Here is a 235000-nt window from a genome sequence, read left to right as displayed (position 1 = left end):
TTTTCCAGTGTACAGAAAGTCATAAAATACTTGAAAGATTTTTATGCGACAAAAAACTATCTTGAATGTATTGTATTATTAAAAAGGTACACATGTGATGGAGGGTTCTGGAAAAATGTTAGTTACTGCAGTAGGTGTTAATTCCCAGGCGGGTATTATCTTTACCTTATTGGGTGCTGCTGTTGATCAACAGGAGCAAGAAATCAAGAAAATGAAGAAAGGTACGTATAATCGTTATTGCCGATCGATTGATCCATCATTTTGAATGACTGCACATTTATGCAGAGGTTACTAAATTCTTAGAGTAATGTGTAATTTATATATATGTATATATATATATATATATACAGTAAATGTTTCTCTAAAAGTTCCATTAGGTTTTATCAGATTACTTTAGAGATTGATCCCACATATTCTCTCTCTTTTCTCACTCTGATGATTTAGTATACCTATCTCTACTAGCAACTTCTGAATCATTTAATAAACTCTATTTTGAAACTTTATTGAAGATCCGGTTTATGAATGCGTTACGATATGTTTAATAGCAAATTTAGATTTTATAGCAATTTGTGTCTCGTAATAGAAGTTGTTGGTATACTCTACCATATTCCCGCATGGACATTTACAAAATGTTTCAAAATGAGTGTAGACGAATCGCAGTGGACGCATGATTTTGACGTGAATTGGTGTGATCATTTTTTTTATTATGAATTTTACAACAGTCGTTTTTTTTCGTTCCCTGTACTTTGTACTCTCAACATTGCATTTGCAAACAGTGGATTTTAAACTTTTATTAACTCATTAACTATAATTAATTGTAGAAGATTTGCGTTTCAATTGTCAATGTTTCCAGACACTTTTCATGTGTACATTTTAAAAAAATATTCTACATAAAACTGCCATAATACAGCAGTATGTATTATTTTATAGTAATTCCTCTCCATTAATAAAGAATTTTTTCCCGCTCACTTGTTTACACTATGAATATATTATATACATTGTACCAAATATAAAAGTAATATTTACAAGTTTTATAGTATGATATTACATATTCGCAAATTATCTTTATTAAAAATCCATTTACATAGTTTATCAAGGATAATGCCTTTATCGGTAATTTTTTCAGTGTTATTATTTTTGTATTTCTTGCGTTTGTAAGTCATTTGTGTTTTTGTCCCCCTCTAGCTATAAATGTTTTTGCTATATAATGTTTTTTTTATCTTTGTCTGATATGTGTATATGAAATCTTATACTTGAAAATTTCAAGTTTGATGAAATTATTATTGTGAGATATAATATCTTTCAAAATAATTTTTATGGAAAATGTCTTAAATGGTATGTACTTCTGGAAAAAACCAAAAAGAAGTTTTTGCGAATATTAAGTATATTTTAATAATATTAAACTATTTAAAATTTTGTTTACGCGATTAAATTTCTATAAAGAAGGAAAAAATAATTGTTATTTATATTTGTATTTCAAATTATGTACATCATCAGAAACTTTGAACTCTTTTGCTCTCTTTTTGACTTATTCAATATTAAGTACGTATTCAATATTAAATAACGTTTCTTAATTTAATCTTAATTTAAATATATTTTTTTTTAATAATTCAGAAAAAGTACGTCATTTTTGGGACATTTAATATATTTTATGGAAAATTAAATATCAAAATTTCACAATTCCTCTCTTTGATTCATATCCTTCTATAAATCTTTCGTTATTGCACAACCTAGAAGGTAAACTCGTATTTTATTGGCAAGTTATTCACAGGAATGCACTTTCATGCACTCTTATAGTTACATTAGTGAAATTTTGTTCGTATATTATAGAAGCAATAGTTGCTTCTTTATGTTTGACCTTCTGGGCTGTATCCACCTGTCTACCTATTTCATTTGTTAGTGTTAAGTATCCTCTTGCGAAAATTAATGAAAAAATAGAAAAAAAAAATGATAATCACAAATGTAAATTCTTTTATTGGCGCAACTATTATACCATTGGCATATATATTTTTCAAATAGATTGCTAATCAATTTCATTTTGCATGTATTTTTTTATCTAGAGGCTAAAAAGCAGCGGAAGAAGAAGTCATTACCAGGTGAATAATTCTAAATAATATATATATTTATATATATATTTTTTCTTATTATTTTTATTATCTCGATATACATATATGTATATATTATACGTATATAATACACACATAGATTTGTGGCCATTGAGGCCAAGAAATTAATTGATTATTTTGAGTCCTCAAGACAGCATTCAGTTTTTTATACAATCTTTATCTCTCACTTCACCTCACTTTTTCATTTCTTTTGCATTTTGTTCGGGAATTTTCTTTTTCCTATATTATTACTTTAATTAATTATATCTCAACTTTACATTAATGTTGCGTATTTTTAAAGGAATATTTACTTTTATCGCACTCTTTCTCTCTCTCTCTCTCTCTCTCTCTCTCTCTCTCTCTCTCTCTCTCTCTCTCTCTCTCTTTCTCTCTAATGACATTTGATTATAAAGTTTGATTTCTCTTTTTTTTTGTCGAATATGGTTTAAGGGTATACTCTCGGACCTCGATGTAGCGAGAAGAAATGACATTAACTTAAAATCGAAACGTGACGTATGAGATTGGGCGTTAAATTTGTTTAAAGATTGCATTCTCTCGATACAGCAAAACGCTACATCTTAGGCCGAGAGCATAAGAGAAAAAAACAAAACTACATTGTCCACGCTTTTGTGTTCCCTATTGATCTTTGCGTGTTCTATTAGCAGTGGTTTATATATGCATTTGACACGCATCAACGGCTACCTCGTTCTTGCATATAGCTTCTTGTTTTCTGCATTCTAGTAATGATATAAACATCCATGGTTTTAATCTGTGTTTCTCTAACATGTAACTGTTGTGTCTTCCACATTAATCTAAAATCATCTCTCATCATGAAAACTTTTGGCTATCCATCGACTCGAGTAGCATCCAGTATTTTATTAGAATGCTTTTGAGATAATATATATATATATATATACTCGTTCTAAGTGTAACGATCGAGATTCAGTCGGCGTTGCGATCGATCAGCAACCCCTTGATGATGATCAAGATCTTGGTTGAGATGCGAGTCAAGATGCGATCGCTCAGGCCGATTGAGCCTCGATTGATGTATATAACGACCAGGGATGCAGTCTAATCTTGACGTGGTAAATCAAGGAGAGGAAGCGGTAGAGATTACCGGGAACAGTCACGTGACCGCAGCCGGTAAGCACGAGGGTGGCGAGAATCATCACGCGCCCGCGCCCGCAAGCACCGGGGAGCCCAGCGGGAAGAAGGAGAAGAGTGTTCTGCAAGCCAAGCTAACTAAACTCGCCATACAGATCGGTTACGCCGGCTCGACCATCGCAGTGCTCACCGTCGTCATTTTAATCATACAATTCTGCGTGACGACCTTTGTCATCGAGGGCAAGCCGTGGCGAAATACGTACGCCAACGATCTGGTGCGGCATTTGATCATCGGTGTCACGGTGCTCGTAGTCGCCGTACCCGAGGGTCTTCCTCTAGCCGTCACTTTGTCACTCGCTTATTCCGTCAAGGTAAGATTCTACAGAGATTTTGTAATTTTTTTTTTAAATAGATTTATTTAATTCTTTTTTTTCCTTTCCATTTTCTTCTCAAATCGCCCCTCGTTCTTCTCTCTGTACAGAAAATGATGAAGGACAACAATCTGGTACGTCACTTGGACGCCTGCGAGACTATGGGTAATGCCACCGCCATTTGTTCGGACAAGACCGGCACCTTGACTACGAACCGCATGACCGTGGTACAGTCGTACATATGCGAGAAGATGTGCAAGACGACGCCGAATTTCTCGGATATACCGAGTCACGTCGGTGAACTGATCGTACAGGCCATCTCCATCAATTCGGCGTACACGTCGCGAATAATGGAGTCGCAAGACCCTAGCGAATTGTCGCTGCAGGTCGGCAACAAAACCGAATGTGCCTTACTTGGATTTGTATTAGCCCTGGGCAAGAAATATCAAACCGTGCGGGACGATTATCCTGAGGAAACTTTTACGCGGGTGTATACGTTTAATAGCGTAAGAAAGAGCATGTCTACCGTTATTCCCAGGAAAGGCGGTGGATATAGGCTCTTCACCAAGGGCGCTTCCGAGATCATCATGAAGAAGTACGTACAGTTTTCTCATTCTTTTTTCAAATATGATACTAAAGTTTAGTGAATCTTGCAATTTCACTCATTTCATTCACTTTTTTTCTTTTTGAGACTTTTATGACGGAATTTTTTTAAATCTCTGAAAGATTTTAAGAGCAAAACATCGTTCAACAATCTTAGCTATGTGAAAATTTTTTAAAAATGTTTTAGATAATGGGAAGTTATTAGAATGTAGTGTAATATTATTTAAAAATAATGTCAATTTCTTTTTCAAGCTCAATTTCATTGATTGAAAAAGAATTTTGATCGATTGTATTGCAGATGTGCCTTTATATATGGTCGCGAAGGTCATCTGGAGACGTTTACCAGAGAGATGCAAGATCGTCTGGTAAAGAACGTGATCGAACCTATGGCATGCAACGGACTGCGCACCATCTCCATCGCTTATCGCGACTTTGTTCCTGGCAAGGCGGAGATCAATCAAGTTCACATCGACAACGAGCCCAATTGGGACGACGAAGATAATCTAGTGAACAATCTCACCTGCTTGTGCATTGTCGGTATCGAAGATCCGGTGCGTCCTGAAGTACCGGACGCAATTAGGAAATGCCAAAAGGCTGGCATTACCGTGCGCATGGTGACAGGTGACAATATAAACACCGCGCGATCCATCGCGCTTAAGTGTGGTATTTTCAAGCCGAACGAAGACTTCCTCATTCTCGAGGGTAAGGAATTTAATCGCAGGATTAGAGACAGCCATGGCGAGGTGCAACAGCATCTGCTGGATAAGGTGTGGCCAAAATTGCGAGTACTAGCTAGGTCGTCGCCCACCGATAAGTATACCCTGGTAAAAGGCATCATCGACAGTAAAGCGAGTGAGAGTCGCGAGGTCGTGGCTGTTACCGGTGACGGCACGAACGACGGTCCAGCCTTGAAGAAGGCCGACGTCGGCTTCGCCATGGGCATCGCCGGCACGGACGTCGCCAAAGAGGCGTCCGACATTATACTGACGGACGATAACTTCTCGTCGATCGTGAAGGCGGTCATGTGGGGGAGAAATGTCTACGATAGCATCGCCAAATTTCTGCAGTTTCAACTAACCGTCAACGTAGTTGCTGTGATCGTCGCTTTCATCGGTGCTTGTGCCGTGCAGGACTCGCCGCTCAAGGCAGTACAGATGTTGTGGGTAAACCTAATCATGGACACATTAGCGTCCCTCGCCTTGGCTACCGAAATGCCTACGCCCGATCTACTCCTCCGTAGACCATACGGTCGCACAAAACCACTCATTTCCAGGACAATGATGAAAAATATTCTCGGTCAGGCCTTGTATCAGTTGAGCGTAATTTTCACGCTTCTTTTCGCTGGTGAGTATTGCCTCTCTTGGCCCTCCCTTCCTTAGGATTTCTCGATTCTTCATTCTGCCTCGTCGATCAAATAGAACATTTTAAAAATATCCGCAATTGACTGCCGCAGGTGACCTGATGCTCGATATCGACACGGGCCGCGGAGTGGCAGCGGCAGGCGGCGGACCCACGCAACACTTCACCGTCATCTTTAACACGTTCGTCATGATGACTCTTTTCAACGAATTCAACGCCAGGAAAATTCACGGTCAGCGCAATGTCTTCCAGGGAATCTTCACCAACCCCATCTTCTATTCGATTTGGATCGGCACGTGTTTGTCGCAAGTAAGTCGCGCAAGGCTATATCTACTCAACCTATATGCGACATGAGATGTTGTTGGATATTAAACTTCCATCTACGATCAAACATCCGGAATTTGCAGTGAGCTTAAACAAGAATACAATGAATCTATAACTAATCTTTCATTAACAAAATGCAAAATAACGGTTAGTAGCTTTTATGACATAAACGATGTTACTTTATCTATCTTTTTTCTAAAATAGAGCCGTTTAATTTTTTTTTAAGGTGGTCATCATACAATATGGTAAAATGGCATTCAGCACCAAAGCGCTCACGTTAGACCAGTGGTTGTGGTGCCTGTTCTTCGGAATCGGTACGCTAATATGGGGCCAAATAGTTACGACTATTCCTACACGCCGAATTCCCAAAATTCTTTCGTAAGTTAAAATTATGTACTCTTATACACATAAACACGTTTTTTTGTTTGTTCTTTGAGCACAGAACTGAGTTTTGTTGCAATAGAAAGAACACGAATGAAAAGATAATTGCTCACAATATAATTTTTTTTTTTAGAGGAAAACGATTTTTTTTTAAAACAGATGAGATTATTTTTATCGTTATTTATTTGTATAATTTATCAGTTTTTTTTCTTTAATAAGAGAATCTTTAATTTATTAATTAAGCATATGCATATAATTGTTTCGAAAGTAAACTGATGGAAATTCTTGTTTCTTGCATTATGGATGTTTCTTGATATGTAAAGATTACTGTGTAAAGGTATAAAAGATGAAAGGCTTTTTAATAAGTAAACTGTCTTGCGATCACTTGATGATTGTGAATAATACCATCAATATATCGACATTGCTGAAATCATAACGCTTAGAGTAACCGATTTTATATATAATGATCTATTATCACATATGAATTGGCATCTTAAGTTTTCGTCTCATTAGTGGTAGATGCCTTTGCATGGCGAATCTTGAGCTCACTCGTGCTAATCTGTATATATACATACATATAATACACTACACGACTAGTAAAAGTTTTATGTCGAATTCCCGAAGAATGTTGTCTCCTAATAAAAGCACGCATGATTATTTTACTTTGATCTATGATTGATATCTTTGATATAAATCCGTAGAATAACTGCAATGTTATACAAAATATGATTTGATGTTTTTGCATCAAACTATAATTAATTGAATCAAATCTTTAATAATGTAAAAAAAATTATATGTATATTATGTACATAATTAGAATACTTTTGTACTTAACAAAATTATGTATACATATTTACTTCTGTAATTCAGAAAAAAATTATTGTGAAGAATCGTATGTGAAATCGATCCTGATCAAATAAAAATAATCACGCGCGCCTTAGGCAAATCCCATTCCGGGGATTCTATCCCTCGCTCCTCCAACCTTGGGAGTAGTTTACGTAACTTGGCCTTAAACGTTGCATGATTACAACCGTACATTCGGAATCTACGTACTTGTTTGTATTGAGTGACCGATGACGTGCGCTGTTGCACTAATCAAAATCTCTAATTCAACGAGGTGCATTAGAAAACGAAAAGGCAAAGGCGGAAGCTTAATTCAATTTAATATAACGTCGTTGATTATATAATTAATAAATTGCGCGCGATTTTTTGTGCGTGAGAAATATTTTGAGATGCCATTAATTAATGCTTATTAACACACACATATAAACACACACACACACACACACACACACTTTTACTCGATTCGTTGAACTTATGTGGTCTCTATTTTTTTCTCTTTCTCTTTTTTTTTTTTTTTTGCCCAACCTTTTCTATCTTTGCCTCTCTCTATTTTTGTCTCTTTTCTTACTGTTCTTGATCGCTGTCTGTACTTTCTCGTCCATCGTACATGACACGTACACGATCCGAGGACACGCTCTCATCCATAATCTCATCATAATCCTTTTCTTTCTACTCGCCTGATCATACACCTGTCCGATCCAATTGTAACCGGTGCAAGATGTGTTTCCAATACTGTAAAAAGTATAAAAGATGGAAAAGATATTTTTATTATTGAGAGAGAAAATATATAAGGATGCCTCGCGTGTTTTACAGCATCGAAATTCGAACTCGCTGATTTTACAATCTCGATCATCGAGCTTGTACCACTTTTTTGCACATCACCATCTCTTCTCTTCTATCTCTTTTTCTCCCTTCAAAGCTAATTCAGCTCCTAATTCTCAAAAGAATCACGGCTCGATGCGTAGCCGCATACGAGAATCTCCCTACTCGAGGGAGGGAAGATATATAATCTCGAGTTGAGAATATACACGCTTTTTTGCCACTATAATCTCTCGGTAGATACGCGAGTCGAGTGTGCCACGATAAAATGTTACACGAGCAGAAGGGTCAGCCAACCAAAGGTTACAGGGAGTGCTCTCGCGCGAAGCTTTTACCGCCGAGTGTGGTACGTGCATCGCTTGATAACACAACGGGACTGCCCCGGCTATTCACTTTGTATTATGTGCGTGTGTGTGTGTACGTGTGTGTATATATATATATGTATGTATGTGTGTATACCGTTTCGTAGGTGAATATAATCCTTCCCTCGTATACGTGTACATATATATATATATATATATATATATATATATATATATATATATATATATATATATATATACGTCCTGTAATGCGCCAGGACAACGACAATGACGAACATCGTTAGTTAACTAAGCAGAGTATTGTCGGATTGGTCCCCGATTACGCGTGTTTTGGCACAATATTAAGCATGATCTTTTTTTTTTTTAAACGGTATTTGAATCCGATGAAATCTCTCGCATTTTCGATAATTTCTTGCTGGCATTTCTTTCTTTTTTTTTTTATTTTTTGACATTTGGAGAACAGATCGCTTGACGAAATAAAGGATTCCGCGAAAGACTCCTTATGGAAAATTGTCCCCCGATGGATCTCGTTAAAACTTTAGAATTTTGTAGTTTACGAACTCCACCGGGAAATAATTTCCATAAGCAGTGTGCGGGGTTCTTCACGGACCGACCCTCGACATACTATCATTATCTCGTCCGAGTATATTATTCTACACGAGAGCTACGAGCTTGCGTGCGAGCCTATAAATAGCGACGATGGGCGACGCGTAGTCGCGACTGGTATTATATGATTTTCGCGCTTGTATCGTTCAACAGGTAAGGATACAACTCGCGTTGTTTTACAACGTCAAGATGATCGACGATCTGACGCAAAATTGACGATATACCCCGAAAAAAGAGAGATGAATCGATGAGGTATTTGCAGTAAAAAAAAAAACCAACGAAACGGAAACACAACATTCCACAGGCCTGATATTCTAAGCAAAGATGGTCGCTTTATCAGAGTGAACCGTACTTTCGCGATAATTGCAAACCTAATCGCGGACTACGCTGAAGGGAAGTGTGCAAAAATCGACGCGTCTAATGCAAAAATGCTGCATTTTGATGCACTTGCAACGATTCTCTTGCGCGCATATATAATCTTGGATATATTTTCTTCTCTCTCATTTTCTTCTTTCCACTTACTTCTCGCATTCTTTCGCTGCACTCATTATCCGTTGTAATATAGAACTGGAAGAAGCAGCAAAACTGGAAAGAAGTTTCGCACATTTAATCTAGCTTTACACTAACATTCATTTATAATAATCTATATCATGCAGAATACATTTTCTTACTCACGATATATCCACATTATATCACATCTACATCCATCCCCTCGTTTATTAGTTCATATATACAGATTATTAATTAATCAAATTGTTTGAAATAATTTTTGAAAACTGAAATAATTTTTCCTTTATCGGATATCTAATCTTTTGTATATTAAAAAAAAAAAAAAAAAATTCTTGAAATCCCTATTAAGGAAAAATTATTTCAGTTTATTTCGAATCCTATCACGTTCACCCAACACTCCCCCCCACTCTTTTTATATTTTTCTATAATACCGTCAATCTTTGTCGCATATTTTCTCATCGCACATTCACACACATCGCACATTATCTTGCCACTGCCATTAGCTTTGTCACCATTACCGCTATTATTTTCTCAAATCATCACGCGTAGCGTTAGCTTATCGTAGTAGATTAGGGATTCTGCTAAAAGGAGCGAGGGGAAAACGGTGTTGGGTGGTGTGCAGTGCGCCGAGGAGAGGAAGCCGGCCGCAAAGAAACAATAAAAAAAAAATAGAGAAAAATTAACAAACAGTATAGGCACACCATTCTTTTCCATTCAGTTTTTTTAACAGGAAGAAATCCGAGTGATGAAGAAATGGTTTCATGTTTTTTTCAAAAACAGATGGGGCCGCGGCCAGCCGGATGATATCGGCGCGATCAATCTAGGAGACGAGAAATACGACCCAGACTCGGATAAAAAGCCGCGCGCAGGACAAATTCTATGGATCCGTGGTCTAACACGGCTACAGACACAGGTAACTATCCCTAACTTTCTCTCTCTCTCTCTCTTTCTCTCTCTCTCTTTCTCTCTGTCTTTCTTTCTCTATCTATCTCTCTCATTTTCTCATTATCTCATCACTCAACAAAAATCAATATTCTCTCGATTCCTCTATCACGAATACAGAAATGAAACCCAACAAACCGCCTCCGGATCCAATTTCCGGTTCAGGTGGCAAAATCACACACGGTTCTCTTTAACATTAAGACTTTCATAGGACTCTTTCTTCTTTTTCTTTCTTTTTTTTTTCTTTTTTTTTTTTTTCAACAGGATGTGCGTTACTTCAACGTTTATTCCACGTTGAACGTATACGCGCGTCCAATCATTATTATCACTATTGTTATTATATTATTACGTACTCATATATTATTACGTTACAGAATTGAATCCGAAACTACTCTTATTACTGCCATTACCATTGTTATTACAACGACGACATAACACAACGAGACGAGCCCGTTTCAGTTTTGATGTTATCTTGGTTTGCATTTTCATTTGAGTTCCACCGCGTAAAGAGAGCCGCGCGCGTTTTTCCACCGCAACGATCAAAACCAATAAAACCGTGCGATAAAAGTGTCTCAACAGACGACTAAAGTCGATAGACCCGATTGTTAACCGAAAAGCTCTCGAATGAGAGCACGCGGGAAACGATCGCTGAAGGAAGAGCAAAGAGCCACCGCGAATTTTCACACGACAACGAGACACTCGGTGCTCTCTCACCCTCTCTCTCTCTCTCTCTCTCTCTCTCTTTCTCTCTCTCTTTCAGAGACTCCAAGACACCTCTGTGTCTTTACTTTAATTAGGTATCACATTCATGTACATATACATATGTATGTAATATATAGACAGGCAAACTCAATCTCCACATATAAGTCTTCGCCGATAAGACTATTAGGTCTAATCTCTCGACGAGGTCATTACCTCGGGTAGGGGAGATCGATCCGCGGGCATCGATCGATCGATCGGTCGATTAGGGTGATAGGACCGAACGGAGAGAAACGACAAACAGAGACGAGATAATGCGATTAACGTAAAAACCAGAATAACCCGTATATGACTCGACCAGTGTCACTGATCGCGCATGCACGACTCTTCGACGAGAACGACGCACTAATAGGATTGACGCACATATATACACATACACACCAACACACACACATAGAAATTTGCCACAGTAGACGCACAGCTTGCTCTTCGCTCGTATCCCCCTTTACGCGAGTACCGCAGATGTGGGAGAGACAAGGGACAGTTGGGATCGGATGTAAAATTTTTTTATCATGTAGATAGCACAAAGGATCAGCTGTGATTGAATAAATACAATGATCCAGTTATGAAATAAAAATTTCTCTTAAACTTAAAGATACGAAAAAGATTTTTCTCGCATTTAAAATATTATAAAATTTTATTCTAGATATTTCTTCTCTCTCTCTCTCTCTCTTGTGTTTTTTCTAATCTAAGAGACGTATTCCCCTGTATTCTTAATTTGTACTATTTTATATAAGTGTACAGAGAGATAAAAAAAAAAGATGTAAAAAATTACAAGCAGATAGCAGATTCCAGAATCAATTATTCATTTCGTCGATTAATCTTTTTCAAATTTTTGTCCCAACTTTCTCAAGTGTCTTATCGTCTCTCCCTCGTCCTCCCTTTTTAAAGAAGATCGCGAGTGTCGTGACCAATATGTAGGAAGTACCATCAGCATCACCGGTTCGAGTCTCCTGATATTATGGATACTTTCGAGAGCTGAGCACATATATTACATTGCGTACATACTATATTATATATATATATATATATATATATATATATATATATTTATACATTCATCTCTTTCCCGTACAGCTTGCATCCACAGTAGATCTCCACAGACAGCCAGAACCAACTTAGCAATGGTCCACGCAGTCCTCAGCCCCAATATATCTTTCTTTCTCTCTCTCTCTCACTTTCTTTCTCTCTGTTTATGTTTCTCCTTCCATCTCCCTCTCCTCCACCTCCCCCGAACCACCACCCCACCCTATCTCTCATACTCAATTTTTGTTCCCTCAACTCCATCGTGTCTCACCCTCTCTTTACGCTGTCTATACATCTCTAGTCCTCGTGAAATACATGTCAGACGCTTTCATCCACCTACTCCAAAATTTTTCGGAATCCCAAAGTGTGCACACATCACTCTTGTCTCCGAGTCCAGTGATCGATGTCACGTCTCGCCGATCGACAAACTCGAAATATTCTCTCCCGCAGGGATTTAAACCTTTTCAAACTGTTGTCGTGCGAGGTACACCCTGTACCCCCGTTTCTGGATATCCGCAAGTGACGTGAAAAGCAGGATGTTAAATCGATCTACGTGAGCAATGAAGCTACGCTTCGTAATAACTTTCTTCGCCAAACTTTCTGCCTTTCGCAGAGACATGTCTTTATACCGCTCTATGTAACTTCCCTCACTCCCGCTGTTAAACGAGTCCCCCGATCCCTTGCGTAATGCATAACGCCGCGCGGAGACTCGCGACTAAAGTAGGCAATCTTACCTTATGCATATAGCGTTTATACATTATCTAAATCCGCCTCTTACACGGGACACGTAATTAGCCGGTAAAACGAACTTTGATTGTTACGCGTTTCAAGACCGAATAAAAGATTCATCTGCTCCGCTATTGTCCTTAGCGGCTTTAGTTGCTGTCGTCCCTATCGATTTTACGTTGAAGCGGAAGACTCTACTGTGTAAGTTAAAGTAGACGTTGCCGAGAGAATGACGTTTATACATGTGGATTATATATGGATCATACATTATATATCTGTTGATAATATCAGGTTATATAAATATTTATAATATAGGTGTTATATAAATTATGTGCAGCTATTTTTTTGCGCAATTAAAAAAATATATCAATTGCGACGATAAAATCACGAAACGACGATTGGCGATCAGTCTCATCTATACGATGATTAGTATATTTCAGGATTAATGATTGTGGTCCGTTTCTCGTCGAAGAATCTTTAAAATATTTGATATTACTCTGTACGATGATTGCGCAGTGAAGTAGTAATTTTAAAGTAGTAATGTTAAATATTTATTTATTTATTTGTCTGTCTATCTATTTGTCTATCTATTTATCTATCTATTTATCTATCTGTCTGTCTATCACTTTGGCGGCTCGGGCTGTAACGCGACAAAGATAACGACATTGCTGGTCCGTTGCAGCTATTACAGCCGACGTGATGAAAAAAAAAACGGATGCACGATTTGCACACAACGTTGAGTAAAAACCAAAAATTTTTAGTCCAGCTAGAGAGAACTCGCGACGACACGTATTATTTCCTTTCTCTCTCTCTCTCTTTCTCTTTGTCTGTCTCTCTACCAATTTTTCTATTATATATATATATTATATATAGCTACACTTCATACTCTTTATTGTTGTCTTTATATATATATATATATTCTCTTTCTCTTATTTTCTCTGTAACTTCGTCTGTTTCGCACAGTCAACGGTCGATAAGTATTCAATATCACGAGAAGCACACGTTAATGGCTTAAGCAAAATAAAACAATGAAAATAAAAAAAATAAAAAAAAAAAAAAACAGAAAATCGAACAGACAATTAAGAAAAAAAGACAGAAAAAAAGTGATAAGACGACAAAAAGAAAATACAATACCAATGGAATGTCACGTGAAGCTAATGATGTAAAACTGGATGTGTCACCTACTTTCAGACGAGCAATAGAACTCTGGTGCAGAATGTATCTGTGACAGGCAGATCCCCTTCTCAGGATTACTACATGGTTAGTCCGCAAGTCCACTATCATCCGCAAGTTTGATCATTGTTTGACCGTGTTATAAATAATAATCTGATTAACCGTTTCTCTCTATATTTATCTATACGTATATATTTTTATCAATTTTTTTTTTTTCTTCCTCTGATATATATTCTGATTTTCTTTTGCGACACTTCGCACTTTGATCAATATGTATACTATGTATTATGATTTCCTACAAGCAGACCTTTTCAGTTTTGCCTTTTGTGTTTTCTATCTTTCTGTCTCTGTCTCTCTCTCTCTCTCTCTCTCTCTCTCTCTCTCTTTCTCTATCTATCTATCTCTCTCTTCTAATACTCCACTACTACTTACTGCTACTATTACTTATCTGTCTTTCTACACACGTCTCACAATGTCTGCATTTTGTTTAACAAGTAAGTGCTTGCGGACTGCGAGTCTCGATTAATATTTTTCGCCCGTGTGCTTATTATATATATATATATTTATATATTATTATTATATATATATGCGACACACCCATCTTTGTGGTTGATTTTAAATTTATCTCCACAAATTAAAAAAAAAATGGAAATCAGCAGCCAGTATATACATATATATATTATTAATCTGTATATATATATATATATATTGTGGCGTCGAGCAATTTGCATTGCCATTGCGGCAGCTAACGATAACGCTCCTGTTGTTTTTCTTTTCCCCCTTTTTTCTTGTATCACTATTACACCTGTCTTTCTGTGTCGCGGGATACGATCGCGCGTATCCGATCGTGTATATCTTGCTTCTTCCGGTGTTACAATTCGTCCTCTGTGTCTCTGTCAAAACGAGAAACGCTTACATATAATGGGGCGCATGTTCGGTAAATACTACACGCTCCCGTTCACGCGTGACAACGAAACAACCAATCACGCCACACACGCGGTGGATTGGATCACACGCTATCGTTGTTGTTGTCGCAGCCCGCGAGAGACATATGGCTTTGATGGCGTTCGATGGACGTTATTACGATTACGACCGTTTTGGCTGCCGTCATACGCTTTTCTCTCGACTCTCTCTCTATCTCTCTCTTTCTCTTTCTCTTTCTCGTGCCACTTTTTATTTTTGCGTGTCTTTTTTATTTTATTTTTTTTTCTTTTCTCTGTTTCTTTTCTTCTTTTTTTTTCCTTTTTTTTTATTTATTCTACACACTTTCCTCTCTAAAGTGTTGCATGTACGTGTATGTGTGCGTTTCTCGAAGACGCTCGTCAATTGACCGAATAGAGAGGTCGAGGACGAGCCGCGCAGCTTTTTCGGAGTGACGTGATCAGAGATGTGCTACGGCGCTAACTGCGGTGTGTGCTATCCGTTTCTCGACGCAGCGCTGTTCCCGGAAATGTTAGTTAAAATTGACTGAGGTGTCTCGGTGATTCCTTAGTCGAGTCCAATCCCATAGTTGTAGGTATCTCGCTGATTCTTATTTCTGCTTCTCTCCGATTCTGTGCGTCTTCGGAAGGAGACCTTCGGAGGATCAGTTGAACCCCAGTTAACGTTAATTAACGTTCCAAGGAACGGCTTATTAAACACATTAGCCTCTTTTAAACATTCGGCAAGTCTTTATTTTTTTTTTCTGGATCTATGTTTCGCTTTCTTGTGCGTGCGTGTGTGTGTGTGAGCATCTTTTTTCACTTCCGGCGTACGACTCGCCCGGTCGGCCGGTTTCTTTCTCCAGCTAACTATACATGCGACGGATATATTCGCTTTTCCTGTCTCACATTTTCTTTCCGTTTTTAATTATTGCAGTGTGAGCATTTCTGTGATGATTAACACGTGATGTACGATGTTATTACCGTACGTTGTATATCGATGTGTGCGCGCGTGTGCCATGTTTATTATTGTGCGTTTCAACGTACAACGATGTGTATGCATACCTTATATGTATATTCATATATATTGCATTGTGCGTTCTATATTGATGCGAGCGATAAACGCTCGGAAAACACCGAAGAACGCGAAATTTTTTTTTCTTTTTTTTTTTTTTTCCGTTTACGCGTCTGACCCGCGTTTATGTGTTTAGAATTTTCGATCGTCGAGTCTCACATAGTTTTCTCCCGTACATCCTTTTCTAGACTTGTATGTCGAACTTTTTTTTTTTCTATTATTCGAATTGCGATCATACGTGTCAATCAATTTTATCGACGACACCCATTATTTGTTCCTCAAAATTTAAAGCGGCACTTGATTTCGATTGATTATTTCTTTCTCTCTCTTTTTCTCTCTCTTTTTTCGATTATTTAGACGACTGGAGTCGATGGCCAACACGGATCTTGGTGTCTGTCATCGATTAGAGTATCGCTTGACAGCTGTCAAAATAAGTCTGATGAATTTAACATAACTTTTGTTTAATCAGCAGTCAATTTTGCCTTAACATCTAATATTAGACTATTTAAAGAAGAATAAAGGGGAGAGATACTTTTATTTATATAGATTTTATACTTTTGCCAATTCATTGGAAATAGTGTCTGGCCAATGACAGCTTCTTTCGCTCGGCGATCTAAAACACTCCGTAAATTAATTCCGTAAAGTTTAATTTGCTTGTATGCGACACTCGAATCGTGATAACGACGTGCGCCTCTTCGTGTTCCACGACTTCAGTCGTGCTTCTCTTTCGATCTCTCGTAAAAAGAATTTGCTCTCTCTTTCTCTTTTTTTCTTGTTCGAGAGAGAAATCGCCTCTGCTCTTTGCACGAGGAGGTCTGCGCCGTGAAGAAAAAAAGAAACGTGAAAAAACGAGAGAGATTTACGCGCCACGTGTCAATTCATCCGTCGACACGCGGGGATGGGGGGAGGGGGGATGGAAGGGGGGGGGAATAAAAGATAATACCTAGACACACACGCTAGAGACGAAAATGAAGAAAACGCGCGGAGGGGAATGATTAGCGAACGCCTGATGCAATCTCCGCGGCGGATAAGAGCCCGCGCGTGCTAAATGAAACGTAGTAGTATGATTTAGCGAAGGTGAGAAAAGCGAGAAACGAGACTGATGGTTATAATTTGTGGTTTGTTAGCCAGCGGAACCCATTCGAGAGACTGAGGTATAAGGGGGGCGGCAGATTCTTTTGCCCGCCGCCGCACTTATCCTGTCGGAGTACAAACAAGTACGTAGCTCATGTAGATGATCGCCTGCCGTACATATATAATACGTTGTTTACAAACATCAGAACCCGCCAGTACGCGTGTTGTATCGCATATATTATATATATTGTACCTTCGATATATCGTCATACACGACGGATCGTCGACGTGCGTAACACGTGCGCGTGCACGATGGAATGTCTCTTGGTCTCTCCATCTCTCTGTCTCTCTGTCTCTCTCTCTCTCTCTCTTTTTCTCTGTCTCTTATCTATTTCTCCTTCTATCTGAATTTTGCTATGATTTCGTCGAAAGTTTAGATTCTTGTGCCATAAACGCGCAGAAATATGATCTCTACGTCGATCACACATTTACACACACACACACACACACACACACACACACACATATATATATATACAATGAAAAATATTTTAATATTATATATATTTATAATATAAAATATTTTAATTTTTTTTTTTTACTGACGACGTAAAGAGGTATTTTCTCTGCACGTTTGTGACATCGAATCTTTGTAACTCTTTTACGATCTCTAGCTTAGATTGCTCTTGAGTCGATCCTTAAAATGGAGACTCTCTTACTTAATGGAGGATTTTGATAATGATTACAATGACGACGACGACGACGAGTATCGTCGTGACGACGATATGTTTGGACGCTCTCTCGTCTTCCCGAGGAGTGTCCTCGGTGCGATGTCACGGCGGCGACGATTCGAGATGCACGGATATGATTACGTTGAACGAAGTGTCACACTAATGTGTTTTCTTTGTGTAGCGGGGGGAAGTGTGGGTTGCGGGCTGGTGGACCCTCCCCCCTTTATCGGGGATCGCGGCAGATCCACCGGCCCACCCGCGCTTTCTGTTTCTCAGTAGTATAGTCTGGGTGTGCTGTGTGTGTTTCCGTATCCATCGTCGTTGCCTCCCTCCCCCCCCTCCCCTCCCCACCCACTCCCTTCCTTCATGTGTCTAAATCTCGACGCAATTTGTTTGTGTCGATTTTGTGCGGAACTTCTTTGAAGGGTCGCTCGCGTACATTCTTTCCTTCTAACCGACGTACCTTCTTTTCTTTTTAATCATACCGTCAGTTTTTTTTTGTTTGTTTGTTCGTTAGATATGATTGATTGTGGATAACGATAGAGACCGCTGACCTTCATCAGCGCGAGTGTACGACACTAAAAAAAAATTTGGTTTTTCATTCCCCGATAAAAATTCTCCGAAAAAACGCGTTCTCCATCATTATCAGCATCGATCAAACTTTTATCCTTTTCCTTCGAGCTAGGGATGACTTGCGCGTCGATTTTAACTTTCTTTTAGGTCAGAGATCGAGGTTGTAGGAACCCTCGAGGATTGAGGTAACGTGTCAATCGTAGATCTCGAGCTATTGCTTTATTATGATGATGTAGGAGGAAGGGTTGTGAACTTGAATGAAGTAGCATTGCTGCATCGTGCGCACTTCCTTCTTTCTCTTACATATTGGCGATATCCTTAATCCTAAATCCGTTGCTGCAGATCCGAGAGTAGACGGATTTAAGAGCGAATAGTGCGAACGGATCTCTTTGAGAAAAAAAAGATTTTGTCTCGTGGAAACTTCAATTGAATTCGCATCTATTGATGAGATCGGCTATAGCCCACATTTTGTGCGCGTTTATTTATTTATTTATTATTCGATGTTTACTCGGAATTTTTATTTATTGCGCGCAAGACTTTTTTTTAAATAACTAGTTTACAAGCTTTTATAAATGAGCGTAATCGACGAATTAATTCAAGAATCTTACCGCGATTGTATTTAACTCCTCCGAGTCTTCTAAGGATATCTGCTTAATTCTCACTCGGTCGCTCTCGATTCAATAATACACAACATCTCGTAGTCGGTCGTCCGGAGCCTCTCGCGAACGACGGAGTCGGCGAGGACACCGATAGATAGGGGACGATCCTTTCGAGGCTATGGCTTAAACAATGTTTTATGGTAACTATTTATATTGAAGTAAATAAATAATATTTTGGAAAAATATAAGAGAATGTTTAGCATGAATGTTTAATTAGAATTATTCCTGTTTAGCCACGAAAGGAAACAACTATCGTCGTACTCGATTTGAGCCCCTCTATTCCCATCTCTGTTAATGGGTGTGTGTGCGTGCGTGTGTGTGTGTGTGTGCACGATTGGCCAATTTATGCATCGTCCTTATTTTCTGTTTGCCCGAGGTCTAACACCGCCGTTGTTTCGTACCGAGTGCTAATTAGAAGATCTAACACGTTATACCATGTGATTTGTGTTGTTGTGAAAAGAAAAAAAAAAAAAATAAATAAACGTATCTCGTCGATCGAGCAAACGTCACGCGATTGCCGGCATGCATTTTTTGTTATTACTATTGGTAAGAGAAAACATTTACGCATTTTTCCGATATCGGAGAAGTCAGAGCCAGATCGAAACCTCCGATTCGATTCAAAATTTATTTTACTTCTTATCTCGATTTTTTTATCTCCAATGGAATCTCGAGTGGAATCTTCGGTTTCTCAAGTCTTTCCGATCTGGCCTTGACTGTAATTTCTCTTTGCGAGCATTCGAGAATATTATATTAAACGCAAAAACGACGAGAGACTGTTTTAAAATCTATTCTGAATCGTCTCCACATATATCTAGCAACAGAACATGTCTGATCACAGCGTATGAGACTTGTTATGTAGTTAAAGTAGAGGAACGTTAAGTGTTGAAGAAACCAAAACACGTTGTGTGTCAAAACTAACTATACATGCGTGAAACTATCATTATAGGAGGATTATATTGTACTTAGGAGAAGCAACTGTGATCCACCCTGTCTCTCTGTGTCACGAACGTGTATCGTACCGTATTTCCGTTTTAGTGCTCCTTCGCTTTACTTACTTATTACTTGTACTACACCAACATTACCAATCACACTATATCTGTCTCTGTCTCTCTGAACTTCTGTCTCACTCCTTATTATACTCTCCAAGCCGTAGAGGAGCGGTTACATGCGTGCGAATGCTTCGGCAGACTCGCTCGCGAACGGTTCAGGACTGTTGCGGACCATTTCTAATTGGGTAACTATTGAGATTCCGTTTGAACCTCCGCGATTAGCATCCCCGCAGTCGCGAATCCCTGCTCGTTTTTCTTTGGCGTTGAAAATAGATCGCAGGGAAATCACTAATGAAGAGTAGTCGATTCAGCACATTCTATAAAAAAATTTTTTTTTAATCGCGTTTATTAATTATTTCGAGAAATTATTAATATTACGAGAATTATGTTATTAAAAGACTATTAGCATTTTTTGGTCTCCTCAAAGGAGTGACATAAATTGACATGAGTTGACATTAAATCTGGTTAAAGTAAGTTATTAAAAATTTGACCGATATATTGTTAAAATCGAATATCGGATTAATAAATCCCATTCGTCATTACTATATATCTAGATAGTTGCAATGATCTACTCCTCGTTTGCGATTTCCTTCTCAACAAGCCAAATCTTAGATCCTTAACACCTTCATCCGAGAATGAACAAAGGGAGGCTGTTTTGTCTGCGGACGTCCGCGCGTCGTCCACATTCGGTCACGTCGGTCCCCGATCCGATGATCACTCCATCACGAACCCCAAACGAAGCCGTGTAGGTAGGTACGCATAAAAGTAAAGTAGAGATTGTGCGCATGCGATGCCGGTGATCGAGTTCGTATTTTTTAGCTTGCATTACACGATAGCCGGTGATAACAGCGAAATCGTTGGAGGAAATCGAAAGAAATCACAAAGTGTCTTATTATGTATCCCCCCCGTACATTAAATCGATTCGGTTCTATTTAGCTCACGAATTCGGGTGAAATGCAACCAAGTCGACAAGTGAAGATACTCACGTCACAGACGTACAAAAAGAAAAGAAATATTTGCGATTAAAAAAATTTTTTTTATTTATAAATTAAGCCAAAAAACGCATCTATATATCCATAAAAACACAACAGCTACAAGAACAACGACAAGACCAGAACGTCGACACTCGGGGGACACTGAATAAAGAAAAAGGGGAACACACCATATTATAACACACCTCTGCGCGAAAAAGAAAAAAAAAACGAATACACGGCGTGCTTGTATGTTGCTGGCTTGCCTCCTCGCTTCCTGATAGAACGTCCTTCCCTGTTTTTGCAGCTTCGAGTAATCAGAGCGTTCAAGTCGACTCTGGAAGATCTGGAGGAGCGTCGCTCTGTCCATAGTTTACACAGCTTACACAGTATGCGCAGTTCACGCAGCCACACCGGGCCCCGACCACTCTCTGACTTCACATACATTGACGAAGACCCGACAAACACCACCGCGCAGAACGCCGCCTACAAGTCCTCTAATAGAAGTGCCGAGCCGATGATGAATCAGGATTACGAGACAAACTACAGAGGATCCTCCAGGATGCAACAGTCCCTCAACAGCCCCGCCTCGCCGTTGTTGCTGAGCGTGACCGGGCCGGCCAACGCGTACAATCATCATTACACCACTACCAATACCATCACCGATAACAAATTCCCCACTAGTAACGCCCTCAATCAAGCCCTGAGCCCCAATCATATGGTGCAGACGAGCAGTAATAGAGACAACACCGGAAATTCCCTGCTTCTGAGCTCCAACAATTTGGTTCTACCAGAGTTGACCAAACTCGTGCACGAGACCAGCATTTAAAGAATCTTTTCTCTGTTTTCTACATATCATTCCATCCTCCTCCATCCCTCTTTATCTTTTCTTTTTTTTTTTACTATCGATTTTATCATGTTTGATTTATCCAAAGTTTTATTATTCAACTTTCCTTTTCCTCATTTTGTATCTGTCTGTCTGTCCTTTGATTCGATGTCTCTTTCCCTTTGGCACTTTTTTCCTCTACTATGTAGAGGGACTTGTATATATATTCCTCCTGCGGTCTCATATGCATCGCGGGATCTCACTCGAGATCCTGCAATCTCGTCTCGCTCGATCCGTGAGGCGAGGGAGAGTATCATGCGTTTTAACTTTGCTCCTTTTCTTCTTTTGGAGTCAATTATCATCCGCCTCTATTTTCGTCACTTTTTCCCAAGAATGTACTTACCGCGTATTTTGCTCGTATCGGTCATACCCTCAACTACCTTTTTTTCTCTTTTTCGACTCCTCTCTCTCTTTTTCTCCGCCCCTCTGCCGGAAACTTCTTACCACTCGCTCAACGGGGACGGCGGATCTGATCTGATCTCAAAGAAATTGCAGCGCGCCGATTTAAGATACGCCCGCATATACACGAATAAAGGCGCAACATTGCGGCCTGCTTCTTATATAAATAAAACCGAAGGCTACCGTGTACTTAACACGCGCGTCGTATCGTTGGGGTGGGATGGAAGGCGAGGAAGAGGAGGGACGGTTGCGAAGAGACGGGGAGATTCTCCGCGAAATATCGCGAATGGTTTGCGAATGGCACGTTCTTCGTGCATGGGCTATACACTGTTGAGTATGATATATATAGGGATCCCGCTTTTTCCTATCGCTTTTTTCCCGTATTCGACTAGTGTACCGGATGAAAGTACTATTTTCCCCCTTTAGGGTAACATTCTGGAGTTTGTTGAACGATGGTGATATGGGCTGCGACGCAATCTCATAGTATTAAAAAAAAAAAATGAATATCTAACGAGAGGTCATTGCACTGCACAGTCATGCGAAACGATGTTTTAGAATATTTCTTAAAATAATTAACGTTATTCAATTAATACGTAAACGAGATTGATATTTGATGTCAGTGACGTCGCAAACATTTTTATTAATCTTAAGTAGTGCATTAATTTTCAAGAGAGTATTATCACGGTTTTATCGAGAGTTTTTTGACATTAAGATTTTTTACGTTTCGTTGAAGGGTAAGCCGTTGCAGCCCGCGTAAATATATATGCGTAATCTGATAATAATTATTAAATGATTAAATTTATTATTTCTGAAGAATGACGTTGTATGCCAATTCGTACATGAAAATAGTATTTTACCGTATACTTGACAAATGTAGACAACGCTTAAGTGCTTGTCCGCTTATGAATTAACCTCTCATACAATTGTTTACTTTATATATTTATCTATTTACTTATATATCTACCTATTTATTTATTTATCTACTGACCAATAATTAGTGATAAAGAATAATTAAAAATTAAAGCTAATTAACTCTTCATGTGCACTTTGACAAAATTCTGGAAAATGAGAGAAATAAGTTACAAATGAAAATAAGCTATACTTGTTTTTTTTTCTTTTTTTTTTAGAAAAATAAGTAAGTTATAATAATTTTAATAGTAGTATTCAAAATTATTATTTCACGTAAAATTATTAAGAATAAAATATTTTTTTATAAATTAAAATTTTTTTTCTCTGTCTCTCATTGTCATTGTTGCAATTTTAAAAAAAGTATCCGAGAAATTAGTTTGTATAAAGGATTTATTTTTTTTCCGGATTATATATAGCATCACTTTTGCTTCAGTGTTCACCAATTTGATAGTCAGTTTAATAATCACGTGTCACTCGTTTGCTTGCCTGTTTGGGATTGGATGTGAGTGTGTCTGTTCGCGCGATATAACTAACGACGACTCGACCCAGGTCGTCGAGGATGATGATGATGTCAGGGACAATCTACCTCTATTGAGATAAATCCTCGCGAATTAACACTTGTAACTGCTTTTCGCGAATGCGACTAACAAAAGACCTTCCATCCCTGTTCGGATAAAGAAGACGCGCGTTTCGGCGCCACTCGAGCGAGGGTACGGCTCGATCGCGATCGACAATCGAAAAGGATATCGGAGAGATCTATTTATTACAAATCTTCCCACATATATATATATATATATCACGACGAGAAACGACGTCTTTCCCGTCTTGGGGCTTAATGTACTTACATATGTACTCCACCATTATTCCTCAGTCTCTTCTATACTCACGATTTTCGTCGTTTTTGTGAGCGGGCTCAGTTCTATGGTATCTGAAATACTAAAAAGTATTACAAAATATTGTATTTTAAGACTTGAAACTGAATAGAAAACGCGCGAAAAACTCTTTCGTAATTTTCGATTCAGTACGTTATTTAATTATCAATCATAAACTATTTTTTGCCATATTTCTTTCCCTTTTAAATATATAAATTTTAAAAATTAATATCAAAATTTATAATACGTTGATTGTATTGAGAAAAGAATTATTGTAAAAATATGATGTCATCAAGAATATTTTGAAAGACATGTTCTTGTTATTTTAATATTTTTTTATTTATGTTATTGCATTAAACAAATCTATTTACACGTGGGACCAAAGGAGATCACTCCATGATAGTTCTGACCCCGGTCACGAGTCCTCCGGCTCGACTTCCCTCTTCTCGATATATCTTTCTTAATTTTGTGACCATCCTCAAGTATCATTCATCCCCCTATCTCTTTCTTTATCTCTATCATCTCCCTATCTATTCTTGCCTGTTTTCGAGCAAACCGAATTCTGCCAGCGATCCTGACAGATAGGATCCGATCTCCATCTCCCTCTCTCTTTACCTCTCTTTTTCTCTTTACATCTCTCGACTGCTCGAGACGAATCGCGGGGGCTCAGAGTGTTTTGGAAAAGCGTCGTCCGATAGAGAAACCCGTCCCCACTTTTTTTCGTTCGAGTGAAAAAGAAAAGAAGAAATAAGACAAAAAGAGAGAAAACGTCTGACGGAATATTCTACGGACGGAAGGAAGGAAATTAATAATTGTGACCGCGAATTATATATAGGACGGTTCGTTACCGATATTCTCCTTTGCCGAGCGACAGCGTCGAGTGTGTGATCGAAGCGGCGAATATATAAGTACGCAGCGACGATGTCGTTACGGACGGAGAGACGGAGGAGCGCTCTCGCTCTCGATATTGTATAATGTAAGTTTTATTCAATTTTTACGTACACTCTCTATTTCTCTCTCTCTCTCTCTCTCTTTCTTGTTCGCTTTTCTCATTTATTTATGAATCTTGTAAAAGTAAAAATTTAGGACCCGCGACTGTACGAATTTTTCTCTAACGAACGCGTCGACCGTACAATCGTCGTCGACCGGCATTCCAGGGAATCGTCAACGCGATTTAAATTCATACCCGTGGAATTGAAAGCGATGTGTAATTCCGATATATATATATATATATATATATATATATATATATATATATATATACGTAACTTATAAAATCCCGACTTGGTGCTTTATATCTTTTTTCTCATATCTATTCGACGATATTCGACGATGTATTTCTCCGCGTCGAGAAAAATGTCGACGTCTTCGTCGAAATTATGTCGATTTCAATTCCCGCTGGTACCTTTTTCCCCCACGCTCCATGTTGCGTAGAGGAAAATGTCGCCTATGGATGAAGAAATGTACTTAATCATCGGATCTCGTTATCTCTTCTTGGTCTATTTATCCTTTCGTTGTTCTTTCTCGCTGATTCAAAGTGACTGTAGAAATGGAAAAACTTATACAGGGATAATCCGGGTAAAAGAATTATATCGACATCTGAATAATTGTAACAATGCAAGAGACTTTGAATCGTTACAATTAACGAAATTGTTGAAAGTAATGATAGTGTATCAAAAATTTTTTATTTAATATTCATTATACTAAGTTGTTGAGAAAATATGATTTTTTATTATTATAAATTAATGCGATTAGCATAGTAGTTACTTCGATCATCCCTCCCTCTCACTTTGTTCCGCTTTTCCAAGATCGACGAGATACGCGAAGTTCGATCACCGAAAGATGGAACGTGGTAGCCAAGAATTTTTCTTCTTTTTCTTTTCTCTTGTTTTTTTTTTTTCTTTTAATCAGTCACTTAATTTCGTATATCGAGATAATTTTTGCGACTAATTGTCGTTGATTTTTAAATGTGTCTGCTACTGCCAGCGCGTTGAACACACGTCGAGAAAAATTTAAATAAAGATACAAAAGATAAACACAGTACAGAACTAGAAAGAGCTGTGAAAACTTAGTCGTTAGGTCTTCTCCTGGTTGCGACGTTTCAGCTGCCATCTTAAAATAAAATAACGCGACGTAAGGGCCCCCGCTGAACGGACGAGTTTCTTTCGTTCGACCGATAATTATTCATGCGAAATTGAAGATTTGATAGCTACGCACCGTATAGTACAAGTAATATAGTAATTGTACTCAATTTTGGAATAAAAAAAAAAAAATAAATCGCGACAGTTGAAAGTCGAACAAGAATTAAAAATCATTAAGCTACTAATATATTTTTGAATTTTAAATATAATGATAAATAATTCGTGGCTACGGAAATTTTTAATTATTAGATTATAAATTGTCAATTCCTACAACTTGAGACCATTTGTCATTTAAATTAGACTTTGTATGGATCCTCCATTTTCACGAAGCAAAATCTATTCTATGTAGAATACGTGACTTCATATTTACAGAAGGAGATTCCATTTAAGTTGTCGAAACTCGTGGGATTGTAAAGGAAATGAAGATGAGGCGATCTTTCTAAACTCACTCGCAAATGCTTTCAAACTTGAGAACAGTTTTCTCGGCGGACGGTCCTTACGACGTGGATGATAAATCGAATCTTGACACTCCCCAATTACTTCAGTAGCATCGAAAATAGAATTCTGTTCGCTCTTGCAGCCACGTAAGGTCCGTATTACATGTCACAATGTTTTAATTAGTCATGGTGATCTCAAAAATTTTATATCCAGCGCCTCAATATAAATTCATTGTTAATCCATTATTGATCCAACAGGTTTTATATAATTGAAGATATACTTGAAGATTTTTCGTGATTTCAATTTTCATTTCAATCAGATTTTTTCTTTCACGCAATTTTCTTCTGCTTAAATATAATTTGTAATATTATTTAATTGATATATATGCGATCAAACGAAAATAAGGAAGCTGAAAGAATTGAGAATTTATAAGCCCCAATTAAGTTAACATATCCGTGCAAATTCACGACAAGCGTAATACGGGCCTCACGTGACTTACACGTGCCCGCAAAGCGACGCGAATCCGCGTATGTTCGGTTCACTATTTCCGGCGAGCTCTTTTGCGGATCCCGATATGGATGGTAATCGGTGATTCCCCCTCGGCCGATGCGATAACGAAGAATCTCATTTACGAACGGCGTCGCTTGTGCGCGAGTGCGTAATCACGACTCGCGGTGATAAAGGTACGCGCGTGTCGTGAAAAACTTAGGTGTGTACACAGGCCCGTAAATCGAATCGCGATTTGTAGCAAACGAGAGAAGACATCCTGGTTTTTAATATCGTATAATATTAGTCTGTTACTGTGAGAAAAAAAAGAAACTCTAAGAGCATATATATATATATATATATATATATATATATATATATATATACAATTATAATATATTATAAATATGTATAGTTGACTATATCGATTTAATGATATGTGAATAGGGAATATATTATTATTATTATTATTAATATTATTAATTATTATTATTGTTATTATATAAAATAAAGTTTAAGAGACGTTAATCAAATAACAAGTCCGATAGAAGGAGATCAGCGGAGAGGGTGGTATCTTCAGATTTTTCTTGTATGCTCGTTCGCTCTCTCATCCTCCCTTTCCTTTTTCCCTTCTCTCCTCCCTTCGTTTTTCTACCTTTTCTCGTGTATCATTGTTTTGCCACCCCCTCCGCTCCTAAAAGCAAACGAGGTACATCGAATCGTCGATGAATCGCTTTTAGCCTCTCCTGCGCGACGCTGATTGAAGGGAAGTAGAAAGGAAGAAAAAAAAAAAAGGAAAGAGCCGGAATTTGAAGTGCGAAAATGGTAGAAGATATGGAAGAGAAGGGAAAGAGAAAATAAAACGTGCATGTGCGAGACGGGGGACCGTGGAGGCCGTCGATCCCGCCAAAGAAGACTTCTTTTTTCTCTCTCGACTCGTAATTACGTAATCACGAAAAAAGAAACGAAACGAAACGAAAGCTGCACAATGATCGACTTGGTCAATAAAGCGATACAAAATCTTTTCCACGCTTGGCTTGTTGCTGAATCAATCTTTCTTTCTGTGTTTCTCTATATATATATATCTTTTTCTTTGTCTCTCTCTCTTTCTCACGATCCGGGTGGACTATCGAATCACGATTATCCTCTCTCCTATTTTCCCGCATCACGCTATTGCTCTCTCGATCTTCCTATTCGATCGTTCGGACAGGTTTGAAAACGTTCTCGAACGACGCATGCTCCTTTTTTCGACTTGACCGCTTTCAGGCCAGGTAGAAGATACGCTAATCGCGAGAAAGTATATATATATTGCGATCGATTTATACATAGATCGCGAGAGAAGAATCTCGTCCGATGATTAGTTTCGTATCATTAGTTTGGAAAATAGGACACCGTTCGATACAGACTCTCGAAGAGAATCTCTTGCGACGATTGTTTGCGAAGGCGATATCGATATCACCTTCCAATCAGATTTCTATTCGCGACCTGTATGTTATTGATCCGCATTAGTGAGACAAATACAACAGGACGTCGATTCTTCGATTGACCGACAGCGATCTCTATTTATTCTTTAAATCCAACAATGTGTCTCTACTAACTCTCTCCATACTATGACTACTAATACACACATGATCTTCTCGATGATGCCTCTCATTGACGTCTAATGCACAATGACGGGTAGCGACAGAGATAGTATCATCATCATTATGTAACTTCCTATATATCTTCGTTGCTTTCTACTATAAACTTAAAATACCCGTCGAAATATAATGCCTGCAAATCGAAATCTATTTATACTGAATTCCTAATTAATCTCTTTTCTATCTCATTAAGCTTAATAAAATAAATTAGTATAAAATAAAATTAGTAATAAAATAAAATTAATTAGTTCAAAGATATTGATTGGAAATATAATAAATATAATATATAAATATAATGCATAAATACAACATAAATATAATTAATCTGCGATGATTACAATAATTATAGTTTTGATAATTCTCAAGTGCGATATAATTCCGATCATTTGAATTAAAATAAATTAAATATATTAATATAATATTGAAACAAATTGTTTGTGGAAATCTTGAATTAAAATGATTTTTTTTGCGCATTTTATTTCGACAGGATGTCGATTGTTGCGATTTCTGTCAGTCGACGGATCGCGATGGAATATTCGACGAATAAACTATCGATCTCATCTTCTTCACTTTGAACGACCACGCAACAACTAACTTTGTGCACATCTTTTCTCGTAATTCCATCTATTCGCTGACTTATATATATATATATATATATATATATATATATATATATATATATATATATACCGATTCTCTGTATATCTTTCTACGTCTTTGCGCTTGTCTGTCTGTATATTGATTCACTTTGGCACGGCACTCTCGCTCATACTTTGTCCCTTATCAGCGAGGCCGAATTGCACCGACAGTCTTAAAAACTAATCCCGAGTTGATATCGACAATTTTCTATTCTTTTTTTTTTTTTCAAATTACAATTTCATTCGTGATATTATCAAGGGAAAAAAGATGCAAAATCGATGTAATGTAATATTCATTGGAATTTGACATTTTAATTATTTAAGAAAATAATTGTTATGTGTTAAACAATTTGCAGTGAAATTTAAATATATAAAATGCGATCATCTTAATTAAATTTTATAGTGAAAAAATTTATCGAGAAAAATTGAGTTAAAGGGACTCGGGACATTTTCAAATTTATTTTTGTAATTACAATTTTTTTTTATTTTTAGGCTTATTTTGTAAAGAATTTAATTAAAAACATAGAAAAGCAGTTCTCTTTTTTGATACTTGTATTCGTTTTTGAGAAATTAAAATGCAAAAATCATTTATAAAAGCCCCGAATCCCTTTAATAGTTAATAATTTCTTTAATCAGGTCAATTAATAATTATTGAGCAAAGTGCTAATGTTACGAATATTGCAATGGGATTTTTGAACGATATTGGTGCAATTGGCTCCAAATCAGCTTCCGGTCACATGTACTCGAGCCCAGCTCGGTTTACAGAAAGAAGAATTAAATGCCACACACACACACACACCCTCAACATAATCTATAATACTCAGCAATCTAATTTAAATTTACGTAAATTCCAATTTCGCGATTCGCGAATGAACTTTAGAAATAGCGAAGATATTAAAACGAGAGACGTGTTCCCGAGCGGGAAGAGTCCTGAAACCGGCAAGAAGAGACGCGACCATCACCATCAGATCCGATCTCACAGTCACACTGATTACTTACGCAAACATCAGCATTTCAATGATACAAACCACAATGAGAATGTGTCACCCTTAACCCTCAAGCTCGCGTTTCGCGCGGAAGATAATTTGATCCTTAACTGGTACATGTAGAGGAAATTGTATCAAGAAATAAGAGATGGTGAAAAAAATAAAGAATATATATAAGATCATTGATAATTTTTGAATGAAAAAGAAGAGAAGAATCCTAGAAATGTATCTTGAAACTTGTATCTTCCTTTTTAACGAGAGAAATAAAAGAATATTATTATTTCTAAATTAATTTGAAAATAAATAGTACCTCGTACATCATATATTTATTATTTTTTTTTTTCATTTTTTATATTGTGACAAACTGTATATAGATACATAATACAGTATAATAAATGCGATTCAATATTATATTTAATTCTGAAGAAATTTTATTTTAAAGCACTCACATCTGACATAAAGTCTCATTGTACCAGTTAAGTATTAACATAAATAACATGCATTCTTCAGATATGTTTATTGGATAAGAAAATAAACAGAAAAACATTCAAAGTTTCTCTAGAGATTCTCTATTCGATAACAAACATTCATATAGTCTGCAAAAAATTATCGACCCGAAATTATTATGTCGACGTAAGGATTAATTGTTTATACAAGGCCAAAGTGTCTCATTATTAACATATCTCGCTACATCCACGATAGAGTAAAGAATTAATTCTTACGCCAATATTATGGTCGATAATTAATTGCTTTATTTATTAAATTTCAAAGAATCGCGCGTTTAAATCTTAAAAAATAATTGATAAGTGCATCGCTTGAGGGTTGAAGAAGTGGTTACGCGCCGATCCGATCGTTCCACTCTGTTGTAACCATTATGTTATCCTTTACTCTTGAAGGTGATAGGTGGCGAGTTGCAGGAACGTTTGATACCGGTACCCTACAGCAAGAGTTCGACAGACCAAGCTGTAAGCGCTCCTCTCTTGCTCTATCTCTCTCTCTCTCTTTCTATCTCTCTCTCTCTCTCTCTCTGTCTCTATCTATCTATCTATCTATCTCTTTCTTTTTCTCTGTTACTCTCTCTCGATCTCTTCCTTTTCGCTCTCTGTGTCACTCGCTTATTTGCTAGCCCGCAGCTGCCTTTTAACTTTCTCGCTTTTACACGCTTCTTATTCTAATGATCTCTCTCCTCCCACCAAGATCTTTCCTCTTCCCTTCTCCTCTCTCTTCCCTCTCCGTTTTCTTTTCTTTCCCGCCTTTTACATGAAATACTTTAGAAGTTAGAGTTATTCCAATAATTTGTAAGTCACTCTTTGTACTTATAGCGAGTCTTACAAGTTATAAGGATTTATCCCATGCTCTCTTCTTCTTCTTCTTCTTTTATCTTCTACTTTCCCTCTGATCTTGCTGTTTTATCTATCTACGTATACTTCCCGCTTTCTACTTTATACTGTTCTACAATAGGATAATATTACGGCTTGTACTACTGGACCGGGCAGCCTTTCCTGCCCTCGACGTCAATACGAAGGAAAGGTACATGTCTGTGTTAATCCTCGATATCCCAAGCTTGAAGCGCGGCAAGGATTAGCGATACCCGAGTCTATATGCTGCGTCGTTGTTGCTTATAGGGGCTTTCGTTGGTACAAATTTTCTTTATTTATTTGACATAGAGAGAGCTACTTTCTCGCTGAAAACAGACGCCGCTCTAATCGCAAGAGATTCCTCATACAGGAATCGCTTCAAGAATATTCTTGGTAGAGAGCCGAATTAAATAAGGAGACATTTTGAAAAAAATACGATTTTTTCATTAAATAGAACTTTTTCCTTTTTTTTTCTTTTGTTTGTTTTTTTTTTGGACAAATTACATCAGCCCTCTGGTGGTACAAGTCCGTCTCTTTACGTTTTATTCTAACTCTTTTCCCATCTTTCATCTCCGCAGCTCTTATCTGTGTTATCGTGACTTAACATCAAACATCGTGTATTCGTCGTGTGTCTGTATCTCATATATCCCACATATATTCCGCTCCTCGATCTCGGTAAGGGATCGAAGTTTGTTATTATTATTTCGACGAAATTTTTTCATTCGAAAATTGAGCTTATCGATTTCGATTCCTGTCGCGAGATTGTTTATCCCGCTTTTTTACCTTTCGATACACGTGTTTCCATCTCGCCGCATCTCGCGAGTCTAAAAGTCCTTCTCGTTCCTTCCGCTCATATCGATTCAAAGAATAAATCGCCAATGTCGAGCGAAAGTCGACAGGACATGGATCTATTAAAAAAAAAAAAAAATCGAATTAATTTTACATCAGGCTAATTCTCTCTCCTCTCTCTCTCTCTCTCGTTAGGTCTCTTTGCGATCATGCCAAGTAACGAATCACATCGAGATACGATCACATGTTGCATGACAGAGACGCGATGCACCCTTTAAACGTGAATTAATAATTAATTTAATAAATAATAAATACATTAAAAATTAATAATTAAACGTGAAGATCGTGTTGTAAAAAAAAAAAAGAAAACAACGTGCGAAAATTTGCCTCCACACCTTGATTGATTGCCGCTTATTTTTGTCAATTAAATGTACAGCTGTGTATATGTATATAGATATGCGATCGTGTGTGTGTCGTGTTGCATTGTAACTGCAATTTTCGATGACCGCGATGCGTCTTTTCCTTTTGACATCGCTTGAGATTGCGAGCCTTGCACGTTGCTTTTATTGTGCATCTTGCGGGCGACAAATTAAACGTCACGTGAAACAAAACGTTTCGTTTCCCGATTCGATATTTAACTCCACGCGATTAATTTCTCGTCTGCGCGAAACGCATTGAATGCAGCTATCTTGCACGAAGGATATTTATGCATTGCAGCACGTGTTATTTTTCACAGCGTATATATTAATGGAAAATTTGTACTTTATACAATCAAAAGTGACGTTATTTCGACGAGTTTGTGCGTCGATGCTACAGACATCCAAGGGAGATCTCTACGATTTTATTACGATCGTGACGCGAAAATAAGAGAATGAGATAATTTTTTTTTTTCCCGATGTGTCGAGAGATAAACTCGCCGAGAACCAGACAGCACAACATTTATGATAAATATTTATAAATATTTTTTATTTTTTATTATTCTTTGAAATATATAAATATTTTGTATATATTTTATATTAAGAAAAGAAATCATAAAAACTTTATTCAATATATTATTAAAATATAGACTACATAGAAAATATATTCTATGTATATGGTAAGTAAAAAATAAATATTTATAGTAATATTTTGTAAATATTTTTCAATATTTTTATAAATATTTTTATGTTATTTATGATAATCTGTTAAATCAAAAATCATAAAAATGTTTATAAAATATTTTAATAAATATTTATAAAATATTCAAATTATTATAAATACTTTGTACATATTTTATAAATATTGTGTGCTGTCTGGATATGTCAGTCTCAATTAAATCTTTGATTTAATCTGTAAGAACTTATTTTTGAATTAAATTCTATATCATGTAATCTGATAGATCGTGACGCGATCTGAGCCGAATCAACGAAATCCAAATTTTAACAAATTGTGACAAATCGTGACGAATATAAATAATATATATTTTACAAATTCAGGCGAGTGGATCTCAATTATGGTGTGTGGTTCTCCACTGAAGGAGAGACCGATATTCTCTGTATATATATATATTTTTTTTTCTCTATCGAAGCGTCTTCTTTTCATATACATGCTTATCACATTTTGCCCCTACAGTATTATTATCATCTTTATTCCAAAAAGAAACCTTTCAGACACTCGACGAAGATCGATGGAACGTAGTACACATTTGCCATTACGCTGCCGATCAATCAATCGATTTTCTGGTAACGCCACAATCGCTAAATAAAATAAACTAAAGTATCTCGTGATAGGAGAGATACGAGGAAAAAAGTTCGAGGCGAAAGTTTTCTCGATAAAAGTGAGAAAATTTCATATTTTTACAACAAATATAATTTATTTCAAATTTGTAGAATAAGCGAAATTGTAATTTTTCTATAAATTACAGTCAATTGATATTTCGCTAAATCGATAACGCGATATATATATATATATATATATATATATATATATATATATATATATATATATATATATATAGTTATCGGATATACAAAAGTTCAATTTCAAGAGAGTTTCATTTTTTTCTTGACTTAAAAAAAAATTCTACTAGATGGAAGATATATTGACTAAATTTTCTTCCGAATATTGTTTAGGAAGACACCGCTTTTTATTTTTCTGTCGTCTCTTCTTTCTCCATCTCCTTTTTCTTTTCCTTTTTTCTTCTTAGCTCCTACGTTTCTCTCTCTCTCTCTGTCTCTATCTCTTTCTTTCTTTCTCTTTTTCTATTCATCCTTTTAATTGTCATCCTTGTCCCTGACATCCTTCCACGTGAAACTCGATACGACATACCGTCTTTTTCTGTTGAGAGAGTCGTCGTCCGTATATTGCGATACGTATTATCGGCAGTGCGCATTACTTGGCGTAGCGTGCATGTTGTTTCGTATCAGACGCAAACGCAAAGAGAAAAAAAAAGACTGAAAAAAAGAATGCAGACACATATATAAGCGCGTGAGAAGAAGCGCGCGCAAAGCTCCGAGAACCCGAGGTGCATTCTTCGGGGTCTGTAGCTGTATGTAACAGGTGGCGTCGAAATACGAAGGCGTCCCTCGCGTAAGTATTCTCTTTTGACTGTTGTGTGTGTGTGTGTGTGTGTGTGTGTGTGTGTGTGTATCGGCGATAATTAATACCACGCCCGTTAATCTCGGGCGGGAGAAGACTTTTTTGCGAACGCAAGAAAGAAAGGAAGGAAGAAAGCCGAAGATCGTGGACTGATGGAGAGATTTTCTCTCTCATCCCCCCATCTGTCCCCTGCTGTCAACTGTAAAAAGCTGACTTTTTTCGGGGAAATTTCTGAGATGACAGCCGAGTCACACACACTGACATACGTTTGCTGGGCATGCGATCTTGCCGAATGCATGCAGCTGATCACAGCCTATAGATCTTCTTTTCCACTTTTTTTTAAATCTTTTTGTATTATGTACGAACTGTGTGTAGTTTTAACCGTTGCATGTGATGCACGATATTTTTCTCGTGTATTGCTCGCCGTATTTAACCGTTTTTTCTTGTCGATGATTCCCTGATGTGGTCTGCTATATATATAATACACACTTTCACGTTCACACGAAACGTCGACGACAAAATCCGTATAGAGTGCGGATTTTGTTTCTTTCTGGCGTCATGTTGCCAGATTTTCCATCGGAGACTAATGTCTTACGTTCCGTTTCGCTATTCGGAACAATCACGATAAAAAATAGCCACCGCCAAAGGACGTGGATCATCGAACGGTGAGTCGAACGTCATCGGGTTTCTCGATGCGTTTGCCAGTAAGGATTCGAAAGAATGCGGAGATTTGTTCAGATAACGGATACGAAACGAGAAACATCTACCAGAGCACGTCTGGCAGCACTTTATTGCATCGCTTAGGATGCACATCAGTCGGTTTCTTAATCGAGGAACCGCTGCTTCTAAGATCGCGAATTATCGAATTAATTTGCGAAAATAAATGTATACAGGGTGCAGCTAAAAGGTAAGATTGGAACTTTTTCTCGCAGTCGATACTCTTTGGCCTTTTCGCATTTTCATGTGCTCGTCGATATTTGTATCATCGCTGAATGGCGTTTTAATCATTGATACTTTTTCATGAAATTATTTGTCTGATCAGTTACGGGCGGTCTCCACTCAAAAATTACTATGTCAATCATCCACGTGTTGCGCGTCTTACGTAATCACAATCGCAGTGAAAAATTTTTGCGATTGCGGTAGCTGTAAGTAGAAAATCCCAATCGATGATCGGCCACGTTGAGTAGAGAAACTAAGCGATAAGGCTGACGTTGACCGCAGTGGAGGAAGCGCGTGACTGATCAGCCATCGAGCGCAAAACTAGCGAGATAATCGATTTGAAATCGAGAGTTATCTAATCTCGCGGAGCAAAAAAATCTCGATGTTTGCATAATTACGATATCGAAGATTCAGCTCGTCGAGATTATTATTATAACCTTCCGTTATGAATGAATTGATATGCTAGTAGGTTACGATTATATCTCAGATTCGAGGACTCTCAAGGCTTATCTCTGAACGCGAATCGCAGCTTTTTCTATTGCTTCTTTCTGAAAGAAGTTGATACGAGCTTTCCCAAATCATGTATCATGTTGCTTGATTAAGTGGCAATCCAGACTCTTGTCTATCGATATCGCTCTCCTCTCCTTTTTTAAATCGCGTCTGTCTGTTTATTTATCTGTTTTATGCTTTTCTCTTTTTCACTTTTTTTCCTATTTTTTTCTCGATCGATTAAGGCTTCTCCGACGCTACGAGAGAAACACACTGTGTATAACCGCATAAATGTCACGTGTCGATTCGTTCCGCGTTGTTCGGCGATCAGCGATCAGCCAAGACTTCCTCCAAGTAATAATCAGCTGTTATATTTTGACAGTTCTATAAAAAAATTTATTTTTTGAAAATTTCTAACTTTCGAAAATAACTCGAAATTTGATATTTCAAGATTGAAAAAAAAATTCGGTTTTGATTTAATTCAATTTTTTTAGTTATAATTTTTCGCGAGAATATGCGAAATACATTTTTTTTTTCATCGCATAATCAGATAATTTTGAAGGAAGTCACGTCGGATGCTGGAAATTCGTCGCCGGATACGTGGATTGAATTCATGATGCTTCTCGATCATCAATTGATCAATTGTAAATCATTGGTCGCGCATGTATATACCAGCCATGTGACTCAGCTTGGCGATGTGACGCGTTCACAATAGCAGAAGAAGAACAAGGACGCGATGTTTTTCTTCTTTTTCTGTTTTTCTGTCTATTTTTATTCGTTTCGAAATTTCGTTTCGACTAGCCAGCAGCTTCATTCTTCAAGCCGTCGACAACACGCAGAGATAGAAGAATCGATTGTGGATACCTTTTTCTTTCGATAATTTTTTTTTCCCTCTCTCCAATGACTATAATGTTGATGGGTGCATGCGGTGTTTCGCGGCAAGTTGCAAGCATAGTTGCAGAGCGGCGACGTCGGTACCATCTTCTTTTGCAGGCCGCGTAATTGCAAGGTACTCGATTAGAAGCGATCGACGAACATCGGGACGAGTTTGCAAAAGTGGTAATCGGCAGCAAAAATGTATCTTTCAATCAATTGAAAGTCGATATTTTCTTCGCGAAAACTGTGCCGCAAATAATCAAAAAATTATAAGTGTCATTTTTTAAAATATCTCATTTTTTATCAAGTGAAATATTAGATATTATATGAAACTTAGCTTAGTTTCTTGATTGTCGAATAATTGAATACAAGATATTGTGTGATTAGATATCAATTATAATAACATGTATTAATTATAGATTCATGATGAGAACAGTTCCTAAATTTAATTATTAAACGTGTGCGCCAAATTCTCGCTAAGAAGAAGTCGACTTTTATTGATTCCCACGTTTGCTAAGCTCACCCCTCTTCTCCCTTCTGTACAGGATGAACCTCGAATTGTCAAAGTTGATGTTAGGAGAGTGATAAACAGCATTTTGCAGGCTTAACACTTTGCGGACTGGGCACAAATTTATATATATATATATATATATATATATATATATATATATATATATATATTCTTCCGATGATTTAAGACGAGATGACGATTTACAATCGTACACATTATGAATTAGAACGAAGTAATATGTACTTGCACGCAGATCGCGCATAAAGATGATATTTGTGCAAAATTTAATAATAGATATTTCAAACAAATTTTATTTTGCATTCAACATAGGAGTCTTATTAAAGTCACCCATCCTCAATGTGTTAAGCGTCTCTAATAAGTTTAGCGTCTTCAACACATGATTCTGGAGAATCGCAAAGATCGTTCTCTCACTGTCTCTCTTTCTATCTCTCTCTCTCTCTCTCTCTCTCTCTCTCTTTCTTTCTCTCTTAAAGTAAGTATGCCGAAGTATCGCAAAGATTCTCACATGCAACTCTCACAAACCACTCTCTCCTATCCTCATACCGACGCAGCTGCTCCGAACTCTGTGTTCTAATAATGCCTTGTTCCGCAGGGCGAGCCAAGCCCCGCTAGTTCTGTAACATCTTATGGCATCGCTGCTTACTGTCTTGTTTACGTATCTCAAATGGCGGGAATGCAAAGCGAATTGGGGTCTTAAGGATGAATCGGATAAAAGACAATTGCCGATACGATCTGATTGAGTCAAATATTTAATTTAAATAAGCTCTCGACAAATTGGAAAAATTAGAATGGAGGGGAAAGAGAAATTTTTTTTTTTTCTTCACATGCGATTCATCCTTCGATTCCGTTCTCCCGCCATTGCTATACATATTAATATCTGTATAGGGTGTCCCACAAGACTGGCGCGTTATCCTTTAACGAAAGCTTCCTTCACTGATTGGCAGCTGGTCTTTCCGATTCTGTCTGAAGGAATTTTAGTTAATCTTTAAAATATTGCAATAGCTTTCATTTTAATTAACACGAGGAGATTGAATTTCTTGGGAAAGATCGACTCCAAAAATGACGGAGAAAAGGAACGAGCTGGTAAAGCATAAGGGCGATCAGTTTTGCGGACAATTTTCCGCATTTGGAATCTCTATTGTGCGTATATATGTAGGTATACATACAGAGATGTTTCTAAAGTGATCATCTATAATATTTTGCAAAATAATAAGAAATATAAAAAACATTGTCAAGACATAATAGAAGATATTTTATATATTTTATGGACTTTAATTTTATTATCCTTGCATTCATCATCAATGATATGGGATTGAAAGGGAAATTTAAAAAATTAACAGAGATCGTGTAAAGCAATTGAACTTCTCAAATACACGAATTTGTATAATAATGGACATGCCACATTATGCCAATGTGTGTGTAACAATTAAAAAAAAAAAAATTTCTAACTTCAAAATAGATAGTCACTTTAGGAACACCCTATATACATATGTCTATACGCAATCTTCGCGGCCTCTTCATTCTCTGAGCCTGAACATCTTTCCTATCTATATTTCGAGTGCGTGTGCCGGCAACCTGCAACTTTGCTGTTGCGTGTGCCTGTCATTTACCCCGCTCGCACATCGGCGACGACGCCGCCGCTGACGGGGGGCGCGCCGTCGTCGCCGATCGGCCCCCCATTTAGACCAGACTGATCTGACCGTCACCGGCTTTCCAATTTGCAGATCCGCGTAGTGAACGCATTTCGGCAGGGCCTAGACACGCGCTACGGCGAGCACAGCAGCACCACCCTGGCGGAGGTACTGAGGAAGCAGTCGTCCTTGAGCAAGCGACTCTCGCAGACGAGCAGCATCGAGTACGCCGACAACATACCGGACGAGCTCACCATACCGGAAATTGACGTCGAGAGGCTCTCGAGTCACAGTCACACCGAGACTGCCGTTTAGAGACGACGCCGCCGCGTCGTCAGTAGCGACGCCTACTACTACTACTACTACTACTATTACTACTACTACTACTACTACTACTACTACTACTACTATTACTACTATTGCCACTACGAGCAGGCCGACGATAACGACGACAGCGTCTTCGACATCTTCGTCGTCTTCCTGTGGCCGTCGGTCGCTCCTAACGGAAGAGCAGGGGGTTTACAGGAAGCGAATTGGAGAGAAAAACTGTACGAGAGAAAGGGGGTACGGGAAGAGGGAAGGAGCGGAGTGGAGGATCCGTTGTTAGTTGCTTCGACGAATACGCGCGTGCGCGCGTCCGCAACAAAGGGGGGGGGGGTGTCCTTTGACTCTCCGTTGGGCCCCCTTTTTTATTCTCGCGACGAGAACGACGCGATGAAACCGCTGCAGCGTGTGCGAGAAAGACATCAATTATAAAATATTACCCCAAAGTAACGCACCACTGCCTCCTATACGTAGTTGAGTTATGTTACGTACGCCTCCTTTACGTTCCCTCACCGTACCACCTTAAGTCTCTCTTGTGTTTCTCTCTTTTATCGTGTGCGCGTGTGCGTGTTTGTTGAGAATTCTTTCGTTCCTTGGCGCATCGCTGTACGGAAGAAGCGCGATGACGGCTGCATGAGCTGGGGACGCGAAAGGGAAAGCAAAGGGAGGAGGAAAGAGAAAGGAATTGAAGAAGTTGAAAGGGAGAGAGAGAGGGAGAGAGAAAGAGAGGAAAAAGGGAAAGATCTTAAAGCGTATATACAGCTTATATCTTGAATTGTAGTATCATCGATGATTTCCCGTCTTCTTTCTTCTTTTACCTTCATCCCTTCGCCGTTTCTTCCTCGGGCTCGCTCTCTTTCTCTCTCTCTCTCTCTCTCTGGTTATCTTCTTTCTTCTTCGCCGCGTGACATTCTCTTTCCCTCGTTCTCTTTCTCTCACTCCGTGCTCTCTTCATCTATATATATATATATATATATATATATATATATCTGCCTTTCTTGCTCTCTTTCTCTATTCTTTCTATATATATATATATATATATATATATATATATATATATATATATATATATTGTCATTCCTTCAATGATCATTCTTTCTTTTTTCTCTTTGAGAAATTATTTTTTCTCTCCTTTTGCAACTCTTTCTCTTTTCCTTTATTGCTCTCTCCCAATCTCTCTCTCGTGCTCTTGACTTAAGGATGATCTAGTCACTAGTTTGTATTACTCTAATACTTCCGTGAATATACTCTGCACTGGGGGTGCCTTAATGAGAGAAGAGAATTTGTGAGGAAGAAGAACAAAAGCGAAAAAAGCAGCAATGTCTCTGTAAATGTAAATTGTTTTGTAGCGTGTTATATCGTGTAATATATATCGAGAAGAAGCGAAAGATATAAAATCGGAGAACATGGAAATGGGCGAAAAGAGCGAGGGGAGGAAGTTAGAGAAATATTAAATACATAAAGTATAAAGTCGCATCGATTCTTCTTCTTTGCCGAAAAAAATGCCAGATTACGGAATCGATCGCCACGACATTGCCATTTTATTACGCTTAAATCGATACGGAAATTCTGACAGTAAAGGCGTAATCACACGCGTTGCCGCACCTGCTTCAGCAATATATATGTATATATATGTTTCAGCAATTATTGCTGAATATATATATATATATATATTGCTGCGAGTTGAAAGAAAAGAAAAGTAGAAGGTGGAGACGGGATGACGGTCAAATCGCGTTTGCACACGCAGAGAAAAAAAAATGAGACGGACACACGCGAGCAGGCGATAATACTTACAATCGAGGAGAAGATCACATTTAACCGACGACTCGATTTAAAAACAATCGCTTCATCGCCGAGGGACCTAATGCGACCTAAACGGGGGTAGTCTTACCCTCCCCTGGGTACGCCGGAAAAAAAAAGAAATAAAAAAAAACGAAATAAGATTTTTCGTTCATCCTGTGACCACGATGTTATTCTCAGGATCTGTCGATTTCACGCAACGTTACGAAGCGCGAATATATATATATATATATATATATATATATATATATATATATATATTAATAAATAAATATAATTATAAATATCACACTACACACACAGTAGAGAGATATCCGTATCTCTCGCGTATTGCGACGAAATGTGTTTCTTCTCACGGCTGTTCAAGAGCAAGAGAACAAAAAGAAAGGAAAGGGGTAAGAAAAGAAAAGGCAAAGAGAGGGGGAAATATATAGGAAGATATTCGCGAATGCTCGATTACGCGATTATAATCGAGAAACATGCCATCGCCCATCGGATCCCGACGTAATAAAAACGTTGGCAATATAGGTTTATTATACTTCGTCGTATAAGTTTTACGTTCTTAAGTGCAAGACCGCTGCCAAATAATAGAGAATAGCGTAATGTATGTACGAAGTCACATCTCCATGAAGTCAGTAGCTCGTATTTTGTAGTTTTAGTTTATGTTTTTTTCTCAACCGCCCTTTTGCAAAGAAGAGAGAGAGAGAGAGAGTGTGTGTGTAAAAGAAGTGAGAGACAGAGAGTGAGAGGGGAGAGAGAGAGAGAGAGAGAGAGAGAGGAAAGAAAAACACATCGAGTGTAAAAAGGAGAGAAAAATAATAAGAAGAAAGAATACATGCAGAGAGAAGTGTGTTAAGTAAAAAAAAAGAGGAAAAACATTGTCGAGTCTTCGAAGTACCTAAGTCAAGTTATTACATCCCGTCATCGTTTACATTACGAGAATTAACGCTGGAAAAGAAAAAAAAAAAGAATATAAGTAAAAGCAAAGAGAGTTTCTTTCTCTTTTAGGTCCGTATAATATACATATATACATACATGATAGGACTTCGTTTGAAAAAGGCTTTAAGAGGCCTATTTACTGCACCTTATTCTAGTCTTAAGCACTCTATATGCCTTACACTGCCAAATAATAAAGACGCGCTGTTGTTATGTATACCTTTGTGTTACACGCACGCACACGAACACACATTCACACTCACAACAAGCACGTATAAACACACGCAATCACAGGCGTAACATACGAACATACATTATCATCCTTCCATTATTGTTATCATTGTTCCTTTCGCCGTCGTAGCATTACGATGTCATTTTGTCCTAATTTAATTCATTCATCAACATTATTTTCCAATTTTTGTGATTTTCGTAGAATCGCAAATAATTATTCTCTCTCTTATTACACGCTTGAATATGCACAAGATAGGGACAAGAAAGCGAATTCTTGAAGATAAACGTAAAGCTAATTTATGCAAATTCGAGAATTTCTATTACGATACCTGATTTTTTTTTTTTTTTAATTTTTTGTTAAAAAACCTAATCCAAATCCAATGCAAATGTCTAGAGATAAAGTTTTTCGCATATTCAATATGAACACAATTGATCTGTCGCTTTTTACTCAATTTTTTTTTTCATTGGAAATTTACTCAATTTTTTTGTAGTTCGAAATTAGATACAACTTTGTGTTTTCGAAAAGAGAAAGACAGACGATGACTGATTGTGACTCTAGAGCAAATTCTCACACACTCAAAGGATAAATTCACACATCAATATACACATATACACATATATATATAAATAACATATATATATATATATAAATACACACACATATAAATATTTCTGTTATTGTTATCATCTCATTATTTTCGACTTTGTTTTTGTTCCCTTCTTCGCTCATCATTGGCAAAATATTCGCGCGAGTCATCCCGTCCCTTATTAACTGAGAGGAGCATCGAGAATACTTTTATGCGCCATTAATGCGATTCTTATATTGTATCTATGTACTTGAAAACGCATTTCTCTCGCGCAGTGTATTAAAAAAAACAAAAAAAAAAAAAAACAAAAAAAAGTATCGCGTGGCTGTACCTCCGACAATTATGTCTTAACGCGATTCAACTAACGAAAATGAACGACTTATAGCTCGAGGGTCGTTTCACGGGACGATCCTGGTTGAGATGAAATGTATAGGATGTTTCCTTGAAATCTTCGACTTTAACCAACGATCTCTTCGAAATATATGGAGTCGATTTTTCTCTCATGACTCTAAAAACATATTCTATACTTCAATAGATTATTAAATCTATGATGGAAATTTTGATAAAAGATCAGGTTTTTATTTCTTAAATCTCTCGCACAATTAACTTTATAAGAAATAAGATTATGTATTTTGCAAATTATTAATTTGTGAAAATTTGTGTTCGTAATTAATCGCTTTTTGACATCATTATAAAATCATAGATAAAGTAATTTTTTATGAATTAAAAAAAAGAGAAAAGGAAAGGAAATTATCAAACCTTTTCATAGTTGAGAAAAAAATATACTCCAGATCGATCGAAAGAGGAGTCCGTTGTTAAAATTAAGATCAAGGCTTTCCCGCATCGAGTCGCACAGCTGACACGGTGTCGACCAGATTGTTTCGCGCCGACGCAGAGTTTATATTCTTGTCCGTGTGTGTCGATATACATATATATACATATATATATATATATATATATATATATATATATATATATATATACATAGATACATATTAAGGATTTATTTGTAAGCGAATAATTGTCACCGTTTTTCGAGCCTTGTAAATCCGCCAGAGCTGCTGGAAAGTTCTAAGATCAGCGTGCTTTCACTTCTTCATCTTCTTCTCACTTTGATAAGCTTTGATAGGCAAAAGAAAAAAGAAGCGAAGAAACCGTCGACGTTATATCGATACATGTAATCGTCGTTCGCACGCGCGTCCTCCGGATATTACAGGCGAACATTGTTGAGATTATATGAAGACGCAAGTGCGGACGAGTCCTGGTTTGCTTCGAATCTTCGAGCCCGGCTGCATCTCGAATCGATCGAGAACGTGTCCTCGCGCGTGCGATCGGCACGGTCTCTCCAATTGTGTTCTAGAAAGACGAAAAGGAAGAGAAGTTGTTACATAATTAATACAGAAGAAATCAATCGCGAGGAAATTACGCGATTGATCCGTTGACTTCTTCCGGATCGTGAACGCGTCAGCTCTCTATTTCCATCCCGTCACTTGTATCTTGTAGTTAATTCGCGAATTCGTGGACAGCTCGATTCGATCGGGATGCAACTGGACGGTATCAACTGGTGCGATAATGCGCCTTCGATCGTTCGTATCGTGGATTCGAATCCGCGACTCGAATCCGCGAAATCGAGGGAGTGGAGGGATCGGACTCGACGTCGCGTTAAACACGATGGTATTAACCCGATTTGGCGGTTGTTCGCATATATTACGGGTGTTCCTCATAATTCCACACACTTCCGACGCAGCGAGATTGTTGCGAGTCACCGGCTGGCGCCGGTGCATTGTATGCTGCGATTGTTACATAATAATAATATAATAATAATAATAATAATAATAATAATAATATTAATATTAATAATAATACTAATAATAATGATGATAATGGTCCTGTGTATCTCTTCCGAGCTGCGTTTCTTGAGCAATTGTTCGTTAAAATGTTCCTTTTCTCGTTTGCTCGAACCAAACTCTGACGAGGTCTTTGTAAATATCGTTAAGTATATTAAACAAATATAGTACGCTTCTCCCCCGTTCCTCTCCTCGCCACCCCTCCTCCTTTTCTTCCTCTTCCACCCCTCTTCCTAGAAAGTATAGTCATTTCGAGAGCACGCGTTGGAGGAGCCAACGGATTAATACCATATTGTGTCGCGCATAACTCACAGTTATAATTCTCTCAGGATCTCGTTAACACACGCGCTTCGCGAATAAATGTTGTTTCTTTTTTTTTTTTACAATATAATTGACGCGACACTCGTATCTCAAGCGATTAGCGTATCTCTAGATGATCCGCAGAACTCGATTTCGCTAAGTGTGAGAGGAGACAGGTCGCGTAGATGCCTTTGCGATTCGAAATATCTCTCTTTCTCGCTCTAAAATTTTGTCCTATGTGTAAAAAGAAAGTATGGGGATTGATACTCGATCGAACGTTGCAATCGGTAATCGCACGATTATATATATAATATCATTGTAAATCGTTATTAACTTATCGCGTTGGGGATTCAACCGACCGTCTTATAATCGGTTACTCGGCGGGCCGGGTATCTTTTTGTTCGTGTAATGACATCGATCAGTATACGCTCGTTAATCATGTAACGGAGGAAAACCGTATGTACTTACGTATACCTCGTTTCCGCATTTCGATTCGCGTGGAAAAAGAGAAATTGAAGAAATGAAGACGAAGAGAACACTCGACGACGACAGTCATCCTCAAATTTCTTCTTTTTTCTTTTTCCAGACATATTCGAGCGAATAATAGCGAAAACTATAACATACACGTACATATATATAAAGCATTGTTCTATATACGTACATGTATAGATATACACACAGAGCGTACATCTATAGAATTATTTATAGCGGCTTCGATCGAGATTATTATTCCAGTTTCGAGCTCGTTAGCGAGAGGGTAAAAGCTGTATGTGTGAGAGAAAGAGTTCGCTTTTTTTTTGAAAAAAAAAAAAAAAAAAGAAGAAAGCGAACGACGGCGAATTATTTATGTGCCGAACACGTAGAGATGCGACATATATACATCCGCTGTGCGATTACTGAGAATTTGTTTGTAGCTCCTCTCCGGAGTCTTTTGTGTATTTGAAAGAGGAGGAGGGCAGGTACGGCGAGGGATCGTCTTGTGTGCGACGCGCGAGAAAGGTCCGCCGGTTGTAAAAGTACTTATTATTAAGTATATAAGCGAGTAATACATTATTTATTGCGGTTAAAGTGTGGTGAATTCTAGGGAAGTTATGCAATTACGTTTCGCCGAGTGCAAGACAAGAGTTAATAATAAAGAGAAAAAAAAGAAAGAAAAAAAGGAATTTTTGTTTCTCACGATTTGTGTCAATCGATTATTAACCGAATGTGAAGAGAGAGAGAGAGAGAGAGAGAGGCACTCTTAATGATAATATTAATAATAATATTGAATATATGAAAAGTGAAATATAGAAACATGGAAGAATTATGCTGATTTATTATAAGGATTCTCTTTGAACCTGCGAAAGTTTAATCGAGCGTTTTAAGATAAATAAAGTGCACGATTATTCGCAAGAGTGTGAATCGATTCTTTCTCTTTTTTTTTTCTTTTCTTTTTTTTAATTTTTCTCATTCATTTTACTCACTTTCGACTTTTCAATTAATCGCTTATTCATCGTCATTCATTTTTTGATTACACTTTATATCATTTTCACGATAAAGGCATAAAAAATTGATTTTTTTTTTTTTTTTGAACGATTCAGTTTTCACGATCCACGAAAGAGATATATACAAGAAATGTCTCTCCATCCCGAACGACGATTATCCAGACACATTGTTGTACACAATATAGTAAATTACATATACATAGTGAAATTATAAATATGGATATAAATGCAAATATAAATATGAACATAAATATAACTATGAAAAAAATGAACATATATATAAATATGCAAATATAAATATATAAATACAAACACAAATTGCAAATATAAATACGATTATAAATATAAATATAAATACGATTATATATAAATATGATTATAAATATATATAGACACATACACACAAACAATTACGTCTATATACATACATATATTATATCCCGTTATAATTAATGCAGTGAAATATTTCTTATAATAATCAACCCTTTTTTCGTATAATACTCTTGTCAAAGTAAACAAAGTATATAAAGTATGCTGTACTTCGCTTAATTTAAGAGATATTTTGCAGCATTCATTAAAATGGGTTACTCTGTGTAGGATACCTTGAAAATTGTGTATCTCTTGTATTTGAACAACGATCGGTTGTTTCATTAATTACGCGGTTGAATTTGTCGTCGAAGTTTAAAGGATTTTGATGAATTAGAGGCTTCGGAGAGAAATGTATATACCTTAATAGTATACACAAATCTTATTGATTAATCAACGTCCGATGAATTTTAACAGATATTTATTTATAGAAGTCTCGTAATCGCATCAAAATTATTTAACATTGCAAATCAAAAAGAGAGATCAAGGTTCCAGCGAACTTTTGGAAAGATTTCACTGCATCGAAGAATCCGCAATTTTCAAGACACCCTATATGTATATGCTTGTGTACATGCACGCGACGTTATATATATTAAATAACGTAGCTTTAACGTATTTAAGGAATCAATAGTCCGATGGTCGAGAAATGCTTAAATTTTTCCTCCTCTCGAAAGGATTATATAATTATGTTGATAATTTTATGATAATCGTTGATTTAGGATAGCGATTGATAAAGTGACCGATGCGAGCAGTCGCTCTATATATAACTCGAGATTCAGGTTCGTGTAGCTTCAATTTATATAGCGATAGTTATTTATATAGCTATTGTTAACACGTTGATTACCAATATCACGTTATCGCGATCTCCGTGAGCGAAAGATCACCTGTGTTTTTTTTACTCAGGGAAAACGACGCGTTCCTTGGATCGCGAATCTCATCGATTGTCCCAAGCCCGAAAACATCCTTGTCCCACTTGGAATCAACGTGTTAATGACACGACGTGTGTTGACGATTCGATGATAGTCATCTGCGAGTTCACTTAGCGCGTAGCTTAAGATTTAGTTTGTAATTACTAAAAAGAAAAGGAGGATGAGATAGTGTTCCAAGTTAGCGTTTCCTTATTTGTTATTTATCAAGCAGGCTTAGACAATGTAAAAATATAACAAAGACGACGAGAGAATGTCGTGAGCGAAACTTTTGCCGATATATATACATGCATACAAGCGCTCCTCCGTCGTAGATCTTTGACAAGATTTAGCGATCTAATGCATAAATTGTGCTTGCAAGCCGCGAGTTCGAATGCATTCGTAAACGACACAATTGAATCATTTATATCTTCAAATTATGCAAACAATTACTTTTGCAGAAAAATAAATTTTTTTAAAAATAATATATATTTCTCATCTTTATAAAAAAAATTTATTTTATTAATTTATTAATATTGTATACTTAATATAATATAATTTATTATATACTTAATCGTAGTATTTGTGGATGTCCATTTTAATTCTTACAAGAGAAATAAATGTTTTTATATTGGAGTTATATATATATTTATTTATGCACTGTATAAATTTATCTTGTAATTGTGTAATTGTAATTTGAGAAGTATTAAAAAATTGATTATTAGTTTCATTTATTTATATGAATCAATTTCCACGATTTCAATGCGTCGTGTAATGCATACTGCAATTGACGAATGCAATCATTTCCAATGCTGTTTTATACGCGAGAATGATTTCGCATTGGCGGCCACGCGAAGATGCGATTTGTCAATCCTCGCCACGTTGAATTGTTTTTAAGCTGAGATAAAGAGAAAATGTGTGTATGTGTGTGCGCGCGCGCGCGTGTGTGTGTGATGATGTGAGAGAGAGAGAGAAACTCCTATGCGCTCCACGATGTCACCGCTGACAAAACCGATTTTATTTCGGAGAATTATGATATTATATATATATATATACATTGACGAACTCTTGTAATTACACACACGATATAGAGAACGATTCTAACTATTACCTTGTAAGAATTATACTTATTTAGGACCTCTGTACAAACTATAACAGGTCCGCGTTAAAGGAAAAGAAATACTACTGTGTATAAGAGAACAGAATATTTATAAGAAACTAAAAAAAAAAAAGATATCTTTCACTACTTTCAGCACTACTTTCAACATAATCATTGTAATAGCCACTCTCTTTAAAGATCGTAAAAAAAAAAAAAAGAAAGAAAGAAAAAACCAAAGGTTTCGTTATCACAGCTCGAGCTTCGTGCGAATTTTTCCGTCTCCTTCCTCCCCCTCAAACCTCCCCCGCCTATTATATAAATAAACAAACTGACTTCATGGAGGATATTTATGTAAGGATATCCTAATACAGTAATGCAGAAAAAAAAAGGAAATGCTATTGAAATAATCGCGTAGAAAGAAGTTATTTTTCTCAATGTTAACTCTTGTGAAAGACAGTGTTAATTTCTGTATATTTTGTCGAGCAAAGGCCATTTCCATCGCACGCGCGTCATGTATCGACTTTGATAATCGCGCATTCAGAATTATCTGTCTGTCGGGTAATTTACAAGTGGAGCGAACGACGGATAATGACCGATCGATGATGATTCGCTCGCGACGCATTAATAAATTACCGATGCGTCGTTGGTGCGCGTCAGCATGCGTGACGTTTTCTTATATAAGAGAAAATAATTTAAAAAAAAAAAAAAAAAGAAAAGACAAAGAAGGATGCCATACAAAGTCGACAAATGAGCGCTGCTATATAAAACTTCGGAGCCCAAAGTTCTCGAGGTTTTAAGGGATTTTTATGTACTTACCCCGAATTAGACGACGGGACAAATGATTGAATTAAAAATAATAGTACATAGTTGAAACCTATATATACATGACTCTTTGGCGTTATTTCATTCATTCATTGCTCTATCATTGCATATGCACACGTGTTCATTCAAGGATTGTAGCCATTCCTAGATTGAGATTTTGCGATAAAAAACAAGAGAAAATATTATAATTTGATAAAAAACACACACACGTACAAAAGTGTATTGCTGTTTCATCAAATTTTATATGGGGGGAAGAATTGCCAGAAGGACTCTACGAAAGAGTTTGAGAAACGTTGCGCACGCAACGTTTGTCCTAAATAGTAAAAAATATATTGCATAACGTAACGAATTTAATTCGAAATTAAAAAAAAAAATATAATTTATACCTTTTTTAAGATTTACGATAAACATATTGCACGCAAATATTATCTTAAAAAAAGCCACATAGAGATTTTGTTCGGCCGATCTTATTTTTTTCCTATTTCCTTTCTTAAAAAATTTATTTAACTTCAAATTAACTTATCTTATCTGTGAAATCGAAAATTTGGATTGAACAACGAATTTCACATTGCAATCGAATCCTTATATCATTTTTTTTATCTGCATATCATAATCACGCAAATCTGAAAAGTCAATGCAAGAAAAGTGATATAGAATATCTACTTAAATCAAAAAATTGGATCAAAACCTAAGCGCGATTTCTCTCGCGTAAGAAGACGTAACATAAATATATATAATAAACATTTGGACATTAATATAAACATGGACAATGCATAGATGTCAAACATTTTTATATTGTTTACTAAGAGAATAATTCTAACAAATCAGAATATAATTATTTCAAAAATAATAAAATAAAAATGTCATTCTATAAAAAAAAAACATCTATAAAATACTATGTTACAATAATTTATATAATGTTGGATATATATAAAAAGGTAAGGATTTTTTTTCTTTCGACGAACTTGTTGATTGGAAGTTAATTCTTAAAAACTTTCTTCTTATTTAAAATTCTCCTAACTTTCCAGCTGCAACGCAGGTTGATAGGTGTGAGTTTCTCCGGTGTCGGCGGCATCGATCACAAATTTTTGTAATACTGCGTAAAGTCCACCGCCGAGCAGTAACATACTAAAACCTGTTAAAACAACAATGGCCCAAGCAGGTATAGCCGTACCTCCTAAAAAAAAAATAATTTAACAAATGCTTAGATCTTGGTTCTCGTATCACTTCATACACTTTGCATCATTACTATTATCGACTTACTGTAATAACGTCTGGTTATTGTCTTTCGTCCTCTCAGAATTTTGCGCCTCGCTTCTACCTCTTCCAAGAATATGCCCATGAGAACTGTTTGATGATATTCAGGGAGCAAAAGAAAGATTTGCAATTTTCATTTTTTTTTTTTTTTTTCTTATGGGATCTATTGTAACTTACATGCTATGTCACACCCGTGCAATATAAAATTTATTAATAAACATATGTGAAAATAAAAATTAAATAATCGCATTTAAAATGATTATTGTTTGACTATATAATTATTATTATCTTTTAATATAATTATTATTATCTTTTAATGAAACGTCAGCGATTATTTTTCATCGATCAATGACAATTTCCGATAAATGCAATAAATGAGACGTAAAAAGCGAAGCATCTTTTATTACTGATTAGAAATAATTTATCCCTGCGTTTCTTTTGTATTAAAATTAAGATTGTTTCTTTTTTTTACTTACGTAAACCGATAGCTAGGTAGCACAAAAACTTTTTTGAATACATTTCTCTATGAAAATATCGATACAGTCAAAAAAGAAAGATGGAACAGCAAGAGTCGATTCACAATTAACTATACTGTAGTCTACTGTAACGCGTACTGAATCACACCTTCGATAAGAGATACGGATAACTGAGCTTATCTATTTTGAGATAGTGAGACACATTTTTGTTACACACATATCACGATTTCTACGCTCAACGTTGCATGAATGTAGAATGTAGAATTCAATTAAAGATTACGAATCTTCAATTGTCAGTGCAGCCTCGTTAATACATTCAAATAAGACTTGCAAATATTTTTTTTGTTTATGATGCTTATGCATTGCATAATTTTTATGCAAGTAGCAGGGTTAAGGATATTCATAAAGGTATAACGTTGATAAAAAATACGGGACATTTTCCATGTCCGTTGATCCTATAATGACTTTTTATTGATCCGAATTAAGAAAACTGAATTACATGTGTAGCAAACTAGTATGAAACTGCAATTTCGATTTGGTCGATGCCAACGTAGTACAATGGATAGAATAAACAAATGAATGATCTCAACGAATGTCTCCAAAGATATAGAACTTTATAGATGTAAAACGATGATTTGTGACACTGAGAGAATAAATCTTAAATAATAAAATATAACAATCTTAAATATATAATTTCTTATACAAAGAAGCTTAAGAGATAATGAATGAGAAAACGAAGACAGGAAAAACAATCTCGAACAAAATAAAATAAAAATTATAAATAAAAAGTTAAATATAAAATTAATTTGCCGTACATAACTTGATGTTAGACTAGAACATGTGCTTTTTTTCTTTTCTTTTTTTTTACGCTCATAATTGTTTGCGAGTCGCACATTCAGCAGCGGCTTCTTTACGCTTGTTGCTTTTCTCTATTTTTCTTTCCTTCTTTGTCCTGCCGAACAAATGCCATAAATTATGAAATAAATTTTCAAATACACGAATCACGAATACAATTGTTGTAATCAATGTAAATACAGCTGGCACGTATACAAGGCATCCCAAACATTTTGGCGGCTTTACAGTGCGCCTTTTTTCTCCGCCTCTATTAGCATGTCCATTTACACTTTCTAATAAGGATCGTATACTCTTCTCAAAAACACCTTCATCTCTTTTCTCGCAACTTTCTTTCATTAGCACCGTAAATCTCTTTAAGAGTCTCCTTATCCTTCACTAAACGACAGAAAGAAATCAATTGATGTACAGAAAATACGGGCGCTAGTCGATTAAATGATGATGATTTCGATATACATATTTTTTTTCACGTTTAAAGGATGATGAAAGAAAGGTAACAAAGAGGAAAACAACTATCGATAAATATTTAAATATCATTCCATAACTTTTAATTATTAAATTGATCTGAAAACCTTTTTTTGTGTCATTCTACTTTTTATCCCGTTATCACCTTATATGTGCATCGGTAGTTTTACACAAAAAAACAACTCCCTGATCCTAGAAAGATACGTTACGCGAAAATCATTAAACAAAATAAATGAATAATACTGTATACACATACTGTGTTTATCTCGTCCATTTTAATCATTAATCAACTTAATGATAACGATAGTAATAATCATTAGAACAGTACTCGAGTAAATAATTCAAATCAGTCCTCTTTCGCAAATATATGTCTCGAAAAATTATAGGAATGAAAAAGGAAGATCTACCTTCGACGAAGATCTCGACAAAACATTGACCGTAAGGATAACGCATTTCTTTCTAAATTTCTACGCTTTACAAGCTATGTGCTAAGAAAATCCATATACATTGGACATAGTCATCGTAAAGATTTCATCTAGATATGGATCTAGTTTTTTTCCCTAAGCTATTTTCCTCTACGTCTGCGATTAAAGTCACTCTTTATAGTTTCGCTTGAGAATATTCGCAGTACAATGTTGAGCGTTTATAAGAAAGATCTTTTGAATAACTTGATGCAGAGAGCAATCCCCATTATATTTTTGAAGCAAACAAATCTCGAGCCTCAATCTGATCGTCTGGCAGCGCTTAAGTTTTATTTTCGACCAGCTGTTGGGATAAAATTTCTGAAAGAAGTGGAAGTTCGTGTGGAAGTCCACTGAGATTCTTCATAAGAGCAAGCGATTCATTGCAAGTACCTTTCTTATAAAGGTCCAACATTCTACTTGGATGGCATAGTAATTCCAAGATATATATATTTCGACGGGAATAATCGATTTATGATTTCGACAATAATCACACATTACTGAAAGTGCAGTCATGAAAATGTGCTACGCAGAATTAATATGCTATTATTATCCTTTTAAAATCCTATTGCAACGTGTTTCCTCCTTAGTTCGGCGTATTGCTACTGGTCTTTATTTCTCGCCATATTTTGTTCTCCATATTTGTTTTACATGGCAAATTCTGATCTTTCCTTCTGTACTATATATATATATATATATATATATATATATATATATATATATATATATATATATATATTCCCTTAGCAGAGATTTCAGCTAATTTTTTATACTTGTTACAGTAAATTTGCAACGTAATATCTTATATTTAAAAGTATATGGAACTAAATGCAAAAGGAGCTTTATATAGATCTTGTTTTTCTTCTTTTTACTTCGATGTCGAATTAACGCGATAATTTTATAATTCGTCTTGATAATATATGAAGTTTTTGTGTATGTGTATCTTTGTGTTGTGTGTAAGTTGCAAAATTGCCTTTTTTGTTCCTGCATGCTATTATTATCGCGCTTTTACGTTCTTTCTCTTTTTTTTCTTTTTCTATTGGTTACTCTTAGAACAAATATCTTTAGCAATAACTGCCACAGTATTTCTATTAAAAATTATCGTGTCGTTATTAAATATTATCGATAGGTATATCGCACGTATATGTTGCGTGTCAGCGTACGTTTGTGATTTGAAATTCCGCATATACGATAAATTTTTTTACTGAAATATATATATATATATATATATATTAAAATATATATATATTACCGAACAGTCGTATAATAATTTAAACGGGCTAAGCGTTTCGATTTATGCTTACTTTTACCTTGTGGCTAGCTGGTGTTTTGGCTCAAAAGATTCTTTTTCGTTTCGCTCGGCGCTGCTGCAAAGATATTCGTTGCGGAAGATGACGTCACTTCCTTAATGGATTGATTGCCATTTGATGTTAAAATTTTATTATTTTCCTGCGTATTGCTCATGCCGCTACTGCTCTTACATTCTGCTACTTTACTGTTAATCGATGTGGACATTTCTTGGCACTGATTTGCAGTATTGTTCCTTAACTCCACAATGTTTTCATTGTTCTGACATTCTTTCGGCTTTTGTATTATATTCTCTTTAATGAGCACCTCTTTAAACGTTGCTAAAGTCTTGCAGAGGGTTATGCAGAAACCGCGCGATGCTGGAATGAGCGGGAATTCGGGCAATACCTTCTCGTCTGTAACAGGAGAGAGCAAGAATTTAACTAGTACAAAATTATTAGAAAGAATTATTAGAAAAGTATTATTAGAAAGATATTGATTATATACCAATATTGGCGATTTCTTTAAACGTAGTGGGAGTGACAGGAGATAACGGATGCTGATTGTTATGCTGCTCGGATATCTCCATCCACAGTTCCAGCCTTTGCAGCAGTTTCTCGGCATGTTTCTTGAAATGTGCGATGATAATGTCCTTGAATACAGGTGGTGGATGCAGCAGCAACTTGGTTTGCGCCTGCACCAGTTTTAGCACCACCATTTCGTTATACATTCTCGAGTTTTCGCGTCCCTGCTGCGAGCCCTTCTGTTTCTCGAAGCCGGCCTCGTTAAAGTATGGCTCACTCACGAGGATTAGACCTTGTATCGAGACGATGACTTGCAACAGGGTCGACGAGCTCGTCCATACCTCCGTACCGCGACCGGACCAAGTTCCCAGCAAGCTTACGCACACTTTCCCATCTTCATAGAGATTGGGATTCAACCGATCACTACAGTAGGAAATATAATGACAGAGCGGCGGCGCAGCTGGATAATCAGCCGATAATTGGAAGTCAAAGAGGAAGAGACCATCCTCGTAGGGCGTTTTCTCGGGACCACGGAACATTACGGAATACAGATCTATACGATCCTCGAATCCCTTTACCCACACACCTGGCGGAAGTGAGCTCTTTAGCAACTTCAATTCTTTGGAGACAGTTCTGAAGAAATTGCTCGGATCGGTGGGTTGAAACATGGTCAGCTTAAATTTATGACTATCGGGCGCGGTTTCTTCTATAGAAAAACCTTCACCCTCGGTATAAATAGGCGGTGGAATTTCGACGGAGCACTCGGATGGATCTGTCATCACCTCCACGCGTTCCTCCTCTTCTTCGCCTTTCTGTTTCTTCCGCGGGGAAGTTTTGTCTGCGTCCGATAATGACATTCTGCCCAAACCAAACCTCCTAGACACTTCGGCGTGCGCCAACACGAGCTGAGCTTTTATCAGATTACATAGCTTGACACACACATGCGACGTTCCGATGTTCTGAGAAGTCACAAGACTCGTCGGCACTTTTTTCACCTTGTTCGGTTCTGTCTTGTCGGACAAATTTGCGCTGCTCAACATGGACGAGCATTCTGGCGCATTGTTAACGTCTTCATTCATGAGGAATTCTCCACTGGACTCACTCGAATCCGACTCCTTTTTCGAGTTCTCTGCCGAGTACAATCCAGAATCTTCGGGATTTGGATTGGGACGTATGAACAATTGATTAACTGGCTTCTCATCATCCTGCTTTTTGGTATTGTTTTCGGTACTAATAGTACTGTCAATATCCGATCTATTAATGATTGCAATGACCTGTTCCTCAGGTACACTAATTGCACATTGATCATCGCTGTTTCTCGAATTCTTTAAATTATCTTTATCCAGAGATTCTTCTGGACATTCGGATTTGGGTGTGAAGAGTCTCGTCACTTGATCTGCCATACGTTGCGCGACATTCGCTCTACCGCGTTCTCTCACCCGTTCGAGAAGCCCTTGGAAGTGGCATTCGTGAAAAAACGAGGTGCCCATCAATTTGTCCATATAACGACAATCTTTGTAGACCTCTAAAAGTTTTCTCATTACTTCTGTTGTCTGCAACGATGGATTCTGTGTAAAGATTTCTTCCAATCTCGACATAGCAATCCTGGCCTTCTCAATGTGCGCGGCTAACTTCGGTTTTATGTTCTCCAATTCTGTCTGTTCGGTGCCATCATTGTCGGCGATAAAGCAATCCTCTAATTCTGTTTCCCATGACGAATCAGATGAAACATCATCCCACAATTCCCCTTCGTCACTATCGTATTCCCCGACCTTGTACAAATCTTGTGGCCAGCACATACTAATATGACCATCAACCCACCATACTTTCACTCGTCCTTCTGGATAATTGTCCAATACTTGACCGGCGGTGCATCCAGCATCCTCACCTTCGAAATTCGCTATTCGAATTACCAAAGTTCCCGGTCTGTATTGAAAATCTGGATGATCCTTCAAATCGTAAACGCTCACTTCGCGTTCCTCCAAGAAGATCGGCCTGGATAAGAAAATAATCAAACAAAAAGCTTTATCATTCCCTTTGATTTATTTATAAGTAATTTAAATTAAATAGCACACAAAATCCTCTAGAAACTCAAAGAAAATGGAAAGTTTTGAGATAACTTATGAGAAAAGATGTTGGGGAAAAAATTTTTTTTTTTTATGCAACACTTACTCTGGACTTTGACTAGAAGTGTATGTTCGGAACCACTTTATCTTGGCAGTACGACCTTGATGATCGACACTTTGTACAACACCATACATTCTAGATTCCTCCTTTTGATCTACAACAAAGTCACCTGGGAAAAATTCCTTATCATCCAAGTGATGAATTGGATATAATTGTGTTGATGGTATGCCTAAAAAAGAGTATGTGGTGTATTAATCATATACACCTGCTACAAAACTTTATGTATATATGTAAATAATTAAAACTATTTATTTTCTTTAGTAATATATCTATCGATAATATAAGCAAATTATATTAATTATGAGATAATTAATTATTACATATTTCGAATATATATAAATATAGCTTATGATCCAATTAATATATAAACCAATCATAATATTCAATATTTAATACCAAATTCTACTGAACCATCTTGCCACACCACATTAGCTTTTGTATTAGTGGACAACGTTTCTACAACTATCTTTGTTCCGGGAATTAATGGAACAGGTGGTACTTTCTTTTTCGCTTTTCGCAACTTCTTTTTCTTCAGCACTTTCGTCATCAATGCAGGACCTTTTTTTTTCTTCCCCATTGATGACATGCTAGAACAGCCACTAGAGACCTACGGGGCGCATCAATCATTTCTGTCTTAGATCTCTTATTCTTAGAGCTGAAGAAAAATAAAAAGAAAAAAACAAATAATTACCGAAGCGGTGTCACTTTGCGAACCAGTAGTATCTTCAGTATCCCACTCGTCTGAACTTTCAGCGTGCGAATTTTGAGGGGGTGGCATCAAAGTATTATTACTCGTGACATCCTGTGAATTAACACCATTACTTTGACTGCTCTCCTCTGTCGATCGTTGATTGAATATTTTATCCTTTTTCTGCTCTTTCTTCTTATCTTCCGGCTGCTTCGTCACCGTAATATTCGGACGCGTCTTCTTTGGACTCTGCTTAGGAACTTGGTAAATATCCCTCTGCTGTTTTCGCCACTGTTCACGGGTAATAACATTTTCGTTCCCCTTAATGATGTAAAAATTCCGATCGCCGACTTGTACCGTCGAAGGCTCGAATACATTTAGCAATTTCAGTTTTTTCAGATCTTCACCCTCGACTACAAATTTTGGTTGTGCTTGATCGGACCAAGCACCGTCTTTTGAATACGCTCGACACTGCCAATGCACACCGACCCAATCGGTTTCTACTTTCTCCACAATCACTTTTGTTATTTTTTGCGGTTTCAATTTTCTCTTTGCTTTCATCTCTTTTGTGCACTGAATCCACTGCGCATCTTCCAAACAGTGAACAGGACCCCATAAGCTTTGACCAGGGTAGAATTCAGTAGAGTGTGGAAAATCATTGTCCTGAAAGATATTTACTATTTATATCTGTAGAACATATATAAATGATAAGTCATATTAATCTTACGTTATCTCGCGTCTCTTCCAATTGTCCCAACACACAAGAATCCATCTCATTTATGACACAGTGCGATCCATCTGGTGTTACCAACCATAATTTAAAGTGTGTCATTCTAATGCCACCGACCCAAGAGTCCATGCAGACTGCCATATCTGTTGCAAATTCCTACAAATGACAACTATTTGTTTCAGTATTCAACTAATATGCTAGTTATATCTCCACTACAGAGAACCTATATCTGTATACCTGTAATGGAATTAGATCTTCACTCTTGATGTCTGTGAGTACTTGCTTGGTGCCAATGACCTGAACACACGCAGTCAATTCAATGTCTCTACAGTAGCCTCTCTGCGTATCCTTTCCCTTGATCATCCTGCGTACTACATCTCCAGGCATGAGAGTCCTATCGGCCAGATGAACCTGGAAATGAAGCATCATAAGAATCTGGACGCACAATGCCGTACAAAACATCGTTGATCTGAGATTTTAACGCAATCTGGTGCCGTTATCGCAGCAAAAGATATCGCCTTTCATGCTGATAAGTCAAATAGTACGAAAGATGCGAGACGCGGGAATCGATCGGTCCTTTCACGAGGAATCGTCAAGCAGGTAATTGATCGCGGTACCTTCTTACAGTTGACCAATTCCTCGACGCCGGACGGATGCCAGATCATGCGTATCTCGCCCTTCTTGCGCTTCGGCAGACTCTCTTCGCTATCGGAGCTCTCCTCGGACATATCCTGATCGTCATTCTCCATGACAATGCCGAAGACGACGTTGCCCCGTTTGTCCACGCGATAGACGACATCCTCATAAAAGTACTGATTCTCCGGCGCAACGTTCGCCGCAGCAGCCATCTTTCCTGCCCCTGCCTGTACAACCTCACTGCCCCCAGCTCTCAATCGGTGACTGGACCACGGTGGACGAGTCCGCCCGCTCTGCTGCTGTTGCTACTGCCCGAGGTGATCGAGCATATCCGACAGACAGAATGACAGAGTCGAACGATGCCGAGCACCGCCGGGCCGAGCCGACGACGTTGACAGTAGACTGGATGGAGTTTCAAATACATCAAAACTGCTTCTGCGCGTCAAAGTTCTTAGGCGACATTTTCGTTTGTCCTGCAAGTTCTATTGGACGCGGCGATTGGTTACTGAATAAAAAATTTCCAAGCTTTCCAACAGTTTTTCGCGATAAGAAAATGAACCAATCAATTTTCTTACGCATATGTTTATCCGTTTGAATAAGCCTTTAGGGCTCCTGCACACAGGACGCGTCAACGCGTTACGCGTGGCAAGAGGCAACGCGTCAGCCAATCAACTTACAACTTTTCCATTAGAGCAAAAAATTGATTGGCTACGCGTCGCCTTTTGTCACGCGTTGACGCATCCTGTGTGTGAGAGCCCTTAGTTTAAAAACACAATACATCAAACTGCAAACCATTTAAAAATAAAGTTGTTAAATCAATGACTTTGTCAAAAAAATATTGATTAAATGAGATATTTTTTTTTGCTATAAAAATTGTTGGCCTTTGAGGGTCTCTAGATAAGATGATAGATAAAAAAAACTTACATAATGTTAGTACACGCAATTGATTGTGATTTAAATATTCTCGGTCACGACATGTATGAATCTACTTGGATATCATTTTATACTTTATACACGCGAACCTTATACATGGTAATGTAATGTTACCCCTTTTCAAAGTTTTTCACTCCATTAAGTTTTCTCATCTTTTATTAATGAATACTTTTTGTCGTACGATAATTGAGGTTATGGCTGGTCTTATCAAAAAAACGTGAAATATTGGATTGACATGTATTTTTCAGGTATATATCCAGATATAAAAGCCTTTGTAATTACTCGTCGATCCGGATAATATTTTGGTGAGACAGATTCGAGAAGTGAGTGACGCATTAAAGCATATGATTATGGCATCGGCGATCGAGGTTTTGGCGAAGCAGGCGATGAAAACGTTCAGTGATCGGTTCTGTCAGAAAAGCTTTGATAAATTATGGAGTCTGATGAATAAAATAACCACCGAGGATGTGAAACTCGACAAAAATATTCTCGATTATGTCAGCCGACAGCCGGCGCCTATGTGTGTAATGGACATATTCGAAAATAAGGACATAACAATCGCGATTTTCGTATTGAAACACGGAGTCACGATGCCTATGCACGATCATCCCGGAATGTATGGTTTGTTGAAGGTAAAATATATCTCAAGTGTTATAAGACACTTTATCACTTGCTGTACGCAAATATTGTTATATACTAATACTTAACATATATATATAAATTATAATATATGTATCAATTTTGTAATAGGTGATCAGTGGTGCAGTAGAATTAAACAGCTATAGTTTGAAGACCAAAAGTGATCATGTAATTAAATCGAATGAGGAGATTGCAGCAGTCAGGCATCGACCAATTTCCCTTCAAAGTGATTCATCTGCTTGTATTCTTACACCATCGGAAAAGAATTTGCATGAAATCACATGTGTGGAAGGTCCTGCGGCTTTCTTGGATATACTCAGTCCGCCGTACGATGTCGACGAGTTTGGCAAAGGACCAAGACCTTGTACATTTTTTAAAGTTGTTAAATCTAAGTTATGTACAGAATCGGCAGACATAGTTGCAGAGATACAGTTGTCAGTCATAGAAAGTCCACCAGACTTTTATTCCTCGACTCTCAAATACATTGGACCTCCATTGAAAGATTACTGTAACAAATAATCTTTTTCATTTTTTAATTTATAAATTTTGCATTTGACAATGCTTTACAGTGTGTAGGACGTACATTTATGTGTTAGTTCGCATATAAATGCCCTTAAATTTGAACTTAAGTTTTGTTGATGTAGATCATACAAGATTTAGCATTGGTATCGTGAGATTATCGGGACCAAATAATATCTTTATTGTATACTTTTTCTGTAATCCTGACTTTTAATCTGATATTACGTGCTCAGATTAAAAATATCATTGTGTATTCTTGTGCAACTATGTGCTTTTTTGCTCTAATATATTTTCTGATCAATATGAATGTATATATAGTGACAACAATGCAAGTGAAGAAGTTTATTTCAAGCATTCAACTCTAAGAACTAGTAATTGTTTCTATTGAGGTCGTGGCAAAAATTCTAAAAATAGGAAAATTATTACAATTTAAGTTGTTAGTTTAGTTTAGAGACTATACATTTCATTACATGTACATATATGTATATCGATCTAGCTGTTATTTATTGTTCATTAATATACAACATTATACATAGAAATTTCATATACTTTGACACACAAAAAGTACTTTTTAAATATTTTAATCTTTTTGTGTCTTGAATTGTCAAAAATATTGATTATTAATTGAATAAAAAGTAGATTGTAAATTAAATCTCTATTAATAAATTAAAAAAAGATAATATCTTTTTGATATATAGTACAAAGAAAAGTTACGAAAAAAACGGGTAAATTAAGTAGTTTAAATTATATAATATAAAAGATATAAAGTAATTACAATTTAAATGTTAATAAATTATTTGTATATTAGAAACATTATGAATAATTATTAATTATAACAAGAATGTGTACATGTTACCTTTCATACAATGTTGTTTTTAAGATTTGAAGGTAGTTTTAGAACTGGAAAAAATACTTACATTACATCTTTCCAGATTTTTCTTTATTTTGAAAAACTGAAGTACTTAAAATATATTTAGTATTATTGCGAATTTTAATATTTGCTAAAAAAATATTGTACTTAATTAATTCATCACCTTTATATACTACAGAAAAATCTATTCAATAAATGTATTTATAAAAGATGTAAGAAAATTGCTGTATTAAGAATTTATTTTCCTAGAAATTCTACAATTAGTTTGTATTTAATATTCTTTCTCTCTCTCAATATTATTGTTCTAAACCTATTGATTTATAGTATATCTTATATTTGGAAAGAGTTGTATCCTATTTATTCAGAATATTTTTAATTAAACTAAACAGTTGAAATTAATTGACATTATTTAAATCTGACTCCACAGAGTAAAAATAATTTGAGATAATTGAAATGTAATACTTAATTGAATTGTCAATACTACTCGATTTTTCTTTGTTATTTCACATATACAGTTTATATTGACATAACTAAGAAACCACAGATACTTGGATAAGAGAAATTTTTATCTAGAAAATAATGTAATATATTATTTCACACAGAAGTATTATAAAAAGCTATGCTTATCGTTTATCGAAATATTTTTTCTATTCACATCAAGGAGTTAATTAAGCATTTAATAGCGGGATTCTCTAGATTTTAACGATGATTATCGTTGTCGTTAGTGAGCGATAGTCTATGAGAGTTGCACTTTTCACCAGGATTGTCCTTGGCTATCGATAAGTTAACGAAACTAAAAACTGTCGCAAGTTACTGAATCCCCATAGACTATTTTTATGCGATTATTGAGATTAATTGAACGTTAGATAATGGATATGTTTGAATATATATACATATATTCAAATATTATTTTAACTTTAAATATCCTGATCTATACTGATAGCACCATTACAAAATAAAATGTATATTACAAGTTTTATTAAAATGTAACACTGCAAACATTGTGCGCTGTAAGTAGATATTTATAATCATTTTATATTTGCTACAAGTTATTTCATAATACCATTTACATGTGAGAAATTAGTTTACAAAATATAGCCTATAAATCTTACTTCTAATAATATAGACTTACATATAGATATATATATATATATATGTGTGTGTGTACATGTATCTGTATATATGTATATATATGTATGTATAGATATATAATATAAATAATATATATTTATGTCTAAATATACATATATTATTTATATGTGTGTTGTGTATATGTATGAATAGGAGTGTGTGCGTGTGTTGCAACATATACATATATATACACAAGTTTAAGAGTTATATAAATAACAAATATTTGTCATAGTAATTTGTCACATTAATTCTTTTCTTGATAATACTTGCATCTTCTATTGTATGATAATATGAAAAATCCAATAATAATCTTTCTAAAAGATTAATTAAAGATAGATGATTCTCTAGTACACGGGTAAGGAAAAATAATCATATAATTATTTCAATTTTCATATATCATATAAGGAAGATTACAGAGAAAGTATTATCGTTTTAATAATTATTAAAAAGTATTTCCCTTTAAATGTTAATTTAAAGGAGAAGTCATTTGTTCAACATCCTTCACAATTTTTCCAAAAAAAAATATATATATATAAATTAACCACTATGTGAGATAATGCTCATATACAATACTTATTTTCATATGCTCATATATATACAACTCTATCTCCATTATTCCATACTTGTATTATGATCACCACATATATATATATATATATATATATATATATATATATATATATATATATATATATATATATATATATGATACTGAAGAGAGTTGCCAGATTTTTTTATATACTCACACGCTGATAAAAAATTAAGCTGCTTTACATTTGAAAAATTATATGCATATTAATTAATTGGCATTTGAATATTCGTTGAGATTTTACTTAACTTCGATCACTTTCGGGGTCTTGTTGCCTTCTGTACAATGCTACATTGCTCTCTGTATAATCCATTACACGACGCTGACATTGTCTCTTGTATTGTTGTTGTTTGTGGTAAATCTTGAATGCACCTTTTATTGTTATAAAGGCTACACCACCCTGTAAATATTAATAGCAGATGAATAAAAAATATTTATATTATTATATTATTATTATTATTATTATATTATTATATCATATATTTTATATATATATATATATATATATATATATATATATATATATATATATATATATTATTATATTATTGCATAATATATTATTATATTATACCGACATAACACAACTATTTATATAACTCAATTAATTATGATTAATAACAATTTAAAAGGATATTATAAGAATTATTACTAAATTTTAATGATATTATTGTGTATATCCAAAAATATTTTATTCTATAAATTTATTATTCTATTATTTTTGCAATATTGTAATTAAGGCGACACATACCAACAATGTTCTTTGAAAGTTGGAGTTTATACTTTCAAAAAATAATCTTCCACATAAGCTGGCGATAGTTGGTAATAAAAGCGCACCACAAAGAACACGCGTTGCGGATACTGGATCGTTCATTGGTGGTATATCTTCAGATTGCATACTTGTATCTTCATCAGAATAACTGCAACAGTCATCAATAAACTTGGTAATTTGAAATCACTCTTTCATAATTTTTATTTTATAATTATTAATTTCTATATACTTAATTATAACTTTTACATATATAATTTTTATTTATTCTTGATTGTCTCCTTTTTTTGGAGACAATAACTGTTTTATATCCTTTACATATATTCATATATTATATAATTTATATATATATATATATATATATATATATATATATATATATATGTAATATTATTAATGTGATATATACCATTTGAAAAATGCAACAAATATTAATTTACAGAAATAAAAATTAAAAAAGTTATTCTAAAACATAAATTTTAGACTTTTTTTTTTAACATCGATTGTATTGAGAATAATGTTGATACAAACCTACTCGGTAGAAAATGCCTTAAAATAGGAACTTTGGACGCGTGACGTCTTAAAAAACTGAGAGCTTGATCTTCCCATCGAAGCATTTTTCCCAGAACTAACATAATAGGGATAGTTGGTAAACCAACTAGTAGGACTAAAGGATCGGCCTGTTCCATCATAGTAAGGCCGTCCTTGTGACCCACGACTTGCATAACAGTAACTGCACCATAAGTCACAGCCGTCCAATATATGGATCCGACTACTATACCAGCAGCAATGAAAGGACATACTCGGAAGATAACTGCATCGATCGTATCAAGTACTACCACTAATGGACCTGCAATTGATTTGCACGTACGATACACTACATGCACAAAGGATATAAATGAGATCCTAATATTTCTAAATTATATAATTGTTATTGACTAGTACGTACTCACCCATGTTTGGATAAACTATAATATATTCTGTGTTGCATTGTGGACAGGCCACAGCATGCCCTGCATGACCCTTTTGCTTTTCATCAACCCATCTCTGTATGCAACCCTGATGAACCCACTTTGTAGTGCCTCTACAATGACATGGTTTAACCCATGCTGCAGTTGCATCATCTTCATCAGTTGCAAAGCATACCCAACAATATCGCTTACTAAATAAAGAGGTTAATGTTATAAATCAGAATAAAACAATTATACAATAATCAAACATTCAATTTGCTATATAAATTTGAAGAATAAAAAGATTGGGAGATACATGATAAAAATATATTAGTACATGAAAATATCAAATCAGAATCATTAATCAAATATAGACTTAGTGCTATACTCTTGAATAATGTTTCAGATAATATAAACACAAACTTACTCTTCTTCTGGGGTCAATGATGGCACACTAGATGTAATCTGATTTGGAGAGGATGCTCCATCAGTGATATCAGCAGATAATTCCTGATCTGTTAAATCATCCCATACATTCTGAGAACTTTCATCCTCCAATGATGCCATACGTGCTACTTGAGGATCAGATACTTCTGCTATAAAAAAAAAAGAGCAATAAATATAGTGATAGCTACTTTAACCAAACTCTAGTTAACTTTTTTAATAATTGACTGCTCAAATATCTGCATTTTGGATAGAATTAATAATTTTTTGCTGTTTGACACGCGGAAAGAAAAATTATATGAAAAACAAATTGTATAATTGAAAATTTTGTTATATAAAAAAATTCTATCTTAGTTGAATTAATTACCAATCAAATTAATCAACAAGTTTGATTAAAGTCTCTAAGTATATTTAAATTACACATCTTCCTTATATGTACAATTTGTACTTTCTAGCTATACATTACCATTACTGGAATCACTTGGTTGTCTATCGGATCTTAAATTTGTACTAAGTCTCCTTAAAGCTTCCTCTATACTTGGAAGACGTCTGATGTTTGCTCTGGTTATACCAGACTCTATACGCACTATTCTTCCACGACTGTCAAGTCCATATGAGATATGCGGCATATTATCGTCTGACATTGTGTTTCAACGAAGCAAATCATTCACAAGCTCATCACCATCTTGAGAAACATCATTAAAAAGTATTGAATTATTAGTACACATTATTACATCTCTATAAGCATAATTTTTATATAGACTACTTAAAAGAAAAAAATGATACAGCAATTTCACGAATAAACTTTTATTTTCAATATTATTTTTCTTAATGAGACAAACAGTTATTCAGCATATATATATATATATATATATATATATATATATAATATATATATATATATATATTTTACACTTTCAATATTTGTTCATATTTTTCCCATCTCTTTACACACTAAAGTTATACATGAATTCATTATAAACGGTTTTACCCAGCGGGTTTTAACCAGCAAAAATTTCTATATTTCGACACACTTCATCATGCAAAAGTCATTAATATGCAAATCTCTGGACATCAATACAAATGTCATTATGCAACGTAATTTTAAACACTTCGATTTCTTCATCAAAATGTTATTTACCGCTACAAATACTTCTAGCAACTATTATCTCGATACTTTACGCAATGTCGACAGAAATCTAATCGAGCAAAATATATACAATTAATATATGTATGTGACGGGAAACATCGAACTTTTCACCTTGATAACAATTAGTAGTATCATTACAATTCATTCAGCAATACGATGCGATATATACGTAAGACGAGCGCGAGCGATGGTTTCTCGTTGGACGACCGAGAGATTAGTGCACAAAACGTGCGTGTAAAATTGTCAGACTTACAACCGGTAAAATTTTGTAACTAGTTTTGCAATTTATAGTATTTTTCAAATCTCTCCGGATTCAATCGATCATTTGCGCGACGATTAATGCTATATCGATCAAGGTATGACGTTGCAAGAAACCGACGCTTTAAAGAGAGTGCGAAAAAAAGGAAAAGAAAAACAGCGACTCTCACGACGTTTGTATACATTTCGCCGAATGTGACCGGAATACGAAGAATTTTGTCAATGAAATCTACGGATATTGCACACGTTTTACTCAAATATTAGGCCGACTCCGAAATATTATTTGTAAAACGATTTTTCTTATTTATCCTATCCCTTAGCGCTCTATTTATATGTTATAAGAAGGAAGAAAATTTCGGAGAGATTTCCCGAGAGAAAGAGAGAGAAAGAAAGAAAGAGAAATTAATTTCCTTAAAAGGAGTGTCCGATCACGTTATCGAGTTACGTACCCGGAAGGAGAATAAAGAACTCTAGAGAAAGGCACATTGAAAATACGTTGACTCCAATCACTCATTTAGGACAAACGTCATCGTTGTCCTTTCGCAGAATCAGCAGAATACAGACGAGTTTATTTCGTTTATTTTCAATCAACTTTTCTTTGCAATTGTGTGTTCGTTAAATATTTTTCACGTGTTCGATCTAATGGAGAATTTACATCGCATTCGATCTATAAAAGTTTGAAATCCAATAAAAAATATGGATTCCAAAAACCCTATAATAAATTGGGCTTTAGAACTCAATGAATGTAACTAGACTAGATATAGAGTGAAATTAGCTGCGATCGGTCTCTGTTAAGTTGGCAGTAGGCATGCAGCGACATGAAGTTGTTATTTTTCACTCGAACCTCGAACGATGCCCGTTGCCATGTGTTTTCGTTATCGTTAATCATTGGAGGTTATATCGCTATAATTAATATACATGTGCTGTGCCACAAAGATAAAAAATAAATAATATCCAAGATTAAATTGATCTACGCAGATCTACTGATAAAAATTAGTATAATTTATTATTGTTGTTTGCGCAAAGCGTTTGTTATATAAAATGGTTAAAATTAAGAAAAAGAACTTATCCGAGTTCGCGCAACAAAAACGAGCTCAGAAGAGCAAAAAACAATTAAATCCGTTCGAAGTGCGTATTAATCGAGACAAACAGAATGTTTTGGGTTGTAGGAATAAGAATGATCGTGGACTTCCAGGAGTATCGAGATCAAAAGCTATTAACAAGCGTAAACGGAGTTTACTTCAAGAGTATAACTTGAAAAATAAGGACAATGTTTTTCTGGATAAACGTATTGGTGAGAAAAGTTCCACCATGAGTATGGAAGATAAAGCGATGGCAAGATTTGCCATGGAACGCATGAAAATGCATAAGAAGAAGAATATCTTCAATTTAAATGACGATGAAGTATTGACACACAGAGGTCAGACTCTTGAAGAGATTGAGAAATTTGATGATCCCAAAAGCGACGACGAATATAGCGATAATGAAAATAGTGGCAAATTAGATAGAAATTTTGTAGAGGAAGCCCATTTTGGTGGTGGAGTTCTATCGAAACCAAACTCGGCATTATCCAGAAAAGATCTAATTGATCAGCTCATTGCGGAATCAAAGAAACGTAAGGCGGAGAAACAGAAGATACGTGAGCAAACATTAGATCTGACAGAAAAACTTGATTCTGAATGGAGAGATCTATTGCCTATTATCTCTGCTTCTAAGAAATCCGGGAAAGATGATAGTGAGACAGTAAAAGCTGATGCTTATGATACTGCTGTACGACAATTAATATTTGAAGCAAGAGGTAATCCATCTGATAAATTGAAATTAGAAGAAGAAATTATTCAAGAAGAGAAGAAAAGATTAGAAGAGCTTGAAGCTGACAGATTGGCGAGAATGAAAGGATTTGTATCTGATACTAGTAATAAGTATAAACATAAATCTGCCGATGATCTTGATGATGGTTTCATGATGGAAGCTGTTGTTGATGATACTGATGATAATGACATTAATTCAGTTGCCAATAATGCGAATTGTATCAACAATGAAGATAGTAGTGTTGATAACACTGAAATTAATGACAATGATATTAATGATGAACAAAAGAGAAATAAACCAAAGAACATTGCTGAAAAAAATAAAATAAAGACAAAAGAGGATGATAGTAAAAATCGGGAAAGAACATGTTCAGAATCATCTAATGATAAAAATGAAGCTGAAATAGATCTGAATAACAAAGAAATTGAAGAATCAGATATTGAAGAGTCTGAAGATAGTTTGTTAGATTTAAAAGTATCTGACACATCTAGTGAAGATGAAGAAGATAAAACCATTGAAAAACATGTTAAATTTGCTAATAACTTGATCAAAGGTCAGATTACACAGACAAATCAATTGAATCAAAACTGCCCCAAATCAATATTGAAACAGAACAATAATAGTACATCTATACCGAATTTATCTGATAAAGATAAAAAACAGGAAATAAGAAATGATCTTTTAAGACGAAAAGAAATTATGGAGAAGGCACGAGAAGAGTTGCCTTACACATATAATGCACCAGAGAATTTTGAGGAATTACAAAAATTGTTAGAAAATCATAACGCAGATTATCAATCAGTCATCATAGATCGTATTGTAAAATGTAATCATTGGACATTAAACGGCAAAAACAAAGAAAAAATGTTCGATCTATTTGTATATTTGCTACAACATATAAATAATTGCGCTTCCACAGAAAATGCTGATGATCTAGTTAAATGCTTTCAAATCTTTGACAGGTAAACAAATAATTTATTCTCTTACTAATTTCAAGTACATTACATATATATATTATATATTTTATATATATATATATATATATAATATAACTTATTATTTATATATAATTTTTATTCTAGGTTGTGTCCTTATCTTTATGATCTAGCACATTTAAATCCAACAAATACCAAAAATTGTGTAGAAGAAATACTAAAAGAGAAATATGATAAATTTGCAAAAAATAAAAAGAGATATCCTGGCATGGATACGGTAAGAATTTATATATAAAATATCTTTAATTCTCCCTTATTTTTTCTTTTTTTTTCTATATATTATATATTGAACAAATTTTTAAAAAATTAACATATCTATGATATACTACTATATATTTGTATAATATTTATGGCTAAAAAATTGTGTATTACAAAAAATATTTACATTATATATTATATCTTTTTATATGAGCTATCCACACCACTCCTACATACACACACACACACATATATATATGTGTGTTTTTATTGGTTTCAGCTTATATTATTTAAAATAGTATCTTTACTATTTCCAACGTCGGACTTCAGACATCCTATTGTCACTCCTTGCTTAGTATTTATGTCAGAAATATTACTAAGAGCCCATATCAAGAAATATCGAAGTGATATTTCAAAAGGTCTTTTTATATGTACGCTTATTTTAGAGGTAATTATAGCTAATTTTTTACAATCGTTATTATAACATAAAATTGAAGAGTTGTATGTTATTTTAAACGTTTTTGAAATTTACAGTATACAGTATTAAGCAAACGATTCGCACCTTCAGTAATAAATTTTTTACGAGGAATTATATACACAGCGACAGAGTTGACACAAAAAGTGAAAATTATACCACCATTCAAAACAACATGTAAAATTCTAGTGATCGATAAAACTGAAATTACAATTGATCCAAATGGAGCAAATATGTTTGCAAGTGATTTAGTCTATGAAGAATTAGATGATGAATTCAGAATAAAAGCTTTATTGACTGCAATAAATCTGGTTATAGAATTCAAAAATCAGCTTCAAGAACTAGAAGCGGTATATTCAATATTTGAGCCTATCCATAAATTGTTAAAGATAAATAAATTCAAAAACTATCCACAAAACATAAGAAGTCACATAAAACAATTAAGGAAGGACCTCAAACTTTTACAAAGCAAGAAATTGGAGTATATGGTACTCGAGAAGAAAAGGCCGAAACCTCTAAGGACATACGAGCCTAAAATAATGACAGTGTAATTATTTTATACATTTTTATTTAATTTATTAATTTTAAACTCTAAATTTATTTAAAAAATTTAGTTTTTTTATAATGTATACTTTCTAGAATAATGTATATTAAAGATTTGTTATCAAGATGTTATTTAGTGTATATTATATATGATATTATTTTAATATTTTATTGCAGATATGACGGAAAGCACCATAGACCGATGTCGAAAGAAAAAGCGGAAAGAGAGAAACTGCTGCACAAGTGCAAAAGAGAGTTCAAGGGCGCTATTCGCGAGATAAGAAGGGATCGAGACTTTTTAACTAAAGTACAGATCGCGCAACAGATTAAGAGCGATGCTGAACGCAAACGCAAAGTAAAGGAAATTTTCGGCGATGCTGCGGTACAGCAGAATGAAATAAAAAAGATGAGAAAGAAAAAATAGGAAATATGAAAATATGATGAAATATTTTATATGCACATTTTTTAACGTGTATATACAGGAAAAAAGAAAAGAATGTATTGCTGTACTGGGAGATATAATGCAATAAATGTTATGTACATAAACAATGTAATATGAATATATAATATGAAAAAATTTAAGAATGATGTGTCATATATCAAAACATTGACAAAAACATGAAAATTTCGTACACTTTACTATGTCTTTTTCTAATCTGAATTTATTTATTTGATTTTTCCAACATTATAAACGTAAGAAATGTTTTTTTAAAATTTAGACAGTTTTTTTGCTACTATTATATACAACCAAAACATCCTTAAATATGCTATTCATTTCGAATTTATATTTACATATTTGTGTCTTTAATCTCTTTTCCAAAATCGCGATTTTCGCAGAACATAACATTCCGTAATAGGTAGAATTTTTAATGTAAAAACGAAAAGATTTTAGTAATAAGATCTTACGAAAGGGTACAAATGTGCAAACTACAGCACTGTTTTCGTCTTCGCGCTTATTCGTCTGTCTTTTGGTTGAGACGTCGGGACTGGAGACTGGAAGAGGAAGAGGAAGAGATTGACGGCAGTTGGCAGTTGGCAGTTGACAGATCGTGCCAGATCGTGTTTCCTGTGATGGGTGTTACCTAATTATTCATCCTGAAGTCTTTAGTTGTTACTTGAGTTATTTTTCGCGATTTGGTGCAACGACACTCTTTCTTTTCCCTTGTTGTTTTACATTGTAATAAGAAGAGATTAAAATGCCTGTCTTCCATACCAAAACTATCGAGAGTATTCTCGAACCAGTAGCTCAGCAGGTAATTAAAATGTCAAAAATACGCGTTATTTTTCATCTGTTTTCGTCTTCAAACTGTTTCGATCGGAAAATTCATCTTTGAATTTTCAATCAGCCGGATCTTTCTTTGGAAAATTTGGAAAACTCCAATTCAAAAAATATAGATACACATTGAGATATATTCGAAATATATATATATTTGTCTTGTTAAATAAACAAATAATACCTGTCAATTATAAAATAAACTATCGTTTTATATTTGTATGACAAATGTATTACGGCTCGTATTTTTTTATTTATTTAACGCTTGATCGTTTTAACGTTCTCCCTATTTGTTTCTTATAAAAATTATCATCTTTAATTGTCATCTTGCGATAAAAATTCATGTAGCCACAGAGTGGATACATATTTATCATGGAAGTCAAAGTTACAAAGTAACCCTCTCATTTCATCTCTAGAATGCTTTATATAGAACCATGACATCATACTCTGCATATAGGACAGGGCTACTAAATCCATCTTTCAGGCAGTATTATAATTTCTGAAATGAAACTCAATCTCTTTAGCTGTGATGCATACGTATACAGAAAGATGTTCCCCGCATTATTAGTCCAACATCTCCAAAAAAGGACATGTTGGTGTGAACATCCCACACATTCACGCATACTATGATATTAATGAACCAGCTGTCATTTCATATTTCGATACGCTTAATTTAAATACATATATATTTTTGTCATTTATTTCAGAGAAATATATATTAAATATATATATTACTATAAATATCTAATTATATATATAACTCAGTACAGGATACATATATAAATTTAAAAATATTGTCATTTTTTCTGTATCTGAGTAATTCTCTCTTAATCTGAGTAAACATTATTATTGCAATGACTAAATTAACGAAATAAAAATAATAAAAATTTTATTTTCATTACATATTAATTGAAAATTGGAAAAATTAAAAAAATAATTTAAAAGATTTGAGTTGTGGAAATTAAACTGTCAAAATGGTATACATGATATAACTCCAAAAAATATTATAAACTTGAGATATTATTTAACAAATATTGTATTAGAAGTTACAAATTATTTTTGGCTGCATAAGTTATAGAACTTTTACTTATAGAAATTTATACATATATAATTTAAGATTAGAGAAATATCCTGTATACTCCTTTAAATTACTTGGATCAAAATACTTATCAAATATTTTATTAATAATTCTTGTATCTTCTACAGGTTTCAAGACTTGTTATTTTACATGAAGAAGCTGAAGATGGAAATGCAATGCCAGATTTGGAACGGCCTGTGCAGGCCGTTAGTATGGCTGTGACCAATCTTGTGAAAGTGAGTTTTTATATAAAATAAAAACATGGATTAAAAATATTATTTAACTTTTTATTTTTTTTAATAAAAATTATTTTATATTTAATTTTGCATTTTATTATACTATATGTCTCTATTTTAATTTACAGGTCGGAAAGGAAACAATAAACTCATCTGATGATGCATTGCTTAAACAAGACATGCCTGCGGCACTACAACGTGTTGAAGGTGCTTCTCGTCTTTTGGAGGAAGCGTCGGCGATGCTGAAACAGGATCCATATTCTGGACCTGCTAGGTGCGATTTATGAAACTTTTACATGAAATTACTTGTATAAATTTGATATTTGTAACAAACTTATGGCGTATTTTTCATTTAAGGAAAAAACTTATAGAGGGATCACGTGGTATTTTGCAAGGCACTAGTTCCTTGCTTCTCTGTTTTGATGAGAGTGAAGTGCGAAAGATTATACGAGAATGCAAACGTGTATTAGATTATCTTGCTGTTACTGAAGTTATTGAAACAATGGAGGATCTAGTACATTTTCTTAAGAATTTAAGTCCATGTCTCAGCAAGGTTTCAAGAGAAGTGAGCGCTCGCGAGAAGGAGCTAACGCATCAGGTTCACAGAGAGATATTAGTGCGCTGCTTAGACCAAGTAAATATAACATAATGTGATAAATACTAAAATACCACATGTTTAACAATGTTTGACTTAACATGTCATATAAAACTGTTTAATATTGTTGATTTATAGGTCAAAACACTTGCTCCTATTCTGATCTGTTCCATGAAAATTTTCATCCATATTATTTCACAAGGTGGAAAAGGTGCGGATGAGGCAGCAGAAAATCGCAACTACTTGTCTGGCAGAATGTCTGATGAATTGAATGAAATTATTCGAGTGTTGCAATTGACTACATATGATGAAGAGGAGTGGGATGCAGATCAATTGACTGTTAGTTGTTCTGTCTTTTTGATTGATTGCAGTTTATTGAAACAGTAAAGTATGACATAATATATAATAATTTTATTGTTATTAGGTGCTGAAGAAGGCTCAGAGTGCTATAGAATCCAGGATACGAGCAGCTTATGATTGGTTAGACGATGGACAGGCTCTAAGAGGTGGCGTAGGAGAAAAGAGCCTTCGTCAAATAATAGAACAAGCGTCGCGTTTAGCAGAACGTTATCTATCTCCATCGCAAGCGGAACCTATTTCTAAACTGGCTTCCCAGATTGTCACTATGACCGATGCCCTTTGCGAATTGCGTCAAAACGAAAAAGGTAATTATTATAGCTAAATAAATGTTATGTCACATCAATTGTGTTTTATAAAAATGTTATATATATATATCGGTACCCGCATAAAAAATATAAATCATATCTATGTATAAAGGCACTACACCTCAAGCGGAAGCCTTAGCCCGCGGTATTAAAGAGAAATTGAACGAACTTCGCGGCTCGGTAGCATCCGCTTTAGTGGCAGCAGATAAATCGGGAACCGCACAGACGGCACACACAGTAGCGGGTCGATTAGAACAAGCGAATAAGTGGCTTCTGAATCCACATCACGATGATAAGGGACTTGGTAAAAGGGCTATAGCTTTAATAATACACGAAGGAAAGAAGGTATGATATAATCAACTCTTATAATTTTCTTTTAGTCATTAAACATTTATCATATATATGGTTCAATAATATATATATCATAGCGCGTTATTATCATCGATTTCTTTTGTATGATATTTCAAAAATCAGTCACATCTTCACTCTATAATGCTTAATATCTTCAATGCTGCGCATAGAAAGAATGAGCAACCTATAGCAAATGTGAGTGCGTAAATATACTTTTCGTTATGTTCTCACAATATGTATAATGTCTATTATCAATATTATAGACAAATAAGCTACGTGAAGCGTTTTAAGCACCGCGCATTTTGTCCAATGGCTTGGATTAACAGTGTCTTTAATTCTCTCTTATTCATTATTTAACAATTCAAATGGTATTTATTTAGCAGAATTTTAATTTGAGCTTAGCGAATGTTTAAAGTTCCTGCTAAAATTAATTCTATTTACATAATGTCGAGTCTAGATTATCAAAGATTCTTTTTATCGAGAAAAAATTCGCGATGCCTGTGGCGCTCTGTTGTATATCAATTATTTTCCTTAAAGGCTTCGCAATTTTTGCTACCATCGATAATTTTGTGTTTGAAAAAATAGGTGGCCGAGGGTTTGCCAGGTATACATAAGGCGGAGATTTTGCAATTGTGCGACGAGGTGGACAACTTATCGCATCAGCTTGCCGATCTTTGCGCCCATGGTCAGGGCAATACTCCACTTGCTCTGGAAATCGCCCGCCAGCTGTCTCATAAACTCTATGAATTGAAAAACAGGATACAACAGGCCGTCGTGTCTCGCGTCGTCGAGGATTTCATCGATATTACAACACCTCTGAAACAATTCACAGACGCCGTTTTAGCACCTACGGGCACACCTGGACGGGATCAAAACTTCAACGATAAGACACGCACGCTGCAGACATTCTCGAATAGAGCGGCAAAGACGGCAAGAATGGTCGCGGCTGGCGGTATGTATTTTTTTTGTCGCATAAAAAAAAAGATACACATCTCATTTTGATTCTTTAAAAGATAAAAAATTCAAAATAGTTGTTAAAGACACTTTCTTTTAAAGAAATATTTGTTGTCTCTTTTCTTTCATTTTTCTTTTTTTTGAAGAGAATTTTTTTTAAAGAGAATTATTACAGGAAGCGGAGGGAATAAGAAACTGGCCGAAGCTTTAGCTGCCAGTGCCTCGCAAGTGGAATCTCTGACACCGCAATTGATCAACGCCGGACGAATTCGCATGACTTATCCAGACAGCAAAGCCGCGGATGAGCACTTTGAAAATTTACGACAGCAATATGCAGAGACGATGCAGAGAGCGCGAGCATTGTGCGACGAGGCGACCGATAGCGGCGATTTTATCAGAACATCCGAGGAACAGATGCAGAAACATTTGTTTCTTTGCGATGAGGCTATTGCCAAAGCGCTCCCGCAAAAGATGGTCGACAACACGGCGTCTATCGCACGTCTCGCGAATCGAGTTATACTTGTAGCGAAACAAGAAAGCGACAATAGCGAAGACCCTGCCTTCATACAAAGAGTAAATCATGCTACCGATGTTCTTCAAAACAGTGAGTGCATAATTTAAATATATTAGTATATTTAAAAATTTTTTTTGTTATCTTAATGTAATTATTTATATATATATATATATATATATATATATATATATATATATATATATATATACATATATATTACATGTATGAAAATAAGAACTATATTTCTTGTAAATTAATTAACGAATTACAATGAATAATATATAGATAAAAAATATTTTATCATACATGCATCTGATTTCAATTTATTGCAAATTAAAACTAAAATTTAAAACTAATAAAAAGTAAAATTTACAATTAGATATTCAATTCTAAGAAAATAATATTTTTCTCGAGATATTTCATTAATCAATTGTGTTATATTTAATTAAAGGTGTTGCTCCAATGGTTCAGGATGCTAAATTAGTGGCGATGAACATCAATGACAGCTCTGCAGTATCACGCTGGAGAGAAAGTAATTGCGCAGTATGTATATTAATTTAATAGCATATCTTGTAGAAGTTATTATAACATATAATATAATATGCATTTTTATTAATACTATGTTTTCTTAGCTATTAGCCAACGTCGGGCAAGTTCGTAAAGCCATTATAATTCGACCGGATTTGGTGCCACCATTGGAAATGTCACAGTTACATATTAATGATGGTGAGTCTTTAATATAGAATATTTCTAAAAATAAGAAATAATCTTTAAAGATATGGAAACATTAGGAATTATATTATATTCTTCAGATTCTTTTTTATAATTAACCAATGCAATTAAAACATGATGGTTAATTTATGATGTTAATACTTCTTTATTACTTGTTTTTATTTTGTTACATAATTCTCTAATTTCTACATTTGTTATAAGACGAAAGATAGATTAGGATATATATTATCATTATCATAATTTATCACTAATAAAAACTTTGTGTTTTTGCATATGCTATTTATAAAATACATAGATGTGTAAATGAAATAGAATGCTTGCATTATAAAATATTTATTTTATATTAACTATCAAATTTTTATTTGCTAAATTATGCATCATTATATTAAATTAGATCATTGTTAAGCAATAATTATTATTTAGATATAAGTTTTCAAAACATTTTCATAGTTATAGATAAGACTTGATTATATAAAATATTACATTTTGGAAAATATGATGTAATATCAATCTATATAGTATATTAACGAAAGTATATCTAATGTATCTTTTACAGATGAACAAATTCCAATCAAATATAATTACTCCAAAACTAAAGGTATCTTTTACAGCATGAAATAATAAATGCATGATGATTTGTCATATTATTTTACAGAGATACATTTTAAAATTATATAAAAAAATTTGATGAAGACTCTGAATATATATTAATATAATTTAACAAGTCTATAGTATTATAGAAACAAATATGTAATATAATAAGTATTATATAATCTTGCTATCTTTTTCTGATTTATGACATTTTTTTAAATTAGAAAATTTATTTATGAAGAAAAGCTATACATAACAGGCTATATTACAATTCATAAAATCCATTGCATTAATATTCTCTCGCGTTCATTTTTATCATATGTAAAATGCAGATCAGAATAATGATGATAAAAAAAACTTCGGTTTATTGAAATGTCAGATTGTAAAATAAATTATATTTTAATTAGTAGAGAATCCCGATCTTTTATATCAAGAACTGGCCTCTGACAACGAGTTAGAAAAATCAATTCACGACGGAGGTAATCTATAAAATTCTCTTGGGTCATAAATGATAATATATATATATATATATATATATATATATTTTATTTTTTTTTTTTTTTTCATTTTTCTTAATGTTTATTTATTCCTGTTATAAAGCATGCAGTGGTTGAAGATAAAGCTCGCACTGTACTCAAAAAAATATTACAAATATGATTATAATGTTATATATAACATGGCCAAGTGTAGAAAAAGGATATAGCATTATTTGTAATATAAAAATATAATATGATACAAGTTTTATTATATTTATATAAAAATCTGTGATATATTTTTAATATAAATTTCTATCTTTTATTTAATAAATCAAGCTGCATTTTGCTCAATCATTCATACATTCATACATGCTACTTTTTATAATAATATCTCAATAATATCAGTGATTCATAGTTATTATATCATGTTACAAATAACATTAATAGCATTAAAACAAATTTAATCATTAAGTACATTAATTTTTAAGTTATTCTACCTTCGTATAGTTGATATTTATTATAATGATGATATAAAAAAAAAACGATTAATAATAGCTTATTGACATAAAGTATCAATTATTGATAGGTATATTGATTTTTATATCCAAGAAATATGATACTCTAACTTCTAACTCAATATTTAATTACATGCATGTAGAAGCATGTCCTATAATATGTCCAATTTGTCTCATATTTTAATGTGATGCATTTCTGTTTTTAATGCTGCATGGATTGCCAGATTATAATATTAATGATGGTAATTATCTAAACATGTTTATATATTTTTATACCAACTTATACTCTACATTTTTTTTCTTCAATAATATTCATCAGACTGAACATGTGTACAAAATAACCGTTTTATCATCCTTAATAAATAATATCATTATTATTGTAAAGATTGTAAAGTACATTTACAACAATTTGCTTATATTCATCTTATACATTAATTGCGATTGTTTACAAGAAGATTTATTGCATATATCGAAATAATGCACATACAGTGTAATCAATTTTTTTTTAACAAAGTTTTTTGGTTGTGATTGTTTATAACAGGTTGTTCTAGATTTTCTGCATTCAATGGAAAAAAGGGAATATTGTATTATTAAATTTTATTGAGATATATTTTTTTGTGTATACAGAAGTGGCACCTCCTCGCCCGCCTTTACCAGGAGGCGATATTCCTCCTCCAAGGCCTCCTCCTCCCGAGACAGACGACGAGGAAGAAATGTTTATGCACGCTCCTCAACCTAATCAACCGATAATGGTAAGAAAAAAATGTTGTGCACTTGATTTGTATCTATTATATACCAAGTCTACTACCTTGAAAAAAAAACATAGAAAACCTGGAATCCTCAGGATTTCTTTTGAATTTGAAAAAATCAGAGGAATTCTCATGGAATTTTTTTTACAAGATTTGAGTAAACACCCTGATATATATGTATACAAATCGCAAAAAAATTAAACACAAATTTGTTGTATAGATGGCTGCCCATGGTTTACATCAAGAAGTACGACAATGGTCGAGCAAGGATAATGAGATTATTGCTGCGGCGAAGAAGATGGCTATATTAATGGGAAGATTGTCGGGACTGGTCAGAGGTGAAGGTGGTAATAAACGAGATCTCATTGCGTGCGCCAAAGCAATTGCGGAAGCTTCTCAAGAAGTGACTCGTCTCGCGAAAGAACTCGCCAGAGAGTGCACTGACAAACGTATTCGTACGGTATGTGCAAATATTATTGTATCTACAAATATTTAAAATAATTTTTGTTTGTTATAGAGTTGTATGTAAAGAATCTAATCTTATATTTACTCAATGGTTTCTTCAGAATCTTCTTCAAGTTTGCGAGCGTATACCCACTATCGGAACACAATTGAAGATACTGTCTACAGTAAAAGCCACTATGCTCGGAGCACAAGGTACTGTTTATATATCCTTTACCTCCATATATATTCATATATCGGTTATCCGAAAGAAAAGATCGTGACTCTGCCAAGCTAGTTAATTATTAAGAAATATCTATAAATCTTAATAATCTATAACTTTCTCTTTCTTTGGGATGATATAATCTTCCAACAAAACATTGCTTAACAGAAACGTGTGTGAGAACTACTGTATTAATGAAAAAAATTAAATCCTTTACATATAGAGACACTCCCGACCTGGGAAGAGCTGATGCTTTATGGTAAAGAAGTTGCAACTTGTACTTAATGTTATTGTCTCTTTAGCTCTCTTTCTCTTTTGATAATATTTATTTCGTTTTTTTAAAGATTTGTAATTGATTGATTTTTACACAGCGCGATATACACTGCATAAAAATGCATGTGATTCCTATTTTTTCCTTAAAGAGGAATGCAAGAAAGTAAAATACTGTTATCCAATGTTGAAATACTAGAAAATGTTATATACATAGTTTATATTTATATATGTCAAAATACAATTCATTAATTTAGCAATCTTTATGAACAATAGGCTAATGATTTTGATATTTTATTTGAACTTTGAATGGTATGTGCCGCGTTGGTATACGTCTGCTCATCGTGGTGTAGATGAATTGATTGGCTGCAGTAAGTGGATTATAAAATTTATAGCCAATTTTTAGATAGCAAATTATTCAATATAGTAGTACTGTCCATATTTTCTATATGCTAAATATCAGTATATCGTGTATTTCAATCTAATACATATTTCATTATTATTGATTGCCACATTTGTGCAATTTATGATTTATCATTTGTATATATTATGGTAAGCAGACATTTGAATTTTTTCAAATGATTCATAAAAATTTCCTTCAAGCAATCATCAGTCTCTGCTCCGAAATGTGTTTTCATTTTCATCCATGCATGTACTTTTTATATAATTACTAGCATTTGCATATATTCACTATACCTACACATGATTTTTACAAAGCATTCCATTTATTTAACTTGTCTACAAAAGTTTTGAGCCATAGTCATTATGAAGAACTTTCTTTTAATGTAATTGCTAGATGCACAGTAAACATGCACATTCTAGATATTTATATTATATGCATCTAGTTTCCTGATTTGAGCAGTAATTAATTGTACATTGCATGTAGATTACACAAATCACACATTTTATAATAAATGAGAAGCTTTTTTCATTCTTCAACACTTAATAAAGTATTCATTAGAAGGAATTATGATACAACAGATTCTAACATAACTATCAAGTAGTTTAGAATAAAATTACATTTGCACAATTATCTATTATTCATCTATTATATTTGACAGGATTGCTTTTTAGTACATATTTACAAGTCATATTAGAAATATAATTCTACAAATCTATTAACAATTAGTTTTAGAAAAATTTTAAGAAAAATATATATGTATTAACAAGTATATTGATGTATCAAAGAATTATTTTTCTTTTATCTAAATCTGATAGTTGCTTTTGTAATATGTACACACAGGTACGGAAGAAGACCAAGAAGCAACGGACATGCTTGTCGGAAACGCTCAAAATCTCATGCAAAGTGTGAAAGAAACCGTGCGTGCAGCAGAATGTGCTAGCATAAAGATTCGCACTGCTTCTGGTATGAAACTGCGCTGGGTGCGTCGTCAGGCATGGTATCAATATTAAACGATAATAGATGAAAGTATGAGGAGCAGGTGCAAGATTTTGCTTCGTGTTCATATATATATATATATATATATATATATATATATATATATATATATATATATATATATATTAGTTGAAATTTTTCTATAATTTTAACATATTAAGAATACATTAACAATATATATAAATTTCGCAAGGAAGTACTAATTATTCGTGTTGCATATTGTTGCTTCATATATTTTAAAGTTGATTTATTGATTTATTTTTTGTTTGTTTTATATAATCTATTTTTTGCTTATTTAATAAAGATTTTTTTATGAAGATGTTTTCATAGAAGGAAGCAATATGAGTGATCACGTATTATAAAACGCACACGTCTTTTCAAGTAGATAAGCAGCAATAATAAATATTTATGTCATCATTGTTTATGATTTTTATAGCATTCAATTAACTTACTTTCTATAATGTTTAATGCAATAATCCAGCATAATAAAATTTTTAATTTTATAATTATAAGTATACAGTATAGAGTGAAAACTAATCTTTGATCTCGTAGTTTATTATTTCAGATGGAAAACATTATTTATGCTACATATACATTAAGAATGATATGAGGATCGGATGAAAAATTTGAGGCATCACACAAAGATGGAGAAATTTCGAATTTCGATTTTTAAAAATAATTTTGAACCAGTGTTTTTTTTAATTTTTTATTTTTATTATGTCAAAAACTTTTCATTCGATTATATTATTATAATAACAATAATTTTATATATATATATATATATATATATATATATATATATATATATATATATATATGACTATAATAACATATAATCATAGTAGAGTGCAATTATATATATATATATAAAATTATATATATAAAATTTATATTAATCTCTTTCCTTATCCGAATTAAAATACTGTCCAATAAATCTTCAAATATATATATACGGAATTAAAATATTATATTTTTACAAAATAAATATGAATGTAATCATACTTAAAATTGCTATACATATTAAACGGCTCTATGCATACAGTGGAGTTATCTAAGTTTATATAATCTGAATTATCTTTAATATTAGTATAAATATGTTCAAAAAATTATAAATTTATAAATAAATTTGGATTTATAAAATTCAATCTCTTAAACACTTTTTAAGAAATATAAAGTTTTGATAGCATTAATTATATGTAGATGCATTTTTCTGTGAATGTATTATCATTCATCACAATACTGTATGTTTTTCTTCTAAAAAAAGCAGTTTTATCCATCAGATATTTATATATCCTTTCAAAATTATAAATTATTTCAGACAAAGTAAACTTAGACGCTTGCTGCTGTAAACTGCAATAATACAATGGAAAATCTATTTTTATATATATAAATTGTATGCACTGATTATAATACCAATTTTAATATACCTTTGGTTTTACATTCTCATATTTTTTATAAGGTGCTAATCTGTGCAATATTGACCTAAGCAATATTGCTATGTAACAGAAAATAAATCTAATTATATATTTCAATAGTGATTTTCTAATATACATATATAACATAGTGTGGACAAATTTTGAAAATTGTCGATATGGAATGTTACATATTAATTTTCAGATAATAATGTATCTCAAAATACTTTTGTGTAACCCCATATTTATAATAAAAATAACTTTTACTATGTATATATACACAATTTGTACTCTTACTTTTTGTTCCATATGCTTTATGTAATATACAGATTAAATATAAAAAAATATACATACATATATATACATCATATTATATACTAGACGTCTATATTATTATGTATTACATTATATAATACAATACTCAAGATTCGATTGGTTCTCTTTTAACAGATTGTTGCCCAGGTGTTGTTGTACCTGGGATTTTATTTTTAGGAATCTTTCCTGGTCTTAAATATGGATTATCTATAACATCTTGCTGAGTAGTAGTTTCACCATTTTGTTCTACATTTTCATTTTGTGTTTGATTCCCTAGAAACACAAGTTCATATCATATTACATTAGTTTTGACGTGTATATTTATTTTCAATATCTTTCACTATGTATATTACAAATGACGTATATTACAAAAGATTCTTATACCTTCCTCTGTCTCTTTGCCTTCTTGCTCTTTTTTCTTTTTCACTGGATTTGGTTCAAATTGAAAATCTGTATCTGGTTCAAATATTTGATCTTGAGGTAGAAGAGCAGAGATATAACTCGGAAATTGCGGTTTACAAGATATTACTAAAAGTAACATACATGTAAGATACATGTAAAATACTCTTGTACATATATATTAATTCATAATAAAATAAACTTCTATTAATTTCATATAAGGGAGAAGTAGCTTACAAGGAAACATGCTGTTATCCTCTGTGAGAAATAAACTATGTGTTTCTCCAGTTTTAGCAATGAATCTTGTTAAAGCTCTTTCAATATCCCGTTTCTGTGTTGCCACTTTTTCTCTTATCGCTTCATATTCTGTTACTGGTTGCTTATGCGTCTGTAATATTTCCATTATTAAATGAAATCTGTATGTATTATATGCAATATTTGTTTCAATTATTAATTATATTATTTTGCAATGAAATAAAAAGTATGTATGATAAGTATAATAATTATAATTAATAAATACTCACTAGAGTTCTGATATACGCATGTAGATCAGGAAAATGTGATAAATAATTTGGTATATGCAATTTTGCAACGAAATAAGATGTATGATAAATATAATAATTATAATTAATAAATACTCACTGGAGTTCTGATATATGCATGTGGATCAGGAAAAGATGGTAAATAATTTGGTATATGTGATGGATGGCTTTGCTTAACACCAGCTTGCAAGATATTCAAATGTTTGGCTTGTGTTTGTTGTTGAAGTGATGGTAAAATTGTCCTGTTTTGTCTCTTTGCATAAGTCTCTATGTTATCTATTTTTATGCCCATATTGATCAATGCCAATATCACATCTGCTATGAGAGGTTCTGTTCTCCCAGACAGTTCACAATAATTTCTTGCTGAAGCTCCAGTTTCCACAATAACTGTAATTAGTGAGAAAAGTATAATAAATATTTTGTGTACATATAAAACAAAATAAATTTACAAAAATCTCTAAAAAATTCAAGTTAAGAAAAAGTATGGAAAGTTGCGAAAGAAATGTAGATATTTTAGATTTTTATTTAAAATTTAACTCAATGGACTAATCTATCATATTTATTAATCTATAATGTTTAATATTTTTACAGTGTATACAATTAGGGATATGCACACAGTTTTTTAAAATGCTATTTGTTTTCTAATAATTTTAATTATTTGACACATTTAATCATACATTGCTTGAGATAGAATATCAAATATAAGTTAAAATGTTTATGTAATTGTCAGAATATTTGCGGACAAGTTTTGAACATCAATAGGAATCCAATAATATATATTTCAATTACAAATTATCTTAATGTTTAAAAGCTCATTTGCCGTTGTTAAACTAAATATGATATAATTATTGGATATAATTAATAAATATATTATAAAATATATTATATTAAAAAATATAAAAAGTGGAGTTTGTACATTGTTTTATTTATTTTTTTCTTCAAAGAGAATCAACTTCCTCTTTTCTTGTGCCATTATTCTTGGGAGCAAAGGATATATGATAGGTTAGTTAGAAATTAAATTTTTTTTTAAATCTCTCACATGACTGTAACATTTCGGTGAGAGTTTCCACTGTTTGTTTCTCACACGTGTCGTAGCCGCATTCCACTAAAATGCTGCAAACCACTTGATTCAAGATTTTTCTTCGAGTGTTGATACTTTGTGTATCCATTTTGATATTGAATGAATCATGTAAATTATTATAGATATTATAGATATTACATCATGACTGAATTTCAAATTCTTATCGAAGCCTCATTGGATTGCATTCGAAAATCTATTCGAAGTGAAATAATACGTTCGATTGTCAAAAGGCGCAGAGATTTATTTATTTCGATTAGAGATCTTCTAATGGCTGCGTTCGGAAATCACTTGCATATATACGAGCGATATTTTATCTTTGTTCAACTTCGAGTAAACAAAGATAGATGCTCGTATGTACATGGGTGACGTTTCTAAACGTAGCTTAATAAGAGACTGGACATATCAGACTACGTACTACATATTAAAAATTAAAAGTTGAAGATTAAACATAAATACTGGAATTTGACTAATCAAAACAAAAGGAATTAAAATTCATTGTTCTGATTGGTCAAATTTCAATCTTAAATTTTCAATCTCATCTTTAATATAGTATGATACCGTGTGATACGGGCTTTAAGATCGTAAGCAAGTGAAAAAGTAAAAAAACAAGCACCATGGACTTTAATACTACAAGATTTTTGAAAATAAACACACGATAATAAATACGCTTCTCTTAAAGCTTTTTTTCGAAGAACAAGCTTCTTCGCCTTTTTTTTTTTCAGTAAGCACGATCATTCATTATTGCAAGATCGAAGCGATTGAGATAAAAATTAAAATATCATTTGGTTACAATGGTTTTTCGATTATTAATTTTTATAGACAATATAATTCCCCTAACAATTTTAGAAAGTTAAATATATTTTGTGCGTTGTATTAAATTTTCCTAAAATGCGAGAATTAATTATTAATTAAACTATTGCTAAATAACAACTTTTGATTATTTTAATCTCTCGATCTTACGATTTATGTTATAATAATATATGAGGATTAATGTACTTTATAAAACTTGATCTGCTTTCGACAAATTTGGCTATCTGGGTATGTATATGCATATTGCCAGTCCATATCTATAGTCTATCCTTATGCACTTCTATATAGAAATCAGTGTAGTCAAAATAGAGTAACATCTGACAGGGGGAAAAAAAAGAACAAATATCTTATATAAATACAAGAGTATATGTAAATTGCATTTTAAGAACTAATAATGTGCTTTCTGTTTTTATTTTTAATTTTTTTAAAAATCCAGGAATGGAGCAAATACAAAAATATATATTATTTATACAGATATATAAAATTTTATATGATATATTTAGTCAGCACTGTCATTTTCACATTCTACCACCATCTCCATTGTTTCAGAATTTTCTAATTTTTGTTTGAATTGCTGAATATATTTTAGCAATCGTTTATCAGAATCCTTCACCTATATCATAAAATATATCAAATTACAATTAATATATCATATTAATTTATCAATTACATTAAAAATTTAAAATAAAAATATAAAGAGTTTATATACCATTTTTGTAACATTCTCAATGGCTTCTTGCAAATTTTGTTTCGACGGAGCATCCTCTTGAAGATATAAATTCGTTAAAGATTTAATAAGAGTCTCCTTATCTATGTTGCTTTCCGGATTTAGAATGTCGGCTAACATAGCAAATGCAAGATTGTTGTGCGTGTAAAACGTTTGATTGCCAGTTTTTTGATGTCCTCGCCTTGTTAAATTCAGTATAAATTTTGAAACGTGATACGTATCGATCTCTCGTAGTGGACTAACATCCGGTGCATCGCAAAGAGCTCGCAGTGTTGGAAAATAGGCGTTTTCGAGTATTTCTTGTGCTTCGGGTACACGTACGATAAAATGCTCGAAAAAAACACTCAAGCATTGTCGAAGATAAATATCATCAACATTGGCTTTATTATAGCCTAGAATTATCAAGCGCGATATGAGACTACTGCTACTAATTCGTTGATTTAACAGCAGTTTACAGAATCCTTCTGTAGCAATTGTGCGCATATCTTGATTCTGTAAATTTTTAAAAATAATTATGTTACAGTAAATCTTACTTGATTATTGCAGAATTCAAAAAGATATTAGCCAGATTTACCGCATTGTTCAGCAATCCCATTAAGATTTTGATGAAATTGCAAGGGCCCTTTTCTATTTCAATCCGTTTATTTATAGAAATGATGCTATCTTCGTGTGTGTAAAGCAAACGACTCTTTTCAGATCTATTCTGCAAAGAACTCTCTTCTTGGACTTGCAAATTTTCAAAATATTCCAATCCATATATAAGCAAGAGATCGAATATTGCCTTCAAAGCAACTATCCAAATTTCTTGATTCTCGTGTTCGAAAGAAAATTGGTAGAAAAATACCATTATATGTTTTTTAGCTAACTTTATGTCCAAAACACAATAAATACTTAATACTTTTAACGCTAATACATGCACATTATCATCGGGATGCTAAAACAAAGTAAAATTAAAATGTGATAAATAGTAGTAAGTAATTGCATAAAAAACTTAAAATATTATAATTATATACACACATAGTATATATAACTTAATATATGCTTACGTCGAGACTACTTAAAACAAGAGACATCAAACTCTTGAGTGTGGGTGTTAATTCACGAATGGATTGCATTGCAATGTACAAGATGTTGAGGCATTTCACCATAGTGATGGAATCATTTTTTTCCTCGCGCATATCGTCGATTATTACAGCTTCTTGGATCTTAGATAATTGGTTTATTTCTTCTTTTAAGACCTTAATCTTGTCTTTTAGACTATCAGCTTGTAAAAAATTCTCTTCCTTGATTGCTTGATATAATTCCTCTTCGAGCTCTAATATATCAACCTTTAATCTTGCTTTCTAGAATCAAATTAAAAAAAGTAAAAGGGTCTAGATAGTAATTAAATTAATAATTAAATTCTAGAATGCAGAACTGTATGCCTAATATTTTTCTCATCTACATTATATGATTAACAATTAGATTAACAACTAGATTCTAATACTCACTTGCATGTCTTTTTCTTGTTGCTGCTCTATAGTAATTTGTTGAGTATCTAAATTTTCGTTTGAAGGTAGTCTGGTTTCGCTAATAACGTTGGCAACAACATTCAACATGTTGTTTGCATCTGGCATCACTTTTATCAAATGGTTTACTATACATTCAATTATTTTATTACAACAATGATCGCTCATTAGAGTTTCTACTATTAATTCGTTCAGATTCTTCCTGCCTACTTCGTCAGCGAGATCATAAGTTGTGGATATCTCAAAGAGTTGCAATAGAATAAATTTATGGCACTCTTTTTCCCATACTTCATATGACTTGGAAGATATGAGAGTCATATAATCACGTATATATGTACAAAATCCCGATAATTCCGGAATAATTAATTCTAATTCTTCCATACATGAAAGACTCTGAAGATGTTTTATTACACATTTCCAATACAAAACATTTTCGTTCGATATATTTGTCAGTGGAATTAGTCTTGTGTCTTTATCTATTGGCAGTTGCTCCAATAAATTTTTTGGATTAGCATCTCTGCAAAAATATTTAATATAAAATTTTGTTTCAATCATTGATATTTTTACAATTTACTTCTTTATATACTCACTTAAATAGAACCTGTAAAGCTAAGGTGGCAGTTTCTGTTCCTATACCAGCATCGAGAGCGAGTACAAGATTTAAATACTCTCCCTTGTAGCATCGTAGCCATGTTGGTAACAAAACATTGCTTACACATTTTCTGACATTCTCAGATCTGTCTTTGAGACCATTCTTTAACAAGCGTTCTCTTTGTTCAATAGTCAAAGAACGCACTGTGATTTTACTGATAAATTCAAATGCCATCTTACGCACAGTATCATCGATATCTCGTGTTCTTGTCAATACAGCTTGTAAGGTCTTTTGGTTTTTACCCATGCAAGAAAGGACTGCCTTGCGAACTTCAGCACTTGGATCTTTAGATAGATGAAATATATACATTTTTATTACAGGACATTGGTCATCTGCTGGATCTTGCAATCTGTGCAGAGCAAAAACAGCCTGCGCTCTGACTTTAAACGACTTATCCAACAATCGATCCATCATACTGATTGTAATTTGATCACATAGATTATCATCGATGAAAGCATCATCGCTCATGGAATTGAAAAGTATGTTTAGGAAGTAACATATGCGAAATCTCACTGCTTTATCTTTAGCACTGTGATGCGATAAAAGAAATTTGAATAAATTGTTGACAAATGGAGACATTGTGGTTTCGTTCTCTGCAGTAGAATAGAAGCTTACTATAAATTTGGCACAAAACTCTAACGTATTTATAACACGCAGATGTTGTTGTGCCATTGTGAGAGGCACTTTTAAAAATGAGATAAAATATTTCCAGAATGTATCTAAATCGGTCTGAAAATAAAAGAGTCATAAAACATTGACACAAGACTTAAGTTATAATAAGATAAATACACAAATAAAAAAATTATTTCAAATTATTGTACAGATAATTAGTTGATTTAATCTTGAAATGTTATAAATTACTAGAAAATACTATAAAGCTATTTAAAAAAGAGAACAAAATCAAAATATTCGAAAAAGAACACGATGTTATTCGAACTTACTCTCTCATATAATTTTTTCAATTTCTTCATATACTGTGGATGATCAATCTTATTGTATTGCGCTTTGCAAAATATATTTTTCATTTCCTTCTTGATCGCTGAAACCATATTTGTTCTTTTAATATTAAAAATTGCGATCACTAAATATTCTATGAAAGCCTGAACTGGCCTGACTGAACAGCCGTAACAAAATTTTTCACGCGTGCGTAGTAGCGTAAAATTCAGATGACTCAGTAATGTATATATGTTATCAAAATGTATGGTATTGTTAACTCCCATCATGGAGAAAAAAATGAGATGTTTTTGGAAAAGTCAATATATTTACTATATACAAATTAATAATATGTGTGCTCGATGTAGCGCTCAAAATAAATATTTTCAAGTCATTAATATAGTAATACGAAGAAACACATTAGAAACATATATCGAACCCAAAAGCGTCCCATTTATACGTGTCTGTCAAGCGCGTGTCACGTGATCCGCTACAAGTGTCATCAGTGGTGGGCAAAATATTCCCATTGGACATCACTGACCGTTAAATTTTCAAACAAATGTCAAGATGATAGCGCTCCATGATGTTGAAGTTATAATCGATTAGCGAATACCGCGCGAATTATATCCGCCATCTAAAAAAATTCATTCAAATGTGTACTTTTTTAAAATTCTATTCAGTCTGTAAAATGAGGACTGTTTATACCAATATTATTTCATTGTAAATGACAAGTAAAATTGGTATAAGAATTATGTCGAATGTATGATGTAAGTAAATAAGAATCTATTATAAGATTTATAAATTTTCATATTTCGAACTCAATGAGATTTGTTAATCTCAAATATAATATTTTTTCAGATATTTTAGAATATTAAAATTTTTGTTTTGTTTTTGTATAATAACTAAAAATATATAATTAAAGAAAATAAATTTATATATATATATATATATATATATATATATATATATATATATATATAAACCGCAAATAAAAACGCGCTGTTTGCATTCTGTTATTGGAATGTGTCACATTCACTATTGTTTTTAAATTATTTGAGCATACATCGAAGCACTGACAACAATCCTTGACTGAATCCTGAATCGCCATTTTGCCTGATTTATTCAGGTGCGTTAGTGCGCTCCACTTGGCGCTATTTTCGCATCGAAACGAAATGGATCATTCTGCGAAGAATTTTGCACTTCGCAGCGAAAATAGTGTCAAACGGAGTGCACCCCACGTTTACCAACATTTACGATCAGCAAATCAGAGAAGCCTGAGAGAGACCATTCCGCCGTTTTTCGAAAGACGCTTTTTTCAGCTCGTACAGTAGCGTCAACTAGATCCATTTTCGAGCCAGCCGAATTATATGGTCAGATTCATTTTTCAATGTCACGATAAAACAGGCTGATTGATGCATGTCCGTGCTAAATACATAATTATGAATAAAAAATGGAGAGAAATATTATGGATTTATTAATGTTTTATTAGCTGCGCGTGATGTCTTATCATTTTAGTATATTTACATCTAATATTGGATACTTTCAAATTTCTAAACAATTTATGCGAGATACAGGGCGATATAAATAAATATTTCATACAACAATAAATTAAGAACCAAGATTTAAATACATCGTATAATATCTTTATCCATATATTATATTTTTTATACATTTATAAGTCGCAGATATTTCCTCGAAAAACGTATAGTTTTATTTGCAAAATATTTGAACAGTTTATTGATTACTCTCTAGTTATCATAAAATTTCTAATTATTCTTGGATATATCTTTATCTCAGCAACGATAATAATAATTACAAAAATACAACAAAAAAAGTAACGATTAATAATAATATATGAGCTCGTCACGCGTTTGTTCTTATTACAGTTGCAAGAATGACGCACAATTTTTTTTTTTAATCTATTCAATAGGAAAGTTAAAGTGGAAAGATAAGGTAAATGGGACGCCGCTCTATATATTAATTATGTATTTTTTATTTAACATCAAAAGTAATGACACTTGGGTTGTATTCGTATCTCAGAGATTGCGATGTATTTTCACATGTGTGTCGCGTGTGTAAAAACAGAACTTATCGAATAATAATTAATTAATTAATTGCGAAAGGGAATCGTCAATCGTCAATCGGAATATAGATATAGCTGGTGGAGCGGTGTACGTGTCATTTCCGAGCGTGTAACCCGTATCTCTCTCTCTCTCTCTCTCTCTCTTTCTTTCTCTTCTTCCTCTTCCTTTCTTTCTCTATACGAGGTGTACAAAGTGTAAATGTGTGGTATACGCGGCGTTTATAACGCAAGAAAAAAAATAAGAAACAGAAAAAAAGGAGTGTATATACGGATAAGACCCGTGAGGCGAAGAAACGGCCTCCTCTCTTCGGGAGAAGAACGCTTCTCGGTCGAGGTCGCCGTCGTTCGCACGTGCGATCTGTTTGTCCGTCATTCACAATTATTTAAAATATATATACAATATTAATAAAACATCGTTCGTTACTTTTTCTCTCTTCCTCTCTCTCTCTCTTTTAAACATTTTTTTAATCGTACAATGATTCCGACACGGTATGCGGTGGGCTGTGCAGGCGTGCGGCGTCATTTTTTCCCCGCGAGGATACTCCTAATGAAAGCGTTCCGATAAGCGGGGAGAAAAGAAAAACTTAATTTTTTATTGGAATACATGTATGTATGAATTTATATCTTTTTGAAGAGAGAATCAACGACTCTCATTCTTTCGTCCTCGGGATGAAACAGAAAGAAGAGAGCCGCTTGTTTTTCTCTTCAGAAAGGCGCAAAAAAGGAGAGAAATGAAATGGTAACCGCATGTGTATACAGAGACTCCAGGGGAATCCTCCTCTTATGTTCAAAATCACGCGAAAGCGTAACATTGTCCTCTACTCCATGGATAAAATAAGTGTGTAGAACGCGATGAGTAAGCGTGCATAAGCGCGGCACCGTCCCGCTCAGTCCACCGCAAAAGAATTGTGTGTGGTCTTAGACCGAAACTTCCTCCCCGCCTGGCATGTCTTCCTTAAACCCTTGTTTTCTTCCCTTTTCCTTCTTCTCCTCTCCATCGTCTCTTTCTCCTCCATCTCTTCTCCACTCTGTCTTCCATCTTTTTTTTTTGTTCGCTTATACGTACTTTGTTTTTTTTCTTCAACAACACGATCTAGACTAAACCATATATAATAATTACATCTAATAATATCTTATTGTAACATGTATTATTATTAATATTATTATTATTTATCATTATATTATTTATTTATATCATTATACTATTATATTTTATTAATAATATTTAAATTATTAGCCTAAAGTAAAGAGGCGGCGCACGACGGCAAAGCATTTTTTTTTTTGGGCTCCTACGGCCCCCCTACAGGCACGGAACACCCTGTCGACAACGCCGCGGATCTTCTCCGTAGCTTCAAAGATATCCACCGCATACATACACGCAGTGTTCCTCTCTTTCGTTCTCTCATTTTCTCTCTTTCTCTCTCTCTCTCTTTCTTCCATTCTTTCTCTCTTTATCCTGCATTTTTCCTTTCGCATCCGATCCGAAAAAAAACGGACGTTCCATTGAGAGTAACAATCGCGCGTGAAACGTTTTAAATCACCGCATATTCGTTGTGACAGAAGCGATCGATCTTTCACGGCGAGAGAGCCGTGTCGCAACATTAAAATCGAGCCCTAATCATCCCGGCTCAGCTAATCGCTGTCTCTTTCTAAAAATTACAATTTTTCGCCTATATAACGCAGACAGAGGAGGAGAATGTCAGTTGATCGGCGTCGATCGAATTTGGAAACGCCGTGATGATTGGATAGCGTCCGAATAGGATAGATTGATTTCGCGTGATGCATCGATCGGCCGATGGATACTTTTGAAACGTCTCGAATTCCAGTTCCCGATGTACGAGCTCGCGCGCGAGTCGTGATCTCGTCTCTATCCGATGCCTTTTTCTTCCCGCATCCGTGAGCAAAGCCTCTGCTTCGTCATTCTCTTCCGCGTGGGACCGTGCAAGTACAGCCTAAAACGACATTGAGAACGTTTGATTTTTCTTCCTCAGACCTTTCCATTCATTCGAGTTGATCGGTCGCGTATCCGGAAATGCAATTCGCGCAATCTCTCGCGCGTTTTCAACAGAGAAAATCAATCGCGCGAGAAGTCGAGGAACTGCGAGCCTTATTTTCGAGTCCACTCGAGGCGGCGGCACCGGACGGAAGAAACCGGCGAAGGAAGAAACATTTCGCGTTGTACGGGGCACCTCGAGAACACGTCGATTATTGAACACTTAGGGTAGTTTTGGGGCCTGGGCCGCCGAGCGAGCGTCGCATGTTCACTCATCGAGTCCCCGCGTTCGCCACAATCGATCGACGAGAACGCGATCATCTCGCGGGTTATTATATAACATGATATAATTGTAACAATATAGCCACGCAATTGCTCCATTCTCCCTTCGTAATGCAATGATGAGTTGGATACTGGACTTTGGATTGCTTATACGCGATACGAAAAAATGAAAGAAGCATTATTATTTGCAAAGATAATGGAATGATCATCGTCCGAGAGTCGCCACACGAGTGTGTCTTAAATTAATCGCGTTTCACAATATTTTTAACAATAACAGCGAGAACGGTGTTTTAAAATTTTATCGATTGTAATTTCTGAAAATCAGAGAAAAATCTCTTATTCGTTCTTTCATCAAAAATGATATAGCTATCGCGTTTCTTTTTAAGTGCGATTTCGCATAATTATTCAGATATCGTTGAACAAAAATTGTTCGCGCGGGTAATATTCATTTCTCGTCTTGCCGACTTTCTCACGCATCAACAGCGCGTCCGAAACAAACGCGGGCAACGATTGAGAGAGACCCATCCCGGGAGAGACGAGAGGAGGAGAGGGGGATATAATATATTCGTGTATACAGTTGCGAGATCGCGTCGATGAGAAAAAAGTCTCGTATCGTCCCGGCCCGAAAAAAAAAAGAATAAAAGTCGCGTGGCAGGCATTTTAAGTCACCGTTGTGTGTTGTTTCGATTACTACATGCACAACGCACATACACGCGCACGCATACACACACATACGTAACACGGACAGCGCGCTCGCCGGCTGGCTAACAAGAGATCCTATACGTTTCGCTGCTATACAGGGAGTTCCGCGTTGCGGGGGGGTCAATGATTTATAGCGAGCTGTCCCGCTGGCGTTTTAAATCTATGAAAAACTAAGAGAAGGAATTTTTATATTCTTCATTTAGCTTTTACCTAAGTAAGAACATTTTTTTTTACTCGCTTTCTCTGCTCCGATCTGTCCCCTTTTTCTTTCCCTGTCTATATTCTGCGTACATATATACCGCACCTCTTCTCTAATACAAAGTATCGAGTGTATTATATCGCACATTCGCTATCCCATTATCCTGCCTCGTTAAACTTTTATTATCTCTCTTTCTCTCTTTCTCTTTCGTCGTTAATCAATAACGTTTTATAATAATTCACTTATCTTCTCAAATGGCATGCGGCAGGATTTATTTTTCTTTTTTCCTCCGGTTCGCCGGCAACCAGGCCGCGACCACCTACCGCTTTACTATCTGCCCACGCAATCACATAACATACCGTTTATCAGTTCATTATATTCTCAATTGGTAGTGATTCAGTTGATAATTATTTTACATTTACTATCCACATACGTATCTTCGCCTCCTAATTATACCTCTTTCCCCCACCCTCCTACTGCTGGATTACGATGGGATGAACCACCCCGCTCTCCGCTGGAACCCATCCCGATCAACGCGCACTTTTCTTTCATTCCCAGTCCAGTTTCCTCGTATGTTTTCACGTGTGTTAGTGTGATATTATTTTTCGAGCTAAGAGTCATAACTATACTGAAACTACGCGATACGTTTTTGCCGCTTTCCTCCTGACAGCTACACGGATTAAGACTCAAAACCGAATGTGTATGTCGTTTATTTAATAATAATAAATACTGCGAATGCGGTTTTATTTAATTATATTTTATTATTTTTTTTATTTAGTTATTTATATAACTTTCTCTCTTCCCTTTATTTTAATTATTTTTATCATGACGTATAACTATAGACCGTGCCGATATATCTGTCATATCAGGTCCTTCGTTACAATTAACAAGTAATTAGATTTTCGTACGAAGTATATATTTCGGTGTCACGCGAGATGCCTAAGAATTTGCTTTAATCATTCTCCTGTTATATTGAGCACTTTTTTTTTCGATTTGCTCTGTCACGTCGATCTCTCTGTTCCCCTTTCTTTTTCCCCGAGTCTCTATCTTCTTGTCTTCGATCTAAAATTCTTCTCAATGGAGGGCGTGTTGTGTGTATGTGCCGATCTTTGGCGTACCGTTATTTTGCGCGCATTGATCGACGATCAACGAAAGCCTATTATTATAAAGTTTCTTGGTAACGCAAAGATGTCTACGATAATACGCCACTAATAGTATAAGAAGTCGCGTGAATGTAATAATTTGCATCCGGCATGCACGTGATTCCATGATTCTCCGTCGCGTATTAGCATCCCAGTCTTCGGACTTTCATTCTCACTGTCGTCTCGATTTCCTTTCATCTACGTTCCATCACGTTACGACGTTTTTTCTTTAGGCCTGACACTCTTGCATCAGTTGCATTGCAGCGTCATTAACTCAGCGACTCTTCTCGATCATTTCTTTCTCTCTTTCCTTCGTTCCATCTTCGAACAACGCTTGTAGAATATATCATCCATAATCTGACAGTAGCAGTAGCAGCAATAGCACCAATCATCACCGGAAAGCTTCGTAGTTGTACAGATGGATGCAGAGCAGAAGGCGCAACTTCCCAATTGGCTTCCCAATCCGTATTATGATGACTGGTGAAATTTCCCCTCGATGAATCCTTCTTTCCTCTCTCGAACACCGGATCAATTTTTTGAGACTATGAAACTTGACACGCAAGCGTGCAAGCGATTGTTGGCGGCAAGCCAGAACGACGAGCGTGCTCTTTGTATCTCGCGCTGTATCTATAGCGCTAAAGGGTCTTCTCCATGTCGCGGAGAAATAGCATCTTCTTTTTCGTCGTGAGAGCAAGTGCGAATCTTTGCGCATCATCCTTCGTTGTCCATCCGTTGCTCTCTCGACACGTGACTCGGACAGACCCAGTAGCACGTTCCGTGTGAAAAGTGTTATATATTTGTTCAACATGAGTGATTTACTTATTTTTCTTTTTTTTTCAAGTGTATATTTTTCAGGTGTGAGTATGCGTCTCATTCTCTCGCATCATCATTCTCTCTCTCTCTCTCTCTCTCGCTCTCTTTCTCTCGCTCTCTCGTCCGTTCACTCGTCCTCTTGCGCGCGCGCTCTGCATGCGTGTGATTTAATTCTCCTTGCGTCTAATAGTAAGTTTCTTGCTCGAGCCAGCCGCCTGGATTCCGGCGGAGATAGAATCGTCTCGTCTCGTCATAAATGAAGATGGCGAACATGAACGGCAGAGCTGGCAACCACCATACGAATCTGCAACGTTACATATATGGGTTTAATATGGGGTTAAACATAATTTTCGTGTTGCATCATATTATAAGTACAATTCAACGATGACGACGCTTTAACTGCAATCTTTGTGTATTAAATAAAAGTCAAGTTTAGATTAGATTTGTTTAACGTTAAATATGTAAAAGATTTGAATGAATATATCATAATCAATGTCTGAATGTAAATTTGATTCTAGGTACAAATTTTAGAGAATCAGAGGTACAAAGATGGATAATACATACTTGAGTGGGAACATACGAAGACCCTTGTCCATTCCGGGCGTATAACTTAGGAACGCAGCGAGGGCAGTCTCAAACACGAGACCAAAGTTCAAAGCCCAATTTCTCATTCCCTGGTGAATAATTGAATTGCGGCGCGTTTTGCAGACAATCAGATCAGCCCATTGCACAATTACAATCGATACGAAGAAAGCTGTATGGCAGGTGAACTCCAGCGTTTTGCGATCCCTGTAGGTCTATTTTTTTGCAAAAATAAATTTGCACGATCAACTGTAGATTCTTTTAATATATGACTATGTCAAGAAATTTAGAATATAATTCAATTAAAAATTGAATTAAATTTTTATTAGTAATATTAATCTTCTTTTTTCAGTTATTGACAAAAAAGAGTTTGCTGAAAATTAAATATCAGAATATTTTCATAGAAGAGAACATCCAATTACTTACCCATTCCTGACCGTAGCTGTCGGTTAAATCGTTGATAGCCTTAGAATCCCACTGCTTTCGGATACCAAACAGATATAGGGGTAGAAATCCGTTTTCAGCCATAATGACAAAGTAGACGAAGAAACCGGCCGCGGCTTGGATCATACCGATTTGACCATATGCCATCGAAATAAGCCTAAATAAGATAAACTCGTTGAAGAACATTCTCGGGAGACCAATGACGCTACTTGCTGTTAGATTTCGAGAAATCTTTACTTTTCGCTGTGTAGTAACTTTATTTCGTTTTATTCTCCGAGAGTGATTCTCAATAATAAAATTTTTACATCAATATAGAATTAAAAAATTTAATGACTTAAAAAAAAAAAAATCAAATTTAAATTTTTGAAGATTTCATCAAACTTTTGATAAAGCGTGTATTAAATGCAGTCCTTTGATTAAAAATGCATAAAAGTGCTTTTGCACTGCATTCATTCGAGAAGTTTTTTCTTCCCGAATCTAGTGAAACCTTTTCAGGTCGACAGCGCATTTCAAAATTCCTCGATATCCCAAGAAGCGTTTGCCATCGATCATCCGACTTTGGCGTTACTTCTAATAGTCAAAGTTTATGTTAAAGTTAACGGAAGCCATAGTCACCGGTTAGGAGCAAAATGCAAATTACTTACCGACGCAATAGGCGGACGGTTAAGGATCGGTTCTCGACAGTGAGATGCATGCCACATAGAGCGAATACGGACAGAGACAGATAAATCAGATAGACAGATAGACAGACATAGTTGTCGCTTGCCAGTTCTCACGGTAACAAGCTGCACGTGAGTCTTTGCACCTTTGTTAACATCGAAGCTGCCCATTTCCCAAAGCTTACCCCGCGCACCAGCTTTCCAGCCCGTTGAGAGTTAGCATTAATATCAAAGCGATTTACTGGCATATAAGTATTTTATATCATAATCGAAGAGTTCAAAACAAAAAGATGAACCAAGTTCGTAATAATATGTAAAGGTTTATAAATGTGACTTTGTATTTAAAGTGAAGCTTATAAGATTTAATCTGCTCTTGCTCCAAATGTTTTGATTCATTATGATAATCTGGCTGCAGAGAATCTTTTTATGCAATATTATCGATTGTCATTAATAATCTAATCGCAGGATTGCACAAAGTATTACAAGTATAAAATTAAAAGGTACAAAAAGATACAAATAACAATTTTTCTCATTTTTTAAATAGATTTACGATTTATAAGAAAAATCGATTGTTAAACCAGATTATCAATACGTATCAAAGCGTAATATAATTTTGTGTCTTTGTTTGCTCCTCCCATTACATTTTCAATTCAATTTGTACTAAAACTTAAACTCTCTACAAAAAATTACTACGAATAATCAATCAATGTGTATGTCATCAAAGCAATTGTCAGATGCATGCAATGAGAAAATATCTGTGCGCAGGGTTGAATTTGGAAGCCAGTCGCATGCGACAGTTTGGCAGTCATAGTTAGTTGAACTGGACGGTTTAATCATCAGCCGACTCATCAGGGAAGCGCAATCGGACGGAGAAGAGCCTGCAGTTAATGAGTTAGCGTTCGCGCAAGCGTGCTCAGCGGATTTAAAGTGTCAAATGTGGAGAGAAGAGCTGCAGAGCGGCATTAAAATTTCCTGACGTAGAGGTCAGGTGTATAATAAAGCGGCAGTGCAACGGAGATCGATATCGCGATTGCGATCCTGATCGAAGATCATAAAATACGTTGTTGATACGCCGCTGAGAAAGAGGTTGCGCTCAAGCTGTGCATGTCGTTTTCAAAAGCTCTCGGTGATCGACACTGGAGTTGTGCTCTTCTCGAAAATTAAAAAAAAAAGTCGAAGATAGCAAAGATGACAGTTGAGATAAAACGTGCATTTTGCGAAATAATTGTCGATAGATAATCGTGAATTCGCTGTTTTTTCGATGAATGTTTCCGATGATGTTAATCCTCGGTTAGTACAAGTCTAACTCGTATCTCTGTCCCTGGAAATGTCATGTTTTTACAAAAAAATGTATGCAAGATGAATATATATATACACCTAGGATTTGTAATACTTATAAAATTAGAAAATTTCTTATTCCTAGTTTTAAACATTTAAAAAAATATATATATATATATATATATATATATATATATATAAAATATGAAAAAAAAAATTTTTATATTAAAAAAAATTATTATATTAAGTAAAAGTATTTATTATATTATAAAAAAAAATTTCCAGAAACAGATGTGCTTGTGTATCCATCAGATGAAATAACCGGGGAAATAAAAGAATTAAAATTAGATGCTGTCAATATTGATAAAATTCTCCCCAAAAATTACTTATCTCAACAATTATGGACATTCAGTTATCCTAGATTTTCGAATATTATCTCTTTGTAATAACTGATTATATATCATCAATTATTGACAGCACAGTATTGATAAAGTTTTCGTGTTCTGAATGAAATTTGCTCGCGATTCGCGCGCATACACCTAGTGCAATGACAAAGTAACACGTAAATAGTTAAAAGCTAAACGATTAAATCGCAGCGTGTTAATTTATTGACCGGGTGAGAGATTCTAAGTGTGAGATTCTAAGAAAAAGCATTCGACATTCTCAACATCTTATAATTTTTCTCTATATATCAAAAACTTGCTTTGTGCTCTATGCTAGTCAACTAGATTTCTAGAGTCAGATGTCGTTTGTAGAGTGTCTACCAAGATTTATTGTAGGGCCAGGATCCTTGGAAAGGGAAAAATTAAGATTTCCATAATTTTAATAATAAACGTTTCGAAAAACTTCATCAATCTTAAAGAATATAGTATATAATTTTGTCGTTTGATTGCTTTTTTTCTCTCAAGATGCATACGATAAAAAATATAAAAAAAAAATAACTTTTACGAGAAAAAATGAAAAAGATATACCGGATTTATTATCGAAGTTAGTAGACACTCTGTTATTACGTGTATTGTCGCGTATAAACATCATGGTCCAAGTTGAAATCGCACAATAGACGGACCAGATATGTGTATTAGTGCATTAGGCGAATAGAATACCTATACACGTATACACAATCCTGGGACGATTGAGATTACTTCCAACTTGGTTCGCAAGATATATTTTCTGTATGTGTGTATATTACATGTAAGATTAGCCTCGTCGAAACAGTCAATCGCTATTGTAAATATAACGTTACATATGCTATTAATTTCAAAATTAATTTTTATCACCGCTACAACTATAACAAATTATTATTCCACTATGCTATGCAAATATGTGACTTATTAATCCTTTGCTTAGCACTAATCTAATCAGTCGGTTAGTCAATTTCTAATCTATCCTCGTTTGACAAGTGTCAGGCAACATTAACGTTCGCGCATGCACTGGCAGTCGAATTTGTGTTCTCGGTTGAGTTATTTCGAGTCTATCTACTTACCAGGCAAAGGATTAATCAGATTAGACTATTCCGACGAATGTATCTGTCTGTGCGTTATGATAGTGAATGTATGTGTGTGTATATGTATATATATATATATATATATATATATATATATATATATATATATATGTAAAACAGATGGATGCGATAAAAACGTGAATAAAAACGTGTGTGTTTAAATTAGTCTTGATACAGTACGAATGTGAGTGCAATAGGTTTTGCAATAGGTTTCTGTTGGTTTTTTTTTTCGTTAGGTGGGTAGTTGGGAGACCCACCTTCGGTTGACAAGATTGTCTCTGTAAGGATCGCGTGGCTGCCGTTTCATAATGTCCGACTCCGGTGCCTCGTAGGCTAGCGAGATGGCCGGCACCTGCCATCCACCATTGATTAGAAAGTGTACTAATTACCCCCTCCCCCACCCGCATTACAAAGTTATATGCGAGAGATACATGTAACCGCATTATTGATACTATTATATTTTATGAACACATACACTCCCTCTTAGTAAATGTGTATGTGCGTGTGAGCGAAAGAGAGAGATTTGGAGATTGCACAAGTCAATCACATATATGTATATGTGTGTAAACGTCGGCTTTCCCATTCTTTTGAAATCCTGTCAGGGGTTGATGTTTCAATAAAAAAAAACTGGAGAAAACTGTAATCGCGACCCGTTTTTGTACAACTAAACACAGCCTATCCTCTTGTTAAAAAATTGCGTTGGAAAATTGTGCCGTTAAAAATTGCGTTAAACTGTATAGCAAAAAGAGAGAAAACCTGTGGACGGTAGCGAGTGTATCTGTGCATCGGATTAGCGCTGCGTTTAGACCGACTGTCCGGAACAGTCGGCAGAAGAAAAAAAGTGAAATCGTTGGTGCCATATCTGATGCAAGTGAAAAAAGAGAAGTCACAAGAAATTACGCGTGAACCTCCCCGTGCTCGTGCTGCGAATCTCCAATCGTTATCACCTGATTCTTTTGAATCATCGTCTTCAGCGGTGCTCGATGTTCCACGATGTGAAAGATAAAGAATAAAATTGCCTTGCAACGAGTCCAACATTGTAGCAACTTAAATTGTTTTGCAATAACTTTATTATACTAAAAAATTCGCTAAAGTTGCACACTAATTAATTAAAAGAAAAAAGAAGTCGACATTTTATCTGTCATCAAAAAACCTAAAAATCTAAAGGGTAAATTAAACGACGAGATAAATACGCGAGTCATCGAGCACTTTTGAGACTCGGATGAGAAAATCTCTTCTCTTTCGTGCACTTCGAGTACAATCTCGAGCATCGTTTCCGTTAATATCGTGGCGGCGAAACCCCCTGATGCATTCTCGCCTTTGTAAAAGACTTGTTTAAAATCTTCTAACCATTTCCAAACGAAAGAATCGTGACTATGATACTGCATACAGGGGGCTGCTACCACCGCAGAAATTTTCCCACGTTTCTCCAATTAATATATGCATATAAATCCCCCGATTTCCTCCCGTTTAGCAATTGTCGTTTTTGCACATGTATATGGTCGTTTCAGCACCCATTAGAAAGTTGCCAGTCGCAGAGTGGGTAGAGTAGGCAGCGGCAGTAGGCAGCGCATTACAGAATAAAACGTGAGAGGACTGTAAAGAATAAAAAACTGCAAGAAAAAGTTCATGACGCTCAAAATGTACAAAAGTGTCTTTCTCTTTTTGGCGGTGATATATGGCAAGTAGAACAAACGGTATAGTAAATAGTAGTAAGTATAGTAATAGTAGTAATATAGAATAGTAGTAATAGTAGCAGCGGCAGCTGTGATATATATATATATATATATATATATATATATATATATATATAGTAGATAAAACAGTAATGGCAGTACAAATTCAGTAAAATTCTATGAATAACGATGCTGGCTTGTGATTGTAATAATAATGATAATAATAAGACTAGTATATAGATCAGGACAAGAATAATAATGATAATAATTACTGAGCATCAAAGATTAATGTAAATATATATATAAATGTATATATATATATATATACATATATTTATATATACACTTGTCTATATATAGGTAATATAGACTCCCGCAAGAAGATTGCTACAACTCGAAGATAGTATAATTTTGTGTTTTCACCTTTGTAACTATTATGTTAAAATCTCAAAATTTCTCTAAGCACATAAAATACGTTAACTTAAGCAAAAATATAACATGCTAGATAGAGATATGCGCTTTCATGAGATTTCACTTTTTGATTTGTAGTAATGTTCTTCCAGGAGTGCGATATAATGTATGTGTTAGATCGATTAGAATTCAACTAGTTGATTAAGATTTAAGTTTCGTCGACTCTAATGCGAAACATTGGTTTGTTTCCATCACCGAAGCGCGTTCCGCTCAGAACAGATCCTCCTCGCTCCGTACCGTCTTTCCCTCAAGCGATTTCGTCGACGAAACTTGCTTTTCGCTGAATTACTAAGGAAATGACTAAGGAACGATCGTTGCTTAATTGCGAGATTGATGAGAAAGGAAGAAAGTGAATCGCTTGATGCAGAATCTGATGCATAGCTTTTCTTCTCTCTAAGAAAAATCTCTCTAAGAAAAATTCTAGAAAAAAAAGAGAAAAAAAGTTACGAAAAAGAGAGAAAAATGCGAGAAAAAGATATGAAATGCGTGCGTCACGCAGGTATAATCGCGCGACAAATCTTACCGTTCTGCATCCATCGATTCAATCGATTTAGCTGACAATATGATTTTTTTCGCTGCGTAAGAGTTTCATCAAAATCTTGGATAAAAAACAAACAAATAAAAATGTCTAAATAAAATATCCTGTAATAATTTCAAGCTCGTGATTTGCGATTCCGCCAATTTTTCCGAAACAATCGCAACAATCTCGTCCTTATTCATTTACATGTATACTCCATAATGTTAAATCACATGAGATAGATTTTTTTCGCCAAGCGAATGTGAACCGATTCCAAGTTGAAAAAAATTTCATTTTCCCGAGCGAGGCGCAGCAACGATAAAACCTGGCCCGAGGCAATAGAAGCAGCCAGGAACAATGGAGGCAGATAGATAGATAGACAAGATAGAGAAGAAAAACAAGGGAAAGAGAAAGATAGAAAAAAAAGGGAAAGATATATCCCGTTTTAATGCACAAACCGACGTACGAATAATAATTCTGTTCTAACATATAATGCTATTCTACTCAAATATTTACGAAGAAAAAAAAGGGAGAGATAGAATACCGTTTAATCTACGAGAGAACATCTTCGAGCTTCCGGAATACAATATATAAAACTCTTCAGTCTCTATATCGTTCAGTTTCTATGTCGTTTGAGTTTTCCTCGTATGGTATCGACGACGACGCAAAGCAGGTTCACAAACGATCAAATATTAACAAGTTGTGAGTTGCACATTTACGATATAAACATCATACAATATTCACAACACAATATACAAGTGGCCCTTGCATTTATGATGCCTCTGTCACGATTTAAAGAGGAAGGCTAAAAAACTGATAGCGATGGAGCGCAAAGGAAGGTGGGGAAAAAAAAAGGATATAGAGAATGGATAAAAAAAATGGTTATACTGGTATTCATGTATAAGAGAAAGAAAGACAGAGAAAGAGCGTGCATACACGCGAGAGAAAAGATGAAGAAAGATAGGAAATAGGGATATGGCAATAAAAAGATAAAAATGCTGTTTTGAATAAAAAAAAAGAGGCGATAAGTAAAATACCAAAAGAAACGATCACGCATGCGAGTCTTCACAACGATTTATATCTTGTGGATGTCTCAGCAACCCATATACACTTCAAGCCAGTGGCAGACCACGACAGGATGACGACTGCAGCGAGGAATTATAGAACAACGACGAGGAGCTCACGAGAAGCTCTCGAGAAGAATAAAACTAGAGATAGTAAGTAATAGAGACTTATATATAAAAAGAAAGAAAAAGATATATATATATATATATATATATATATATATATACATATAAAGAGAGAGAGAGAGAGAGAGAAAGAAAGGCTTTACAATAAAAGATTGGCTTACCTTCGGCGTAACGAAATAACACTAATACGATCAAGGATCATCGTGATGGAAGCGTTTGTGACTGTCGATGTAAAAGGAAGAGAAAATTCCTCGACAAGGAAAAATTTGCGATTGCTCGTCACGCGACAAAATATATATATATATTGAAAAGTACATTACAAGTCCATCTTTTTCTCATTAAAATAATAGAATGATATTCGATAGCTATTTGATCGAATTACATCTTTTCTGTAGAGATACAAGCTATTTGGACAAATGGGTAACAACGACAAATCGCGGACGAGCAAGCGCGTCTGACGCGTATAACGAGATTCAATCCAGCTTATTGTTAGAGCGAGTATAGAATATACGAATAGAGAGGAGAGAATCGAACTGAAAATAAAGCTCGCGTGTCCCAGCAACCAAACACCCGTTCAAGTGTTGCATCTGCGTGCACCATATCCCATCACTGTTACCTTATCCGCATTTTGTCCTAGCGTGTCCGACTCGACAACTCAATAGCGATAAGCTTGACAAATTAATCCCTACATCGCGTGAATGTTATCGAGTGTCCTTGATCAAGGTACAATTTGTAATTTAAAGGAGAAGAAAAAAAATGAAAGAATAATCTAACTTCTTTATATGTGAAGAGAGAATATTTAAAAGAGATGACGAGTGTATTACTCAATGAATGTTCAGTATAAAGATAATTATTATCAAACAGATAATCAGAAAAAACACGAGGGATCAATTTGTTCGCGAATCGTTACCACAGTTCCTGTCGTACGTAGGTATCAAACAACGAGCGAGACCCGAGAAAGAGACGTGAACCGAAATGTTCGCGTCGTATTTTATGTATAATAGAAGATTGAATCAACTAACTACTAAAATCGCCAAAAGAAAAATAAAAAAGAAGTATTTAGCCAATAGAATGAGAGAGAGCGATCGCCGTGTAATTGAATTCTCGAAGCTCTATTCTGTTAAAATACTTAAACAAATAGTTTTTTGCGAAAGTTTCATCGATATTTTAATCAATCCGAGAAGAGACTTCGAAAATACAGCGTATCATCACCGATGACTCTTTCTATAGAAAATTTGTATGTAGCTTGTCAATATTTCGTTGTATGTTGTAGATGTGTTACCTTTCGTTAACTAGCTTGTCAGTGAAGGGGTTTCGTGGTTGTCGCTTCATAATATCGCTCTCTGCCTCCTCGTAGGCTAGCGAAATGGCGGGTACCTGATGTCACATTATCAAAGAGCTCAGTAATAACGCCAACAATTAGATAACGAATATGTCTTCCAATGATGTTCAAGTAAGAATATTGACATATCTCGATTATATCTTGGTGAAATAAAATTATTAATTTAATGTGATCATATATACAAATAATTTTAACATAAAATTAATCCTAATAAATTAATAATGATCAGCTTGATATCGTCAGCATTCTTACTTTTACGATGAAGCATAGAGAATAAACAAAAGATAATTAACTGAAAAATAAAGAAACTAAAATCGATTAAAAGGAACTGATTTTTGGGAGATATAAAAGGGGGCTCAGAGGAAATTCGAGGTAAATAGCTTTTTGCAGAGATAATAATTCCTGAAAAGGAATATATTTTAACCACGAAAGTATCTCTCATTACGATAAATTTCTAGTCCCTAAATTCAGTAAAAAAATGTATTCCTCAAATTGCAATGCATTTTATCCATTTTTTTAAAAATTCCTGTAAGATAACTTGTCCATAATACTCGATTTAGTTCCACCAGCACAATTGATCTAAGGGAAATAAAAGTTTAAAGACAAAGATTATTAAAGACATTTAATCGATTGTCAAGGTTGTCCACTAATGAGCTGCACTGCCTTGATTGATTGGTTCTTTGCCTTGAAAAAACAGCTATCTATAAAGAAAAATAATATTGATGCATTTTAGAGAAACTGTAGATTTGTGTCACACAATTTTCGCATCGGGTTGAATATTCCAGATATCACGCTGGTACCTATCAATCATTATAAATGTCAAAGATCATTGGTATCTTTAAGAAACAGCCTTCGTGACTATAAGCTATTACATCATGATGGACGGCGCAAATGCTGAAATAATTTGATTAACCGATAAAAAGAAGGTCGAATAGCGACTTTGGAAGAGCTTTCCGTAAACAAGAGCATCTCGTCGAAATGTTGTTACTCGATTCCAATTCATCGTTCCCGTACAGCATTTTGTGACTTACCATGTCAGTGCCCAGATCGATGCAGAGAATGGTGACGGTACCCAGTGGCAGAGGGATATCGCAGAGGATAAACGCCAAGAAAGGCGAGATTTCGGGTATGTTCGAAGTCAGAGTGTAGGCGATAGATTTTTTTAGGTTGTCGAAGATCAAGCGACCCTCTTCCACACCTGTCACAATCGAGGCAAAGTTGTCATCGAGAAGGATCATGTCGGCCGCTTGTTTGGAGACGTCCGAACCGGCGATGCCCATAGCGACACCAATGTCGGCTTTCTTCAGAGCGGGCGAATCATTCACACCGTCGCCTGTGAATAAATTAAACGTTTAAAGATAAAGATTTCTGCACTGTCAATTGCAAATAATCACACGATACTGCACTATGAATTGCACACAGATATAATTATTATATTACATCTATATAATTCTCATGTCATGAATCAATTAATTTAATTAAAAAAGATTTTGAATATATTAATCGTTTCTTTATAATGCAATGCAAAGTAAAACATTTTTTGTCTGCAAGTATAACTTACCAGTTACAGCAACAATCGCGCCCATCCGCTGGCAGCCTTCGACAATGATGAGCTTTTGCTGAGGCGAGGTACGGGCGAACACAATTTCGGTGTGATACCTGAGAATCTCGTCCAATTGGTCGGAGTTGAGTTCCCTGAGTTCGGTTCCGTGGATGACTGCGGCTTTAGCCTCGCGAGGATTTACTTCGGATACAGGGATATTTAACCGTTGCGCAATATCCTCAACGGTTTCATTACCTGATATAAATGAAAATAATAATGTTAATGCAATTATAAAAATAACAAAATCTGAACAAAAAATTAATCGGCTGTCCGAAATTGAATGTAGCAACTTTAATTAACTCGTCGATTTTTTATCATTTTTGTGTAATAATATTGGAGAAACATATCATCAAATTTGATTTATATGTAGCTCTCCTTTTGTAGGGAATATAGTTGTAAAATATATATTGTCAGCGATTAAATAGCTGGACACTGGGGTTATTGCGTCGCTTCCTTTTTACAACGCGAACTTTGCATATCTTCCAATAAAATCGCCCCAAGTTGCATGTGTAAATAGGATCGTCGTAAATCTTAAGCGCGGCCTATTATCTGAAATTACGTCTCATTAAGAGATTAAACTCATAAAAGCATCATAATCGAGAGCGACGAACGAGGTCTCGGAGATACTACAGCTGATATCTAATCTCAAACGTCATCTGACAACTGTTATCGCTGTTAAGCGTATCAATTCGATGGCGTGCAAAATGTATGTACCTTCAGAGATGATGCCGACAGATTTGGCAATGGCTTTGGCAGTGATCGGATGGTCACCGGTAACCATGATGACCTTAATGCCGGCGGAACGGCACTTGGCGACCGCATCGGGCACTGCTGCCCGCGGCGGATCGATCATAGACATCAGGCCCACGAAGCGGAGCCCTTCGACCGGGAAGTTGGGATCGTCGGCGTTGAACTTGAAGCCAGGCGGGAACTTGTCGGACGGCAGTATGTAGTCACAAAAGCCGAGTACTCGTTCGCCGAGTCCGCCCAATTCCAAATACGCGTTATTGAATGCCTCTTTCATCTCCTCGTCAAGAACCTACAAAAATATCAGGGTATTAAATACGGAAAATAGATAAATAATCTACTGAAATAAATTACCTTCTCTTTGCCACCGATAAATATGGTCGAGCACCTATCCAGAATTCTTTCGGGAGCACCCTTCATTACCAAGAGATATCTGGTATCGTTAGGATCGTCCGATTCGTGTATGGACACCTGATATTTGTTAGTGGAATTGAAGGGAATCTCGCAGACTTTCTTGTTACGTTTCCTAATGCCCATGACATCACCCAACGCAAGTTCCATGCACTTAAGCAGCGCGGCCTCAGAGGCGTCACCGTTTACTTCTCGCTTCAAAATCGGTTCACCCTCCTGACCTGGCTTAAACTCGGCGCGATTACACAAAGTTGCTATTTTGGCTAATGCCTTGAATCCTGGACTAGTACGGTCGTATTGCAAACCGGATTGATCTTCCGTGGTATCAGCATCAATGATCTGATTGTCGAACCACATGTGCGCCACTGTCATACGATTCTGCGTAAGAGTACCTGTCTTATCTGAGCAGATAGTCGAGGTTGAGCCCAGGGTCTCCACGGCCTCGAGATTCTTCACCAGGCAGTTCTTCGAAGCCATTCGTTTGGCGGTCAGAGTGAGGCACACGGTCACGGTAGCGAGGAGGCCCTCCGGTACATTCGCGACAATAATACCAATTAGGAAGATGACGGCGTCAAGCCAATGATAACCCAGAATAAAAGCTATGATAAAGAATGTGACGCCGAGGAAGACAGCGACACCGGTAATAAGATGTATAAAATGATGTATCTCCTTGGCAATCGGCGTTTCACCGGTATCAAGGCCGGATGCTAAACCAGCAATCCTTCCCATTACCGTCTGATCGCCACAGCAGATCACCACTCCCTTGGCCGTGCCTTCCACCGCGTTTGTCGAGAAGAACGCGAGGTTCTTCGTTTCAAGCGGATTTTCATGTGTAAATTCGGGCGACCTCGATTGCGGTTCGGACTCGCCCGTCAGCGAACTGTTGTCTACCTTAAATCCTCGAGACTCGATAATCCTGATGTCGGCCGGTATCCGATCGCCGAACTTGACATCGACGACGTCACCGAGCACGAGATCTTCTGCCCGCAAGGTGAGCTTTTCACCCTCCCGGATCACGGTGGCGAATTGCGGCACCATGTTCTTGAACGACTCCATAATCTTGCTCGACTTGCTCTCCTGATAGTACGAGAATATACCCGTGACTATGACGACCGCCGCGAGGACGATGCCCAGGTAGAGATTGTCGTCGTTCGGGTCCTCGCTGGTCGAGGCCTGAATTGAGTACGCGATGAAACACAGAATCGCGCCGATCCACAATAGAAGGGCGAAACCGCCGAACAGATTTTTGCAGAACTTGACCCATTCCGGAGTCTGCTTCGGCGGCGTCAAGGCGTTCGGTCCATCCCTCTCCAAGTTCTCCTTTGCTTTCGCGTGGCTGAGGCCCTATTTTATATTAAATTTTAAATGTAGACTTTATATTTTTTCATTATTTTTTATTTTATTGTTAATCTATCTTTTTTATACTAATATACAGGGTGGGCCTAACATCCCGGCCAACCTTTGAAATTTTATAGGAAATTTAATTCTGAATAAAAAGTTTACGATAAAAATATGGGTCAAAAAATGCTTCCTTAAAAAGTTAATGTGAAAACCAAAAATCTATTAAATGAAATTACGATTATTTTATTCATTTTTACAAATATCAGAAATAGTATGTGTTGAAATAAAAGTTGTAGAGAATTAAATTATCTTTTAAATGAGATCAAAATAATTGTAGTACATTAAGTTTTAAAATAATCAATTTCAAATGTACAAAAAAGTGTTTTTTTTTTATTATCGACGATAGAGCTTTTTAAAAATAAATAACTGTAAAATAACTGTGAAAAGTTTTTGAGCGCTTTTTAAGGATGCATTTTTCGATCCACGTTTATAGGAAATTTTTTGTTGAGAATTAAATTTCCTATAAAATCACAAATCTTCATGTGCTGTTCTCCCAGCATTCGAACAGATTATTTCAATCGCTTATTCAACACGTTTTATCGCCGCAAAGTAAATCCATTTGTAATGTTCGTAATTTATTTATTAAAAAAAAAAAAAAATTAACATTTTATCTTGGCTCTAAACGTATTAAAACATCGATCGATGCCTTATAATTTCGATTTATATCGAGTCTACTTTTTCGAAAGATGATCTCTCGATCATCTTAAATCTTGATGTTACTTACGTTTTCGGGGTGCGTCTGAAATCTTTGATACAGTTCCTCGGGTGAGATTTTGTGGAAGTCAATATCCAACTCCTGCTTCAAGTCATCTAGATTGTCCCCCCTCCGCTTTGGGTTCTTCCGCCGCGACTGTTAACGGGAACAGACAGAAAGAGAGATGCGTTATCGAAAGATGTACTTTCGCGATAATGGATTCGCCATAACGACGCTGCGCGTGTGTATACACGCACAATCTTAATACAGCTGTAATTACAAAAGCCCCAAAGCGATTACAAACCGGCGCGATGATCGGAAGGTACCCTGATAAAACTGACCAAGTAGAAGAAGATTATCAAAGCGCGTTGAATTACAAGACTGAAACCCACCGACGAATGAAGACAGGCTTTTGTAGACGAAGAGATCGATTGCAACGATATCGCCAAGAAAATGAGGTGTACCGAGTTGTAATGATATCTTTCTTGTATATGTATACCGTAAGATGAGATAGGATTGCACTAGAATGAGAGGAATGTCAAGCGCGAACGTCATGCGAGACATCAGCGAAAATAATTGATGATTAACGAAAGTACAGTGGACGACCAAACTATGATAAAACATGTAGATTATTCGCAAAAAATTGAGCAATTTATTTATTTATTCATTAATTTTTTTTTTATGTAAAGTACGATAGATTTAGTGCAATCTTATTTCATTTCATCGAATTATTTTTTTAAAAGAATGCAACGTTTTTATTCTCGTCGTATAATTAAACCGCGATTAAAACGTTGTCGCAATCGAAGCCTAAACAAATAGAATTCTTTTGACATGCGTTAATGTGATTACGATAACTGATATCGAAACGAGAACGCGATGCCATAAACGAGAAGGATCCGGAAATGACGAAGTGAAGATAATCTCCTTCGAAGAGATTTATCATCAAAGCATGGTTAATGAAGAGAAGCGTTACGAGTAGAGAAGTGTTGCCCCATGGAAGAAACGATAGAGATTTACAAAAGATCAGCATAAAGGAAGCGACAAGAAATAGAGAAAGAGACAAAGAGAAAGAAGACAGAGAAAAGAGATGAAAAGAAAGAATGACAGAACGAGAGGAAGAAAAACGTTTTTCCCTTTATCCCGCCCGCTAGTCGAGAGAAAAAGAGTTCAATTCCAGATCCGGAAATACGTGTATAAATTATGTAGAAATGGAGCGCGGACGTAGAGTCTGCACCTCTGAATATACCTTATACATCCCATCTGCGGTTTTGTTGTCGTCGCGAATGTTGGGTAACGTGGCGACCCTGTATGAGTCTGTGCGGCCATGCTGTAAAAAAATGGGCGATAAAAAAATCATAAATACATATCATGCGGATGACATAACAAAATACAAACGTCAAAATAAATAAATAAATAAATATATATATATATATATATATATATAATATGATAAAATTGTGATTCAAAAATAATAATAATAATACATGTATTGAGTTTCTCGCGTGTGTAGGTGTCTCTCGCGAATGAGATGCTGGCCCCTCTTGAACATCGGTGAGTGAATTATTTATGCCCAAAATTTTCCACTCAAAATTTTAGACACGTTACTTTAAAAAAACTAGACGATTGCTCGATATCGCCGATCCGATTGGACCAGTTTTCCCACAGATCTCACGGTCGTATCGGAGCAATTGCGAATCCTTCTCATGAAAGAGAGAGAGAGAGAGAGAGAGAGAGAGAGAGAGACACGTGGCCGGTGCGCATTTGACACGTGACATCGCGTTGAGAGAGATGTGCAGAGGCGGAACAGAGGCCCGATTTTCAAGAGCGACCTCGGCGCGACCGCGTTCGAATAACGACCGCTTCCGGTAGTATGTGCCGGTTCAATGGAGACACGCTCGCCAAGTGTCCACTATGCTCAATGCTCAATGGTAATCGGGTCCCGTAATCGCGATTACGAGAACCCACGCGACGGTACAGTCGCGATCAACGGCGAAATCTTCATCTCCGCGGAAATAAAATTCTTTACACATTTTCAAATAAAAAAAAATATTTCGAGATAAAGTATAGTTTATTTCATGCATTCCATACATTTTTTTTAATATATTATTACGAGGTTGTTGTGTGTGTGTGAATCCTTATAATTTTATCAAAAAAATATTTTTTTTTTAAGTTCCCCGAGTCTCAATAAAATTCCACGAAAATTCCCTGATTTTTTCAGATATAAAAGAAATCCCTGAGAATTCCAGGTGTCCCATATTTTTCTAGGGAGTAGACACCCTGTATATATAATTAGAGACAAATATTTTGAGAAAAATCAAATTAAATAAATAAACATGTAATAATAATATAAATATTTTGAGATTATAAAGCTATTAGTGCTCTATCTATATAAAGGAAACATTAGTTCAGAATTGAATTAAAACAAGATAATTCATCTATTTTTTCCTAAATATAAAAAAAAATGTATAAAGACAAATGTAGATATTAAACGATTAAGTTAGTTACACATTAGCAGTTCTCGCATACATTACTTTTTACGGCTATTTCTAACCATTCGCCATAAAAATGTTAAGTAACGAATAATAATTAAAGTAGTCTAAATTATTAAAGATATTCTTCGATACCATCGTTGGCCATGAAAACCGACAATATTCTCACGTATATACCGGATGGACTAACTGACGAAAGGCGAGACTCGTGACGCGCTTTACACGCGTGCAATTGCTGCACGCGGTCGTTAATTCTGTCACGACGGCTCGTTATAGCCAGCGATTAGATAAAAGACCAACGAGTCGACAAATCGGCGGTTACGATTGTATAAACAAAAAAAAAACTCCGACTTCGTGTCCGGTTTACCGGTATCGCGACCACGTATATGTAAACGATCAATTTTACGGGTATCATTATCTCTGGTCCATTCGCTCACCTCGTCGTTGAGGAAGTCACGATTATGTAATTTGGTCATACATACGCATCTCGCTGATTGTCCATACGATTACACGTACAATTCGCGCAAAGTTCGTCGATGAAATCCGGGATAGATGGAGGAAATTTTCTCCACTTGATCTCGAAAAATTAATGATCAGAATAAAAACTCCCATCCGGACTTTAAAATTATAATACGAGGGATGTCTCTGATCTTGTAAAAAAAAATTCCTTCAAAAATCCCGGATCCTCCGGATATTTTTGTTCAAAATTCTGTAGAATTTTTTTAAAGATTTTTTTTTTTTTTAGTGTAATTTTGTAAAATTAGTTTTTTTTTATTGTATATATATTTGCGTAGAGATTAAAAAAGAATATATTTATTTATGAATTAATTTTCTCAAGTCTTTTAGGAGATTATATAGAGAGAAATATATTTTCTCTCACAGTTAATGTTGCGTTTATGCAACGTGTAATGTAAACGTAATACGCCTCCGCAGGATGAACGCGATTCCGACCTTATGCAAATTTGCACGGGTCCCTATCATTCGCGACGGATCGAGTTAACAGAGTCGGCGGCCCGCTAAAAGCGGAAGTGGTCGAGCTTTGGCGGCGGAAAGCACGTCGGGTCTCTGATTAGATCGCTTTCTGGGATCGCGCTTGTTACGCAGCTCTTGTGATACGCCTTCGCACTGCACGTGTTTTGATACCTAAAAGGTATTAAACAAGGTAGTTTAAAACAACTTGGCGATTTTACAACAAATATATTTTGCTTCCTAAATTCCTTTTAGTATGAAAACATCCATCTGTATTTCTCCTAAAAAGTTATAGTTTGTTCACATATCTGGTAAATTATGTTAAAATATTTTATATACAAAAAATTTCTTCATCATCTTTTAAAAAAGAACGATCAATCTTATTGTGTGAAAAAATTTTTTAAATGTTTTACGTTCAAATATCCATTTTTTTTTTATTTTCAAGTCAGATATACATGTTTCTAAATAAGTGCGAAAAATTGTAGGAGATGATTCCTTCTCAAAAATTAAAGATCTTTTATATAAACATATACTCCTATATCCTTTCTTAAGGAGTTATACTCCTTCGATTTTAAATACTCCATTTTCGACAAAGAATCACCTAAAATTTTTCGCACTTATTTAAAAACATTATAAAATGGACTTTTTTATTTTAAGAAAATATCTAATTAATTAAATGGAAAAAAAAATTATTTATCTTGCCCATCCTTCATTTTTTTCTAGCTCGACACAATGGAATAAATTGCTAAAATTGATTGGGAAGAAACGAGAATACATATTTCTTTTAAAGCTACATGAGAAAGGCATTGACTCTCGTGTCATTAAGGATTAACTTTCAACGATCGCGTCGCGGCGCCGGCGGCGACGTCGGCGTCGACGGCAAACGCGACGATGCGGCGATAGCGACGCCGCATGCGGGTCGACGTCGCGTGTCGTCGCCAGGATCGGCTTGCAACACATTGGAGCCCGCCTCTTCGGATTCCCTCAATGAATTCGATAAAAAAATAAAAATTCTATTATCCTCGAATACCCAATAATGTAATCGAACAAGTGCACATATTGAGTCTACGTAATCGATTATTTGATTACAAAAATAGCGAGTAAAATTAAGCTTCCTCTTCCTCGATTTCAATCCGTTTCAATGACAGCTCGCCCTACACCCTCTCTATTGCGATGAGTGTTTAAATCTCCTCTACCACCTGCTACCGCCGAAACTTTCCGAGAGTCTCGGAGCGCGATTTAAAGGGTGATCTATTATATTACATTTGCCAACTGAGCCGATGGTACCGTACCATTCCGGACATAGCCGGATGATAACTTCCATGGCTATCTATCCCTCTCTTTCGTTCTCACGTTTCGTTCCATTTTCCCCGTTTCTCCCTCCTCCTTCCCTCTCACCCTCTCTCTCTCTCTCTCTCTCTCTGGCGTTTCTCACCGATTCGGCTCTATTTCTCTCGGGCCGCGGGTCGATGATGGCGACACGGAATCATCGGTGGAAACGCGCATGCGACCTACGACCTAGCTACCTCTAACGAGCACCTCCCACTGTCACGGATCAATACCCAACTGGGGCACTACCGCGACTACTGTCCTCTCTTTCCCCTCTCCTCTCGTCAGCGCATGGAGAATCTAATAACGTGCATATGCACACCGCGTTGTCCTCGCACGCGGGAGACGCAACATCTCTTCGACACTTGAATGAAATATGCATATGTGTAGTTTGAATCAATTACCGATACTCATTGCCAGTATCGAGATGTAAAAGTACACCGATGCTCGATACCGGGCGAATTTATATAATTTATGGATGCGATGAAAATTTGGAAAACGTAAATTTTTTTTTTTTTCGTACATATCAAGGGTGAGAGATAAATGATGGGTAATGTTTGCTGTGCGTTGCGTAATCGTGCATCAGCAAACAAACTTTATTGCGCTGAGTGTTGTCTCGGATTCTTATTTATGATCTGAATCAGCAGCTAATCTTTTCTCAAAACCTAGAGACAATTATCGAGGCTTAGCTATTTGTTATTTAATATATCTCTGTTACGTATCGATAGATAACGAGGAGATATTAATTCGCTCTCGATAATAACGGGTGAAAAATTGATCGATACTGATTATTTTAAAATGCGCCTCGCAATTTTGTCGCTTTATAATTTAATACAAAACAAAATAGATATTGTAAATTTTATGAAACTTTGTAAGCATTCAAACTACGATGTCGTTGCAATATCCAATACTTCACTTACAAAAATTTCCTATTCATGTCTTTGGCAGGAAGATTGTAAATGTAACATGTGCGTGAAAAAATATAAATTATTAAAGATAAATTAAATATATAAAATAAATATGTAAAGATATATTTATAATAAATTATTATTATTAATTATATCTTATTATATTTAATAAGAATATTATTATTAATTATATTTAATTTATAAATATATTTATAAATTAATTATTAAATATAATAATATATTTATAAATGTATATAAATATAGAATTTTATATATAAATATATAAATTATATATTTATTAAATATATAAAATATATCAATATATAAAATATATAAAATATATAAAGCATTTAAAATATATATAAAGCGTAAATTAAATATATAAAACAATTTAATCTCTTTTAATTATTAAAAAAGAGACTAACGAAAAATGAGATACAAGAGTACAAAGAGATACAAAGAAAGAGAGAGAAACCTAAGCTTTTACTTTATATCGGTATATATATATATATATATACGCGCTTAGGCTATCAAGAGGCTCCTCCGGTTATAATGCGAAATGCACTTTTAAAAATAGCCACGACGTTTGGCAAATACTTTGCACCTCGTGTTGTTGGATCTCATCGCCGACGGTGCGGGATCGAACACGCTAATTCTCCTGGCCAAAAGTGAAAATGCCGTTGTAAAGAAATACACAATGGCCAATTGCGCGCGCGCGCGCGCGCGACATTGAACAGTATTTCGCGACGAAACGCGAAAGGCAATTTCGTAAACGGGGCAGAAATAAATTATTTATGAAGAAGACACACGCGCGGGCGGCTTTATTGCCGATCGATATTATTCGGCTACCATATATCGGTGATATGTATCGTGAATAATTTAAGGGTCATCGAAAATATCGTCGCCCAAAAATATATATATATATATATAAAAAAAAAATTTATATGAATGAGAAAAATGTTCGTTGATAATATTTTCATACACACACGCTTTAATGGACATTGCCAGAGATATTCATGCATGATTGCCCTGCCAGGAGAGCCACGATATCGAGACATCAAAATTCTTAGTCCACTAGACTAGATAGTCCCTTTGAGACCAAATTAATACGATCAAGTCCGCAGTTGACCTAATAAAGTGCGCGTCTCGTCTAATATAACGCGTGTTTTGAGTTACCGGATAAAAGTCTCGAGGGACCCGTCGACGTTCATCTTAAGGAGATCTTTAAAAATTGATTAGAAGCGATATTCGATTCTCGAGAGAATTTTTATACGCCGACGTGGAAAGGCGGACGTTACGTTCGCGTACCCTCGGTTAGACGAGCAATTCCCATTGTCTCCCATAGACATGAAGATATGGATAGGCCATTTGTCAGACGGTCGATATTCGGCCGTTGTCGTTCAGAACGCGAATACCACACGTTGCCGTGCAACTGGCTTGGCTGGCTGACTGGCCTTGCACGCACCCTCACGCACATTACTCACTGTCGCAACCGCCACGAGAGGAGAGATCTGCGCGCGTGACGTCACGCGGAGTGCGTGGCACAGGACGTTTTACGAATTGGGTCAAGAGGGAGAGATTGGTCATTTAACTCGAGCATGCTACGTGCCCTCCTCCCTCCTCCCCCACTTGCCCCTTCCTCCTTACTTGTTTTGTGTGCCTTGTGTGACAGATTGATTTTTCTCGGACGTATCACGAATCTATATTCCGCGAAAAATATAAGAGTCAATATTTTTTTATAACATTTTTTTTACAAAAATGTCCAGTTTTATCTTATCAAATACAATTTTAATTTATTAATCAGAAATTAGGAAAAGTGTTTGAATTCTAAATCTGCCAAGAGTTTTCTGTCTCAATCATTTTGTACGTTTATTATATTTCACTGTAAGTGTGTGTTTCTATATGTCGAGGAATTATGAAAGGTATAAATTCATACATCTGTCGAGTTTATCTAATCCATCTGTTTACCCGTTTTTCTCGCCATCCCTATATGTCTTATGAGATTTATCGTTTCCGTTGGATTACAATCCGCGGCGTATTTAAAAGTGAAGCGAGAGCGATTTGAAGTGAATATACTTGGCAATCAAAAGCATGCGATTGATGTTACGCGAAAATAACTCTCCGAACAGCAGCGTCGAGTAAATTGAGTATAAAATGCAAAGTTTTTGCTTTCCTCGCCTCAACGCGTGTCAGCCTTTATTTCTGTCACTTCATCTCCATTTTATGTAACGTTATTCAATTAGATACACCTGAGAAACATAAATTACTCCAATAATCTTTCGATTGCTACTTGCAAAAAATTCTAGCATCGTTTACCTTGAAGAAATTGAATCGCGTGACTCGCTGGTGTGCATTTTATCGACCAAATGCCTCTGCAATTCACGTGTGGATCGAGCACTCGGTACGAGTGTAATTAGAATTTCTATTTTTCTTTTATTTACCACAAAGAAAGATTGGAAATTAAATGATTGCGGAAGAAACTTGAATCATTAAACAAATTGGAATCTAAAGTAAAGAGAGGGACAAAGTTCAGGGAAATGCACGAAACATACTCGGTCTAATAATAACAGATGAAATGTTTTGAAAAAAGTATTGAAAAAACTTCCTCCGTTCCGCTTAATGTACATAACGCTCCCAAGTAAAGAATGAACCATTTACGTAATTCATGATATTTTTACAGAAAAAAGTATTCATCTTTTTTTCTAAAACCACGTTTAATTTCTAAAAGACGTGAGTAATAATTAATAGTTATGTGCATGTTTCGAGAAGCATAAATAATATTTTAAATCATCTCGCTGTGAAAAAAAAATTTTGATTATCATAATATTAATAATTGATAATATGTTGCATGGTTATCAATTTTATATATAATAATTTAGAAAAAAATTCTCGTCTAAAAGATAATTGATGATGATTTTCACGAACAATGATTATAACAAATGAATGATTAAAGAACATCACCTGCAGACGCATATTAATTCATATTATAAGGGAATTTATATTCTCGATATTTTGTAAATTCAGATCTTTTCTGTTTCAATTACCTCATTCCTATTTAAAGGTGATATCTTATTTACGCGAAGATTTCTGTTATCGCAAACTACTATTTTATCGAGATTCAATCTCATCCAAGATTAAACTTTGCGAGTTCATTTTTTCGATTATCGCGATTCTATTATTCTACCAGCTGGCGAGTTGCACAAACGACTAATGGATTGTTCAATACAAACTGTGCGAAGAGGATATTTTCAAGAATCCCACGAATTAAAAGATGTCAAACATTAAAATCCGTTCAGATCTCGAGATTACAGATTACATGCGAAAATACTCGTTCGCAACGATGATGAAAGTGCGACAACTAAGGCATATTTTTTTTTTTTATTATTATTACTACGTCCGTAATATTTACAAATCACGTTTATTTTTTATTCGAAAAAATTAAAAGTACAAATAAACTTTATATCGCGACTATCGATATACTCGTCTTCGTGAGCGGCGTAGAAAGCGCGCGCGGGTCGGGATTCTTGTGATTAAAATTGGATTTTCGTCTATTCTCGTCCGGCCGTCCCTGAAAGTCTTTGAGACATTGAACGTATTTATGTCATAGCCGTTAAAGTCTTCCCTCTCCCCCGTCCTTTTTCTCGCGCGCGTGCATCGTCATCCGGCGCTATTTCGCTGGCGGAACGAGCGAGCGAATACACGCGGCGCTCGATTCATCAATAAATATTACGTGCCAAACAAAGGGAAGACTAATTTCCGTACACATAACGTCGTCGTCGTTGTGTTATTGGAGCGATGTGTCACAACGTTTTTGTTATGCATTCGACGAAACGCAATTTTACGCAATTTTCTTTAATATATTTTAGCCAAATAAAAAGATACTTTACACTTCGTGAAAAAAGAAAGGAAAATATCGCTTACATAAATTTATTAGTAATATATGTCAGAGAATGATTTTTTTTTTTTTTTTTATAAGACGCATTATTTCCAAAAATGATAACGATACTCAATTACGTCTGTCTTAAAATCATGGCGCATAGATTCGCAGAGAAGAGCATTAGTATAACACGCGAGCATAATTAATAAGACATATAAAGTTATTAAAACAACAATAGAGAAATGTGCATTTTCTCTAATGCATTTATGTGGATGTAATGGTAGGTTTTACGCGATTACATAATTGCAAACAGCGCAATCTCGCAAATAGCGTTTTGGAATGTCTCCTTCCATAAAGGAAATTTTGCAATATAGATCACGTGTAGTATCGGCGTGTCATGGAAGTTTTCACAATACAATTTTCTCATAATGACCGGCACGCGATCGAGTTAGCGCGCTTATTGACACAGTGGCATTCAACGAGGGATCAGCAGCATGCGAATCGCTTTTTTCTTCTTCGCCTTGACACTCTTAGCTTCAATATGTCCGCGTAGAAAGATCATAATCCGCACAATCGGAGATTAAGGGAAAAAAAAAAAGCCACACCTTTATTTTTTTTTTCATGAAATGGGACAAAAAAAACGATTTACATAAATTGTTACCGTTATAAGTGTCCTTCCCGCGGTTTCTTCTAGTTAATTACTTGTTTTTCTTATCCTCAGTTTTAAAGAATAATATGCACAGATTTTTCCTCGCGAGGAAAAGAACGATCACAATGGAATAACATAAATCTTCCGCGCTTACCTATTCAATTTACGACCTAAATTCTAAATGTGGAAGATAGAACGTGCGCGAAAAAAAATGCAATGCATGCGCAATACTTTCAGTTAGTTTACTTAACTATTCACTCCTCGCTCGCGAGAATTTCAATCAATGATGCAAGCAATGATGCAAATTCGGATAAAGCTACACAAAATTAAATTTACTTCGAAAATAAATATATTTAAAATGTATAATGAAATTAAAATCAACAATTTTTTATTTTGGCTCAATTCTTTTCCAACTTTTCATAAAAACGTTTTATTTCTAAAAAATATATTTTTTTTTAATATTATTATTTTTATATAAATATATTATATGAATCATAGTCGTAGCACAGAACTTTTGTTATTAAAAAAATTTTAGATAATGCAAAATAAAATGTAAATAAAATTTTGTACAATCTGTCAAAAAATATATACTCGCATCTCTGATGAAAAGTCGCTTATTTATTCATTCATTTGTTGGATAGAGGAAAAAAGGTCGACATACGGCAGAGAAGGCGTGCTGATGTGTGCGTACATATGCGCGCAATCGCTATTTTTCTTTTTCCATACGACACCGGTACGCGACCGGTTCGTGCCAGTTCATTTTGGTTTCGAGATCGAGACGGGTTCGTGGGTAAAATAGAGGGGGAGAGAGAATCCGCGCATAATTCCGCGGACGCGACGAGCATCGGGAAAGAGAACGTGAGAAAGATGCTGGACATCTCGTGCATCCAGGGTTAAAGCTGTATCTCATCGTCACTTGCGATAGAAAAGCGACATTCCGTCTACCACAATGCTTAATAAAACACTATATCAACTATCCTCTTCGAAAATATCATATCTTTGTGAAGAAAATTAAAAACCATTTAGTTTTATGTATCGATGACAAGAAAAATAATTTCAAAAAAAGACACTTCCAAATATTTGATTAAAATGTTCCCTCCCAAATGTAGAGGGAAAAATTTGTTTAGATATACAAAGAGAGAGAGAGAGAGAGAGAGAGAGAGAGAGAGAGAGAGAAGAAAGAGGGGGAGGAGATAAAAAATACAAACGATCTTTAAAAAAATGTAAATTTACATTTTCTTTAACAGAATTTATTAGCACAGGAATTTCTCGGAAAAATAGGAACATCAACCCAATTTTTCATTCTTTGAACAATCTTTCAAATTGAAAATAGGTCCTAGTAATCGCATAAATTCACAGATATCCCCCATAAAACTTTCGAAGCTATGAAAATTTGAGAAACCGATCTTTTAACTCCTTTGAATAGTATTATACTTTCATACTTATGAGAGATCGATATATTCAATTGCATATAAACGCGTGTCCCACATTCTGATTCTTGCGAAAGTTCTTAGTTCGATACGAGCCTGACAAGCTCTACTTTTAGTCTCCGAGCATCAAAAGCACATAATATACATATAAATAAATAAATCTTTTGTTACAATCGCGAAGAGCTCTGTTGACTTAATATCGATATTGTTATTCGCAAATCATATCAAATATCATCCGATGAAATTTCGCACCTCGCATAAAAGAATAAATTTTTCATTTTCAACTTCGACTGTCTCTAGATGTCTCTACACATTTTCCTGATTACTTTTCTGACCCAATAAAGGTTACGGTCACTTCAAAAGAATTACAAAGATTTTAAAGGAAACTCCTCGAGAAAGCAATTAAATCCGATGGATCACAATCGGATTTACAGCGAGATTTGAAGAATAAAGTAGTAAGCTTAATCTATCTTCAATTTGAATTTTATCCTCATTCTCGATATTTTAAAATAAAAATTAAGATAATTAATATTAATTAATATTAACACGATTTTACTTTGAGAAAAATATAGATAATTCTTTCCATATTTTTTTTTGTTAAAAAATTTTATTTCCAGAAACTTTAATGATCATCAGTATAATCAATAAATCAACTCGTCATTAGCAGAAATCAACCGTCATCGATAATTTTTATTTGAGAATAAAAATTATTGAATTTATAAACAAAACTATGTAATTTTAATTTTGACTTGTATGACAAATCGCAAATAAATAGTTGTGATCCATCACATAAAACGTTTTATAACAATTATAGTGATTATGATAAACAATAAAATCTTTGACGAAAGATCATTTCATTACACGATCAAGCGCAAAATATTATTAGTCGAAAAATAATTAAAATTATAATATAACATGCTAATGTGACATGCATGACATTCAAAAAGATAAGGCGGATGGACAAAAATGGAAGCTGAATCGAATAAAAGTAACAAACTTGCCTGTCAAGGACAGTATGTATTGATTAGATAAAAATATCTTCTTACTAACGATCAGAATTAGTAGAGTAAACTGGAAAAGAGGTAACGTTCGCTCCCAAGAGACCTAAAGTATTCAACTTCCGACTCAATTCCATTCCTTTCAACTTATTTCCATTGAAACAAGATTGTTCTCTAAATTACATTTGTGTAAGACTTGCTGTTTTCCTTAAAAGAACGATTCAATCAGACACATGTGGGATCTTTTGCATCAAAATAAAATTGTATTAATCTGGAAATAAATGTAATGAGATAGAAAGGCAAACATGAGCGCGAGGAAAAATACAAGGGACCGTCCAATTTAGTATCGAACGTTTTATTTAGAGATGGACTTGCGCTCTGAACTGACAGCCCTTAAATATACCATGGATATCGATCCAGCTGACGGACGAGTTTCGTTCCAGCTGAAAGCTGGTGTGCTATTCCGAGGATTTTACTCGGAAATAGCGACGACTCGTCGCCGATATTATTGAATTGAGGCAAATTGAGGCAAATTATAAAATGAGTGGGGAGTGAAAGTTAAATACCGTTGATTCGAGAACAAACATCTCCACGTGTCACGAGAGTGTATCATAGATAAAATCAGCTGATGTCGATGATTCACATTTCGACGGCGAAACGTGAAGGCTGAAAGATTGAACGGCGATTTTACGATTCGCGATTGGCGATGAGGCGAACGATACGAAAAGCCTCGAAAAAGAACTCCTCACATTTGCTTCGTCGCGATCGATTCTCTCTTCGACGATGGGTGGACACCGGTAAATTGGGCGGCGCGTCGAGTACAGAGGAAAGGTTCGGCTGGCACGTGATCGCACCGGTGGAAATGTCAAATGAACTGGTGGCAGGTGAATTGAGAGGAGGGATAGTTTTTTTTTTTTGCATTAATGCAGTCGTGCTTTAATTTTGACTTTACTCTACATTCGCGCGCATGCAAAGATTAATCATTGTTGGTTAAAAAAAAATAACTACGAAATAAAAAGGAAACTTTAACTGTCATTAAAATCATCAACGAAAGTTTGCAAAAATTCAAACTTTAAAGCTCGATCATTCTCGAAAAATTGCAAGATTTTTCATTATTTAATTAAAATATTAATTTATATCTTTATCAAATTGTTAAATCAAATTATAAGCTATATCTATCTCTTTTTTTATATCTTTCGGAGAATTAATTATGACCGAGACATCATTTTGTATGACATTAATGCTATTCAAACGCACGCATCGTGTAGATTCATATCGCTTAATTAGTAACAATAGACCGAACAATAAACTTGGAAAAGTATCATTTAACGAGAGCTGGAATGCGCCGACGTTTATTGTACCGCGGTTGTTACCGTAACGCACGCGTAATAGATAACATTGAGTAAAAAAAAGTAGATGATTAAGACATTGCGGAAGAGCGATAAGAAATGCTCTCATTACGACAAGGCTAAGATACGGAATCATACAAATCAAACATGAGCGATGCAGCAGCTTTAATTCAGGTTAACGTGTGATTATGTCAATAAGGATAACTAATACGTGCGTCAAATTACTACGATATTTGGCATAGATTCATCATAATGAGCTGTTAGAATTTGTAAAATTCACAATGTAAAAAAAAATATGCCGAGCAAGACTATAAGAGAAAAATAATTAATTTATTGATAATTAATTCATGGAATAAAATCTCTATCGATCTTTCTGTCATAAGACAAGCATAAATTTTAAGAATTTATACATGTAAAATAAATTTTAAATTATTGCATGAAATATAAATTCAGGTTCTCGTGTAAGGTCTGAAAAATGTGTAAAGAGTCAAAGATTAATAAAAATTTAATAAAGTAAATTTAACGAAATGTGGATAATCCCAGTTGACCGACTCGAGTACGCTAATTTAAAGTACGATCGATGCCGATCGAATGTTTGACATAAGCGATTTAATGTCGGACAATGCTGTGAGATACATGACTTGCATTAACAATACGATAGCGACGACGACGAAGACGATGGTGAATAATCGAGTGGCGGAAGTTGGTGGAAGAATTTTCAATGAATGGAAAACGTTGACAAAGAGTCTCTTAAAAAAATCGAGCTTTTCAATTGAGCGCGAGTAGTCTCTTCGCTATATCTCGAAGACTTTTAAAAAGAGAAGAAGAAGAATAACGTTCATTTGACACTATGACATTCATATCCTCTTGAGAGAGTACTGAGATTATCACGTGAGATTAAGCAAAGTTATTAGGAGCACTCAACAGCAGTTCTTTCGATACCATCAACACGCAAATATTTCTTAAAGAATTTGAAAAATTTAAATGAGATTAATAAAATGTTTCTCGTTTTTGTATCGTATCAAATGTTCAGAATAATTAAAAGCATTTAAGTAAGCAAGTAAAAAAAAATATAATTAAATAAATAATTTAATAAATATTTTATTAATATATGAGCAAGTAACAATTGTTAGCAGACGAGACAGCAAAAATATGAATTGAATATTTTACAAATTTCATGTCAGCTGAAGAAAAAAGATATAGTGACTATAGTGACCCATTTTTGATGATAATAACTTTTTAGCGACTTGTCAAAAAAAAAAAAAAAAATGGCAAAAAGTGACTTAAATGACTGGATGACAGCGCTGCGTTTCCCATTCATCTCATTATCAATCCGGATATAAAAATACACTAAAAAAATATAACAAGATAATAAATAAAAAATCGGCAGAAAAAAATATTATTAACGAAGGGCAATACGAAAAAAATTTGATGAAATTGATATGGTGAAGTTTCTGATTGAGGGCGTGTCACTTGTTGTGACCCTTAAGGTTAGGTACTCGTTTCGACCATTCGCCAAATTCAAGATAACGAGGAGTATCCAGAACTCGGAAGCAATCTAATTAAAGCTGATTCGAGCGTGGTTCATATATCGAGATCTAATTTCTCGAAAGACTATTATTAGCCAACGAGCTAAAAAAGATCAAACGCTCGTGAAATTTTATGAATTATTTACGATACACGAAAACCGATCACAAGTTCGTTAAGGACGATAACGTTGTTACATGATAACGATGTATCGCTAAAATACTTATACATCGTTACATACATGCATATTCCTACACGCATGCATCGTTTTAGTAATGTCAAAAAATTGAATTGTATTAATAAAATTAAATTTGATAAATCGACAACAAATACATCTTGTAATTATTATAAAATATCTACCAAATGAGACACAAGCCTGTAAAACATTGACGAGATGAAAACCTGCTAAACCGTTTAATTTTCATCTAATGAAAATCTAATGAAAATTTTCATCTACCTTTTCCGAGGAGCTTACGCACGATATACGGGTTCGCAACGATTGAACTTTAACGCGGCTCTAAAAATAACGGTCGTCGTCGATCCATCCTTTCGCTACTTCCACGACGACGACGACGACGACGATAGCAATAACGTATATAATTGATCGATTCGAAAAGCCGATCGAGAATAAGCGAGCGATACGATCTCCTTTTGACATCGCTACCGATTATCACCAGGACCAACCGAATATATGGGACTCATCGTTGATAAGACACGAAAATCGGGACTTTCCACAAAGAGAGAGAGAGAGAGAGAGAGAGAGAGAGAGAGAGAGAACCTTGCGACCGAGCTTGCGTGACCACAAAGCAATCTGCGCAGAAGCGCGCCGAGAAAATCACTAAGCGCTACATTTGCATCGGATGGAATGGATCGGAGCAAAATTTTCTTCGACCTCACGGATCGCGGACGATTCTATCCTGCTAATGGCCGACAGGACTTTCGCGATCGATCTCTAATTAATATGCACCGAGAAGCTGACGGAGGACACGTTCTCCATAACGGAGCCGAGAAACCGTCCGAAAAATTTTCCACATCGAAGAATGGACACTTCCGGAGAACGTTCATTTGACAATGTCTCCCTGAAATTAATCATATTTTTTTTCTAATTTCTTAACAAAATCACACATGTCATTCGCTTAGATGGAGGAGCACGAGAGCGGCGTTGACATTTAGATCCCAAGGGGCCAAGTGTCGCGGCATTCTGTCAAGAAAAGCGACGCGTGACGGAAGGCTACTAAGTTCTAAAAATGGAACAGGGAGAAAAGCCTGCATGATACAAGCATAGAGTACAGTTTGAAAAACTTTACCATGTTCCACGGTGTCGCACGAGTCAACGAACGGAAGGGAGGAGAGACACGGAGGGAGGAGTCGCGCGCGAGACAGAAGATGAAGCGAAAAGAGAGAGATCGAGGAAGTTTTCGAGCCGAACGAGGAAGTTTCTCGCTTTCCTGATAACGGCACTGACAGAACTGATCACCGGGAAGTGCGACGGAAATCTGAGGGGGAGAGAGGGGGAAGAAAGAGGGCGACACGAGCGAGGAGAAGAGAACGAGAGAGTGAGAGGAGAGAGAAAGATGGAGACAGCAGAGCTTTCGAAAGCACCCTTCCTTATCTTCTCCTTCTCTCTCTCTCTCTCTCTCTTTCTCTCCCACCCTTATCCTTCCCTGGATCGAAGCGCCTGTTCGACAGCCCTCTAGTCTCTTTTTCGATTCTTTCTCTCTCGCTCTACACAGTCGCTATCTCGTCCATCCATTTGTTCGATTTTCTGTTCCTAACTCTGACACAGATACGGCTACGAAACAGAAGCTTCGAGAGAGACAAGCGCGTTATCGAAGTATCATTATCCGCGAATCTATTCCAACCTGATCTGTCATTCGAATCAGCTGCCGCCTAGCTGTCAGAGACACCCTCAAAATTCCGTTCGCCTAATGCGAGCTTTCCGCGCCGTCTCGAAAGACCGCGCGAGCTTACACCTTTCATAACGCTCGTATAATCGCGATGACATATCCTTTTCTTTCTCTCTCATTCACTCTCTCGCTCTCTTTCTCTCTCTCGCGCGCGCACACAACACACACACACATACACACACATGAACGCACATTCTCTCTCTTTTTCTTGACAGAGCTTTCTAAGCACAAACCTTGTCACCCATGGCTGCGGCGAGCGATGTTCGGTGAAAGATAGAGGATTAGCGGCGCGGCTTCGGGTGGACCAGAGACTGACTGGCGTTTCGTGTCGTCGAGGACCGCCGGCATCATCGACCCGTATTCCCCACCGTCGCGATACCTACCCCCGCCGAGCGATCATCCCCCCCACTCTTTATGCTCCTGCGCACCTCCACCTCTCCGTTACTAACAGTTGTTCATCCCGCGCGTCATGACCCATCTTATTTCTCTTTCTCTCTCTCTCCCTCTTTGTCTCCCGTTCCGCAAGAATCTATGCGCGCGTCTAGGGAAAATTCCCCCTTTTCCTCCTTATATCCCGTGCATAAAATTAAGCCACATTTGAGAAACCATACTGAAAGAATCTGATGAAAACTCGTTTGCTTTATATCTTCTTTATGTATATTAAACAGTGGCTCTATGCCAACCGTCAAGTGTCAACACACATCATCATAAACAAATACATACAAATCATTTTATCGAGTACTTACATCGTTGAAAAATACAGATCAATAAAATTACAATAGTTCTATACTAAATCTAAAGGAAAATATGTATCTTCCCTCATTTAACCGCATGGGACGAGCGCGGGGAGAAAGAAAAAAAAAAAAGGGAAAAGATCCGATTTACAATTTTGATCGGAAAAAAGTTCGACGATCAGCTGTTAGCTTACTAGGAAGTTACTGATATCCATTCCAATTAACAAGTTACCTAGGACCTAGAGAGCGCCGCCACCCAACGAGGGCTTGCCAGCCGCCCCGCGGCTCGCTGGCGGGCACCCCCTCGATCCCCCTTCTTGTCTCGCCCCCCCTCGTGCCCCTCTATGCGGTCGTAACAACACCCGTTTGCCGGCGAACACGGTTGCGCGCGCAATCGTCGTTCGTTCGCCAGCAGCAAGCAGCAGCCTCTCCTCCGTCGCGACACAACGTCGGTCCGCGCCCCCAAAACAGCAAAGCGCAAGCTCTTCGCGACCAGCGATTCTCATTCGGGTCGTCGCGCAACGACGCGCTTGGGGGGGGGGAAGGGGGGAGTTCCCAACGACCGATAAAATTTAGGCCAAAAATCATCCGATCGAAATTACGATCGTGGATTGCGGAAGAAAGCTGATTGCGTTTATAATGATATAAAGGGGGTGAGGAAGGAGGGGGGGGGGAGATAATTTTGCGCTTTCAAGCAAAAGATTTATTTGACGGTTTATCGTAAAAGAATAGGAGATGAAATAATAGATTTCGTCGAGATTATTGTCGGAATTAAAAGACGAGGAGAGGGAAAGGGTTCGAATTTTTGCTCGTGGCAAACTAAAGAATGGTCCCCTAGAGAAATTTTGCCGAGAAGAACGAGGCCTTGGTGGCGAATTAGTCGCGTTAAGTAGAAGACAAGGGAAGCCGATTTGTGTTGGAAACTGACTGAATGTTTCGTCTAGATTAATGATGGTCGCAATTTATTGGAAATAAAGTGAAAATGGTGAATCTAAATCTGTATCTTTATTAACATAAAGAGAGAGAGAAAGAGAAAAAGGGTGAGCTCTTATTGATAAAAACTTATTTAGATGCTCTGATAAAACGCGTTATTATTGAAAAATACAAAAGTGGATATTATTTTTATTTATATTACTCGCTCTTAGAAATAAATTTAGAAATAAATTCGAATTTGCAACATTTGTGAATCCAAATCCGCTTTGCAAAAGCTTTTAAAGAGATTTTGTTTGAGTCAGCTATTTTTTTTTATTAGACATTTCAGTCTCTTCGGAATTAAAGGATTAATTTTAGAAAAATATATAAATAATGTAAACATAATGTATTTACAGAGATATTAAACTTGAGCAAATTTGCAATAATTTTTAAATAATACAATAAAAAGTTAATTCGAAGCTTCATATATTTCTTTAATGTCGCTGGAAGGATTAAGACAAGGTTGTTTCTTTCATTAATACAAATTCGAGCGCGATTCTTCCTTTAATGAAGCAAAGCGCCCGAGGTGTCCTACTTAAATACGCTGCGATGTACAAGATTAATTTAAGTAACGCTGTTTTTCATTCATTAGAAATAATGAGAATTAATTTTTAAATACTCGGACACATCATAATATTAATGGTGTAATAAAGTTATCTATCATTACATCGAAGACCATATACGTTGAAAAGAAAGATCGTTTCATTTAAAATATTTTTACATAAAAAGTCAATTTATTACGCGTTTCATAATAATTTTTACACAATAATACCGTCTAAATCTTATGAAAGCTTCATATTAAATGTCACCAACATTCCTCGCACTAGTGCTTAAAGTTTGAAAGCTATATCTCTATACAGGCGATACAGACAAGGTAAATGTCTAGGACGCTGAAGTTTCAAGTGCGAGTCGTCAGCAAGGAGACAATCGCAGAATGCTGACGATGAGAGTTAAGCTGATATCGCGCAGAGAAAACGTAAGCGGTAAAAGATTCGTGAAGAGTGAAAAAATTGAAATAGCGGTCTTAAGTTTTGCGAATGCTCGATTCATTCAGTTGATTACCTCTGACGTTTCTCACGCGTATCATGGTTAATGATGGGCACTCAATTACATCTCCTGCAAATTTACAGGCAATTAAGTCATTGTTCTGTATTCAAATAATATTCAAAATTTTTGAAGTTATGCAATTGAAAGTCTTGATAGATCTTGAGTGATCCTCATTTGTATATCAAATCTCTTACGTATATCGAGGGATATCAATAAAAATTTAGTTTTTATATACATAATAAATAACTGCTATTTAAATAAAATTAAATTGTTAATGTTTTATATTTATTTATAATGTGTCAATACAATTTTACTATCTCTCTGTGAAATTTATTAAAATATTCAAGACCCTTCAAGACACTCAAGACCTTCAAGATCAACCAAGACTTTGGCGACTGCATAAATTCGAATAATATTCGAACTGATTCGAATTTCACATAATACGTTCGAACTAATTCGAAGCGTGATTTCCATGACTGATCACGTGGCTCTTTACCCTCGGCTGTCAAATTGAGAGCCACTGCGGGCCCCTCGCGATCTGTGCTACTGGGCTACGCGTTCGCGTCACACGGGGCGTTTTGCCCGACCGACCGACTCTCTCTCTCTCTCTCTCTCTCTCTCTCTCTCTCTCTCTCTCTTCGCATGCTCCCATCTTCCTTTTCTTTCCCGTTCGTTTTTTGTGCCGTCGCCTCCCTCGCAGTTCTCTCCAGAGGCTGCTTCTCGCGGAGCGCGCGTTACGTTATGAGCAAGTTTTACAAGAGGGTGGTATGTATTTCCGCCCTTATCTAGAATACCGAAGTCTCCTACTTTTCTCGCGCCGAACCCTAAGGCAAAAAACTCTCGAAAGTTTACGATTACGTTAGAAGTGCAACGCGCCTCGTAACGTACAGGGAATGGATTTATCGTCGAGTCTTTTTTTTTTTTCGCACAAAAGCTCTTTCACGGAATTGGAATCAATTCTTCTCCTTCTCCAATAAAAACATTGAGAGATTAATAGTTCTTCGCCAATAGTTTTTATGGTTTTACAATCGATTGAAAATAAAAGCATGTTTTACGATATATATATACATATAGTATATTTAATATTAAAAAGTCAATTAAAAAGTTAAATTACTTATTATTATATTATTATATAATTAAATTATAAGAAGAATGCATCTCATATTCAAATCGCTTAAAAAAATTAATAAAGCATTTACAAGATGACGATATAATTTATCATCAGACTTGCTGTCAATCTTGATATGGACATTCGTTTAAGTAAGATTAATAATTTTTTTTATAGATTTTTTATTTTGTTATAATAATTTTTCTTAAAATTCAACATTTATGATATTACATTCACATTTCTCATTATAAATAGTGTTCATATTTATGCACTTGTTATCGCTCCTGATTTCCTAAAGAGAAGATGAACGGTAATTAGCAGCGATTATTTGTTAAACGGTAACGGGAACGGGTCGCTTGCAGACGTCGCGTCTTTGCGATGAATCATCTCATTACTCGAATTACCGGATAATTACCTCCGTCATCGCCGTCGGCCATGGATCTATGTTACGGCTATAAAATTCCACGAGCCTAAAGGGCGCGAAATGTACGCTTAACATGCGAATGTTAATGCACGTCGAGAAGAGAATTCTTCAAGCAAGAATGGAGAGGCATCAAAATTTGCCAATGATATGAATATTTGAAGCAATATTCAATATTCATTCTCGAGTTTCTCCTGTATCTCAAGTTACGCTCGTTAAAAAGCGCGAATTACAATGTACATAAATATTGTTGTTATGGCTTCCTCGACAAGTTGCCGTAAGAAATATCGATCAATCATATATTTATAGAAGGAGGCGTCCAAGTTTTCTCATGCTTTCCTCTCATTTCTTAGTTTTTAACATCCTTAAATAAGCACGACTTCTTCCGTTCTGATTCCATGAAGAGCCGTACCTCGCAGTTAGCGAGCCATAAATAAAAAAATAAAAAAATGAAATGGAGAGGAATAAAATCACGATCGACCTAGAAGACAGAAGAAAGACCAATCGCGCGCGTCGCGGAAGGAAAGGCTCGACCGGTGGAAGGAACGAACGGAAAATGCGCGGAGGAGGTGAGACAAAAAAACTGCCGCATGACATTATGAAGGCGTTCGATTGTCAATAATCCGATAGCAAGCTTCCCGAGTCAAAGGGCTAACGTTCGCCTCGTTCACGTCATCTGACACGTGATTATTCGTACACGAGTATTCACGCGCGCGAATGTCAAACGCGTAAGAATAACGATATGAGAGTTATGTGTAACACGATAAGATTAATAAAACAATAATATCAAAAGGGAAAGAGAGAGAGAGAGAGAGAGAGGTCTCGAAATGACAATAGTTATGTCGCTTTTTGTGAAGATGAAAAATTAAAGATAAAAGAGATAATGTGTATCGGTAGGCATAATATTTTTTTATCGCTGACAGTAATCGAAATGATAATTCTTATCTTCGTCGGAAGGTGTACTGAAATGATAACTCATATCGTTCTCTTGCAAAGAAACCTGCTATCTTAATGTTCCAAAGCGGTCAGTTCCAGCACGTTGGGTCGTCTTATTCTCTGTCTTATTCTTATTCACGTATCTTTCATGCTCAAGTTCGATATATGAAAATTTTCGTCATAAAATATATATATTCACAAACCAAAATTTATTACATTTATGGGATTAGTGTTATGAAAGGAAGTAAGTTTTTCTTACTTGAACTAACAACATATCGACGTCACAATATTTGATAAATGCACAGAGAGTACAATAATTGCGATATTTATTCGTTTGTCAGGAAATATACAATCGACAACACACACCGTTGTTGTCCTTCTGAAAAAATCAATCCAATCGAGGAAAGCTCCGCGGAGTCTGTCACGAGACTTCTCGTGCAAGCAGATTTTTCGGGGTTTTACGACACGAGTAAAGATGCGCGCGTACGTTCGCGACGTGTTGATGAGCGTCGATAACGAGACCTACTACGTCAATGACATTTCATCATCGGTGCCCATCGGTCGTGTCTACACGCGACCAACCTCCTTTTTCACTTTTCTCCCATCATTCACGATCGTCAGACTCTACTTCAGACACAGTGGCATAAAACATTCGCATAATATCAGACACTAACTGAGGATAAACGACATAAATTATAACGTTGAGGTATAATATTACGAGATTGACACTTTATGCCAATTTCATGAATATAATAGCCTTGGACCTTGGCTTAAATTGTTGCTCTCGTCATCAAGAAAGAGTAAAGTTGTAAGAAGCTTTCGGATGGTATAAAAATCACAATTCTCAGTATTGCGAGTTTCATGTTTGTGTAAAGAGCATAAGACATAATCAATAAAAATTGTAATATTAAGAAAAAAGGAGAATTGAATTGTTGAATTGTATCTTCAGTACAGATGTTTATTTTGTTCTCCACTGTGTATTTTTATATCGTTCCCTGATATCATTCAATGTTTTTTTTTCCGTTTGACGTTTCAAATAAATAAATGACAGCTATAATAACAAGTCGATTGAAATTGAAAAGAATGACAATAAATATTTATGTTCCAATTTCGATAAGGCGAATCACATAGATTGTCCGGATACCATTGATCGTCGACATGCATTATCGCGATAGTTGGAAAAAATCATGTTGGCTCTATATCAATTAGACAGCGCGATTAACCGCACTCTAAATCATTCGCGAATTGAAAAGAGAAAAACGAGAAGACAATTTAACGACTAATTGGATTTCGTTGTTATGTTAATTATTCGCCAATTATGAATCATTTGTTTACGACGATTTTATATGGCTCGGCGTTTCGAACAAATGACAAGTGTACTTCGACGAAATGACGTTTCGTGGAAACGTAGAGTGAAAAAATAAATACGTCGCGGAAAAAAATATTTAAATTAAAAAAAATATTACTTTCATAAATAAAAAAAAAAAAATAATAAAAGGGATTAAAAATTCATTTATCGAGTCTTGTAACGTAATGCGATTTTCCGTACATAAATTACTGTCATCGCTAATTTGCAAAGTTGCGCGGAATTTTTGGCAAGGAGAGACAGACGCGGAGAACGCTCTCGTTCTCGTTCTCGACGGATGTATTACGATGAGGAAATGGCTCTGTGCACCGCGACAACACGCCGATCAGCCAGGTTTATCTCGTTTTCTCATTTATCCTCCTTTAAGCCGACTTCCAAGGAGACTCTCGGTCCAGGCGGCGACGGTGCTCACCGTTGGGCGATTCGCGATGACGCGAGTTACGCAATCGCCGCGACTGGCCTTGCGCCAATCTCGCGTATCACGCACTCCGAGTACTCTTCTCTTCTCCTCTCTCGCAGAACTCCACCGAAGCGACGAGAGATGAAAGATGGAGATGAAGAAGAGGAGGAGGAGGAGGAGGAGAAGGAGGCGTTGCGAAACGCGCGTACGTAGAAACGACGTGCGTCACGTTCACGCACGTGGTGTCTCACACGCGGACCAAGATCGTCGTTCTGTATACGTTGACGTTTCGATAACCGACCCGTCGCAACATCGCCTGCCAGTTTGCAGCTTTTAATTCAATTCCCTCCGCGCGCACGTCACTCTTATACTCCGCGATCTTCGAGATATGAAATGAGACTGTCATACGAGAGGGTGGATGAATTTTTGCGAAGAATAAAAAATACATGTTTCGAGAAAATGTTTTTTATCTTCAGCGCTTGCTTCGCGAATTAAAGTAATAATTATGAAAAATAGAAAATAAAGATACAGGAAAAATAATACATGGTGCATTAGAGAGAAAAAAAATTTATACTACATTTATAAATACTTTTTTTAAGGTTTTTTTTCAAAAAATATATTCTATTTATAGATATCTCCGACATTCTATATTTGCCGTTCTTTTGATATTTTTTTTTTCGCTTCGAACCGAAGATTCTGTCTAGGTCATAAAGGCCCAAGTACAGTTGCACCGATTGCACTCAATCACGTCAGCCAGCGCACAGCGCAGTCCTATTTGACCATTGGTTTACAAATGAATGCATTTCATCAACTACATAGAAGTTGGTAAACATTAATTTGGAAAGATATTTCGAGGAAAACGTGCAAGTTTTGAAAATTCTCTTCATTCAAACATTACATTACACAAATTACATTACACAAATATTAACGAGCGAAAACATATCCCGTTGCTGTAAAATAAATAAAATAAAATAAAATAAAACTGCAGATTTATCGTACATATATAAATACGTCAAGTGCTCCGATACCAATAAATTTAATCAAATATTCGATAATAAATTTTAAGAAAAACAAACAAAATGCAACTCAACAGATTCATTGAAAAAAATAAACTACATCAAAGCGCTCTAAATTTCAATCTCTGCGTTCGAAGCGATTCTCGCGATTCTCTGATTCTGGAATATATCGTACGTCAAGAAGCCGTCTATATTCATCGCCAGTCGTTCGACATATGTTCGACGCATTAAAAATGCGCGACGTCGTCGTCGTCATCGCGTTACGCAACTCTTCGTTATCGGTACTATCGCATATAGCGTCGAGCGCGTAATGTCATGCATGTCAGGCTAAATCACCGATTACGGGCATTCGAAACGTGCCGCGTGTTTTTTTAATCGTCCGAAACACAAATGAAATTCAAAAATAACAAGCGACGCAAAGCGGAGGACAGCGCATGGTGAACCGTCCGCGACGATCGCGGAAATAAATCCGTCGCCCACGATGTCGTATTGTAATGCCCGTTGAATGAAATCGGAGGATGAATCGGAATTCTAAATTCCCCTCTTTTGTTGTCGTTCGCGTTATTCATAGATATACGCGTTACCGATAACCCCAATACATATCTCGACTTATAACCGCGGAAAAAAAAGCTCCAACAGTTCGCTCACACTAAACGAGCAATTAATTTATTGTGCTCAGTTGTTATACTTTTAATTAAGCGTCGAAAAATTTAACTTTGTAATTTTCGCAACGAACATACAATACCATGTAAATTATAACGCGCGCACGCTTTATATGTAAATTAAAATTATACTTTATCAACGTCGCGTGGAAATGAATCTTGTAAAGTTACACCCCGCCATAAGTTATAATTATAATTTCCATATAACGATAAATATGGAAATGTATTGAGTTTAATAATCGCATGGAATAAAATCATTATTTACAAAGCGTCAAGAAAATAAATTATCCACGATGGATATATCAAGAGTGTACCATTTTAACTTTTACACCGTAATATCTCAAAACCTGTAAGTTTTGAAGGGAAACTTTTTAGACAAAAGTTGTTTGATTCTGAGGGGGAGAAGATAGGAATATTAGTCAGTCCTTGAATGGCGTTGTTAAAGTCATATCAAGGTTACATTGAATTCTTTAAATTGATACCTAAGATCTAACTAATATTCTTATCCTTTTCCCTCGTCAGAACTAAAATTTTGTCTAAAAAATTTTCCTTCTAAAACTTACAGATTTTGAGATATTACGGTGTAAAAATTAAAATGGAAACCCTGTATAATAGAATAAATAAAATATGTTCTATTCTTTTCTTGCTTTTGCATTTTACTGCATACATATATATGCAATTTATTTTTAATATACCATTTTGTGAAGTGAATTAAATGCAACATCTGATAATGCGAGAAAGTAATTTTTTTTTTTTTTTGCAAAACGTTACGATAAATAATCATATCGCAAAATGCGACGAGTTATGGGAAGAGATAGGTCGGCAAATAATAAATAAGACCATGTCCGCCCAATGCAAACAACGTGATTAGTGACGTCAGCTGTGGCTCCGCTATTATTATTCTCATCGAGGGAGAAAGAAAGAAAGAAAGAAAAAAAAAAAAAAAAACACACACACAAAAGAAACAGATAGGAAATTAATGTACAATGATTCTCTTCGTTTTAAATAGCGCACTTTTTTCCGCACTTTCCGCAAATAGAATGGAAACGCTCAGATTCTCTCAGGATGAAAAAAAGAGAGTAAAAATAAAGTGGGAAACGAATGAATCTAGTAATGTATAGAGTTGCATACATCAAAAGTTCAAACCGTCAATGGTCAATCTCGAAGTGTACAACCGAAAGATATTTGCATTCTTCGACTTTCCCATATCGACAGACGTCAAAGTTGCTAAACAATGAACGCGGAAACTGCACCGTATTTATTCGAGCACGGAAAATATTAGACTTTCCATATTTATTTCCGTAACATTGAATAAATACCGGGATGATTGCTTTTTCGTTTATTTATTTATCTGAAGCCTTCTCCGCGCAAGAGCAAGTTTTTCTTCGGTAGTTATTACAAGCGTCTATGTAAACACTCTTTCAATGTGTCGTATGACAATGTATATGCTCTTCCTCTTTTCTTTTATTTTTCGCGAGATCTCTTCATTTGCCATCTAACGCGTAAACGTGAAATTTTCCGGCTTCGCGCGAGAGCGAAGCCGACCACCATCGCCGGATCCTTTTGACAGATCGCAAGTCGTCACCGGTTAACTCTGGTTCGAACACACCGAGTCGAGGGCGCCTGTCATGCCAGATCCGGTTCGAACCGGTAAAACGGCGACTAGCGGTCTCGCGAGATTCAATTCGCGCGCCTGACAGTTAATGCCTGGTATTTTATGCCGACCTGCCTCATCGATAAAGTAATTCATTCATGAGAGCTAAACTTTTTTTGTAAAGAGATTTTCGCACAGAAGTTTATACAGAATTTTGACACTAAATATATAAAATTTTTCTCATAGATATTATTATAATTTTTATTGTCATAATTTATTATTAATTGTCGATTAAAGTTTTATAGCATTTCCTTAGCAATTTTAGGAGTGTTATTTATAATCTAAACACTTAATTAAAATATCATGTAGATATGCTATCAATATACATATAGTGAATATTTTTATTGACATTTTCAAATATAAAGTTTCAAAAAATTTAAAAATATAAAAAATGCAAAATTCTAAATAGACTTCAATTAATTAAAGAGACAATTAAATAGAGAAAAAGACAAAGAGTATGTGTTAATTACAAGTTAACGATGTTAATATGTCAAGAGAAAAAAATGACATTCATAAGTAGAAAATTTGCAAAATTCACGAGACATTTAAATTTGCATGAAATAACAACGGATTTTAAAGAATCTCGAACCGTCTGACCACCGCGCGCCTTTTTCTACTGCAATCGTCAGCTTCGTTACGCGGGATTACTACTCGACAAATTGAAATACACGCGAAACTGAAAATTGATTGGAAACGGTTTTCAATCACACACGTCCATTCTCAATTTCCGGTGACGTAATTTTTCGTAGCAAGGTTTCGTGACATGAAGCTATTGCATTTCGTTATACACTCTTTCCCCGAACATTCAACTGAAATTGTATTAAAATCTTTCGAAATACTATTTGCAATGTCAGTAGATGCTGTCCACTAATATTTAATAAGAAAAAAAATAATAGATAAATAAACTTATCGAATATAATAAATACCAATAATATATAAATATACGGAAGTTCGCGAAAAATTCTAAAAATTTTCTACTCAATATATTTCAAAATTAAGTATCGAAATATTTCGATGCTATTTTCAACCATTTCTCCTCGACATAATATCCGAGATATCTCGTGATTTCTTGCGCTCGACATTTGGTCAAGGCTTTTATTCGGAACAGCTTCCGGTAACCAAATTCCGTAGGTTCGACAAAATCAATGACCCTAATCGCTTTTTCGATATATACTACTACAACAGAGATTCCTCGGACAGTAACTATCGGAAAAATGAAAAATCTTGTCGCGTGGAAAAAGAAAGATTACAAAGGAGACGACATATATCCGAATGCGGGAAAAAACTTTTATTAACTAAAATAACGCCTATCTTTTAAACATTTCGCATATCGACAATTTAACGAATATTTTATGTCTTATTAATATTATTTTTATTTTATTTTTATTTTATGTATTATTTTATGCGTGTATGTGTGTGTCACATCAATATTTTTTATTTAAAATATTCGGAAGAGCATCGTCGAGGCAATTTCCACTAAAAAGAAAGTATATTTTTAAAAAATGTGTAATCTAGCTCGAATACTTAAAAAGCAATTTACACGCACGCGCAATAAAAGATTGGCGACAAAGTTAACGAGCACATATCTGTCACATTTTATCCGTCACGGCGCACATTAAAGAACGAGAAATGGCACGTTTAAAACCTTATTTCCCGACGTTTTATTTCCTGTTTTGTCCTAAATGGCCGATTTCGCCGGAATTAGGACGCGGAGTGAAGATGCCGTCTCGTTACGCTTGTGTGTACATTATGTCTTACGTCCATCGTTCGTAAGCCTCGTTAAAAGAACACGCGCATCGGTACATCGCTACATACGTGCTACATATATGCGTGTGTGAACGCATTTACACGCCGGTTGGCCGCGGCGGTTGACCGTGACTGTATATCTGCGTCGGAGGAAGAGACACATTACGCTCAATCTACCTCCGTTGCTCCGCTTCGTTCTCGGCTCCGACTTCTCGCGATTCTCTCGCGCGAGAAGAGGAATGCGAAAAAAAAAAGCGCGCCGCGTCGCGACGTTCCGGCCGGTGACTCACACTTGCACGAAGCGCGTTTTGCGATCGTTCGCGATACGGATCGCATTGCGAAGGTGATATCATCGAATCATTACCTTTGTCAAACTTCTGGAAATAAGAAAAGATCGAACATTTTTTTGGAGCAACACATATAACTCGAGTTTTCATCGCAGATGTGTAATGCGGTTGAATAAAAAATTATACAGAATTCTCTCTCTCTCTCTCTTTCTGACAAATTTTTTGAAAATAAATTATCTGTATAAAAATAAAAATATGTAGCACATATCCTTGCTCCGATTCTTAAAGAATTTGCAATTACGAGAGAATGTAACTGATGACATTACTCAACACTTAAAAGAGAAAAAAAAAACTTGGCAAAAGAAAATTGACCTTATTTCTTTAAACGGTTGAGGAGTTAAAAAAATATTAAAATCAAGAAAATAAAATTTAGAGATTAGCTTTTTATCAAAAATTTTTATTATAATTATTTAATTTTAAAAAATTATTCAAAAATGTTATTAACTGTAAAAAGCTTATCCTTCTTGAAGATATAAAATATGTAATTTACTTTTTTAAAATTGAAAAACTTAAAATTCATTTGAAATCGAGAAGAACCGATTTATAATACTTTATTTAATAGTAATATTTCTTTACCGCTAATTCCTACATTACTTTCTTGTATATAATATCCAATAAATAAATTAAAGAGAGAATAAATTTCAAATAAACAGTTTAAAATTGGCATTAAAATGAGATCGGGCAATAATCGCTCTTTCATATAATCTCGTAGAATTCATTATTATCTTGCATTATTCATGTATTTTCGCGGATTATTTCCAGTATAATAGAAAAATCATATTCAAGCCTCGATTCCTCGGGGATATATCGAATACCTACTCGTGGATGCAAATAAATTAAGGACGGAGGGAACGCGCGCGAGATACGGGAGAGAATCATTCGATTTTGAAGTTGCCATGATTGGACGCGACGACGGCGTCGCGACGCGATGCGTCGACGGGAAGAGATCGGCGGCGCTTTCGCCGGAAAAGAAGCCCATACACGCGTGGGTAGTCGTCGATGGGCAGATAGTGGGCGTGCAATTTCGACACAGAACGACGAGCAGTTAACTCGTTGAACGGCCGCTGTCTCGCATGTCCCTGGTGTGACGGTGGTACGAGATAACATTAAAGGAAACATCGGAACAAGATAGGAGAAACAGAAAAGTCTGGGAGGGAGGAGGGAGAGGGCCAAAGGACAGCCTAGCCGCCCGTTGACATGCTTTAGTAGGGCACATTTGAATATGAGAGGCATGAAAGCTCGTATTTTCCAATTTCAACTTGGGCTCGAATTTTAAAATCTGGGATGTGTAATCCGGGGGATGATTTGAATCTTAACGGAACTCGTAGAAATAAAATTGATTTTTAGACTCTAACTTGAGGTCTTCATTATAATAGCCTGAGGATTCGCTTGTGAATATCATCTGATGTTATATAATCTTTGATAAGAAATTCAATTGTGCGTTGATCCCCACAATCTTTTCTATTTCAAGTTTCTTAAGACAGAATTCTTCTATATAGGCGAGATTTAATTGATTTTTTCTTTCCATATCTAGAAGACAAAAAATTCCTCCAGGCATTATTCGAACCGCGGTTAAAGATCATTAACCAAAAGTGTTAACGAGCTAAATAAAAAATACAAAGTAATGCGATATCGCACTTAAAGTCGAAATCGCACTTGACTAAATATTTGATGAGCGCGCTTTGTCCCTCGAATTTTCATTTGACTCGTCAATCTCGTCGAATAATGTCGATAACGTCTATTGTTGTGTCAGACCAGCCTTTTTCCGTCAAAATGGAGAAATTTTACGAAACGAATTTTACGATATCGACGAATAAGTGCAATTATTCAGACATATAGAATGAGAGGGGTAAACAGAGGGGGAGGAAGGGAAGAGGGGCAAAGGAAAGAAGGACAGGAGTAGGCCGGGGTGAAGCGAGAAGTCCTCGAACAAGGGTCGGGGGTGGGTGGTGGTGGTTGTATCGACCGCGCCGCACTGCGGGGCTTTATCCCCTCCCGCGCCGCCGCCGCCGTTTCTCTCTACCCGCTGACACCCTTCTGCCCCTCACGACTGCCTCCTCTCTTCCTCTTCGTCCCTCCCTGACTCACTCCCCCTCCCCCTCGCCTCTCGGCCCCCGTATGTCGTCACATATACAGACGAACGTGCGGCCTCTTCCTTCCTCGAATCCGCTTGCCTCACCCTGCACCCCGCATTCGGTCAGTAACCCACTCGCTTCCGATAAGTAGCTCGACGAAATCGAGTAAAGGGGTGAATTTTTCATTTTCCCACCCGTCGGCGTGTCGAATTTCCGTGCGGACGCGTGTTCGTTCACCTTGAAATTTCGCGATCGATAAGCGAGTGTCGAAATCGCGCCCGCGTTGTCGTTAATAATTTACACAACGTTGATTTATGCGCGATGTTACGTGAAAAAAAAATAGGGATGCCGATTAAAATGCGATCGGGTACAAATAATATTGCAAGCAATATTTCTCCCATCGTGGAAGAAGACAAAGAAGATGGAGCCGAAAGGGAACACTTCCGGCTGGTGTGTATACATGTATATGTATGTATGTGTGTGTGTGTGTGTGTGTGTACGTATGTGGCTGTATCAGCTGTTTCGCCGCGAATACAGCAAGCCAAGCGATCCCTCTCTACTGGGGATAGATAAAAAGCATCGATACGTGATATTTTTACTTATTGGTAGTGAGAAGCGTCATATATCAACGCTTTCTCTGAGCATCCCCGGGTTCCATGTTCTTTTCGAAATTCCCCTCAATTTCACGGCGATCTACAAGACACCACATTTCAAAATAACGATATCAAAACGACTAAATAAATATCAAAAATTATTATTTGATTCATTTTTTATCTCGTTGAATTTTTAATCATGCATCATCTGTCATTTTAACTACATAGTACTTAATTAAGATTTCAATTTTTTCTCAAAATTACTCTATTTTATCTTTACTTTTTCTCTAAAAAAAAAAAAAATAATAATAATTGCGTTCGAATAATTGACAACTCCAAAAGGCATCTGGTTCTAAGAAAATCAATGGTTGCTGCGAATGGCAGATCGATCATTGATTGATCCTCTGCGATTTAACGAATAGCGCGAAATTATGTAATCACGTGTTAGACAACGATAATAAACGACGATAATACTATCGTAATTTGTCCAACGGCTTATCTCGTTAGCACATCGCGCATTAAATTACCAGCTACGGCTATAAATAGAAAAAAAAGAAAAAAAAAAGAAAAAAAAAAGATCGCGATTACGCTTCTACCGAGAATTGCATAATTAATTGCCATTACCAATTTCTGCGCGATCGCTTTCTAAGAACGGTACGAATGGAGCGACCATATTCAAATTTTCGATCCTCTTCTCCTCGACTGCTAAGCGCGGTTACGTAACACGGTAGACGTTACATAACGTACCGAATGTGTACTAACGAGTGTTAGCTTAGAGGGTCGTTTGAATCGAACAACACAAAATGCCGAAGGTACATCTCGAATATCAATAACATTTAAACGGGTATCGATGATATTGTGACGATTATAAATTTAATTATTCAAATAATTGCTTATACAGAAACCATTCGTTTCATTCGCACACTCTCGTCGAATTTATTTGTTATAAAAATATATCTCAACGTATTCCACTTGTTTCGCATGACAAATACAATATTTATACATATTGAATTCTTGATAAATGGAATGGTTACTAAAGTATTAATAGCCCTTTTAGATGATTGAAAAAAACTCTTGCGATCTTTTACTGCACTTTATGTGAATTTATTTTATTCAGTTTATCCGCTATATTTTTTTCCGAGATATGTTTTACATTCATTATAATATGTTCGCATATATTTTTGTTAGAATTTCACTGTTAATACACTGCTAGTATTGTATTACGCCTACGGTAAATTCTTTATTTACTCACGCACATTTCATTACATAAAAAAAATATTACAATAAAATTGAAAATTTAATTTTTTTTATAATCGTGGAACATATAAGTGAAATCACACGCAGGATATTCAATAATATATTATATACATATTATATTTTATAAAAAATCATTGTAATTATTCAAATATACTGATGCACGCGAACAAATACATAATAGTTAATAAACAATAAAACAAATGCATATAATTAACAATTTTTGTAGTGATAAATATCTTAATATCGTTATATTCCAGCTTTACAATAAATATAAAAGGGAATATATTTTCATATAATCTGTACTGCAACATTTTTTCCATGTACAATACACTTGAACTAGCATAATTATATGACGACTAACAGTTTATAGAAAAAAACAGCTGTTTTTTAATAAAATCTCTGCTGTCATATTCCGCTTCGTACGAAATCCCTGTCGACACGTTTCTCTGCGAAGTTAATATAAATATTTTAGTGAAACGCGACAAATTTTATACCGCACGTAGTGATGAAAAATTTTCAAAAATAAAAAGAACCGTCAGAGGATCTTAGAAAAAGCTCGAAAAGCTGTTGAGACTTCAAGATGAAATTTACACGATTCGTTTGTCATTCTTTGAGGACTTGAAATTGAGGGTTGTCATATTCTCTCGCGAGCCTCTTCTCCGGCGGCAAGCAATTCCACTTTAATAATTTCATGGAGTTTATTATACGGGGCAAGGGCCGGATTAGAGACGTTGAGTAGGAAGGAGGATGTCTTATTTGCGTCGGAAGCAGGATTTCTGCGCTCATACGAGCGAGCGAGCGAACGAGCCGCGCGTATCCGGTTGCAAAGAGAGGCCCGTGCTGACAGGAAATAATAAGGTTTCATTGGCCGTATGTGTGTGTGTGTGTGTGTGTGTGTGTGTGTATGTGTGTGTGTGTGTGTGTGTGTGTGTGTTCATCGATTTCCAATCGGCAGTTCGTGCAATTTTTATCGGCACTGCGGAAACGAGGTGCGTCGAATTAGGAGGCGCATACACCGACCGTAATCGTCGAACGTGACCGATTACGCGTCATCCATAATTATGGCAGGTTATCGCAGCACAGCCACCAGCTCTCGATTTCAGGTCAAGCGAGAAATGTCTCATAAATAACCCCTTCTCGCGTTCCAAGTATCGCGGTAAAAATGTGCGCAATGCAGAATTAAAACGATCGTAAATCCTATCGTAGTATACAATATACAGAACATTGTGTAAATAAGGCGTGAATATATTTCAAAATGTTGAATAATAAAAAATGTTATTAAGAGAGTTAAAATGTCTTGAGAAATACACACCTTTCGAGTAAGTTTTACTTTTTTTCTTTAAAACAAGAAATTTAAAGTCGACAAATTTTTTTTAATAAATTATATTTAAATAAAATTATTTTTTATGCATAATTATTGTTGATTTTAAAATTCCTAAGATAATGTCAAAAAAATAAATGACAAAAAAAATTAAATATATTCTAAGAAAATAAGTGTTCTTTCATACACACAACTTTGCCTAATAATTTTTTTATATTATTAAAGGAATTCCCTTTTGTTCTAAATGATAAAAGGATCCATTTTCTGAATATTCAGAATATCATAGCAATTGTAATATGATCGTAGTATCGTGCGATAACAAAGGCAGTACGAGGGCACTGATGCACGTGCTGTAAAGTATGTATTTGCGAGTCATTTCTCATAGTATTCATCACAGAGAGATGCTATTATTAATTACAATTAAAAATTAATAGAAAATTTATATTATACAAATATACATAAAAATTTATATATAATGAAAATGTTTGCATGACGTATTTTCTACTTTTAATCATTCTTATAAATTTAAAAACGCGTCACATTTTATAAGTTATAATTTGCCAGAAAATCGCACAAAAATGTAAAAGATACATAATTCGTAAACCTATTGTGCACAAATTTCTTAAATCGTCTCGATTAAGAAAAATGCATTTTTATTAATCGAAACCGCGCTTAATATCTCAGAGCTTAACAGGGATTGAAATGACTAACAATAAGCGCGATGCTTATCTTCTTCTTTTCTTCGCTTATCGCGAATATTATTCTCGTTTCGATGAGACGGGAATATAACCCATCGTCTGGGATATTCTATTATAATATGAGCGACATTTTTGCGACGTCACCGATCGAAGAGCGAGAGGATATGATGGCTTATTCGTTGATAATATTATGTAATACCGACACGCGATTAGGCATGCGTGTTAATAGCTTTATATTTAATTAAAAGCTACTTGAAAATTGTGCGATTAACAATTATAACAGTCACGAAGGTAAACGGCTAGAAGGTGGCTTTGTGGCAGTACTTTTCACGTAAAAAAAATATACGTTCTTAATTAATATCAACTGGCGAAAGAAGCCATCGCCGATTTTCAAACAATTTTTAATTCCTGCGTTGAGCAATTACTGGAAAACGATTGAGAGCTTTATCTGTCTTTGCACAGCTTATTCAAACATATTCACGTAGATATATATTATAAATAGTAGAAGATTATATGTGAGATAGTATTTTCGCAAAGAATATATTAATCGTGTCAACCATTTTAAACATTATATTATCATTTTATACAAATTGTTAATAATTTGGATCGTACCTTTATTCTTCTACTTTATGCTTATATTTGAAATGAATTAACGACAGAAATAGTATATTCTTTCTTATTCGCCTTTACACATTTAACGGTTTAGTCTATTCTGAATAAATAAAATTAGGTTTAATATTTGTGGAATATTAAACCTAATTTTATTAGAAAAAAATTGAAAAATTTTGTATTATTTTAAAATATTTTAACTTTCAACTTTAAAATATTTTAATATCTTAACTTCAAATTCTTTTTTTAATAATTTTGATAGAAATGTATAAATAAACATTCGGAAACGATATTCCTGAGTAAACAGTAAGCAATTAAATGATGTCTGAAGATTTAATTTCTTTCGATGTCAAAGAGGAGCTTAGCTTCACGTGGATTTCCGCGTCAAAGCCACTCGAGGAAGACGAGCAGCACGTACGAGAGGAACACTCTTGAGAAGAATGTGCTCGCTCCCCTGACACACATTGACATACTCGTTAAAATAACGACATAATGGCTAATTCAACGATAATCAGTGCGAACTATAGCGTTCGAATTAGCATCGAAGGTGAGACAAGATCGATGCGCGGAGAGAAAATCTGACAGAAGAAAGAAGGAATGATATGATCATTCCGCGTAATCATATTCCAATTAATTCTTCGTGTTTGAATTATTATTGTACCGTTTACCCGAGTAATATCATACCCTGAAGAAATTGCATCCACGAGTATATATTATAAAAATAATGTGTGAGAGAATTAGCGTACAAAGTATATTATAAATGTATTATATAAAAAAATCGATTTCTTTCACGCACACAATGATTGTTTAATTAAAATCTGATAATTTAAATAACTTGGTAATTAATAAAATACATTAAGTAATTAATTTGAATTAGATTTTTCATATAAAAAAAATATTTCAAGAAACAATATAAGAGAGACAATTCAATTCTCACATATGCATAAAATAATCGATAAATAAATATTTTATATAATACAAAGATAAGAAGAAATAAGTATTCTTATTTGTGCCCCTTATATTTTATCTCTGAATAACAATAATATCGCAACATCATTTTTTAATAAGCATAAAATCCTTCATCTACTTTTTTTTCTCAACTATATTTTGTCATCGCTCAATAATTTTTTTTGTTTTCATATAATTACTTTCAACTGTATATATACGTATTAATAAATTCCATTTCTTTAAAAATTGTTACAGTATTTTTATCGGTTATATTTTATCATTGTTTAGTGATGAAGGATGGCGCGCGAATTGTCAGTAAATCGCAGATTCGCACACATGTAAATCTATAATAAATTGACATATAAAATCGCTGATGCGGTTTACGCGCCGCGTGCCGCCATCTTGCTGCAGATGGGCAAAACGACTCGACCTGGTCACGGCTAGCTCGCGATCGATCGTCAAAGGGTGCGTCCAATGATTTTTCAGCTGGTGTGTGCGGTCTTCGGGGAAATTAGCATATGCGACTCACAGATGCCTAAACGATACATCAAGTTTCGAGAGATTGAAAATATTATTTTCCTTTCAAATTTATAATAAAATATGAATACGATAAAAAGATTAAATGTCAATGTTATGATATTTTGAGATGCATTTACAAATGTTAAAATTTATTTAATATTTTTAATCGCGACATGCAAAGTAAATTTTATCGCTTTTTTGCTGAAAATTTTATTCAAATGCCATCCTTCTCTTCGCAACTTTCAAATGTGAAATATTATTCTGGCATTAAAATTAAACTTCTATTCAAAAATGTAAAAAAACCGGTTTTTTTTTCTAATAAAAAGAAAAAAAAATGAAAAAACGTTTCTTTTCAAACAAATAAATTTTTTTTATATATAATGTATAACATAATATGTATAATAATATGTATAATAATAAAATATTCATTATTTTATACATATATATTATTAATTTTCTTTATATTTTTTTGTAAACATAATAAAAAAAGAAAGTTCTTATATTTTTAATTTATTTTTTTCGAAAATAATTTTAATGGATTGATTGATGATGAGACTTTTGCGACAAGTTATCATCATATTCGACCTGAGTCGGATAATTTTCAATTAGATACATAACAAAAATCTTTATTAATTTAAAATAATAATTACATAATTATGGTCAATTGGAATGTGAGCTATATTTAAAACAATAATAGTTAATTCAAATTTAATATCTAAAAAATTAAAAATAATGAAAAATCAATTTGCAATAATCAAAATATAAAGATATTAAAAATTTGAAAAATAATAATAAAGGTTACTATATAATAAAGGCTATTAATATCGCACCTTATTTTATGATAAAAAATTCAACGTGATGCGTTAGAATCGATTAAAAATTAGCGCTATAATCCTTCATCTCAACCTAATTTCAATCGCTTAATTTTCTCTCAAATACGTTTATACGAGAACATAAAAATCGCAAGGCAAACGCGATATTGAATTCTTGTACGATAACGTATATCAAGTTACTTAAAGCTGCCGACGCGACATTGCGACGTGTTTATCCCATAAATCGTTCACTTACAATCCACTATGCGCTCAATAGTATGTACCAACGGCGAAAGCCCCGTCATCGGTGGGAAGGGGAAACGAGTTTATGATATGGCCGCCATGGACTGCATTTACTCCCGTGGATTTCTCCCTCTCCGTTCTCGACTGGTCGTGACCTTGACACAAATTCGCACCGGAAATTCACGAGATGTACGTTTTCGAATTTATCGACAAGTTATGTTTTTTTTTTCCTTTTTTTTTCTCGCGTCCCCGTCGAGAATTTTGTCGAATGTCTCTCGTCTCATGTTCATCGAATCCTAATCGCATCCGTTTCAAAACCTATGATGTAGTCTATTGATAGCACAGGTCCTCTATAAGCGCGGTAACATGCACGTAATTATATTCAGGGCGTTTCCGCTCTCTTTCAAGTATTATTTCTGGATATCGAGGTACACACACATAGAAGTAAGTAGAAAAAAATTAAATTTCATAAAAAATAGTTATTTTTATGAAAAAAAAAAGCCTCGCTTTTTTTTCAAATCTTTTTTCCAGATATTTAATACCTTTATATTTTTATGACTGCAAATTGATTTTTCATTATTTTTAACTTTTTATATGATAGATTTAAATTAAATTAATTAATTTATTATTATTTTAAATGTAGCTCGCATTCCGATTGGCTATATAATTATGTAATTATTATTTTTAATTAATAAAGATTTCTGTTATGCATTTAATTGAAAATTATCCGAATCATGTTGAGTTTAATGTAATTTGCCGCAAAAGGCTCATCAGTCCATTAAAATTACTTTCGAAAAAAATTAACTAAAATATAACAACTTTAATGTTTTATTATGTTAAGAAAAAAATTAAAATAATAAAAATAATATATTATAAATATAAAATAATGAATATATTATTATTATACATATTATATATCATATATTAAATATAAAAAAATTAAAAAAAAAAAAAAATTTTCAGTAAGAAACAATTTCTATACACAGAAGAAACAATAATTGCTTCATTATCTAAATACAAACGCTTCTCAAATTATAATCGACGAAAAGTCTGATCTATAAGCTTCAGAAACGATAGAGTTTGGTAACAAAAATTTATGCTTGATTTAATTTCAAGAGTATATCTTACTTTAAGACTTCAAGATACTAAAGTTTAAAACCAAGTACTTGCACGTGTGTGTGTGTAAAGATTGCGAGCAAACTATCGTAAAAAAAAAATTGGCTCACAGTTTGCCGAAGAATCGATAAAATTAGAAGTTAACTAGCGAATTTCTAGGGCACTCGTATATATAATTCCACTCGCTTCCCCTCGTGTTTCACAGTGTTTCAAAATCAGAATTAAAAACCGAGATTTACATCCGCTCCACTGCGCGGATGTGCGGAGAAATTATCGGTATGGCGGGGTGAAGAAAATCGAGATAATAAATGGAGAAATTACGCGCGGCGACCACCGGAAGTTGATCGATTCAAAATTATATACACGGCGCCGTATTCGTGTCACAAAGAGCTGGAGATATGCGCGGGCCGCATGCACAATATGTGGCGAAATACCGCAAATAACACTGTCCTATCATATCGCTTCACGCTTCGAGAGAAGTTGCGATTTCCGTATAAAGATGGAATATTCGAGGAATGTATAACCACGATAGTATGTAATATATCTCGCAGGGACGCAGAGTTGCGCGCGAAACCGCATCTCGCATGCAGCTAGACAAATTGTTTGACACATGATACGCAACCTACGCAAATTTTGTAATTACGTTAGCGTAACGATACGAGGCGCAACATATGTGTATATTCAGGGATTTAATATTTTTGTCAAAATAAAATGTGCCACATACGATTACGTAAGATTAAGCAACACTTAATGGTGATAAAAAAATGGAATTCATTAATTTTATATAAAAGAACCGCATTATATAAATATTCGCAGTTCATAATAACTAAACAGATATGTAATTAATTTTTTTAGAATCTCGACTGGTTATTTAAATGCGAATGTGAAGAAACGAATGAATTATTTTTTAAAATAAAACTAGACAGCGAATAATGTTGTTTAAGGCCGTTTCAATCTTCAAAAAATGAATTCATTTTCTAGATTTTTTGCAGCGCAACAATTTGATATTTTTCTCTTTACATTATTAATACAATATTATTAAGTATTCAAATTTTTAGCTTAATTTTTTTTTTAAGTTAGGCAAATATTCGCATAACTTAAAAAAAATATATTTTTAAGCTAAGAAAATTTTTATTTAAGTACTTCATAATATTGCATTAATATTATAAAAAATTAAAATGTTTTTCAAATCGTTATGCTGCAAAAAGAATCTAGAAAATATCTTATTTTTCAAGAGTTCAAACAGATATGCCCTTTTAAGTATGAAGATTAAATGGTCGATTCGTTTTCAAAATTACCATTTTAGCCGCCGTAAAAATATACTTCGCTCAAGGTGAAGAAAAGACTACATATCTCGATTGATTTCATTGAAGAAAAAGCGAGTTGAATTCCATTTCGGCCACGAGGCCGAACCCTTCGATTGCGCAATACCACGTGCACATTGGAACGTTCTAGACGACTACTCGATCAATCGTGAGGAAAATTTCTCGGTAGAATCGCATACTAATTACTCACGAAGTGACACACGCGTCGCGTCCGCACAATCAATGTCACGTGCATGTTTTTTTTTTCTCTTTTTTTTCTCAGAAGAGATAATCATCACACGCGCTTGCTTTTTCTTCTTCGTCCATCTCTGACGAGAAACCTTATCTCGAGACGTGATTTTATTTTACAGAAATACTTTACGCGCTCTCCGTAAAACCGTACATAGATTAGTGTCGTGACGTATCGCGACGTTTAAAGGCCATTGCGCGTGAAAAAGTTTTAATCGCAATCGTAAGATCGTAAGCAAATCGACCAATCACAGTTAAACAGTCTTATTACATAGTTAGAATGCTGGATTGTAATTGGTCGATTTGTTTACGCCTTTACGATTATGACTAAAACTTTTTCACATGCAATGGCCTTTAAAGATTTCGCGTCAGAGTAAATCATTCAAAATGTCTCTCCAAAAACATCGTTTCGAATTACTATAGCAAGGTCGTTCTCGATAATAGCGAATAATATCTGCCTAACGAGCGGATATCGATGCCGAGAAAAGAGGGGGAAGGAGAGATAGAAAGAGAGAGAGAGAGAGAGAGAGAGAGAGAGAGAGAAAGGAGATATTTCTGTCGCATAAATTTGCCCGAGAAAATATTCTTGGCCTTTTATATCGTTTGAACGTTCATTGCGCCAATCGAGCGGTCAATCTATTTGAAGAAGCGCGTATTCTTTTCCGATAATATATGTGATTTAATACGCAAGTGAGCAGAAATAGTTTGAGAATTTATAAATTAAAGGCTCTATATATAATCGCGACACATACATGCATACATTATAGGGAAAGTATTCCAAAGATCCGCCCTTTCTCTTATTATTTTCTATCTTCATCTATATAGACTATTTCCAGACTATAGTTTCCTACAATTGTGAAAATTTAAATATTGCGTAAACATATTCGTAAATATATTCATAAATTTCTAAAGTTTATTCCATTTTTATCTTTGTGAATATTTTCAAGCAAACATGTGCTGCGTGTGAACGGTTCATAATCCGCCATAATCATGCCATGACTTCTCTCTTCGATAATGGCTGTAACTGTCGTGAGTCACGCCGTTCAGTGACACCTGTACCGTTATATTTACATTTTCCGAGGTATATGTTGCTTAAATTGAGTAAAAAGTTCAACAAAATTATCTGTTAGATACACACATTTTTCATTTACATTCCTCTCTGACGCTTCGTATATCGTGAATATATTGCGTAATTTATAGCCCTACGCATATACAGCTACGCATATAAAAGGGGAGACTAATTGTAAGAGAAGCAATTGATTCATGTCGCTGAACCAAAATTCATCGTAATATCTGACACAATAATTCAATATTAATTAGCAGGCGTAGAAATTTCTAATTTTATTAATTTTAATCGACTGTTAGTATTGAATTTCCTATCCGTATATTTTTTTTAAATCTTTATTTTATGTTTTAATTAAAATAAACAAGCAAGTAATGAGTATTGAATTAAATTTTTCACAAATTTGCAATTAATAAAGTCATTGCTTTGTGTTTCGAAATATTTCAAACGTTATTCAAAGTTACACAATATTGAAAGTCTTGATAGATCTTGAATTTTCAAGTTATTCATCGTTTCAATCTCTTATGTATTGACAGGTATCGATAAATGTTTCTACATAATTAATAAATAAAATAAAATTTCTTTAAATAAAATTTAAAACATTGACGTGTTTATTTATATTTATAGTACCTCAATATGTCTTACTTTCTCTACAGTTCATTAAAATATTCACGACCTTTCAAGATGTTTCAAGATCAAAATTTCGTACTAATTCGAAGCATTTTTTTTTCATCACTAGATATATTAGAGACATCGCGAGACTTAACGCGGGAAATACCGATTATTCCGTGAGCGATTCAACGGACGGATTTATCGAGGCAGGGAGGGCGTGGTTATTCCGGACAAAGCGACGTTCCTGCGTGGACGACGACGTGAGCGACGTATGGCGTCGCGACGAGTCTCGCGAGACGACGATCGGAATCGACGTCCGGGTTCCGCGGAATACGATCGGTGTTCCAGGGGAAACCTCCGTCGTAGCCGCGGTAAAAAAAAGAAAAAGAATCCGTCATGCGGCCAAAGCTTGGAACGTCGCTCGAACGCTCGTCCGCGACACGCTTGATGTTCCCCAAGCGCGGTCCGGGTCATCTCCTCTCCTCTCCCTCGGGAGAGGAGGGGGGGAGGGGTAGAAAACCGAACACGAGGAAAGAGTGTACTGACCTCGGTGCCTAGCTTCCCCTTGGACGCCATCTTGACAACAAGCCGGTGGCGCTCGGGCTGTCCGCGACCTGACGTTTCCTCCGGCTACCTGCTGCGCGCGTCGCGGCGCGTGTTGCACTCACACCGCGCCCGATGTCTTCCCAACGATGTCTTTCCGTACACTATACCGCGTAAGAATAGAACACACCCGTTATAATCCCACCGTTCGTGGCACACGCGCGAAACGATCGCATGCAACTCGAGGACTCACTTCGCTCGCTCCGCGAACGAAACAAACCGACGAACAACCGCTCCCGCGCGACCTCCAACGAGCGAACGCCCGTCGAACGAGAGAAAGAGGGAGACGGAACGCACACACACGCGCGAGCGAGCGCGCACACGATACGCGCGATGTTTTGAGGACGAGTAGGGGAGGGGAGGGGAGGGGAGGGGGGAAGCAGGTGGGATGAAAGGAGAGAGAGCGAACGACGCGCGCGATGACGTCACGGCGCGCTTCCTCGCGTAATACTATCGGCGGGGAATCTCACGAGCTTACAGCGTGATCTCGCGATCGCCGCGACCGATCCCTTTCACTCTGTCCGGCGGATAATTTGCGACGATAGTGCGACGCGCGTGCCGCTAATTTTCCCTCGCGCCCGCCATCTTACCTGCGTTATCGCCGTGAATGTTGCGTCGATTCGCGTCCGCCGGCGCAACATGTGTCCCCTACTCTCGACTCGTCTCGTTCTCTCCCTTACTCTCTTTCTCTTTCTCGCGCGAAGACGCGGTTTACGCTACCGGTTTCAAAATCTTTCACACAACACACACACACACATACACACATATATATATATATATATATATATATATTATTCGTAACCTGCGACATGTAGATATTTGATATTTAATTTGTACAAAATGTATTTTCAGATCCGTTCGAAAGATCGTCTATCATCTTGTAGCGGACATCGTCTATCATCTTGTAGCGGACATTTTCCAAAATCCATTCTAAACTTGGCTGCCCATACATAGTTACAGCAACAACAGTTGTTGCTAACATCTCGAGTATCATCTTTGATGATACTCGAGATGATCTTTCGATTTGAATCAATATCTCATATACACTCATACAGCACAGAACATCGCTGCAAACATGTTAGCAACATTGTTGCTGTAACTATGTATGGGCAGCCAAGTTTAGAATGGATTTTGAAAAATGTCCGCTACAAAATATTTTGTTGGCAAAATATCAGCAGAATCCTCTATTAGCGAGATCCGCTAAGAATACGATCTGCTCGGTTCCTGCTATCAATTTAAACTGGGGCTCATAATGCGAGTGCAGTTAATTTTTTTGCGCAATATATTCTGATTGAATCTACTGTCAAATTGCCAACAAATATCCAATAATTTACTTACTAGAATTATCCTCCAATATTTTTATATTGAAGGATGCGGCAACATATATTATTCGCCAAGAGAGAGAAATGTCTTTTTTTTTATATTTTATATAAAGCTGACGCGCACGCGCGCGACGATCTTATGAGTGAATTATTAACGCTAGAGATATCACATAACGTGATATTAATCGCGCGTAATTTGAATTTAAATTATTTCAGTGTTCAAAACTCGCGATTACAGTTCAGTTTGAACTATTTAATTGGATATTTATTTGTTAACATCTATCTCTTTTAAAGTTTAAAAGATAAAAGATCTATCTCTTTTAAAGTTTGAAAGATAAAAGAAAATGATCAGTTTTGAAGAGATACTCTATATAATAGTTATCAGCTTTCAACAAGTTTATCGTAATTTTATCAATTAATCATTTCTATATCATCTGTCACATACTTTTGTTTGATCACCTTGAAGAAAAATTAGAAACAGTTCACGAAAAGAAAAATTCGCGAGTAGAAAAATTTATTTGACGAGTTATTTTGTTACATCTCTGATTCGACATTGTTCAACGATTTTATAATTATATAAAAAATTTAAGCGTAGAGATACAGTCGCTTGTGTGTGCGATTTAATTTGATTTTTGTTATTAGTTTATCGGATCAGATCGAAATTGCCATCGACAGATTTGAGTCAAATCAGACATTTAACTGCATTTTTATTTATTTCCTTAAACTTTTGAAAGATAAAATCTTGCGATAAACATATATATCTTAAAGCTCGATTTTATTATTTCGATCGCATATGTCTTATATTGGACATAAAATACAAAGTTTCACTATATTAAACAATCGATATTTGACATTATAGATACATTGTAACAAAAAGATAGTGGACAGAATTATTTTGTTTGTACTTTGTTATCATACGCTTTATCATAATCTCGATGAGAAAAAAAAACCTATTTATTGGTCACCTTCAAATCCACATTGAAGCAAACCTGTACATTCTTTGTCTCGTCGAGGAGGCTGAATTCGATGTTTATAGTCACACTCGGATAACTCTTAGATATCGGCATATTGAGATTGTACGTGGCCTTTGCGTCCTTCTTCAACGGGCATTCGCCATTTGTCAGGGACTTGCAGGCATCCTGCTCGGGATACGGATACTTTATTGTGGAACCCATAACCGTAACTATTACTTGCGGTACGAGCGATTTCGTATCGGCATCTGTACAATAAAACGTGCATATGGAAAAAAGGCTGATTATAATACAACAATTACAAACTTTTTGACATTTATGAGAATTTAACACTTTATAATTTTTTTTTACTTTATATACATACACATTTTTACTCTATGCACTAACATTACTTACTAGCGACAAAGTCCCACTGCGCGGACAAGTTAGTCCCCTTGTAGGCGACGCAGGGAGAACTATCACATCCGTCTATCCTTAATTCCAAAGGCAGAGGTCCGTCGTCGCATGAAAAATGCGGCGTGCTCTGCAGGGACGCGACGCAGAATGCGGCGATTATACAAGCTGCACATAGGTCAATATTATAGTCAAATATAAATTGTAATTTTCAGAAACTCTATGTATCTATCAGAAAATTAAAATTAACGGCAAGATTTACCAAAGACGAAAGCCTTCATGGTGGCGTCCTCACGAGAGAAATGACAATCGATGTGATTTTCGGTCAGTGAGAGGCGGCTATTTATTCGCCCGGTAATATCTAATCGAACACCTGGTTGACCTAAAATCTGATAAGCTCGGGAACGAATGAAAAACCTATCGAAATATTTGATATCGAAAGCTCGATATCAAACACCTGTGTCAATGATGTTGCAAGTTTAATTTTATCAGTCAGCACACAAAGTAGTTGCGCACTTGAATGACTCAAATAATTTGTTAGCAATAAAGTAATTATTGTTTCTGATAAATGTAACAATTTTGTAGAACTACATTACAACTATTATACGGGGATTACATAGATATAGATTGACTAACTCAACGATTTCATAGAATTATTCTTCTAAAAAAAATATACTTGCAACAGGAATCAATTTTGAGGACAAAAGAGAGGATACATATATATGTTTTAATTATTATTCCCATTTTATTTGTATATTGAATTATATATAAATATCATCTCTCTCCAGTTTTTTAAAACATTATAATATTCTTCTCTTGAACGAAACGCAAGAGAAAATATTGGATTTTGAAAAAGTATTTAATAAGATAATAACAATGATTTATTGTTTGTTGATCTGCCACGATGGTGCATTGACGAAGTTTTGTACTAATCGATCACGTATCCACGTCGGAGTGCTTTTAAATAATATTCGATAAAAGAAGTATCTCCATGGTTCGCATCTGAAAATAATAAAGTTATCATTATTTTAATGTATATAATCAATGCGAAAAAGTTTACCTGTATTTTTTTATTTATAATAACAAAATATAAATCTTTGGAAAAAGAAGTACACACAATAGAAATTATCTATGAAACATATCTCAAACATTTTTGACGCCGATACAACGAAAAAATTTCATTATTCGATCATTTGCACAATAATTTCAGTATTATATAGTAATATAAATTTTAGTATTATATAATAAAAAAAAAATAATAAAAAGATAAATCACTACCTGTAAATCGCCGAAGGATAGACATCAAGAAGAGCGCTATCAAAGGTTTCGTAGATTCTCGGATTCGATAGGAGTGTTATGTTGTCTTGATTGCCAGACGACAGGCTTGCCTGGGAAAAATACTCGGCATATCGAGCGAAATAATTGCCATAAAATTGTTTTGCTTCATCCGACATATGTTGTTCCATTTCGTCAAAGAACAATCGTTGCCGTCTCATGATATTACTTTCTGATATAAAACCACCTATTGTACAAAGAGAAAGAGAGAGAGAGAGAATTTTATTCAAGTTTTTCTGATTTTTTATATTTCGGATTAATCTTGTTGATGAAAATAAAAATCACAAAAAAAGAAGAAAGAAAAATTTGGATCGATTAAAATACAAAACATTTTCAAAAAATCTTTATTTAATATATAGTATTTAATGTAATCTGAAATAAATTAGAGTGTTTATTTCATATTTTGTAATAAAATAAATTTATTCATGAAAGCTCTCTCTTTGTCAAATAGCTTTTTCTCAACGCAGATAAAGTTATAATCTTGAATTAATAATCTTCTTTGCACTAACCAGGTATAAAATCAACTACATTGACGCCGTATTTGCCGACTTCTACCCGAAGAGCGGTGGTCCACGCGTGAAGGGCGGCTTTTGTCGCCGCGTAGATGCTTATACCCGGCAAAGGATCAGCGGCACAATGGCTGGACACGACGATAATTCTGCTACCGTTCTGCCGTATGATTGGCATCAGTTCCCGCGTGATTCTCATCGTTCCCAAAAGATTGACATTTATCTGATTCTCCACGAGATCCTGCGTCTGCCACTCGAACTCGCCGAACACCATCATCCCCGCATTATTTACCAATACACGCAGCACTACAAGCGGGTTGGTAAAAGAAATTTACAAACTGCAAGCTCTTATTTTATATCTCTACGCTTTCAATTTTTCCGTAGAATTCTTCTAAACATATGCAAAAAATTTCGGGGGTTGATCTCTTGAAAAAAAGTTGGCCTAAAAAATCACCCCTCCAAATTTTTCGCACATGTTTAGGAATATCTTATATATTGCTCACCTAATTGCTGTTCCTCCAACAGTTGCTTGACTCTTTCTCCAAATCCTCGAACGGATTCTGCATTCGTGATATCGAGTTGGTGAACGATGATACCTTTATTCTTTAATGATTCAACAGCAGCATTGGGTTTCAGCATCACAGCTGCTTCGCGCACCCCGGCTAAAACTGTTGCGCCCTGAGCGCGACAATGCATCGCTAAGCTGTAGCCCAAACCGGAATTGCAACCGGTTAGAATGACAAGATCTCGCGACTTTATTTTCCATCGACGTTTAGAAATATAGTACAAGGTAACACCACCTGAATGGAAGAGAAGAACGGTAAGAAAAATCCTCAACTATATTCATCAATCTTAACTTTTTAATAAGCACTTTTAAACTTTCTATCGTTGAAAAAATACAGAAAATCGAAGTTATATTCTATTAAATAATATTAACGAAAGAATTTTAATTGAAACGTTCTTAAGATGTTTTTTTGTTATTTGTTCAAATTTTATTAAAATGGTTAAATAGAATTATTTTTGCCATGAAACTTTTGTAAAGAACATTTTTTAATATCTCGAATAATTTTCGAGATAAAAAAGAAATTCCATATGTCTCTTCAAATTTTATGTCGATTTAGAGAAAATTCAAAGTACCAACTTCGATTCAGCAGAGTCAGCAAACGAAGCTAAGAAATATATAATATATCAGCTAACGTAAGCGAGCACAAATGGATCCTCTTACCCAGCGAAATCATCGAAAGCACCGCAGCCATGCGCGTGTAACCGGCCTCCACGAAGTACGCGAGATTGCACGAAATTGTCGCAGCGACTGGCAAGGCGGTTGAATTTCTTCTCCACCACGCCATCCATCTGTTACCGTATACTTCTTTCACCGAGTTCATCTCTTCAATTTATGCTGCTGGTCACTCTAGCCTGGGTATCCGAGACACGAGACCAATTTATTAGATCAAGCACCTAAACTGGTCTCCGACTGTTTACAATCTTTGTAAATATCTTGTAGAGTTTAATAATTAAAAAATACGCTCTTTATACACCATCGTATCTGTGTAAAAATATTGCGCTCGAATATATATTTACATTGGTTTTCCGGCCGTTTTATACTTACATATGAATTTGTACGGAAGAGTGGACACACGATCGGACGTGTATATCGCTATGCTCGCTGGATGAAGAAAGTAAATGTAATCCTGCGCGATCGCCGGTGCGACCGGTCCCTGTAGGAGAAGAAATTTGACCCTCGATCCACCCATCTCGTATGGCGCCGCCGGGCCCGCTGCTTTTCGAAATAGAATACACGGTGTGGAGAATTTGTATTAAATATTAATTTTTCAGTTATCGATTTGATACATCGCTGTGTGGGAGTGTTCGAGAGAGTTGCAGGATATTCAACTTCGATTTATTCGAAAGAGATATAGTACATTGAATCTTCGTTTCACACTATTAAAGAAGAAGAATACATTAGTAAAAGATAAATTAATTTTTATATTGTTATCTTTTATACATTGTCAATTTTCTGATTTTTTCAAAATTATCATTGATAGTCAAAGTTATTGTTGTATTAAAGTCTCGTGTTTTGTTATTATAATATATAACAAGCAATACCTTCAATAGATTTCATAAAATAATATGTTATTTTGCAAAAGAATAAAATTATGTACTAGTTTCGAATAAACAACTAAATAAAAAAAGAAGAAGAAATATAAAGGCACCGATAAATCATCTTATGCGTACGCGGTTGTGAGCATTTTAATATTTCATGGGAGGAGATGTTTACAGGCACACGACTCGGTTCATTTAAATTTCAATAGTCCACATCGAAGAAAAGTATACGGAATATGTTGCGCTTCTTTTTTAGACTTATGTCTTGAAAAGATATCAAAATAATTTGGCTACTTCTGAGCTTCTACTTTAAAAAAAGACGTTTTACAAAAAGATCGATAACATTACCAATAGGAATTAATTCGTATTACAATAGTATCAAATAAAAACACAAATATACAAAGAATAATAGTTGATTTTAAAATACGGAATATAAATGTCTATGTATACAAAATATAATGTATATATGTATTATATAAAATATAACATTATATAGTACAACGCATAAATTAAAAAAAAAAAGAATATGTTGTGCCATTATTAAACACAGGCGCACACGCACACAGACATACACACATACACAAGTATGTGTATATATATATAATGTAACATGCATTTCTCATTCCTATGACAAGTATATGGATAGGATAAGTAAGTTTTTATGCGGTACAACATTTGATGCGATAATTTCGTAGTTTATAAATCGATAAGCCTTTACAGATTTAAATATACAACTTTGATGTAAGATATAATTTGCATAAAAATTAACAAACGTTACATATACCTATAACTTACACTAGAAATGTCCTAATTGTCCCATAAATTTCACTTTTTCATGTATTGCAAAGCAATTGCACTCGCGCTTCTCTCGCAGTTATATATCTCGTCATTGCTATGTTTCTCATATTTCACATGACAATCGATTGTCATCGATTTCGCGTAATGCACAAATATAACATTACACAGACTATCCACCAAGCTTCACATTAGGATTTGCTAATACATTGAAACTCGGATCACCATCCGTCGCCATCCTGCCCAGCCATGAAAAGAGCAGAATAATCCCAACAAAGAATAATATACCGATAAAGATTATTAAGGCATATCTCTTGTACAGAGATCCCGCGGTTTTTCGTCGCACCGGCGCTCTCGATATCAGTTTCCACCATCTTAGGAACCATTCTATGGCGGATTTTCGCTGGTACTTGTTCTCATCGTGATCAAAAGACATATCTTTCGGATCGTCATAAGCTTCACATACCTTCCTAGATGCCGAAGTGGATAATCCAAGAGATGATTCAATATTTACGATTGAGTAAGGCGGGCCGATCTTCTGATTATTCGCATGTACATTGCTAACGGTGGAATTCGAATTGATGGTACTATTTGTGCGAGACGTAGCAACTGTAGGAGATGCTGGTGTAGCCACTGTGTGGTTTTGGAAAATAGTGCTCTCTACTGCTATCAAAGGACGTTCTTGTTCCAATTTTTGTTCTCTATCGTTGCTCAACTATAGAAAAAAAACATTATATAGCAAAAGACAATATTCTTTGGTGCTCGTACAAAAATTAATGCAATAGATACCAATGGTAAACCAAGACCAGCTCGAGCCCAATTCACAGTAGCCAATTTTTCCCTAAGAACATCTGCAACTGGTGATACTAGTTTAGGTTGCGGAAAGATACACACTCGACACGTGGGACAAGTGTATCCTGCTGGCGCTGTGGTTGCTGGTAGATTCCTGGCATATTGGTCCAAACATACCCAATGATACATGTGATAGCATGTCAGTCTCACGCAATCACCATCGCTCAATTTGCCAGAACATAATGTACAAATTGGATTGTAGTCATGGTCATGGAGCCATAACAAATATGACTGTACTATACACTGTAAAACACATGTAAATTAATCATACATGATTATAATAAACTGTTTGATAAGAATGTACAAAGAATAATTATTAAAAGTATCTACATGTCAAAAACGTACCTTTGGATGATTCGTGACCATGCAATGTTCGCATACATTGACACGATGCTCAAAACAAAATTGATTCGTTACTCTTCTTTTCGGACATTTGCACAGACCCATGTTGCAACGTCGTGCGAGAAGATCGAAACGACGTTGAAACACGGACAAAATATGCCTAACTTGATACCGCTTTATCGGCTCTCACTATATGACATATCGAGCCTCAAAGTAATATCACCGCTTTATTTGCGCAGCCTACCATATACTATCACCGGCCACGTCGTCTGACATTTCTTGCCGACAGGCGGAAACAACCAATGGATTCTAAGTTCCACTATCCGTCGTCCAATCGCTGTTTCGCGATCAGAAAATCAAAAATAGAGAGCAAGAAAAAAAATATTATCAACTAAAAAATAAAATAAATATGTAAATATAAATCAGAAATTAAAAGTCGAAATATCGCTTTGAATCTCTAGATCGGTATCCCTGTAATCAATATTAATTTTTTCCCGCGCTATGATATTGACAAGAAAAGATTTCTAAAAATCTTAGAAAATTTTCTTTTTCTCTCTTAAAGTATTTATATTTAAAAAAAAATGGAACCTGGACATATTAGTGAAAAAATAGTACTATCTTCCGAAAAAATATAGATATAGATATTCGTAAAGAAAAATTACCATATATGGAAATATTATATGTCGGTTTATACACACACACACACAACACACACACACACACAACATCTAATATTACTCACCACGTATCTCGTCGGCGTCGCTGTTATATTCGCCCAGCTGGCGCTTAAAACAGCATTAACTATAAGCGAAATACGGGAGTTAGCTATCTATATATCTTATATTTTATATCATCTGTAGCATTGGGAAGTTTAACAGATGTCAGATCGCGGTCCAACGCAATTAGTCGTTTGATCAGGTTTAATTTCAGAATCTAGAAAACCTAATAAAACAAGATAACGTAAATATGTCAGACCCAGAATTAGAATCACTACGACAGCAACGGTTGATGCAGTTGCAATCTCAATATAAGGTAATTGTCACGAAAGTCCACAGGAAGTTTGTAGCTGAGAAAAAAATGTTTTAAAATTATATATGTTACTCGTCCTTTTTGATAATTATTAACACAACATTTATAACATAAAAGCATGTATATAATAGATAAATGTATATAATAGATTGAGATTAGGTGTAGTATAGTGTTTTTTGTATATTTCATAAGAAAATTTCAAATATGTATATATATATATATATATATATATATATATACATATTTGAAATTTTCTTTATATATATATATATATATATATATTTACATGTATATTATTATTCTAGGGTAACAATGTCGATAATAAACAAGCAATGGAAGAAAGAATGCAACGTATGGAAGAGATGAAACATACTATATTGGCTCAAGTATTAGATCAGTCAGCTAGAGCGAGATGTAAGTTATATCATATAATCTTCTTTTTTGATATTATCAATACTTAGCAATACAATAGCATTGATATCACAGAGATACTTGTAACATACAAGTATCTTAATTAATAATGTGTATATTTATTGATAGTGAATACGCTTTGTCTTGGAAAGCCAGAGAAAGGAAGAATGGTAGAAGAAATGATTTTAAACATGGCAAAAAATCAACAACTACCTGGGAAGCTTGGAGAGGAACAGTTGATCACTTTACTTGAGAGTTTAAATCAACAAACGCAAAGAAAAACAACTGTCAAAGTTAGTAATCATTATAGTTGTGTATCTAATAACAGAATTAAACATTATCAAAATTTTATTTTATTTTTTCAGTTTGATAGAAGAAGAGCAGCTTTGGACTCAGATGATGATATGGACTTGTAGCAAATGTACAAATTTTATATCTAAAATGTTACTTTAATCAACAAAATTTTGTCTTTGATTTGTGTGCACAGTTGAAGGTAACCTTTTTCATATGTACTTTTATGTTTAGTTGTATTTTACTTTTATGCTATAAAAATAAAAGTTATTAATGCCAATATGGCAGATTTTGATATAGGTATAAGGGGAGACTAATTAATATTACATTCCTTGGCAATAAAATATTTCATATATCCCTATGTAGCAATGGTAACAAAACAGAAATGTTTATTTTTATTTTTTATTTGACATATAAATATACATTCAGCAAACGCCTAACACGCGCAAGAGAGTATTTTTCCTTCTCAAAGAAAAATCGCACAATCACACTTACAGACTATTTAATATTACATTCTTTGGCAATAAAATATTTCATATATCCCTATGTAATAATGGTAACATAACAGAAATGTTTATTTTTTATTTAACATATAAATATACATTCAGCAAACGCCTAACACACGCAAGAGAGTATTTTTCCTTCTCAAACAGAAATCGCACAATCACACTTGCAGTCTACACAATACAACAATTTCACATATACATATATAATTTACACAATTCTAAATATATTATCGTTATTTGTCCATATATATAAAAAAACAATGTTTGATGCTTAATTCGATCTTTCACACATTATGTGAACAATCGTGTCTAATATACAAATTTTTGATATATCTTACACTCTCTTTTTTTAAAGCTATGTTAAAAGACAAATTTTTCCGAGTATATCCATATTTAACTCGGTTGTATTGTCTCATGGAGTACGCGTCATTTTTTTTAAAACATAATTACAGAAGAAATTAATACACATACACAAAGATAGATATACCAGAAAGAAAAATGTGTGGAATGTGTTAGCGATATACATTACTGTATAAAAATATTTAGAGTCTTAAAAAACTGCTTTGGCAAATTTTTCTTAAAAACATATAATCAAAATTGTTCATTATGCTATGTATGATAAAAAATTTCTATCTCGAAATTATCCATATAATATACATTCATAAATATTTTCAATCATTCTTCATATGACTAGTTCCAGCATTTTCTGAAAAAAAAAGCACAAAGTGATTATATATTTATTTTTTCTGTATAAAAATTAATAGATTGTTTCACGATAAAGAAATTATACCATCTTCTTCATCATTTGCGTCTAAAATATCTGGACAACAAATGCCATAACAAATTAACGATAAAAATCCAACTGGTAATCCGACTAATACAGTCATCAAGATAGGATTGCCCTTCCACATTGAAGCCAGAGTAGTTTTCAATTCAAACCAAGTTCTATAACTACGCACTAGCCAATTGTTTCCACCGTATCGCTGAAAATTCATCATTCATAATAGATTCTTATTGTAAATATATTCTTTTAACAGCTGGCAGAATTATTAAGATATAAAAGACATGTACCGGAGCACTTTCATTGCGAATCTGCTCTAGGAACAATTCTATCACGTATGGAGTCAGTTTCTCTGTTTCATCCTCGGGAATATGATGGTGATTAGTAGTTGTATTTATCACAATTAAGCTCGGTAAAGGTAGTACCATCATCGCTATGCTATTGACTAGATCAGGACTAGCTATCCAACCAAACTGAAAATGGCTGAATACAACTATGATGTTAATTTATATCCATGTTTCTATCAAAATATAATGCTATAAGTGCAAGTAAACGTACTCGTGATATTTCTCCCGTTTGCTCTTAATCACAGACTCAACCATATCCCTGAACTCCAGCATGTCAGGCGCGACGTCTTCTAGCTGATTTTCTTCCACTACTGCTAAAACAAGATTCTTATTCGTTAAGAATAATTGATTTATGTTTCCTCTGGTCACTTTCGGAAACGTCGGGAAACGTTCCGCGTTCACCCACTTGTAAAGCGTCTCGTTCATTTTCTCTATATCACTTAAATTATGTCCTGCAAATCGAATTAAACATTGATTACTGATAATAATAATAATAATAATAATAAATATCTCTTTCCTGCGATTAATTCTTACCAGTGAAATTGTAATGCGAACTTTCCTTGTACACGAATAATGCCGGAACATTTTCCACAGGTGCGTGTTTATTTACAACGCTCGGATGAGATTGATAAAAGAATGCATGCGGTTGAAATATATTTGCAGTCTTGTGATAAAGTTCCTGCATTTATGTAATGCATTTAGATACATGTAAATTTGAATTTTTCAAATTGACTTTATAATATTTTCATAAAATTCTAAAAAGATTTTACCCATAGGACTCCAGATTTACTGCCCACATATAAGAAATAGAGATCGCGTTCTCTCTTTATAGTATCAAAGCTCTGAGGTCTCGTTATCTCTTGCACGGGAGGACCGCTTAGTCTTAAAGCAAATTTGACTATTTCATCTCTAGTTCTATCACCGTGATATACATATTCTTGATCACCCTTTAAACTGTAAATTGAAGATATTGTATAAATATTTAGTGGTCAGAGAGAAAGGTGTACTTACAATAGAATGGTAGGAAATCCTTTAATTTTGAATGAAGTCGCCACACTGGTAAATCTAGTACAATCCACACGTCCCACTCGTATTGATGTTGCATGCAAATGCTGAGCAACATGAGACCAAATTGGTTCCAATCTTTTGCAATGCGCACACCATGGCGCATACATCTACAGAAAATGGAAAAATTGTTATATATATTTGAATACATAATAGGAGACATATATGCTTCATAGGAACTGAATATACCATGACTAGCCATTGTCCATCTTTATGTATATCCAGAAATCTGAAGGAAGCAGATATATTAGCATCTTCTTTGATTGAATTAATTGAATAGTATACGATATTGCTGGATTTTTTACCTATCACTCAGCTCGATCACCCGCGAGCCTGCCGTGTGCATCAAAATTGCTGAAAAAGCTAAAATGTAATTGAATGATAACAAGTGCTTACATAGAAATATTTCTCATTGCTAAGATTAAGCGAAAATCAAGTGTCAATCAACAAAAATCAAATTAAACTTATTTATCAAAGTTTCATTGAAGATTATTGTATTTTACTATATATATGAATGTGCACGCTCTGATGAGAAATAAATGTATATCTGTCATTGAAGTTATATAAATGAAAGAATCATTTCAAATGCTTTATTACTTAATTTGAAATAGATAAACAAATGTACATTTCAACTAAGAAATTAAAAAAGATATTTTTTGCACGTGAATAAAGTCGAATTACTCAAATTGAATTAAATATTCGTTTGGCTGATAAATACATAAATTTATACAAAGAGATACATAATAAAATTGAAATGCAAACAAATATGCTACATTTTCTCTGCGCATACAATTATAAATTATAAATTATAAAATTTCTATATATAGTAATCAAATTAGACGAATGTCAAGCGAATCGTATGTTATCGATCGGCTGACGTGCAAGATTACGTCGCGCGCGCAAAATAATTACAAATCACATAATGCATTTTATTTTTTATAGACAAAGGCAACATTTTTCGGTGTGTGGCTGACAGCCACTTACCATAGAAAAGCGTAACAAAAGAGATTCGCATTAGGGAAACCATTCCGATTGCAGATTCGAGATGTCAAGAGAGTAGGAAAGTCAGCCTCCTTCATCTGATCCTTCGGTAACACGAATGTGTTGAACGAGAGTGCATAATTTTCTTCCGATACACGCGGACGGACGTGTTTGCGACAAGTATTTTCCGTCTTTTCCGATTGAACTCGTCACGCGAAACGATCGAACGCGTTCTGATTCTGTCACATCTCGTATTACGTATATACGACGCGACGTTAATTCCGCCACCGGCCAGCTGTCTTTTAACTGCGCGTTTCTGCACTTTCTGCTTTTAAAACAGTGCTTTAAAACGAGACAGAGAATATATGTCCGAGTTTTGAAAAAGGAGGAATATAAAAAGGTGTAAGATGGATTTAATTACATGCAGAACCGATGCATACATGTAGGTTGCATTCCGTTTCACGTATAGAGCGCATAGATTGCTTGGAAATCTATAATATATGTTACGTGAATTACAGATTTTCAGGCGATCTATGCGTTCAATGCGTGAAACGGAACGCATCCATATATTGCTATATTGGAAGAGTATAGAAAACAAATATATGACAGCTACTAAATGCAATTAGAATTTGAAAGAAAATATAAAAATTATGCAATTAAAAAAAAAACAGATATCTAGAAGAAATTCTCACAATTTGATCCTTATGACATTAGAAATAACAAATAATTGTCAGATCTGTAGAAAAAAATATTAGAGTGAAACATGTTTTTCTATTATATAAAATTACATATAAAAAAAATTTTTCTATGTATTATGTATAATTTTATTAATAAAAATCTTGTCCGATACATATATCATTGGTATAAAACATTCACATGATCAAAACAAAAAATATATATAGAAGAAATATAGTGCGCCGTTATATATTCCTTCATAATAGAACGTAGCTATTTTCATATTCTATAAGTATAAATCATATCTTTTTCTTTTTTTGTACATTTATTATAAATTAGCAGCAATTTTAAATGGTGATTTAACTTTTTTCCAAGTGTACTGCATCTCTTTCATATAATATACAAGAAAATCAATTAAATCGATATCACTACGTTAACATTGTATAGCACACGTAGTTAGGACTCAATGGGGCGACTCCTCTAATCTTTCTCTCATCTCTTTCATCAATGAGTTACGTTTTAGGTCTATTATTTCCTCGCATATCGATCCATCGAAGTCCAATCGTACAGATCAAGCGAGAGTAAATCGCACAGATCTATAGTGTGAAAATAAATCGCTACAATCACAATGTCGCCAGACGCAACGCGAAAACGTATGGCACTCTTATCTAATATTCTCTTTCGTTATACGTGTCGTGAGTCATAAAAAATGACTCGGCCCGCCTGATTGGCCGCAATCGAGAAAAAGCGTTATTTGAGCGACATTGACTGACGAGATCTGATTTAGCGATCTCCCTTTTATAACCCGAGATTAACTAGTATCGGAATTTTGTCGCCACTTCTGTACCGCCTCTCGTCGCGCGTCGGGCACCAACGATGATCGCATGCCACCCAACACATTGCTGGTCGCCTCTGTGGCCAGGATAATTGGTTTTACGACCGTCGGCGGAATTTGTCGTAATACACCGCCAACCGCACCGACCGTGCCCTTATGTTCGTGTTCCTCACTCGCCACTCGAACCAACTGAGTCGCAGTTTCACCTAAACCCTGAATAATCAAATATTATAGATATTATAAATCAGGATGTTATAGAGACAGAAAAGAAGGTAAAAAAAAAATCTGTGTCACAAAAATGCAAATGGCTAAAATAGATTAGATTTATTTAGAAAGATGCGAGAAAGAGGAAGAACGTACAAACGGAGAATGAGTAAAAAATAAGATGAGAGGGCGGAAAATATATATTTCGTAAGAATAAAAGTTTATGATATAAGATAGAATTTACAAGTTTGTCGATTAAAATATGTAGGAGATATTATATTATTTTATTATTTTCGAACGTATGTATAATTTCTGAATGTCTCACCTCTTTTACTAAAGTGTAAGCATTAGCTACCCCCTCTCGAATGTCCAGTGGCTGACTGTATCTCTTTCGACGACCCTTTTGTCCCTTATTCTTGCACCTTACGCTAGGACCGGGACTAACTATGTCATACGCGGTCTCGGCTGTGGTCTGTAACGCTTGCACGATTCTGCATGTCAATTCTAATGCAGCCATCGCAGTACACGTTGTAAAACTATTCGCTCCGCGTTGTAGACCACGGACAATTCTCCCGTCTCTCTGATACTGTTCGATCGGTAACCAAAATAGATCGCGTATTCCTTGAACTAGAATAATAGTGCCACATCAAATGTATATATTCTACTTGTATTTATAAATTCTTTACGCTAATGTAAATTTTATTTTTTTAAATAAACAAGGAAACGAGATGCTCTCGATCACTATTCAGGAATAGTGCGTAAGATTTCTTATATAATTCGATGCATTTTCAAAAATAATTTAACACTACATTTAATTCTCAAAGAATCAGAATTATAAGCCATATATATACTCACACAACTGCACCACAGAATGCATCGGACCCACACCACCGAGTAAACTCGGAAGTTGATTCTTCTTAATATCTTGCAACCATTCTGAAGCTAGATATGCGAGAAGCTTATCGTATCCCAACAAGCCGTGCCTGTACGACAGTCTCTTCAGTCTTAATTCAGAGCAATTGAGTTCTGCTAAACCCATTAACAAACCCGCCAATGGTCCGTGAGTGAAATCCATACGTTTCCCCTGGTAATCCAACCTGATGAGAACTTCCGGGCCGAATACCACGCTTCTGAATAGATGCACACAATTTTAAGCAATTAGTGTCTCGTTGCAATTTTCTCGATAATAATAATTTTGATTTCACACACCTAAAGTATATCGGCTGACTATCGTCATGGATCTGCTGGACAGCCTTGGTTTTAGTCTTATTATCCCTGAATGTCAGCTCATCTTCCAAAAGTATCAATAGATTCTGATCAATGATATTATTCTGCGACATATTCATCATCGCGTCATTCTTCAACGCGTCATCATTCACGCTCATAATGGGCGGATGATGTGTAGGTGTTCCTTGTTTCGATACAGGGGTGGATTGCGTGCTATTGAGTGTGTTAGAGCTTTCTTGGCTTCGCTTCGATCCACCGCCTAGTTCGTTAAAAAATTGTATTAAGAACAGTAGGCTATCTTGGTCTATGTTCAGTCGCAGTGGCAGTAGACTAAGTTTCAAACAACATTCTTGGGCACTTAATCTGGGATCCGGCCTTACGTGAACTGCCTTCATTGTGAACATAATGGAGTGAGATTGCCTGGGTCTCGCCTCGCTGCTGTACTGATAAAGGAATTTGTTTATGTGCGACGACGCCAGTCTATCCCTTACTTCGATCTCGTGCACCAATAGCACTTGCCTGGATGCTTCCCGAGTGTTCTCCGGATAGACCTCATGTTGGAAGCGAACCTTGCTCAATTGCAATTCCATCAGCACATCGTGCCGTCGACCAGGGCCGCCCAGTGTGTGCCAATCGATTAATGATTCGTTGCTTCTCGTTGCGCGCGGCGAATTCGGCACGCTACCGAAGTGTACTTCGTTCGGACTAGACTTGTTGAAGCCTACTGCACCTATAGCGGATCTACTCCTATTAAGTAAAAAGAGAAAGAGAGGGAGAGTTAAAATTTATATTCAAATTTAAAATTTCTTTTAATCTCTTAATTTTAATTTTTAATTTTCGTACCTCCCATGCGCGATATTGTTGCGAGCGTTGTCGTTGATGGTCACGTGTTTCGCAGAGCACTGTAATTGCGAGCTATCAAAATCGTTGCCGCCATACATGTGCCATATCAATGTCATCTCACAGAGAGTATACTTCAAGACTGGTGCAGGATAATTTGGCGGAGTCTGCAACAGATCGGTTTTTCCGACTGGCACGGAAAAGTGATTATCCACTATTCTCAACGGTTCTTGGCACAATGACCGAACCTCAGGTACTCCGTAGCGCGGTATTATTCCCGCACCAGCTTCTTCTCCTAAGATACAAAATTCGTCATCATCGTCATCATCGTCATTCACGCCGCACACGATTGCTTTATTGCATTCTTGCGAACTCTTTGTTCGCGTCTCTATCGAACGCAAAGCGCACGATTCATCAGGGAAGAAGAATTCAACTCGATTCTCCGTCATTGGCGTCTTCCCGTTTTCATTTCCACCATTTTGGGTTGTTGTCGTTGTTCCCTTCACAGTTTCCTCCAACGCGTCTTCCATCAAGCTGTAGACTCGCTCAACCTGACTTCTGCTTAGAGTATTGATACTTTCGACGCCCAAAAGATTTTCCTCGCACGTCGATGTTGGTGGCACAGCGGTAGGTATGCTCTCGGTGCTGTTGTGATTAGTCGCATTGTTGTTCGGTTGCTGTTGCAGATCACCATCGTTGGCGACATACGTGAGCAGTTGCATGAGAGCGCGACCAGAATCCGAGCACGTGCGTATGTGCAATACATTGTTGCTCGCCCGGAGATCAACGCGCGGCGTACCACCATGCATTCTCTCATTCAGGCGCAGCGACAATTCGAACAGGCCAAAATTCATCACGCACACATAATCCCGCCTGATATCCACTCCTGACTTTTCGCGCATTAATCTGTCCGATATGAAGAGTGCAACGTCTTCTGCGATGAAGCGCAATGTCGATGTATTGGTCTGAGCGGTGATGTTGCTCGACACGCTGAAATTGCCAAGGGTCACAATAGATCTCAACGGCAGGTGAAGTGGCCTATAATCGATCGCGCAATCCCAAAGATGTAAATGCAGTTCAGTCAAAACGCCCGGTGGTGTGTAACCCGCGACCGGATGATCCGCTACATCTAGACAGTCTAAGAACTCTGTGAACCACGTTGTGGTAGTAGGACACATTCGATGCCTCAATGTGGCATTGCTTATACTTATCGCGACACGAAACGTCTTTATACGGTGCGTTTGATGAGCCGCTTGTATCCTCACTGCGATTGTCATCATATCCTTGTCACTAGGATTCACTGCTATATTACTGCCGGATCCGCTGCGATATATCGTTCTCTCGCAGTGTCGCGGTGTAACGCTATTGATACATCTCAGCGGTGGTGTCGTTGACGGGCTCGTTGTCAAACCGCAATGATCGAGCGATATGCTCTTCATCATGGCGCAAGCGTAGCTCAAATTCACATTCCCCTTGTACGCTGTTACGGAAAATATTGTTGCATCCTCCAATCGAATAATGAGCTCCCCTTGTTGTCCGGGTATAACGTTACGCATAGAATCGCGTACGGGAGTGTACATAGATAGCAGACCCTGATTAATGCTCAGAGTCACTGCAAGTTTGCTTTGAGCTTTCTTCGATGATATTCGTGTCTGCTGATGATCCTTGCGATTTTTCTCGTTCGTTGTCGATTGGAAAATACCTTCCTCATCCGAGTCGGAATCGGAATTATATTGGATCCCGCTTTTGCACATGCTGAATCTACAAATTATATGATTAATTTTCAAGAATATATCAAAATTTATCAAAATGTTTTTAGAATATTTACCTAGGATAAGCAGATTCCTGTAAGAGAGTCGATGCCAAGTCGAGGCCGATGTGACTTTCCATATAAGTGGTGTACTTGGGTCTGGGCGCTGACGGCTCCCACAGGAATAAATCGGTATTAAATCGATTATAGAGTTGTTCGTAAATGCGTTTAGACGGTATTTGGACGGAAGCGCAAGGTAGATTGATTTCCAATTGCAATCTAGAGCCATGTATACCTTCCTCAATAAATTCCAACATCTCTTGTCGATTGCCGGGTATAATTAATTCCTCGCCATCACTGTTTTAGAACATTAATATAATAAAAAGAATTATAAATATATAAATACATTAATTTATTCTAAAACATTTCACTAACTTTTGCTCATTCTTTTCACCATGTTCATGAGATCTCGAATGAAGCGTACTGGATTCGCGCATGATTCGTCTAGAAGTGAAGGGAGAAGGCGCGTGTTTCGGAGTTTTTTCCAAGTTATCATCCAAAATCCGTTTATCATTCTCGGGCTCTTCCTCGGAACTATCTTCCAATGGGGCACTGAGACGTTCTGGATATACAATGACTACCACTCTCGCCCAACCAAGACCGTCGCTGACCTGCTGATACGACGCAGCATCGCTTTTCTCGTCGGCTGTGGCGAGGCCAATTTCGATCGGCGTGTCACCCTCGGTTTCTACGTACAACAATAATAACCGACGACACTGTAATTCGTGCCTGGCTAGATAGTGAGATCGACTGTCCATAGTGGAATGAATTTGAGCATCTGTCATTTGCGCTATCATGTAATCGGATCTTACGGATCTCTTCCACCATGGTGCACGACTCATATCGTGCAAAGGTCTTAAATCTGGGACAGGAAATCTATGTAAAGAAAAAAAATGCAAATCAGACTTTATGCACCCATGAAATACCCTCGATTTTTTATATAATACCTTAGCTTTATCGTACATGATGACGAAGAAATTTTTACATCCACTCTGGAATCTGGCAGTGTTGCGCTATCCACAGCTTGATCAAATAATGTCTGTTGATTCTGAAAAATATGTTGCAACTCTTGATATCCCATAAATTGAAATATTCAAGATTATAAAACAATTCTAAAAATATTCTTGGAAAAATATACATAACATTGTATAAATATATATATATATATATATATATATATATATATATATATATATATATGTATATATGCATACTTACAGCATCCCTAGTATTTACTACAGGGTTGCAAGTACATATTGGTTGCGGATTAAGAATAGCGGATATTCTATCTACAATCGTAATGTCTATCTCGCCTTTGCAAGGTTCCATTTGAATGCTGAAAGATAAGATGACATAAAACTAATACAATTAATTCGCAGTTTACTATCAATTGATCAACAAGTTCTGTTTTTTATTAATTTCAGACAGTCTATAAAATATTAAACATAAAGTAAAATATTCAAATTGTTAGATAGTTTAAAGGTAAATGCGAGATAACTTACTCAATCTCTGTGCGTGGATGTGCAAATTTCGTTGTGTGAGCATGTCGGACAGCCTTTTGTGTATATTTAAATCTCATTCTAAAATCGGTTTTATTGGAAAATCCAATATTAGCCGTGCTTTCTTTCGTAAACGCTAATAGTTCGACGAATTCCATCGTTGATGCTCTGTACGAGTTAGGGTTGTTGGAATCGACCAAACATTCTACAACTTCCAGACTAGCTAAAGTCAAGCTTCCCGATATTGCAGAATACTGACTAGTAGTCTTTTCACTACCTTCGACTACCAGCGGTGCAGCCAGTAATCTATAATCAAAAGATATATTTTTTTTAGTTATAATAAATTAGAATTTATTATTGATCTAATGATTAATATACCTAATATGACTTAATCGACAGGCATCCGTGAGTGATTTTGACGCTGTATCGAAATCTTTACTTCCAAAGCCGCCCATTGCAAATGTTCCTAATTGTCTGAAAAATTCCTTTGCAGCACTCTTCATTTGTTTTATGCTATTAGAAGTTAGACCGAGTTGTTCCACGCACGGCGTCAATATATCTTCGTGCAACAAAACTAGAGCGACGGAAGATACTCTTATATGGAATTGAGTAGTCTCCGCGGAAGTGTCGTTATCTATATTATGTCTTTGTCTATTGTGTCTTGTCGGCAAATTCGTCACAGAGCTTTTTGAACTAATGCTACTGATCGATATACTGCCCTCCATACTGAAACTATTGCTCACGATTGAATCACACATTGATGTAGAACCCGGTAATTTCATCGGTAAAAATTCATCTTCGTTATCGGATTCGTCCACTGATCCTGTAGACCATCCTTGAGCATATCGTAGATCCTGTAATATATAACTCACAATTATATTATATTAAATCATATACATATTTATATAAAAACGTATCAATAATACTATAGTCTCATACTGTAGTCTTTAAGTCCTGCATAGGATGCGTCTGATGAATAAGTTCACGTTCTATGCGATTGAAGTCGCTGCTAGCCATAGGTTTCTCTGCATATCTTCTTGGAACGACGTTACTCATGTCTTCTAGATTCGGCGATGCTAGGCCATGCGCTAATTCTAACAAAACGTGCAATTGTCTGGGACTCAAGAACAAGGTAAGTGATCCCAGAATAATTTCTAATTCTACCTGAAAAAATACATATTATTCCATCATTTTAGAGGAAAATAAAGATCTGAATCGGAAATAAATATATTATATAAATTTAAATAGCTTTTGAATCAAAAGAGATTAGAAATAATTTATGAAAATTTATTTACCTTTGGTCCTGATATTCCTTCCCCTTGTTTCATTTTTAATCTTATTTCTTGTCTACCTGCTAACTTAGCAAACATAATTGGATTTAATTCATTCGAATTGTTAGTAGTATTTGCCTCTGGAGGAGTGTGCATACTCGGAGTAGGAGACATTTGTGCGGAGGTAAACAGACTGTCCGAATTCTATTGGCCAAAAGAAAGAGAAGTTAAATTCTGAGAAAATCTCTTTTGAAATCATATTTGCGATATCGATACTCTACGCGGATCTATATTTGTTTATACTTACTTTAGAATCGGGAGTAGAGCACGTACTTGCCAAACTTCTAGAAAACGTTCTCGCATGAGAGGGAAACTCGTCTGTATGGAAAGTCACTCCCTCCATGTAGAATCGCTTGGTGGAGAATGCCGAAATGATATAACCCTTTGCGGATTCATCGGGATCCAGAGATGTACTACTAGGATCTAATCCAGCCTCGTCGGAATATTCAAGATTCTGTATCCACATTTCGATCGCCACCCCCGTGGAAGAGTTCAAAGGTACATGTTCCAAACGTATCACAGTATCGATGAATCTCACTTTGACCCTGGATAATACTAATATACGAAAAATAATTCAGTTTCAGATTTAACAACATGACTGTACATGTAGAAATAAAATAATATTCTACTTGAATCAATAGTCTGCGCAAACAGCTCCACCGCTTCTAAAGGCTGAGCATTTCCCGCGTTGCTCGCCTCCTGCTGCAAACATTCTTGCGCCAGTTGCATACTGGACGTCATAGAACTCCACATAGACTCGAACATCGACGTCCCGGTCTCGACTCTTTGTCGCGGCTGCACCGTAAATCTGAGACCTTTCACTTCCATGTAACTCGCTTGGCTAAGTAACGCCGACCATGGTATACTAAGAGATATCTCCAATATAAAACCATCAACGAATTCCAGCGGAAGCTGTTGTTGCTCTCCCATCTCGTTGAGACCCTAGGTGTAACATAAATATTTATTCTTTTACAAAAAAGAATCAAATATATCAATTGTGTATTATGAGTATTAAATCAGAAAGAAGAAAAAATAATTTTTGTTTGCAAATCAATAATTGAATGTAATAGAGTCTGTATAAATTATCATGTATTATATAAAATATTACAGTGTGCCAATGACTAGCACAAAGATATCAATGTATTTCATTAATTAATATACAAATGCAACCATTGTATTTGTGCTATGTTGTTCTTATAATTAAAAGTAAGATTAATATATAATTTTTGATTATTATCAAAAAAAGATTTTATGTAAAATATAAAAACTTGTATAATTAAAAAGTATAATAAAATTACACACACGCACATATATATATAGCATATAAATATATAACATATTATAAATGTTTAATAAAATTTGTTGAGAATATAATAAGTATAAAATATAAAAAATATACAATATAAAAAAAGCACTTTTGATAAAAAAATCACACATTTAATAAATGCATTATTTCAATGCATTTGTTAGGTACTTAATTTCTATGATGATTTATTCATTTACACACACGCACGCACACCACACACACATACACATATATATATCAACTCTATATACATACGCTTGTAGTTAATTAACTGTTCTCTATACTTTGAACTATCATTATTCAATGTTTAACAAATTATTCTAAAGTTATATTATACACATTTATCGAAATTACATTCATTTATATTTATTATCGAATCATTGGTCATCATACGATCTCTTATTGGCTTTTAAATACATGTTATGTAGGATCAGCTGTTTAAAGCAACGTGCGAATGCGATAGTCGCGGCGCTGTAAATGCGTTTAACGCGCGTGGCGCATTTACCGAATAGTGCAATCTTATCTTTATAATTAAGCGAACGGAAGGAAGAAACGTGTGAGAGACAAAGAAAAAAAAATAAAATAAAAGCGCGTTAACCTACCTGTACGTTGAGGTAGACATTGTCGACCTGACCCTTGCCATTGTATAGATCGACGGTCAGTTGATCCAGCGATAGATCGTGGAGGAAATGACCGAGGTAACGTTGCAGCAGGTATTTACAGGCCCTCTTCTTTATATCCGCCGACCAACCAAGCCAAGACATCTTGCTCATTGAAGTTTCGCGCGCGCGTTAGGGCGTCTATTATTCCGAGGAAAATTCCGCTCGTGTTTTGCGTCTGTAATAGAGGATCATCATCTCGTGGTCGTCGCGTCGATCACGTTGTCGCCAGGCATTGTCTTTCTTTGTCGGGCGCTGAACAAACAATGTTGTATTTAGCAACGTAACGGACGATTCGCTCGACCGAGTCTCATCTCCTCGATACGCGCACCCACGTTCGCGACGCCTGACATAATATCCGATCGGGCGACCCCGATCCTCCACCGAACAATGGCGATGCGATGATGCGCCTGCACACACGCACACGTGTTCGTCGTCGGTCGTCGATCGCGTAGCTTGTCCCCACCTCGATCGGAGATTCGAGTCGAACTGATTCGGGGAGAGAGAAAAAAAAATCTTTTCTCCGACACCGACAAGGCAAGCCCGACCGTGAATAGACCGAACGAATGAGCGGCGAGCTCGAGGCTCGAGTTCGCTCGCATCTGCGTTTCATTCGTCGTGTCCAGAGCGCAACGCGTCAATCTTCGGGCGGGCAGTTTCCGAGAAGGAAGAAAAAAAAAATATTTCCCCGATCTCCTACGAAATTTCCGGTATTTACAACTACCGAGGGAAAATGGATCTCGAGCCGCGATAGAGATTATCTTCCGCGATAACAGATCTATCTCGATTTTCCGATTCGCAAAATGCGTGAATTTAAAGGACAGTGTTGGATTAGTTGAATCGGTGAGCATATCACTTCCTGCGCATGTGCGTTGAATGTCGTATCTGTGAAATAATTGAATCTTATGAAATGAAGATTGACCCTCGTTTAATCTTTTTTAAAAATTATTTCGAAATTTTTGGAAAATTAATTAAAAACATGAAATAGAAAAATATAATGCACAAATTATATCAATTTATTTACTTATATATATATATATATATATATATATATATATATATATATATATATATATATATATATTGTATTTCAAACTTAGCTTTCGATCACGTAATTTTTTCCCTAAGATAGGAACGTGAAAAATTTTGCTATTAATTTCAATGGAAAAATTTTTCACTTTTCAAGAAAAATTATGTGATCGAAAGCTTGTCGTTTACGAAATCCCGCCAAAACTGAAGTGCCCATATGGCTCTAATCACCATTTTTTAGCGAGCATGCGCGGAAACGAGAGCCTACCTAACGCATAGACATGTCTATGGTCTAACAAAACTATTGGCTGCACTGACATCTGACATCTGATATTTGTCGTGACGTTTGGCGCTCGCATCGTATTGCCATGATCGCGGCGTGTGATTCTGCGCGGACGATTATTTTGACAAGTACTTTGTATAACGTGTCGGTTTAAAGTGATTCGAAGCATCTGTCGATGAGAGGAAAGCGAGATCCATGGATTCCGATTAATAACGGTTTGTCGCAATCGTATACGAGATCCTGTCAGTTTACTTGAACAGTGAGAAACACTCGTTTCAATCGTACACTCTTCCTCTTGAAGTATGGCATTGACGAATATCTTGCTGCTCAGTCAAATAGCGGGCTACGTCGTGGCTCTTATCTTGTCACTCTGCATCATCGTGCCTATGAGCCTGCACCAGGATGAATTTAGGTAAAGATTGAGAGTTGCATTTTTCAATTGACGTGAAACCATCGCAATCATTTCTTTCTTCTTGCAGAGGACATTGTCTCCTGTTTTCGACCGGAGTCTGGCAGGAATCAGATGGCCAATTCGTGGTGAATTGGGCATCGCAGGCATACTGTAATTATACGATATTCGTAGGCCTGATGCTCTTCATAGCATCGGCAGTACAGATCTATCGGATGTCACTACTCATGTACCGTAGTGAGGATAGCTCGTTTCTCTCCGCGTTTGTGGATGTCGTCACGTCCATCATCCTCACTACCATCACCCTGGTCGCGGCGATTACCGTTACTTTAGGCTTTATGACTTGGTGCCAATATATGACCAAGAGGTTCCCATCATGCGAGTTAGCCGCTGGAAATGATATTGATAAGGCTGACGGTATCGACACATCTGGTTTTCATATCGAACTCGGTGCTGCTCAGTTTGGTATTTGGAGTAGTCTATCGATTTGGGTCGGTTTGTCGGTTTTTGCTGTTTTAAAACTGTTACGATATCATCAATTGGAGAACATGAAAGTATCTATGTATAGAGAGAGGCAAAAATTAATAGAAGCGACTACAAGTGGTACTCAGCAGCAGGAACCGAGTTAAAATTCAGTCGGTTAAGTTTTTCTCAGGGGTGATATGTTTAAAAATATGTTTGTTGAATCACAAGGGCAAATAAGATTATATCTCTAAAAACATATATTTATGTAAACAGTTACAGTATATGAATTTCTTGTTAATTTTAAAATGCCCAGAATTAATGCAAGTGAAAATATATTAATATAACAAATATTATTCTGTTAACAAACTGATGTAGAGACGATTAGTTTCACAACAAGGACAACAGTTCAAATTTTTTTTATTGAAAGGTCAACATACATATAGATATATAACAAAATATTTTTAAAGCATCACAAACATTTAAAGATTATAATCTCGTTTACAATTGAGAAGAAAAACGGGCTAAATCAAGAATCAAATGTAAAAGATAATGCAAATAAATATCTTCATAAAAAAATCCTTTAATTAATCGTTTAGATTCGTTTTTGGATCATCTTTAATTATTGTTGATAAAATTATTTGTGTAATATATAGAAATGATATAAAAATTAATAGTAAATACATAATATAAAAAATGTGAGCTTATTATTTCTTTAACTTTACATACAATGATATTTTTGCATGTTTTACTATTGCATCTGTGAAGTTCCTTAATAGCTGGAATCATTTGAGAGACTTGCTTTGTCTATTTTCTGTTTTATTGTATTGCATGGATGTCGAAATGACATTTTTAGGATTCCATGTATTTATTTACTATTCATTTTTGTATCGTTTCTATGTGTGACATAAATAATTTTGTTAATAGCTTTGAAGATGATCCAAAAATAAATGAAACGTTTAATTAAAGAATTTTTAAAAAGATTTATTCGCGATTTATTCGAAGATTTATTTATTAATATATTTTATTTTCTACATTTCTTTCATTAGCTTTCATTAGCTTTCATTAGCTCGTTCATTTCCCCTCCGCCCTTGTGTTTTAAATTCTTTAATAGTGTTTCTTGCATCATATTGTTTAACTTTCGACTTTCTATAACTTTAGATATATAAAATTTGTATAAATATTTTTGTTAATAATGTATATATATATTACAGTATAAGTATTTCCATTTGTAATAAACAAATATAAATATAATTCTAGTATAATATAGTATGTAACAAAAGTAACAAAAGTTAATATATATAATTGTTTTGTATATTTCTCTATATTATTCTGATTCTATAATATATATATATAATGCATGAAGTTATTGGATTTTTCGAGTTTGAATATATTATTTGAGGGAGAGATACTTGTTGCTTGAGTAAGAACTTACATTTAAAAAATATTTGAATGTTTATATTATATACGGATAATAATTATATACATAAATTATAATGTAATATCAAAATTATATCCTGACCCAAACTCATATAAAACGTACTGTATCTAATCCTAGAAATTTCAATACATATAACATTGCAAATATATCTTGCATGTTATAAATCCTACACAAAATGATCAAATGTAAATAAATGATCAAAATAGCTTCGAGATTTAAAAAAATTGTGCTCGTACTTTTTTGCATACTCCGAGTGTGCTTCTACGACTACCTGGTGGACACGTTCTTCTGGGAACATCGATTATTGCAAAAGGAGCGACATTAGTTGGTACACATTCCAATTGGAAGGTAGTTTCGTTCACGCCTATTATTCCATCAGGCGCGCAAGGGCCACCTAACGTTTTGAGAGGATAACATGTGCCGTTGTATGGTACCACGCCGTCTTCCAAGCAAGGATTCTCCACACAATGTGGCACTGCCTCGTCCTCGGGAAGAACGACATAATTCTTGGCCGGACAAGGACCTTGTCTATAGGCTTCGTGACAAGAATCATTCAATGGGAAATATAAGAATCGTGGTCTACAATCGCACACCCAGGTGTTTCTTGCACTGTCACCCGGATAAAGAAGCATATTTTTCGGACAGCTGCCTGGTATCGACACGGGTATACGTTCCGTTATTACCTGGAGTATATAAAAAAAAGTATATAGCCCATTCTCTTCGCGAATTCTTATATTAATGTTTTTATTACCGTGGAATTTCCACCGCTGACGTGGGACGTTTCTTCATCAATCGGAAATGCAAGATCCTGGCCAGGTATCATCATATAATTATACGTAAGAAGCACAATACTGATATATAAGCACTTCATTGTTAATCGAAACTGTGCCACTGAGAAGATCGAAAATATAGATATTTGTAAAGTTGAAAAGTCTATTCGCGATATAAAACGATATAAGTGCAAAGGTCAATCAGAGTCAGCATATAAATGTTTGCGACTAATGGCTATTTAAAAAATGATCGCGCATAAAAATGTCAAATATTTCGATCCGTTTCAGGTCTTCAGTGAGAAACTAGAAAAAAATAAAGCGAGATACATATATATATATATATATGTACTCCAAGAAAACGCCCATTATAAAGTATCAGAAATTATCTAAACAGCTATTAATGAACATTTTAGCTCTAATTGATACTTTTTATATCGAGATTTAATGCAGACGAATATGAAAATATATGATAAAAATATAATAATTTCTTACAATATTGTTGGTAATAATATCCTATTTTTCGATAAAAAAAGAAAATATTTCGCGCATGATAAGCGAGATGTGAACTTGAGAGAGATTATGCTTTGAGATTCTCACAAATGTACAATTATACTGAGCCTAACGTGACTACGATGCTTCAAGGCTAACCACTGTCAAACAAAAGAAATGAAAAAATATACCGACTTGAACGATATCCTCTTCACTACTAATACCGGTACATCTTTATGTGTGCGTATATCCATGCAATTTACGAGAAAGCCGTTTAAAATATATATACAGAGGAGGAAGAGGAATTCTTCAGAAAAATATGCTTCTCGGAATCACGATTCAAAATGGTTAAATCGCTCGCACCAAGATATGACATAGACCAACACTGAAATTTAAATAGTTAAATAGTTTTTTTTTTTTAGATAGATCTGATATAAACGATGTAAAATATAAAATTTCTATAATTAAAATCCAAGCTTTTTATTAATCTTATTAAAAAATTGAGATCTAGTCGTATAAACGCATTATGTATAGTAATATTCGAGTATCGAAAAAAATAACTTTTATTGTAATCACATATTTACAAAAAGTGTTCGGATCTTTTGGAAGAATCACTCATCTATCTTCAAGTTATCTTCGAGTTCTGCAGCTATTATTTCATTATGTACAATGTTTAAATCATTCATAGAAGTTAAGAAATTGCTCTCATTATATTCAGGCCAAGATTTAAATTCCTTAAAAAGTTCCATTATTTGTACTGGAGTTAAGTCACCAAACTGTGTAAATATTGTGTAGTCTTTAGCTATTAATCTGATTCCACAACCTGGTACCCATTTTCTAAAAATAGAATATGCAATTGTAATATAAAAATAAGATTTTTTCCTATATATATATATATATATATATATATATATATATATATATATATATATATATATATATGACAGCAAAATATTTAATTAAAATCATTGTACTCACTCTAATTCAGATATCACTCGGTTACTACGTTTTTTCATGTGATGTTTTACAAAATATGAAAACGTTATCCAATCTTCTGGTGATAATTGTGAGTAAAGATCGATTTTTGGCTCAACTTTTATCACATTTATTTGCTCATAATTCTGTTTTGCCCACATACAGGTTAACTTATGCTTATTTTTGTTGTTTCGTCTTGGCCAAGGTAAAAAAGCTTTTCTATTTAATGTCCCCAGAAGTTTATAATTAAACATTGTTTGGAACATCACTTTTGTAAAAGTGTATATTTTGTGGTTACTGATATCACAAGTGTATGTCTATATAAAATGACAATCAAATTTTAATATAATTATCAATTATACTTTAAAGAAAGAAAAATGAAATACTAACATGCCACAAAAATGGAGATATTGCTAAATAGAAGACAGGTCTTCCATAAGACATGAAATAGTTGCGAAACAATAAACTTTGTATAAGATGAGGAAAAAATAATTTGCTAGATGTTGCACCAACTATCTGCATGGAAGTTTCATCTTCCCATTCTTTATTTTCCACTCCTTGAAAAATTTGCTGAATATTATTCTCGTCTTTAAGTTTATAAAATGAGTAGTACATTGAAAGGAGATTAAAAGTTCGCAGATCCAATCTTCCAGGATACGTGTTATGGATTGCATTCAGTATCGGATGTAATTCCTTCTTTGCTTCGTATAGATGAATCAATGGTATATCAAGTTTTAATAATTCTGTAGTCAACAGACCATAACCAGGATTCATCTCGGCAACAAAACATGTATTCTTTATAAGATCATTTTTAATCAAAGAGAGATATTCTGCAGCGGAATCTCTGTCAATAAAATATAACACATCAACATCTGCCTTATGTAATTTCAACTTTTCTGTACAAATATTAATTAAATCTGGATTAACACTGTGCACATAGTTCAAAATATGGAGTATCTCTTTATCGTCAAATATAAATTTTTTTTTCATCTTCTTCACTGTTACTTTTATTTCTTCGACCTCCTTCTTCATCTGTTCAGTGTTTTTATATTTGGCTTCATTCAAATATGAGCTATTGCTAGTCAATGTCGAGCAATATACCTTTAAAATATGCTCACTTCTTCCTGACAACCAGGAAGTTATTACTGGCAAGAAGTTTTTGCTTAACATTTTGCTTCCAATTTGTTATAAGACAAAAAAGGAAAATCTAGATGAAAGTCTTAAATACTAAAATAATCATGAGGAGAAAAAAAGTTTCTTATCGAAATATTCGATGTTTTAACAAATATAAAAATTAATAAAGAGGAACGCTTTTCCTTAAAGCTTTCCTAGTGAAAGAGATAGTTGCGTATTGATTAGTTTTATCGCCGTCATATAAAGCATATTAATTAATGAAGAATATTTCTTCTTGATCGTAAGAATCAATTGGCCGATAATAATTGGCTGATAATAATATTTATAAAATTATTTCGAATCACGTACAAAAATTGAACAAAATTCAAACAAACTCGTAAGAGATACACGAGTTATCTCTTAAAAATTAACCTAACCTTCACCTAGTATTGCCCAGCCAAGTCTAACCTTTTCCTGCTGTTTGTACTTGTCGATATTTGGGATATAATTAATTAAAAATTGTGTAATCGCATAATTTAAAATTTTAAGAAATTTACATATTTTTTGTTTGTTTTTCTTCTATATTTATTAAATCATACATTAATCTCGAAAATAATAAAACTTTATCAAATATATTATATTTTTTATATTATTTTTTTATACTATTATTTTCTATTTTAAAATTTATACGAAAAGTTTAGTTATTACGTCGATTTAGTTATATCGAGATATACAATATTTATACAAGTAAGATCTATTTTTTGTCTGATTATTATTACATTACTATTGTTGTTATATATTAAATATATACAAGATATACACTCTAGATATTATCTCTCTGTTGTTTGATTTCAGGAAAGAAAACTGCTTATCAGTAACATATTTGCATTATTGTCATCATCATTATAATCATCTATACCAAGATTTTGTAAAATGGCTCAAAGTGCTGCTTTGTTGACACGTATAATAGCATCTTCCGTGTCCGCTACTGTACAAGCCGGTAAAATAATTCGAGATGTTTTAAATACAGGCGGATTAAACATAGTAGAGAAGGGTAAGAATGATTTGCAAACGGAGGCAGATCGTTGCGCTCAACGATGCATCATAACATCACTGAGTTATCAGTTTCCAAATATAACAATTATCGGTGAGGAAGAGCCATCCAGTTGCGAGGTACCTTCTGAATGGATCATCACGGAAGCAGATCAAGAGGTATTGCAACTGAAGCTACCATCCCACCTAGAGGATGTTAATCCCAAGGATGTGTGCGTTTGGGTGGACCCTCTGGATGGTATTAATATTTTAATTTGAATCCTGAAAAAAAAAGTCCTATGAGCATATGATAAATAAAATGGATTTATATCTCTGCTTTGTTTTATGCATATTGTTGCATTGTAAAGCATAAAATAATTGAGAACATGAATTATTTATGATAGGATTTGTTTTGCAGGTACAGCGGAATATACACAAGGGCTAGTAGAACATGTCACAGTATTGGTTGGTGTGGCGATCGGTAAGACAGCGATTGGAGGTGTAATACATCAACCATATTATATGAATGATGAAAACAGCACATATGTTGAAAATGGTCGTACATTATGGGGTATTGATGGCGTGGGATTTGGAGGCTTCGCGCCGAAACCACCTCCGGAGGGAAGGAGAATAGTCACGACCACTCGGTAGGTCGATAGCGAACGGTTTTAATTTATTGTGTTATATACTGTAATAATTTTATCACATTGAATATATTTTATTTCGTCCTTGTTTACAGTTCGCATTCTGACAGCATTGTCCAGAGCGCCATAAAGTCCTTAAATCCCGACGAAGTAATGCGCGTAGGCGGTGCCGGGCACAAGGTAATTACATGAGCGAGTATTCATGATTTTCGCTGATGATGATAACAGCAATCTTATGCCGTGATGATAACGGCAATTATTCGAAATGTACAATACGAATGAATTGAAACATTCAAAGACGAAACATTATGTTTATTTACAGATAATTCTCCTGTTGGAGGGAAAAGCTCACGCATATGTATTTGCCAGTCGCGGATGCAAGAGGTGGGATACTTGCGCTCCCGAAGCCGTTCTTCATGCGATCGGTGGAGTATTAACTGATCTCCACGGTGAACGCTATTCGTATAATCGAGAAACAACATATGCAAACATGAGAGGCGTACTGGCCACTGCGCCTGGCCAATTGCATCAATGGTACTTGAGTCGTATACCTGATGAAGTAAAGCAAAAGTTACAATAGGTAATATCGTGGATCGATATGATTTTTATTTGTTTTTGCTCAATACTTTTTCGGGTATTTCTTATATTCAACGGTATTTGTATTTTTTTGCGCGTCGAAAGATTTAATAATTGTTTCGTGTGGACGCGAGACGTAAACATTCCGTAATAATTTTATATTTGTTGCTATTCTGATGTAAAAAAAAAAACAATCTTGAAACAATGTAATTACATAATAAAAGAAAAAAATTTAGTTAAAGGAGACTTGACTTTAATCATTTCGCTCATATTTTGATTATCATCGAAAGATGTGAAACTCTTTCTTACACTGTGATTGAAAATAAGTTTAATAAAACTGAAATCATTAAATTGATAAAGAGTAGCAATGCGCATAATTTTTTACATAATCAAGGGATGACAGATGTTTATTTAAAGGGGCGTAAGTAGTTTAGATAACGCTCGATAGTGTATATAAATGAAAGAATAAATGTTCTCTCATAGTCAGTAGCTGACGTAGCAATCATTCCGGTTTTTCATTAAGCCTAGTAGAAGGGAGAATAAAAGGCGCTCTAAAGAAGAAGCACCGGCGAGTCAGTGCGCGACTATCGCAATCACGAGACACCCAACTTCAAAACAAATCGGTATTGAATTTTTCCGCCTATTGAAAAGACTGGTCGTCCTTCGAGAATATCGCCTGTTAAGAGAGAGAGAAAGGAAAAGAGATACGAAAATTAAGGAACTGACAAAATATTCAGAGGAACTCAAGAGAAGATAAAGCAAAACTCGTTAAGAGATTAATTAAGGATCAAGGACGACGACTGAGACCAGAAATGATGGAACGTTTTTTATTCGCAAAATCATTTTTTCTCGCGATATTCCTTGTGAATATCCACGAGTATCATGCCGCTTATACTCCTCCAATGGTTACAGTGGAACCGCTCCATCCCGTAGGACTGCGCATGTCAATTCCTGGTAAAATCTAAATAATATATTGGTTTACAATTATAATTTAATTAGGAAGGGGGGAGAGAGAGAGAGGACACTCAATAAATAAATAATTAAATTAAAATATATTAGATATAGAGATAGTTTATTTTATGCGTTTATTTTAAATTAATTGAAAAGAGTATCGTGAAAATTACGACTATTCTGAGACATCGTATATTACCTGATAAACAATTTTGCAAGAGAGAAAAAAAAATTAAATGAATCGAAGATGGGCCGAAGATGGAACTTATAAATGAAACAATCATTATCTTGAGCGACTGATTATCTATGTCTTGTAAAATTCGAATTTATTAAGGACAAAATCGTAATAATATATAAAACTCGATAAACATAAATCTAAAAATATAAATTTTTTTAAACTTTTTCTCACGTTATAAAATATATAAAACTAAATACCTTTTGTTTTAAATTATATAAAGCTATTTATTATAAATAATTATTATTTATATCGCAATTTATTTATCTATATTTTATATTTGCTCTCAAATAATCCAAAAAATAATTTACTAAAAAAATAATTTTATTTAAAATTAAGTTATTTGTCATTTGTGATTTTTTTAATGGTTGATAAGACTGACATACTAATGTGTTGACTACAACGTATAAATTAAGATTAAGAGATTTATATAATCGCTATTTTAATTTTGTACTGACCTCTACTACTAAGTAAACAAAAGATAATGTTACACATTCTAATTTGAATTCTCTTTTTGTACAGATGAACATGGAATCACATTAGTGGCCTTCCATGTTAAATTTAACGAGGATTTCGATGGCTTAGAAGCGGGACAAATAGCGAAGGATATTCTCAAAGTTCGTAACGGACGTTGGACTTATCAGGATCGGCATACTGAATTAAAGAGAGATGACATTATTTATTATTGGATCCATGTAGTATATCAAGGCCTTGGTTACAATAAGATTGATCAATCGCATCGGGTTGTCGGTAAGCTTTGCCTGATTATTAAGTCAAAGTTCAATTAATCCTCTGTTTTTTTAAGCATTTTTTGAAGCAGAAATTCACTTAAACTAAAGTTGATGTTAACTAATATGAATAATTTTAAATTTTACTTGTGATTTATAACTATGCATTCATACATATTATAAAGAACTTTATTAAACAGATCATTATTTGTTATTTTTAATTATTATTAGTGTTATTAGAGCGTTTATCGTTTTATTTTCAGATTTTTACAATTACGATGGCACTAAATATATCAGTAACAAAGTTCAAGACGAGGAAAATTGTATGACGACATCAGACACATGGATTTTCGAGAACGGCGCACGACGGCAAGCCTGTTCTCGTCAACTGCTCTTTGAGGACAATTTCGATATTATCAATAGCACAAACTGGAATTCGATTCAACGGTTTGCTGGTGCGCCGGTACGCATCATACTAATTATAATCAATTATTTATAGAAGAATACGAAGAACCGGTTCTATAATACTATTTTGATTAAAACACTATACTATTTTTGTTGTCATCAGGATTATGAATTTGTTGTCTACATGACCAATGATGTAACAGACACAAACGATGGCCGGCTACGCATCAAGCCGATTCTTCTTGATACAAAATTCGGCAATAATTTCACATCACATGGAAGATTGATATTAGAAGGGTAAGGCCGATGTGTACTTTTAGAATTACAATTAAAATTAAAATTAGACAATCTAACTAAGCGTGAGAGGATTTAATTTATATTGTTCGTTTGCTTGAAAAATTTACATCTCCCGCATATTCGATATTGAATTCATTTTATGTTAAATTATGTTAAATCTTGGCAAATATTACAGATTTTAAGTTGACATTTTTATAAAATACGATTTATTTTTTAATTAAGAGAAAATTTATTAATTGCTTGTTAATATTATAAAAATATATAGATATAGATCTCTTTTTAATATGCAATTTTACATGCATAAGATTTTATATGTGTTATGTTCAATTGCAATAACTTTTATACCATAATGTCTTTAAGAGACTTCACACATTAAAATTAAATTTAATTATATTTTTCAGTTGCACAGGACAAGTTGGTACAAGTGAGTGTCAACGCCAAGGTGCCGGCTCGTATATCTTGCCACCGCTGATCTCAGGACGTCTTAATACAAAGGGAAAATTCGAGTTTCTCTTTGGACGCATCGAAATAAGAGCCAAGTTGCCGCGTGGTGATTGGGTATATCCTCGTAAGTTTCTTGTTGGATTTTCAACTATCTATTTCGTTTACGTTATCACACGAATTTCGTTTCGCAGTGTTAATCCTGGAGAGTACCGAGAATATGTGGGAGTTTGGACTTCATCGCGAGATTAGGATCGCGTCTTCGGTGGGCAATGAGATACTGAGAACATCTGAGGGCGAAAATATTAGTAATCATATATTGAGCGCAGGTGGATTGACGACTTCTTTAAACGAGAGTAACGCACAGAATATTAATCAATTGCCTAAGAGATCATCGAGCAAATCTTGGGCGGATGACTTCCACATCTTCGAAATCGAATGGAAGAGCGGTCTCATCGTAATAAAAGTCGACGGAGTACAGTATGGCGAACAGACCGTGGATGGTTCATTTGGCAAACCAGTAAGCCAAAATTAAAATTTTATATATTTTTATTGTTAGATTTATTTCATAATTTTATCGAATCTCGTAACAACATTGAAAGTTGTAATGGTATCGTTTTTCTTGCAGTCATATTTAACTTTGGGAATCGCTGTTGGAGGTATTCACGAATTTCCAGATCTTGTCACGAGTAATGGCTATGTTAAGCCATGGCGAAACGTCGAAGCAAAGGTGTGATATTTAATATATAATTACAAGTTTTTATATACAAAATTTAAAAACATTTGAGAAACAGGATAGCGTATTATTTAGTTTATCAGATATTTTAAATTTGACACAATCAACGTTAAATTATTATTATTATTATTATTATTTTAATAGGCGACGTACAACTTTTATCGCGCAAAAAACAACTGGTATTTCACATGGGACACACAAACAGCCCTTCAAGTGGATTATGTGAAAGTGTGGGCATTATAAATGCGTTTATCTCTGCAAAACGATTCATCATAACTAAATATATTTTTATTATCGGTAGACATATTTTATAACACATTCTTTTTTCATAAAATAACATTTATCAAAAAACAATCTCTTAACTCGTTTGTACGAAATAAATAATAACGAAATAATAGACGTGTCGCGCATTTAATTAATTCTATTTTTAAGAACTCAGCGAAGCTATCTCCTTGATTCAACATGATAGTTCCATCGATTACATATATTCGAATGCATTCGCGTTGCATTTGTGGATCAGAAAAAATTTCTACCAACCTTGAAGGAAAGGTATAGGTGGCGTCAGGAAGGTATTGGGCACAGGTTGCAACCTATCCAGCCGCACATTGGGACCAAGACCATTTCCTAACTGCTCGATGAGCCACTCTCCGCGATATCCGAAACGCCGTTGATACATTTCCGCTGCGCGCGGCCCGTCTTCAGGTCTGAACTCAATGCGCATTGAGCCCTGGCCGGTTCTCCCGAAGTGTACGAAACGCAGAAGATTCGCGACGCCGCTCCTAGTCCATTCTTGGAGCTGGAATTGTCTCGGCCAGAATTTTTTCATGAAAATTGATAATCGATTCCTGAACAACATTCGCGGCCATGTGAGAAACGACGATGACAAATCAATTGTTCTGGCGTTTCGCGTCGACGTTCGATCGTTGCACCATGCGCTCGTCTACCCATGATAAAAATCGTATTGAATTAATGGAAAAATGAATTAATTAAAATAATTTATATTCATTATTTTAATAAAAAGTTATAAAAAATTAACACTGACGTACACATACAACAAGGAGCGTCGTTTAATAAAAAAATATAATTGTAGAACAAAATGAAAATTTTCTTTGAGTGAATAAGAAAGTCTTTGAAGCGAATTAACTCGTATTAATTTCTAGATCACTTACCGCGCAAAAGGCGATCGTTAAGAGCACTTTATCAATATACATGCTTTATTCGACTTACACTTACTGCGAGAACACCGGAAAATAACGAACGACAATTCCATCCGGCTTTTATGTCCTCCTATCACATGCTTCGTGGAAAATTCGTGATTTGAATTGAGTATGATCGTAGAGTAATTGATTCATGAATAACTGATTGTCATTCATGAGACACTCGATTTTTCAAACTCTCGTACGTTGCGTTGGACGCGCGATCAAAGGTTTTTTACTTTCACTCCCATTCTTACAATAGACCTTGAAAGCATTTTCATATAAGCGGATTGGATTTCTGAAAAGGTATCACTTCGTATCGGGGTAGCAATATATCGTTTCTGGTGCGAACCATGGATCGAAGTAAAATATTGGTAAGTTTATCTAATGAAAAAAACGCAAAACAAACTGAACTAATTTTGATAATTTGAAAAAAAAAATGGTTTATCGTATTTAAAATTAATTCCGTTTTGGATTACATAATTATAAACTACATTTACATAAATCACATAGTAATAATAATATTAATTTGGAAGACTGTTTAAGTGCGATTAACTATTTTTTGTTTATGACTCTACAGTCTCTACAATCTCAATAATCATTAATTATTTGATTCTTCAGCAATCTTCATTTGAATTTTATTGTATTTTAGATTGTCACGCTGATAGCATTATTACTTCACAGTGAAACATTGATATCAATCGCAGACCCTTTAGCTTACCAGATTATACGTGATTTAATTCAATATAATGTCGCAGGTCCACCTGCTTTCCATGAGGCAAGTGCATAAAAAGATACTTGACATAGTTTTACTTTAGTGCTCTTTTCTTTTTATTGATTTCATTGCGTAGACAACACACTGGGATTTTGACCCAGAGGCTGGCAAACAAAGAAGAATCCAATACGAACGGGATAATGGACGTTTTGGAGAACATGCAATAGCTAAATTAGGAACTATGGATTCATGGAAGAATGATCGTGAGAAGCTGAAAGATGAAGCTGTAGCGAGTAAATGTCATATTTTTAGCAACATATATTTAACGTATATTCAACACATGATACTTTATTTTTATTAATATATATTATTTAATTTACTAAATATACTTAAAACTAAAGTCAATTTCGAGATTTGTTATTAATAATTAATATTTACGATGACATTTTAATTTTGTCATTAATAATAATAATTGTAAAATTGTATAAAATAACTTTCTCTTTTTCTATTTTTTATTAGAATTTTTTAATTTTAAGCAGATTAATTCTGCTGAATAAATTTTGATCACATTTTGCAATTAAATAGAATAACAATTTATATTTTAACATATTTTTTTAATTATGTCACTAATTATAACAACTTATGACTATAACAACTGTGCATAATTTAAAGTAATTAGAAATGTATGACTCTTATTAGTATTATTAGTTCTCTACTTTTTTTTAGTATTTTAACACATAGAAAATGTTTTGCCGTTAAAAGTATCACGTTTTACAAACACTTTCACACATGCGTATTTCAGGCAATCGACGATCCAGGTGAAGTAATCATTGCATGTAATACAAAGTTTCCAAGAACTTTCACCATATCGAGATGTCGGGGAAAGAATTAGCATGGTAGGGGAATGAAGAAATTCAGACAGAGTTTTGAGGAGAGACTAAAACGTTGGACGCAGCGACGTGATCGATATCATATCTTGTAGTATCAAACTAATCGTGTAAAAACTTAATAGTAACAAATTTAAATTGTGTTGTTCAATAAAAGAAAAACTTTTATTTTGTATCATTTACAAGATTATTTTTCTCCGATTAATCCAGAAACTTGCGATCATCTCTATCATGGCGAGTTTTCTTTCTATGAGTAATAGAAATAAAAGTTTTAAATTGCACAAGAATAAATTCACTTTTCCTCGCGAATGTCGAGTCACACTCGAGTGAACAGTTGATTAAAACTCATCGTCTCTGTTGCAATTCTTTAATTACTAATTTAATGTATATGTTTACACGAATATCGCATTATATTTTTATAAAACTCTTTCTCTTTCCTTCATGCATTGTATGAAAAATAGGATAAATTTCTTTTTTGCTTTATTCGAAATTTGATGCATTTATAGTGTTTGCTATCATTTTTTTCGTTCAAATCCATGGGAGAATCGCGGAATCTAAAGCGCCTAATTTCCAGTACTTCGAACGATAAGTGAAATAGCAACAATCTCTCAAGATATTTCATATAGAATATGTTAAAATTAATATGTTCTCTAATATTAAACTAGAGAATATATTTTTTATGAATTAAACAGAGAATATATATTTTTCTATGCATTATAATGTAACAATTTTCAAGAAACAAAAATTTGCTTAAAACTACATCGAATAATACTGTAATAATTATATTTTTTTAAACCAAGGCATCGTTATCTTTATTACGTTAAAAATGACAAGGGAAAGTTGTCATATGCGGCTACAGTGGACCTCACAGCTGTATTAGAATGTAAAACATATATAGTGTTCTTGAAGGAATTCATTGATATAATTTCTCTTTATTGAAAAAAGTGATTAGTAAAATTCTCTCTCTCTCTCTCTCTCTTATAAAAATTCATTTTTTTATTAAATTAAAAAATTAGAATTTAAAATAAAATATACTTGTATATATGTAAAATGTATTAAACATTTAAAAAATAATTGTTATTGATATGCCTCTCCTATTATTTTTGTTTAAAAGGATGTAAAGTAAAAATGAAAACATTTCTCGGTTTCATTAAAACAAATTTAAGCTATCAATTAAATCTATTAAAAACTTGTTCGCGGTTCAGCTATTATTGAGACATAATACTTTAAAATACCTTCAATTAAACAACTTATATAACTAATATGGTCTTGTTGCGACTTGTATAAATAATGTGTCTTGATTTTTTGACAACACGTTTCGCAGTTTGTAGAATTAATAAGGAATATAGAGCATTTATTTTTGCTGATTAGAATTGTTTTCTTAAAAATGCAATCGATTTATATGACTGCGATTTTAATTACAATAAGTTTGATTTTTTTCGATATAAAATGCTGCATGATTCGCTTCCTTTCTAACGTGAATTGACCGACAATGAATGAATAAATGGCGGAATCAACGTTTCTTCCCACAAAAGGATCTTAAAAATTATGCACATTATTTAGAAAAGTGTGTAAGACAGAGATGCAATGATTAGATATAAACATTGCGTCGGACTGTAATCTACGATTATATCATACATATAATACTGTTAAAAGTCATTTTGATCTATCAAACGTGCATGGAATGTGCAGTAGCTTCGCTATCATCTATTATAAAGTAATTCCATTCAGTCTCACTTGACGAGACAATAATGAAATATAATCTAAATAGCTACAGTCTACGTACTACATCGTTATCGAAATGTTTTATCTTTCTATATGTGTGATATACTGAAAAAAATAGAGTCAAATAATTCGTAAATGGTGAAAAAAGTCCGCAGTTACTGCGCAATCAATACATAGAATCTTTGTCAAAAGAATATTAATTCTTCTTTATACGTATTATTTTACGTAACCGTAACATAATTAAAAAAGTGTATTTGCTGTGACTAAAAATAAATTTAATTGACACTATTAAAGTCATTAAATTAATGAACAGTAGCAGTGCGCACAACTTTTTATATAATCAAAAGATGTCTGGCAGATACGCTTCAAGGAGACGTCAGTAGTTTAGATAAGGCTCGATAAAATATATAAATAAACAAAGGAATAAATGTTTTCACGGTCAGTATCTGACGCAGCAATTATTCTTGGTATTTCTTTTTCATTAAGCGTAGGGAGAATAAAAGGCGCTCTGAAAACAAGAAGCACCGACGAGTTAGTAGGCAACTGCCGCAATCGCGAGACATTCAATTTTAAAATAAATCAGTATTAATTTTCCGCTTATTATCGAAAAGACTGATCATCCTTGAAGAATATCACCTATTAAGTGAGAAAGAGAGAGAAAAGAAGAAAGAAAAAGAGATCCGAAAATTAAAAAATTGACGAAATATTTTCGGAGGAACTTGAGAAAAAGTTAAGACAAAACTTAAAAGACTAATTAAGGATCAAGAACGACGATTTAGACCAGAAATGATGAAACGTTCTTTATTCGCAAAATTGTTCCTTTTCTCAATATTTCTTGTGAATATTCACAAGTATCGCGCTGCTTTTATTTTTCCAATGTTTACAATGAAACCGTACGATTCCGGACTGCGCATGGCAATTCCTGGTAAAGTCTAAGCAATATATATATTGAATTACAATTATATTTAATTAGAGAGAGAGAGAGAGAGAGGGGAAAGAGAGAGAGGACACTCGATAAATATATAAAATAATTGAATTAAAATATTAGCTATAATAGAGAAAGTTTATTTTGTGTATTTATTTTAAATTAATTGAATGGAATATTGTTAAAATTATGACTGTTCTGGGACATTATGTGCATTATCCGCTCAGTAAACAACTTTGCAATGAGTGAAAAAAAAATTAATTAAATGAATCGAGAATAGGACATATTTAATGGCTGATAAAATTTTGACATACCAAAATATGTTATCGATAATATATAACGTAAGATTAAAGAGATTTATATCAACCGTTATTTTGATCTTCTTACAGTAACTTCTTGACTTCTACTATAAGCAAACAAAAGATAATGTTACACATTTTTATCCAAATTCTTTCCTTATTGTACAGATGAAGACGAAATTACAATGGTGGACATTCATTATAAATTCAACGAGGATTTCAAGTATAAAAGCGAAACAAGCGGAAAACGTTCTCAAAGTTCGTAACGGACTTATGAAGACCAGGATATTGAATTAAAAAAAAAAGACGACATTATTATTGGATCAATGTGGTACATCAGGGTGATGGTTACAATCTGATTGACCAATTGCATCCAGTTGGTTAGGTAAGCTTTGCCTGATTATTAAATTAAAATTAAATTAATTTTCTGTCTTTTTTAAGTTCCATTTGTTGAAGCAGAAATTCACTTAAACTATGGTTGATATTAAATAAATATACAATATTTATACGAACAATTTAAAATTTTTTTTATGATTTATAACTATAACTATATATATTCATATATCCAAGCAGCACAAGACATCCTCAAAATGATCCTGAATAATATGTTCAGGACGATTAGGACATTTGTAAGATGTTTTAAGATATTATAAATATATTTTATGAAAATTTAATATGCATAATAAATATGATTGCTTCCAGTTATGTAGACTATATTTAATATATAATTTAGAAATTTTAAGTATTATAATAAAAATTGATGTCCTATAAAAGACTAAACTTAGATAACCACTAGATGTCCGTAAATAAATCTGTCCTGTTTATTATATTGGATTTCCTCTGAATTTTCAGAAAACATATCTATATATATATATTATTTGATTATGCGACGCGCGATGGGTCCATCTCGTATTTGAGCTTTAGGCTGTATTTCAAAATTCACTGCCAGTACTAAGAATTTATAATATATGTTACATAAACTACAGATTTTCAATACTGCCAAAAGTTTTAAATAGCAAGAATAAATTTCACCTATTTTCGCAAATGTCAAATCACACTGGAGTGAACAAATAAAAGTCACCGTCTCTGTTCTTTAATTGCTATCTTAATGTATATATGTTTATACATGAATATCGCGCATTGTATTTTTATAAAAACTCTTCCTCTTTCCTTCATGTATTATATAAAAAATAGGATAAATTTTTTTTTGCTTTATTCGAAATTTTGATGCATTTATAATCGTTGATAATTTTGATAAAGATCATTTAAGTACGATTAGCTTTTTGCGTTTATGACTATCTACAATAATCTCAATAATCATTAATTATTTCATTCTTCAATAATGTTCATATTTGAATTTTATTGTATTTTAGATTGTCTCGCTAATAGCATTCTTACTGCACAGTGAAACGTTATCAACCGCAGACCCTGTCGCATACCAGATTATACGTGATTTAATTCAATATAATCTCGCAGGTTCATCTGTTTTCCACAAAGCAAGTGCATAAAAAGATACTTGACATAGTTTTACTTTAGTGTAGTGGTTTCTTTATTGGTGTCATTGCGTAGACAACACACTGGGACTTTTGACCCAGAGGCCGGCAAGCGCAAAGAAGAATCTAATATGAACGGGATAATGGACGTTTCGGAGAATATGCAATATCTAAATTAGGAACTATGAATTCATGAAAAGTTGAAAGATAAAGTAGCAAGTAAATGTGATATTTTTAACAGTATAATTTTTTCAACATATATTATTCTATAAATTTAATATATATTAATATTATTTAATTTACTAAATAATTTACTAATTCTAATTTACTAAATATAGGTAGAATTCTAAAGTCAATTTCAAAATTTATTATTAATATTTACGATGATATTTTAATTTTGTCATTAATAATAATAATTGTAAAATTGCATAAAATAATTTTCTCTTTTTCTCTTTTTTATTAGAAATTTTGAATTTCGAGCAAATTAATTCTGCCTAATAAATTTTGATCACATGTTTGCAATTAAATAGAATAACAATTTATATTTTAACATGTTCTTTTAATTATGTTACTAATTATAATAACTTATGACTATAACAACTGTGAACAATTTAAAGTAATTAGAAATATATGACTTAGTATTAGTTTTTAATTTTTTTTTAGTATTTTAGCATATAGAAATTGTTTTGTCGCGAAAAGTGTCACGGTTTACAAATACTTTCACACATGTGTATTCAGGCAATCGATGTCCAGGTGAAGTAATCATTGCATGTAGTACAAAGTTTCCAAGAACTTTCACCATGGAGATGTCGGGGAAAGAATTAGGATGGTAGGGGAATGAAGAAATTCAGACTGAGTTTTGAGGAAAGACTAAAACGTTGGACGCAGTGACGTGATCGCTATCACATCTTAGTAGTATCAAGATTGTGTTGTTTCAATAAAAAAAAAAAAAAAAACTTTTACTCTGTCATCATTTATAAGATTATTTTCCTACAACTAATCGAGAAATTTGTGATCATCTCTATTATGGCGGGTTTTATTTCTGTAAGTAATAGAAATAAATGTTTTAAATTGCACAAAAATAATTCATTTATTTTCGCGAATGTCAAGTCATGTCACGCTCGAATGAACAGTTGATTAAAACTCACCATTTATTCTTTAATTACTATTTTAACGTGTACATTTACACGAATATCGCGCATTGTATTTTTATAAAACTCTTCCTCTTTCCTTCATGCATTATATAAAATATAGGATAATTTTTTTTTACTTTATTCGAAATTTTGATGCATTTATAGTGGCTGATTATAACTGTGTTCGCTACCATTTTTTTCGTTCAAATTCATGGGAGTACAGCTACGATCGCGGAACCTAAAGCACCTAATTTCCAGTATTTCGAACGGTAAGTGAAGCAACAATCTGTCGAGATATTTCATGTAGAACATGTTAATAAAATTGATCAATATTTCCTCTTACTAAGCAGAAAAAAAATATTTTAATTGTGCATTATAACTTAATACTTTCCTAGAAAAAAAATTTGCGGCTAAAACTGTATCGAATAATACCGTTATAATAATCTTTTTTAGGCCAAGATATCGCTATCCTTATTACGACGAAAATGGCAAGGGAAAGTTGTTATACGGCTATGGTGGACCAGAGCTGTATCAATATAAAACTTATAGTCCTCTTGAAGGAATTCATTAATATTTCTCTTTTTTTGAAAAAAATGATTGGTATAATTCCTCTCTTTTGTAGAAATTTATTTTTTTATTAAAAGATTAGAAATTGAAATAAAATATGCTTGTATATATGTAAAATATATTAAACATAAAATAGTTATTGTTATTAATATGCCTCTAATATGCCTCTTCTCACAAAAAAATCGATTCAAATCTACATAATACAATATGCGAGTATTCTTCAGAAATTCAAACTACTTAATCTACATGATATCTTGAAAATTAAGCGTTATAAAAATGTTTTAGAAAAATTAATAGATTTCAAAGACCTTATATATTGACTTTAAGTGTACAGATAAATGGGTCAAAATTATTTTATTACATCAAGATTATTTTAAAATTTTGAGAAATAGTGATCCCCATTTTTTATTATAAATTATTGTATCTTATGTCAAATCGTTTTCAAAATGTATGATTATATTTTTTTCATCAAGAATTTTCCAAATGGAGCTTTCCATTTACTGAAATGTCTCCAAATTTTTTTATTACTAACTCCATGTGTAGATAGAGATAATAATAACATTTTTGCATTCACAATTGTCAATCCCAAAATCTATTAAACGATAATTCTGATAGTAATCTAGAATTGTAATTTATCGATGTACTTATTGCAAGTTGGAATTGAAAAATTATGGTCCAAATATATCAATTACTAACGCAATATTGTATTGCAACTTGTAATAATATCTTCAAAAGAGCCGATGCGACGTTCCGTACAAATTTTTATATTAGAATTTTGGATCATATTTTTGTTTAAGAATATGTAAAGTAAAAATAAAAACATTTCTCGCTTTCATTAAAACAAATTCAAGCTATCAATTAAGTCTATTAGGAACTTGATCGGTTCAGCTATTATTGAGACATAATACTTTAAAGTACTCTCAATTAAATGATTCGTATAAATACGATCTTGTTGCGCATGATATTATCGTACTTCTTGATACATCAAGTTTGTGGAATTGATAAGGAATATTATAGAGCGTTTATTTTCGCTGATTAAAACTGTATTCTTAAATGCAATCGATTTGTATGACTGTGATTTTAATTACAATACGTTTTTTTTTACTTACTCGGTAAAATGCTGCATGATTCGCTTCTCCTCTAACGTGAAATGATCGATAATGAATGAACAAATGGAATCGACGTTTCTTCCCACAAATGGATCTTAAAAATTATGCACATTATTTAGAAAAATGTGTAAGACAGAAATACAATGATTCGGTGCAAACATTGTTTTGGACTGCAGTCTACAACTATATTATAGATATAATATTGTTAAAAGTCACTTTGATCTATCAAACGTGCATGGAATGTGCAATAGTTTCGCTATCATCTATTATAAAGTAATTCCATTCAGTCTCACTTGACGAGACAATAATGAAATATAATCTAATAACTACCATTTACGTAATCTACTACATCGTCGAAATGTTTTTATGTGTGTGATATACTGAAAAAAATAGAGTCGAATAATTCGTAAATGGTGAAAAAAGCCCGCAGTCACTGCGCAATCAATACATAGAATCTTTGTCAAAAGAATATTGTACTTTTTTGCGCGAATTAACTGCATATGTGATGAGATTACGAATGTGCAAGCATAGTCGAGTAGATGCGAATTAGTGAAAAGTAAAATGTGTCGATTATAAACGCGAATGCGATTGCATATGTATTGAGATATAATTATCGCCGAACGATAATTGATGCTTATTCATTATGATGTTTGTCCGCCTTGCTCTCGCCGGCAGACTGTAACTGTCATACAAAGTCCATTTCAAACTTATTGTAATACTGGCCATTGCTGCGACGTCCCTGCAACTGTCTCTCGATGAATTTCTTTATTTCGCTGATCACAAAGACACTCGATGTCAATGCTGCCAGGAATAAAAGATCTGTAAAATGAAAAATAAAAACGTTGTATAGAGACTATATGTATCGATTATCCTTTATTATTGGAATGCGTGAAATACCTTTGGCCGTGAGAGCCTCGGTCTGAAATATTCTTTGCAATGGAGGAAAGTAGATCACGAACATTTGTCCAATGACAGACAACGTTACCGCTACTAAGAACATTTTATTACTCCATAATCCGATCGTGAATATAGATTTTGTCTGAAATAAAACAGGAAGAAGTCGAGGGATTAATCTGATCCTTCATCTTACTGTTAGTATTAAAATTGAAAACGCGGAAAAAATCTCACCTGTGACCTACAGCTAAGAGCATTAAACATGTCAAAAAATACAAAGCAAGTGAATGTCATGGTAGTGTCTCTCGCAGTATTTCCATTAACCATCTGAAAATAAAATATATACATATATATGAGAGAAAATTGTAGATTTATTTTTTGCAAGTATAATCTCTATTTCTTGAAAGTACCTCTCTGTTGTATACCCATAAAGTGCCAAGAATGATAATACTAGCCGACAATAAAACATTGATTATGAGGTGACGTGTGATCATTGGCTCCTTTGTGTTACGTGGTTTTTGCTTTAAAACATCCTTATCTACTGGTTCTACTCCAAGGCTACATGCACACATACAAAAAAAAAATTAATGCACATACATACAGAAAAAGAAATATTTGATGAAACGAAAAGATATTTAGCAATATCTGACCTTTGAGCAGGTGGACCATCCATAATGATATTGATCCATAGTATTTGCATAGCATTCAAGGGGTTTGGTATACTCATCAATGTTGCGAGAGCAATTAGAGAGAGTGCGGCTATGCTAGTACTCAACTGAAATCTTACGAAATTACGAATATTGTGAAAAATCCCCTTTCCTTCTTCAATTGCCGCGCTAGAACCAAGAAAGATGAAAATCATATATAAATATATCGTCTTATTAATTCATATGTGCTAAAATGTTAGACAAAAAATATTTAATATAAAATATTTACATAATGGTTCCGAAATCATCGTCGACCAAAATCATATCGGCTGCTTCCTTGCACACGTCAGTGCCATTTTTGCCCATGGCAATGCCTATATCTGCCTTCTTCAATGCTACTCCGTCATTTACACCGTCACCAGTCATACCTACTATATTGCCATTCCTTTGTAAGGCTTTTACAATACAAAGTTTATGTTTGGGTGTCACGCGATAAAATACGCTAACGTTGTTGATGCACTGTTCCAGTTGATGTTCTGACATCATGTCGATTTCATCTCCCGACAGTAGCCGACTGTGCAGCGTGTCCAATCCAATAATGCTAGCTGTAAAATAATTGAATCTTTTACAATAAAATTCTGTAATAATTTGTCCACTGTATAAGAAATCTCTCTTTATATGATTATATTACATTATTTATTTATGTACCTATTGCAGCTGCAGTTTCTTTGGCATCACCAGTCACCATTATCACTTTAACGCCGCTGTTTATCAAGATGCTGATAGACTCGCGCACGTTCGGTCTCGGTGGGTCGCAAATACCAACCATACCGACGTAAACCAGGTCTTGCAATGAGGAACCACGCGCCAAACCAATCACTACAAGCGCACAAAATTGCATGTGTATATAAATTACGAAAAAATGTAAATCTATAAAAATTCCCGATTATATTCATTGTTTTAGAAAAGATAATATTACCTCTCAATCCTTGTTGACCGATATCATATGCTTCTGTCAGGAATTCCTGATCCTTCTTCTGGCTAAGGGGATATACTTGACCATTCTCGTAATACTTTGTACATTGTGGCAAGATCTTCTCTAAAGCACCTTTCACAAAGTATATTTCTTGTCTATTCTGAAATTGTATAAAATTAAGCTTGTACTTAATATTTTTTAAGGATAGAAGCAGAGTTATTTTGGTTATGATATAACCAGAAAGATTATAGTCTTTCTGTTTAAATTTATTTACCTCGCCAAATCTCGGCGTGCATTTCACAGCCATCATCTTTTGCTCAGAAGAAAACGGATACTCCTGCAGCCGTAAATACCTATCGGCGACGCCGTACATTCCAAATTTCATTGCCACGGCTATAAGCGCGCCTTCCGTTGGTTGACCGAGTAGGGTATCGTTTTGTATGATTGCATTATTGCACACGCAACCCACTTCCAGCATGTTACTGATAGCGGTACGAGCGAGATCGGTATTATCGCATTTCCGTATGCGTACCTCACCCACGTCGTTGTATCCCGCTCCGGTAACATCCGCGATATAACCTTCCGATGTCACGAGAATCGTAGCGGTCATCTCGTTTTTCGTAATTGTTCCGGTTTTATCAGAACATATCACGTTTACGCAACCTAAAAATAAAATATATCTCTATACATTTGTAATTTTATACAAGTCGTAGAAACATAATTTAAACACTTTGTTGATGCATAGTAAAATATTAAAATTGTGTATGTTTAAAACATGTACAATATAAATAAAACATTTTGGATAAATTTTATAGATTGTTCATTGTTGACATAGATGTCCTGTTGAATATAGTTTACATTGTTACATAAAGAATACATAAGAATACATAAAGAACTATTATATTTTACGCATAAATGGCAACCCTTATTAACAATAAGACTAGAATAAAATAATTTTTCAAGTTTTTTTATAATTATCCAACTTACCAAGAGTTTCAACAGTTGGTAATTTCTTCACAATAGCTTTTCTTTTGACCATTCTCATCACTCCCAGTGCCAGTGTCACAGTCACGACGATGGGCAAACCTTCCGGTATGGCTGCCACTGCCAAGCTTACACCAATGGTAAACATCTCAAGGATAGCCTTACCTTGGATCCAGCCCAGCAGCATGATGATACCAATAATGCAGAACGAATAGAAGGACAGCTGTGTACCTAAAATGTCCATGCTTCGCTGTAGTGGAGTTTTTGGCGCCTCCTCGGCCTGCATCATCGAGAAAACCTCCCCAAATTCACTCTTTTCTCCCGTATTCACTACAATTCCCTGTATCGCGCGATATCGTAACATAAGTTGATGGTAGAGCGCAGTCATACCGCCGTAAAGACTTTAGATTTAATTTACACTTACCTTGCCATTCCCGCAGCGTACTAAAGTGCCCATGAAGGCAATATTTCTCTTCGATGTCAACCCATTGGTCTTAAGTAAAGGAGCCGTCGATTTTTGCGCCGGCTCGGTTTCCCCGGTAAAACTACTTTCGTCAATCGCCAAATCTGTAGCTTCAAATATTCTGATATCGGCAGGTACTCTGTCGCCGATATTTAAATACACAATATCGCCAGGAACTAAATGACGTGCGAGAAATGTCTCTACGCGTTCCTCTCTTAAACTGCAAGCAAAAATCGCGTCGTAATGAAATGATAATATAAAAATAAAAATATATATTAATGTAATTAAGTAAAATGTTGAGAAAATCATTTTAAAAAAAGTTAAAATTTTCTAGCAAATATCTTTCTTATTTGAGATTTCTTTTATTTAAAATATAGAACTTTATACAACATATTTCATAAAAGTAAATTATATCTTTTGTATATAATTTGCAATGACACATTGTATTTTCTTTATTTTAACAGAAAAAGAGAAATGTTTCAAATATATAAAGCATTAGTATATTCTATATTCTATAGTCAAAGACTATATTTTTAAAGAATATCATGAATTTAAATACATGCTGTCTTTCAAGTTAAACTATATATTTATTACTATTGTACTGTATTGAATCATGAGTGGTTAATAAAGCATTTAATATGAAGCATGATTCTATTTACCAGTGGCATATTGGTGGTACCAATTTATTCAATTCTTCTAAAGATTTCTCCGATCGATATTCTTGTACAAATGCAACTGTCACCACTATTATGATAGCCTACAAAGGAATGTAATAACACAAACATAAGCAATGGTTAGATAATACCTGCCAAAGTTCTTGGAAGGGACAGAGATCAATGAAATATTTAAATGTACTTACCACAGTAATACTGACAGCGTCATCGAATTGCTTCATACATACACTGACAAATGCTGAGCCGAGTAAGAGTAAAATCAATGGATTCTTGAACTAAAGAAAGTATATACGTATAAGAAATGCAATCAAAAAAACTTACTTAATATATTCTTCTTAAATTACAATCATCTTTATATTTAATAAACAAGTGAATAAAAAGTAAATTCAACTATACCTGTTCAATATATTTCTTCCATGGTGGATCTTCTTCCTTTACGGTAAACTCATTGAAACCTATCAATTGTCTTCTATGATCGGCCTCTTGCCATGTGAGTCCTGTTCGCACATCAACGTGCAATCTAGCTGCCACTTCCTCTGCCCCGAGACTAGCTGATTCGGAGGTTGTCAACCACATCTCGGGGTCTTTACCCTTGATGTAAAACATATTAAAATATATATTAAACATATGTCAAAACAAAGTTAAATAAGGTTGAAATTAATGCAGGATAGAGATGTTAAGTGTGGAAATCACTTCTCAAATAATACAGGACAAGTGGAAGAAAATGTGAGATTCACTTGTTCAAATTATAATATATTATTATATACTCATATGTCGTGATGCGCTCGTGTTATTTTTATTTTTTCGATAAGTTTAAATTTACGTGTTATTTAATTGTTACAATTGCAGGAAAAATGTCACATGTGCACACGTCACACACTGTCAAAATCGCGAAGAGAAAAGAGAAAGAGAAAACCAATGACACAGCAATAAAAACAGGAAAGTTAGGACACAATCAGCCTAAAATATTCTTTTCGACCGAATATATCGAGTAACGAGTATGTACGACGAAATAAAATAACGAAAACGCTTAAGCACTAACCTCACAGCGACAGTTCAATGTTAGTCTTTTGATACATCTTTTTGAATAAATCAGTATTATTATGATAACATAGTTCATGCATCAATTACAGAACAGATTGGCAAAAAAGCGGCATATCAGATAAGAGAAGAAATGAAATAACAGAGTAAAATTGCGATCACCGCGTAAACGGGAATTACACTTGCGCGACTCGTGACATTCTCACACTCCATATACATAACATGTGCATGTATGTCATGTGTGTGTATGGCGACGCCGCACAATGTGATAAGTGACAAGTGAGCGATTCGTAAATTAATTTCTTTAGCTTGATTACTAACAATATATTCTATTGTACACATAATTAACACATATATATTTTTATTATATTATTAGTAACACCGTAGAAGCGCTGAAGTGCTGTTTGACAGTTTAATGCAATTATTGCAAATAATCCTTTGATTCATGACATATTAATTTCATTTTTACATATCATAATTATATATAAATATATATTGAATCTAAAATGGAAAAACCATTTGAAAATACACGTTATAGGCTTTTAAAATAATAGATAGTAAAAGACTATTTATTAATTATTAATTATATATTCTAATTAATTAATTAATTAATTTTTTAAATTTATTTATTAATGCCAACTAATTATTTATTGTAATGTAGGAACTAATTTAAATAATTATTTAATCAGAATAATTAGTCGTGCAATTATTACATAAAAACTAAAAATTTATCTATGAAAATAATAATTATTTCTTTTTGAATCGTTCACTTATCACACTGTATATTGTATCGATAAACTGTCGATCGTAATCTTATATTGGCACAAGCGCTATTTTATAAATAATCGGTCGGCCTTTTCTATCGGTTTTTTTCTTTTTATTCGCTGTACTTTAATCCCATTTCAATTTCCTGCAAAATCAATCAAACACATGCTTGTACATATGCGTTTGTGTACCAGTGGTTCTCAAACCTGGATACAGGAAATTCTATAAAAAATAATAAAATATAATATCACAAAAAATGTAGCAAAGACGAATGGACTTGAAGAGTTCACGGGTAAAATGACTGATAAAACGAATGCAATGCTATTCATATTTCACTCTTTGATTTATCGCGATTAGTTTATATTCGTGTGACTTTATTACTGTTTTACAGGTGTATATTAGTATTTAAGATAATACGAATTCGGTCGGACTTTGAAGCGGCGACAAAGAGAAAAGAAGTGCTAATTAAGGCGAACAGACTTATTAATAATGTTGTTTTAGCAGATTTTCAAAGTTTCGACTAATAAAAACGTCTTTTATTTGCTGACATAAATGACATGATTGTCACCTTTTGCGTTATCATGCGGATACTATTAAAGCTGATCTGTTGTATTGCAACTATAATATTAATAATGCTCTCATTTGCACGTCCTTGCGAGAGTACGAGTTTCACTTATATATGCAATGTATGTCATAAAATATATGAGATTGCCTCGATTAGAAGAAATATATTGATCGCTTCGAAAGACTAATCGTATTCTACCTTCTTTTTATGAATTCATTCACATTTTATTCGCAAAATCAAAATAAAATTAGTGAAATTTTCTTACAATTCGAATATGAGCTGACGTGTGTTAAATCGATCGATTAATCGATAATAAAACATTTCAACACACGTGCTACTTCAGCAACTTTGGCCCCTCTTCCCCAACTATATCTGTTGCATTACTTATTCAATATTCGTATTATAGATATAAATAATTATATATCAATTATGTAAATTTAATATAATTATTTATTTAATTGAGCCGCGACAAGTTCGTTTAATTTGTTTTTATCGAATCAATTCATTTATATAGTGATGAAATAAAATATATTAGAATAGCGAGCAAAACCAAGTCTCTCTTGTATTTTGTATAATTTTTTTTTAAGAAGACATTCGTTTAAACCTTTGAAAAGTGAGTATATTTTCTAGATTTTTTGCAATTCAACAATTTGATAAAAACTTTTTTACAATATTAATGCAATATTATTAAGTATTTAAATAAAAATTTTTAGTTTAACAAATTTTTTTTTTAAGTTATGCCAATATTTGCAGATTTATATTTTCATGCACGATGTGTATAAAAACATTCACATCCAAAATCAAAAATACAAGTTTTTTTATTAAACATATTAATAACTATCTGCTATTCAACCGTTTTCTCAATTCAAATTTTTGAGTTTTTAAATTTTTGCATTTTATCGATATATTGATATACTGAATTTTAAAAAATTTGAATTTTTGAAATTTGAATTTTATCGATATATTGATATATTGAATTTTAAAAAATTCAAATTTTTGAAATTTGAATTTTCGATATATCGAAAATTCAAATTTCGATATATCAATCAATATATCGATATATCAAAATTCAAATTTGAATTTTCAAAAATTTGAATTTTTTAAAATTCAAATTTAATTTAAACTTACGATATATCGATATATCGGTATATCGATAAATCTATAAATCGATAGATGGATAGATATAATAATTAAATATGTAATTATAGTTTACTTTAGTCAATTCATAAATTAATATTGATTTGTGAATTAGACAGATTTTAAATGATAAATTTAAATTGATTTGTGAATTAGACAGATTTTAAATCACGCATAAAATTTTAATTATGAATGAAAGCTTATGTGATTCACAAATCGAATTTGAATTATGAATTAAAGCCGGGGTAATTCACGATTCAAAATCATTTGTGAATTAAAGCTTGTGTAATTCGCGAATCAAATTTGAATTATGAATGAAAGTTTATGTAATTAATAATTAAAAATTGATTTATCATTTATTAATTTTTTAATTATCAGTTTCGCAACTCTGCATACATGATACATGTATATATAAATATATATATTCTACATATATATTGTATAAGATCGCAAAATTGCGTTTCACGTGATCCGCGAGTGGACTCACCTCGTTCAGTGTCGCATTCTCGTCGTTTCGCTCTTTCTCGTCGTTGCGGATCTCGAGACCGGCGTCGTCCAAGAGCTGCTCGTACTTGGCCTGGTTACCGGTGTCTCTCATCGCGAAAATGGGTGGCTTTCTTCAGCAGCGCACCGCACCGCACCGCACCGCCTGTCGTGTGTAGTTCGCGATTTTTCCAGGAAAGAAGCAGGAAAGGAAAATGCACAAGTCGTCAAGATCGGGGGTGGAAAACACCAGAGCAGCTGACCCAACACCGCCGAAATTGTGCGCTATCGATTCGCGCACTCTCTCTCTCTCTCTCTCTCTCTCTCTCTCTCTCTCTCTCGCTTCTAGTCCGGTTCGCCGGGGAAAACGGTGCGGCGCATCGTCTTTTTCTCCTATGCCACTGTATGAAACCAAACACAACAAAATGATTTCTAGATACACGTGATCATCATATTTCCGCCACCACCCGATTTTGTCAAAGCGATTTCTAATCACGCGAAGGCTAGAGAAAACGAACTCACGAGTTGTGAATTTTCAGCGGACTTAATTTAAATGTATCGATCAACAATGTGATAGTATTTTATTTCTACAGCAAAAATTTATATTTTACCTGTCATGATAAATGTGTGTTTTCCCAGATCTATCGCACACAAGTCACCATTTATTCCTTAATCAATTAAACAAAAATTTTTTTAAAAATTTATTGTATAATAATCTATTATTATAAAATATTCCGGATTCCTAGTTTCTAATCCCCTTTTCCAGTTTTTATTAATAACATATAATAATCCTTTACTTAATTTTTATTAATGATATAATAATTCTTTAGAAATTCGCTCTAATTCTTAATTAAAATTCTCTCATGATGCAAATTCATATTTATATAACGCGCCTATTTATCGTCGTTAATCATGCATCTGCGATTATGATGTTTACTATTGTAAGCCAAGGATTCGAATCGACCCTCGGATTCGTCTCTGTTTCTCAGACGTGCAATTTTGAAATTAAATATCGTCGCAACCGAGATATTTTAAGCGACGACGAAATGAAGCTTTTGTCAAAAATAATTTTGCGCTCAAGGAGTACAACTTTTTCCAAAACAGAGAAAAAAAGTGATAAATCAATACTCGTACATGAAAATAACCAGTGTAAATGTCAATGTTAAGTTGTTTTTAGAAATTACCTTAGTAAGGCAATTATCGTTTTATGTTTTATGTTCATGCGCAGTAAAAGTTTCTTTTAACGTTGCAAAAATTAATGGAGTAGAGTAAAAAATATTGGCTGTTAAGAGTATCTTGATTCACGAGAGGCAAGGACGCGCTTGAAATGTTTAAGCATACGCTATCGATCAATGACAACTGATACCATGTTTGCGAGTTGGCATAGCAAGCACCTGTTTCAATTCTCATTTACATCTCGAATTATAATTTCAAATTATATTATAGATACTTCGAAAGAAATTTAAAATTGGTTTGTCCCGGAAAGAACGAGAATTTCACGTGACAGTTTGAATATTTTTTATATTAATCACACAAGAATCATTCTGTTAGAACAGTCGTATCAAATGTATGTAATGCGAAAGAAGAGATTACGGAAACGAGAGTTCCTGCTTATCGAGGCTCATCGTTGATAATAAAATGCAATATAGGAATCGAGAATTCTTTCTCTCTCTTTCTTTTATATTGTGCAAATATAATTTATTAGATAAATTATATCGATATACCATTGTTTTTAAAAGTGACTAGATTTTAATTCAAAAATTAAAAAAAAGAAATAACTAAATCTTGAATTTATACATAAACTCTGAGTTTGAATTCATATTTTCGTACCATTATTTCGTACAATTTTCTATTATGTCAGTAAATATATAAATATGATAAAATTGATCAAACACACACACACACATACAAAATGTATTAACTTTACCATAAAAAATGCACTTGGTTCAAACATGAATCTGACTGATAATGCTTTCTATTAATCTTTACAACAAACTATCAGTGTTTGATAACGCTATGATAGTTCGAATATGTGCTTTAAAGTAAACAATTGCTATTACATCGGCGTAATCAATATGTATTTTGAATGTTCTATTAAAGCTCTCTGCATTGTTATATTGCCATTATAGTGTGTTTGTATGCAAATCTTAAAGAACATTACTTGAGATAGATAAAAAATGTCAGAAAAATTATTTATCAAAATCTTTGTTTATATTTTAAATCTGATTTATATCTCTCTTTTATATATATATATATATATATATATATATAATGATATATTTGGTCCAAAAATTGTCAGAAGACAAGACGGTATCAAAAAAATTAATTAGCGATTGCAGAGAATTGATATAAATGGTTTCTACTAAATTTTCAACGCTGACAGCTGCTAATAAGCAGATGCAATAAATTTGTCGTCGACTGTCAACGATTGAAATATTAGACTGATTAAAATTTCCTTTTAGATTGTAATAGCAGAACAGCTGTATTACAAGAGCGACAATAATTTAATTAATTACGATCGATATTAATTGGCATGTAGATATTATCTTCACAAATAAAAATTTGATAATAAGCATATAAATACTTTGGGGAAAAAAAAAAGAAAAATCACGTTAAAGTGTGATCAAAAGCAGCGTAGATCAAATCTTATCGTAGTTTTTAGGTATTCAAATGTTTCTAGAAAAAACTAAACCGTCAATAATATCTGATTAAAAAGACAACACACGCGGATGTGTTGTCACGCGACCAGTCAACGAGTACCTCTATCCGTATACGGATATGTATACATATATGTGCGATTACACTCTTTTTTCACAGAAGGTAAAAATCAATAACCCGACCGCGCAATATATACGTAACTCTGTATATACATACCTATATATATATATATGTATATATCGCTCGATGATCCGCGGAAAATCGCTCTGAAAACGTCGGCACCACCAAATAGCTCCCGCGCGGACTACGGTATTTCGATTGTGCGTAGCGAAGTCCCGGATGTATTTGATCCCAATGTGATTTTAAAAATAAATACGTATATTCACACGCGCATTGTTTTCCTCACGTGATATAGTGCGTCGTTTTTGTTCGCGAATAAGAGTAAACCGATCGGCGCGATATATATATGTTGTACGTGTACGCTCGGCCACGGTCTACGGTCTACTCTCGTTGCCCGAAACCTGAATCAACACTTGCCGGTTTTCTACGATTCGAGAGATGGAATGGGAGGTCGATCGACTCCGACTTGCCACGATCGGACTCCGAACGAGAACGAGAGCCTCGGAAACGAGTCAAATCGAACCAAGCCGAGTCGAACCGAACGCGACGCATTCTTGACATTTTGACAAGTAGCGCCACGTGACAGATGAACTATCAAACCATCGGTAAGGTCTTGTCGGCATTGTCGGTAATATGTATAAACTACTGAGCATTTTTTACATTTTAAATATTTAATACTTCAACTGGTAAATGTTTAAAATAATTTGCTGTATTTGATTTTTGAAAAAAATATGTTAAATTTGCCTTTTTGCATAAAAACAAACATTTAAAAAATAATGACTAATCAGAATAAAAAAAACTCAAAATTCTTTCTTCTGGTTGGTCAATTTTCAATCTTCAGTACAGATATATATATATATATATATATATATATATATATATATATATATATATATATATATATATATACTGTATAGAGAGCGCAAAAGCAGTATTCCGATCAGGGACCGGCTGTAATACGACATCAGTAAAGTATCTCATACAAATAAAAGAGGCACTATTAATCGACTATATTTAAAATATTAAAAAATTTTTTTAATGTATTAAAAAATAAAATATATACATATATTTTATAAAAATATACATTGTAATTAATTAAACATATAAAAATTTTACCTTTGTTTATATTTAACATTCTATGATCATAACGTTCTGCTACAAGATCTGCATATATATATGTACGTTTATATTGTCGCCGCCACGCATGCGCAAAAGCACGCATGCGCAAAAGCACGTATGCGCGTACTCTGATCGGAACACTGGCGAAAAGAGTCATGAAAAAATGGCGACTCTATATCGATACATAAGACAATTCGGAAAAAGTTTAATGATATCCGAACCAAATCGAAATATATCACTGTCTGCAACCGCATATTTAAAAGAAAGTGAGTTTGTTACACTAAACACTACTTTTCAAATAGGGAATGCAACTTGAAAGATTCTAACCTATATTCCTATATATTGATCTGTTAAGTTTATTCATATTTTAACGTTTCAACGCAGTAATCGAGAAAAAAGAAGATAAAGTTTTAACCATCGAAGGTCGTTATGTACCTTACAAGAAGGAACATCTACAATTGAAATTGAAATCTAATGCGTGCCCTCTTTGTGCCACAAAACTTGATGTTAAGCACACAGTGAGTTCTTTCTATCGGTGAAATATTTTGTTTTATTTTTTTTGTGCTAATTTAAAGCTATCCTTATCTTTTACAGGATGTTCTTATACTAAGTCAATTCCTGCGCTCAGATGGCTGTATGCTACCACGTAGAATAACAGGTTTATGCGATGTACAACAGAAAAGAGTTTCTGTTCTGGTAGCTATGGCTCAGAAAGCAGGTTTGCAAGTATTTCTTTAAATATATTATATGTTGTTTTAAAAAATGATAATTATCTTGTTTTTTTTGTTCTTTTAGGCTTGATGCCAAACTTAGCTCCAAAATGGAGCAAAAAGAATCCTAAACGTAGACGAGACTGGAAAAAATTTAACACATATTTTGACGAGGACACTATCCGATATAAATATTGGAAATAATAAATGTATATAGTATAAAATTGTATAATTTTCTCATTTAGTTATTACATGGATAAATTAATATTTTTTAATTCAAAAAAATTAAAATATTGCTATGAAACAAATGTTGCTATCATTAAAAGATATAATATTATTTAGTTTTTTTTAAGTTACGCGCCATGAAAGATATGTGAAATTTCTCAGTCACATGCGCACTGCTTTACCGAGTGAGCTTTTAACCTCATCAAATGTCATCAAACTGACTGAGCACTTTGAAACGTCAGTATTACTTTCTTGAAATATATGTAAACTTTCAATATAATAAAATCAGTAAAAATAATTTTATTCTTAACAATGTTAAATAAGTATTAAATATATAAATAGTAGAAATTATTCAAAACACAAAAGGTATGCATTATTTTCTATCTTTGCCTTTTACGATTTTCTAATTGTGAATGTTAATTTTTAATCTAATTTAATAATTTCGTATCTAATCGGGAAACTGTTTTGAATTATATATTTGCAAAGATACCTTGCGTGAAATCTCGCAAAAAATAAAGTTTCAAATTTTATTGCAGATTGGTATATAAATTAATTATAAAGAATCATGGCTACAAGTATCATTTTAAGGAATTGGAAGAATCTATATTCCATTAGTATTAACTGTTATATTAAATGGAATGGATCAAAGCATCTCAAGCATATTGGAACAGGAATTTTAACAGGGCTTACTATATACAGTATATCTAACGTTACTACAGTTCTGGCAGCGCAGAAGAATCTACACAATTATGTTAAAACCTTTATGGCAGAGCCTATTACAACTGTTGAAGAACTGCAGAATAATCCGGACAAGATGAGAACGAAAATGGAGCTGCTGGTGATGAAAACACAGGCAGATTTTTGCAGAGCTCTCGAATCATTAGAAAGCGATGGATCCTTGTTCAAAGTAGATCGCTGGTCCAGAAAAGAGGGTGGTGGCGGTATCACTTGCGTGCTGCAAGATGGGGAAGTGTTTGAGAAAGCGGGTGTTAATGTTTCTGTGGTGAGTGGCATATTGCCACCGAATGCGATCCAACAGATGAGAGCACGTGGCAGAAAGATAGAAGACTCGGTGCCGTTCTTCGCCGCTGGCGTGAGTGCTGTAATTCATCCGCGCAATCCCATGATTCCTACGATTCATTTCAATTATCGTTACTTCGAGATAAAAAATCCGGATGGTACTACTCAATGGTGGTTCGGAGGCGGTACGGATCTTACTCCGTACTACCTGAACGAGGAGGATGTCAAATACTTTCACGGAACATTGAAGGCGGCGTGCGACAAGCACGATCCCACCTATTACGCCAAGTTCAAAAAGTGGTGCGATGATTACTTTTACATTGCACACCGTAAAGAACGGCGCGGTGTAGGCGGGATATTTTTCGACGACCTCGATACCCCAAGTCAGAACGAGGCATTTCAATTCGTGACTTCGTGCGCCGAGGCAGTTATTCCGTCTTATATTCCCTTGGTGAAGAAACATAAAAACGACGGCTATGGATATCACGAGAGACAATGGCAATTATTACGACGAGGTAGATACGTCGAGTTCAATTTAATTTACGATCGAGGCACCAAGTTTGGCCTATATACACCTGGCGCACGATACGAAAGCATACTCATGTCCCTGCCCTTGAATGCCAAATGGGAGTACATGCATGAAACCGAAATCGGCTCAAAGGAGTCACAACTTTTGGAGGTACTGAGAAATCCGAAAAATTGGTTGGACGAAACCAAATCGGACGGAGGTCATACGAATATAGATTGAACATATGTAATTTCAAAAGCAATGATCAATGATTTTTGGGAACAATTATGAGAAAGATAATATATTATAAATATATATAGATTATTATTTTAGTATATGATCGAGATCCAAAAACAATAGAAGTTTATATATCAATTTTGAGAGTTGAAAATTTATAGATATACGAATTTATATTGTACCTCACATTCGAATTTTGATATATTTAATGCCAGTTATGTGAATAAGGTGCTTCCTTGAAATGTTAGATGTAGAAATATATTGTAAATAGTTATGTAAGGAATAAACACAAATTTTGTACAATATACACATATAATTAGAGTAACTGGTCTTGTATAATCATACATATATTCAAATTTATAATTTGTTAAGAAATTAGTATATATAAAAGTCAAAATATATATAATAATATTACAAAGAAATATATAAAATCTCTCGAGCTATTCTTTAACTTACATATGAACTACACTTTATATGAGCTATTTCATCCTAAAGAGTTAATGAAATATTATTTACAATATAGTACCTGGCATTATAGCCGAGAAAAATTTTTCGTATAATTACATACGATATACGTATATTATGGAAGTCGATGTGGTAATCATATTAATCTCTTTCATAAATTTAATTTCCTTAATTCAGTCTTCGATTTACAGAACTTATTTTCCTATATATCTTTCTCAGTTTATATTAGGCAGTTATACAAAGCAAGTATCTTTTTTTTTTCTACAATTGTATTAACTTTAAATATCATAAAAAATGCAAACGTACATAAAAAATTAGAGAAAATAATCGTAATACTATAAAATATTGCTCAAGTATGACAATTATTGAAAGATGAGATTATTAATAAGATCGAAAGAAAATGTTTCACAGCCAAAAAATTTTATATTCACATTTTCATGTGATAGATTTAAATATATATTCCGGATATATGGCGAATAACATTGTAAAAATTGAGCGTTTAAACATTTAGTGCGTTGTTCTCTTTCTATTCAAATCTGTTAAATTAAATTTCTTTAACAGACTAAAATCACTTTAAATGCAGCTTTAAATACAACTGTGTTAATATGTAATGTTTACATTGAATTAAAATGAATTAAGTTTGACTAAAGATAAGATATCCCACATATATGTATATTTCATGTATGTATATGAATATTTAATTTTTATTATATACAATTTTTTTTAAATAATCATATTTTTAAACGTGCGATATAAATAATAAAAATACACAATTTTCAATATATGAGACGTATTGAACACAGTTTAGTAGAAATCAATTTCATATACACATATATATATATATATATATATATATATATATATATATATAATATAAATTAATATACGAAATGTCAGATCTCACACAATCTATATGAAGTTATAAAAAAATAAACACATTATAATAGGCGAATGAAATTAATATATATATATATATATTAAACGCTCGTTTCTTTTTTAACAGGCAAATGACTTACCTGTTCGTGCACATAAATCTCATTAGTTTCGAACTGCTGTATATCACATGACTTTATAGGCTCCAAACACGTGTTCGTTTCACCGATTAAACTGAAATTAGTATCATGCGAGTTGGATTTACTAATTGACGGAATATCAGCAAGAGAACCAAAATTTTTCTTGTTCAAAAGATCCTTAGATTCTGGTACATTAAACACATTATTATCTACTACGTCTAACGATTCCTCGCGGAGATTGTTTTCCTCTAAACTTTTGTCGGAGATACAATAAATATTCGCCAAAGAACAGGCATAGGGGGTTTCCGCATGCGGCGTTAACGTACACGGATTATCACTAGTCAAGCTGTTTATCTCGAAGAGCGAACGATCGAACGATCGTCGGAATTCGGAAGCATCTTGTCCGCACAAATTCGAACTGGTTGTATTCTGTACATCCGTAAGTGATGGCTTCGAGTACTGGCAGTGCTGTTTCAGCGACATGATGTCATTTAATGAATTACAGTAGCTGTTTGTCAACGGTTTCTCGTGCGCCAACGGTAGGCAATACATACTATTGGAAAGATACAACCGTCCCGTTGTGTCTCCTCGAAGGAACAAGCGTTCCTCCGCGACGTCTTCGATCTCATTCACATCACTGGAATATCTCCTCTTCGAGAAACACTCCTCCGCGCTTTCGCAGATCTCCGGCAGATTGTGATCGCTCCGTTCACTAGTCATCTGTGTGACAGTATCCATTTCGGAACTATACTCCAAGCTACATTGCTGAGAGACATTCCGTAAATGCCACTCCTCATCCGTTTTGGAAACATCCGCGTCCGAGTCCGCATGGGCCGTTCTCTTTGGTTGTAATGTTTCTATCGCAACGGAATTATCCTGCCGGGCACTGCTGTTGTTAATCTTTTTGACACTGCGCAATAGATTCTCCTGACCGATAACGAAGCGTATCGGGATATTTCTTTCCTCGGAAACGCTACCACCACTATCCGATAATATATTGACATTTTTTATGTCGTTTATGGGATTCAATTCGACGTGTATATTGGTGTTGTTTACTTTGGCACTACTGCTCAAAATACTGCGTTCCAGGCTATTGTTGATTTTCGCTGCAGGCCGAGGTACAGAGATGCAACTGCCGCCGTCGCTGGTCGCTCCACCGTCGCCCTGCTTCCTCGGACCAAGATTATTCTTTTTCGCGGTATATCTACGTTGTTTTTTGAAAAACTTCCTGGCGACGCCGCTCTGATGAGGATTGTAAAACATTTCGACGCAGGCCGATGTTGGCTCGGTGTACGTGGTGACGGAATTATTGGAGCGATACTGTTGACGATGCAATACGATCAGATTTGCTGCTTTCGCGCTGACAGGGACAGTAGGTACGCTGTCTCGACTGGCGGCCACAAAGTCCGCGAGCTTTGAAGAGTTGTAGATCTGTTGCGACTGGTTAGTGTTTCTCGATGAGGCAACGGAATTCGTGTCGGATATCGCTTGAGTAGCCTGTGTGTTTGACAATGGCGGGACGAAGTTATGCACCAAAGGTTGTGTAGGAATTGCGGCATTAGCGTCGCACACGCTTCTGGTGCGACAGCAACGATTCTTTCGCTTTTCCAGCCAGCAGCGCATCTTCAACCATTGGCTGCGAACGTCATTACGAGCGATTCCATAGAAGAACAGCACAAACATACCGAGTGAGCTCGCAGTGATGGCGTATATCACGGCGAATATGGTCTCCTCGAATGGCACGGAATTCAACGGCTTGATAGTTACTGCGGCCGCGGCAGCCCATGATATCAGGTATAACACCAACATTATGATTTGACCTTTCCACTGCGTAAATTGTGAGTGTTCTGGATCCTCGATGTCGGAGGAAACTGTCTGCGCACTGCGCACGCTGTTTCTATCCCCGGAGGGATTCGGATTCGGTTCTAGCAATTCCAAATCCATATTTTCCGTTGCCTGAGTGCCTTCGGATAATTGCGCATTTACATCGACATTCTGAATCGCACGTCTGATGAGCAAGAGAAAGATCAACAGATACGCTATTAATATACCAGACGGTATGAAAAGCGCAGCGAGTGCCGGTCCAGACGTGAGGAAGCAACGAGAGTAGCCAGCGTATTCGCGTAGATTGATCGCGCCGGATATTCCGCAAATTATTAAGGCTACACCCCATCCGACCAGGTAGAGCCCTAACAAGGGCTTAGGTATAGGTTGATCTGGATCCACATCATCGTCGGGTATTACATCGAGGCCTGATTTCGCCAGTTTTTTGTACATATTGCTGGAACAAAATATGAAATCTCACGATTCATATTTTATATTGCTTTAAAATTTATTTTTTTCTTATTCTCTTCTCTTTTATTTTTCACATTTTTATAAAATATAGTTTCTTTGTTAGATGCATAATATACGCTTACCTGGCAGATACCGCCATCCATAACAAACAACACAGAGACAAATAGTGTAAAGTAAGGCCGACACCCTGACAAATCTCAATGTGTTCTGTTTGTTGAATGCCGATACTATATAAAAATGATAGTAGTGCCATGGCAAACCAGGTATTGATAACAGAGTGTTTCGCCTTCTTAGGCATTGTGATAGATGTGTATGAAATAATGTATGTCACGGACATGATCATCAAGCAAGTTATCGTCACGAAACTTCCTATGTATATCGCCGGATGCGAATATCTGAATTTCGCTCCAAGTATACTATAAAAATAGTATGTAGTAATAACAAAATGAAACTGAAATGGAAACTGAAAAGGAAATGAATTTGAACAGAAAATATTTCTAGAAAAAAAAAGTTTGGTACCTATTTCCGTCCATATCTAGATGCGAAACTTCCTGCAAAAGTCCATAATAACCCAATCTGTCGCAATGAAAGACTATCAAGTTATTCACTAAATTTATTAAACGGCATCCATCGCTGGTCCAAGCTCCCGTATTATTCAACGTTTCGTCCCATACTACTGGCCTCGGTCTTCTCCCGTTGTAATGATACAACGGTGCTTTCAACATGATGTAAACTGGTTCGGAGAGATTTCGTATTGATGCACCAACTGCGAAACATTTTTATGTAAAGAAACTTATATATATGTAAATCATTCCACTTAATATGGTTTTTGACTCACTTAGTTTACTGCCGACAATACATGTTGATATGTCCATGCTATCGTTTAAAATCGTCTTAGGAAATAATCTACTATCGCTATACATGGATATCATGAGTTGTTGAGCTATCGCACTATCCTGCGAGCGTTGTAACAAGGAGGCAGGCAATTGAATGGAAGCTTCTATCGACTTGTCTTTTGTATTAATCGGCGTCGTTCTGTTAATCGTTGTACAGTGCAAAAACCTCGCGTCTGAATCAGTATTCATGGCAATACTTGTGTACCACGTGCACGTTAATCCGCCAAAACTATCACGTTTAATCCGAAACTCCTCGAGAGCCATATATTTTGTATGAGATTGTATGGACGGTGTAAATTCTGTTATACGTTCGATCGCTTTGATCAGTCTCGTGCAAGCTTTGAAACCTATTTCCGCTTTCTTCAGCATCTCTTTTGACAATTTCATCATCGAGCCGACAATGTCAATCAGCATGAGTCCAAGTTCCTTCTCGTCTATTAGAAAGCTCAAGTAATTCTCTATAGTTCGTACTATGAAATGGATTTCAACCGGATCTGTTAACTTTACCGAGCCGTTTCCCGTATAATTTTTAAATCTCTTTACAGTTTCCAGCAGAGTACTTCTCGCCAATGATAGATTTACTCTTGAAAATTGCTCCAGGATTTTCGTTGTGTGAGATACATACGGGCATGACTCCGTATTTAAATGTTCCCACTGACCACTCACGTTACAGTGATAAGAGGCTGTTAAAGGTGCTTGCAACAAACGACTGCCTTCGCATGGTAGTTCCGCTTTCCATCCCACTATCGTTTTTGGCCATGTATAAACGCCTTTATTGTTTCTTGTTACTAAAAAAACAATATTTACAATATTTTTGAAAGTTCTCTTATACTATAAAACAATTCGTTACCTGCTAGAGGACAATAACGCGTATGCTCGGATATCACAATTACACTGACTGCCTTGGATTTGTTGCCGTTTACGGAAACCAGTAAGCAATTCCATTGTCCATTGTGTTCCTCTTTAACTGGAACTATACTAAGGGCACTAAGAAAATACAAAAGATGTTGATATTATTCAATATATAATATTTTAAAATAATCTGAGAAATTCTGTATTACCTGTCCACGATGCCACTATCTGAAAGATATCTGTTGTCAATTTTAATATTAGGTAAACTCTTTCGTGGATCCTTGTAAGCACTTAGATCCATGATCTCTGCAGAAGCATTAGGATACCATAACCAATTTAATCTAGCACTTTGGTCTACTGTAATGCTGGGTGCTCTGCATTTTAAAGTTATCGAATCTCCAGCAAAAACCACTTGATTTTGCATCGGTCGAATTTCAATTGCCGGGGATATCCATTGGCATTGGAGTTCTTCCAAAAATCTTAATTTCTTCACAGGTTGTCCTTTGGCAAGTTTAGGTGATGTGCACTTTGGCGATGGACTGAAATATTAAATTAAATATTATGCATGTAGATAAAGATTATTAATGTAGATATATTATGATTGACTCAATATGCAATATCTTACTTCAACTTAATCGAAGAATTAGAGATCCAATTACTAAACCAATATAGGTCGCAATTGCAGTTCCAGGGATTATTAGATAGATCTCTGAAATAAAAATTATATTCTAGATTTTATGTAAATTGTTGTAATGAATGTAATATATGCAAATTGATTTACTAACAGCTGTTTTAATGTCTTAAGTCCATGAAACGTTCCTTCTTTCAAAGTAGTTAAACTATTTCCATTTAATTTCCTAAAATATAGACAAATTTATATAATAGCAATGCACTTTTTCATACAATAATATGGAATAATTTTTCATGTAATAAAAATGCGCACACCTTGAAAAGCCACTTAAAACTAATATGTACTAGCATAAATAAATTGCGCTTTAACTTACAAGCGATCTAAAGCCAGCAAATCATGAAATAAGGATGGCATCAGAGCAGTTATTTTATTCCCAGACAAATCGCTAGAGCAATTAAAGCAAAGAATACATAAGATAAAAAGAAATATCATTATAAAAAACACTTATACATCAACATTTTTAAATTCTGTAAACTTACAGTTTTTTGAGGTTTGATAATTTTTTAAATGCATAACTGTCTATTGTTGATATCTGATTCTGGCTCAAATCTCTGAAAATACATATTTTATTGTTGAAATTGAAAATCATTGAAAATATCATTAAAATTAAAAAAGATCAAAGCAAACTTATGGACAATAAGCGTATTCTTACAGTCTCTCCAAATTTTCTAGGCCATTAAAACAACCCTCGCCTATAGAATTAATCTTGTTTTTTGATAAATCAAGTCGTCTAAGATTTGTTAAATTTACAAATACATTTGCTTGAATGACGTAAATGACATTTTTGCTCAAGTCTCTGTAATTGAAAAAAAAGATAGTTTCAGTTATTGTCACACTATATTGTTGCAAGCTAAAAATACACATGCAAAGTATAAAACAGCATTATACAATTGTATAAGTTCCACGCTGACTGCATTGATATCCACATCATTGATTTCTTGTAAACGATCACCACATTTAAGACGTAACCACTCGGCTTGAGCACCAACTGGCTTGCATGAACAATGTTGTGGACATAGTTGAATTGAATTGACCCATGTTTGAAACAATATTATGAACAGAAAAGTGGCTTTCATGATTAGAGGAAAATGGACCTTTGATCTAGAAAATATAAAAATTTGTATTCTGAAGCTCTGAAAATAAATAAAAGTTACAAGTTAAATTGTCATTCAAAATATTCCAATATTATCGTCAAACTCTATTTAACGCGATCAATAATTGCATTGTCAAGATGCTAAAATTTTTTAAAACAGCAGTTAAACGAGATAAAATAAAAAAAATTGAATCGAGTTTCATACACAGACTTTAGTAAAAATATCGTGAGTTGTTAAGCGTTTCTTCGTAATTGCAAAATTAATGGTACAAGTAAAAAGCAAATATATTCTAAAGGTACTCACGGCCCAATTAAAGATCTTGGCTCTCACATTATCAAAGAGCAGATTTTAAATAGCCGCATTTTTTATTTATGCAGTTTATATATTATTGATGCTACGCTAACCAAGAAAGATTGGGGTAAAGAGGAGAATCTGGCACACATACATCGATCACAACGCTATCTATCAAGGATGACGAATACTTGATCAATATTGCTGCGTTGATAGTGTCGACAGTGGCGCATTCAAAAGCTTGCGTATCAAGTTTATACACATACACACATCAGTACTTGTATTATAAACTGCAAAATATTTCAAAATGTCAATCGAGATAGAATCTGCCGAGTGAGTAAAGTTATCTTAATTTATTCTAATTACTGTGAACTAATATGATGACTGCAACCTGTGCCATACAATAACCTCATTATGTTTTAGTGTGATCAGATTGATACAGCAATATCTTAAGGAAGCAAATCTCGTGAAGACACTGCAAACTTTACAGGTAATTAAATATTTTAATTTATAATTAGATATTTAAATTATTTGTTTTCTAATAAATTTTATACACAGGAGGAAACAGGTGTATCATTGAATACTGTTGACAGTGTGGATGGATTCGTTGCTGATATAAATAATGGCCACTGGGACACAGTTTTGAAAGCTATACAGTCATTAAAGTTACCTGATAAGAAACTTATAGACTTGTATGAGCAGGTAAATGCTTTAAATTAGCAACACGCATTGAAAGTTTATATGAATTTATATAAAAATAAAATGAATATTACTTGCGCACTAAAAGTGCAATTTTTAATATTCTTTAAAATATTCAATTGTAATGTAGATCTTTTTCTCTAAATTTCTTAAAAATTTCTAATCTATAAAGTGTTGTATAAGAAATATAACATTTTATTTTTATGAAATTGTCATAGATTTATTATTTTTCTTTTAGGTTGTTCTAGAATTAATTGAACTACGAGAACTAGGTGCAGCACGTTCTTTATTAAGGCAGACTGATCCCATGATTATGATGAAGCAGCAAGAGCCTGAAAGATATATACACTTAGGTATATATTAATTTTTATATATACAATATGTTGTAAAAAAGTTATTGTAATTATTATAAAATTTTAATTTATTATGTCATACATACATTCTTTTACAGAAAATTTACTTGCACGTTCATATTTTGATCCACGCGAGGCATATCCCGATGGAAGTACAAAAGAAAAGCGAAGAGCATATATAGCCACTGCTCTTGCTGGTGAAGTATCAGTAGTACCCTCTAGCAGATTGCTCGCTTTGTTGGGACAAGCATTAAAGTGGCAACAACATCAAGGTTTGTTACCTCCTGGTACTACAATAGATTTGTTTCGTGGAAAAGCGGCGGTACGCGATCAGGAGGACGAAAAATATCCAACACAATTATCAAAGCAAATCAAATTTGGCCAGAAATCGCATGTGGAGTGCGCGCGTTTCTCGCCAGACGGTCAATTTTTGGTGACCGGCTCAGTAGACGGTTTTATTGAGGTGTGGAATTTTACAACCGGTAAAATTAGAAAAGATTTGAAGTACCAAGCGCAAGACAACTTTATGATGATGGAACAAGCAGTATTGTCAATGGCGTTTAGTCGTGACAGCGAGATGCTGGCGGGCGGTGGTCAGGATGGCAAGATTAAGGTTTGGAAAGTGCAAAATGGACAGTGTGTGAGAAGATTTGAAAAGGCGCATTCAAAGGGTGTGACTTGCTTGCAATTCAGCAGAGATAATAGTCAAATTTTATCAGCTTCGTTTGATACTACCATAAGGTAATGCAGAAAAAAAAATGGCAAATATAGACTGCAACGATAAATATAATTTTTACATTTATTCTTTTTTTCTTACAGAATACATGGTCTTAAATCCGGAAAAACTCTCAAGGAGTTTCGTGGTCATACTTCATTTGTTAATGAAGTTGTTTTTTCTCCAGATGGTCATAATATAATCAGGTATTATTGTTGTAAACATTATTATAAAAGGAAAATATTTATGTCCATTCCTGTGCAAGTATGAATATCATTCTTTATCTTATAGCGCATCATCAGATGGAACTGTGAAAATTTGGAGTCTGAAAACTACCGAATGCATAGGAACTTATAAATCATTGGGAGCTGCTGATCTTACAGTCAACAGCGTACATCCCCTTCCTCGAAACCCAGAGCACTTTGTCGTGTGCAATCGTTCTAATACAGTAGTAATTATGAATATGCAAGGGCAAATAGTAAGATCATTTTCGAGCGGTAAACGAGAGGGAGGAGACTTTGTATGTACAGTAGTGAGCCCGCGTGGCGAATTTATCTATTGTGTTGGTGAGGATCTCGTACTGTACTGTTTTTCTACCTCATCAGGAAAACTTGAAAGAACTCTCAATGTAAGTATTTCTTAATGTTTTGATCAAGATGTACATTTATTTTGCAATGCTATATCATTTTGGGATTAATGATATATTTGGTTCTTTCTTTAGATACACGAAAAAGATGTGATTGGCCTGGCACATCATCCCCATCAAAATCTGTTATGTTCTTATAGTGAGGATGGTCTGTTGAAATTGTGGAAACCATAAAAGAATCTAGAAACTCATCTCTTTTTTACTTGAACATAGAAAGCAAGCAGCATTTACATGTTTTTATATATCATAATATAGCAATCTTAAAAAAAGTTGCTGCAAAATATTTAAGAATTTGTGCGACGTATTCATCTATTCTTTCATCATAATTGTCATCAATTGTCATGTCAGGTAATCGAAAATACATATATATTGTATATACTTAATTTTAACATCTGAACAGAAATGCAAAAAGAACACTGGCTATTACGATTTCCGCTTTTCACATATTTTGATTCTGTAATAACGAGGAGACAAAACACTCAGGATTTTTCATGGAAAAATCGTCAATATCGCTGATGCATTGAACGTAACACGTTCTTCGCGAGCAATAATAGACATCACGCTCGCCATATCTGATCATGCGAACCTAATCGTTACAACGTCGCCGATGTTAGTCGAGGCAGGTAGATAGGATACGGAGTGGGTGGTTGATCGGCTCGTTCGGGACTAACAAGTGCGTCTCCCTCTTCGTACCTATCTCGCTATATATCCCTCGTCACGTAGCGCGGGCCCTTGGCCGGCGCGCGCTTCAACGTAATTGGGCCCGAGCAAATAAGCAATTACTATATTTCGGCTCGGCAAATATTATAATAACAGACCGGGGTGGGGTTAACCGGGTTATCGATCGTACGATCGGTGGTCGGCTCAGGCGTCTTAGACAGCGCCAAAACCAGCACCGATCTGCTGCTTCTTTTTGCGCGCGTCTGCTTATGGCCGTTTACGGCGAAAACGACCCTTCGTTAATATCTTTATAAAACTCTACGCGCGAGAGAAAGTTCATATCCGGCCGAGGAAGGACGATCAATCAAGTCGATACACAGGACCTTGATCTAATTAAAGAATGGTTTTATGCGGTATTTTCTTTACTCGATATTATATATGAGATATTTTTCTTTCAGCATTTTTGCTACTTTTTATTTTACTACGTATTGTTTTCTAAGTGAATATTTCTAGTCTCATCTATATTCAGTTTTTTAAATTTAAAATTGTTCTTTCGTATAAAAAAATCCGATATGAAATTATGCTTAAGAAAAAAATAAGAATTTAATAATATATATATATATATATATATATATATATATATATATATATATATGATTCTGTAAACTTAATTTACAAAATTTTTTCATTTTTAATATAAAATATTTTTAAATCCTTTTTTATTTTTTTTTTTGTAAATTTTTGGTAAAGAGAAATTAATTCCACATATTTAAAAATGAAAAAATTCTTGTTTTTTAATGCGTTTTTTTAGAGATTCAAAGCAATTTTGTTCTTTAGTGATAGAACCCGCCATTTATATAATGATATAAGTATGCGAGACTTTTTCACAAAGCGGAATTAGAAGACCGCGTGAAAATTCACTGTCGGTCTTTTGGCATATAATTCACATTTTTGGAAACAAATGGACCGAAAAGCTGTTCCGTTTCCTTTTGATCCTTGCTAATGCGACTTTAATGTCATTGGAAGTTTTTCACTTTTTCCAGTTTCCTGTCCTGTATCCTCATGTAGTTAGACCAAGTAATCGTAGTTGACCCAATAATCGGTTAGGCTGTTGATCTCTCACCGCCGATTTTTCTTTGTAGTTATATCCGGTACCGCCAACGGTCGTCTTTGTGTAAGAAAGAGTTTTGATCATTTTTTTACAATGTTATAAACGGAATATAATCGATAATTGATATAAGTGCAATGTAATCCAATTTGGCGTTATATAACAATAATTGTCAAATTATTAAATTCTATTTTGATATAGTTTTATGGCTATAAAAGTTTAATTTATAAGTAAAATGTAAATTAATTTTCAGTTGAAGCTAAAAATAAATCGAAATGACAAAATATTTTTTTCAAATTAAATTGATTAAGATGTATATATAAAATATTTTGCCACTTTTTACTGTTTTTTTTTTGTTTTTTTTTTATTTTATATATCGGATCTGTTATAGATACACATATTACAAGATTAATTCGATTAAAACAATTTGAAAACCAAGAGAGAGAAAGAGAGACTTGGTAATTGACGGCTAATCAATGACTTCGTGCGTGTATGATGACCGATCGCAGGATTAATGTTTCGGGCATGTGAGATGCGATTAGACACATTACACGCAGCGCGTCTGCAGGACTGTTTTGTGTCCAAATAAAATGTCCGGTGTAATCATAAGACGATCGACGGTATTTACCGGTTGTAAAGGATTTTCGAACGAGTGGCCGGGGTCGAATTAACTGTATACGCCACCGTCACACGCAAAACCAGATGCCACTCTTATAAGCGTCACCGGTACCGTAATCGCGCGCGATGCAGTCTCGTAATCGCCACTACCGCGAGACGCTTGTGCACTGCTTGATTATGGATTAATAATAATACGATGATCTCCACTCAAATGTGTGTGTTTGTGTGGAGGAGAAGAGGGGGAGTAGGGAAATTGTATACCTGGAGAATTAAACGGAACGATTATGTAACAAAATGCACGAATGCGATGGAGGCAGGTGCCCTGTGTAAAGTTTTCTGGAAGGGTTTTAAGGAAGACAGCGAATCCCCATCGCGAGGAAGGAACTACGAGCGGTTGGTCTTTGAGAAGGAAACTCGCTCCACTAATTTCGCTTCTTCCGATGTGATATCGTACAAGAGTGTCGTCAAACCTTATCGGATCCTACTATGAGAGCAACCTTCTTTTACCTTTGCACACAGCGAGATTATGTATTTATCTATAATCATTTTTTTAGATTCTATATTTATTTTTATCGTGACTTATATATTGTAAATTATAACAGGGTGTCTACTTCCTGGAAAAACATGGAAAACCTGGAATTTTCAGGGAATTTTTTTACACCTGGAAAAATCAAGAAATTCTCATGGAATTTTTGTTGGGATTTTGGAAATTTACAAAAAAATTCTCTCTTTGATAATTTTATTTTATTTCTTATACTGTAAGTAGTATTCTTCAATGGATATTCTTTATTTTAATTTTTAGTAATAATAAAATAAAGTTATGCAAATTAAAAAATTTTACTACCTTAACGAAAGCTATTTAGTTTATTTTTAATACAATTTGTGAATCTAGCACTTGAAACTTAAGTGTCTTTATATTTTTTCTGTATGAATGAAAAGCATTAGAAAATGCGTACAAAAAACTTATTTTAGAAAATTGCATCAAAAAGTATTCAAAATATGTAAAATATTCTCTTTGCCTAGAATTTTGAACAATTTTGAAAAATAACTAAAATTTTCAGGGAAATTTTTACAGGATTCGAGTAGACACCCTGTATAATGTCACGAGATTCGCGTGGAGGTGAATTTTTCGGCGGAGGGATCATAGGGTTCTTCGTCGATGATATTAGCGATACGGAGATGGCCGTGGATCTCTCTCGGCTCGGCTTTTCTCCCTAGATCTCGTTTCCGTATTTCCGGAAGACTCCCCAATTTCGCGATCATAATTTGTTAATAATTGGACATTGGTTGTGGGCCCATGGTAAGAGGGCCTCCTCTCGCTGGCCAACTGGCCCCAGGTGTGCACGGGGAGCGTGGCGGACGCGTGCTTCTCCCCTCTTTTAACCTTCGTTTGCAACCGAACGCGCTCGATTCGATTCGCTCCCTTCTTCTATTTCTTCTCCTTTCCTTTCGCCGTCTTGCCCCGCGCTTTTTCTCTTTTCTTCCGTTTACTCTCTCGCCTCTCTGAAGCACCCAATACTCTCGTCGCGCAATTTGACACACGCGTAAATATTAATTCACGAAGGTGTATAAGAATAAATAAGTGTGACGAAATACAAAAGGGAATCATCGAAATATAATAACATCACGTTACAATCTTCCATATGAATAAAATAATACTAATAATATAAAAAAGTAAGAAAATCAATCTTAAATGATTGAAAATCTAAGAACTTTTGCGGAGAGAATTTAATGGAAATAGAAACAAGAAATCTTCTTTATTTAATATTTAATTTGAATCATATTAATTGAATATTATTTTAACAAAATTTCTGGAATTATAAACATAAATCGAATTAAGCGACAAAATCGCGATTACTTTGATTTATAAAAGTTGATTTCCAAGTTTTGATCGAGAAAATTATATAAGATATTGGTCGGCCAATAAGAAGATGATACTATTCGCTATAAAATAGATTTCAAACAGATATTTGTAAATTATAGTACGACGTGGACAAGACTTTGGCAGACGAGACGGTTAAATATCGTCGTGGGTAGTTGAGGAGTTTCGAAGATACCGCGGCGTGGAGGGATTTGCATTCGCGGAAAGGTGGCAATTACTCGCGGAACGGAATATAATGCAATTATCGAATTAACCCTCGCACCCCCACATAATTGCTCGCGACTTCACGATTTAAGTGGATAATCATTGGGAACTGGCTGACCGGGCGAGCGCCGAAATTCGTCGGGAGAGAATGTGGGGCGGCAGATCAAGGATCGTTTGGTGCATCGTGTAATTTACGTACGTTGCACGTACATGAAGCATCCTTTGCCCGAATGCAGTGAGTTTAACGAGAGAGTGACCTCGCTTCTTCCCTCGGAAGTACATTTTCCCTTGGATGAGAAGCGGCGGAGATCTCTAGCTTATCTATCTTGTTCTTCGTGTATCGATCTCTGTCAGCTGTGAAAAAACCGAATGTCACGAGAGTAAGAAGATGAAAAGGTAGCTTGTGTTTGTGTGACGTGCGTATAAATTCTCTTTCAAAAATTTTCTTCTCCATTTCGTTGGAAATTTCATGAAATATTGGTGCTAATTTTTTTTTTGTGCATCCCTGCCTGTTTCGATCGCGAAGGAAATCGATCGGCGGTAGCGTCGCAAACTCGAGAAAGAATTCTCGATCGAAGCCACTCGATCTCACGCAGGAGGGTGCCGCATTGTGTTACGT

At 34.8% G+C, this 235000-nt stretch overlaps 30 protein-coding genes across 75 annotated transcripts in view; 13 read left to right on the top strand and 17 right to left on the bottom strand.

The window, feature by feature from the left end:
• The window catches only part of LOC126853434 (xanthine dehydrogenase/oxidase-like), an 86348-nt gene extending 59958 nt beyond the window's left edge, over positions 1–26390 (bottom strand). Inside the window, exon 1 of the mRNA XM_050599184.1 lies at positions 26377–26390. The gene's annotated coding sequence lies outside the window, so the exon portion shown is untranslated. The remainder of the gene's footprint in view (positions 1–26376) is intronic.
• The window catches only part of LOC126853432 (plasma membrane calcium-transporting ATPase 3), a 70008-nt gene extending 29088 nt beyond the window's left edge, over positions 1–40920 (top strand). For 6 of the 19 annotated variants that reach the window (XM_050599165.1, XM_050599164.1, XM_050599167.1 and 3 more), the window contains 10 exons: positions 87–221; positions 2061–2096; positions 3168–3580; positions 3691–4175; positions 4482–5527; positions 5637–5851; positions 6093–6244; positions 10129–10261; positions 13993–14061; positions 21334–25318. In XM_050599165.1, coding sequence (XP_050455122.1) covers positions 87–221; positions 2061–2096; positions 3168–3580; positions 3691–4175; positions 4482–5527; positions 5637–5851; positions 6093–6244; positions 10129–10261; positions 13993–14061; positions 21334–21855 — 3206 coding nt within the window. In that variant the 3' untranslated portion in view covers positions 21856–25318. Of the gene's footprint in view, positions 1–86; positions 222–2060; positions 2097–3167; positions 3581–3690; positions 4176–4481; positions 5528–5636; positions 5852–6092; positions 6245–10128; positions 10262–10664; positions 13869–13992; positions 14062–17096; positions 17187–21333; positions 25319–31317; positions 31387–34217; positions 34361–39705 lie in introns of those variants that run through there. The other 13 variants (XR_007687965.1, XR_007687966.1, XM_050599175.1 and 10 more) reach the window with 13 other exon arrangements.
• A 5520-nt stretch (positions 40921–46440) lies between these two features.
• On the bottom strand, positions 46441–52207 carry LOC126853513 (uncharacterized). Its single transcript, XM_050599334.1, has 3 exons — positions 52047–52207; positions 51577–51660; positions 46441–51490 (listed from the first exon to the last, which is right to left on the bottom strand). The coding sequence occupies exons 1-3, from the start codon at positions 52087–52089 to the stop codon at positions 51330–51332; spliced, it is 288 nt and encodes a 95-aa protein (XP_050455291.1). The 5' UTR covers positions 52090–52207; the 3' UTR covers positions 46441–51329.
• A 284-nt stretch (positions 52208–52491) lies between these two features.
• LOC126853431 ((E3-independent) E2 ubiquitin-conjugating enzyme UBE2O) lies at positions 52492–60363 on the bottom strand. Of its 4 annotated transcripts, none has more exons than XM_050599161.1 (9): positions 59858–60363; positions 59478–59651; positions 59238–59396; positions 58514–59173; positions 58219–58429; positions 57808–57991; positions 55619–57630; positions 55129–55527; positions 52492–55028 (listed from the first exon to the last, which is right to left on the bottom strand). In XM_050599161.1, exons 1-8 carry the CDS (start codon positions 60086–60088, stop codon positions 55142–55144), a joined length of 4017 nt encoding a protein of 1338 aa, XP_050455118.1. In that variant the 5' UTR covers positions 60089–60363; the 3' UTR covers positions 52492–55028; positions 55129–55141. The 4 variants fall into 4 exon arrangements, with proteins under 4 accessions (XP_050455118.1, XP_050455119.1, XP_050455116.1 ...); XM_050599162.1 differs by having other exon boundaries at positions 52492–53276; XM_050599159.1 differs by having other exon boundaries at positions 55135–55527.
• A 269-nt stretch (positions 60364–60632) lies between these two features.
• LOC126853494 (2-aminoethanethiol dioxygenase) lies at positions 60633–62619 on the top strand. Of its 2 annotated transcripts, none has more exons than XM_050599308.1 (3): positions 60633–60805; positions 61058–61441; positions 61560–62619. In XM_050599308.1, the coding sequence occupies exons 2-3, from the start codon at positions 61154–61156 to the stop codon at positions 61965–61967; spliced, it is 696 nt and encodes a 231-aa protein (XP_050455265.1). In that variant the 5' UTR covers positions 60633–60805; positions 61058–61153; the 3' UTR covers positions 61968–62619. The 2 variants fall into 2 exon arrangements, with proteins under 2 accessions (XP_050455265.1, XP_050455264.1); XM_050599307.1 differs by having other exon boundaries at positions 60633–60908.
• A 2024-nt stretch (positions 62620–64643) lies between these two features.
• On the bottom strand, positions 64644–68740 carry LOC126853469 (E3 ubiquitin-protein ligase MARCHF5-like). 8 transcript variants are annotated; one of them, XM_050599261.1, is made up of 7 exons: positions 68579–68740; positions 67188–67406; positions 66705–66873; positions 66281–66489; positions 65859–66204; positions 65310–65478; positions 64644–64958 (listed from the first exon to the last, which is right to left on the bottom strand). In XM_050599261.1, the coding sequence occupies exons 2-7, from the start codon at positions 67363–67365 to the stop codon at positions 64803–64805; spliced, it is 1227 nt and encodes a 408-aa protein (XP_050455218.1). In that variant the 5' UTR covers positions 67366–67406; positions 68579–68740; the 3' UTR covers positions 64644–64802. The 8 variants fall into 8 exon arrangements, with proteins under 8 accessions (XP_050455218.1, XP_050455222.1, XP_050455225.1 ...); XM_050599265.1 differs by lacking the exon at positions 68579–68740 and adding an exon at positions 67983–68462 and having other exon boundaries at positions 66705–66870; XM_050599268.1 differs by lacking the exon at positions 68579–68740 and adding an exon at positions 67983–68459 and having other exon boundaries at positions 65859–66177; positions 66705–66870.
• Positions 68741–68941: 201 nt separating this feature from the next.
• LOC126853445 (nucleolar protein 14 homolog) lies at positions 68942–72737 on the top strand. The gene is made up of 5 exons (XM_050599222.1): positions 68942–70903; positions 71024–71153; positions 71415–71582; positions 71669–72156; positions 72330–72737. Exons 1-5 carry the CDS (start codon positions 69171–69173, stop codon positions 72574–72576), a joined length of 2766 nt encoding a protein of 921 aa, XP_050455179.1. The 5' UTR covers positions 68942–69170; the 3' UTR covers positions 72577–72737.
• A 406-nt stretch (positions 72738–73143) lies between these two features.
• Positions 73144–83531, top strand: LOC126853438 (vinculin). 4 transcript variants are annotated; one of them, XM_050599198.1, is made up of 18 exons: positions 73144–73405; positions 74632–74739; positions 74868–75013; positions 75097–75373; positions 75473–75673; positions 75759–75999; positions 76112–76344; positions 76936–77302; positions 77480–77908; positions 78270–78361; positions 78451–78544; positions 79107–79148; positions 79549–79620; positions 80760–80884; positions 81102–81341; positions 81448–81538; positions 81769–81804; positions 82169–83052. In XM_050599198.1, exons 1-18 carry the CDS (start codon positions 73349–73351, stop codon positions 82219–82221), a joined length of 2904 nt encoding a protein of 967 aa, XP_050455155.1. In that variant the 5' UTR covers positions 73144–73348; the 3' UTR covers positions 82222–83052. The 4 variants fall into 4 exon arrangements, with proteins under 4 accessions (XP_050455155.1, XP_050455153.1, XP_050455154.1 ...); XM_050599196.1 differs by lacking the exons at positions 81769–81804; positions 82169–83052 and adding an exon at positions 83059–83531; XM_050599197.1 differs by lacking the exons at positions 79549–79620; positions 81769–81804; positions 82169–83052 and adding an exon at positions 83059–83531 and having other exon boundaries at positions 73145–73405.
• A 1002-nt stretch (positions 83532–84533) lies between these two features.
• Positions 84534–87360, bottom strand: LOC126853489 (transcription initiation factor TFIID subunit 8). The gene is made up of 5 exons (XM_050599296.1): positions 86922–87360; positions 85983–86269; positions 85578–85728; positions 85326–85469; positions 84534–85214 (listed from the first exon to the last, which is right to left on the bottom strand). Exons 1-5 carry the CDS (start codon positions 87049–87051, stop codon positions 85048–85050), a joined length of 879 nt encoding a protein of 292 aa, XP_050455253.1. The 5' UTR covers positions 87052–87360; the 3' UTR covers positions 84534–85047.
• A 683-nt stretch (positions 87361–88043) lies between these two features.
• On the bottom strand, positions 88044–92354 carry LOC126853441 (condensin complex subunit 3). The gene is made up of 7 exons (XM_050599203.1): positions 91602–92354; positions 90599–91389; positions 89991–90525; positions 89547–89843; positions 89075–89434; positions 88483–88992; positions 88044–88386 (listed from the first exon to the last, which is right to left on the bottom strand). The coding sequence occupies exons 1-7, from the start codon at positions 91881–91883 to the stop codon at positions 88273–88275; spliced, it is 2889 nt and encodes a 962-aa protein (XP_050455160.1). The 5' UTR covers positions 91884–92354; the 3' UTR covers positions 88044–88272.
• A 1214-nt stretch (positions 92355–93568) lies between these two features.
• Positions 93569–157403, bottom strand: LOC126853437 (sodium/potassium-transporting ATPase subunit alpha). Of its 6 annotated transcripts, none has more exons than XM_050599191.1 (11): positions 157133–157403; positions 114573–114653; positions 113357–113482; positions 111175–112575; positions 110788–111112; positions 110032–110268; positions 109502–109803; positions 103532–103626; positions 99816–99990; positions 99372–99604; positions 93569–99111 (listed from the first exon to the last, which is right to left on the bottom strand). In XM_050599191.1, the coding sequence occupies exons 1-11, from the start codon at positions 157160–157162 to the stop codon at positions 98991–98993; spliced, it is 3126 nt and encodes a 1041-aa protein (XP_050455148.1). In that variant the 5' UTR covers positions 157163–157403; the 3' UTR covers positions 93569–98990. The 6 variants fall into 6 exon arrangements, with proteins under 6 accessions (XP_050455148.1, XP_050455147.1, XP_050455149.1 ...); XM_050599190.1 differs by lacking the exon at positions 103532–103626 and adding an exon at positions 108411–108505 and having other exon boundaries at positions 157133–157402; XM_050599192.1 differs by lacking the exons at positions 103532–103626; positions 157133–157403 and adding exons at positions 108411–108505; positions 130992–131117.
• Positions 157404–159020: 1617 nt separating this feature from the next.
• On the bottom strand, positions 159021–160295 carry LOC126853506 (NPC intracellular cholesterol transporter 2-like). Its single transcript, XM_050599324.1, has 3 exons — positions 160138–160295; positions 159879–160043; positions 159021–159730 (listed from the first exon to the last, which is right to left on the bottom strand). Exons 1-3 carry the CDS (start codon positions 160154–160156, stop codon positions 159462–159464), a joined length of 453 nt encoding a protein of 150 aa, XP_050455281.1. The 5' UTR covers positions 160157–160295; the 3' UTR covers positions 159021–159461.
• A 305-nt stretch (positions 160296–160600) lies between these two features.
• LOC126853474 (D-beta-hydroxybutyrate dehydrogenase, mitochondrial) lies at positions 160601–164362 on the bottom strand. Of its 2 annotated transcripts, XM_050599274.1 has the most exons (6): positions 163329–164362; positions 162945–163135; positions 162223–162519; positions 161720–162025; positions 161154–161397; positions 160601–160877 (listed from the first exon to the last, which is right to left on the bottom strand). In XM_050599274.1, exons 2-6 carry the CDS (start codon positions 163102–163104, stop codon positions 160757–160759), a joined length of 1128 nt encoding a protein of 375 aa, XP_050455231.1. In that variant the 5' UTR covers positions 163105–163135; positions 163329–164362; the 3' UTR covers positions 160601–160756. The 2 variants fall into 2 exon arrangements, with proteins under 2 accessions (XP_050455231.1, XP_050455232.1); XM_050599275.1 differs by lacking the exon at positions 163329–164362 and having other exon boundaries at positions 162945–163153.
• Positions 164363–164496: 134 nt separating this feature from the next.
• Positions 164497–166147, bottom strand: LOC126853484 (zinc finger protein-like 1). The gene is made up of 3 exons (XM_050599287.1): positions 165815–166147; positions 165407–165712; positions 164497–165332 (listed from the first exon to the last, which is right to left on the bottom strand). The coding sequence occupies exons 1-3, from the start codon at positions 165914–165916 to the stop codon at positions 164790–164792; spliced, it is 951 nt and encodes a 316-aa protein (XP_050455244.1). The 5' UTR covers positions 165917–166147; the 3' UTR covers positions 164497–164789.
• Positions 166148–166591: 444 nt separating this feature from the next.
• LOC126853508 (programmed cell death protein 5) lies at positions 166592–167822 on the top strand. Its single transcript, XM_050599328.1, has 4 exons — positions 166592–166843; positions 167146–167254; positions 167381–167544; positions 167617–167822. The coding sequence occupies exons 1-4, from the start codon at positions 166778–166780 to the stop codon at positions 167665–167667; spliced, it is 390 nt and encodes a 129-aa protein (XP_050455285.1). The 5' UTR covers positions 166592–166777; the 3' UTR covers positions 167668–167822.
• A 125-nt stretch (positions 167823–167947) lies between these two features.
• Positions 167948–171620, bottom strand: LOC126853464 (protein disulfide-isomerase TMX3). Of its 2 annotated transcripts, none has more exons than XM_050599249.1 (10): positions 171226–171620; positions 170547–170604; positions 170431–170470; positions 170188–170351; positions 169947–170130; positions 169711–169855; positions 169388–169628; positions 169120–169312; positions 168839–169031; positions 167948–168754 (listed from the first exon to the last, which is right to left on the bottom strand). In XM_050599249.1, exons 1-10 carry the CDS (start codon positions 171266–171268, stop codon positions 168720–168722), a joined length of 1296 nt encoding a protein of 431 aa, XP_050455206.1. In that variant the 5' UTR covers positions 171269–171620; the 3' UTR covers positions 167948–168719. The 2 variants fall into 2 exon arrangements, with proteins under 2 accessions (XP_050455206.1, XP_050455207.1); XM_050599250.1 differs by having other exon boundaries at positions 167949–168754; positions 170547–170595; positions 171226–171619.
• A 419-nt stretch (positions 171621–172039) lies between these two features.
• On the bottom strand, positions 172040–182171 carry LOC126853427 (autophagy-related protein 2 homolog B). The gene is made up of 16 exons (XM_050599153.1): positions 181552–182171; positions 180273–180585; positions 179891–180198; positions 179608–179787; positions 179252–179476; positions 178691–179166; positions 178316–178618; positions 178032–178149; positions 177761–177861; positions 177189–177689; positions 176832–177110; positions 175007–176764; positions 174146–174910; positions 173792–174066; positions 173262–173563; positions 172040–172945 (listed from the first exon to the last, which is right to left on the bottom strand). Exons 1-16 carry the CDS (start codon positions 181720–181722, stop codon positions 172709–172711), a joined length of 6312 nt encoding a protein of 2103 aa, XP_050455110.1. The 5' UTR covers positions 181723–182171; the 3' UTR covers positions 172040–172708.
• A 768-nt stretch (positions 182172–182939) lies between these two features.
• LOC126853495 (transmembrane protein 179) lies at positions 182940–184052 on the top strand. Its single transcript, XM_050599309.1, has 2 exons — positions 182940–183332; positions 183400–184052. Exons 1-2 carry the CDS (start codon positions 183223–183225, stop codon positions 183956–183958), a joined length of 669 nt encoding a protein of 222 aa, XP_050455266.1. The 5' UTR covers positions 182940–183222; the 3' UTR covers positions 183959–184052.
• A 142-nt stretch (positions 184053–184194) lies between these two features.
• On the bottom strand, positions 184195–186117 carry LOC126853500 (uncharacterized). Its single transcript, XM_050599315.1, has 2 exons — positions 185984–186117; positions 184195–185915 (listed from the first exon to the last, which is right to left on the bottom strand). The coding sequence occupies exons 1-2, from the start codon at positions 186101–186103 to the stop codon at positions 185448–185450; spliced, it is 588 nt and encodes a 195-aa protein (XP_050455272.1). The 5' UTR covers positions 186104–186117; the 3' UTR covers positions 184195–185447.
• LOC126853462 (dimethyladenosine transferase 2, mitochondrial) lies at positions 185988–188643 on the bottom strand. 2 transcript variants are annotated; one of them, XR_007687971.1, is made up of 5 exons: positions 187857–188643; positions 187470–187783; positions 187076–187328; positions 186687–186876; positions 185988–186123 (listed from the first exon to the last, which is right to left on the bottom strand). XR_007687971.1 is itself a non-coding variant. In XM_050599247.1 (3 exons), the coding sequence occupies exons 1-3, from the start codon at positions 188634–188636 to the stop codon at positions 187103–187105; spliced, it is 1320 nt and encodes a 439-aa protein (XP_050455204.1). In that variant the 5' UTR covers positions 188637–188643; the 3' UTR covers positions 186956–187102. The 2 variants fall into 2 exon arrangements, 1 of the variants encoding a protein (XP_050455204.1); XM_050599247.1 differs by lacking the exons at positions 185988–186123; positions 186687–186876 and having other exon boundaries at positions 186956–187328.
• A 131-nt stretch (positions 188644–188774) lies between these two features.
• LOC126853485 (3'(2'),5'-bisphosphate nucleotidase 1) lies at positions 188775–191488 on the top strand. Of its 3 annotated transcripts, XM_050599290.1 has the most exons (6): positions 189117–189326; positions 189435–189870; positions 190030–190258; positions 190351–190435; positions 190578–190835; positions 191355–191488. In XM_050599290.1, exons 2-5 carry the CDS (start codon positions 189513–189515, stop codon positions 190833–190835), a joined length of 930 nt encoding a protein of 309 aa, XP_050455247.1. In that variant the 5' UTR covers positions 189117–189326; positions 189435–189512; the 3' UTR covers positions 191355–191488. The 3 variants fall into 3 exon arrangements, with proteins under 3 accessions (XP_050455246.1, XP_050455247.1, XP_050455245.1); XM_050599289.1 differs by lacking the exons at positions 189117–189326; positions 191355–191488 and adding an exon at positions 188775–188880 and having other exon boundaries at positions 190578–191075; XM_050599288.1 differs by lacking the exon at positions 191355–191488 and having other exon boundaries at positions 190578–191075.
• Positions 189767–195863, bottom strand: LOC126853505 (uncharacterized). Its single transcript, XM_050599323.1, has 3 exons — positions 195794–195863; positions 195162–195564; positions 189767–189893 (listed from the first exon to the last, which is right to left on the bottom strand). Exons 1-3 carry the CDS (start codon positions 195833–195835, stop codon positions 189874–189876), a joined length of 465 nt encoding a protein of 154 aa, XP_050455280.1. The 5' UTR covers positions 195836–195863; the 3' UTR covers positions 189767–189873.
• On the top strand, positions 191640–195023 carry LOC126853461 (beta-1,3-glucan-binding protein-like). Its single transcript, XM_050599246.1, has 8 exons — positions 191640–191785; positions 192540–192767; positions 193009–193208; positions 193314–193447; positions 193849–194015; positions 194083–194408; positions 194517–194618; positions 194769–195023. The coding sequence occupies exons 1-8, from the start codon at positions 191644–191646 to the stop codon at positions 194865–194867; spliced, it is 1398 nt and encodes a 465-aa protein (XP_050455203.1). The 5' UTR covers positions 191640–191643; the 3' UTR covers positions 194868–195023.
• A 283-nt stretch (positions 195864–196146) lies between the features above and the next one.
• Positions 196147–200550, top strand: LOC126853511 (uncharacterized). The gene is made up of 5 exons (XM_050599330.1): positions 196147–196194; positions 196473–196598; positions 196672–196828; positions 197338–199585; positions 200540–200550. Exons 1-4 carry the CDS (start codon positions 196174–196176, stop codon positions 197355–197357), a joined length of 324 nt encoding a protein of 107 aa, XP_050455287.1. The 5' UTR covers positions 196147–196173; the 3' UTR covers positions 197358–199585; positions 200540–200550.
• A 2066-nt stretch (positions 200551–202616) lies between these two features.
• Positions 202617–203713, top strand: LOC126853514 (uncharacterized). The gene is made up of 3 exons (XM_050599335.1): positions 202617–202908; positions 203163–203266; positions 203451–203713. Exons 1-3 carry the CDS (start codon positions 202891–202893, stop codon positions 203566–203568), a joined length of 240 nt encoding a protein of 79 aa, XP_050455292.1. The 5' UTR covers positions 202617–202890; the 3' UTR covers positions 203569–203713.
• Positions 203714–203903: 190 nt separating this feature from the next.
• On the bottom strand, positions 203904–216619 carry LOC126853444 (calcium-transporting ATPase type 2C member 1). Its single transcript, XM_050599221.1, has 16 exons — positions 216177–216619; positions 213307–213703; positions 209708–209902; positions 209497–209586; positions 209297–209394; positions 208599–208857; positions 208178–208514; positions 207465–207853; positions 207194–207350; positions 206923–207093; positions 206504–206819; positions 206218–206403; positions 205978–206125; positions 205802–205894; positions 205571–205712; positions 203904–205492 (listed from the first exon to the last, which is right to left on the bottom strand). The coding sequence occupies exons 2-16, from the start codon at positions 213415–213417 to the stop codon at positions 205359–205361; spliced, it is 2826 nt and encodes a 941-aa protein (XP_050455178.1). The 5' UTR covers positions 213418–213703; positions 216177–216619; the 3' UTR covers positions 203904–205358.
• Positions 216620–217325: 706 nt separating this feature from the next.
• Positions 217326–218432, top strand: LOC126853504 (39S ribosomal protein S18a, mitochondrial). 2 transcript variants are annotated; one of them, XM_050599322.1, is made up of 5 exons: positions 217326–217465; positions 217584–217717; positions 217794–217917; positions 217995–218118; positions 218252–218432. In XM_050599322.1, exons 1-4 carry the CDS (start codon positions 217363–217365, stop codon positions 218111–218113), a joined length of 480 nt encoding a protein of 159 aa, XP_050455279.1. In that variant the 5' UTR covers positions 217326–217362; the 3' UTR covers positions 218114–218118; positions 218252–218432. The 2 variants fall into 2 exon arrangements, with proteins under 2 accessions (XP_050455279.1, XP_050455278.1); XM_050599321.1 differs by lacking the exon at positions 218252–218432 and having other exon boundaries at positions 217995–218217.
• On the top strand, positions 218252–220038 carry LOC126853472 (oxygen-dependent coproporphyrinogen-III oxidase). Of its 2 annotated transcripts, none has more exons than XM_050599272.1 (2): positions 218252–218371; positions 218671–220038. In XM_050599272.1, the coding sequence occupies exon 2, from the start codon at positions 218700–218702 to the stop codon at positions 219900–219902; it is 1203 nt and encodes a 400-aa protein (XP_050455229.1). In that variant the 5' UTR covers positions 218252–218371; positions 218671–218699; the 3' UTR covers positions 219903–220038. The 2 variants fall into 2 exon arrangements, with proteins under 2 accessions (XP_050455229.1, XP_050455228.1); XM_050599271.1 differs by having other exon boundaries at positions 218353–218500.
• Positions 220039–220193: 155 nt separating this feature from the next.
• Positions 220194–227641, bottom strand: LOC126853428 (adhesion G protein-coupled receptor A3). 2 transcript variants are annotated; one of them, XM_050599154.1, is made up of 13 exons: positions 227509–227641; positions 227000–227212; positions 226764–226907; positions 226591–226662; positions 226425–226496; positions 226206–226277; positions 226046–226129; positions 225630–225959; positions 225419–225555; positions 224511–225356; positions 224192–224438; positions 223795–224088; positions 220194–223658 (listed from the first exon to the last, which is right to left on the bottom strand). In XM_050599154.1, exons 2-13 carry the CDS (start codon positions 227185–227187, stop codon positions 221342–221344), a joined length of 4803 nt encoding a protein of 1600 aa, XP_050455111.1. In that variant the 5' UTR covers positions 227188–227212; positions 227509–227641; the 3' UTR covers positions 220194–221341. The 2 variants fall into 2 exon arrangements, with proteins under 2 accessions (XP_050455111.1, XP_050455112.1); XM_050599155.1 differs by having other exon boundaries at positions 227000–227244; positions 227509–227636.
• Positions 227642–227704: 63 nt separating this feature from the next.
• LOC126853457 (WD40 repeat-containing protein SMU1) lies at positions 227705–230292 on the top strand. Its single transcript, XM_050599240.1, has 8 exons — positions 227705–227829; positions 227920–227986; positions 228055–228198; positions 228434–228548; positions 228647–229289; positions 229368–229469; positions 229555–229891; positions 229985–230292. The coding sequence occupies exons 1-8, from the start codon at positions 227804–227806 to the stop codon at positions 230081–230083; spliced, it is 1533 nt and encodes a 510-aa protein (XP_050455197.1). The 5' UTR covers positions 227705–227803; the 3' UTR covers positions 230084–230292.
• The last annotated feature ends 4708 nt before the right edge of the window (positions 230293–235000 follow it).

This window comes from Cataglyphis hispanica, chromosome 12 (assembly GCF_021464435.1).
Source record: "Cataglyphis hispanica isolate Lineage 1 chromosome 12, ULB_Chis1_1.0, whole genome shotgun sequence".
Taxonomy (NCBI): domain Eukaryota; kingdom Metazoa; phylum Arthropoda; class Insecta; order Hymenoptera; family Formicidae; genus Cataglyphis; species Cataglyphis hispanica.
The sequence above is the reverse complement of the archived record's forward strand: the minus strand, read 5'-3'. Positions and strand labels throughout refer to the sequence as shown.

Bases quoted from the DNA above. Each gene is read 5' to 3' on its own strand.
- LOC126853445 (XM_050599222.1), top strand. From the start codon at position 69,171: ATGGTTAAAATTAAGAAAAAGAACTTATCCGAGTTCGCGCAACAAAAA. The intron at 70,904-71,023 runs GTAAACAAATAA...TTTTTATTCTAG, and splicing joins TGCTTTCAAATCTTTGACAG to GTTGTGTCCTTATCTTTATG. The intron at 72,157-72,329 runs GTAATTATTTTA...ATTTTATTGCAG, and splicing joins GAGCCTAAAATAATGACAGT to ATATGACGGAAAGCACCATA.
- LOC126853431 (XM_050599161.1), bottom strand. From the start codon at position 60,088: ATGGCTGCTGCGGCGAACGTTGCGCCGGAGAATCAGTACTTTTATGAG. The intron at 59,397-59,477 runs GTATACAGATAT...TGTCATTTGTAG, and splicing joins AAGATCTAATTCCATTACAG to GAATTTGCAACAGATATGGC. The intron at 59,174-59,237 runs GTAAGATTAATA...AATATCTTTCAG, and splicing joins TGGAAGAGACGCGAGATAAC to GACAATGATTTTCCACACTC.
- LOC126853504 (XM_050599322.1), top strand. From the start codon at position 217,363: ATGGCGACTCTATATCGATACATAAGACAATTCGGAAAAAGTTTAATG. The intron at 217,718-217,793 runs GTGAGTTCTTTC...TATCTTTTACAG, and splicing joins AACTTGATGTTAAGCACACA to GATGTTCTTATACTAAGTCA. The intron at 217,918-217,994 runs GTTTGCAAGTAT...TTGTTCTTTTAG, and splicing joins AGCTATGGCTCAGAAAGCAG to GCTTGATGCCAAACTTAGCT.
- LOC126853511 (XM_050599330.1), top strand. From the start codon at position 196,174: ATGGATCGAAGTAAAATATTG. The intron at 196,195-196,472 runs GTAAGTTTATCT...ATTGTATTTTAG, and splicing joins TGGATCGAAGTAAAATATTG to ATTGTCACGCTGATAGCATT. The intron at 196,829-197,337 runs GTAAATGTCATA...TGCGTATTTCAG, and splicing joins GAAAGATGAAGCTGTAGCGA to GCAATCGACGATCCAGGTGA.
- LOC126853485 (XM_050599290.1), top strand. From the start codon at position 189,513: ATGGCTCAAAGTGCTGCTTTGTTGACACGTATAATAGCATCTTCCGTG. The intron at 190,259-190,350 runs GTAGGTCGATAG...CCTTGTTTACAG, and splicing joins AGAATAGTCACGACCACTCG to TTCGCATTCTGACAGCATTG. The intron at 190,436-190,577 runs GTAATTACATGA...GTTTATTTACAG, and splicing joins TAGGCGGTGCCGGGCACAAG to ATAATTCTCCTGTTGGAGGG.
- LOC126853461 (XM_050599246.1), top strand. From the start codon at position 191,644: ATGATGGAACGTTTTTTATTCGCAAAATCATTTTTTCTCGCGATATTC. The intron at 191,786-192,539 runs GTAAAATCTAAA...CTTTTTGTACAG, and splicing joins ACTGCGCATGTCAATTCCTG to ATGAACATGGAATCACATTA. The intron at 194,619-194,768 runs GTGTGATATTTA...TTATTTTAATAG, and splicing joins GGCGAAACGTCGAAGCAAAG to GCGACGTACAACTTTTATCG.
- LOC126853427 (XM_050599153.1), bottom strand. From the start codon at position 181,722: ATGAGCAAGATGTCTTGGCTTGGTTGGTCGGCGGATATAAAGAAGAGG. The intron at 178,150-178,315 runs GTAAGTTATCTC...CTTATCTTTCAG, and splicing joins CATCCACGCACAGAGATTGA to CATTCAAATGGAACCTTGCA. The intron at 172,946-173,261 runs GTGAGACATTCA...TTGATTATTCAG, and splicing joins CTTACACTTTAGTAAAAGAG to GGTTTAGGTGAAACTGCGAC.
- LOC126853441 (XM_050599203.1), bottom strand. From the start codon at position 91,883: ATGATGGGAGTTAACAATACCATACATTTTGATAACATATATACATTA. The intron at 90,526-90,598 runs GTGAGTATATAA...ATATTTTTGCAG, and splicing joins GCTTTACAGGTTCTATTTAA to AGATGCTAATCCAAAAAATT. The intron at 88,387-88,482 runs GTATATAAACTC...TTTATGATATAG, and splicing joins TTGAGAATGTTACAAAAATG to GTGAAGGATTCTGATAAACG.
- LOC126853444 (XM_050599221.1), bottom strand. From the start codon at position 213,417: ATGAGAGACACCGGTAACCAGGCCAAGTACGAGCAGCTCTTGGACGAC. The intron at 209,395-209,496 runs GTAAGTACATTT...ATTCCTTTGTAG, and splicing joins ACGCTGTCAGTATTACTGTG to GCTATCATAATAGTGGTGAC. The intron at 206,820-206,922 runs GTACATAAATAA...ATTATTTTACAG, and splicing joins AGAAACTGCAGCTGCAATAG to CTAGCATTATTGGATTGGAC.
- LOC126853500 (XM_050599315.1), bottom strand. From the start codon at position 186,103: ATGAAGTGCTTATATATCAGTATTGTGCTTCTTACGTATAATTATATG. The intron at 185,916-185,983 runs GTAATAAAAACA...TATATACTCCAG, and splicing joins TCAGCGGTGGAAATTCCACG to GTAATAACGGAACGTATACC.
- LOC126853428 (XM_050599154.1), bottom strand. From the start codon at position 227,187: ATGAAAGCCACTTTTCTGTTCATAATATTGTTTCAAACATGGGTCAAT. The intron at 226,663-226,763 runs GTAAGAATACGC...ATGTATTTTCAG, and splicing joins CTAGAAAATTTGGAGAGACT to AGATTTGAGCCAGAATCAGA. The intron at 225,556-225,629 runs GTAATACAGAAT...GTATTTTCTTAG, and splicing joins GATAGTGGCATCGTGGACAG to TGCCCTTAGTATAGTTCCAG.
- LOC126853474 (XM_050599274.1), bottom strand. From the start codon at position 163,104: ATGAACTCGGTGAAAGAAGTATACGGTAACAGATGGATGGCGTGGTGG. The intron at 162,026-162,222 runs GTGAGCAATATA...ACCCGCTTGTAG, and splicing joins GTTGGAGGAACAGCAATTAG to TGCTGCGTGTATTGGTAAAT. The intron at 161,398-161,719 runs GTTAGTGCAAAG...TTTGTACAATAG, and splicing joins TGTAGTTGATTTTATACCTG to GTGGTTTTATATCAGAAAGT.
- LOC126853464 (XM_050599249.1), bottom strand. From the start codon at position 171,268: ATGGTTTCCCTAATGCGAATCTCTTTTGTTACGCTTTTCTATG. The intron at 169,856-169,946 runs GTAAAATCTTTT...ACATAAATGCAG, and splicing joins GTAAATCTGGAGTCCTATGG to GAACTTTATCACAAGACTGC. The intron at 168,755-168,838 runs GTATAATTTCTT...TTTTTTTTTCAG, and splicing joins CGCAAATGATGAAGAAGATG to AAAATGCTGGAACTAGTCAT.
- LOC126853437 (XM_050599191.1), bottom strand. From the start codon at position 157,162: ATGGCGTCCAAGGGGAAGCTAGGCACCGAG. The intron at 111,113-111,174 runs GTAATTTATTTC...ATATTTTTGTAG, and splicing joins TTATCGGTGGCAAAGAGAAG to GTTCTTGACGAGGAGATGAA. The intron at 103,627-109,501 runs GTAAGTCACAAA...GGTGGATGGCAG, and splicing joins TCGATCTGGGCACTGACATG to GTGCCGGCCATCTCGCTAGC.
- LOC126853457 (XM_050599240.1), top strand. From the start codon at position 227,804: ATGTCAATCGAGATAGAATCTGCCGA. The intron at 227,830-227,919 runs GTGAGTAAAGTT...ATTATGTTTTAG, and splicing joins ATCGAGATAGAATCTGCCGA to TGTGATCAGATTGATACAGC. The intron at 228,549-228,646 runs GTATATATTAAT...ATTCTTTTACAG, and splicing joins TGAAAGATATATACACTTAG to AAAATTTACTTGCACGTTCA.
- LOC126853495 (XM_050599309.1), top strand. From the start codon at position 183,223: ATGGCATTGACGAATATCTTGCTGCTCAGTCAAATAGCGGGCTACGTC. The intron at 183,333-183,399 runs GTAAAGATTGAG...TTCTTCTTGCAG, and splicing joins CTGCACCAGGATGAATTTAG to AGGACATTGTCTCCTGTTTT.
- LOC126853469 (XM_050599261.1), bottom strand. From the start codon at position 67,365: ATGTCAGACGATAATATGCCGCATATCTCATATGGACTTGACAGTCGT. The intron at 66,205-66,280 runs GTGAGTACGTAC...TTGTGCATGTAG, and splicing joins TATAGTTTATCCAAACATGG to TGTATCGTACGTGCAAATCA. The intron at 65,479-65,858 runs GTTTGTATCAAC...TGACTGTTGCAG, and splicing joins AGGCATTTTCTACCGAGTAG to TTATTCTGATGAAGATACAA.
- LOC126853513 (XM_050599334.1), bottom strand. From the start codon at position 52,089: ATGTATTCAAAAAAGTTTTTGTGCTACCTAGCTATCGGTTTAC. The intron at 51,661-52,046 runs GTAAGTAAAAAA...ATCATCAAACAG, and splicing joins CTACCTAGCTATCGGTTTAC to TTCTCATGGGCATATTCTTG. The intron at 51,491-51,576 runs GTAAGTCGATAA...TTTTTTTTTTAG, and splicing joins AATAACCAGACGTTATTACA to GAGGTACGGCTATACCTGCT.
- LOC126853484 (XM_050599287.1), bottom strand. From the start codon at position 165,916: ATGGGTCTGTGCAAATGTCCGAAAAGAAGAGTAACGAATCAATTTTGT. The intron at 165,713-165,814 runs GTACGTTTTTGA...TGTGTTTTACAG, and splicing joins TGGTCACGAATCATCCAAAG to TGTATAGTACAGTCATATTT. The intron at 165,333-165,406 runs GTATCTATTGCA...TTTTTTCTATAG, and splicing joins CTGGTCTTGGTTTACCATTG to TTGAGCAACGATAGAGAACA.
- LOC126853494 (XM_050599308.1), top strand. From the start codon at position 61,154: ATGATTATGGCATCGGCGATCGAGGTTTTGGCGAAGCAGGCGATGAAA. The intron at 61,442-61,559 runs GTAAAATATATC...ATTTTGTAATAG, and splicing joins GAATGTATGGTTTGTTGAAG to GTGATCAGTGGTGCAGTAGA.
- LOC126853508 (XM_050599328.1), top strand. From the start codon at position 166,778: ATGTCAGACCCAGAATTAGAATCACTACGACAGCAACGGTTGATGCAG. The intron at 166,844-167,145 runs GTAATTGTCACG...TTATTATTCTAG, and splicing joins AGTTGCAATCTCAATATAAG to GGTAACAATGTCGATAATAA. The intron at 167,255-167,380 runs GTAAGTTATATC...ATTTATTGATAG, and splicing joins TCAGTCAGCTAGAGCGAGAT to TGAATACGCTTTGTCTTGGA.
- LOC126853489 (XM_050599296.1), bottom strand. From the start codon at position 87,051: ATGGATACACAAAGTATCAACACTCGAAGAAAAATCTTGAATCAAGTG. The intron at 85,470-85,577 runs GTAAGCTACTTC...TGTTACTTTTAG, and splicing joins GGATAACAGCATGTTTCCTT to TAATATCTTGTAAACCGCAA. The intron at 85,215-85,325 runs GTATAAGAATCT...TTGTGTTTCTAG, and splicing joins AGGCAAAGAGACAGAGGAAG to GGAATCAAACACAAAATGAA.
- LOC126853514 (XM_050599335.1), top strand. The intron at 203,267-203,450 runs GTAAGTGAAGCA...AATCTTTTTTAG, and splicing joins AATTTCCAGTATTTCGAACG to GCCAAGATATCGCTATCCTT.
- LOC126853438 (XM_050599196.1), top strand. From the start codon at position 73,349: ATGCCTGTCTTCCATACCAAAACTATCGAGAGTATTCTCGAACCAGTA. The intron at 73,406-74,631 runs GTAATTAAAATG...TATCTTCTACAG, and splicing joins TCGAACCAGTAGCTCAGCAG to GTTTCAAGACTTGTTATTTT. The intron at 79,149-79,548 runs GTATCTTTTACA...TATTTTAATTAG, and splicing joins TAATTACTCCAAAACTAAAG to TAGAGAATCCCGATCTTTTA.
- LOC126853505 (XM_050599323.1), bottom strand. From the start codon at position 195,835: ATGTATATTGATAAAGTGCTCTTAACGATCGCCTTTTGCGCG. The intron at 195,565-195,793 runs GTAAGTGATCTA...TATCATGGGTAG, and splicing joins TAACGATCGCCTTTTGCGCG to ACGAGCGCATGGTGCAACGA. The intron at 189,894-195,161 runs GTTGGTAGAAAT...TTTTTTTTTCAG, and splicing joins ACCTATACCTTTCCTTCAAG to GATTCAAATTAAAATATTAA.
- LOC126853462 (XM_050599247.1), bottom strand. From the start codon at position 188,636: ATGTTAAGCAAAAACTTCTTGCCAGTAATAACTTCCTGGTTGTCAGGA. The intron at 187,784-187,856 runs GTTAGTATTTCA...CATTTTATATAG, and splicing joins TATCTCCATTTTTGTGGCAT to ACATACACTTGTGATATCAG. The intron at 187,329-187,469 runs GTGAGTACAATG...TTCTATTTTTAG, and splicing joins CGAGTGATATCTGAATTAGA to AAAATGGGTACCAGGTTGTG.
- LOC126853472 (XM_050599272.1), top strand. From the start codon at position 218,700: ATGGCTACAAGTATCATTTTAAGGAATTGGAAGAATCTATATTCCATT.
- LOC126853506 (XM_050599324.1), bottom strand. The intron at 159,731-159,878 runs GTAAGTAATGTT...TTTATTGTACAG, and splicing joins GCAGTGGGACTTTGTCGCTA to ATGCCGATACGAAATCGCTC.